Source organism: Grampus griseus (genome assembly GCF_964374135.1).
Source record: "Grampus griseus genome assembly, chromosome: 3".
NCBI lineage: Eukaryota > Metazoa > Chordata > Mammalia > Artiodactyla > Delphinidae > Grampus > Grampus griseus.
Window position 1 is genome coordinate 104176194 of NC_139019.1, and position 288358 is coordinate 104464551.

At 41.9% G+C, this 288358-nt stretch overlaps 3 protein-coding genes and 1 pseudogene across 6 annotated transcripts; 1 reads left to right on the forward strand and 3 right to left on the reverse strand.

Moving 5' to 3' along the window:
- Positions 1–15601: 15601 nt before the first annotated feature.
- On the reverse strand, positions 15602–15894 carry LOC309819857 (protein S100-A2-like; annotated as a pseudogene). The gene has a single exon. The product of its transcript is annotated as a protein S100-A2-like (transcript).
- Positions 15895–31868: 15974 nt separating this feature from the next.
- On the forward strand, positions 31869–65411 carry LMNB1 (lamin B1). Its single transcript, XM_082651249.1, has 10 exons — positions 31869–31884; positions 32526–32651; positions 35666–35836; positions 37255–37380; positions 49602–49822; positions 50879–51104; positions 52742–52846; positions 55824–55943; positions 61153–61260; positions 64819–65411. The coding sequence occupies exons 2-10, from the start codon at positions 32640–32642 to the stop codon at positions 64858–64860; spliced, it is 1131 nt and encodes a 376-aa protein (XP_082507375.1). The 5' UTR covers positions 31869–31884; positions 32526–32639; the 3' UTR covers positions 64861–65411.
- A 22661-nt stretch (positions 65412–88072) lies between these two features.
- MARCHF3 (membrane associated ring-CH-type finger 3) lies at positions 88073–236326 on the reverse strand. 3 transcript variants are annotated; one of them, XM_082652515.1, is made up of 5 exons: positions 236139–236326; positions 125413–125656; positions 122350–122554; positions 95625–95834; positions 88073–88983 (listed from the first exon to the last, which is right to left on the reverse strand). In XM_082652515.1, the coding sequence occupies exons 2-5, from the start codon at positions 125598–125600 to the stop codon at positions 88825–88827; spliced, it is 762 nt and encodes a 253-aa protein (XP_082508641.1). In that variant the 5' UTR covers positions 125601–125656; positions 236139–236326; the 3' UTR covers positions 88073–88824. The 3 variants fall into 3 exon arrangements, with proteins under 3 accessions (XP_082508641.1, XP_082508642.1, XP_082508643.1); XM_082652516.1 differs by lacking the exon at positions 236139–236326 and adding an exon at positions 132450–132567; XM_082652517.1 differs by lacking the exon at positions 95625–95834.
- A 23054-nt stretch (positions 236327–259380) lies between these two features.
- LOC309821192 (glutaredoxin-like protein C5orf63 homolog) lies at positions 259381–280802 on the reverse strand. Its single transcript, XM_082652367.1, has 4 exons — positions 280775–280802; positions 264993–265113; positions 260853–260909; positions 259381–260210 (listed from the first exon to the last, which is right to left on the reverse strand). Exons 2-4 carry the CDS (start codon positions 265104–265106, stop codon positions 260034–260036), a joined length of 348 nt encoding a protein of 115 aa, XP_082508493.1. The 5' UTR covers positions 265107–265113; positions 280775–280802; the 3' UTR covers positions 259381–260033.
- Positions 280803–288358: the final 7556 nt, after the last annotated feature.

Genomic DNA, 288358 nt, shown 5'->3' on the forward strand with positions numbered 1-288358 from the left:
CTCGGACCCCGGGATCCAGAAGGCTTTAAACGCGCGGAGATCGGGCGGGCGCCAGGTGCGGGGAGGTGGCGTCTGGGCGCGCGCTCGAATGCGCGCCCCGGTTTCCGGCCAGGCCCGAGACAAAGCATCTGGTGGGTTTGCGGTGCAGGAATGGCCGGCCGGGGAGGACCGGCTGCCCGCCTGGAGAATGAATGAGCTCTGCGCGGGCGGAGAGAGGAAGGGGAGGGACCTGCCTCCGGCGTCCCGGTCTCCCGGGGGTGGGTCCCGCTTTGGCGCGCTCAGTCTTGGCCCTGTGACATTTTGCGATCTTTCTGCGCCTGCCTTGGGCGAAGAGGGAGGGGCGGAGTCTGAACTGCGCGCCACTGTCGACTCTGGGCAAGTTGGGTGTTCAAGCTGGTTAGCTTTCTCTGGGGAAAGGTGTCCTTTCTTTATGCCGAGACAGGCCGCGGTCTTTGGGTGTTTCTCTGCACCGGACTCCGCAAGCTGGGTTTTTTCACGTCTTGGCCACCGTTCTCGGATAGACGAACCGCCTGCCCTCCCGCAGCAGTCCTCTCCCCTAGCTTTTGTATCGCCCAGACATAGTCATTTGCTTTTTCGGGTGTAGGGGAGACCCAGCTCAGTCCCCGCATCTGTCCTTATGTTGACAGGCCAGGGCAGGTGAAAGGGTGTTGTGTAAACGTGGAGAGTTGTGGCGAGGGAGAGCTTGTAATTTTTTCACATAAGAGGGTCTGAATTTTTCAGTTCAGGGCACACGGGTAAACTAGCAAGCCTTTGCCGATCCTACCTTGCCTTTCTGATGAGCAAAATGGCATAGTTATCCTCAGTAGGCAGCTAGTGTTGATGTCACGCTTTAGAATATTGCTCGGTTTGCCTCCAGAATTCCGGTGGTCTTCATCCCCTCTTGCCAGTTGAAATCTCTGGAGATACCTGATTCTGACTTTGACTTTGTGTTCCCCTGAATGTCTCTCTGTCTCCGTGTAAATGTTCCTGTCTCAGTCTCTGTGATTTTCAGTATGTGAATCTCAACTTCCCCATCTTGTTAAATACTTGAAAAACGGTTCATAAAGAATATGTGCACTTGGTAAAAAAAAAAAAAATTGTATAGACAGGCTTATAGTGAAAAACGATGTCTCTTGCCTCCTTCCAGGAGACAATCACATTTAGCCTTTTTTGTTTTTATTTCTTTGAGTATTTAGTTCCACAAAATAAAAATAATAATAAGCTTATGTTTCTGTTTCCTGGATTTTCTAATCTTTGGAGTCGTCTTTTGAAATGGGTCAGTTCACTCACTACTGTCTCCATCTTCCTCCAAACTTTTCATTACTGAATTTCTTCATATCTTGGATGCCATTGCTTATATGATTCACCATTATCACATGTACCACTAAGAAGAAAAACTTCAGGGCCAACTATGCAGGATCCATCCTGTTGGACCCACCCTGTTTTCAGAGATGTTAAAGTGTGACACAGATTAAGTATGTTACCTGCCAGTCACTGTTTTATGTAGAGGATACAGAGATTTGAAAAAAATAAGTTACTGCCCTTATGTTGATGATAGGGGAGATACCCAGCAAGCGAATAAAAATTGTATTTCAGCTAATCTGAAACATTTTGATGCTGGTGCTTTTATAATCTTTTCAGAAGGTATCCACTGAAGGTTTTTCACACAGTAACAAGACTGCCACCTGGCTGACTGTAGTTGTAAAATGCTCTGCATGGATTGTAAAATGCATGCTGGTTTCATCAAGATTAAAAAGTGAAGAATATATGTGTTAGAATCAATGAAATCAGTGAATGTGATATAATGTTAGGATAACAGATACTAGGGGAATAAAAATAGAGCAGGGTGAAGGGATGGTATAGTTAAGGGAGGCCTGTCTGAGGGCTTGACAATTGAAAACAATTTTCTTTGAGATGTCAGGTAGTGTACTGGGATTTTATAGATAGATAAATATCTATCTATAACTATATAGAGAGAGCCTGAACATATATATCTATTAGGATTAGATGTATTTTATTTTCTGATGTGCCATCAATTCCTCAAAACATACCACATTTTACTTTCATATTTCAATCCTGACTTTCTTTGTACAATTTTGTTCCTAAATAGCCTTCCATTTTTCTTGCTGATTAAAGAAAATTTTGCCTTTAGCATATCTTCAAACTTTTAAAAGACATCTAATCATAATATCTATTATATGAGGCTACTTTCTTCCCTTAAGCTCTCTGCTCTTAAGACATGATGTGCAGTTGACGTCCTAGGAATTTACCTGATTTAGACCCGGTTTCCTCCTGTATCATACATTTTCAGTTCCTTGGTTTCTTCCTTCATTTTATTGGAGAACATCCTTAAGTTACTTATTCAGAAAAGATGGCAGGAGGTAGACTTTCCAAGTCTCGTGTATCTGAAAATAATTTTGATTTTTGTCTCATGCTTGATGAATAGTTGGGCTAGGTATAGAATACTGGTTCAACATTTTTCCTTACAGCTTGGAAAGTATCATATTGCCCCGTTGTCTTCTAGTAGCCAGTTGTTGTTCATGTCTACCTAATGCCAGTCACAGTTACTTTCTTTTGGTAATTGCTTTGCCTCTCGGGAAGCTTTGGAATTTTCTTTTCTCCTGGTTTTCTGGGATTGCATGGTGATAGGTCTAGGTATGGATATTCTCTTATGCATTGTAGTTGTTATAAGCAGGTCCTTTCCATTTAAAGTCTTGGTCTTTGTTTAGCTCTGGGAAATTTACTTTTTTCTGTATGTTTTCTGTGCTCCATTTTCTTTGTTCTCTCTTGTTGGAATGTTGAACTCCTGGGTTTCTTGTTTCCTTATACTTTTTTTCATCCTGGGAAATTACTTTGCTCTTCTCCAGCTCAATAGTGACATGTAAAGGCACAAGTCATACTTTTAATTCCAAGAAATCTTTTTGTACAGGTATTTCTCTTTTTTTCAGCTTGCGTTTATTTTTAAGGATGCATTATTTTCTTTAATCTGTCTGAGAGTAATATTTAGGGTTTTCTTTTTAAATTCTCTTCTGTTAATTGGATTATCTCTTTTCCCTCCCTGGTCACTTGTTCTTTTTGTTTGGTTTGCTTTTTATCTTCCTACTCATTTTTGTCAATTGCTGATCCTTGGTTGTCTACATTTTCAAATGAAGAACTAGGTAATGCTTGAATATTACTGCCGGGTTATTTAGGTAGCTCCTTCCCACTTTTCTGAGTGTAAGAGCAAATTAGGATCTCTTTATGTAGGAATGGGATGTATTCTTGGCCAACTTGTTGGAAAGCCTGCAGTTATGTTAAGGGGTGCCCAGGAGGGTGAGGTGCAAAGCTGTTTCATGAGTTAATCCCTCATTTTAAGTCTGCCTTACTTTCTCCTGTAGCCCCTGTGTGCACGTTCTGTGGTAGGTACTTTTATCTACATTTTTTTTTTAAGCCACTAAGTTTTTATTTTTTTTAATTAATTTATTTATTTATCTTTGGCTGTGTTGGGTCTTTGTTGCTGCACACAGGCTTTCTCTAGTTGCAGCGAGTGGGGACTACTCTTCGTTGTGGTGCGCAGGCTTCTCATTGCAGTGGCTTCTCTTGTTGCAGAGCATGGGCCCTAGGCACGCAGGCTTCAGTAGTTGTAGCGTACGGGCTTAGTTGCTCTGGGGCATGTGGGATCTTCCCGGACCGGGGCTCAAACCCATGTCCCCTGCATTGGCAAGCAGATTCTTAACCACTGTGTCACCAGGGATGTCCTCTACATTTTATCTACTAGAAATTTGTTGAAATGTTTGCTAATGATCCTTTTTCTGTTCACTTTCTTGCTATGGGTTTATTCGTTGTTTACTGCTTTTTTTTCTTAATATTTATTTGTTTATTTTGGGCTGCGTTGGGTCTCCGTTCCTGCATGCGGGCTCTCTCTAGTTGTGGCGAGCAGGGGCCACTCTTGATTGCGGTGCGTGGGCTTCTCATTTGTGGTAGCTTCTCTTGTTGCTGAGCACGGGCTCTAGGCGCACAGGCTTTAGTAGTTGCAGCATGTGGGCTCAGTATTTGTGGCTCGCGGGCTCTAGAGAGCAGGCTCAGTAGTTGTGGTGTATGGGCTTAGTTGCTCTGTGGCATGTGGGATCTTCTCAGACCAGGGATCGAACCCGTGTCACCTGTGTTGGCAGGTGGATTCTTAACCACTGTGCCACCAGGGAAGTCCCTACTGCTTTTTTATTAGGGTCTAGTGGGGAGGTCAGTGCCTGTGCATAGTAATCCTTGGAAATCTTGGAAATATTTTAATTTTGAACAATAATTGAAGTACAATTTGTAAGATGAAAAAGAAGAAATGTTTTATTATCTGTTTGGGTCCATTGAGCTCTTTCGTTTAAGAATAATTTTCTGTAACTTATTTGGAGTTAGAGTCTTTGTAATTAGTCTGTTAGGTGGATTTAGATTAAGAAAGCAAGTCTCGGGGCTTCCCTGGTGGCGCAGTGGTTGAGAATCCGCCTGCCAATTCAGGCGACACGGGTTCGAGCCCTGGTCTGGGAAGATCCCACATGCCGCGGAGCAACTAGGCCTGTGCGCCTCAACTACTGAGCCTGCGCGTCTGGAGCTTGTGCTCTGCAACAAGAGAGTCCGCGACAGTGAGAGGCCTGTGCACCGCGATGAAGAGTGGGCCCCGCTCGCCGCAACTAGAGAAAGCCCTCGCACAGAAACGAAGACCCAACACGGCCAAAAATAAATAAATAAATAAGCTTTCATTTAAAAAGAAAGAAAAAAAAGAAAGCAAGTCTTGAGAGAATTATAGATTCCAAAATTACTTAGTCCCTTTTTGGTTCTTTAGCATACAACATACCTCAAAGACAGAAGAATTCTTGGAGACACTTGTCCTGCTAGAAAGAATTTGACAACGGCTTCTGTGCAGGTGGTCTCTTACAGGGAAACTGATCTTAGATCTAAGATATAGCTACTCCAGTTCATTCCAAGCCTAATTATATTTCATTGGAAGCTTTTTTGAATACTTGCCAAGAATGATGATGAATACCATCAGTCAACACTTTAAACAAAAAAGCAAAGAAAAATTGACTTAATTGAGAATTTCAGAATTAACTAATTCTGCAGGAAAACTAAATGTAAGAGAAAGTTATGTTTAACAGTTGTTCAGTAACTAATTTTGTGGATGCATACATTTTTTTTTTCTTCAGTGGTACAGATCCATAGTCTTTTATGTAAAACCCTCATAGCCACAAGTGTTTGGAATTAAAAGCAATTCCAACTTTAAGAAGGTAGTATGATGCGTATACTGTATATGACACCCCAGTGGGGTCTGGGGTAGCACTCTATGTGAAACAGGTATTTCTGCAGGGAAAGATTAATAGTCACAGTAAATGGAGAAAGACAACTAAAAATAGCCTCATGTCCATTCAGGTCAAGTTTTGTCACCAAATGAATTAATGAAAATTTAAGTTTTAGAGCTCTGGGATTACATATAAGAGTAATAATTCATGTTTTTTAATTGACTACTTCTTAGTAACTTCGCTTGACTCATCAGGTTCTAGAAGTTGTGCTTTATTCCACAAACACAAATAAATTTGATTGATTGATTGGTTCACAGTAGATATTCAAGCTTGAAAGGATGCAAAATTGACTCTAAAGTCATTTTCTCTTTTGAGAATTATGAATTAATTAGGAAACTGGAGATGGGGGCTCACTGGAATATAACTAATATAATGGATGCTGTAGCATTGTTTGAGATGCTGAGCAAGTCAATTTACTGTCCCTTCATTTAAAAAAATATTTTTAAAAGGATGTCCCAGGACTTCCCTGGTGGCATAGTGGATAAGAATCCACCTGCCAGGCTTCCCTGGTGGCGCAGTGGTTGGGAGTCTGCCTGCCGATATAGGGGACGTGGGTTCGTGCCCCGGTCTGGGAGGATCCCGCATGCCGCGGAGCGGCTGGGCCCGTGAGCCGTGGCCACTGGGCCTGCGCATCTGGAGCCTGTGCTCCGCGGCGGGAGAGGCCACAACAGTGAGAGGCCTGGGTATCGCAAAACAAACAAACGAACAAAACAAAAAAAAGAATCCACCTGCCAATGCAGGTGCCACAGGTTTGATCCCTGGTCTGGGAGGATCCCATATGCCATGGAGCGGCTAAGCCTGTGCGCCACAACTACTGAACCCACATCCTGCAACTGCTGAAGCCCGTGTGCCTGGAGCCCGTGCTCCACAACAAGAGAAGCCGCCGCAATGTAATGAGAAGCACATGCACCGCAACAAAGAGTAACCTCTGCTCACCACTAGAGAAAGCCTGCGCGCAGCAACAAAGACCCAGTGCAGCCAAAAATATAAAACTAAATCTTAAAAAAAAATAAAAAGGATGTCCCAAGAAACATAGTTTAGTGTATTATAGGTATTGGGCCTCAAAGCCAGTGTTTTCAAATTAGTCTTTGAGATACTGGACAAAAAATTTGTTATTTAAAGCAGAATTTCATATCTTTTCAAAACAGAGGGTGCTTCTTTTTAAATATAATTTCATGAAAAGAAAAGTTTTTCTCAAAATAGAATAAAGTGTAATGTTGCTTGTATTTTTTTCACAGTATATATGCACCTGAAGATTTGTAGGCTTCCTACCTTCGTCCCCAAGCAAGTTTTGAATAGGATAGGTTTGAGGTTGAGGGGATCAAGCCTACATAGTATATTCCTTTGGGAAAACGACATTCCTCTGATTTTGCTTTGTCAGTACGTTAGTAAGGAAACTTCTGTTGGGAAATTTGGATTTGTGTGTTTTCGTTAAAAAATACGTACAGCTGTTCACGTGCTACTCGCATGTATAATTGGGACACTTGTCAGTCACAGTAGCTTGAGATACAGTAGTGTTAAGCAAGAGCACTACATGAAGTTGCACCTTCCTACATTTTGTGACTTGGGGCAGGTATTAATACTTTAATTCTTTGAGCTTTCATGCCTCATCTGTGTAATTGGGATAAGGCATAACTAGTAGTTTTCTGAATCTCAGGAAGAATTAAGAAACCCAGATCTTTTTCTAGCCTGTCATTTACTTGTCTCATAATAACGGGTGGATTTTTATCAGAATTGGCTATTTGAATAAATTAGGAAGTATATGGAAGTGAAAGTAAATCAGATAAACTATTTTTTTTCTCTTTCTTTGGGGAGAAGTGGGTGCTGGGGATTTACTGTATATTTGGACTTATTGTATATGTTTACTGTGTTGACTTTCTACATATTCTGGTCACACAGAATGAAATTTAGGTGCAGGGCTAAACAGTATCTTCAGGGTTGTTTTAACATTAATATTTTTCAGTTTTCAAACCTAAAGTAATAAATGCTAATCTGCTCTAGGGACTTTCCTTTGTAGGTAGAATAATTAATTGAAAAACAAAAATTTGATCCCATATATTACTTGGTCTTTTGTTTATGTCCTTATTTTGCCCTGGTAGAAGCAAGTTGCCAGTAACACCCTTGCCTTAATATGAGAGGTATAAAACTTCGTGGTAAATAGTACTTTAATTTTCAAGGGAAGAACAGGAAGGATAGACGCCTAGAATTGGTGTTAAAGTCTAGGTGACAGGTCCTAAGTAATGAAACCATCATGATGCTTCCTTTCCATGCTTTCAAAGGATGTTTGGTAGAGCGTATCTTTTGGAGTTGTTTATTTAAACTAGGAGGTTAGACTAGGTAATCTTTTGGTGTACCCAGGCTCAAGGAAGTAAACACACAGAATGAAAGATAAAGCACTGTAAAAATATGCTGCTGAATGTTTTTTTTTTTTTTCTCCATATACTCCATTATGCTTGTTCTTTTCATTTGTCCAGATGACTTCACCTCAGGTATTTCTGAGTTAGAGATCTTTAGACTATTGCATCATCACTGTAGGTCTATTTCATGCACAAATAGTGAGAATGAGCCTTAAGTGTTAATTAGGTGACGACACCCTGTCTAACTGAAGTTCCCAATTATTTCTAGGATCCAGGGAAGTTTCCTAATCAGAGTTTTTAACTTCTTTTTTTTTTTTTTCCAATATATCTCTCTGATAAAAGGGATTGTGTTTTGGCTGTTATATTTGGGAAATTTTAAAAAACTAATTTTTTTGTTACACAAAAATTATATATTCATTATGGAAAATTAGAAAATACAGATAAACACCAAGAAGAAAATAAAAGTCACCCTTAGTTCCATAAATAAGAGCTCTAAGTTTTTCTTTTTATATCCATATTATTAACGAAAAATGGGTTCATGATAAATATTGATGCATAACCTTCTTTCATGCTACACTGCTTTGTGAACTTCTTTACATGTCAGTAAATGTGCTATATCGTCATTTTGAAGATACGTCAACAGCCTTTAATGGGTAGGGTTAGTTTACCGTGACCAGAGATGTCAGCTTTGCAGTGACTACCTAATTTCTCAGAGGCCGTAGAGGGCCATGATTATCCTCTTCCCGCTTTCTGACAATATCAAATTTTTTCTCCTGGTTAACATATTGATAAAAATGGTTAAATGTTAAACTAATTTACTGGTGAAATGTTAACCATTGGATAAAGTAATTACAACTTGGCCAGTTTTTGATGCCAGTAACAGCATATGGGTGTCCATTTGGGGGAATTTATTTTTAATTTCTGCAGGTTCTTTTTAGTTCTCGATCATTTTTATTGTTGTGCTCATGTTGCAAACATAAAGGAGTAAAAAGATCCACATTTGGGTCATAATCTTAGGTTTCTGCTGATATCTTTGCTGTAGACCTAGATGATAAGTGAGACTTTCCCTAGCTAATATGTTTACTTGGTCCTTTTTTTTTTTTATGGTACACGAGCCTCTCACTGTTGTGGCCTCTTGCGTTGCGGAGCACAGGCTCCGGACGCGCAGGCTCAGCGGCCATGGCTCACGGGACCAGCCGCTCCGCGGCATGTGGGATCTTCCCGGACCGGGGCACGAACCCGCATCCCCTGCATCGGCAGGCGGACTCTCAACCACTGCGCCACCAGGGAAGCCCTACTTGGTCCTTTTTAAATTTAATTTTTTGCCTTTATTGCATTTGTATGTATGTATGTATGTATTTATTTATGCATGCGATACGCGGGCCTCTCACTGTTGTGGCCTCTCCCGTTGCGGAACACAGGCTCCTTAGGCGCAGGCTCAGCGGCCATGGCTCACGGGCCCAGCCACTCCGCGGCATGTGGGATTTTCCCGGACCGGAGCACGAACCCGTGTCCCTTGCATCGGCAGGCGTACTCTCAACCACTGCGCCACCAGGGAAGCCCCGCATTTGTGTTTATTGATCATAGGATTATAGCACATTTATAGCTTGGAGGGGACTTGGATCATCTGATCTATCCAGCCCACTGTGTAGGTTCAGAAATTGAGACCTAGAGAGATAAGAATACTGGTACAAGATGCGGGACAAAAAGAGCTAACATTTATCTTCTGCTTATTGTGTTTGCCAGGTACTATGCTAGGTGCTTTACAGACACTGTCTTTTAAGTGTTATGATAACCCTGTTTGGTGGGTGAGGAAACTTGAGGCTCAGAGAGGTTAAATATTTTGCCTGGGATAACTTAGCAGATCAATGGCAGAGCTAGAATAGATCCTCGCTCTGTCTTCTAGCATTGTTACAGGGTTTTTACGTGGATCATGCCATTTAATACCGACCTGAAGCAGGCCCATGGAGCACTGTCATCTGTCTTACATAAGACTGTTGACTTTCAGGTTTGGGTGCTACTTTTGGAAATGGTACTAGATGTGAGTTTTTCACAGTGATATTTGAGATAATCTTGGATTTGTCAGGAGGGTGCAGTAACTGAGGCAGCTGCTTGAAATACTGAGGGCTTCATTTGCTAATAAGGAAAGGGTAAAAATGAATTACTGAAAGAGACCTCTTTTGTCTTTTCTTCCTTGTTGAAGAACTTCCTACTTTACTCCGTGCCTTAATAATAACTTTAAAATAAACTAAAATCTCTAAATAAGTCTTGAATACTCATGGCAGAAATATTGTTTTCATTTTTTATTCAGCACACATTTGTGGAACAGGTACTGTTACGAAGTGCAGGCTTGTACTGCTCGCCACACAGAAGGCCAGTAAATTGAGAAACGAGTTGTTGGGGCAAAGAATAGTGACTTTATTTGGAAGCCTAGCACACCAAGAAGATGGTGGACTAGTTTCCCAAAGAACCATCTTGCCTGGGTTTGGGTGCTAGTTTCTTTCAGAACAAAGAAGGGGAGGTGAGGGGTAAAGTAAAAAAGGTGATACATTGTTGCTAATATTTCCTGGTTCAGGCCAGAACGGGAGGGGATATGTTCATTTCTTCTTACCTGCATCCATTCCCAGGTGGGCCTGGTTAGGGTATTCCTAGTGAACTAAACAAAGGTATTTTAGCTTAACTGGGAGACAGGGTTCCTGGAGATGCTCATTATGTATACTTTAAGCTGTAGGCAACATCCATTTAATGATTAACTTATAGCAAAAGCAATAGAATACAAAGGTTAAAGTAGAAGAAACAGATCAATATGGAGTCAGGTTCTTCCCTATTACAAGTACTACATGCCAGGCCTTGAATCAGATGCTGGTAACAGGGAGATGGGACACTTAGTGCCTGTTAACAAGTTGCTTACAATGTAGTGAGGAAGATATAAAATGCACTACAGTATTGTGATACTGTAACTGCAATATGCTAGTACAATGTAACAAATGCTGTGATAGCAGTACCCACATCTTGCTATGGAGAAAGGGGCTACCCCTTTCTCCATACCACGTAAAGCAGAGTAGGAGCTTTGTAAAGTTTTGAGAGACATCCCAGAGGAATTGGGGAGGCAGTGAAATCTGAGTGTTGAGAGATAAGTAGGGTTGGCTTCTAAATGGAAAACATTAGTAGAGGTGTTGTCCTGAAAGGCAAGGAGATTTACAAAGGAATGGTAGTACAGTTTTGGTGTGATAAGGCCTAGAAAGTGTACATTGACTTTGGTTCGTGGGAACTTATTGTTGACTGTGAGGAGCATCTAATGGTAGAGAAGAGCAGTAGGGTCAAAGCCACTGACTATAATTAAGGAAGAAATGGGAATAAAGGTCATGAGTTTAGGTCATAAAGAGTGATGTGAAAGGAAGAAGACATTCTTAAAGGTCGATTTAAAGTAGAGTCTTACTCAATGTTTATATAACAAAACACTGGATAGGGTACCAGAACACTTATCCCTCTAACATTCTGTACTAAAAAAATGATGGCTTCACCGCCTTTGCTTAAAACACTTTAAGTGGCTTCCAGGATAGTAGCTTCTAGGATGAAGAGTAAAATCCTCAGTATTACCTAATACTAGGGTGGCCGTATAATTTAGCATTCAAACAGGGTTACTTCCTTCTTGGTGTGAGAGAGGGAGCTATTGATAATTATGCTGGGACACTGGTATCAATGGAAATTACCCTAGACAAACTTGGACATGCCTAAAAGTTCTTCTCTTCATGAGCTGGCTCCTGAATGACTGTGGCTTCAACTCACACCATACTTGGTCTTGCTCTCTCCTCTCCAACCATGAAATTTTTTATTCAGTCCTGTTTACCATGCTGTCTCTTAATAGGGCCTTTGCATATGCAGTTTCCTTTGTCTGGACTTCTGTCATCATTGGGTTAACTCCTCCTTAAACCTCAGATCTCTAATTCATTTCTTAGGGAAATCTTCCCTATCCGGTTTTGTAAATGTGAGCTTTTACAAAAAAACCCCCAAAACCTGTGACTATCCAACAAATGCGTATGTGTGAACATAATTTAAGGATTCAGAGATCTCCAAGACTTCTTATGAAAAAATTACCTTCAACTATTTTAACTGCTCCTTTGATATTTATCTTGATATCTAAATGGCATTATTGACTTTGTGCCATGGAAGATGAGGAATTGACTTTTTCATTTTGTTCTTCATAACAAATTTTTCTTCCTCTTATCCTCCCAATAGTCATACATTACATTTTAGTTGAGATTAGTTTAGATCAGTTTTGGTATATAAAGTATTATTTCACTGTGTTCTGCTGCAAATGCGTCTGTAGCACCAATTCGCTCATATGTGACTGGTAAATAGAGAAATGATATTGTAATTAGAGGTTGTATTGACTTACATATGACTTTTCCTAGTAAAGGAGAGTCAGAATATCAAGAGTAGAGTTCAGAGGGAAAGAAAGCTCTGATTTCAACTCTATTTTAAGAAAGTTAAAGGAGTGCCTGCACCCAGGATTCCCTCCCCCAGAGAGGTGTGCACCACCTTTGTTCTTGTAGCCGGGGTTGTGTTCAGTGTCTATTTCTATCTCTAATGTCTCAGTTTCTGCAAGCCAGCATGGCCACTCTGATGTTGTTGTGCATCTCTGAGCATCTCTTGAGGCAGCTCTAGACACACTAAACTGACTGCTTGCATTGTCCAAGTCATCTCCTGGAGTACTAATTATCATCATTATTATTTTTAAAAATTTATTTTTATTTTTAAAGTTTGTTTTTGGCTGCGTTGGGTCTTTGTTGCTGCACGTGGGCTTTCTCTAGTTACGGTGAGTGGGGGCTACTCTTCGTTGTGGTGCATGGGCTTCTCACTGGTGGCTTCTCTTGCAGAGCATGGGCTCTAGGCGGTTGGGCTTCAGTAGTTGTGGCATGCAGCCTCAGTAGTTCTGGCTCGTGAGCTCTAGAGCATAGGCTCAATAGTGTGGCACACGGGCTCAGTTGTTCTACGGCATGTGGGATCTTCCCGGACCAGGGCTCAAACACGTGTCCCCTGCACTGGCAGGTGGATTCCTAATCACTGAACCACCAGGGAAGTCCCTGGGGTACTAATTATGTTACTGCTAGTGCTCTGGTTACAAGGTTGCATAGGTTTTTAGTGGTTTGTTCCAACCTTATTTTTCCCATTCTTTTTAAATTTTAATATGTGCAGAATGTAAGAGTTTTCAGGAACACATATATTTTGTTATAGCAAAAATACCTATACTCTATGAACATAACCCCCAGCAGAATTCAACAGTGTACTATACTTAGTTTCCCTTCCCTATACCACCTTTTGATTGTCTGTGAAAATAGTATTTTTCCTACTTACTTAATTTTGTCTAACTATAAAGAAAGATGATACCAGTTGTTAAAACACCAAGTCATTCAGAATCAGGAGGCTTTCTATTAGTTTTATCTTATTTAAAAGAAAATATTTATTTATTATTGGGCTGCGTTGGGTCTTAGTTGTGGCACGCGGGATCTTCATTGTGGCATGTGGGGTTTTTCATTGTGGTGCGTGGGCTTCTCTCTAGCTGTGGCACGTGAGCTCAGTAGTTGCAGCACGCGGGCTCTCTAGTTGTAGCACGTGGGCTCTCTAGTTGTGGCGCACAGGCTCCAGAGCACACGGGCTTAGTAGTTGTGGAGTGTGGGCTTAGGTGCCCTGCGGCATGTGGGATCTTAGCTCCCTGACCAGGAATCAAACCTGCGTCCCCTGCTTTGGAAGGTGGATTCTTAACCACGGGACCACGAGGGAAGTCCCAGTTTTATCTTATTAAAGAAGTAGCATTTGGAGTCTGTGCTCTTTTCTAGTCTAGTTGCATTTCATAAGCATTGATAGTTTTGGTATAGAATTCTAAGTTGTAAAGAATATTTCCTCAGGATTTTGAAGGCATGCTCTACGGTTTTCTAGCTTCTGTTGTTGCTAAGAAGTACTAATGAGTGAAAAGTTAAAAAGCTTGTATCATCTTTGTGGTCTAATTCTTAAATTTCACAAGGATGTTCCTTGGTGTGGATCTTTTTTCATCCACTGTGCTGGTCATTTGGTGAGAATTCTTCAGTCTGGAAATTCATGTCTTCAGTTCTTGGAAACATTCTTAAGTTATTTTATTGATGATTTCTTCCTCTTATTACTTTTGGAGACTCCTGTTATTCAAATGTTGGACCTCTTAAATTGATCCTTTAGTTTTCTTATCTTAAAAAATCTCTTCTTCTCTGCTAGATGTTCTCAATTTTATCTTCCAATTTTTGCTGTCATATTCAAAATTTCCAATAGCTTCTTTTTATTCTCAATGGTTCTTTAGAGCATACTGATCTCATTTCAGTTTCATGGATGAAATGGTTGCTCTTTTCAGAAGTCTCCGTTTTCCTTCATAGTTCCTGATTGTTCCAAGTTAATTTCCTTTTCTAATTGTTTAGGTCTTTGTATCTGTCAGGAAACCAATAGATATCTTAATCAGAAAGGAAAACAATATGGAAAGTAGATGCTTATAAAAAATTATTAGAAGGGTCAGAGAAGCAGTAACAATACCTCAAACTGTAGAACTGATCTTCTTTGGGAGCTTTTATGTCTGAGGTCACCACTGAAACCACTGAATTGAAAAACAGTGTATAGCTAGCTATACTTCAGGACCAGGAAGCTGTCACTGCTGTTGCTGTAAGAATAACTGCCTCAAGACACCAAGCAAACTGGAGAATGGACTTAGAATGGACATTATTTCAGAAAAACTCTACAGACCAATATCCCTTATGAATATAGGTGCAAAAATACTGGCAAACCAAACCCACCAACATGTAAAATGATTATACACCATCACCAAGTGGGATTTATCCTGGGAATGCAAGGTTGGTTCAGTCTGTGAAAGTAAACAGTGTAATATACCTTATTAATAGAACGAAGGACCAAAACCATATGATCATCCCAATAGAGGAAGAAAAAGCATTTGACAAAATGTACCAGTCTTTCATGATAAAAATATTCAAATGAGGGATAAAAGGGAACTTCTTAACTTGGTAAAAGGTATCTGTGAAAAACCTGTAGCTAACATCATATTTAATGGTAAGGACTGACTGCTTTCTCCCTAACGTCAGGAATAAGACAGGGTTGCCCACTTTTACCACTTATATACAACATTGTATTGGAGGTTCTAGCCAGGGCAGTTAAGGAAGAAAAAGAAATCAGGCATTCAGATCAGAAAAGAAGTAGTAAAACAGCTACACAGTTGATGCTTGAACAGCATGGGGGTTGGGGGGGGCCGACTTTTGCAAGGCAAAAATCCATGTATAACTTATAGTCAATCCTCTGTAGCCAAACAACTGCAGATCATGTAGTAATATAGTTTTTAGTATTGAAAAAAATCTTCACATAAGTGGACCCTTGTAGTTAAAACCTTTGATGTTCAAGGGTAACCGGTGTCTCTATTTGCAGATGAAATGATTCTAAGAAAATCCTAAGGAATCTGTAAAAAACAAAAACTAAAAACTCTTGAAAGCTAATAAACAAGCTCAGCAAGATTTCAGGGTATGAAAGCAATGTACAAAACTCAGCTGTATTTCTGTAAACTAGCAGTGAACACTTTCAAAAATGAAATTAAGAAAACTTCATTTTCCGTAGCATCAAAGAGATGAAGTACTTAGGAATAAATTGAACAGAAGAAGTACAAGACTTGTATACTGAGAGTCACAAAACATTGTTGAAAGAAATTAAAGAAGACCTAAATAAGTGGAAGGACATCCTATATTGATGGATTAGAAGACTTAATATTGGCATATATATATGTATTTTTGGCGGGGGAGATGTCAAGAAGCAAAAACATCTACTGAATATAAAACTAAAAAAGACAGAGTCCTCCTGGGCCCAAGAGACCCATGGCAGGGAGCCAAGAGTTCTGCATCAGCGCTGCTCTGGGGAGCCCTGGAAGAAGTCATTGCACACGGTAGTGATGAGGGGTAGAAAAACAGTGTACTCCTGGAAGTCCACCTACTGGTTGCTGTCCTCGTCCAGATCACCCATCAGCTTCTTCAGGCCCTCCTCATCCACCTTCTCCACCACAAAGTTGGGCAGCTCCCTGTGCAGAATTCCTTCATCTCCCCCTTAGTCAGCTTGAACTTGTTGCCCTCTTGGTTGGAGTACTTGTGGAAGGTGGTGACCATCACAGCCAGAACCTGCTTCAGGGGACTGGACATCTTGGATCTGGGGCTGCTGGTCTTGGAGGGTCTCCTGGGGAGGTGGGGGTTGGCTGTGGTTCTTCTGGGACCATGAAAGCTGGTGGCAGACATTTTGGGGAGTATCCATCTGCATGAACTCTCCTCGAGGTGGACATCTTGCCCAGGTAACCAGACTGAGACCTGGCCCCACCCAACAGTCTGTAGGCTCCAGTGCTGGGATGCCACAGGCCAAGCCGCCAACCAGGTGGGAACACAGCCCCACCCATCAGCAGACAGGCTGCCCTAAGACTTCCTGAGCCCACAGCCATGTCTAGACACCTTAATATTGCTAAGATGGCAATTCTCCCCAAATTGACCCACAGATTCAGTGCAGTTTCTATCAGAATCACAGCTGCCTCATTTGTAAATCGAGAAGCTGAGCCTAAAATTTAAATGGAAATGCATGGTATCCAGAATAGCCAAAACAATCTCAAAAATTGGAGGAGTCAGTTCTTGGTTTCAAAGTTTACTACAGGGGCTTCCCTGGTGGCGCAGCGGTTGAGAGTCCGCCTGCCGATGCAGGGGTACACGGGTTCGTGCCCCGGTCCGGGAAGATCCCACATGCCGCGGAGCGGCTGGGCCCGTGAGCCATGGCCGCTGAGCCTGCGCGTCCGGAGCCTGTGCACTGCAATGGGAGACCCCACAACAGTGAGAGGACCACATACCCAAAAAAAAAAAAAAAGTTTACTACAGTAATGTGTGTGGTATTGATATAGGACAAAAGAATTTCAGTTTTTTTTTTTTTTTCCCCCTTTGCGGTACATGGGCCTCTCACTGTTGTGGCCTCTCCCGTTGCGGGGCACAGGCTTCGGACGCGCAGCCTCCGGATGCGCAGGCTCAGCGGCCATGGCCCACGGGCCCAGCAGCCGCTCTGCATGTGGGATCCTCCTGGACCGGGGCACGAACTTGTGTCCCCTGCATCGGCAGGCAGACTCTCAGCCACTGCGCCACCAGGGAAGCCCAGAATTTCAGGTTTTAATGACCCTGCTTGTCAGCAGCAAAATTGCCACAAAGACCAGGACGGTGGCCCCATGATACTTCCTTCTTTCATTGCTTATGGATGTATTAGAGTACCTAATTTGCATCCAGAAGCCTAGCTGCAAGAGATTCTGGCAAATGTAGGTTTTAGTTTTCTAGTTTAAGAAAGCACAACTGGGAGGGTGGTATGGCCATTGGGTGAGTCAATTCACAGAATTTTTCTCTGAGGTCTGATGACTATTGTATGTCCTCTGTATTCAGAAGTAGGGCTCTAAAAATCTGATGGGAAGCTCTACGCATGAGTGGGGCTTCTTGACTAAGCTTCATTGTGTAACAGTGGAATCATTTCACTGGGAACACCCAGTATCAGTGTCTTCAGGTCTTCTCTCTTGGGCTTTGGCTGCACAGCGTACTTTAAGCTGAGGGAGATTGAGAGGCAACATCAGCATCTGTAAAAGTCCACTGGAATTCTCCTGCCTTTTCAGTATGGTAGTGCTGCCTTTGGCTGTACCAGGTGACACCAGGTCTGAGATTCTGTTTTATTCCTTAGAGAGTAAACCTTTCCTCTTTTATCCTGGTGAATGAGGGGCCATTGGCCCAGGAGCATGGAGTGCGATCTGCTTTGCTTCTTAGATAGATTTTCATCTAGTCCTACTTCAGAGTACCAGGGTATCTCTTGCTATCAGCAGTATCTGCAGTATAAATTAGGTTACTTCTCACATAGCCCTGTGTCTGGCTTTGGGATTCAGCACTCTTGGGTGGACTAAGCTCATTTTCACTCATCTAATTTCAGCTTCTAAAATTTTGTTCTTTCCTCGTCAGTTGTTTTCATTGTGAATTTGTTCCTCAGTTGTTTAGTTGTGTTTCTGTAAGGGGTAATAGTGGAGTAATGTCTAATGTGCCATTTTTACCCAGAAGTTACATCAGGTGTTCTTGCAGCACTGTGTACTTTTTTGTCTTAGACAAGAAAGTTGCTGACAAGTTTGATTTGTTAAGACAATTTTGTGTGATTGATTGATTCCCTTATTAGAGTGGAATCTCTCTGTGGACAGGGCTAGTGTCTGATTTTGCTTCTTGTATCAGCACATTTCCTAGCACTCTCTAGGCTCCCCCAAAATAATTATTGACTTAGTAATAACCATTTTTTTAGGAGACTATTTTCCTATAAGATTGGGTTGCATATAACCCATAGAGGAGCAGTGAAATAACTAATGATACTAGTAACTGTATTGTTGGATAAAATCTGGGTTTGAAAAGTGATTTTCTGATGTGAAAAATGGCTATTGGCATAAAATCAGTCTCTTTCTGACCACACTGTATAAAATGATCACCCTCCCCTCTTCTCTCTCTCTTTTTTAAAAATAAATTTTATTTATTTATTTATTTTTGGCTGTGTTGGGTCTTCGTTGCTGTGCGTGGGCTTTCTCTAGTTGCGGCAAGCGGGGCTACTCTTCATTGCGGTGTGTGGGCTTCTGTTGCAGAGCATGGGCTCTAGGTGTGTGGGCTTCAGTAGTTGTAGCACGTGGGCTCAGTAGTTGTAGCTTGCGGGCTCTAGAGTGCAGGCTCGATAGTTGTGGCGCACGGGCTTAGTTGCTCCACAGCCTGTGGGATCTCCGTGGACCAGGGGTTGAACCCGTGTCTCCTGCATTGGCAGGTGGATTCTTAACCGCTGCGCCACCAGGGAAGTCCCTCTCTAACTCTTTATTCTGATTTATTTTTCTTCAAAATACTGATTACCCCAACTGTATAGGTATTTGTTTATTGTTTTCTTCTCCCCAGTATAGGGTACCTTCCATAAGATCAGATGGTATATATATATATGTGTATATATATATATATATATATATATATATATATATATATATATATATATATTTTTTTTTTTGCCATACGCGGGCCTCCCACTGTTGTGGCCTCTCCCATTGTGGAGCACAGGCTCCGGACGCACAGGCTCAGCGGCCATGGCCCACGGGCCTAGCTGCTTCGCGGCACGTGGGAACTTCCTGGACCATGGCACAAACCCGTGTCCCCTGCATCGGCAGGCGGACTCTCAACCACTGCGCCACCAGGGAAGCCCCGGGATGGTATATTTTGTTCGTTGCTGATTTCCACACACCCAGATCAGTGGCCTGGCGTATATAACGAAGTTGTGATTGTTGGTTGTTTTTTTTCCCCAATAAGTCATTTTTTGTTAGGACTTAAACTGTATGTGTCCACTCCCCACTCCTGTGTCTATTATGTCAGTGGATTTCTTTTGTTCAGAGAAATGGTTCTGTGGTCCAGTGTTGGTCTTATTTAATATTTTTCCTAATTTTAATCTGATTGCAATTAGGGATTGCCTGATTTTTTTTTTTTTTTTTTTTTTTTTTTGTGGTACGCGGGCCTCTCACTGTTGTGGCCTCTCCGGTTGCGGAGCACAGGCTCTGGATGCGCAGGCTCAGCGGCCATGGCTCACGGGCCCAGCTGCTCCGCAGCACATGGGATCTTCCCGGACCGGGGCACAAACCCGTGTCCCCTGCATCGGCAGGTGAACTCTCAACCACTGCGCCACCAGGGAAGCCCAGCTACTCTTACATAAGGTGAACCTGACAATCTATAATAGCTTCTCAAAATTGCTAAGAAGTGATCTAAGCAACCAGAGAGTTGCCTAGTATTTTGCTATAGAATATTATGAATGGGACTTAAAACTGACCTCAGAGTCAGTTTTGGTTTCCGTAAGCTGTTGTTTTATCTGACATGTGAAGGCAGTCATTTAAAAAATCCAGATGTTTGAATTTCTATTTTTTATCTTTAGAAACATGAATGATTCTTGTCTGTTTTTTTCAGATGTGTAGCTTTTAAAAGGCTGTATTCTTAAGTCTATCAATATTATACTTTGGGTGAATTTTTCCATAAGAATACACATCTCCAACAGATTTTATGCATTTAGCAAGCATTTGGTGAACACAGATTCTTGCCCTTATCTATTCTTGTATATATGCAGTGTAATAATCTTTGGTGGGTTTCATGGAAATGCCATTTAATATCCAAAAACTAATTTTGTATACCTTTTTCTAGATATGCAATTATTCTATCTCTAAGAGACCATCTAATAATTTAGGTCTCATTTTCAATTGCTTTATGTAACACTTTGTTCTTATATTTCTGTATATGAGAATCAATGAACAAGGACAAAAGTACTTGCGAAAAAAGTGAAAATTAATGGCGCTTGTAAAAGAAGGAATCCAAACCCAAGCATGTGTATAGATCCCATACTGAAAATGAATATGGATTCTTTGTTCACGGGTACATAATAGGTGATTTAGAGAAGCTGAGTTCAGGGACTTTTGTGGCTGTGTTGCTAGTCAAACTAGAAAATTCATTCCACTGAGCGTCTGTGATATATACTGACTTGTATGGTATAAACTGACCAGTGAAATGTTAACAGAAAGGCAATAATTTGCCAATGCTTGATTAAAACTGTAATTTTTAATTAACAGTTTTTAATTTAAAAACTGTTCTGTAATGAGTTTCAGATTATGTCCTAAGTATGTCTTTGTCCCTCCAGTTCTGCTTCTTAATTTTTGTTTCACACTAATTCTTTGTTCCCTGTTTAAGTGGTCAGTCTAATTTTTCGAGTGTTAAAATTACAATATGATTCAAGTAGTTATTATATCTTACTAGGTCTTAAGTTATTTTCTGTGTCATATATATGTGATATGACTTTATTTAAATGCTCTACAATTACTACCTAGCAATGATGCACTTACCCTCATTCATTTTCCAGCAATTCTGTAATTGGTTGTATTTTCTTTCTTTCGTTTTTTTTTTTTAATATTTATTTATTTTGGCTGTGCTGGGTCTTAGTTGCGGCACATGGGATCTTCATTCCGGCATGCAGGATCTTTAGTCGCGGCACGTGGACTTCTTAGTTGCAGCATGCAGGCTTCTAAGTTATGGCATGCATGTGGGATCTAGTTCCCCAACCAGGGATTGAACCTGGGCCCCCTGCATTGAAAGTGCGAAGTCCTACCCACTGGACTGCCAGGGAAGTCCTGGTTGCATTTTCTAATCTCCACTTCCTTATTGGTGGGAGTAGTCTGGAATGGGGTACCCTTAGACGAATAAAGGATACCCCTGAGGGAGTGGGATACTTGAGTCATCCAAACAGAAAGGGTAGTACAGAGTCCTAAGCGAGCAGACACTGAGTTCCAGAGCCAGGTAGTTCAGTGCAGAAGCCAGGGTTGAAATGCTGATCCGAAAACAAGTCAAGTTCAAAGAGTTGGTAAGTTGAAAAGCCAAGATGATTAAAGCAGTGAAGTACAGTGGTATTGCTGGTAGTCAGAGGTGGTCAGGAGTAATTCAGAAAGTAGCAAGTAACGAGTTGCATTTAGGTTAGTCCTACAGGCCTCAGGAGATTATAAGGACAGGTCTCAGATTGTTAATTAGAACCAGGTTCTGTTGGAGAAGTACATCACTGAGGCTATGTCTTAACTCTTGACTCACTGCTATAGAATGTTAACAGGAATGTAAATGTATCCTTTCCAGTTGATTATTTTTTTTAATGGTCAGATATTCGATTAGACCTGGTTGCTTGCTATGACTGACAGTCAAGCTTACTTGAAATGAAAGCTAATTTTATTTATTTTTATTTATAGATAAGAGTTTTTAAATATTTATTTTATTATCATTTATTTTTGGCAGCGTTGGGTCTTCGTTGCTGCGCGTGGGCTTTCTCTATTTGTGGCGAGCGGGGGCTACTCTTCATTGGGGTATGCGGGCTTCTCATTGCAGTGGCTTCTCTTGTTGCGGAGCATGGGTGCTAGGCACGTGGACTTCAGTAGTTGTGGCTCGCGGATTCTAGAGTGCAGGCTCAGTAGTTGTGGCACACGGGCTTAATTGCTCCGTGGCATGTGGGATCTTCCCGGACCAGGGCTTGAACACGTGTCCCCTGCATTGACAGGCAGATTCTTAACCACTGCGCCACCAGGGAAGCCCTAATTTTGTTTATTAAGGAAGGAAATTCTTAATTAGAATAGAGTGTTAATTACATTTTATAAAACTTTTTTTTTTTTGCGGTACGCGGACCTCTCACTGCTGTGGCCTCTCCCGTTGCGGAGTACAGGCTCCAGACGCGCAGGCTCAGCGGCCATGGCTCATGGGCCCAGCCGCTCCGTGGCACGTGGGATCTTCCCGGTCCGGGGCATGAACCCGTGTCCCCTGGATTGGCAGGTGGACTCTCAACCACTGCGCCACCAGGGAAGCCCTTTATAAAACTTTTTTCTTAGCTGCAATTAAAGTTTAGGTTCTCACGTGAACATTTACAGTAAATCGGTATGTTTTCTGACTTACACTCAGCAGTGTGCATACTTGAGAATGTCTCCTTATCTGGAGGTAGGAATAGGCAGGTCAGTAAGTGAACAAATCCAGTTAGGAAATATAGTCAAAGAAAAATGCCAATCTCTTCAGTGATACTTTCTGATAACTTTGGATTCCTGTCTCAATTACTCTTTGTTCTGGAGCATTGTCAGATGTTACTCTGTGCTTAGGTAATGTGTATTTTTCTATTCATGTGCGAATGTTTTATGATGTCAGTTTTGCAGGTTTCTGCACTTAGCTCAAGACTTCCTGCATCATTTTTTTAAAAACAAATTTATTCATTTATTTTTGACTACATTGGGACTTCGTTGCTCCGTGTGGGCTTTCTCTAGTTGCGGCGAGCGGGGGCTACTCTTCGTTGCAGTGTGCGGGCTTCTCATTGCAGTGGCTTCTCTTCTTGTGGAGCATGGGCTCTAGGCGCGTGGGCTTCAGTAGTTGTGGCATGCGGGCTCAGTAGTTGTGGCTCGTGGGCTCTAAAGTGCAGCCTCAGTAGTGGTGGAGCATGGGCTTAGTTGCTCCGCGGCATGTGGGATCTTCTCGGACCAGGGCTCGAACCCGTGTCCCGTGCGTTGGCAGGTGGATTCTTAACCACTACACCACCAGCGAAGCCCTCCTGCATCTTTTTTTTTTTTTTTAAATGATAATAAGGGTTTATTTCTCACTCCTATGTCCTATAAAGGCTCAGCTGCCACTCTGTTCCATATCTCCATACTGAAGCCAAGCTGATGGAGTAGCCTCTCCTGGGAACATTTCCTGTCATTGAGACAGAGGGAAAGAAAGATGGGAAACTATGTTCTTAGTGTCACTTCTGCCCACTTTTCATTGGCCAAGTGAGCCCATAGGTACTCTGGAGTTCAGCAGGGCAGGCTTTTATTTATTTATTTTTTTGTAAGTATATTTATTTTTGAATTTTATTTTATTTATTTTTTTATGCAGCAGGTTCTTATTAGTTATCCATTTTACACATATTAGTATATATATGGCAATTCCAATCTCCCAATTCATCACACCACCACCACCACCCTGCTACTTTCCCCCTTTGGTGTCCATGTTTGTTCTCTACATCTGTGTCTTAATTTCTGCCCTGCAAACCAGTTCACCTATACCATTTTTCTAGGTTCCACATATATGCGTTAATATATGATAGTTGTTTTTCTCTTTCTGACTTACTTTACTCTGTATGACAGTCTCTTGCTCCATCCACGTATCTACAAATGACCCAATTTCGTTCCTTTTTATGGCTGAGTAATATTCCGTTGTATACGTGTACCACATCTTCTTTATTCATTTGTCTGTCAGTGGGCATTTAGGTTGCTTCCATGTCCTGGCTATTGTAAATAGTGCTACAGTGAACATCGGGGTGCATGTGTCTTTTTGAATTATGGTTTTCTCTGGGTATATGCCCAGTAGTGGGATTGCTGGGTCATATGGTAATTCTATTTTTAGTTTTTTAAGGAACCTCCATACTGTTCTCCATAGTGGCTGTATCAATTTACATTCCCACGAACAGTGCAAGAGTGTTCCCTTCTCTCCACACCCTCTCCAGCATTTGTTGTTTATAGATTTTCTGATGATGCCCATTCTAACTGGTGTGAGGTGATACCTCATTGTAGTTTTGATTTGCATTTCTCTAATAATTAGTGATGTTGAGCATCTTTTCATGTGCTTCTTGGCCATCTGTATGTCTTCTTTGGAGAAATGTCTATTTAGGTCTTCTGCCCATTTTTGGATTGGGTTATTTGTTTTTGTAATATTGAGCTCCGTGAGCTGTTTATATATTTTGGAGATTAATCGTTTGTCCGTTGATTAGTTTGCAAATATTTTCTCCCATTCTGAGGGTTGTCTTTTCATCGTAGTTTCCTTTGCTGTGCAAAAGCTTTTAAGTTTCATTAGGTCCCATTTGTTTATCTTTGTTTTTATTTCCATTACTCTAGGAGATGGATCAAAAAAGGTCTTATTGTGATTTATGTCAAAGAGGGTTCTTCCTATGTTTTCCTCTAAGAGTTTTATAGTGTCCGGTCTTACATTTAGGTCTCTAATCCAGTTTGAGTTTATTTTTGTGTATGGTGATAGGGAGTGTTCTAATTTCATTCTTTTACATGTAGCTGTCCAGTTTTCCCAGCACCACTTATTGAAGAGACTCTTTCCTCCATTGTATATCCTTGGTTCCTTTGTCATAGATTAGTTGACCGTAGGTGCATGGGTTGATCTCTGGGCTTTCTATCCTGTTTCATTGATCTATATTACTGTTTTTGTGCCAGTACCACATTGTCTTGATTACTGTAGCTTTGTAGTATAGTCTGAAGTCAGGGAGCCTGATTCTTCCAGCTCCATTTTTTCCCCTCAAGACTGCTTTGGCTCTTCGGGGTCTTGGGTGTCTCCATAAAAATTTTACGATTTTTTGTTCTAGTTCTCTGAAAACTGCCATTGGTAATTTGATAGGGATTGCATTGAATCTGTAGATTGCTTTGGGTAGTATAGTCATTTTGACAATATTGATTCTTCCAATCCAAGAACATGGTATATCTTGCCATCTGTTTGTATCATCTATAATTTCTTTCATCAGTGTCTTATAGTTTTCTGCATACAGGTCTTTTGTCTCCCTAGGTAGGTTTTTTCCTAGGTATTTTATTCTTTATGTTGCAGTGGTAAATGGGGGTGTTTCCTTAATTTCTCTTTCAGATTTTTCATCATTAGTGAATAGGAATGCAAGAGATTTCTGTGCATTAAGTTTGCAACTTTACCAAATTCATTGATTAGCTCTAGTAGTTTTCTGGTGACATCTTCAGGATTGTCTATGTGTAGTATCATGTCATCTGCAAACAGTGAGCTTTACTTCTTCTTTTCCAATTTGTATTCCTTTTATTTCTTTTTCTTCTCTGATTGCTGTGGCTAGGACTTCTAAAACTATGTTGAATAATAGTGGTGAGAGTGAACATCCTTGTCTTGTTCCTGATCTTAGAGGAAATGGTTTCAGTTTTTCACCATTGAGAATGATGTTTGCTGTGGGTTTGTCGTATATGGCCTTTATTATGTTGAGGTAGGTTCCCCCTATGCCCACTTTCTGGAGAGTTTTTATCATAAATCGGTGTTGAATTTTGTCTAAAGCTTTTTCTGCATCTATTGAGATGATCATATGGTTTTTATTCTTCAATTTGTTAATATGGTATATCACATTGATCGATTTGCATATGTTGAAGAATCCTTGCATCACTGTGATAAATCCCACTTGATCATGGTGTATGATACTTCTAATGTGCTGCTGGATTCTATTTGCTAGTAATTTGTTGAGGATTTTTGCATCTACATTCATCAGTGATATTGGCCTGTAGTTTTTTTTATTTGTAGTATCTTTGTCTGGTTTTGGTATCAGGGTGGTGGTGGCCTTATAGAAAGAGTTTGGGAGTGTTTCTTCCTCTGTAATTTTTTGGAAGAGTTTGAGAGGGATGGGTGTTAGCTTTTCTCTAAATATTTGGTAGAATTCACTTGTGAAGCCATCTGGTCCTGGACTTTTGTTTGTTGGAAGATTTTTAATTACTGTTTCAATTTCATTACTTGTGATTGGTCTGTTCATATTTTCTATTTCTTCCTGGTTCAGTCTTGGAAGATTATACCTTTCTAAGAATTTGTCCATTTCTTCCAGGTTGTCCATTTTATTGGCATAGAACTGCTTGTAATAGTCTCTTAGGATGCTTTGTATTTCTGCAGTGTCTGTTGTAACTTCTCCTTTTTCATTTCTAATTGTATTGATTTGAGTCCTCTCCCTCTTTTTCTTGATGAGTCTGGCTAATGGCTTATCAATTTTGTTTATCTTCTTAAGGAACCAGCTTTTAGTTTTATTGATCTTTGCTATTGCTTTCTTTGTTTCTATTTCATTTATTTCTGGTCTAATCTTTATGATTTCTTTCCTTCTGCTAACTTTGGGGTTTTGTTTGTTCCTCTTTCTCTAGCTCCTTTAGGTGTAAGGTTAGGTTGTTTATTTGAGATATTTGTTGTTTCTTGAGGTAGGATTGTATTGCTATAAACTTCCTTCTTAGAACTGCTTTTGCTGCATCCCATAGGTTTTGGATCGTCGTATTTTCATTGTCATTTGTCTCTAGGTATTTTTTGATTTCCTCTTTGATTTCTTCAGTGATCTCTTGGTTATTTAGTAATGTATTGTTTAGCCTCCATGTGTTTTTTTTTTATGTTTTTTTTTCCCTGTAATTGATTTCTAATGTCATAGCATTGTGGTCAGAAAAGATGCTTGATAAGATTTCAATTTTCTTAAATTTACTGAGGCTTGATTTGTGATACAAGATGTGATCTATCCTGGAGAATGTTCCGTGCACACTTGAGAAGAAAGTGTAATCTTTTGTTTTTGGATGGAATGTGCTATTAATCTCAATTAAATCTATCTGGTTTATTGTGTCATTTAAAGCTTGTGTTTCCTTATTAATTTTCTGTTTGGATGATCTGTCCATTGGTATAAGTGAGGTGTTAAAGTCCCCCACTATTAATTGTGTTTCTGTCGATTTCTTCTTTTATAGTTGTTAGCAGTTGCCTTATGTATTGAGGTGTTCCTACGTTGGGTGCATATATATTTATAATTGTTATATCTTCTTGGATTGATCCCTTGATCATTATATAGTGTCCTTTGTAACATTCTTTATTTTAAAGTCTATTTTATCTGATACGAGTATTGCTACTCCAGCTTTCTTTTGATTTCCATTTGCATGGAATATCTTTCTTTTGATTTCCATTTGCATGGAATATCTTTTTCCATTCCCTCACTTTCAGTCTGTATGTGTCCCTAGGTCTCTTATGGACAGCATATATATGGGTCTTGTTTTTGTATCCATTCAGCAAGCCTGTGTCTTTTGGTTGGAGCATTTAATCCATTCATGTTTAAGGTAATTATTGATATGTATGTTCCTATTATTTTCTTAATTGTTTTGGGTTTGTTTTTGTAGGTCCTTTTCTTCTCTTGTGTTTCCCACTTAGAGAAGTTCCTTTAGCATTTGTTAGAGCTGGTTTGGTGGTGCTGAGTTCTCTTAGCTTTTGCTTGTCTGTAAAGCTTTTGATTTCTCCATCAAATCTGAATGAGATCCTTGTCGGGTAGAGTAAACTTGGTTGTAGGTTCTTCCCTTTCATCACTTTAAATATGTAATGCCACTCCTTTCTGGCTTGTAGAGTTTCTGCTGAGAAATCAGCTGTTAACCTTATGGGAGTTCCCTTGTATGTTATTTGTCGTTTTTCCCTTGCTGCTTTCAGTAATTTTTCTTTGTCTTTAATTTTGCCAGCTTGATTGCTATGTGTCTCTGCGTGTTTCTCCTTGGGTTTATCCTGTATGGGACGCTCTGTGCCTCCTGGACTTGGGTGGCTATTTCCTTTCCCAGGTTAGGGAAGTTTTCAACTATAATCTCCAAATATTTTCTTGGGTCCTTTCTCTCTCTCTTCTCCTTCTGGGACCCCATAATGCAAATGTTTTTGTGTTTAATGTTGTCCCAGAGGTCTCTTAGGCTGACTTCATTTCTTTTCATTCTGTTTTCTTCATTCTGTTCTGCAGCAGTGAATTCCACCATTCTGTCTTCCAGGTCACTTATCCATTCTTCTGCCTCAGTTATTCTGCTATTGATTTCTTCTGGTGTCGTTTTCATTTCAGTTATTGTATTGTTCATCTCTGTTTGTTTCTTCTTTGATTCTTCTAGGTCTTTGTTAAACATTTCTTGCATCTTTTTGATCTTTGCCTCCATTCTTATTCCGAGGTCCAGGATCATCATCACTATTATTATTCTGAATTCTTTTTCTGGAAGGTTGCCTATCTCCACTTCATTTAGTTGTTTTTCTGGGGTTTTATCTTGTTCCTTCATCTGATACATAGCCCTCTGCCTTTTCACCTTGTCTGTCTTTTTGTGAATATGGTTTTTGTTCCACAGGCTGCAGGATTGTAGTTCTCCTTGCTTCTGCTGTCTGCCCTCTGGTGGATGAGGCTATCTAAGAGGCTTGTGGAAGTTTCCTGATGGGAGGGACTGGTGGTGGGTAGAGCTGGCTCTTGCTCTGGTGGGCGGAGCTCAGTAAAAACTTTAATCTGCTTGTCTGCTGATTGGTGGGGCTGGGTTCCCTCCCTGTTGGTTGTTTGGCCTGTGATGACCCAACACTGGAGCCTCCTCGGACTCTTTGGTGGGGCTAGTGACAGACTCTGGGAGGGCTCACGCCAAGGAGTACTTCCCAGAACTTCTACTGCCAGTGTCCTTGTCCTCATGGTGAGACACAGCCACCCCCCGCCTCTGCAGGAGACCCTCCAACACTAGCAGGTAGGTCTGGTTCAGTCTTCTGTGGGGGTCACTGCTCCTTCCCCTGGGTCCCGATGCACACACTACTTTGTGTGTGCCCTCCAAGAATGGAGTCTCTGTTTCCCCCAGTCCTGTCGAAGTCCTGCAATCAAATCCCACTAGCCTTCAAAGTCTGATTCTCTAGGAATTCCTCCTCCTGTTGCCGGACCCCCAGGTTGGGAAGCCTGACGTGAGGCTCAGAACCTTCACTCCAGTGGGTGGACTTCTGTGGTATAAGTGTTCTCCAGTTTGTGAGTCACCCACCCAGCAGTTGTGGGATTTGATTTTATTGTGATTGCACCCCTCCTACTGTCTCATTGTGGTGTCTCCTTTGTCTTTGGATGTGGGGTATCATTTTTTGTGAGTTCCAGTGTCTTCCTGTCGATGATTTTTCAGCAGTTAGTTGTGATTCTGGTGCTCTTGCAAGAGGTAGTGGGAGCACGTCCTTCTACTCCACCATTTTGAACCAATCTACCTGCATCTTTTTTTTTTTTTACCTGCATCATTTTTAATGAATGAAAAATAATACAACTAGAAAACTATGACATAAGTTATGTTCAAGATGTTAACTTGCTGCTTGGCCCACGTTTGTCCTTGTTGTGCTTGTATGGCATATAAAACTTACTGATTTGTGGCTTCTTAGCAGATGGAGACTTGAGTGTAAGCAAAAATTTCTTTCATGACCCATCTAGCCTCGGAAATTGGCAAGGTAATAGGGAGGACATCTAGGAATGTGAATTTTAGAGATTACAGAAGTGTCACAGTTATTTTTTCTTGTAGGAAAGGACGTGATATTTTACATCGCATAAAAAAAGCAGAGTGAGTTTTTGGGGGGAATGTATGGGGGATTTTCATTTAACAATTACCAAAACACTCATTGTCTACAGGTTGTCTATACAGAAGATAGAAGAATAATAAGTCATGGCTGTTGCCCTCAAAGAGTTCTGTCTCTCAAGGTAGCTAAGTATATCCACAAATAGATAGGATCAGTACGGTAAGTGTAATATAAGTATGTGCCACGTGCAGAAGCAGTTTTCGACTCTCTTCCCTCAAGCCAGGGCATGTATGGGGTTAGCTTTTATTTGTAATTTTAAGCACATTTCCAACTTCTGATGTATATCTGCTTAATTTGTTCAGTAATGTAAAAGTTACAACTTTAAGAAAGAATTTATAATGGAACAATTTATATTTTTACAGAGTAACGGTGGTATAAGTGACTGAGAACTTGACATCAGATTTCAGCTGGTACCATTGCAGGGCTAGAGGGTACCTATCACAATAAGATAATAGCATATCCTACTCATCCCCTTAGTCCACCACTCCTTGTCTTACCTGGTCTTGATTTTTGTTGAAGAAATCACCATATTCTAGCCATTTAGGTGTACTGTCCTAATTTTTGGCTTCTCGAATTTCCTACACTCCACAAGACCATTGCGCAGTAATTTCACTTGTGCTACAACATTCTGAATTTGGAATCATGACATGTATTATTATCTATTAAGCCAATGAAATCAAACAGACAGAACATGCAGTAGCCAGTAAAATTGGTGTGAATTTTTTTTTTTTTTAAATTCAGTATCCTTCTTGGTGGGCCATTTTGGTTTCTGGGAAGCACAGGTTCACTCTCCTGCCTTGAGGCACCATGTTCAGAAGCACCACATTATGATCTGAGACTTAAATATTAGACAGTGGTGCAGTAGAATTTTTGTAACTGTTAAGTAAGTAATTTTGAGTAAGTAGCTTTTGTAAATATTGTGCAATTCTCTATTATGGTATTTTTCCCTGTCAGCTCTGGTCATTTATATAGTGAGATAAAGTAATAGCTCCTCTACAAGCACTGATTCTTTTCTATGGTGTTCCTAGCTTTCAGACCCAGCACTTGTATGAACTAGGCATTTTTGTTACAAAGTAGTGACTTTGTATGGAATGTGACTATGTATGGAATTTTTTTTTCCCCAACAGTCCGTCCCCCCGCACCACCTTCCTAAACAAAGTCTTCAGGGAAAGGCTGCCATCTTGTGGTTTTTAAAAATACAGGATTTAAGAAAAAAATTATTGTGATATGACTGCTGAGATTTTATGTGTGTACGTAGTTGTTGTATAATACCAAAATGAATAAGAAATGAGTACTATTAAATCTTCTCTTCAAACTACCTTTGCTTATCCTTTGGATAGCTGTTTTCTTCATTTTATTATAATATTACAATATTTTTAAAAAGTTCTGTTAACTAAAGATTCCTCTGTTAAGCCCACTCTCACACATCAGTAGTAGAAATACTTGTCTGTAATATCAGTTTTAATTAAGAATGGCTATCAAAAATTTTTATGTTATTAAGGCTTTGCCCATATGACTAATTAATGATAATGGACTTATTTGGATTAAAAAATACTGATCTTTAAAATATAATTATTTGACAAAATGTATCCTAAGGAACCTTAATTTTATAATGTAGAATTCCATTTAATAAAAAGTGATATTTAGAAGTAAAAGAAACCTTAATTTGAGTTTCATTCTTGGATAGTTAATAGTATAAACAGGAAAAATTAACTTTTCTTCAAAATACTAGGAAGCCCCTTATTTGTAGTTAAGGAAATTTTAAAATCACCTCTTATGTAAGAAATGGAAACTACTTGCAAGCTTAGGGTCAGTTAATTCTTAGGTAATGTCAAAGGAGTTTCTATATATCATCAAGTCATAAAATTATTTTTTAAAGTAACAGTTCATTTTCACTTACTTAATCTCATCGTTTATCTTGATTTATGTCTCCTGTACATCTTATTTTATAATATTCATTGTATTTAAAAATAGTAAATTTCCATTTCTTCAAAAATGTTTTAGTGAAGCATATAGATGCCTCTTTATAGAAAAAGGAGGACTTGTATTCTCCCTCAGAGACAACCAGGATTCTTGTACGTTGGGCCTATGGACATTTTAGACCTAGAGTCATTCCTAATCAGGGAAGGGAAATCATTGAAAGAGAAAGTTATTATTCACCAAAAACTCTAGATCTAGTGTTCCTGAATTGCTCCTGTAATTTTAGTAGGTTATGGCAGCCTTTATTTAAATTGCCTCTTCTTTTATTTCCCCCTTAAGCAGGGAGGGAGAAGGCTTCAAGTCAGAGGTATAATTTGATTTCTTGCACTTTTTCAAATGTCTTGCAGTTATGCTAAGAAAGAATCTGATCTTAATGGAGCCCAGATCAAGCTTCGAGAATACGAAGCCGCGCTGAATTCGAAAGATGCAGCTCTGGCTACTGCTCTTGGTGATAAAAAAAGTTTAGAGAGCGATTTGGAGGATCTGAAGGATCAGATTGCCCAGGTAAGGTAAACTCTGCTCTTGAGCCGTATTTGGCAGGTTAATTGCCCCATTTGTTTTGATTGATTGATTGTAAAATTTATTTTATGCTTTTTACGTTTAAAAATTTATTAAGTTATTTTGGTGGGTGGTTAACCTGCAAGGATAGCCTTGAACTAGCTAACATGTAAAGCACCCTCACCTCTCAGTCCTTGTGTCTGGATTATGCAGATCTTGTTGCTGCTCTCTGTCCTCTCTGTTGTGCTTATGCTCATTCTGTTTCTTGCTCTCACAGCCTATTTCATTATTGTACCAAATTGCGAGGTAAGAAGAGAGAAGGTGTCATAATGGTGCTCTGCACACAGGAAAAAATGAAAGTGGTAGCTAAAATCGTTAGTTTGAGTTTTCAAATGTAAGTCATAGGTTTCTATTCATTCCCTGTTGCCGTTTACCAAATTTGAGAGGTGTTTTGATGTGACACTCTGTGGGTGGGACCAGCAGTTGAACCCACAGTTCTGTGATAAATGTTATCATGAGGGACTCTCATACATTAACAAATATATAGAAATTGTAATACTTGATTTGATTCAATCCGTAGGTATCTATTAAATTCATTGCTAAATGGTTGCTGTATAATTTTCATTAATTCTTTTTCCTTATATTAGTTGGAAGCCTCTTTAGCTGCTGCGAAAAAACAGTTAGCAGATGAAACTTTACTTAAAGTGGATTTGGAGAATCGCTGTCAGAGCCTTACTGAGGACTTGGAGTTTCGTAAAAACATGTATGAGGAGGTAATTATATATAATTTTATTTTTTTTAAGGAATGGAGGGATCCCAAAAGGCTTTGTTATAAGCTATACGTATGAAAAATGGGAAGAATTTTGTAGGCAAATTATTTAAGGCACTGATGCTAAAGGACTGCGAGGAAGAAGTCAGGGTGCTATGGTAAACTTAAAAGCTTTTACTTCCACCTAACTTAAAAAGGCTTGGCTACAGCTGTTAATTACTATCAACCTCTGCATTTGTATTAGTTATATGTTTTGCCTAACAAATTACTTCAAATTAACAAATTACTTCAAAAACTTAGTAACTTAAACCACAGACTTTTATTATCTCACAGTTTCTGAAGGTCAGGGATCTGAGAGCTGCTTAACTGGATGGTTGTTTCAGGGTCTCTCATGAGGTTGTAGTCAGGCTTTCAGCCTGGGCTGCAGGAACCGGTTTGGAGTTCATTCGTAGGTTTTTGGCCAGAGGTATCAGTTCAGCATGGGCTTCTCTATAGGGCTGCTCACGATAGGACTCTTCGAGTGAGTGATGAGAGAGAGAGAGCAAGACAAGCCACATTAACTTCTATTAACTAATCCCAAAGTGATATACCCTCACTCCCCATCACACAGACCAACCAAGATGCACTATGGAAGGGGGATCACACAGCGGGTGAATACCGGGAGGTAGCAACCACTGGGGGCTGGTTACCCAGAGCACTTACAGTTATATATGTATATCTAACAGTATCATTTATAAGCCGTAACTTCTGGTTAAGCCTTGAGGGGTGAAGGTAGCAACATTTGCCAAAAAAGAAGTGTACTGTAATACAGTTGAAGAAAGGGGAATATATATTTTCTCAAAATTGAAGACGGTTGGAATTCACCCAGGTTAGAGAACATGCAGTTAAATACATAATGTTTTTAAAAGTAATGTAATTTTGAAAACGGTGACTAACAATGCTTTTAAAATAGAAATTTATTGTAGAAGTTAAATAATATTTTTTATTTGGAGAAAAAATAATATAATAAAAATCTGACCATTTTTGTGACAATATAATATTAAACTAGGTATTGTGGGGGCAAAGTGCACTCACTGGATAAACAGCCAGACTTTGGACAGTTCTTGCGTCAGTTTCCTATTTAAAAACGAAATATCAGTACCTGCTATTTTTTCTTCAAGGTGTGGTGAGGATCAAAGTGGAATATTGTGTGTGATAGCTTCTTGTAAACTACAGTGAATGCTGTCATATAGTAATAATTATTATCATTATTATTATTTTCAATAAATCTATTTGTTTATTATTTATTTTTGGTTGCATTGGGTCTTCGTTGCCGCACGCGGGCTTTCTCTAGTTGCGACGAGCGGGGGCTACTCTTTGTTGTGGTGCGCGGGCTTCTCATTGCAGTGGCTTCTCTTGTTGCCAAGCACGGGCTCTAGGCACTTGGGCTTCAGTAGTTGTGGTGCACAGGCTTAGTTGCTCCGCGGCATGTGGGATCTTCCTGGACCAGGGCTTGAACCCCGTCCCCCTGCATTGGCAGGTGGATTCTTAACCACAGCACCACCAGGGAAGTCCCTGTCATATAATTATTAACTACAGTTCTGCTTATAAATTGAAGTATCTTTATATTAAGTTGACCTACATTTTTGTTTTGTTTTGTTAAAATTGTCCGTGATCTATTATTTCTTACTTTTGACACTGTGTGTACTCCTGCATCTTTAAACCAGGAGTTGAGTATTTTTTTCTTTGTAAGTCACTGATTCTACATAAAATGTTAAGTGAAAAACGGCATCAGTAAAAAGTAATTTAGTATTTTTAGAATGTTTGGGTAGCAACTTTGAATTTTGGGGTTTTGCCTTTTTGAGAATGAATTTAAAATATTCCTCATTTCTTTCTTTTAACATGGAGAATAAAATTCTATGCAATAAATATATGTAAATTCCTTATTATGAACAGTTTAGGGGTAAGAAAGAGGAAGGAGAAAAACAGGAAGAAGAGGAAAGGAGGCAAAGGGCAAAATGATTAGTAGGTACTCAATATTTGTTGAACTAAACCTTTCATTTGCATATTTTTATGATTTAAGTATCATTCGCGTCATCATATAGATGTGAGCCTTGGGAGATTAATGGCAGAACCGGAATTTGAACCCTGGGTTTCTGATTCTATCGAGTGTATCTTCCTCTGGTTAAGAGAAAAATGAGGAAATGCAAAGAAAAACTGCATGCTGTAAGATGATACAGAAACATGTTCTTCTTATATCCCCCTCTTGTGGCCTCTTTAATTATTGCCATTAAAGACACATCTGTTGTGTTTTCAGAGCTAGAAGCTAGAATGAAAATTTTATTCTTAGACTTGTGTTCCTAGCCATTCGAGTTTGGATAGTTCCTTAAAACATAATGTGAAGGATTATGCCTATTATTTCTATTCTTTAATAGTGAATTGTCATATGTACTTGAGATAGCAACGTAATATTGTCAGTAAGATTCTGTATCAATTGATGTTGATACCTTAGCACACTACCAGCTGTTAGGATAAGTCATGTAAATTAGCTTGCTCTGTCTATTGCATCTTAGTATGCCTAAGAAAAGTTTTATTATGTATAAATCTTCTAGTTGAAGTTTTGCTGATAAGTTTCTAACTTATCTTTTAGATTTTTTTCAGAGTTGTCCTTAGTATCATCAGTACAATTTAGAAAAATAATTACGTGCTATTCAGTGTACCTAGTTATCCACGATTGCCTGGTACTTTAGTAAGTCTTCCAGCCATTCCTTGCCTTTAGAGAAATAAATAGGTATGCTACTAAAAAGAAACATAAAATTCCTAGGGCTTGAGATGCTACCATTTCTGTCATTAGTTCCAGCTCAAAAATCTTCTTACTTGAAAATGAAGGCAAAAAAGTATCTATTCACATACTTGCCCTAGGACAAAACATGAGGAGCTTGGTGTGTAATACCTCAGATGGCCTTGATGTCACTCAGACTTGTACCAGTGCAGCTATGGTAAGTAACTTGGTTTTATGTCATTCCCTGCTCCCCACAGGAGATTAATGAGACCAGAAGGAAGCATGAAACTCGCTTGGTAGAGGTGGATTCTGGGCGTCAGATTGAGTATGAGTACAAGCTGGCTCAAGCCCTTCATGAGATGAGAGAGCAACACGATGCCCAAGTCAAGCTGTACAAGGAAGAGATGGAGCAGACTTACCACGCCAAAGTGAGCAGACTCTTCCAGGGATGGCTTTACACACTTGAAGCCTTTGTTTCATAGTCTCCCTGAGAACATGACTTGATGTTTGGTTTGTTCTAGTTTTCTTAAATGAATTCCCTTAGTCTCCATGGATATAAAAAATGGATTTTTTTTTAAAGAAAGCAGTTTTTTATAAAGTAAATGTTATTAGAGATTATTCAAAGAAAGTAGGGTTATTCCACTTTTATCAAAGGTAAGGTTTTTCTCTTTGTCCAACTGATCATTCATGTCAAGTCATATTAGTTAAACTCCAGCCATCTGAAAATAGCTTCTCCTTCAGTAACAAGTACTAATCTTGTTGGACTGCATCTAGCTCTGACTTCCATGTCATCATTGTACATAGGTTGTGACCACCACACTTTGGGCTTTTTTGAACAAAGACCAAATGGACAGTGTCTGCAGTTTCCTCTGCCACTAATTATTCATTAAAAAAAGACTATAGAAACTTCTCTCTTGTATTAGGAGACCATGCAAAAATTTATTAACTCCCTGAGTACGGGCTTTCATAGTAAATAATTTTACCCCAATGTGTTAAATGTTACATGATTTGATTAAAAAGAGTTATTAGTGGAAGACTTAGAAAATTAGGGTCATAGAGGTGTTGAAAATAATTTCCATTGCATGGCCTCAAATTGTTCATGTTGCTTTTAATCCACGTTATGAAGTAATAATTGCCTGGTGAGAGGGAGAGATCTTTTAATCCCTACGTTTAGTTGTTCCGCACTTACTCAGTGCTGGCATTGTGCTGGGCAGTGACAGAGCTTAAGTAAGGATTAGTCAGTCAAAGAGACTCTGGCCTCAAAGGGAGCCAGGGAGGAGACCTACATAAAAAACGTGCCTGAGACACATGCAGAACAGAATGCTGTGGGCATTTGGAGGAGCGGGATATTGTTTCTACCAGAGGAGCTGTTTTTTGCTTCTGAAAAGAAGTGTGTCTGTTTGGTTTGAAATAATCTCTAAATTAGTACTTTCTGCTTATTGCTTTATATTCTGTATCAGATTTGGTGGGTTAGGGGTATATGATGCTTGTTTTCCTACAAATGCCACCACAGTTAAATTGCTCCTGTCCAGTCTCCTTATTAGCAGTGTTATCTGAGACATTAGATATATAATGGATGAAATATTGAAGCACTAAATTTTGGGTAAAGACCCAGGTATATCAGCATTGTTAAGCTCCTATATTGGGAATTGAGCCGAAAAGGCAGAAAGACTTTTAAGGTAATTCATAGCACATCAGCAAACTTCATGATGCTTTTCCTGTTTCATCAACTAGTTACTGGCAGGGTTTAGGTTTGAAATGAGATGCCTTGAGATGAATCATGGTTCCTCATTTGTTTGTTCTAATTCACTAGATGAAACTGACTATGGTCTGCTTCTTTATTTAGCTTGAGAATGCCAGACTGTCGTCAGAGATGAATACATCTACTGTCAATAGTGCCAGGGAAGAACTGATGGAAAGTCGTGTGAGAATTGAGAGTCTCTCATCTCAGCTTTCTAATCTACAGAAAGAGGTAAGTAAGCATGGGAGTTGTACTTGAAGGCCACCTCCACCATGGTAGTCTACCTGCTCAGCTCTGCCTGAAATCACTTTTCAGAGAGGATAGTATTTTCCTGAATTCTGGTTTCACAGTGCTGTCCAGATTATTTTTCTATTCGTCATTTCATAAGCATCCTCTGATCAGAGACTGTTGTTCCTGACCTAATAGATTACTCAGAGCTGCCCTTGAGGGTGCAACCTACTGGCTTATTCCTTGGATTTACCCCAGGGCCCAGGTTTTCTGACCCATCCAGCAGCCTGATCTCCACATAGTGCTCTTTCCAACGTACTCTTTTTCATCACATTTAGAAACCATAATGAAGAAAAACCTGCAGAAATTCTGTGTGGGTGGTAAATGCTTTGTGTTTCTAGACAAATTTTTTCCGTGCTTAGAATACCCAATAGTTAGTGTCTTGGGAAGTAGCATCAATTTGCATCTTAGTTAAGAATTTAGTGACTCATTGATTCTTTGGCACGCCTAACTGTCACATGACTGTTACTGGTTGTGTTGATGGGTGCCTGTCAGTATGTGATGGTGCACTCTGAGTGCAGCGTAAGCAGGTGTGGACACTGCCTGAAATCTGGTTTTTAGTCTAAGGGTGATGTCGATGTGCACACAAAGTACATGTACAACCATAGAAGTATGCAGAATGTTTTGATAATCTACTCACCTTAATTACTTGGAAAGTAACTTCAGCTTCTGTTTTCCTTAAGGGAGGAAATTTTGTTGTTTTAAATTTTCCACATGAATAAACTTTTTTATTCTTGATTTAAGCTTTCTTTTTCCTTTGTTTTTAGTAATATCCTTTTCTGATTGTAAAACTGAAGACATTTATTGTAGGAATTTAGAAAGCAATGAGTTATATAAAACAGGGTGGTGTAAAAAAAGTTAATTAAAAAACAGAAGTTTTTACAATGCTTATCATGTGTACTTACTTTATTACTCACAACATAAATTTAAAAATTATTTTGGACCTATTTTGTCCTGATAGTATTTTGAAGTTTTCATGTAACAGTAGAGCTGGAAGGACAAGGACCTTTGAGTTCATTCAGTCTGACCACAGACCTGGGTGAGTTTAATGACCGGCCCAGAGCATGTAGGCTGATAAATGGGTTTCTTTCATAGTTCCCAGTTTTTCCCTTTACACCTCACTCTCTTCAAAGATTTTCTTTTAAGAATTTAACAATCTCACCACCTAGAGGGGTGGGATAGGGAGGGTGGGAGGGAGACGCAAGAGGGAGGAGATGTGGGGATATATGTATATGTATAGCTTATTCACTTTGTTATAAAGCAGAAACTAACACACCATTGTAAAGCAATTATACTCCAATAAAGATTAAAAAAAAAAAGAATTTGGCCTTTCAGAGAATGCCTGTGAGAATAAGTGCATTCTAGAAAAAAAAGAAAAGAATTTAACAATCTCTTTTCCATTGCACCATTTAATAGGTACCTTTCCAAAAATAGTCCTGTCTGTTTTTACTCTGAGTTGACATTTACTACTTTTATCCATCTAATAAATCGTATTCTAATTATCCCCTCTTCCTCAATTTTACAATTCCCTGTCTTTTGAGGGGTGTGGGGATGTGGCTGGTGCTTAATCCACTTGATTATGCTACGTATGGATGTTTACAGATGAAAAGACGAAGACTTGCCTGTGGTTAAACAGTGGTAGGCTCTGAAATTTGGTAGCTACGTCTTCTGACTCAGGTCCAGGGCTGTTTCCCTGTTTGCCTGGTAGCTATGTTCGCATCTTTGCAAGTTTTTTGGTTAACTTCATGTTAGTGGTTTTTAAAAAATGGCAGGCAGGGCCCTGGGGGTTTTGAGGAGCTCACTCCTTAGGAAATAGGAGAGAAGCACCTCCTTCAGCCAGAATAGTTTAAAATTTCTCTCTAAATTTCAGGGGGATGGGGAATGATCCTTTCATCTATTCATTACTGGTATCAGATTTTATGATAAATAATATATCTTAAGGGATATCTTCTTTGGTTGATAAATTTTAACCTTAAAAAGATCACCAAAAAGAAAAGAACCATATATTTTTCATACTGTATATCTTAATTGTATTTGTTGTGGAGTCTTAGTTTCATCATGCTGCATGTTAGGCCATAGAACTTCCTTTTTGCTTAAGTGACTCATGTTAGTGAAGTACTTCCTTAGTTTTACTTAAAATTGACATAGCCTTTATTTTTTATTTAAAAAAATTTTTTAACATCTTTATTGGAGTATAATTGATTTACAATGTGTTAGTTTCTACTTTATAACAAAGTGAATAAGCTATACATATACATATATCCCCATATCTCCTCCCTCTTGCTTCTCCCTCCCACCCTCCCTATCCCACCCCTCTGGGTGGTCACAAAGCACCGAGCTGATCTCCCTGTGCTATGCAGCCGCTTCCCACTAGTTTTCTATTTTACATTTGGTAGTATACATAAGTCCATGCCACTCTCTCACTTTGTCCCAGCTTACCCTTCCCCCTCCCCATATCCTCAAGTCCATTCACCATGTCTGAGTCTTTGTTCCTGTCCTGCCCCTAGGTTCTTCAGAACTATTTTTTCTTTTTAGATTCCATATATGTGTTAGCATACGGTATTTGCTTTTCTATATCTGACTTACTTCACTCTGTATGACAGACTCTGTGTCCATCCACCTCACTACAAATAACTCAGTTTTGTTTCTTTTTATGGCTGAGTAATATTCCATTGTATATATGTGCCACATCTTCTTTATCCATTCACCTCTTGATGGACACTTAGGTTGCTTCCATGTCCTGGCTATTGTAAATACAGCTGCAATGAACATTGTGGTACCTGACTCTTTTTGAATTATGGTTTTCTCTGGGTATATGCCCAGTAGTGGCAGTGCTGGGTCATATGGTAATTCTATTTTTAGTTTTTTAAGGAACCTCCATACTGTTCTCAATAGTGGCTGTATCATTTTACATTCCACCAACAGTGCAGGAGGGTTCCCTTTTCTCCACACTCTCTCCAGCATTTATTGTTTGTAGATTTTTTGTTGATGGCCATTCTGAACAGTGTGAGATGATACCTCATTGTAGTTTTGATTTGCATTTTTCTAATGATAAGTGATGTTGAGCATCCTTTCATGTGTTTGTTGGCAATCTGTATATCTTCTTTGGAGAAATGTCTATTTAGGTCTTCTGCCCATTTTTGGATTGGGTTGTTTGTTATTTGATATTGAGTTGCGTGAGCTGATTGTAACTTTTGGAGGTTAATCCTTTGTCAGTTGCTTCATTTGCAAATATTTTCTCCCATTCTGAGGGTTGTCTTTTGGTCTTGTTTATGGTATCCTTTGCTGTGCAAAAGCTTTGAAGTTTCATTAGGTCCCATTTGTTTATTTTTTTATTTCCATTTCTCTAGGAGGTGGGTCAAAAAGGATCTTGCTGTGATTTATGTCATAGAGTGTTCTGCCTATGTTTTCCTCTAAGAGTTTGTTAGTGTCTGGCCTTACATTTAGGTTTTAATCCATTTTGAGTTTATTTTTGTGTATGGTGTTAGGGAGTGTTCTAATTTCATTCTTTTACATGTAGCTGTTGAGTTTTCCCAGCACCACTTATCAAACAGGCTGTCTTTTCTCCTTTGTATATTCTTGCCTCCTTTATCAAAAATAAGGTGACCATAGGTGTGTCGGTTTATCTCTGGGCTTTCTATCCTGTTCCATTGATCTATATTTCTGTTTTTGTGCCAGTACCATACTGTCTTGATTACTGTAGCTTTGTAGTATAGTCTGAAGTCCAGGAGCCTGATTCCTCCAGCTCCGTTTTTCTTTCTCAAGATTGCTTTGGCTATTTGGGGTCTTTTATGTTTCCAAACAAATTGAGAAATTTTTTGTCCCAGTTCTGTGAAAAATGCCATTGGTAGTTTGATAGGGATTGCATTGAATCTGTAGATTTCTTTGGGTACTATACTCATTTTCACAATGTTGATTCTTCCAGTCCAAGAACATGGTATATATCTCTCCATCTATTTGTATCATCTTTAACTTCTTTCATCAGTGTCTTATAATTTTCTGCATACAGGTCTTTTGTCTCCTTAGGTAGGTAAATTCCTAGGTATTTTATTCTTTTTGTTGCAGTGGTAAATGGGGGTGTTTCCTTAATTTCTCTTTCAGATTTTTCATCATTAGTGTATAGGCATGCCAGAGATTTCTGTGCATTAATTTTCTATCCTGCTACTTTACCAAATTCATTGAGTAGCTCTAGTAGTTTTCTGGTAGTGTCTTTAGGATTCTTCTCTATGTATAGTATCATGTCATCTGCAAACAGTGACAGTTTTCCTTCTTCTTTTCTGATTTGGATTCCTTTTATTTCTTTTTCTTCTCTGATTGCTGTGGGTAAAACTTCCAAAACTATGTTGAATAATAGTGGTAAGAGTGGACAACCTTGTCTTGTTCCTGATCTTAGAGGAAATACTTTCAGTTTTTCACCATTGAGAACGATGTTGGCTGTGGGTTTGTCATACATGGCCTTTATTATGTTGAGGTAAGTTCCCTCTATGCCTACTTTTTGGAGGGTTTTTATCATAAATGGGTGTCGAATTTTGTCGAAAGCTTTCTCTGCATCTATTGAGATGACCATATGGTTTTTCTCCTTCAGTTTGTTAATATGGTGTATCACATCGATTGATTTGCATATATTGAAGAATCCTTGCATTCCTGGGGTAAACCACACTTGATCAGGGTGTATGATCCTTTTAATGTGCTGTTGGATTCTGTTTGCTAGTACTTTGTTGAGGATTTTTGCATCTATGTTCATCAGTGATATTGGCCTGTAGTTTTCTTTCTTTGTGACATCTTTGTCTGGTTTTCATATCAGGGTGATGGTGGCCTCATAGAATGAATTTGGGAGTGTTCCTCCCTCTGCTGTATTTTGGAAGAGTTTGAGATGGATAGGTGTTAGCTCTTCTCTACATGTTTGGTAGAATTTGCCTGTGAAGCTATCTGGTCCTGGGCTTTTGTTTGTTGGAAGATTGTAAATCACAGTCTCAATTTCAGTGCCTGTGATTGGTCTATTTAAATTTTTCTATTTCTTCCTGGTTCAGTCTCGGAAGGTGGTGCTTTTCTAAGAATTTGTCCATTTCTTCCAGGTTGTCCATTTTATTGGCATATAGTTGCTTGTAGTAATCTCTCATGATCTTTTGTATTTCTGCAGTGTCAGTTGTTACTTCTCCTTTTTCATTTCTAATTGTATTGATTTGAGTCTTCTCCCTATTTTTCTTCATGAGTCTGACTAATGATTTATCAATTTTGTTTATCTTCTCAAAGAACCAGCTTTAGTTTTATTGATCTTTGCTATTGTGTCCTTCATTTCTTTTTCATTTATTTCTGATCTGATCTTTATGATTTCTTTCCTTCTAACTTTGGTGTTTTTTTGTTCTTCTTTCTCTAATTACTTTAGGTGTAAGGTTAGGTTGTGTATTTGAGATGTTTGTTGTTTCTTGACGTAGGATTGTATTGCTGTAAACTTCCCTCTTAGAACTGCTTTTGCTGCATCCCATAGGTTTTGGGTTGTTGTGTTTTCATTGTCATTCGTTTATAGGTATTTTTTGATTTCCTCTTTGATTTCTTCAGTGATCTCTTGGTTAGGTAGTAGTGTATTGTTTAGCCTCCATGTGTTTGTATTTTTTACAGATTTTTTTCCTGTAATTGTTATCTAGTCTCATAACGTTGTGGTCGGAAAAGATACTTGATTTCAATTTTCTTAAGTTTACCAAGGCTTGATTTGTGACCCAAGATATGATATATCCTGGAGAATGTTCCGTGGACACTTGAGAAGAAAATACATTCTGTTGTTTTTGGATGGCATGTCCTATAAATATCAGTTAAGTCCATCTTGTTTAACGTATCATTTAAAGCTTGTGTTTCCTTATTTATTTTCATTTTGGATGATCTGTCCATTGGTGAAAGTGGGGTGTTGAAGTCCCCTACTATGATGGTGTTATTGTCGATTTCCCCTTTTATGACTGTTAGCATTTGCCTTATGTACTGAGGTGCTCCTATGTTGAGTGCATAAATATTTACAATTGTTATATCTTCTTCTTGGATCTATCCCTTGATCATTATGTAGTGTCCTTCTTTGTCTCTTTTTAAAGTCTAATTTGTCTGATATGGGAATTGCTACTCCAGCTTTCTTTTGATTTCCATTTGCATGGAATATCTTTTTCCATCCCCTCACTTTCAGTCTGCATGCGTCACTAGGTCTGAAGTGCGTCTCTTGTAGACAGCGTATATACAGCTCTTGGTTTTGTATCCGTTCAGCTAGTCTATGTCTTTCGGTTGGAGCTGTTTTTTTTTTTTTTTGGCGGTACACAGGCCTCTCACTGTTGTGGCCGCTCCCGTTGAGGCTCCGGACGCGCAGGCTCAGTGGCCATGGCTCACGGGCCTAGCCGCTCCGTGGCATGTGGGATCTTCCCGGACCGGGGCATGAACCCGTGTCCCCTGCATCGGCAGGTGGACTCTGAATCACTGTGCCACCAGGGAAGCCCTGGTTGGAGCATTTAATCCATTTACATTTAAGGTAATTATTGATATGTATGTTCCTGTTACCATTTTCTTAATTGTTTTGGGTTTGTTATTGTAGGTCATTTCCTTCTCTTGTATTTCCTGCCTAGAGTAGTTCCTTTAGCATTTGCTGTAAAGCTGGTTTGGTGGTGCTGAATTCTCTTAGCTTTTGCTTGTCTGTAAAGATTTTAATTTCTCTGTCGAATCTGAATGAGATCCTTGCTGGGTAGAGTAATCTTGGTTGTAGTTTTTTCCCTTTCATCTCTTTAAATATGTCCTGCCACTCCCTTCTGGCTTGCAGAGTTTCTGCTGAAAGATCAGCTGTTAACCTTATGGGGATTCCCTTGTATGTTATTTGTTGCTTTCCCCTTGCTGCTTTTAATATGTTTTCTTGGTATTTAATTTTTGATAATTTGATTAATATGTGTCTTGGCGTGTTTCTCCTTGGATTTATCCTGTATGGGACTCTCTGCACTTCCTGGACTTGATTCACTATTTCCTTTCCCATGTTAGGGAAGTTTTCAACTATAATCTCTTCAAATATTTTCTCAGTCCCTTTCTTTTTCTCTTCTTACTGGGACCCCTGTAATTCGTGTGTTGGTGCGTTTAATGTTGTCCCAGAGGTCTCTAAGACCATCTTCAATTCTTTTCATTCTTTTTTCTTTATTCTGCTCTGCGGTAGTTATTTCCACTATTTTATCTTCCAGGTCCCTTATCCGTTCTTCTGCCTCAGTTATTCTGCTATTGATTCCTTTTAGAGAACTTTTAATTTCATTTATTGTGTTGTTCATCATTGTTTGTTTTGTTCTTTAGTTTTTCTAGGTCTTTGTTAAACATTTTTTGTGTTTTCTCCATTCTATTTCTAAGATTTTGGATCATCTTTACTATCATTTGTCTGAATTCTTTTTCAGGTAGACTGCCTGTTTCCTCTTCATTTGTTTGGTCTGGTGGGTTTTCACCTTGCTCCTTCATCTGCTGCATTATTTCTCTGTCTTCTCATTTTGCTTAACTCACTGTGTTTGGGGTCTCCTTTTCACAGGCTGCAGGCTCATAGTTCCCGTTGTTTTTGGTGTCTGCTCCCAGTGGCTAAAGTTGGTTCAGTGGGTTGTGTAGGCTTCCTGGTGGAGGAGATTAGTGCCTGTATTCTGGTGGATGAGGCTGGATTTTGTCTTTCTGGTGGGCAGGACCATATCCAGTGGTGTGTTTTGGGGTGTCTGTGAACTTCTGATTTTAGGCAGCCTCTCTGCTAATGGGTGGGGTTGTGTTCCTGTCTTGCTAGTTGTTTGGCTTAGGGTGTCCATCACTGGAGCTTGCTGGTCGTTGAGTGGAGCTGGGTCTTAGCGTTGAGATGGTGATCTCTGGGAGAGCTTTTGCTGTTTGATATTATGTGGAGCCGGGAGGTCTTTGGTGGACCAATGTCCTGAACTTGGCTCTCCCACCTTAGAGGCAAAGGCCTGACACCTGGCTGGGGCACCAAGACCCTGTCAGCCATATGGCTCAGAGGGAAAGAGAGAAAAAAGGAAAGAAAGAGAAAGTGGCAGGGGGTGGTGGTGGTGGTGTGACGAACTGGGAGATTGGGATTGACATATATACACTAATATGTATAAAATGGATAACTAAGAAGAACCTGCTGTATAAAAATAAAATAAAATAAAATTCAAAAAAAGAAAGAAAAGGGCTTCCCTGGTGGCGCAGTGGTTGAGAGTCTGCCTGCCGATGCAGGGGACACGGGTTCGTGCCCCGGTCCGGGAAGATCCCACATGCCGTGGAGCGGCTGGGCCCGTGGGCCATGGCCGCTGAGCCTGCGCGTCCGGAGCCTGTGCTCTGCAATGGGAGAGGCCACAACAGTGAGAGGCCTGCGTACCGCAAAAAAAAAATGCTGACTTAGAAAATATTTTTTAAGATATATATATATATATATATATATATATATGATAGTGTTTTTATGTTTTGGAATTAGGAGTTTCGTACATTGCTTATAGCATTTCTTTCATTTCTATCTAGATGTTTGACTTTGGCCAAATTAATTGATTGGTCAGAGACTGTTTGAGTGGCAAAAGAGTCTACAGTGGCACTTTGAGATTACCTCTACTTTTTGTTTTTCTAACACCTGAACTCTGGAAACTTCTGTTGCAGCTAGATCATAATAAACTGGTACAATTATGTTACATACTTTAAAACAAAGAAAACCGAAGACCATTAGAAACCAGTTAGTAAAATATTAACTCTATCTGCCTGTAGAGTTACAGGCAGAATCTTAACAGATAGTTTAGTTAGACCTCTTCGTTTTCCTAATGTGGATACCAGTTTAGTGAGGTATGTTACAGCTAATGGCAGAATCAGGAAGAAGAATCTAGGTCTATCTCTCATGTTGTGTTCTTTGTTGTATTTCACTACAAAGCAGGTGTAGAGCAGCTATTTAAACTACATTTAACTATTTCTATTTAAAATACAAAATGGCTCAGAGTAACTTTAAAACTTATTTATACCTAGATTGTGATTTTTCCCTCTTAAAGAACTCTATAACATCAAAGGCGGCCAAATAGAGACATTTTGGTGTTTACAAATTGAGGCTCAGAAATTAAGTCTGAATCTTGGGTGATTTATGTCCCTTTAGATTCCACGTTGTTGCCCATCTGTTTCTCCCACATGGGAGATAAAAGTGAAGAGATTGATTGAAGAGGAGACGTTTTATTTATTTTTTTTGGCCACACTGCATGGCCTGCGGGATGTTAGTTCCCTGACCAGGGATTGAACCCGTGCCCCCTGCAGTGGAAGTGAGGAATCCTAACCACTGGACCGCCAGGGAGTTCCCAAAGAGGACACATTTTACACTTCTTATATTTTCTTCCTCCAAAAAAAATCATAAGCCTGAGAGGGAGAAGAAATGGATTTCTCAGTTTATAGCCTGGTTTTTTGCAAATGCAGTTAAATGCAAATTCTCTGAGGCAGGATTTTATTTAGTATCACTCTTGAGATGAATGCCTGCTTCTGATATAGAATGTCTCTGGATTTTAATAAATTGATTAGTTGATTTTTTTTTAATTAAAAAAATTTTTTTGGCTGTGTTGGGTCTTCATTGCTGCACATGGGCTTTCTCTAGTTGCAGTGAGCAGCGGCTACTCTTCGTTGCAGTGTGCAGGCTTCCCAACGTGGTGGCTTCTCTTGTTGCCGAGCATGGTTTCTAGGCACGTGGGCTTCAGTAGTTGCAGCGTGAGGACCCTAGAGCGTGCTGTCTTCAGTAGTTGCAGTGCGTGGGCTCAGTAGTTGCGGCGCGTGGGCTCAGTAGTTGCGGCGCGTGGGTTCTAGGGTGCACCGGCTTCAGTAGTTGTAGTGCATGGGCTCTAGAGCACAGGCTCAGTAGTTGTGGTGCACGGGCTTAGTTGCTCCGTGGCATGTGATCTTCCCCGACCAGGGATTGAAGTCCCCTGCGTTGGCAGGTGGATTTTTTACCACTGCGCCACCAGGGAAGTCCCTGGTTGATTATTTTTTAGATAACCTTTTTATTTTGGCATAATTGTAGCTTTACAGAAAAGTTAGAAAGCTGGTACAGACAGTTCCCTTATTTCCCTCCCTGAGTTTTCCCCCCATTGTTAGCATCTTAGGTGACTGTGGTTCATTTGTCAAAACTAAGACACTGACATTGGTACATTACTATCAACTATACTCTAGGCTGTACTGTAGTTTTTGTGTTTTAGGATACCACAGGTCTCTGTAAGTCTCCTCTGGTCTGTGACAGTTTCTTAGGCTTTCTTTGTTTTTCATGACCCTGAAAGTCTTGAGAAGAACTGGCCAGGTGTCCTGTAGACTGTCCCCCAATCTAAGTTTGTCTGGTGCTTTTCTCATGATCAGCCTGGGGTTATGGATTTTAAGTGCCCTTCTTGTTACATCATATCAGGGATTACGTGACATACACACAACATCACTGGTGATGTTAACCCTTACCATTGATTAAGACAGTGTTTGCCAGGTTTCTCCACTGTTAAGTTACTATTTTTGCCTTTCCATACTCTGTTCTTGGGAAGCAAGTCACTGAGTCCATCCCACTCTCAAGGGTAAAGGGCAGGAATTTAGCTCCACACCCTGAAGAAAGTATTTACCTTTATTAAATGGAATTCTTTTGTAAAGATTCATCTTTTTTCCCCCTATTTGTATATTTATTTATTCATTCATTTGTTTATATCAGTATGGACTCATGGAAATGTTTTTATAAAATGTTTTTTAACACAATATCGAATACTACATTGTTTTACTGGCTCAGATTGTTCTAGCTTTGGCTATAAGGAGTTCTGTCAGATTGGCTACCATGCTCCTCCTTTTTTTGAGCACTTCTTTACTTTCTGGTTCTATAAGATGCTCTAGGCTCATCTTGTATTTTCCCTGCCCCAGCTCTAGAATCAGCTATTTCTGCAAGTAGCCCTGGTTCTTTTTATTGAAGAGTGGCGTCTAGAATTAAGATCTGGGCACTGAGTATGCTCATTGGTATTGGGGTGTCATTGCTTCTAGGCCTGCTTGTGGGCAGAGCTATGTAATAAATGTGTATATGCTAACCTATGTTTACACATTTATCTGTAATTGTATCTCTGTCCACTTGTGTTTATATTAAGGTAACCAAGAGTTTATACATATGTCTCTGACTCTAACCCTGTACCACTGGGTTCACTTTAGGCTTCCTTCCTTGCTTACCTGTAACTGCTCTCTGAGAGTAAGAAACCTGGCTTCTGCCATCCCATTTACTTATTTATCCAGCCCCAGTATACATGCAAAGTAATTTCAGATTTTTTAATCTGTACCCCTGTGAGAAATAAATTCACTAACCTGGAGTGTAGTGTTTCTGCATAACATAGAGCTCCTTTTTATCTTTAGCCTTCTAGATTTAACTTTTGCACAGTATGTGCCCTTTCTCTCCTGCTTTGATGTGCAGGTACTTGTGATTTAAGGGCCTAAGCTATACATCAGTCTTTCTGAGTTGATTACCTTTGTTATTTTCTGAGGTTATGGAGATGAATTCTGTCTTGGAGAAATACAGATGAATAATTACCTAGTGAACCACAGGGTTTCTAAGATGAACCTTCTGGTATAGGATGTGTGATTTTTCATTTTTTTAATACCAAATATGAAGTTTCTATGTTTACAATAATATTTCCAGACTACCATATATCATATAGTCTTTGCATGCTGATTGAGCGTGGGAAAGAACAACAGTTCTAAAGTGGTAACTGGAATCGCTTTTCTTCAGTTTCTGAACAGTTCCAGCATTTCTCCAAAAGATACTAGGTTTCTTTTGTCAATGAGTTTTCTGTCTTTTAATTCTTTACTTTTGTTACTTTATTCTTTTGAGCTCACTGGTTTGTAGGGGAGCCAGACTTGACTTTTACTAAAACCACAGCTTACAATTTTGTTTTATTTGGTCAAGTAAAGAAAAATTATATGTACATTTATGACAGATTTGAGGAATATATCTTTTTCTAGCCTTTTTATAAGATAAAACTTTCCTGAGGGCTGTATTTTGTATTGGAGAAATTTTTGGGTTTTAATTTCTTAAAATAAAAATTTTCTTGGATTCTGGTGTCAGAGATTGGATTTGTTCCAGTCTAGGAAATAGTTTAGAATAGCTGCCTTGTGCTACTGTTGGAATGTTCCTAGAAAGTAAATGTGTTCCCTTGAATCTTAAGTCTAGAGCATGTTTGGAGAGGATTCAAGAGTTGGAGGACTTGCTTGCTAAAGAAAGAGACAACTCTCGCCGCATGCTGTCTGACAAAGAGAGAGAGATGGCGGAAATATGGGATCAGATGCAGCAACAGCTGAACGATTATGAACAACTTCTTGATGTAAAGTTAGCCCTGGACATGGAAATCAGTGCGTACAGGAAGCTCTTAGAAGGCGAAGAAGAAAGGTGAGTAACTTAGTTGTCACCCTACCTCATAGTCTGCTTTTTGCCCCCACCCTTTCTATTTAAAGAAAAGTAAATAGGTTTGTTTTTTTTTTTTTAACAATTAAGGCAACTTTAAATATTTTCTTGTTTCTTTTAATACCTAGCTGTAGAGATAGGTAGTAATAGATCATACTTTTACCTCAACAGTAGAAGTTGTTCAAGCAGTCTTATTATTTTAAATGCTGAACTCTGTCAGGATAGAGTCTTTCCTTTGAGATTTAAAATGTTTTGATAATTTAATATGTTGCAAAATATCAGATTTGCTGAAAGAGACTTTATACTTATTTTTCAAATCTGGTTAGTGTACTAATCCTTTTATACCTTTTCTGAGAAAAAAGTTCCAAAGGGAAAGTGTCTGATTTAGAATAAAAGCCATTTAATTTCAGTATTGTATACATTGTGACTGTAATTTTGTAAAAAGAAAATGCAGGTATGAAAAACTTAAGGAAAGTGTACTAAGTGTAACAGGGGTTGTGGTAGGGTGGTGGTAGATGACATGTTCACCCCAATGTCCTCCCCTCATCTCCCCACCCCCTGGTTTTCCAAACTTCCTGCATTATGGTTATAGTCTATTCCTACCTAAAACATTCAAATAATACTTTTTTAAAAAGAAAAAAAAGTATGACAGTGGGCATTGTAGCACAAATAAGTTTCTCTTCGTTAAGATATATGTTGGGGCTTCCCTGGTGGTGCAGTGGTTGACAGTCCACCTGCCGATGCAGGGGACACGGGTTCATGCCCTGGTCTGGGAAGATCCCACATGCCGCGCAGTGGCTGGGCCTGTGAGCCATGGCCGCTGAGCCTGCGCATCTGGAGCCTGTGCTCTGCAATGGGAGAGGCCACAACAGTGAGAGGCCTGCGTACTGCAAAAAAAAAAAAAATGTATGTTGGCTTTGTCTAACAGATTGTCATTAATGTTTTGCTTTAGTAATGCATGTACAGGATATTAATATCCTTTTTTTAAGGTAGGAAGGGCATATGTGTTTCATAATTGGAATGTTTTATTCCTCCATGTAGATTGAAGCTCTCTCCGAGCCCTTCTTCCCGTGTGACAGTATCACGCGCATCCTCGAGTCGCAGCGTGCGTACAACCAGAGGGAAGCGGAAGAGAGTGGACGTGGAAGAATCCGAGGCCAGCAGTAGTGTCAGCATCTCTCATTCTGCCTCAGCCACTGGGAATGTCTGCATTGAAGAGATAGATGTTGATGGGAAATTTATCCGCTTGAAGAACACTTCCGAACAGGTGGAAACACAGACCCCTTTTTGTCCAGCGTGGCTTTGCTGATTGGTGTCTTGCAATTGTAATAACTTCTCAGCCTTTATTTGGATTCAGTCTGTGGAATAAGAGTTTCCTTCTCCTTGTTAACCTAAATTCATGAAATGTAGTATAAATTTAAATAGGAGGAGGAAGAGGGATGGTGCGCTTAGTAGTTTAAAGATTTTATTCTTTAGCTCTTCTTTAGAGAGCCAGGGCTGTTTTTCACATCTGGTCATTTTGTCACCGTGGCCTTCCTAAGGATGAATTATTAGTATTCCCTGTCCTACCTAGCCAGATTTGTGAAGAAGTTAGATTATGAATATAGATGGTAGATATTCTTTCCCAGCTGTTAATTTTATGGAAGGAAGGAAATACGAGCCCAGACTCGGACACGTGTAGGGAGTGTTTTTCTCTCTAAATAAATGAATGAATAGTACTGATTTAATTTATATCAAGACTAGTATGAAGCCCTATCTTGAAATTATTTGTTTAAAAGTAAACATAAAATATTCATAGCAGGGAATTCTGAACTTTTGCGCTGGGGCTTTTGAGAGCTCAGTAGTGGAGGTCTTGGGAAGACCCTGGCTAGGCATCATTGAGCTGGGGTCGTGAAGGGGTATCAGGTGATGCCAGAGGAAGGCAGGTCTGGGGTGTAGTGGGGATGCAGTGGGATGGATGTCACTTCCAGAAGCATGTTCAGGATTTGTAAAATGTTTGTAAAATCACTCCTTTTCTCACCAAAGCTATTGAAACTATCTTGCATGTGGATGAATAAATACTTTGGATGGGCAAAGGAGCTTTAGCAGTCCTGATATGGAAGAGCATAGGTTCTAAGCCCTCTTAGTCACGACTTCAGAAACTAAAGAACAGAGTACTTTACTCTGTACTGTAACAGAGTACTGCTACTCCATTGTAGTAGTTTGGCTGTTTTTCAAATGGCATTGCTGTGCTTTGTGGAGCTATTCTGGAGCTGGCTCTCAGCCTTGTTTACTCCTGTCTTTGAGTTAGAGATGGATATAAATAAATTAATTCAGCTAATTGCTTTAATACCCTGCACCGTTCCTCAGGAGAGTCAGGCAGCTCTGGGCAGCCTGCGGGCTAGCGTTGATAGCCGGTGCTTGGGACTGGCTCATTATGTCATTGAGCCCCTTATGCTTTAAGGTAAGAGTTAAATATGGGCAGAAGTGGTACAGATGAAGAAGAAAAAGGACATATTTTCTTCCTTCTCTTTCCAAGCTTTATATATGTATATTTTAAAAGCTTAAAGCATCAAAAATTAGATGTTTATAATGGTGGTTATGAAGCTAGATTGTGTTGTAAATTTAAATTATATACCTGTTCTAGCATTGAATATCACCATTTAATTTGGTACACATCCCTTTTCTTGCAGTTTTGTCCTCTTTAAAATTAAACACTTTAATAATTAAAACTGCAGCATTGTCAAAGTTTCTGTTTTTCTGAATGACAAAACCATGTTTTCTTTTCATAGTAGGAAAATATGAACCATGGGAAGACAGTCATAAAGTTGTCTTAGTTTAACTGCCTATGGATTGATTTATTTGATTATTCCATAACTTTCTGTATATTTGAAGTGACCTTGTTTTATTTTGTTCTTTCAATAGGATCAACCAATGGGAGGCTGGGAGATGATCAGAAAAATTGGAGACACATCAGTCAGTTACAAATATACCTCAAGATATGTGCTGAAGGCAGGCCAGACTGTTACAGTAAGTTAATTTAGTTATCATTTAATTTAACTTCATTGTCTTAACCAATAGTTGAAGTAATTAAAACCATTTTAGCTTAAAGAGAAGCATTTTAGAAATGGGCATTAAAATGTTTTTGACATTATTAGGGAATTACAAGTGCTATTAAAGATTTTTAAAATTCTTTGTTATTGAGAGTGGTAAGTGACTATTAAAAGTGAAAGAATTGATCTTTGAATTATTTTTATTTTCTCTACTCCAGTAGAAATTAGCAGCTGACACCCCCCCTTCACCCCTAAAGAAGTTGAGGTGACTGTCTCCTTTTATCAATTCCTTTGTAAAAATATTAAATACATGTTTAAGATTTTATGATTGATACAGACCTTACTGAGTGTTTAAGATCAAAAGCTGAAACAGGTTAGAACTTCTCTTTTAAAAAGTGTATTCATAGAACTTGCCACCACATTGTGAAAATATCAGATGCTAATTTTGTAATAATGGGTAAAAATTGGAAAAGATATCCTAACCACGCTATCTTTTCTTTTCTTTAGTAATTATTGTAATGAGAGGAAATTTCTCAGCCCTGTTATGTGTCTTACGGAAGCTGCATAATGTGATGGAAAGAGTCTGACATTTTTAATTCAGAAGATTCAGATTTGAGCGTGCCCTTTATCTCTTTAAAAGTATAAAACCACTCTGCCAATCATCTGCTTTTTCCACTGGATACAGTTCCTCAGTGACTAAATAGATACATATATTCTATAGGTCTAGTGGAGAACTCAATTTTCACATAAAAAAATGTAAGGCATTTTTTTTTTCTTTGGTAGCTGGCATAAATGTGTTAAGAAGCTCTTTGGAATGTGGTAATCATAAGTGATATTTCTGTAAAATTGTACAAGGCAGGGCAATAGCAAAGATCAGTTTAAAACTCCAGAACAGGGGCTTCCCTGGTGGCACAGTGGTTGAGAGTCCACTTGCCAATGCAGGGGACACGGGTTCGTGCCCCGGTCTGGGAGGATCCCACATGCCGCGGAGCGGCTGGGCCCATGAGCCATGGCCGCTGAGCCTGCGCATCCGGAGCCTGTGCTCCGCAACGGGAGAGGCCATAACAGTGAGAGGCCCGTGTACCGCAAAAAAAAAAACAAAAAAAGCAAAAAACCCCCTCCAGAACAGAAGTAAGGGAACTACTATGTAATTTTAAATTTTCTTGTAGCCGCATTAAAAACAAGTGAAAAAGAAAGATGTGAAATTAACTTTAGAACTATGTTTTAAATTTAACCCAATATATCTAAAATATTATCATTTCAACATCTGATGAATATAAAAGTTATTAGATCACTTTAAAAAATATCTATTTATTTATTTATTTGGCTGCACTGGGTCTTAGTTGCAGCCCACAGGATCTTTGTTGCAGCATGTGGGATCTTTAGTTGTGGCATGCAGGATCTTAGTTGCGGCATGTGGGATCTAGTTCCCTGACCAGGGATCGAACCCGGGCCCCCTGTTTTGGGAGCGTGGAGTCTAAACCACTGGACAACCAGGGAAATCCCTTTTTAAAAAAAAAAAAAAAAAACTAAATCTTGACACTTTGAGATACCCTTACAGCACACCTCAGTTGGGACTAGCCATGTTTCAAGTGCTCACAAGCCACATATGGCTACCATATTGAACGACACAGCTCTAGGACATACTAGTTTTAGGTTAAATTACCCAGTAAGGTTACTGACGTGTTACGATTATTATTAAACACTAAACCAACTGTATGATTCCATATGGACTAGTGAAAAGTATAGCTTGAGGTTAGATTAACATTCCACATAACCTGAAAGTCAGCCCAGATCCAGTTCTCTTTTCAGTTTTATCCTAGTAATGCTCCTTGCCCCTTTCCATTTATAATGGTGATGGAAGATCTGGAAGCTTCAAGTGAGCACTTTAAGAGGAAGGGGTCTCTCCTAATTAGTAATTGATAAGGTCTTCTCCCCATTTAAAAGAATACCTGCTTATACTATCTCCAGTCTTCATTCTGCCATCATATGGCCCTTTATATTGCAAGACAATTTATGGAGTACAAAACTTTCCTGTCTCTTTTCATATTGTCTTTTAGAAAGATCAGGACTGGTAGTAGTGTCCCTACAAGTGAGGACATAGAGGTTTGTAGAGGTGTAGTGTTATGTCCATGATACAAACCCAGGTTTTCTAACTCTCAAGTGTTCTCTATTCTACCAATGCTCTTCTGCCAGTAAATACATAAAAAATGTTGCAGAATTTCCCTGCTTATGAAAAGGGAAATCTTTCTGTTTCTTTTGCCTATTTCTGTAGCAGTCATATTTTCCATTGAATAATGGGTTATTTGTTTCCTGAATTCTTTTTGGAATTCAGACTCAGACACTGGGGTATTATGACACTGTCTCTGGTTGGATATATACCACCTTCCATTAGAATATTCTAGATAGGCTGTCTGCTGCAGAGCTTTTGAGAGAAGTTGGTCATCTCCTCAATTCCTGCTATAGGCAGCTGGAGGATACCATTGGAAGGGGTAGAAGGCTCTAACACGGAAGGGATGGCTCATGAAACCCGTAGAATAATAGAATGCTAACAGTGAGAGCTTATATTCATTGAGTCAGCCATCTCCTCCATGTGGGTAATCATTTTTCTTCACAACAGTGTATTATCAGTACCATTTCTGTACCATTGGAGGGTAAGTAAGGTAGCTTGCTCAAGGTGAGCTGGCATGTAGGCGAGCTAGGATGTGAATCTAGGCAACTTCACTTCAGAGTCCCGTGTGTCAACATTTTTATTTATCAGACTGGGAAGCTGAGGCCTAGCTAAGCTCTATGGGATATACAGCTAGTTAATATAGCAAGTCTAAAGCTAGGCCATAGTTCTGGAACTTTTAGAATCAGTCCTCTTACAAGGTGTTAAAGTCTCATCATTATGTTGTTATTGGCACGTGGGAAAGCTGGGCTCTGTGTAGAATGATTTCCTTTTTTCTTTCTAGATCTGGGCTGCAAATGCCGGTGTCACAGCCAGTCCTCCCACCGACCTCATCTGGAAGAACCAGAACTCTTGGGGCACTGGCGAAGATGTGAAGGTTATATTGAAAAATTCTCAGGGAGAGGTATGGTCATTTTATCGGTACCACCACAGTGTCAATTTTTTTTTCTTCATTGAAGTATAGTTGACTTACAATGCTGTGTTAATTACTGCTGTACGGCAGAGTGATTCAGTTATACATATATGTACATTTTTTTTTTTTTTTGGCCACGCCACGCAGCCTGTGGGATCTTAGTTCCCTAACCAGGGATTGAACCCGGCCACTGGCAGTGAGAATGTGGAGTCCTAACCACTGGCCTGCCAGGGAATTCCTGTGTACATTCTTTTTTTAAAATACTTTTCCATTATGGTTTATCATAGGATATTGAATATAGTTCCCTGTGCTATGCAATAGGACCTTGTTGTTTGTCCGTTTTATATATAATAGTTTGCATCTGCTCATCCCAACCTCCCACTCCCATCCCTGCCCCAACCCCTGCCCCCTTGGCAACCACCAGACTCTTCTCTATGTTCGTACCACAGTGTCAGTTTCACCTGAGAGTTCATCATGCAAGTGTGATTTCTTTTCAAAAATCAAATTTAAATGTGAAGTAACTGATTGCTTAAATCAGACCAAGGCTGCTGAGTCAATGAAAGAGATGCTAACTCCAGGTTTTAGGAATGAAATATGATTGTTAGTACAGGTTCCAGAGTCAGTTTGTGTCCAGTTTCTGTCTTCACTGCCCAGTGACTTTGTGACTTTGGGTAAGTTCCTTCACCTCTCTTAGTTTTATCATTTTAAAGTGGAGATAGTAATAACAAGATAACTAATATAAATAAGATAATATAATGAGAATAATATAAATGAGACAATCCTTGGGAAATGGTCAGAATAGTATCTGGCCACTGGTAAATGCTTAGGTTATTAACCTTGTTACTGACTTTCAACATGCTCGTGAAACTGAGTTTAAGGATTGTGGAGTGTACATTTGCTTGATGTGTATGTTTTCAGCACGTCAGTCCTAGAACTCTTGTCAAAGAACCTTACCTACCCCCACTGTCACATAAAGACACTCCCAAATTCCCCCAGCCACGCACACATACCAAGAGATGAAAATGTCTTCAAGGATGGCGTGGTTTCAGGTCAAAGTACAGTATCCCCTTAGGGATTTCTTCTCTGCTCCCATAGTGCCCAGGCACAGACCTTGTCTAGCTTGTCACGTTGTCCTCTCTCACTAGAGTAATAAGCATGTCAAGGGCAAGGACCTGTTCTGATTTTTCCTGGCACATAATAGGCACTTAGTGAGAAATTGCTGGATAAAATTTTAGGAAAATCAAACATGGACCTTTACTTAAGTTCAGAGAAATAAAGTGTGATTAATAACATTCATTCTGGGGGTCTGAGGTGTTTGCATACGAGAAGTCCTCTGCCCAGCCATCTTTCCAGCCATCCCTCACTGTAAACATCTGCTGGTGTTTAGACTGCTCTTAGTAAGGAATTCACTGTCTGCTGAATGAAGAATGCCCTTTATCTCAGACTGAGGCTAAAAATGAAAGGTCATCTGATGATTTCCACTGCAGACTTCAGTACAGTTCACCTCCAAATACTTGCTGGTTCTCAGGGTGTGGGCGTTTACAGATGCCTTCCGGAATTCACAAACTTCGAGGAGCTGGATCTCCTCCTGTTCTCTGTGTGGAGCCCTGCTCGCTTTTTGCCTTCGGCACTTTGGAATTCTTCCCAGTTGTCACTGGTGCTGCTGCCCAAGTGCTGAAATTACTGCAGCTCCTATGCTGGTAGTTCCTTCGACATCTAAAATTGGCAGAATACATGTCTCTTTCAAAACAGTGTTACGAGTGCCGATTTGCCCAGATTGAAAAGCACAGTTTTAAGGGGCTATGGTAGATGAAATAGGTTTTCATGAACCATGGAATCTAGTCAGCACCTTTTTCTGTGTGAAAATGTGTTCCAAGTTAGAAACGATCTTATAGGAGGATATTTGGAATGCAGCGGGTTTAAAAGCGCACAAAATAGATACGACAAGTGAAAAAGTAGATGCCATGACATGGGATATGTCTGGAGGTAGTATTACCAGTGATGTTTCAATTAAGCTGAATGAAGCTCAGGTTTCCCTTCATAATTCAAACCACTGAACTCTATAATGGATTATTTGGTTGGTTTGTTTTCCTGTTCTTTTAATAAACTTCTGCATTCTGCTTGTTAGGCTCTATGAAGTGACCTCTGTCAGAAATGAGGAAAGTATTATGAATACAGTTCTTATTTCTGTGATTGTCAGGCAAGTACTTTTGGCATTTATTCATTTAATTTTGTGAGACCATGTTTATTAATAGATCCCAGACCATATTTATAATAATTCATAATTACCACCATAAAGACCACTTTTCTGTAAGAGTTTAGATAATTGGCTTAAGTCAGTGTAATTTTTTTACGTATATTTTCTTGCTGAGACATTGGAGATATCAGGAAACCCAATTAAACTGGCTTTAAAATAATGGGAATATATGAGTTCACAAAACCAACCATCCAGAGATGTTGTCTGTTTCCTGGGTGTCTTCCTCAGGTGCATCATTCTAGGTTTACTTCTCGTGGGCAAGAGCATTGTGCCTAGTCAGGTCCTCGTCTGGGCTTTGCTCTCGTAGTACCAGCCTGGGTCATGTGCCCACCTCTGAGCCAGTTCCTGGAGTCAAGAGAACAGAGTTAGAGCTTGAGCCTTCTCCATGGCTAGATCACATTCAGCTTGTGACACACATGTCACATCTCCATGGGAGAGAGGGTACCCAGGTAAAAGTGGGGGCTCTTACTGAGAAATGGCTGGGGAGGGGTGGTCCTAGGGATGAAAAACAGCAAATGTCACCATAGAGAAATAAAATGTTATTTTAATGAGGGAAATAAAAAATAAAGCAGTCTCTCTGTACCTTCTAGAATATAGGCATCACTGAAATTTTTGTATATGCAGATGATTACTTATGTATACAGAGATATTCTAGTTTAACAGTCAGCTCCTTCATCAACAAAAACTGCCTTGATTTTTAGTATTTGCTGAACTGTGGTGATTTCAGGATACCCACACGCTGTGACTGAGCACGGAGTTGAAGAGGCAGCACGTGAGCTGGCGCTAGCTGGCCCTGCAGCACTGCTGGGGAGATGGGTGTACCTTTATGTGCCCAGGGCTTTACCCAGGCAGACCCATGGCATGTTGATAGAGACCATTTTTGTGTGCCTTTCAGGGCACTTGATAGGGTTGGGTGTCTTGCTGAGAGGAATTTTTTGGTAAAGACATTTGTCTTTTAGCACCTTGACTAATAATTTCCTGGGCCTAAACCTTCCAGCAACTTTTGGTTCTAAATTTGTTTTATTATTTTTCTATTTAATTTTGTCGACATTTATTTAGCTCACTTATATTCCATACAGGCTTTCTGCATTAAATTAACTGATTTTTAAATGTTGTCAAATGAAAAGTGCTTAACAGCAGGCTTACATTAAAGGCAATTATGCTGAAGTAATTCATAATTAATGAAGTTGGGCAAGTTGCTCTTTTCTAAGCTTCTCATTTGAGGCTCATAGTCTGGTGTTTCATCACAAGCTCTAAGAGCCGGTGTTTCCATATGGGATGTATACACTGTCATGAGTTGCTAGAAGCTGAAATGTGAGAATTCTATAACAGATTTTATTTGACTTTTCTTTCCTCATTTTAAGATGAGTTGAGGGAAGCTAGGTACTCTGAAAACTTTTTGGGAATCTTTTTTCTGTTTTGTATGCCATCATCCCCCAGTGGATATCTTAGTTCAAAGAGTTGTAATTGATCTAAGGATTCACATGCTTTTTTATTAGTACTAATTTGGTTAAAGCAAGTGTTATTTGTGAAAAGACTATTTGTGTGTATAAACATGGACTGATCTCACAGAATTGAAGTTTCTGGCTAATTCAGACTCAAAATGGTCTATCTTCCTCGGCCGTGCAACAATAATCAAAATTCCCTACAAAATACTACTGTACTACCTTACTTCATTTATAAAATATATATGTGGACATGTTGTAAAGAGAACTCTCATTTCTCTGTCACTGTTCTCTGGTTTTCTTCCTCTGCCATTTTAAACTAGCTGGTCTGTGTTAAATTTCAGGTAAGCTTTTACTGACGTGATTTTAGTGTCTTCATCTGGAGTTATCTTTCTTGAGTAACCTTAGGACATGCATGGTACAGAGTAAAATTAGACGTTCTGCAGCACTCTAGGACACACTCATTTACTTGCTGCTAGATCATCAGGTTAGCCTTGTGCTTAAACAGAAACACTGCTGCATTTGTGCAAGTCAGCATTCTCTACAGGATAGTTATTTGTATTTGCGCCTTTCAGTAGAAAATGGAAATGGTTACTTTCTGTTATGCCTCCAGTGAATAATAGGAGTTCTGTTTTTTTGTACAGAGTACATTGGAACTTCACTGGTATGTTGTTAGTAAATAGTGTTCCTGTGTCTTGATTCTGTTTCATTCAAGAGGAACTAGCTGCTGAAGGAATGAAAGTTTGTCCTTTTCATCTCACTCATCAGGTGGTCCTCTTGCCACCGAGGTCCCTGAGAGCACAGCAGTTAGACTCTGACTTCATTTTATTCAGCATTTATTTAGCACCTTCTCTTTGCTAGGAGCCAAGATCTTTAAGCTGAATTCATGTTGAGTGTTATAAAGAATTTAGTGTGCCAAATCATTTACAGAATTCTTAGTAACAGAATGGGATAAAAAGCAGTGGGAACTTCTCAGCAGGTATTTCAAATTGGATACCAGTAGCTCCCCTGCAGGGAATATTGAAAATCTAAGAACTGCTACTAATTATGCAAAAATTTCTGTTCAGTAGCTGAAGCTACTGATGAGCCACTTAAAAAAAAAAAAGAAAAGAAAAATCCCTGACATAGGAATGCTGTTTCTTAAATTTACGCAACGAAAAGATGTCCTCCCACAGTCTTTGTGATTTTTAAGTATAGTGGGTTTTTTTTTAAATTAATTAATTTTTTATTTTTGGCTGCGTTGGTCTTTGTTGCTGCGCACCGGCTTCCTCGAGTCGTGGTGAGCGGGGTCTACTCTTCGTTGCAGTGCGCGGGCTTCTCATTGTGGTGGCTTCCCTTGTTGTGGCGCACAGGCTTAGTTGCTCCACGGCATGTGGGATCTTCCGGGACAAGGATCGAACCCGTGTCCCCCGCATTGGCAGGCGGATTCTTAACCACTGCACCACCAGGGAAGTCCCAAAGTACAGTGTTTTAACTTAAATCAAACTCTTGTGTTTAGGAGGTTGCTCAAAGAAGTACAGTCTTCAAAACAACCATACCTGAAGAGGAAGAGGAGGAGGAAGAAACAGCTGAAGTGGCTGTCGAGGAAGAACTTTTCCACCAGCAGGTATTACTTTAATATATGTCTTTTAAATTTTATTAACAGAATTACATGAAAACCAAAACCAGTAGTGGAGCTTGTTTTTTCCCTATTACTTGATGAACTAAGTCAGTGATCTACCAAGTGGGGTTTGTTTTTCCTGAGGGGATCTTCAAGATACAGTACATTTGGGTACTGGAAGAAAATGTTTGCACTTCTTTTTTAAAAATTATTTCTCATATCAAATTTCAGTTTTGTCTTTTGTTTTATAATGTATGTAATATGTTATGGTAGGGCATGTATGCCACATAAATAAGTATATATGGATTGGAATGCATGCTAAAAATTATTTATTGAAGGGTTCTTTGATTGAGTTTAGATGACTAAATTGGAGGAGGTATCTGCATATAAACTCAAGAAAAACAAAGAGTAGGGACTTCCCTGGTGGCGGAGTGGTTAAGAATCCGCCTGCCAGTGCTGGGGACACGGGTTCGAGCCCTGGTTGGGGAAGATCCCACATGCTGCAGAGCAACTAAGCCTGTGAGCCATAACTACTGAGCCTGTGCTCTAGAGCCCGCCAGTCACAACTACTGAGCCCGCGCGCTGCAACTACTGAAGGCCACGTGCCTAGAGCCCGTGCTCTGCAACAAGAGAAGCCACCGCAATAAGGAGCCCGTGCACCGCAACCAAAAGTAGCCCCTGCTCGCTTCAACTAGAGAAAGCCCATGTGCAGCAAGAAAGACCCAACACAGCCAAAAAATAAATAAATTAAATTTTAAAAAATCATTACCTGATTAAAAAAAAAGGAGTAATGTTCAGCTTCAGTGTGAAGCAAAATTCTTGCTGTCTTAAGTTTTTAATTATTTAATTGCAAGATAGATTTTAGCTGATGCTTGGACTTTTGAGAGTCCTTGAAATAAACTCCAAATTTGATTTTAATTAATTAAATTGGAATTATTAATAAGTAATGAGCCTTCAGTTTATATTCTCAAGCTGTTCATGTCTATCATTAATCAAAATTCCTACCCTTATCCTTATAAGATGTCGTCACCATGTCTCCAGATTTATAAATCTGTTTGTTTTGCTTAATTAGCCCCAGTCCTGCTCCAAATAAACATTTTCTTATGTGTTCAGCCTCCAGAGTTGAGAACCACTTGAGGTGGGTTATAGGAGAATGAATTTTTGGCATGGATACTTCCTCGTACATTTTGGAGGAATATTTAAGAACAGGTGTTTTATACTTGGCTTTAACAAGAAACAGGTACAAGATCCATTTTCTGCCCTTATTTGAAATATTATAATGACTGGAAGTAAAATAACAATATAAGAGATATCTCAGGGTGCCAGGCTAGTGGTTCAGAGCATGAGTTGTAGCAGATCAGATGCTGGAGAAGGCTGTTTAGGCCACCAGAACAGTTGAGAAGATCTCTGGAAAATAGGCTTGTCCAGTATTTTGAAAGATGGGCAATTATTTGAGTATTAGAAGGCAGATGGTAGTGTTCTGTGGTTGTTTGAATTATCTGTTGCTACATTAGGAGACCACCTTAAATTAAAGCTCAGTGACTTAAAACTGATTTCTTAATTCCTATGACTCTGTGGTTTGACTGGGCTCCACTGGGCAATTCATTTGTTCCCACCCAATGGAGAGTGAAGTCAGTCATGCAGTTGCATTCAGCTGGAAGCTTGGCTAGGGCTCAAATGTTCTCCATGTCTGTTTCCATGTGGTTTCTTATCATTTGGTTGTTTAGTCCAATCTTCTTTACAGCATGGCAGCTGGCTTCCAAGAGAGTGAAAACGGAAAGCATTAGATTTCTTAAAGGCCCATATTCTTTTAGTCAAAGTAAGTCATAGGCCAGCTTCAATTCCAGGGGAGGGTAAATAGTCTCCACCTCATAATGGGAGGAGTGGCAAAGAATTTATCATGATCTTTAATTCATCACAGGGTATATGTCAAGACTTGAGCACCAAGTATATCTGTCCATCCAGTTGTGTTTGTAGGGTGTGAGTGAGAGATAAGTGAAGTGGGGAGGTTGGTGTTAAATCAGCATACTCTGGAATGCCTAGGGAAGGAGCTTCTGCACACTTTGGAGCAAGGAGAAGTTGAGACAATATCAGAGGGATGACTGTAGAAGGGAGATTGCAGACACCCTGAGAGACTATGCAAATGGAGATTCATTAATTAAGGCATAGTGACCGAACTTGAGGGGGAGAAGAAAAAAAATCAAAGATGTGCGAGGTTTTTAGCTTTTGTGATCAGAAGAAATAATGATATCAAAGTTCTAAAGAGAGGACTTCCCTGTTGGCGCAGTGGTTGAGTCCGCCTGCCGATGCAGGGGACACGGGTTCGTGACCCGGTCCGGGAAGATCCCACATGCCGCGGAGTGGCTAGGCTCGTGAGCCATGGCCGCTGGGCCTGCGCGTCTGGAGCCTGTGCTCTGCAACGGGAGAGGCCACAACAGTGAGAGGCCTGCGTACTGAAAAAAAAAAAAAAAAAAGTTCAAAAGAGGGAAGATGGAAGGATGGATCAACTATTTTGACTTCATATTAGAGAATGAATCCAGTGGCCTTTTGAGTTGATTAGAAGTCTTTCTGGTTGACCTTCAAGAAACCAATTTCAGTAGTCAAGTGGTGTTTCACAGTCATGTTGTGAGATTTTAAGGAATTAGTGAGTGATAAAGAAATGGATAGAGGGAGCCGTTTTGACTTCACATTTGAAGATGAACCCAATGCAGATGCTTCAGGATATGAAAGCTGAGGATCCAGCAAGCCATATTTCCTGATGTGGTTGTTCAGAATGCCATCCACTGAGCTCCTGTTTCCTAAGTTACCAAAGGATGTTATTGAATAGGAAGTTTCAACTTCAGCTGCTTATTAGGATTTCTTAGGGAGCTTTAAAATTACATATAAATAGATACTGTTCCCCAGTTAAATGAGAAATTCTCATTTATTTTTTAAAAAAATTATTTATTTATTTATTTTTGGCTGCATTGGGTCTTTGTTGCTGCGTGCGGGCTTTCTCTAGTTAAAGCGAGCGGGGGCTGCTCTTTGTTGTGGTGTGTGGGCCTCTCATTGCAGTGGCTTCTCGTTGTGGAGCATGGGCTCTAGGTGCGAGGGCTTCAGTAGTTGTGTCATGCGGGCTCAGCAGTTGTGGCTCGTGGGCTTTAGAGCTCAGGCTCAGTAGTTGTGGCACACGGACTTAGCTGCTCCGTGGCATGTGGGATCTTCCCGGACCAAGGCTTGAACCTGTGTCCCCTGCATTGGCAGGCAGATTCTTCACCACTGTGGCACAAGGGAAGTCCGAAATGAGAAATTCTCATTTAATTGATCTAGGGACCTAGATCAGAATTTTGTTTTAAGAACTCCTCAGGATCTCAATGTGCAGCTAGAGTTGAGAATCACTGTTCTGGAATTTGTTGGAGTATTCTAGGGGAGAAGTCCATAAGAGAAGTTTTAAAAGGATAAGTGAGAAGTAATAAACGTCCATTTGAAGTTAGGTAATAATGAATTTGTAGTATCTCTGCCTTATTTTAAAATACCGTGATCCATTTTCTTAGCACTAATTTTTTTTTCTGTTTTCCTCATCAGGGAGCCCCAAGAGGTTCCAATAGAAGCTGTGCAATTATGTAAACTTCTCACATCAACTGTCTTCCTCAAAATAAAGAAGTATGGTAATCCTTACCTACATGCAGTGCAGAGCCTTCTCAGAAGCACAGAATATTTTTATATTTCCTTTATGTGAATTTTTAAGCTGCGAATCTGATGGCCTTAATTTCCTTTTTTGACACTGAACGTTTTGTAAAAGAAATCATATCCATATACTTTGTTGCAAGATGTGAATTGACACTGAACTGTGTACTGTTTGAAAAGGGTCCCTCAAAATTTTGACATTTTTTTTGTATGTGTGGTTTTTTTTTTAAGTTCTATGAGGAGGGGAGGGTAAATAAACCACTGTGTTTTAATTTGTTTTAATTTGAAGATTGCTCCATCTAGATTAGCAATCTGCTCTTGATTATTCTCTGCTATATATAACGGTGCTGTGAGGGAGGGGAAAAGCATTTTTCAATATATTGAACTTTTGTACTGAATTTTTTTGTAATAAACAATCAAGGCTACAAAAATTTTTTTTAAATAGAAAAGAGAAATTTTGTAAGAAGGCAATATTAACCTAATCATCATGTAAGCACTCTGGATGAAGGATTCCACAAAACTTTGTTTTATGGTTACTTCTTCTCTTAGATTCTTAATTCACAAGGGGAATGGGGGGAGGGGGGAGGGAAGGGTTTCTCCTAAAACGCATTAGTTGTGTTTTTTAAGATAGTGTAACTTGCTTAAATTTCTTATGTGACATTAACAAATAAAAAGCTGTTTTTAATATTAATCTGCTGTCTTTTAACTTTAGAACTGTTTTGGGGGAGAAAAGCATTGTTTCAGTTTTACTTTTGATAAAAATAATTTGGCTTTTTGTTTGAACTAGATTTTTCTTTAAGGCTCTGACAATGGGGAATATAAACACAAACTATTTTGGGGTCTCCCCTGTTTTCAGTACTCTGTTGTCATTAATGATAGCACTAATAAAAGCCATAATAATAGCTAATTTTTTGGAACCAGACACCATGCTCAGTGCTTTATATTTTTTAGCTTATTAACAATAAGACCTTTGAAAATATCTTTAAGAAAGCCATTTAGGAACATTAGGGACAGTAGGAGAAATTGGGGAAGACACTCCTTTTAAAGGAAAAAAATGGAGATAGTATTTCTGGAATCTAGTTTTACTTTTTTTTTTTTTGTGGTACGCGGGCCTGTCACTCTTGTGGCCTCTCCCATTGCGGAGCACAGACTCTGGACACACAGGCTCAGGAGCCACGGCTCACGGGCCCAGCCGCTCCACGGCACGTGGGATCTTCCCGGACCGGGTCATGAACCCGTGTCCCCTGCATCGGCAGGCCGACTCTCAACCACTGCGCCACCAGGGAAGCCCAAGTTTTACTGTCTTTTGAAACACAGAAGAGACACTGATTACAAGGAATACAGTATGAATGATAGAAAATATGTGTGTGCTGTGTGGGGTAGTTACGTATGGTGGTAACTAGAGTGTCATTTTTTACGCATTTGGAGAGTTTATCTTGTGATTGCTTTAGCTAAGTGAGTTAGTTCGTCTTGTAGAAAGTAGAATATCCAAACCATCCCTAGAATGAACTGTTGATAACAATTCAGAAGCTAATCCAGAGTCAGTGTTTGCTTTTCTCTTAAAATATTCCTGCAGTAAGCTGCACAGACTAGCAACTTACACTTGAAAATAACTCACAAAGTCCCAGAATTACTGTGCTCTGCAGATTTACTGCATTCGCTGGTGCCGTCGGAGACACAAGATAAATGCTGGGTTAGAAATTCTGTCTGGTGAAGCAGATAAAATGATAACTTCACACAGATTTATCTTCAGAATGAGAATGGCAGTGCAGGGTGTGGCCCAACTTGCTTGTGAAAAGTGTTGCCACAAGATAGGATTCTTGCCATCAAAATTCATTCTAGGTACTTTATTGCCAGATAAATTGGGTTATAGGAATCACTTTAATTAATTAAGCATTAAGAAAATTTGGCAGTTTTTCTTTTTTTTGTGGTACGCGGGCCTCTCACTGTTGTGGCCTCTCCCGTTGCGTAGCACAGGCTCCGGACGCGCAGGCTCAGCAGCCATGGCTCACGGGCCCAGCCGCTCCGCGGCATGTGGAATCTTCCCAGACCGGGGCACGAACCTGTGTCCCCTGCATCGGCAGGCAGACTCTTAACCACTGTGCCACCAGGGAAGCTCAGGCAGTTTTAATACAGAGGAATATTATATACTCTAGTGAAATTTAGAGTAAGAACCCAGGACTCAGTTAATACATAGCTGGGTGCCTCTGAATATGTGGAAGGAGATTGTTGAGTCGATTTAAGCTGACAGACTTTACACTAAATAGAAATTTTCTGAAAGTGAGCTGCACCTACACCTGTTCCCACAGAGCATCTGGGAGGCAGAGGCTCAACGGCTGCCTCTCTGTAGTAAGTGCTTCTCCCCATCAGTGGAGGCTACAGCTGCGTATCTGCATTACTGAACTGTTTCATAACAAGCGTGAAACTTTCCCCCCTTATTTCATCTGCAGTGGTCTAGTTTCACCACTATGTTTAGATACAGATTTATTTTCCTCTTGCTCAGCTCTCACCTCAGGGTTTTTAACTAAGAGAATTCTGGATGTCTGTATTTTGTTGAATATCAGCTCATCCCTGTTCGCTGTTCTTCTCTTCTGGGATTTCTTTTAGCCTTACATTGAACCTGTTCTCTTTCATATGTTTTAGGTTTCTTTGTGCTGTATTCTCAGTAACTTAGTATTTATCTCGCTAATTATGTTCTCAGCCCTGTCTAATCTGTTTATCCCATTTGTTGTAGTTTCTAGTTTCGTTAACTGTACTTTTCATTTCTGAAATTGTGCTTGATTCTTTTTCAAAATTTGCCTGTCCTCTTTTCAACTTTTTTTTCCTTTTTTTTAACTATAGTTGTCATCTTTTAAAAATGTCATTTTCATCATATTTATTTTATAGTCTCTAGTCTGTGTTCTTGAGTATGCCCATTTTTTTTTCTCTCAGCCGCAGAAAAATTATTGGTGGTTTGCTTCCTCGTGGGGTTTTTAGGATTGTGAACTTATCTTCAGTAAGGGCTGTTTATTTTGTGAGTTGTCCCTGTCCCAGGGTTTTGCTACAGAGTAACTTGGAGGTTTCCTGTGCTGTCTCCCCAGTGATGCGGTGGTATAGTGGTCTGGACCTCTGCTGCTGTTTTCTCACCTTGTGGTGGTGAAGGTCCACTAGGACAGTTGTGCGGAGTGTTTGCTGGTTCTTGCAGGTGACTTTCACATGCAGTCCCCCGGCCCCAGCAGGAGCTGGGTTTTGGTTTGGGCCGGCAGGCAGTCCGTGTTCTGCTTGCCTGGGCTGTGGGCTGCACGGCGTGGTCCTGTGCCTTGTGCACCGGGCCCTCTTCCTTGCATGGACTTAAAGCCATGTTTCCTGTCCCCATCTCCAGCCCCCGAGGCTTCTCCTTAAGACTTTGAGTTCTTTGTTCCTTATGGCACCTGGCCATTTCTTGTTTTTTAGGCTTAGTCCTAGATTAAAACCAAAATAAGTTCTAGTTTATCAGTTTTATAGTGGAAGGAAGGGGTCATCTTGGCCAGTTCATTCCACCATCACACACACATACAAATAAATGCACATTTATTTTCATATGTGTGCAGTTTTAAGAGATACAGTTATGCTAAATCATGTTCCTTTGGGCTTCAGTTTCTTACCCATCATCATCCCTTTTACCAAATCTTTTCTTTTTTTTTTTTTGCGGTACGCGGGCCTCTCACTGTTGTGGCCTCTCCCGTTTGCGGAGCTCAGTGGCCATGGCTCACGGGCCCAGCCGCTCCGCGGCATGTGGGATCTTCCCGGACCGGGGCACGAACCACGTCCCCTGCATCGGCAGGCGGACTCTCAACCACTGCGCCACCAGGGAAGCCCTGAAGAGACGCTTTGATCCACGCTTCTGGATCATTGGCTTCTGAACAAAATGCAGATCTTTTTAGTTCCACTGCATGAAGTAGCGGCATGGGTGTGAATTTTAGGGGTACCACCAGAGGAGAATGACTCTTAGGGTTCAAACTTTTGAGCCCCTGAAGCAAGGTTCTGGAATTTCCATAATATTTACCAGGCAAAACCCAGAATTCTGAAATTGAGGCTGACTCCTTCCCTTCCTACCAAAAAAAGGCACTGAAAGAGGTGGTATTTAGGATTCGGTTTTTCTGCCATTTGTCTACCTTACTAAAGGGACGTTCAGAACAAAGTTGATGGGAATGAGGAAAATATTTAGGCAAAATACATGTAAAGCTCACAGAGGTCACAGTTCAAATTGGAGAGGGAGCTTCACATTAACATGTTGAATGGGAAGAACAGTGAATTAATGCAGACAGGACTGGGAGTGGACGCGGCTTTGCTGTTTTGGAAGGTTAGAGTGTGGGCCAAGGATCACAGAAGTCCCCTGGGAGCCAGTTTGCCCTGGAGACATGCACCCGACAGCCGGGAATCACCTCACTCCCTGCCTCCTATCCTCGCTTTCATGATACGTATTCTTCCTTTACTTTAACAGCACAGTAAATCCTGTCTTCTGCTGATGTTTCTCAAGAGACAAAATGCACCTCTCAGTTTGAGGAGACAGCTTGTTCAGTAGCTTGATTACTTATAACAATAAAACACATATTCATGCGGATTTATTATGTGAGTGCCCCAGTCTGTGTAGCTTAATGATGTCTCTGCATTTTGTATACCATTTTCTTGATATTGGTGTTTATTTCTGTGGTTTAAAACATCATCCTCACCTGCCTTTTAAGGCTTCTTCCTGCAGCTTGTGTGCCCTAATGCCCTTTGCCACTAGCGTCTGGTCTGCCAGCGTTCTGACTTTCTTCATGCATCTGGCTTACGGCAGACCTCCCCATACAGCTGTAATAGTTGGGGGCGCGTACCTTCCCTAGTCTTTTTTTTCTTCAGCGCTTTGTGACTCAATGTGGATAATTATTTTCAGACTGTCTGGTTTGGCCTGTTAAATACGCTTGGGTATTTCCACAACCCCCTCCGTATAATCCTGTGTCCTATGATGTAAGTTAGCTGCGAGTGTTAGCTAAATGTCCATTGTGTGACCACACCAGAGGGACATGTCTCCAGATAGCAGGTCTCACTCTGGCAGAAACCAGCTTTCTAGCTTAGTGGCCAAGAGCGGTCTTAGAGACAATGATCTTAGATCATTGTTGTGGTTTCCAAACTCTGAGTCCCAGGTCACTTGTTCCCCTCATCTTTCTCGTTCTCTCTCCATTCTCTAGCCAGGGAGCCTCCCAGCCCACCCCCGCCTTTAACAAGCACTGCTTTTTGACTTAGGCCCTGGCAGCTGGTCCATTCTCTTCTGAAGCCTGGGATCGTGACCCAGCCTCCCTCTTCGCTGCCAGCTCCCCACTCCTTTGTTATGCTGCCTTCCAACCCGTGTCAAGAGGACTGAACCCAAGCTCTTTCTAGGGCCAGAATTTTCCTCTGAACCATTTTCCCAGGTGCCCATTTCTCTTAAGTTTTTGTCCTGCTAAGAGAAAAATTGTTAGGAAGTTTGAACTTCGGAAAAACGAGCTGAAAACATTCACTGAGCGCCTGTTGCTTAGTTTTCATTATTCTACGTCATGAAAGAAATAGCCTGGACTGAACTCTGAGAGGTGTGGCCGTGGGATCACCAGGACTCAGTGCTTATGTTTACAAATCTGGGCGGGATCCTTTTGTGGAGAAGGAAGGGTTTGGGCATCAGAGGGGGGATGACTCAGGGTGCCTCATACCAGAAACTCCTGTAGGAACCTGAAGCAGGGCCTTTAGTCGTGTCGGGCACCTGGGGAACTTTGGGAACCCAACCAAGAGGAATGGGCAGGGGCAGGGTCCTGGATGTGCAATGCTGCTCTCGCACTGTGTGGGGGGCACAGAATACCACATGTTGGTCTCTTGCTTACACATGGAATAGTTTCAATCTCATACGGGAGGAGGAAAGACCCATAAAGAGGAAGGAGGGAGAAAGCGAAAGGATTAGACGTTTGTTGAATGTTCACACAGCCAGGCACTCTGCTCAGGGTTGTCCCCCAAACATTAACTCACCTGAAGCTCGTAGTACCACACTGGGCAAGTAGTGTTATCCTTGTTTTGCAGATGGGTCAACTTGCCCAGAGGCTAAGTCATTCATTCATTCATTCCTTCAATGACCGTTCACTGGGGGATTTAGTTTTGCCGGGCATTGCCTTGCCAGCGCCCGGGATACCAAGATGAGAGATCCTGTGGTTTTCTTGGGAACTCAGTCTCATTGCCCAGGCCACCACCATCTTTTTTTTTTTTTTTTTGTCTGCTCGGCTTGTGGGATCTTAGTTCCCCCATTAGGGATCGAACCCGAGCCCCCTGCAGTGGAAGCGCTGAGTCTTAACCACTGGACCGCCAGGGGATTCCCCAGGCTACCAACTTCAACAGCTCTGCCTATTCTACTGTCCCAGGCAGCTGTTAGGAAATGATGTACATAGCTAGTATACCATTGACAGTGGTACTACTCACTGTCAGCAATGAATGGGAACAATTCCAACTGTCAGGTGGCTCCCAAATCCCCATGTTAAATCTCTGTTGTTTCTGATGTTCTTCAAATGAATGTCAAGGTAAATAAATATTACTTGCATGCTGCTGTTTAAAAAATGCTTTCATGTAGGTTAGCTGATGTGCCTTAGTCAGGAGTGGGCGGGCCATTCTGCTTTTTTTTCCAGAGCTCAAGCTTGTGCTCATTCTGTCTTCCTTACTCTGCACTGCATTTACCCTCTCCGATGAAACGGCAGGTTACAGCCTGGGTGGACTGCCCTTTCCTGAACTGGCTATGTTTTAAGATGTGTTTTTCCTGACATCAGGGAGCTGATTAATTGTTCTGGTTTAAAGTCTCCTGTGGGGTCACTGTTAGGTATAAGCTAAGCAGGGGTGGTACAGGGCTTAATGAGTAGTTGAAAGCAGGCTGGGCCTCAGGGAAGCAACATGTTAGTGACAGATCTGGGGGTTGTTGAAAGTGGCCCAGAGAGTGTGCACCGCACACCCCATTTATCCTAGTGGGCAGTAGGGGCTGTGAATGACAGGAATTACTAGCACTGTGATTCAGCTCTGATTGCAAAGGAGGTAAAAAAAAAAGTTTTTTTAATGATAGAGAATTAACTCTTATTTAAAACATGCCAAGTGTAGTCATGGGTTATGTCCCAAATTTGTACTTTCCCACATGGATGGTCCTTCTCCACAGACAGGCTATAAATAGAAGAAAGAACAGCATTGTTTCTGCCTTTGAACTAACTCTGAATGGAAAACCCCTGATAGGAGCGGCATCAGTGACGCTAAGTTGCTGGCACTTAACGGTGTGATCCTGAAAAAGCTAACATTCCTGTTTCTCAGTTTCCTTGTCTGTAAATTAAGACTGAAAGAAAAAGGAAGTCCTATTAGAGAGTTGATGGGAGAATTATATTAGAGCACGTAGGAAGATCATACCAATATGGTAGGTCTAAAATACATAGGAATTTAAAACTAATGATTACTTCAAATATTTTGATTAGGGGAATTGGGAAGTAAGGTGAGACTTTGGTTTTGAAATGGCAGGTTGTTCATTGTTCTTAGTGTACGTAAGTCTACAAGTGAAGACGGTGTTAGAGCTAACACTTCTGGTCAATTGAGTGGTTAAACAAGGAAAGGTATTGAGAATACCGGAAGCGCCACATTTTATTCATCTCATGAATAAATATTAATTTCAACAAACATTTATTCAGCACTTACCAAGTGCCACGCTGTGTACTAGGCACGGGCAAGTGCAACACTGAGTAAAAGGAAATCTTGTCCTGACCCTGATGGAGCTTACAGCTCAGTGTGGGCCTCAATCAAATAATCATACAAAGGTGGAAAACCACAGCTGTGCTAAGTGCACTTCTAGAAGGAAGGCACCATACACAGCAGGTTTCCCGTAAGAGACCAGGAGCAACTGGTCTCCCATAAGAGGAGGTAGGAAGGCGGCACTTGGGAACTCTGGTTTTAAACAACAGGGGCGGAGGTGCCAATGTGGCCAACCCATCACAGATTGACAAAGATGCCCGTGACTGTCAAGGGGCCCCCTGTGCTCAGGGCTCATGGGAAATGGAGAGGATTTCTGGAACGTGTTTGCAATCACTTCCCGGTTCTCCACCGAGACCCGAACGCTGAGAAAATCTTCTGGCTCGCGCCGGTTGGCCGCCCTTCTCTGAGTGCTCTCCTGGCGCAGGGCCTGCGCGTGCCGAAGCCGAGCTGTCCTCCCAGCTGCCCTCGAATGCACGCTGCGCACCGACTTGTTGTGGTTGATCCTCGGAACTGAGGAGACAGGATCTCGCTTGTCCTTGATGTGGTGTCTGTAGGTTGATTTCAGGCTTTCATTTAAATAAATAATTCAAGCCTTCAGCTGGGAAAGGGGTTGCTACATCACCGGGCAAGGGCTCTGGCTGCTAAAGCAGCACGTGACCAGCCAGGGGGACTTCCCCCGCCTCCCCGCCCAGGTTGCTGGGAGAAGTAACTATGGGTCTGTGGCAGCTTTTTCCCAAACTGCATGATGAAGGTTGGGAAACACTGAATTATGAAATAAAGGAAGGCAGTCGGCGTGCTTCTGTCATCCTTGGCTCATGCATCCTAAGTTACAGTTATGAGCTCAGCCTTGTGATGGTGTATCACAGGCTGCCGTGCGATTCTTCAGCAAGTTGTTTTCAGTGTGTTCTCATCCACAGTCTCAGGAGGCAGGAGCTGACCTGTGAGTGACTCTGGGTGGTTATAACTGGGAAACAAGTCAACGCTCACCCATACTGTCTCAGCGGGAAATGAGGAAATGGACAGGATTCCGGAAGGCTGTTGTTTGAAGAGGCTCCGTTCAGTTCCAAGAATACAGGGGAGGAGCAAGAACTGTGAACGTGTTTACTACCCATTCATTGACTCACGCGGAAATTGTCCCCGTCTGGGGCCTTGTGACCCCTGTTATGTCAGAAGAGCTACCGGGAAGTTGTGGAGACAGATGTGTCCTCCCCTCCTCTCTAATGCCCTGACCTGGGCGGACATACGGCCGCTTCTTTCCTGAGTCTTCCATGGTCGACTTTTGCTTCTCAGAGCTGCTGCCTCGTTCTTTTTCCTCCTCAGATCACTGTGTTCCAGGCACTTCTTCCCTGAATGGTGCTGAACTCAGGAGTGGGGCGGGGGGGGGGGGGGGAGAGGAGGGGGGCTTCGGAGGATGTCACCTTGAGACACACTGATACTGACAACGGAAAGAGTTGGCTTGTCCCAGGATTCTCTTAATGGGGTGTGTGTGTGTGTGTGTGTGTGTGTGTGTGTGTGTGTGTGTGTGAGACAGGGTTTTTTTGTTTTTTTAAATTTTTATCAGAGTACAGCTGATTTACAATGTTGTGTTAGTTTCAGGTGTACAGCAAAGTGAATCAGTTATACATATAGCCGTATATCTTTTTTAGATTCTTTTCCCGTATAGGTCATTACAGAATACCGAGTAGAGTTCCCTGTGCTGTACAGTAGGTTATTAATTATCTATATTACATATAGCAGTGTGTATATGTCAATCCCAATCTCCCAATTCATCCCCCACCCTTTACCCCCCGGTAACCATAAGTTTATTTTCTACATCTGTGACTCTATTTCTGTTTTGTAAATAAGTTCATTTGTACCATTTTCTAAAGATTCCACATATGAGTGATATCATATGATATTTGTCTTTCTCTGTGTGACAGGGGTTTTTAATGTGCACCTGTGCACGCATGTGTGTGTCTGTGGGAGCATATTTTCTGCTTCACAATTACTTCTTAAACTGCTAAGTTTTCCTCCAGGAGAAGTACCCCAGTTTTGGTTCTCTATCTAGATGTTGTTAACTCATTTTGGACCACAGAGGGCGTTCGATTCACAAAGCTTTGTCCTTTGGATGGCAAGTCTCTCTTATGCCCCGGGGCCCACCAGACACATCCTCCTTGTCCCTGGTGGGGATGGATCAATAAGATGTGCCCTGACAGGGGCTGGGCTTTTCTGTCCAGCTGGGAAGCCTGGCAGGGGTCGGGGCAGACCCACCCGCCCGCCCTTGCACCTGCTTTGGGCCCTCGGAGAGCCCCGCACTGCCCGCTTTGACATGGGGATGCGGAGAGAACGCCGAGAACCAGCGCGTGAAAATCACTCTCTCACCACGAACCCCACCCCCAGCCTCCAAACCCAGCTGGGCGCGTGCCAGGCTTCCGGGGCGCTTGCGTCCTATCTCTGGGGCGTGGAGGCCTCTGCAGCCGTAGGCCTGGCTGATGGGTGACAGCTCACCGGCGCCTCCCAGTCTCAGCTGGGCGTGGGGTTTTTAAACAGACGCGCCAAGGACGGTCAGCCTTCTATCTGTGCCCGAAAGCATTGTTCGTGGCACAGAACCTGAGGCTGCTTCTCCCCCATGCCGCCTCCTCTGGGTATCACTGCGCCGTCTGGCAGAGTTTCACTCCAGCGTGGCAAACAGCAAAGTAGTTGACCTCGGCGTGTATAACATCACTAAGGAAAATGACCAACCTTGACCCTACAGCCTCTGACTCAGGCCCATCCTTGGTCTCTCCTGTTCTTGCGGAGCCGCTCACTCCTACGGCGACAGCTCCAGCCCGCTGCTCCCTGCCGAGCCGGGAAGCCTTTTAGAGTTTGTGTCAGGCAGTTGTGTCCTACTACTTTTTTTTTTAATAAAGTTTTACAATGGAAAAGTTTAAACCTATATAAAAGTGGAGAGAATAGTATAATGAACCCCGTGTACCCATCACCCCGTTTCAACCATGATCCACATCCGGCCAGTCTTGTGTCTTTCATACTCCCTGACTCTGCCGTCCAGTGGGATCTGAGATATTGCACAACTTCTTCATAAATTCTTCAGAAAGTATCTCTAAGAGACAAGGGCGTTTTATAAACACAGCTGTCATTCTATTATCATACCTGAAACAAAGAATTCCTTAATATGATCAAATATCCAGTGCTCGAAGTTCCCTGATAGTCTCATAATTTCTTTTTTTTAATATTTGGTTTTTCTGAATCAGGGTCCAAACAAGGCCCATACGTTATGTTTGTTGATACATTTTTAGAAGTCTTCTAAATGAATTATCCACCCCAAAGTGTCAATAGTACTGGTGCTGTTAAATGTTGGTGTCATTTAACAAACCATCAATCTCTCTCACTCCTGTAAACTAAGACAGCAGTGCTTGATCACACGCAGGTTCAGTTTTTTGCAGGAATATCTTACAGCGTTTCTGTGCACCTCCTACGGCATCACATCAGGAGGTACCCAGTGTCAGATTTTCTCTTTCTTGTGAGGTTAAGATTGATCTGTGGGTTTGGGTGCTGAGGGTCTGACTTCTATCATAAGTTCCCCATCAGCTAATGGTTTTAGCTAATGATCATTAGACACATCCACGATTTCATTTAGATTCTATCATTATTTCTACACTTTTTAGGTGCAAGTCTTCTCTAAAGAACTTTCCTTCATCCTTTATACTCCAAGGTACAGTGCACACAAGACACTTTTTCAAAAGCCATTATCGAAATAATGATTTGGTTCTCTAGCATGCTCCAAAGGTGGCCAGTGAGGGTTTTTTTTGTGTGTTTTTTTTTTGCGGCACGCGGGCCCCACACTGCTGCGGCCCCTCCCGCCGTGGAGCACAGGCTCCGGACGCGCAGGCCCAGCAGCCATGGCCCACGGACCCAGCCGCTCCGCGGCATGCGGGATCCTCCCGGACCGGGGCATGAACCTGCGTCTCCCGCACCAGTAGGCGGACTCCCAACCACTGTGCCACCAGGGAAGACCGGTTTTTTTTTTTAGTATCATTATAAACTCATGAATTTTAACATAGGTGATGTGTAACAATTCAGCACAGTCTTGTTCTCTGTGATGCCCTTATTGTCCACCTTAGGCCAGTGGGAGCCTATTTGGGTTTTATCCTGTGTCCTCTGGACATGACCACAGGAGTCCCCCTTGCTTTCTGATATGACAAGGTCCTTGCTCCAGATTCATCTTTTACACATTCCCTGTCCCCTGACCTAGACTCAGACATTTCTCCGAGGATACCTGATTCTTTTTAGTAGGAAAAGGGCATTTAGAAACCACAACCAGGTGTGCCCAGTTTTTGAAGACGTTGCATAAATAGCAATGAGCCTGTAAGAGATCTGTATATACAGAGGGGACCCAGGTGGTACACAAGGGCTTGATTGACGGCCACTGCATTTTTCACCAGGTGCATTAAACAAAATAAATCCCACCTGAACCTCCTCAAATAGACTGTGCTTTTGTAGACCCTGCCTGAGTCTGATTCCTGGTCCTTCTGGGATGAAGTAAATTTACCCATAACCGTTAGATTCTTTCCTCTCACCCTTCCTGTGAGCACAGGCTTCTGAGAGGGGAGGTTCGGGCCGAGGATTCTCTGTGCTCTAGAGGTTGCTCAGACAAAGCTGCCCTGCTCTGTGGGATCAGCAGAACCGCCCCACGCCTTCCCAGATGGTGCATGCCTTCAGGGAGGTTCTCACACACACGGACCTCCTAACTCAGGATTGCTAATTTCGTTCTAAGATGTTGCCTGCAAGGCTTGGGTCCTGTACCCTCACACAGGCTGCAGAATAGATCCACTGGTGCTCAGATGACAGAGTCTTAGATCATTTCCCATAGACCCCCCCCTTAATCTGTCTCCGTGGTCTGGGGCCAGGTTGCCAGTAGCCCCTTGCTGCTGAGAGAACCCGTAGAGGGTGAGCTCTGAGTCAGTGTCCTGTGGATGTCACTAAGCTGCCCGCTACCCTCAGCTGCTGAGTTGGAGGCATCAAATGTGGCTGGCCCCGCATTTACTAGGCGGGGGCGGTGAGAAGGAAGGTAAATGATGGAGAAAAGCCAGTGACATTTCAAGCTCTGTAGGAGTACATTTTTACATTAGCAAAGTTATTTGCAAATTTCCCCGAAGCCAGTCTGAGCTTCTGTTTAAGGGGCAGGAAAACAATGCTAGTTGTTATACTGTGGAAGTGATGCCAACTCGCCCCTCGTGGGGGACACGCTCATAGCAAGCTTGTCTGCTGCTTCCCGGGCCTCGAAGGGTCTCCACGCAGGTCTGTGATGGATGTTCTGCACAGTCGCCCTCCCGGTCACTCCCAGACGTTTTCTCGCACAAATCTCCAGACTGACCTTAAAAAATCCTAACGTCAGCAGCCTTCAAGCCTTATCTGAGAACAAAATGCAGTTCATTTGTCTCCTAAGTGTTACTTATTTGCAGCTGGGTTAAAAGTCACAGATGCCTCCTTGCTGTGAATTGGGAGGGGATGGGGAGGGAGGGGGAGCAGGCCGTCAGGACGGGCCCACGCGGGTGCAGATCCTTTCCTGCCAAGCACTCCATTGCCCTTGGCAGACCCAGGGTCCCCAAGAGTCAGGGAGCTAGATGAGGTTACCCAGAATTTTAGAATAAAAAAGGACCTAACAGACTAGCACTATTATTTTCCCTTGGGTGAAATCTAGCCCAGATCCCCAGTATATGAAGCAGAGGTCAAGTGGCTGGGTGGGGCTGAAGCACCAGAGCCCAGGTTTTGGGGGGCTCTTTCCATGCCCTGTCCCCCGCAGCAACTCAGGGCTCCAAGAAGGGCTTTTTGAAAAGTGTTCATGGCAGATACTATGGCAAACTTATCCTGAGTCCTGGCTCCCCTCACTTCCCCCCATGATCAACCCTGGAAGTGAGAAAAGAAAATAAAACCCAAGGAACACTTGGGCTGCAGAAGATGTGTGAGGAGGAGGGATGGATGCTTGGTGACATGCCCAGGGGACAGGAAACGGGGGGGGAGCGGGGAGGCGGTCATGTCCTTTTCTCTCTCCTGTATAGTACCTTTGGAGGCATCATCACCAGCTTCATCACATACCAGAAAACAGAAGATAGCAGTGCCAGCCCAGTGCCACCAGGTCAGTGGGGTAACATTAGGGCTGCATTCATCTGTGCCGGGGTAGGTGCATATAGCATACGTGCAGGGAGATCTGCCAGCCATATGGAGTTAACACGTGCCCCCCCCCGCCCCTCCCCGTTCCCCAAACCCTCCGGGCCCCCAACTATCCCCCTATGCTTCAAAGGAAAGCTGATGGCAATCCAGACAGACGGAACTTAGAAAATGTGATGGGGATAGAGATATGAGGATTTTCCCTGAGGAGCAGAGTCACTTGCTGTGGTGTGGCAAGTGGAGAGTGGTTCAGTCCAAACGGCAGCACAGAGTATCTCCCACCCTCTCTGCTGACCCACCAGGGGTTTAGCTCCCCTGTCGTAGGTACACATCACTAGCCAAGGGAGACAAGAACCCCAGGCAAGTATGCGATCACAGAAAAAAAAACTAGACGTGAAATAAGATGATAGAATTAAGACCCAACATAATAGTAAAACAAATGTAAATGGATTAAAGCCACCAATCCAAAGATAGAGATTTTCAGAGTAAATTGTGAAAAGAATATTTTAGCAGTATGCTGTCTACAGGAGACATAAAAGGATACAGAAATGTTTAACATTAATTCAGACAAAAAGCTTTTTAAAACATCAAAATGGACAAGCAGAATATTAGAATGTTATATTTGGGGAAGAGGAGCAATATATCAAGAAGATATAATCATAAAGATAAATCTATTTAAATTGCCTCAAATACATAAAGGAGCTACCAACAGGGCTAGAGGGAAAAATAAACAAATCAACAATTGTAATCAGAAATTGTATATGTCCCTCTCAGAAACTGACAGATCAAGCATGAAAAAAAGCAAAGATAGGAAGATGTGAACTACACAATTGATAAGCTGTAGCTTATTTATTCATATATATTTGTAAAAATCAACCATGTATCTTTTTTTAAAATAAATTTATTTATTTATTTTATTTATTTATTTTTGGCTGCGTCGGGTCTTTGTTGCTACATGCGGGCTTTTCTCTAGTTGTGGTGAGCGGGGGCTACTCTTCATTGCAGTGCGCGGGCGTCTCACTGTGGTGGCTTCTCTTGTTGCGGAGCACAGGCTCTAGGTGTGCGGGCTTCAGTAGTTGTGGCACGCAGGCTCAGTAGTTGTGGCTCGTGGGCTCTAGAGCACAGGCTCAGTAGTTGGGGCGCACGGGCTTAGTTGCTCCACGGCATGTGGGATCTTCCCGTACCAGGGCTTGAACCTGTGTCCCCTGCATTGGCAGGCGGATTCTTAACCACTATGCCACCAGGGAATTCCCTCAACCATGTATGAAGCCACAAAAACACGCCAGCATTTCAAAGAATCAAATCATCAAGGACATAGTTCTTTGACCATAATGTAATAATAACTGAAATACAAAACAAAAGAATAACACTCCTGGGCTTCCCTGGTGGTGCAGTGGTTGAGGGTCCTCCTGCCGATGCAGGGGACACAGGTTCGTGCCCCGGTCCAGGAGGATCCCACATGCCGCGGAGCGGCTGGGCCCATGAGCCGTGGCTGCTGAGCCTGAGTCCGGAGCCTGTGCTCCGCGACGGGAGAGGCCACAACGGTGAGAGGCCCGCATACTGCAAAAAAAAAAAAAAAAAAAAGAATAACACTCCCCACCCCCTGCTCATTTGCTGAAAGCTAAATAACTCACTCCTAAATGACTTTAAGAAAAAACTTTATTTTTTTACTGGAGTATAGTTGATTTATAATGTTGTGTTAGTTTTAGGTGTACAGCAAACTGCTAAATGACTTTTGAGTTAAAGAAACATAAGGGAAATTTAAAGTACTTAGAACTAAAATTTAAACATTAAAATTTTCAACAATTGTGGGAGATAAAGTAGTACTTAGAGGAAAATTTATAGCTTTAAGTCATTTATCCAAAAACAAACAGGAAGACTGAAACAAGGGTGATTTTTTTTTTTTTCCTGGCCATGCCGCACCAGAACTAAGAGTTCCCTGACAAGGGGTCAAACCCAGGCCCCTGCAGTGGAAGCTCAGAGTCCTAACCACTGGACAACCAGGGAATTCCCACAAGAGTGAATTAAAACAAACAAACAAAACCCCCACGAAGTAAGGCAATAAGAAAGGTAAGGCTAAAAATCAATGAAATAGAGGACAAAAGAGGATGAGAAAAAGAGAAAATTAAGAAAGTTTTGAACTTACTCTTCAAAAAGCTTAATGAAATAAACCATTAATGCAGATTGGCTAGACAAAAGAATAAAAAACAGGATGAAAATAAGACACCAATGAATAAGGAAATAAGTACAGACTGAATGAAGGTGAAGAACGTCCACTGGCTGCACCAGAGTTTGGCTGAGATGTGACGGGTGACCTGGCATGGGGTGTCAGAGATGGAGATAGATGGTGAGGGGGCCATCTACATGGGGGAGGGGATGGCTGTGGAGACGAGAGACTGGCTACATGCAGAGAGGTTAATTAAATATAAGTAAATAAAGACAACGAAAGCCAGATTTCTCATCGTTGGAAAGGGAGCTATAAATGTGAAAATGGAAGAAACAAGATTGAGCTCTGTTATTGGATTGGAAATGGTGGTGTTGGTGTGAACTCTTAACTTTTAATATATAGAGAGAGAGAACAGAAAATATTACATAAGGTTTATCTACGAGTGAAAGGATAATTCAACAATAGTATATCTTACTACACAGATTATAAAGTAGAAAGTCACACAAATTTCTCAATATTATATTGTTAATTATATTTAATTACTATCACTAATTAATTATGATATTTAAAATGATGATGTAAAAACTCACCGAGTACTAGAAATTGAAGGGAAACACAATAACTCAACAAAATTATATAAGAAAAGTGTGTAGCAAATATCAATGGTGGGCACACTGAACACTCTTTAAGATGGGAAACCAGCAAATAAGCCTGCTGGCACGACTGCAACAGACCAGTCCTGGAGGGCCTGGCCACTGCACTAAGACAGGAAAGAGCTGGCTTAGAAGGGTATCTACAAACTGCGAGAACTAATATAGAGCTCAGAAAAGGTGCGAGTGCCGGATGACGAGAGTGCCTCTACACCAGCACTAACCAACGAGAAAATAGAATAGAAAATAAGATATCACTTATTTTACCATAGCAACACAACTATAAACTAGAAATTAAACTAACAAAGGACGCAGAAGAATTTTACTGACAACGTTTAGAACTCTTATTTCAGGATGCAAAGAATGACTGAATAAATGGTGTTATGCTATGGTCGTCATAGGAGATTGGCTAAAAATTGTGAAGATCTGTAAAGATTGTAATGTTCATGAAATTAATATGTAAATTTACTACAATTCCAATCAAAAGTCCATCAAGCCTTTTAAAATGACTTAGGAAAACTATTCTAAAATTTATACACAGGGATTAAAAGCCTGTCCACAAATAACTAAGTCAATTTTGAAGAATGGAGAGAGGTTGGTGGGGGACTGGGGAGGAGTTGCTCATTCCACTAGATTAAGAGGCACATTATGAAGCCGTATTAAGAAAACCAGTGAGGTTAACTCAGGAACGGACAAATGGGTTAAAGTCATAGACTGAGTATGCAAAACCAGATCATGTTTATATGGAACGGGGTACACGATCCAGGTGACACCACAAGTGAATGAAGAAAGGGGAGACTGTTTAGTAGATGGTGATGGCAAACCACCTACCTTAGGGAGATAAAGTTGGATCCTTGTATCAGATACAGAGGTGAACTCTAGACAGACTGAAGGCCTAAAGGTGATACATAAAACCATAAAGGAAGAAAACGTGGGAGACTATCTTTGTGATTTTGGAATGAGAAAGGACTTCTAAAATTTAAATAAGACGACCCACAGTACAGAACACATGACAAAAACTAGATTTGACTGTTCAGAGTTCAGGATTGCTATTCAACAAAGTATACCGTAGCAAAGTTAAGAGAGAGCTGAACAAATGAGAGAATTTGCGGCACATCAAACCGACGAGGGAGACTAAAAAGGAAAAGGTAGTCAGCCCAACAGGAAACATAGAGAAGTGTACAGGTGGACAGATATAAGCAATAAGACCTAGGTTTATATTGTCAGATTGGCTAAAAATGAATAAATAAATAATAGCTAGTACAGGAAAGGATGTGGAGAAATGGGAAAACTCAGCCACTGCTGGGGGCCATCTAAAGTGGAATAGTTGTCCTGGAGAACCATACGAAAATATTGCAATTAAACATCAACATCCTACAGCCCAGCGTTCCTACCGACCAGAGCAGAGGAACCCTCCAACAGGGCTTTAAGGAGACAGGTAAGAGGATGTCCGTCACAGCACTGTTGGATGCAGCAGGGAGTTGGAGGTAACATGAATGGAATGGAAAAGGAAATGGAATTCCAAGCGGTCATTGGAAGCAATAAACTAGAGGCACATGCAGACAAATCTTAAAAACATAGTGCTAAGGAGGGAGGCGGGTGGGGGAGAAGAACGAGATGTACAGCATAATCACTTTTATGTAAATTAAGGCATACACTCACAAAACGATATGTTTTGCAAAGATATGTCCATAGTCAGTTTATATGTCAAACGTATTAGAATGAGTAACTAATGAAGGAAGGAGATTAAAGTGGAGATTAGGAATGAAGAGGAAATTATTAAAAAACTAGAAGCTGAGAGGCATCAGAATACAGTGGTTAAGAGCAGGGACTCCAGAGCCTGGGTCTGAACTCCAGCTCTCCCCCTTACTAGCTCTGTTTCCTTGGGCAAATAATTTAACCTCTTTGGTTAAGCTTCTCCATCTGTAATAAGGGTCTGGTAGCTAATCTCCAAAGATGGCCCCAAACAATTCTGCCCCTCCCTGTATGTGCAGGCAGCACCTCCCATCAAGAGGAGAGACCTGTGACCGCTTTGACCAATAGGACCAGAGGAAGTGATCCTCAGGGACTTCCAAGCCCAGGCAGGAAGCAGGAGAGAAGCTTCTTCCCTCTTGGAGCCCGTGGAAAGAGGGGCCCTTTAACTGAGATGTCACGTGGAGAGAAACCACAGGAGAAGCACCTGGGCCATCTGACTGTCTGAGACATACAAGTGCGACCAGAAAAGGCACTGCCCACAGACTGCCTGGCTGAGCCCTAGCCATCCCACGGAACAGTGAGGTGCCGTAGAATGGTTGTTTGAGACCATTAAATTTGGGGGTGTTCTGTTAGGCGACAACGGATGAGGTCATTGTAAGGATTAAAGGAGGTAGTTTGCAAAGTGCTGAACAGCGCATGGCTCGTGGGAAGTGCTTGGCTCTATGTACACATTTGTGGAATAAAATAGAACAGGGACTTATAGAGGCTGACGGTGACAGAAACCGTGTCCTGGGCTAAAGTATAGGAGTAACTCAATTCTTCGCACCTGGTGCCCACAAATAAGATAAAATAAAACCTACAATAGGTCCATCTATTCATTTCCTTGATAGGGTAACTGTGGCCCAGGAGGTGAAAAGTGTATCCAAAAAAAAGTTTTTCAAAACGACGCAGGCCTCCCTGAGCCCATCTCTTCTGCTGTCTTTGTGCCCGGAATTCAGAGCCTCCAAGAAGGCACTAGATATATGAGCTCAGTGACTCACGAGTCCCTCATTTCTGGGAACACAGACAACTGATGGACTATATTTGTTTTCCTCTGCAGCGCTAGAACCAGAACAAGCACATTTTTTATCCGTGATGAATTCTCAATTAGCCATAGGCTCCAGTATAAGGAAATGCAAGGAGAAAGGAAATCCATGCGTAATTCAAAGATCTCAATCACGTCAGTCATTTCAACCTCCAGAAGGATCTCTTACAATTCCTTTTACTCCCAAACACAGTGTGCTCAATAAATGTGTTGATTATTTAAAATTAATCCCTCTTCCTTTTGAAAAGGATTTAAAACCGTTTATGGTCCTTCAAATCATTGATCAAAGTCATTTGTCAAAACCCAGGCGATCGCCCAGACGTTAGCAGCAGCGAGTGGAAGGAAGGAGTGGGAAGGGTGCTGATGTTCATGCATGAACTGCTTACTGGGCACCTTACAAACCCTACAGGGACTGTCTGAGGTAGGTATCGTCCCCATTTTACAGAGGCAGGAACTGAGGCTTACATAGGTGGGTCACCGCCACTGGGACACTGCAGAGCCCGATTCAAACTCAGGTAGCCTGACTCACAGCTGGTCCTCTCCCACTCTGTCCCACTGGGAAGCAAAGATCCAGACTCACCCCAGAGCAACTCAACGGCAAGGGGAAGGCAGTGTGTCCCAAAGCCACAACTCCAAGACACCAAGGCTTCTGTAAAGTCAGAAAAGGTGGACTGTGGAAACTAACAGCCCGTGTATTTCTGCAGAACTGACACATTTTGGAGAGGGTCTGCAGTTTAGAGCCGATTCCTCATGGCTGTAGCCTCCGTGGCAAGAAGCCTCCGGCTGGCAGCCTGCAAGATCCTGCATGTGCGTGGCTGGGAGGGATGGCGTCCAACCAGGTCCGTCCTGGTCCCAACCTCTCCACCTAAAATAATCCCGAACCCCGTCCCCACCCACTGACCCACTTCCCATCCCACTTAAGCCTGCAGAATCACAGCCTGTAATTCTGATCCAGCACGAGGGCTGCCTGCTCTGTGGCTGGTCTGCAGGGAGCTTCTGGGAAGACATTGGATGAAAGCGGAGAGGAAGCATGTGCCGCCGATTCCCTTCCCCAGGTTGCTTCCTCCTCTGGGTCTTTCGGCCTGAGGACACCCCCTGGCAGGGCAGGTTGAGGACAGAGGTTTTGTGCGCACCAGGCCTCTCTGTAAGCTGCGTGAAGCTTCGGGGCGAGGCAGACCCGGGCCGGGCCCAGGCCAGTGCCAAGAGGGGTATGAGAGGCCCCCGGGGTAGGGAGCCTCCAGCTGGATGGGGCCCCAGTGCAGGTAGCCAGGCTGCTGGTTCACTTCCATTTTCTCCTTTGGCTTCTCCACATCCTCAGATGAGTGACTTTCACTGAAAATAAAATGACTGTGGCTACAGCCCAGCCGCACGCAAGTGGCCACCCTGGGAGCTCGGGGCACAGAGAGGGAGACCTGGACACGAAAGACAAATACACGCAACTTCCAAGTCATGCCATTTATTTTTCCTTAATTGGGTTTCACAGCCCGTCTGAGCTTCTGCTCAGTTCTCTGAGGAGCCGGAGAATTCGTGTGAACGCTCTGTGTCCCTGTCCTTCCCCAGAAGAGAAACAGGCAGGCACGTGAGTACACACAGGGGCCAGTGAGAGTGCCCTGCACTTGATTCTGTTGTTACTTTCCTCTCTGGCTTCACTGTGACACACGTTTGTCTCCGTCTAATATTCTCAAGAAAAATGGTCCAGACAGGATACGGCGAGGGATGCGGGGAGAGGACTGTGTAAAGGGGTGGGTGGAGGGAAGCAGTGAACCAGTAGGATCATTTACCTGCCCCTCCTACTGTGCCTGTTTCATTCTGGATCTTTCAAAAAGAAAGAAGCAGAGAGAGCGAGAGAGAACAAGGAGTTACCAGCAGGACCACTGGTAACTCGTGCAGCACCCCGGTTAGCAAATGCACCCACCTTCGGACAGGTGCTGCGTGACTTGTTGACATACACAGAGCCTGGACCGAAGCTCCCGCTGCCTCTGTCCTCTTGGCTGGTGTCTTGTGCTTATGCTGCAGTTCCCGGACTCTCCCACCTTGAATGACCTCAGGATTAAAGGGCCAAGAGGGGATGAAGTGTCTTGCAAGAGCTTTCAGAATCCCAGATGGGCCCTGGTGCTGTGGAGATCAGAGTCTCTCACTGGGCAGGGAGGTACTGATGCCTCCCTTGGCCGCCAGGGTGTCCTGCCCACCACCCCACATGCAACCCACTCCTTGCGTGTGGACTCTGCTTAATTTCCTGGGGTGGGAGTGTGCACTGGGGGGAGAGAGGCGTGGCTCAGGCACGGTACTACCGTGCCAACCTTCCCAGCCCGGAAGCCCCAGCGAGCTGCCGGGGAGGGACCTGCCTGCTTTTGATATTTTGCTTCATTACATCTCTTCTCATGAACCAAGACAGCAGGAATTTTCTGCAGCCAACCAACCTCAGCAGGAAATGATCCCGGGAAGCTAGTGCTTCCTTCATTCATGGAAACAACAGGGAGGAGCAAGGGCATGGTTCCCTCATGAATGTTTGCACCACTCCGTTGAGAGGCTGGTTGACCAGACAGCTCAGGGACCAAGGCTGGGTGGACGTCGTTTGTCAACTATATTACAGGGCTGCAATTCACACGCTACCAAGCCGGACTCTTGGCTCTGGAAATTTAATGTGTGACAGCTGCGTGCAGCCAGTGGTGTCCAGCATTTTAGAAAGGTCAATTAAGAAACGGTTGATGGTGGTGCAGCTAATGACAGCCCAGAGGGGTGAGCAGGGCTGAGTAAACAGAAGGGCTGAGACATATATTACTGGAATTGAAGTGTCGAAGTGAAGCGTGGTGGGGGGAAACCTATTGTCACAGGCCATAAAGCACATCTGAGTTTTGCAGCGGAGAGCAGTACAGCTGTTTCTCTCCCCAGGCAGCGCGGGGAGCGGTCTGTGAACGGAGGGCTCGCCAGACAAAGGCGACACCTGCATCAGCTTGATCCATCTGCAGACAAAACTCGTTACCCTCCTCACTGCCTGTTCCTCTGCACTTCCTGGAGCACGAGACAGACGCTGGAGTGATAGTTGCAATGTGGGTCATGTTCTAGAAATCCATATTTTAAGCATTCCCCAAAGCTGGGCTCCGTCTTCTCTTCAGGGCTGTGGGTAGGTGGGCGGACGGGAGCCTGAGTGCCAATCTGAGCGAGTGCTCTCCTCAGACAGCATGTCTGCTCCCTGGCTTCAGTGGACACACAAAGGCAGGGAGCAGTCTAGACCCTTTACACTGCGATGGATAAAAGAGGGACATGGAGCCCTTAGAAAATGCCTATTTCAGCCTGTGACAGGATTGGCTCGTGGTTGGGGGAAGGCACTGCGTGGGGCCTTTTTCTCTGTTTTTTTGGAAAATCAGACAAAGGGGTCTTAGACTGCTTGGACAGGCTTTTTTGGCCACGACTACCTGTCAAGCCGCGGCAGAGCAATGGGAATGCTAATTGATATGCAAAACAGGTCCAGGGTTCCTAGAAATGTCTAATGATCCTCCAGTTCAGTGCGAATGAAGGATTAAGACATGCGCTAAATGAAATGGGAATAGGAACACCAACCTTTTTGCCTTTGCTTTTTTTTTTTCCTTTTTCAAATCTACTTTGGGAAACTTCACAGGTTTTGTGATTAAAAAAATAGTATTGCAATCAGTGGGGGTCTTTCACACACTGGATATTTATTATTAGAAAATAGCTTCTATCAGCTGTCATTACCAAACAAGTTGAAAGGAGCGTGCTTCTCACCATAAATTGTTTTTCTCCTTAATGAAATTTAAGTAAACAGTTCACTGTGGGGAGAGTCGCCACGCTTGTTTTTCCTTTAAAAACTGAATAATTAAATGAAGTTGAGTACAAAACATCCTTCAAATATGACTTGTCCTGCAGCTGCTACGCTGTCCCCTTGAGTAAGGGGCATGGAAGAGATGGAAAAGACACTCAAGCTATCAAATTACCCCAAAGAATCTACAGTAGAAACTGGGAAACAAACCAACGAACCCAAACAAAACCCATCCAAACCAACCATGAAATCAGTTTTAACATTGGCTTTTCATCTTTGATTATCATCTAAGTTTAATATATATATATATCTATATATATATTTGAAATAGTAATAAAAAAGGAAGAGTTGAATTGCATCCTTAGCAGGACAACCTTCCTCATATGTTAAAGAGGTGTTCAGAAAATTCCGTACAGTATCTGCTAAATACACGTTTGGCAGCTCAGCAAATATCATATGATTGCAGCATCCGTGATTTGAAGTCAAAGAGCGATTCGCTTTCTTCAGGCGGAGTCTGTTGCTCAGGGTGACATGATAACATGGCTCTGGATGTTCTTCGACCCACGGGCTCGAGGAAGGGTTTCGGGGTGGCCCAGTGCAGAAACTTCCAAACCCCAAACAACAAATCAACCAACCAAACACACAAACATCAAACAATCGTCTCCTTTGAGTTCCTCTTGACAGAGTGGAGGCCCAGCAAGGACTTCTGGTTAGAAGGGACGTTGACAGACTTTGGAATGAGGAGAATCACCCTCTGATTGGTCCGACGCCATTCATTGTACAATCGACAGTGGTACCTAAATGACACCTGGGGTCAGGAGAGGAAAAATAAGGGAAGGTTTCAGGTAAGCGGAAGCTGATTATCAATCCAAACAACATACACGCCATTTAAAACAGCTCCAAACAGCAGTACAGCGGGGCAAGAGCTGGGGGGAAACTGCTGTAGCAGGCAGCTGAGCGCTGGGAGACTGGCCCCAGCCACAGAGCACCCACGTGTGAACAAGGGGCAGGTCTCCCTCGTGCCTCTTCAAACTGGGTAAAATCGGAGTATTAATAGCAAATGAGCTTCCTCCTGAGTTTGGATTTATTTTCAGGATAGTGGTCTGGGCCCCAGAGTATCAGTGGGGAAGAAAGTTGGCTGGGGGCAGTGGGCAGAGTAGGTACGGCGCCAGCCCTTGCCCAGCCGTGGGACTAGGCAATGTGCCTTTCTGGTCATCAAGTTTCTCTCTGTTAAATGAGAGGGATGCTGGGGCTTCACGCACCCTTCTGTAGGTTGGACACTGCACAACTCGAAGGACCCCATTCACGGTGTGATAGGAAGGGCACCCTTCGTACTGTGCTGTGGACAAACTGAACAACTGTACTTGGCGGCCCCTGTGGGTGATCCCCATTGCCTCCAGCTCAGTCCTTCCATGGCGTCCAGTGGGGAAGCTTTGGCCTGGGCACCAACTCCGCTGATGCGTTCTTCCTGAGCCAGTGCCTGTGCCCACCTCAGCGTGGCATCAGTGCCCTGTACACCACGGCACTTGTTTCTCTCTCACCCTGCACTAGAAGCATGCTGAGGGCAGGTCTTGTGTTGTATTCTTCTTTGCATGCTGTGTACCTATCACAGTGTCTGGCGCTTAGGAAGCTGCTTAGTTAAGTTCACTGAGTGAATGGATGAGTGACCAAGTATCCTGTACCTTCTAATTGCAACACTGCTTTAGATTTAGGCCTCTCTTACATGATACAGGACAGCACGAGCAGTAAACGCATCATCAACTGTGACATAACTTGCCCCCAAAGTGCTTGCTTCTCGTGTAAATAGACTGGAATGAGATGCTTACATCTGTGGTTTGCTTTGGAGAAGGCTGGCACAAAGCACTGATGAACCGCCCAGGAAATTCAAATAATCTGTTCTTCTGAAGATGTACAAACTGCCTTTAAAGGTGGAAGTAGGTTCTAGTTTGAGTATATCCAGATAACTAGGTAAGTGCTGGGGAGGAAGGGGCCCATGACCTGAGAGTGACAAATTATCCAGGTATGGGCTGTTTAACCACCTGGGTTGTGTGGGTCATGTTGACCCTGGTACAGGGCCTACGTCGGTCAAAGAGTGGGCTGACCCTGTGGTATGGGCTCGGTGTTTCTGGAAGTAGAGGAGAATGCAGGCCCTTGATCAGCAAGGGCTTGTTTGTCTTCATGGCAGGATCATGAAATCCAAGGCCACTCAGATTTCTGAGGCTAGAAAGCAGATGCCACAGGCTGAATGCCAGAGAGATTTGAGTATGAAAATAAAAGCTTTTAAACTCACACAGATGTGCTTCTCTCCAAGAGGCTCTGAACATGCCAAAGTGGATCAGAGGTTGTTTTTTTTTTTTTTTTTTAAGTTTGATTCTCTTTTATCTGTTCTGTTCTGTCCTGCTGCTGCTTGGTGCTACTCATGAATGTAAGAGGCAGGCTGGAAAGCATGCTGTTCAGGGCCAAGGGCCGGGAAGGTGTAGGAAACAGACTAGTACTAATGAAGAGCTGAGGCAGTACAAGAAGTCTGGAATCTGGAAATATGACAGGAAAGCTGGATTTGAAATCAAGGGTCCCTTCGTCCGGGACGTTAAAGAGCAGCGCATGCTTGGCGTCTTCAGTAAGCAGCAGAAGCAGCTGCAGCTGTGCGCAGGAGGGAGCAGCCCGAGGGCTCCGGGCGGGCGGGTGCACCAGGCCGAAGCCCCATCCTCTACTGATGTCTCCGCGACTTTGGGAGGGTTGTTTGCTGCCTCCAAGTCCCGGTGTCCTCATTTGTAAACTGTGAATAATGATATCAGAGATAATGCACAAAGAGCACTTAGCACAGTGCCACTGCCACACGTTAGTGTTCCTGGCCTGTTCTTTCTGATGGGTTAAATCTGGAAAAGAAGATAACTTTGTGACACTCCTTCTTGGATACAGGAAACTGGGGGCAAAAAGAAAAAGAGAGGCTGGGCTATTTCCTTGAAAGCCCTGCTCTCAGTGTGCCCGTGGAGGCCGTACCACCTGGGAGCTTGTTAGAATGTGACACCTGTGGGCTCCGCCCAGACTTACGGAATCAGAGCGTGCATTTTAACAAGATCCCCTGGTGATTCGCACGTAAGTTCAAGCCTGTGAAGCACATGGGAACGTGGGGAGTCCATGACTTCGCAGGTCTCGTGGTTCCTTGGCCGGGAAGTACAAAAATCAGCCCGCTTGTTCGGACAAACGAACGAGATCTTATTATGCATTAATCTACCTTGATTGCTGTTCACCACCATGTCTGCAGGCAAATTCAACCAATAAGAAGAAAGCATCATGAAGATGACGCTGCATCGGGGAAAATACAGGAAGGTAGGTGCAGGGCAGAGGGACGGTGGGTTTGCAGTCGCCCTGGGTAGTCCTGGCTTTGGTCTCTAGGAGCGCCAAGACACTCCCTCCCCTTGGTGGAACAGAAGTGGAATAAAGCAGGTTTGATGTAGAGCAATAAAGAGGCAGTGAGGAAAAAATAAACAACATGAAGGAAGAAGAAGCTATGGCAGTAGTAACACTGGGAACTTCATTTAGATATTTCTTAAACTTCTGAGGTTTTAAAGAAAGAGGGTGAAGAAAGAGCACAGGGCCACTATTCTAAAAACACTACTCTTTATGGGATGGGTTTCTTGAAGTGCCTTCATTTCTTCATCCAAAGACTATTTATTAACCTCCTGTCACGGGCAAGGTCTGCACAGAGAGTTGCGGTCATGTGCACGGCACACAGAGGGCTGGAGCATATTAGCATCACCTCTCCCTGAGGGAGGTGATGGGCTGCACTGAAGCTTTGCTGTAAAGTCCCAGCAGGCTTTGGGAAATCTCATTACGAATTTTGATTCTGCCCTCTCGGGAGTTTATGGTGCGACAGAAGCATATTGGTGGGGCCAGGGCTTTGGCAGCTGCCTTCCCAGAACTGGGCGCAGCTCACTGACCTGTGATGGCACTGTGGAAGAGAAGAGGGCGGCGCGGGTGTGAATCAGCCACACCAGGTTGTGCTGGACACCCTCGGGGTGTGTCTAGACCCGCTCCACAGTGAGCCTTGCCGGGACAGTGTTCTGTGGGACCTTCCCCCTTCGTAAAGAGATTTTAAATGATTAACCCGTGGGACTGGGAGTCAGCCAGTGGAGCCGGGGCATCATTCATTTCATCCTGTGATTTAACTGGTTTCTGGGCTGGGCTCTGGTTGCATCAGCGATGTGGAGGATGGTGGTACCTCCTGGGGGTCACTGCATGTGGGCATCGCTACACTGGGCTAACGCACATCCTATGTGGACACTTTCTAAATGCTTCATGTGGACTCAGTTCTCACCTACTCTTCTCGTGTCCATGGGCTTCAAATCGTTGGTGACATGCACAGTGATGTTTCTGGGGTATCTTCCCCCCAACCCCAGCTCTCAGGGGGGAGGTGGTAGAGGTCTTGGCTTCCCGGGTCCCAGACACCTGTGTTCCCGCACAGTAGGTTTCAGAAGGCAGAACTCCCCGAGTCTGCGTCAAGCCTGGGCCCTGGTGGAGGCAAGGAGCTCCACAGGCACCGCAGGCGAGCAGCACGGGCGCGGGTTCCTCCTGACAGCGCCCGGCGAGGCCCTTCCAGGAGGGCTCCTCCGAGGAGCCGGGCTGGACTGACACTGTGTTTGTTTATCTAAGACGTTTTCACAGCGTATTCTCCTTAAGCCTGACAGCTTGTTTACAGCGCGATTCTGCTGGAGGGCAGTTTCCAAGTGCTGTCAGCTTCTGAATTACGGCTCTTGCTCGGGCCGCTCAGCAACAGCATTTATCTGGGAAGGAGTTAGTCTAGATTCGATAACCTGCTGCTGAGCTATGGCCGTGCGTTCTTCACACCCAAGGGGAGAAGCGCCTTCTTTCCCTCCAGCTGCTCGGCATTTTACAGGGAGCCGGGGGGCAGTGCAGGATGTGGTGGAACACAGCAGTCAGAGGAAGAAAACCCGTCCTCTGCCAGGTGCTCTGATGGATGTTCCCGAGGTCATCCCACCTCATCCTCACAATAGCACATTGGCCCAGGGGTTAGCAGTCGTTTCCCCAAGTTTTTGCATCAGGAGAAGGATGCTCAAAAAGGTTAGGGACCTGTTTGAAGTTACACAGCTACCAGGATGCTAAACCTTGGGTTTAAACACAGAGCCTTTGGATTCTGAAGGGATGTGCTTGTTACCACGCAGCACTGCCTTTTGGAAGCATTTCTGGAATGACGTATGTTATCAGACTCCTGAAAGAGCCACTCCGGGGACCTTTCCCTCCCAAATTTTCCTTTCACCTGGGATGAGAGATGAAATAGGATCACATCATAGGTAATCTCTTTTTTTCTTTCCCTCTTTTGCCCACTCCCCTCTTTTTTTTCTTTCTTGTTAGGTAAGTGTGTGCTTTACAAAGCAGATTTTCAAAAAGGCCTTAAGTTGGTTTGAATGCCCATCATTTAAGTCTATATCTTCATCCGTCCTTCACCTTAGGCACTTGTATAAGAAAAATCAGAGACTAGCAAACCTCTAAACATGGTAAAAACTTACACTTAATTATTTTCCAAAGCGCTTTCCCATGGGCGCTTTCACTTCAATCTCGTAAGACCAGGGGAAGTTGGCAGGATGGGTATTAATCTCATCCCCACTTTACAGATGAGGACACTGAGGCTCAGAGAAGTGAAATGACTTCCCAAGGTGGTTCAGTAGTTAGACAGTAGTAGACAGACAATTTCTTTCTTTTCTTTTTTTCTTTTTGTTGGCCACGCCACACAGCTTGTGGGATCTTAGTTCCCCGACTAGGGATTGAATGTGGGCCCTCAGCAGTGAAAGCTCTGAGTCCTAACGACTGGACCACCAGCGTATTCCCTAATTTCTTATTTTTTTAATTTTTTTGTGGTACGCGGGCCTCTCACTGTCGTGGCCTCTCCCGTTGCGGTGCACAGGCTCCGGACGCGCAGGCTCAGCGGCCATGGCTCACGGGCCCAGCCGCTCCGCGGCATGTGGGACCTTCCCGGACCGGGGCAGGAACCCGTGTCCCCTGCATTGGCAGGCGGACTCTCAACCACTGCGCCACCAGGGAAGCCCTTTAATTTCTTATTTTTAAGCCTCTTCCCATCACCGTGTCCTTGTGGCTTCTGAGTGAGCATGGTTGCTTGATTCACAATGAATCAGGACACACTTTGGAAGCATAGACATTTAAAGGAGACAATAATAGTTTTGCCTGGGGGCTTCATTAGGCTGGGAACAGAATGCCTACCTTAACCAGAGGACTCTGATAAAGCTCCAAGCATCGTAAACACTACCTGTTTACCAAGGCTCACGTCATGCCCCTCTCACTGAGACTGAAATGTGTCCCCCACTTATTGTCTGAAATTTCCCCGAGAGGAGGCAAAGAGCTGGACAAGAGGGAAACGCGATGAGCAGGGGGTTGCGTCAGTGTGGCAGGTGGGTCAGTGTGGCAGGAATGGCAGCTGGTGGCACAGGACTCGGGAGACAGAGCAAGGGAGCAAGTGTGAGCACCAGAAGCTTCTACATGCTGACACTGTGCTGCCGGTGTGGGAATGGGACAGTCTAGACAGGAAATACATGTTGAATAACAATGGAATGTTCTCGGATTAGAGATGAGCAGGCACAGGAGAGTCATGCCAGGAAGCAGGGGGCCCGGTTTCTGAAAACCTTCTAGAGGATCGTGACATCCTTCCCTGCAGGTCTCAGAGGGAAGCGTCAAGAGACGGCAGATGCTGCGCTTTGTGGGCTCTGCCAACTGGTACCCGAGCAATCACGGGGTTAAAACACTAAAGAACCAGAGAGGGTTAAAGATTTTCCCCTCATATACAGCAGGAACACTTATTGGGAAATGGTTTTTCTTTAGTGACAGCTTCTCAGCTGGATGAATTAGTGTTTTTATGGGCAGCAGAGTCAATATCCCAACCCGGAATAATCATCAGGCGAAGTGCAGCTCCATGTCCAACAAGGACTTTAGGCCGCGTCAGGACATAAAAAGAAAATAACCAGCAGGAGGATTCACGATCTGTGCAGGCAGTGACAGCAACGGTGGCCAAGTGCATCATTCACCATACATCACAATCCCGGCAAGAGAGAGGAGCATGGACGAGAGAGAAAACGCCAGGCCTCCTAACAGATGGAGTCCTTGGCTACGAGAGGAGAGGGATGTCTGGGGTGCATGTCTTTGAGGAACTCTCAGAAGCTGGGGCTTTTTCTTTACTTCATCTGCTCTTCCCAGCAGTGCACATACACACACACACACACACACACACACACACACACACACACACACACACACACGTTCACGTGCAGTAGTAAACCGAATCCCACGCTCTCGCCAGCATTTGAAGGTCTGTCTGCTCCCGGGTGGGTGAGATGAGCTACAGGCAAGAGGGGAGGCTGTGCCAGCTGGGGGGCTGCCAGCTCCCACCGACCTAACTCCCAGGCCCTGGGCCATACTTACTAGTGTCCAAAAGAGGTAAATAGTGAAGAGTGCGACAGTGAGTGCAATTAGTCCGACGGCTTCGAGCCGACTGCTAAAGTGCAGGTGGTCCACGGCGCCCCGTAGGCAGAGCCAGCCCGAGATGGTGGCCAGAGGAGTGATGAACAAGAAGCACACCATGTCTCCAAACAGAGTCCGCTTCTCGTGCTGGGGGCCTGGATTTCTGAGCCACTGCCAAGGGAAGGGAGACAGAGAAAAGCAAGGACAGGGTTAAATGCCAGGGAGGAGTGAAGACACACTACTCTGAGGTTGTCCTTGTCTACAGCATCTGGAAAAAGGCACTTCTGACCTGTTCTGAGATCACACAGAAGCATTAAGGGCTCATTCCCATGCCCTGTCCCATGAACAGTAGTGATTATGATGTGAGTGTAATATGACAATAGTGATTATGATGATAGGAATAGTAATAATAATAATAATAAAAGCATCCTTGCTGTAGGTGTCCTGCTGGTTTTGAAAGAGTTCAATGATTATTATTATGAATCACAGTGACCCTATGTGGAAGGCAGAGAGGACCTTATATTTGGAAGGTAACTGAGGTGCAGGAAGTGCTGTCAGCTGCCAGAGCATTCCTGCGTCTTGACCCTGGGAACGTGTGCGGGAAAGGGTTAACTCAGCAGGCCCAGGTTGCTCAAATCCTGCACGTTCCCAAGAAAGACCTGTTTTTTAAGACTGGCTCCTAAGAGAAGAGCTCTGAGTCCTTGTGATAATGTGCCTCATAAGAGCGTTTTTGCATGCCTGAGGCCTTGGGCCACATGGTGCCAGTGTAAGCAGATAGTTTATGCCAACAGTGTGATTTATGCTGAACACCTATTTTTGTTGTAGGGGCTGGAGTCTGAGTAGCTTGAGGTCTTTCATGCAGGTGCTGCATGTCTTTTGTGACTCACCCCAATAAGCACCCTGAACACTGGGGCTCGGGTGAGCATCCCTGAGAGATAACGCTTTGCATACGTTGTTACAGATTGTTGCTAGAAAAACTAAGCACATCTGTGTGATATTACTTGGAGGGGACATCTGGGAGCTTGTGCCTTGTTTCTCTTGGACGTTGCCCCATGCACTTTCTCCCTTTGCTGATTTTAATTGGTATCCCTCTGTTGTAATTAACCATACCATGAGTCTAAGAGCTTTTCTAAGAGTTTTGTGAGTCCTTCTAGTCAATCTCTGAGCCTGAGGGTGGTCTTGGGGAATGAGACTCATCTGACTCCACGCGTCTTGTAATGCCCCTGCCTTATGTTTTAGGACCCTGAACCTCCTATGTAGGACCGTCTCTGACATCTTAATTGTGCTGCCATCTTGGCTGAACCAACTCCAGAAAGGGTGGGGAAAACGTCCGCTTGTTGAAAGACTAGAGATGAGCATTCCTGCAGGACGGGAAATAGCGTTGCTGTCCTCCCACTTGGGGAACTGCTAAATGTCTGCTGAGATGTTTTCCATTCTAGGAAATGTCATGCTTACATGCTGGAGTCAGTGCATAGTGGTAATGAAGCCAGGTGGCTTTCCTTTGAATTAGCATGGAAACGTGCCCAAGTAATTTGACATTCCCATCTCACTATCCCATGTAGCGATGACAGAGGCCAAGGAGTCCAGGGAAAGAGTGAGGTCACACACAGTTGACAGGGTGAGGTGGGAGAGACACTGGCTGGCTGGCTTCCATCTCATCTCGGGGACTAGCAGTGCTGTGGGCTGCTGAGCAGATACCCCAAGGGGCCAGCACAGCATTTCCTACAAAACCATTGGTGGGAGGGAAAGGACCATGACAGGGGAGACAAGAGTGGATGGAAGTGACTGGAGAGAGGGGGAAGGCCAGGCTCGGGGCAGAGACAAGAGACATACGAGCTAGGAAGAGGGCGAGCAAGTTGAGGAAAGAGCTGTGTAAGGGCCAACACAAAAGCCTCAAAGAGTGAGCACAAGAGATGGGGGGTCAAAGGCACAGAAGACAGTTTTCTGGAACGTTCCCTCCCTTGAATGTTTGCCTGAGGCGAATAGTAAATGACCCCGTATGCCTAAATTACCCCTTTCCAGTGACAATCCACTTTAAAAATGGGCTGAGAAGCTGAAAGAAGTCACCTCAGCTCAAAAATGGAGCTGAATACATATTAAAACATAGATTATATTAAATATATATATTTATATTTAATATAATTAATTAAATTAATTATTTAAAATAATTTATTTAAATAATTTAATTATTTAAAATAATTAAATATAATTATATTTATATAATTAAATATAATCTAAATATATATTAGATTAAAACATAGATTATATTGTCTGTGAATATAAACACAGTATTATACAAATTTAATACAATACCAAAATGATCAAGTGCAAACAGTATTAACCCTGCTACGTGTTGTCATGCTACCTCAGACATCTGGGCAGCTTCAAAGAAATTCAAAGAGCTCTTAGTTATTAACGTTTTCTTATCTAAATACTGGCACTATCTCTGTGAAGTGGAGAGTAGAAATGAGGCCTTGTTATCCCAACTTTACAGAGGCTCAGTGAGGGAGAATGACTGCTCCAGGTGATACTGAGAAGAGGATCAGAATCTCTCCACTCTTATTCAGATGTCCTGTCAGTAAAATATTTGTAAATTGAAATTGCAAGACATTAAAGAAGTCCAGATTCTTTAACAACAGTGCCGACCTAGCAGCGGCCCGACCCCCCGCGCCCTCCTCCTCACCCCGTGACAGCTTAGATTTTCCCTGGAAGCAGATCTGGGAGCCTGGCCTACTTTTCTGTGTCCCCACTTGTTGGAACATAGTAGGTTCTCAATAACTACGTGACAGATGTGCACAGACAAGCTTATCTCATTGGCTAAGCCTCTCCCCAGTTTCTGTTCCTTGGGAATTCTGAGTACGTTTTATTAAAAATAACTTAGCACTTTATGTGGCCCTTGACATTGCTCATTGAAATGACTCAGGAATGCAAGGAGGTAATTGTGGATGACTACTGAGCTCTGATGTAAAATAAATTGCAAAGGCAAACTAGAAATTGCTATTGCTTGTTCCCAGTTTCCAATTTTCTAATTGTTCTTTGATCTTCTATATTCCTGAAAAATTTCCAGGCCACTTTTTATGTCCATGACCACCAGCACCTGGATTCTGCACCTTATTAACACTATACATGTTCTTCTCTGGTTCAGTTCACCCTTTGTATTGTTTGCTGCTGGGTCACATTTAGGTATGAGGTTCTTCAAACAGGTACTGCTATGTTAAAATCTGCGACTTCTTCAGGACCCTAAGTATAATTTATCTCCTACACAAATGCAGGCCCCATGAATAAGACCACTGGTAATGTCTGTTGTTGAGGAAAAATTCGCCCTGTGCCATGGTAAGAACCTCTGCCAAAGTATCCAAATAGGCTAATGCAGGATATTTACACAAACAGAGTTTACAACAGAGAAAATGGGATTTTGCCTCAAGTTTCCAGCAATAGGGCATTGTCTAACTACAATGTGGAATTTACTTAAAACAGACTACTCTAAAGTAATCTGAAATGGTAATGTATATTTTATATTTACTGACATGATATACTGCTGAACAGGAAAAGAATTCTACTAGACAGAATGTAGAGTATGATCCTGTATCTGCAGTGATGTGTTTACATACACATGGACATTTACATAGATGTAGTGAACTTACATAGACGAAGACCAGAGGGATACCAGCAAACTAGTTGCTGCTCTTGGTGGTAGAATCAGAATGGTCTTTAATTTTTTCCTTTTTGTATGTATATTCTTGTTTTCTAAAATGAACATGGATTACTTGTGTAACTATATATATATATATATATACATCCAGAGGGAGAGAGGGAGGGAGGGAGAGAGACAGGGAGAGAGGAGGGAGTCAGGGGAGGGAGGTGTCTAGTGCACTGCAAACTACAGCAACAAAATAAACTATTACAGAGCCAAGGCTGGGGCAAGCCACTGCTAGCTATTTGGAGTGTCTTATGCAATGTCTCATTGAATCTTCACAATAACCCTGTGAGGCAGGTGCTAACATTATCCCCATTTTACAGATGCAAACACTGGGGAGCAGAGTTTAGTAACTCACCTAAGGATAGATTGCAAGTGGGTATTAGAGGTGAGCTTGAAACCAGCCTCACTTCTGTTCCTTGCTCTCCATATTTATGTTTTCTTTCTGCACCAAATGGCATTTGCATGTGCGCGTGGGCGTGTGTGTGTGTGTGTGTGTGTGTGTGTATACGCCTGCACATGCACACACTAGATGTTTTGCAGATTTTCAGCTTGGTGGAATACGGTAAGTCCTGCTGTTTTATTGGTACATCAGATAACTGAATGGTTGGCTGGCCAGGATGTTATCATGGTAACTTTATAAAATATTTTTAGGCTGCTGTTCTGTTCTATGTTAATTCTTTTACTCAACCACAATAAGGTCCAATTTCTGGGCATTTAATCTCCACTACATTGTCATGCATTTTAGCTTAACTCTTTTCTAAAATTAATTAATTAATTTATGGCTGTGTTGGGTCTTTGTTTCTGTGTGAGGGCTTTCTCTAGTTGTGGCAAGTGGGGGCCACTCTTCATCGTGGTGCGCGGGCCTCTCACTATCGCGGCCTCTCTTGTTGAGAAGCACAGGCTCCAGACGCGCAGGCTCAGTAATTGTGGCTCACGGGCCCAGTTGCTCCGCGGCATGTGGGATCTTCCCAGACCAGGGCTCGAACCCGTGTCCCCTGCATTGGCAGGCGGACTCTCAACCACTGCGCCACCGGGGAAGCCCTAGCTTAATTCTTAAGAGGCAAAAGGTTGATCTCAATTATTGTTCAATTACATTTCATGCTTTTCTATGTCTTCTCCGTCTCTTAACAGTTATACTTATTATATAGAGAGTATTATACCTATTCTGTAGTAGCATCTTCATCTCCTACACATTCAGTAAAGAGCCTGCTGAGGCAGAATGGCAGGTTTGTTGGTGTATCCGTCTTCCCAATGACCTGAGGTAGGCCCTTACCTTTATGTCACTGGCATCTATAGCACGTTCAACGTTCACAAGGTTGAATGAATGACAGTAGCTTAAGTTTACATGTTTACTCAGACCTTACAATATGCCAAGCACTATCTTATCTGCTACATGTAGTAACTGATCTACTCTTCAATAATCTTTAAAAGAGGTACCATTATTATCATCACCATTTTATAGATAGGGAAACTGAGGCTCGGAGAAGTTAAAAAACTTGTAGAAGTTTGGCCTTGGCTTTGATCTGTGTGGTCTAGCTCCAAGGACTGTGCTCCTATTATATCATCATTGTCAATAAAAAAAAAAGGAAGGGAGGGGGAGAAGAGCGGGTGGATGAAGCGGGGCGGAGGATTGCACCTTAACTGGTGTTATCAGTGCAAGAAGGAATATTTACTTATCCTGCTGCTTGTGGACAGCTTTTGCAGCTAAAATATCATTCTTGAAGAGTCTTTAGTTTGACCTTAGTACTCAGCTTGTACTTGGTGGTTAGCTGTATTTTAAGAGCAGAGGTCTGTGATGGAGAATGCTAATTTGCATGGCATCTTTCACTTGGCAGGTCCACCCATATGGCTTCCAGGGGATCTGTGGGCAGCCCAGGGCACCTTCCTGCCTTATGTTCTCTGATTCCATCAAAAACATAAAGCGGACAGAGATTGTGCTACTGAAAGCCCTGGCAGTGAGCTGCCCTTTTTTGTGGCGACCTCATTCCAATCACTGACTTGTTCCCGAACCATGAGATTGATCTACTCTTGGAAGCAGGTACAAAAACAACCAACCAACCAACCAATGAAACAAAACAGAAACCTCCACCATAATCAGCAGTATAGGGCCTGAGACAGCAGAGGGAATTAAAGCAGCATTCCATTGCCAGGGACACAGCATCATTCACTGGCTGTAAATGTACATCCAAGGTGAGCGAGGCACTAGTGGTTACTTTCAAGGTGGGTTAACTGTGGGTTCAGTTCTAATGACAGTGTCAGTTTATTAAATCCCTTACTGGCGGGTAGAGGTGAGAGGGTGCAGTGCTACAGGACATTAGATCCTGCCTCCCAGACTCTAAGTTAATCGGCTTAAATCTCCAAGGCAGACAGGACATCGGGCAGGTCAGTTTGTACTGGAACCAGATTACACTCTGGTGGCTAATAGCTTTGATCGATTACAACCTTCCCCATGAATCTCCTTAATGAGAAACCATCATGAGAATGAAAGAAACTGATAGAAGGGGTAAAAGTGATAGAATCATAACAAATTTATGGAGTAGAAAAAAAAAGAAAAAAAAAGGCATGATCTCAGAATGTTTACTCAGAATGTTTATCTGCCTGAGCGTCTCCTGTTAATCTGACACTTGGCAGAGTTATTTACCAAGCGCTTGCCTTTCTTGGGACAGGGCTTATTCTTAAAGTCCAACACAGCCTGCACTGAGCTGTCTTACTTTCCTGGAGAGCCGCAATGTGAAAGGGGCAGTGCGAGGATCGGAAGACATGTGACAGGTCCTCTGCATGATTTAAAACTGAAGATGGGGCTTCCCTGGTGGCGCAGTGGTTGAGAGTCCGCCTGCCGATGCAGGGGACATGGGTTCGTGCCCCGGTCCGGGAAGATCCCACATGCCGCAGAGCGGCTGGGCCCGTGAGCCATGGCCGCTGAGCCTGCGCGTCCGGAGCCTGTGCTCCGCAACGGGAGAGGCCACAGCAGTGAGAGGCCTGCGTACCACAGAAAAACCAGAAAAACAAAAACTGAAGATGAAACCTGAAAATCATGCCGTTCAGTTAACTTGAAACAGCAGAGAACAAAACCAAACAAACTCCCGCCAGTGTTTTAAATCCCCCAACTCCGCAGTCTGTCAGTGAATTTCCAGGACAGCTGAAGCTGCTCAGGTGATTCTGATTCCGGGGGAGCTAAGGAGATGCTCGCTCCAGACATCCATCAACCCCGACTGGAAACAACGCACTTCAAATGAAAACTTCACAGACGATTTGCTCATGACCCTAAATGCCAATCTCGAGCCTCGGCCTCTTTCCAAAGCTCCAGCAGTCCACTCAACAGCTCCACTCACATGACTAATAGACAACTCAAACTTAACCTGTCCACAACCAAACTCTTGATTTAGCACGGACCTCACGACCTTTCTTTTCTGCAACCCGAATCAGTAAATGACACCACCAACCACCCAGTCACTTTGTCATCCTGTTTCCTTTCTGTGTCTTACCCTGCACATCCAGCCCTTCTGTAAGTCTGGTCGGCACTCTTTCGACATATATCTGGAGTCTGTGCACCTCTCTCCATGTCCACTGCTGCCATCCCGGGGCCACCATCACCTCCTACTTGGGAGGCAACAGCCTCCCTGCTTCCACTCTGGTCACCTCCTAGGCCAGTTCCAAAACAGCAGTCACAGTGACCTTGTAAATATATAAATCAGATCATGTTGCTCCTTTGCTTAAAATTCTCCAGTGGTTAGAATATAGTTCAAACTGTTTACCTGGGACCACAAGAAAACCTGACCTCACCTCTGCCTTCCTCTGTGTCTCTCCTACTACCTCTCGCCCTTCATTTTCAACTTTACACGTGGCTGTTCTCACATGGGGAATGGGCTCTGCCCATATTTTATTTTTTTTTGTGGTACGCGGGCCTCTCACTGTTGTGGCCTCTCCCGTTGCGGAGCACAGGCTCCGGACGCGCAGGCTCAGCGGCCATGGCTCACGGGCCCAGCCGCTCCGCGGCATGTGGGATCTTCCCGGACCGGGGTACAAACCCGCGTCCCCTGCATCGGCAGGCGGACTCTCAACCACTGCGCCACGGGGGAAGCCCCTACATAGTGTTTTGTTGCTACAAGGTGAAAACCCTGTAGTTTCTGTTCAAGCTTTTTTTTTCTAATATGTAAATAACCGTGGAATATCATCTATTTTTCCATAGGTCATGAAATAGCATGAGAAATTCAGTAAATTATTCAAGGTCCTTTGTACTGTTTTCATCACAATTACTATCTTCTCTTTTCTAGAAAAAAAACTACCTTAAATATATGAGAAAAAGACAATACCAAGTGTCCACTTAAAAATTATACAACTTGGGGCTTCCCTGGTGGCGCAGTGGTTGAGAGTCTGCCTGCCGATGCAGGGGATGCGGGTTCGTGCCCCAGTCTGGGAAGATCCCACATGCCGCGGAGCGGCTGGGCCCGTGGGCCATGGCTGCTGAGCCTGCGCATCCGGAGGCTGTACTCCACAGCGGGCGAGGCCACAACAGTGAGAGGCCCGCGTAGCGGAAAAAAAAAAATTATACAACTTGGGACTTCCCTGGTGGTGTAGTGGTTAAGAATCTGCCTGGCAACGCAGGGGACGTGGGTTCAAGCCCTGGTCCAGGAAGATCCCATATGCTGTGGAGCAACTAAGCCCGTGCGCCGCAACTACTGAGCCTGCGCTCTAGAGCCCGCAAGCCACAACTACTGAGGCTGCGTGCCACAACTACCGAAGCCCACGCGCCCTAGGGCCCATGCTCCGCAACAAGAGAGGCCACCGCAATGAAAAGCCTGTGCACCACAACGAAGAGTAGCCCCTGGGCTTCTCTGGTGGCGCAGTGGTTGAGAGTTCGCCTGCCGATGCAGGGGACACGGGTTCGTGCCCCGGTCCGGGAAGATCCCACATGCCGCAGAGCGGCTGGGCCCGTGAGCCATGGCCGCTGAGCCTGCGCGTCTGGAGCCTGTGCTCCGCAATGGGAGAGGCCATAACAGTGAGAGGCCCGCGTACCACCAAAAAAAAAAAAAGAGTAGCTACTGCTCGCCGCAACTACAGAAAGCCCTCACGCAGCAACGAAGACCCAACGCAGCCAAAAATAAATAAATTTAAAAAATATATACAACTCAAGTTCAACCAAAAATATGTACTGAGTGCCTTTTATGTGCCAGGTATTTTTACTGAATTTAATAACACCAGGTGGTGGTGTTATTCCCATTTGAATTAGGGTATTAAGCCTCAGTGAGGTTAAGTGACTTGTTCAATGTTATATGGTGGAGGAGCCAGTATTTGAAATCTGCAGCCTACTGTTCTTTCACATCTTCCCTTCAGCTTGCTTTTGTGCTACATAAAACCTTGATCCTAATTTTTGTTTGCTCTCACAATGGATAAGGTTGGAGAAGTAGCACTGAGTAGAGATAAAACACGTGCTTGGAAGCAGGAGACAGGATACTGCTTCCAGGTGCCCCCTCTTGGTTCCCCCTTATGCTGTGTGACCTTTATCAAGTTCCGTCACCTCTCTTGGGGAGTGAAAAATGGGGGCTCTCCCTCAAAGGAGTGGGAAGGTGCAGCTTTGAGGGGAGTAGTGAAAGCCCCTCTCAAGTTGTCTTAACTTCCCACTTTTGTTCAAAACGTCAGGTTCAACTGTAGAGTGGATATGTCATCTTTCGGCCCTACTCTCTTCTGAGCCCCAGGCTCGTGGATCCTGCTGCATACTAGATCTCTCTCCATTTGTGTAATAAACATCTCACACTTCACCAGGTCCACAATGCCACACTGGATTCACAGCCACCGCCCTAACTCTCCTACAAACCAATTCCGCTCCCAGGTGGTTCCACACCAGTGCATGGCAACACCAACACCCAAAGGCTCTTGTGAGCAACCTCCGTGCCATCCTTATCTGCCTTTCCTCATTCCCCGCCCCCTCTACCCAATCCATCAGCAGGTCCTGGCAGTTCTGGAACACATCTTGAACACGTTCACATCTCACTCTCTAGGGCCACTACTCTTTTCCAAGCCACGCTTGTCTTTCACCTGAACCATGTAATAGTCACCTCACTCTTCTACTCCTGTTATCCTAGAATCCAGGTTCTATATATAGAGCAGCAATATCACACCACTTCTCTTGCTTAGATTTCCCCAGTGGCTCCCCATAGCGCTTAGTCTAACGCCTTGCCGTGGCCCAAGAAACCTGCGTGATGGAGCCCCGCTGTTTGTACCCAGGGCTCCACAGACCCCAGGGGGTCCAAGGAGAGGATTCACGGGATCTGTGATTTTACAATGGGGGGAAAACATCACACCTTGATTTTCACAGCCTGTAATTGAAATTTAGTATTTCATTGAGTCATGCAGAAAATCTTAGTGGTATGAGCAGTACCTGTGACTTTGTCACCTAGAGAAACCACAGACATTTCATATCACATTACAACTGTTTCAGACAAATTGTACTTCGTAGTTAGTTATTAGATCTGCTACAAAATGTGTTAAAGCAGCACTTGTATTTTATGTCGCAGCTTTTTTGTCTTTTAAATATTTTGATAGCTGTATTATAATGTAATTGGTCTTCTTTGCATTCCTATGTATTTTTGTCTTATGTAATGAAAAACATGATTATGAGAAGAGATCCATCCGTAGGCTTCAACAGACGGCCAAGGAGTCCACGACAGAAAAGTTGAAGCACCTTCAAATCTAGCTCCTTTGACCCCTCAAACAGTGCTCCTTGGCAGTGTTTTTTCCTGTTTCAGAAATACCGAACTGGCCTGGCTCAGAGCCTTTGCAGTGGCTGTTGCTTCTGCCTGCTACTCTTCCCACATCTGGTTCCTTCCCATGGGTCATGGGTTCACAGGTCACCTCTTCAGAGAGGCCTTCACAAGCCCCTACCTTCTCGCTCTCTGGTCATCCTTGACCACGAGAGCTTGTTTCTTCCTTTATAACTTGTATCACCATCACAGATACTCTTTTTATTTATTTACTTGCTTATTCTGTCTTTCTTCCTAGCAGGTAAACTCTATTAGTACACAGCGTTCTTCTGGCCTGTTCACAGTTATATCCCCATTTCCTAAAATATTTAGTTTGTGCTTGACAAGTACTAGCCGAAGAAATACACAAATCCTTCTTAACCTGGGGATCGCTTTAGTAGAAATCAGATGGGTTTAACTGAAATGTCTACATATAGATATAAAATCACTTCCCCGACTCTTCTGATCAAATCCAGTAAAGTAATTTCTGTCACAGACACATGCTTAGCAGTTGCTCTGGGCCTTCACAGCTGTGATTTGGCTGAAGTGTACATCATATTCAGGGACACCCTAGATATCTGTGACGCTCCCTGGAGTCCTCAGGCCGGTAAGCCAGTTAATGAACTCTAATGCTCCATAAGTATTATATTTGTGTCTGGAACATTATAATTTGGCTTCAGCATTATTTAAACAAATGCTACACACACTCACACCAATGGTTTGAAATTTTCCAAGGATAAGATTAGCAGCATAGCAGGATTAGATGGCAAAATAATTTTATATATTCACTTGCAATTTCAGATATAAGTAAAATGCGAATCGTTTGGCTCTAATTAGTTTAGATCATCACTGTGTGATCACAGCCAAATGGAGATTGCTTATCCAAAACATGAGAAGCGGGACTTCCCTGGCGGTCCAGTGGTTAAGACTTCGCTTTCCAATGCAGGGGGTGCGGGGTTCCATCTCTGGTCGGGGAGCTAAGATCCCACATGCCTCGTGGCCAAAAAAACCAAAACATAAAACAGAAGCAGTATTGTAACAAATTCAATAAAGACTTTAAAAATGGTCCACATCAAAAAAAATCTTAAAAAAAACAAAAACAAAGTATGAGAAGGTACTGCAGAATTATGTGGCATATGTGATCCACATAAAGCCGGAAACATAAGAAGATGAGATAAACAACCAAGAGAGGATGAAGAGAAAGAAAACAGAAATTTGCAGAAGAAATTAATCAATAAAACGCATAGGGCCAACAATAAAAATGACTACTCTGGGAGCCAATGGAATCATACCATGTAGTCTACTATAAACAGGACACATAACAGCAGCTCCCAGTTCCTGGAGCTCTGCTTCCTTTTGGCTCTTATGGGGCCCCTGGTGCTCCAGCTGGTAAAGCTGCTGGCATCTAACACCCTTTCTGCTGGTCTGTGGTTGGAGCCCAGGTTTCCGGAGCTTCAAATAATTACTTCCAGCAGAAAGACAGGATCATGGGGTAAAAGATGCCAGGACTGGGTACCAAGTAAGAACCCCAGTTGGAACACTGTACAGAAGATGAGAATATGATGAATAACATGAATAAGGATAACACATCCCTATTTTAAGAATTGGGGATATTTAAAGGAATAGAGAGGGAGAAATCAAATTCACAACCAGGTCCTCAAAATGGGACCACATTAAAAAATCTGTGTCCCTCAGATGTAGTGAGAATGTGAGTATGAAAGCTATCCAAGCAGAGTGTGGTGGAGGGATTTCACTGAAATATGATGCATGTGTAAAATACAGGATAAAAGAGACATTCTCACCAGGGCCATATATTCCCAAAGTCAGCAAGGATGGGAATACTGTGAAAAGAGGAACTTTCTGCTAGATGGACAACTGTGAGAACAGAGGAACTTTTACGTTCACAGTGCTTACAGTCCAACGTTTTGCTGCCAAAAAGTTCCCCAAATATTTAGGGCCTGTCTGACCTTGCTGACGTTAGACACATCTTAGCAACGAATGGATCTGCAATCTCTCAAGGCTCCACCGAAGGCAATGTCTTAAGTTCATGAGTTGCAGTATTTGCCGGAACCTCTTTATTTTTGTTGGACACTCCTGCCCTCAGATTTCAAGGGGAGCCCACCAGCATTCATGTAATTTGGATCGTGCTATGAACGTCATGCTCACGTTATCTAAGTTGTTCATGATTTGTAAGATTTCAGACATGCTCTTCCTTAGCCTCCTCACATCCAGGTGAAAGAGTCTCCCCCTCTCTGTCCAGGCTCCCCCAGCCACTCCCCTGGACTCTTCAGATACCCTCTATTAGGTATGGGGCCCGGAATATCAGACCACCAGGTAGAAATACGCTGCGGTGTCACGTGAGGGGAGGGTGATGGTTTCCATTTTGCTGGCATTACTTCTTTTGATTATGTTCAATGTTTGTAGACCATTTTGCTACAAATCTCCCAGAGCTGCCTTCAGGGAAGACATTCTTAATGGGTAGAGGCAACGGCTCCCTGACAGGGGTCATGACGTCAGGGACTGGCATTTACAGACGGGCAAGCCGGAGACTGGCTGGATGAACACAGCTGCTGCTGCCTGTGGGAAAGCTCGACTCCAATCGGGAGACACACATGCATTTTTAGCATGAGCGATCCTGAGACATGTGCCCTCATGGCAGAACCAAGCCAACCATGGAAGAACCCAAGTTAATAACTAGCCCAGTCCCGTATATTTGCAGAACTGAACCAGCAGCCCTCCCATCAAGACTAGCAAATCATATCCGCTGTTGTGGCACCCCAGAGTTATAATGTGGCCTCCTCACAGAAGAAGGAATTTACAGTGAAGGGTTGATAAATTTCCCTTACTTTTCACGCTTAAAACATTTTAAGGGTGCAAGAGACACTTTTGGAAAATCTACATGTTCCCTTGCAGCTTATATAACTATCTATCCTACTAGGTCAGGGGTCTTTGACCCTGGGCATAGGGCTTCAGAAAACCTTTGTGACTTTATTTGAACACTGGGTGTCTGTGCATTTCAGGGGAGAGAGTTCAAGCTTTGATCTGATTCTCAAACATATTTGCAGAGAAGAAGCACTGTTCCAGGGTATCTTCCTAAACTGTCTTAAGACACTCTTCGGTCTAATCCAACTCTCTGAGCTTTGATGAATATGGGAATATGGGCAGTAGGATTTGACTGCCTTCTGAGAATCCATAATCTCTCCTTAGACCCTGGTTTAAGAAAAAAATCAACCTGGGGCACAAACTATAATATTTAAAAAATTAATTGTGCAGTTGTAGGGCAGCAGAATCATGAAAGCAGCCCAATTAAATTAAAGGGCTTAAAGAAAAAAAGGACTTTTACTGGACAAAGATGGCTAAACTTCAGACCACATAAAAAACTCAACGCACAGATGATTTCCACACAATAAAAGAGTAAAAAAAAGCGAACAGGGTTTCATCACATAAATTGTGATAGGGAAAAGACAAAACTTTAAAAGGGAAGTAACCATCCACACCTCTGTGCTCGTTTTCTCCTTTCTAAAATGGAGAAGGTTGTACATACAAATAGTAGAACACGAAAGTGCCTAGAACAGTGGCTCAGGGTAAGGACTCAGTAAATGGTATATTAGGTAAGATATATTAAGGTAAATAGGATGTTGAGAAGGAGTCAAATAAAAATGATAGAAAGGGAGGCTAAGATACGCTTTCTATAAAATCTTACACTGAACCTTGCAAACCTTATGCTACGTGAAGGAAACGAGTCACAAAGGACCACACGCTGCAGGGTTCCATTTATAGGAAATGTCCAGAATAGGCAAATCATAGAGATATACAATAGATTCTTGGTTGCATTGGGCTGGGGGGAGGGGGCGGGGGCGGGGATGTGAGGACTGGAGAGTGAAGGCCGAAGTGTGTGAGGTTTCTTTTTAGGGTGATGAAAATGTTCTAAAATTGACTGTGGTCTCCTCCTCCAGGGGTTCATCTCATCTTGAAGTCGCTTGTATATATTGTCACTTCTAAGTAGGGGAATTCTTTTTTCAATTTTATTTTTTATTTTTGTAATACTTTTCGTTTTCCCACACATTTAAAAACTTGAATTATAGACACTTTCCTGGTGGCACAGTGGTTAAGAAGCCTCCTGCCAAGGCAGGGGCCGCGGGTTCGAACCCTGGTCCGGGAGGATCCCACGTGCCGTGGAGCAGCTAGGCCTGTGCGCCGCAGCTGCTGGGCCTGCGCTCTGGAGCCCGCAGGCCAGGGCTGCTGGGGCCGCGTGCCTGGAGCCCGTGCTCCGCAGTGGGAGAGGCCACCGCGGTGAGAGGCCCGCGCACCGCGGCGAGGAGTGGCTCCCGCTCGCCGCAACTAGAGAGGGCCCGCGCATTGGCGAAGACCCAATGCAGCCATAAAAAAAAAAAAAAAAAAAATTGGACTCTAGGTGATTTACAATGTTTCAGGTGTACAGCAAAGTGATTCAGTTATACATATATATGAGTGTGTATAGAGAGAGAGATATATACACATATATGTATATCTATATTCTTTTTCAGATTCTTTTCCATTATCAGTTATTACAAGATATTGAATACAGTTCCCTGGGCTACACAGGCGGTCCTTGTTGTTTATCTATTTTATCTGTAATAGTATGTATCTGTTAATCCCAAATATAGTAGTGTGTATAAATTAATCTCAAACTCCTAATTTATCTCTCCCCCTGTTTACCTTTTGGTAACCCTAAGTTTCTTTTCTATGTCTGTGAGTCTGCTTCTGTTTTGTAAATAAGTTCATTTGTATCATTTTTTAAGACTTCACATATAAGTGATATATGATATTTGTCTTTGACTTACTTTACTTAGTATGATAATCTCTAGGTCTAGAGTAAGACAACTCCTAAATTTTTTTTAGCACATATGAAAAGTATACAAATCATAAATAAGCTGGTTGATGGATTCTCCCAAAGTTTAAAACCCATGGAACATACAGATCAAGAAATAGAATATTCCTAGAGTTACAGAACCCTCCTTCCCCTCCCATGCCCCCTTCCAAGGGAAATCACTATCCTGATTTTTAATATCCTAGATTAGTTTCACCTACTTTTGAACAAGAACTTTGCCTATTTTTGAGTCACCAGTACATACACTTTAGTGTCTGGCTTGTTTTGCTTAACATTATATCTGTGAGATTCATCTATGCTATTGTTGTAGTTGTAGTTCATTTATTCTCATTGCGTATAGCATAATTTATTTGTCCATTCTACTGTCATTTCTGTGCCAAGCCATCCTGAAGCCTGAGGAAAAATCAGTAATACTGATCCTGCTTTTATTTAAAAATTTGATATTTTGTTCATCATGGAGTTTTTGCATTACTTTTGATTGAAAAAATCCATCACATTAAAATATTATTTATCTTGAGTATTAGATTTTTGGGCACCATTTAAATTTTGCTCCTGAGGTGAGGGCTTCACTTACCTCACTCTGGTTCCAGCCCTGTCTGCTAGAGATGGACACATGGATTTTATACAGTTTTTGGCAAGTATAGGTAGTGTTGCTCTGAACATTGCTGTACATGTTTCATGGTGAACACAGGTATGCATTTCTGTAAGTATATACCTAGGAGTGAAATTTCTGTAGACAAATTAAAAAAAATTTTTTTATTAAAAAAATTGACTGTGGTGATGGTTACTGAACTCTGTGAATACACTGAATGTCACTGAATTGTATGCTTCAAATCCGTGAACTATGTGGTAAATGAATTGTATCTGAATAAACGTGTTTTAAAAAATCTGAGACCGAAGAACAGCCTTGGTAAAAGTGACTTGAAGTGTCTTGTAGATTTCCCTACAGACCCCCCCCCCCACCCCCGCCGGCATGAACCCTGTTTTGTAGATATTTCTTTCCGCCTTGCCATAGCTTCATCCAACAGGGTCATTCTTCAGACATATGCATCTGTCAGGTACATCTTACAAGCAGTCGAAAATGTGTATATTTTGATGAACGAATGACTTCTGGGTTTCAACATTAAACTCATAGCTTTTAAGTAGATGAGCCAGTGTTTAGCAAAATATTAGAGCCCTTTTCTTACTTTCATCTCTCAGGCCTTGTCTCCCATCATCGGCCAGCTTTAATGCAAAGATCTAGCCTTTGGAAGTAAGCAAAGTGTTAGGAGGGGCTGCATAATTTTCTAGGATGGTGAATGTTTTCTCTTCATCTGCTGATTTCTGCTTTTATTGACTCTGCACAGATATGTCCTTAATGCCTATAAACTCTATTTTACAACTTTCCTGCTATTCCTACCTGCCAGCAGCATTTCACGTATACTACACTAGCCATTTTCCCTCAGAGCCCGAAAAGATTTTGAACTTCACCATTTATGCCAACTTTCTGTCTCTAATAGGGTCGCTGGAGGTGAAGTGATGATAAAATAATGAGTAGAAAATATTTCATTTTCTTGTTTTAATCTGACCTCAGTCTTCACAAACAGATGTTTTACACATTTTAATAGGTGGCACACTGAAGAATTAAGCCTGCTTTTCAGTATTCTAAACTAAAAGCTTCAAAAGACTTTTTTTCTCTTTCATGTTAGACACACACAAACATAACTTTGCTCTCATGTATCCATCACAGCATAAACCTATCCCTCTAGCTCTGTAATAATGGATGGCAAAGAAACAGTTTTATCCCAGACAATCTCACGGGGTCCCTGTCTCTTCACGAATGAAGTCAGGCAGCCGTGAGGCACCGCACAGGAATGTAAGTTTAGTGAACAATATGGAGAAGGAAAGCAAAGCGACAAGACCTGACAGGGTCTTATCTTTCCCCAAATCTGCGGCACCTGTCAAGAAAGGGAAGCGAAGAACCAAGGCAATTACATACATAATTCAAGAGAAAAACCAGCGTTCTCCTTCATGAGCTGCAAGACCAGTGTCACCTATCCGAGTTATGTAGATGACAGTCTTTAAAGAAATTTACCTCGCGTGTGTGTACAACCATATTATGAGCGATTAACCTTCACAACCTGTTCCTGAAAGGAGGGAAAATGCTCAAACATTTTGAGTTCACCAGGCTTTCTAATAACATCTCTGCCTTAGGTGAGATCTCAGAAGAAATGGGTGACATAATGACTCATGGAAATGAAGACGCAAGTGCAGAGAAAGAGTAACTAGATGGAAAGGGAAAAAGTCAGGGTGTGTAAAGTCCCTTGGAAATGAAGAATGAGTTTTCTGGCTTCTAATAGGGTGGTGTACCTAAGAGCTTTGTTTCCCCGAGACCAGGGTATCAGGAGCACAGAGAAGAACTGCCATTCCACTGTCCCAGCACCCAGGAGGCTGGCACAGCTCGTTGTGGTTGTGTTGTTTTAATGGACTTCACTTCTTAGAAGTAGTTTTAGATTCACAGCAAAATTGAGTGGAAAGTACAGAGAGGCCCAATATACCCAGTGCCTCCCCACATGTACAACCTCCCCCATCATCAACATCCTCCCCTCAAGACTGGTACATTTGCTACAGTCGATGGACCTAGATTGACACGTCATCATCACTCCAAGTCCACAGTTTATATTAGGGTTCACTCCCGGTGTACATTCTGTGGGTTTGGACACATGTATAACGACAGGTAGCCACCATTGCAGTGGTGTACACTGCCCTAAAAATTCTCTCTGCTCTGCCCGTTCATCCTTCCCTCCCTGCTAACAGCTCTGGATTTCACGGACGAAGCCAATGTCAAGAGGAAATCAGGGCTTTAATCATCACTTTTTGCATTCTCCCCCTTTTAAGGAACATTTAGTCCCTTAGAAAGGCTGGCTGTCCTCGCTTCTGTGTGTGCTTGCACCTGTGTGTGTCAATAAGCAAGTGAAAGAAAGCAGTCTTGAGCCAGGAAGGAAGAAGCCAGGTATGGTGGCAAGTGCATGGACTCTGGAGCCAGAGGAACCTGCATTCTTCTGCCTTCTCTGCTTACTAGCCCTGTGGCTGAAAGTCTTTAAGATCTCTGAAGGGTGACATTTCAGAATCCCAGCTTCCTTATCTACCAAACGGGATAATATCCATTCTAGGGATACCCGAGACATTGAAATAAGATGACTATATAAAGTGTATAGCATATAATATTTCCCCTCTGCCTAGGAAATGGTTAAATAATAAAAGAAGAGAAAACTCTGGAGTGTGAACATCTTAAGGATAAAAATAGATGGAGTCACAGCGAAATGAATGAATGCCCCAGGATTGGAGTGTCATGTCAAGATCTGTGCCTGTGCTAGAAAACGAAGATCTTAGCATAAATGGGCAAAGCAGGGTGTTATTCAGTGAATAAATGACCACTGAGCTCCCACTGCTTAACTGAGGATACTTCTGCACTTGGCTCATTCGAATATAATTGCCCATTAGGCAGCATTTAACCATAATCATGTACTGCTCACAATATTTCACACCATTATGTGTTTAAAAATGTGTATGCTTTCTCTGGATTTAAAAGTGTCAGGTGTTGGCACTTACAACTGAAAAGGCAAGAGCAGGGCAGGCAGAAGCCCTCAGCGGGGAGTTTCATGCATATTTGGTAACTCTGCACCTGAAGTCTGCACCAGGGCTTATGCAATTTATGTCTCACTTCAGTTCAACCTGGTGCCTTCTACCTGCACAGGGCAGCTCCTGTGAGCTAATTGTGCCTTGTTATTTCGGCAGGACTTAGGAGAGAGATGATTACTGGATGTATTCATTTAGTGACATTTCACTGCTCCTGGATCACACCCGCCTTTACAAAGCTCTCCCGCCAGCTGCCCAGGGACACCTTCCCCTCCACCCGCTGCCCCCCGAACTCCCATATAGTAACTTCGAATTGGCTACCTTTCCAAGAAGTGGACCCCTTGGTGGCCAGCACTACCTGTACTATTTGTTCTTACATTTGGAGGTAGCTCAAAGGGGCTGGAATCTTTCAGGATTATCTCTCTCATTCAGTTTACTTCTTGTTCTCGGCCCAGATGTGCTTCAGGGAAACTGGCTGAATTTTCTCCTGTCTTTGAGACTCCCTGAGGATGAATTAGTGACGACTCCAGACACTTTCTCCCTGCCCCCTCAAGAAGCTGTTCTTTGAAAGGTATGTCACTCACAAAATGGTGACATTCGTTAATTCTAGGTGGTAGATACAAACCTGTTTATATATTGTTCTTTGCCCTCCTCTGTATGTGTTAAAGCACAGAATAATTAAAATTAAAAATTGTGTGAAACAATTCTTGGTGTTTCGCATCTTTGCGCCTTGCTGCAGGAAACCCTCAGGTGGGGAGGGGTTGAGGGCAGCTACTAGGACCAAGAAAGGTCCTCTTGAAAATGTGAATTCTAATTTGTATTTCAACCCAAGCTTACTGTAAGTATCAATACAATTTAAAATACTAGAATTGGTCATGTAATTCTTTTAGTGCATGGAACAGGATTTCCCCCCCAAATTAGTCCTTTCCGAGCAGTGGATGGGCTGAAAACCCAGGCACCAGTCAGTTAGCTCCCTTTCATCTGGCATGGCCGTGTGAACACTTCAGTTGGCTTACTTTTTTAATGAAGTGATTTTTAATGAAGCAAGCTGCGAATTTAATAGGTACCTTAAAACAGCTTCTTTGTAACTAAGCTTTAAGTAACGAAGCAACTGCCAAATTAATCACCAGAACCAAGAGAAAAATCCAAGACTGAACAACTGCAGGATCAAGCATCGCTGGACTTCGGTCATCAGGCAGGTCATCTCAGCTGCTGGACAAAGGATGGGGAGGCTGGTGGCTTGCTCAGCAACCTTATCAGAAGTCAGGGAAGTACTTGGCCAACACTAAGGGATGCTGCGGTGCAACGTACTTCTCACCACTGTTGGTGCTAGCACCCTGTCTCTTAGTGGTTCATTTATTGTGTGATGTTGAACCAGCCACTAATAATATGCAGACAATAGAAGGGAGATCATTAAGTTCAGTCTGTGTTACCCTGGAAGAAAGATGTTGGTAGAAAGAAGTCACATAGCATTAGCGAACTCTTTTAAACTCTTTGAAAGACATCACCCAATTCTGGAATCTCAAATGTAAATAGTGGGCACGTAATGCAAGAGGGTGAAGAGGGCTGGGTGGGTGTAAGCAAAAGGCAAGGCCTGGGGGAACTGGAAAGTGCATGCACGTCTCACCTGAAGGCATTCACACTAAAAAGTGTTAATTCAATAAAGCACACCTGTGTGCGTGAATGAGGTCGCCAGTTGGCTAGTTCTGCTCTGTTTCACTGGTGAGGAAGCTGATGCATTAAGAGGAGAAATGACTTGTTCAGGTTCTCACTGAGGTGGTGGGCAGCCAGCTGGCTGTCTCACGGTTCTAGAACAGTAGCCACGGCCAGGATGTTAAGCCCTGCTAGGAAAAGTCACCGGCACAGATGTCACTCAGTGGGTCTCTGCCGTGTTGTCTGGAAAACAGACACAAAGTCCCCCCACACGCTCCCCTTTCTGGTACATTATCTTTCCTTTGTCCTTCATGCTACGAGTCCTGACTCTGCTTTGGGAGGCCTTAGCCTGGCCTGGAGCGGGTGGAAGTGCTGCCTCTGGGAGATGGAGCCATAGAGGAGGGGCCTGATCCGCCCCAGGAGAGCTGAGGACCTGTGCTCAGTGCACGGGAAGGTGGGAAGTGGGAACTCCTGGTGGGTTCAGGTAAATCCCTCCCCCATCCCACTGCGCAAATGCTGCCGCGGTGCTTCTCTTCCATTCGTCCCTCCAGAACACAGGAAGAGAGAGCGAGGCCTGAGTGCAGCTCCTGAGACCTTCCTTCCTCCTCACTGGGATCTTGACCTCACATAACCACCGGAAACCTGTGTCTTCATCTACCAAATGGGTAAGACGATCGTTTCCCCCCAATACTATGGTGAAGCCTTTGCTTGCCCAGAGTTTGGATTCAGAAAAGCTTGACAAACGCCAGCTGGGCCTGAATCTTTCCAAACGGCCTGGTCCTCCCCATCCCCCAAAACCCTCCTCTGACTCGGGCAAGTGTCTCCCTGCCCAGCCCGGAAGCACACGTTTTCTCCCCACTGGCTACCAGTGGTACAGGGCTCCTGCCACCTGCCATTCTTGAAAACCTCATGGAGGACTGATGACCGAACAGGAGCCAGGATTTGTGAGAATCATCACATCTGTTGTGTGGCTCAAAGCAGTGGTGCTAGTTTGTGTCATATAAGCCCTTGTCCAACTGTGTCTGTCCTGAACTGTAAGGGCAAAGGGTCATTTTCTTTGATTTACAACCACAGGCCCCAAGTACAATACAGGATTTGCAACTGGGGGAGGGAAGGTTCTCCATTCATCCGTTTATTCAACGAACAGAGGCTTCGTGATTGCCTATCACATGCTGTGATTATGGTCCAGCCACCTTTCTCACTGGCCTGCCCTTCGCTCGCAGGTTGGAATGAAGAGGGGAGCTTGCCTGCCCTCCTTCGAGGAAGTAGGTGGTCCTCATGCCTGGGAAGTTTTCTCAATCAGTTTACACCCCCTCTGGTGTCATTCCCTAATTATCCCAATGCTACAAGGGTTTGCTGATGAAAATGAATACTCTGAAACACAAAGCTCACGTTTTTACTTCCAATAATACATTAAAAATCAAAATCAGGGACTTCCCTTGTGGTCCAGTGGTATAGAATCTGCCTTCCAAGGCAGGGGACGTGGGTTCAATCCCTAGTCGGGGAGCTAAGATCCCACATGCCGTGGGGCAACTAAGCCCGCACACCTCAACTAGAGAGCCTGAGTGCTGCAAACTACAGAGCCCATGCGCTCTGGAGCCCGTGCGCCACAAGGAAAGAGAAAACCCACATGTCACACTAGAGAGAAAACCGTGCGCTACAACTAGAGAGAAGCCCGTGTGCCTCAAGGAAAGATCCCACACGCCGCAATGAAGATCCCGCGTGCCGCGACTAAGACCTGACGCAGCCAAAAATAAAATAAAATAAATAAATATTAAAAGGAAATCAAAACCAAACCAAACCCACTACAACGAAGCGAGCAACGTCCTCACCTAAGTCTGATAGAAACACAGTAGGAGGGTTTCAGTGAAGTCTCAAATCTATTAAATAGTGAAGGGCCAAGGTACAAAGGCATTTCTTCACAGCAGTTCAACTCTGCTCCCTGTTGTACAGCTGGAGATGACAGTGAATCCAGGGCACACTTTAAAACCATTTTCCTCCAGTGACTTAAAAAAAATTATAAATAAAAAGTTTGAAAAAAAATCCTTAATCCTCAGCTCCCTTTATATCCTATTATTCTGAGTAACTGATATGTGTGAAAACAGTCTGTTTCAATTTAGCTCAACCTCTGACTCACAGGGAACAGCTTTTAAATTGTTCATACAATTCTTATCAGTCAGCTGGGGTTGGGTAAAGGAAATAGGAATATGGAAACCTAATCACTCCTTCTGTGAAACATCACCATGTCTCCCTGATTGGAGGAAGATCAGATCCTAGGAAGCCTTTCCTGCAGGTTTCCACCATTTCCTGGCTGTTTCACTTTAATCACGACATGGTTGAGCTGACCTATTACTTCATGAGTTTCCCGGGCAAGGGTGGGTGTTACTGATACACGTCTTAGGAAAGCCCACTGGCAGATATTCCCATCACTAGAAGCTGATGTTGCAAGCACGCTACTTGCACATAGTGACCTGGGCTTCCTTGGCAAACTGCTCAATCCGATATGCAATCATGGCAACAGGCTGAAGTCAAGGAGCACATTTTTGGGAACAAACTGTGATATTTTTATTGGTTTGCTGTATTTCACCCTTATAAAAGAATGGTATTAGAGTTCAACTTACAGATAGAAATGAGGAAAACTGAAAATGAGCAGGGAGGAGACCATAAAACTACCCAGGCTGGTCATTCCGTGAATCCTTTTATGGTTAGTGGATGTCTATTTTCTGCCAATACCAGGTCAGTATTTTGGAGCTAATTCATCTGACAAATCGCCACTGGGTACATTTTCCGTCATCAACAAAAAATATGTAGCTTTCATGAGAGAAGTGCTGGCTGTGTAGCTATGATATGTACGTGGGTTACATCTGCTCTTCCTTTTTGCTATGGACGGTTCGAATGCTTTCCTTTCAAGCTTTGCCCAAGTAGGCACAGATCTTAGGAGATTTACCTTAGCTGGACAGTGGAGGAAATTCATCCATAATTGAATAAACCGGATGATCGCAGTGCAGCTCTCTTGGGTTGAAACTAACTCTTGTTATACTTGCTTACTTAGCACCAAGAAAATATTTAGGGTATAAAACTGGCAATGAACTTAAAAGACTAACAGATTTAGTTCCGCCATGTAGGTGGGTAAGTAAGTAGACATACACAAGCGACTTACTGAAGTATAATTTACTTACCATACAATGTACTTACTTTAAGTGTAGAATGTATTTTTTTGCCCAAGAATTTGAGCCTTATAGAGGCCAAAGAGATCACAGAGAGCCTGTAGCTCACCCTCCACACTGCAGCTCAGAGAAACAGCCACCACCCAGATGGTCAGTGGTAAGTGGAGAGGTGATGCCCTATTTGGAGATGCTAATAGTAACCAGCCTATTGATTTGGCCATTTTGAGTAGAAACTCACCCTTTTGCAGGAAAAGGGAGGAAAGACTTTATGTAGCAGCCTGTGTAGAAGATGGCTCTGGGTTCCTGATATGTTAAAAATGAACATCCAACTGCTGGCTGCAGAGAGTGTAGGAAAAGATGGAAGGGGAAGTGTCTTCCCAACAGGAATACTGAGGAAGACGAAGGCTTACGGTGAATGGAGGACTGAGAGTTTACTAAAGAATGGGAGTCTGAGGTGTTACAACAATTCCGACTGATGTAATGTTTGGATACTGACAAATGAAATTTATAAATGACTTTTTCAACCACTTCCTCTAGCAATGGAGTTGTTATTATCCCATTGATTTTGAAATGAAATGTTATGGAATTTTCTTGCTTTAATGAGAAGGCAGATCCAACTGGTAAATAAAGTAATGATGAAAGCAATTAAAAGAGTGAAAATGAGAAATAAAGTAACAATACTCCTAATGCTTAACCCAAATAGGCAGGCTTTGCTGATTTACTAAAAAGATTCGTGTTCATCTAGAGGTAAACATATTGGGAAGCAATGCTCACTGTGAATAAACCCGCCCTTTGGTAAGAGGATAAAAGTCAATTAGTAATGTCATTTGTTTAAAAATCTGCCTGCACCTGGTTCTCATTTGTCCTCCAGCTGAGAAACCAAAGACAACTTCTTTTTATTGCTTGTGGTCAAACAGCAAGTTCATTTCACCATGGGATGATCAAATGGCCAGCCTCCCCGGCTTGAGAAGGTCTGCCTTTCACTTTCAACTTGTTCAATCATCATTAACTCTGAAAAATGTCACATTCCATTGGTGCAATGAAAATTTCACCACCAGTGACCGTTTGGGTGAAGTTTTTGTAGGCGAGGCCCTAAATCTTGCAGAGCACCTCACACATTCTCAAGGTCATTTGCCTCGTTTCCTTGTTTAATGACAGTTGCCTAAGATGCTGGAGTCTGTCTATAGCCTGACATCAGCAGCTCTGAAGAAACCTCTGTGTTGGGGTACGTGTCCCTCTCTGAGACTGAAAAGGTTCACACATGTGTGTTATCTGACACGCAAGCACATACACCCCCTCCTTTGTTATCTATTGTATTATGCATACACACACTGGGGTTTTTACCAAGCAAAAGTCTTCTTTACTGGGGATAGACCGGTAAAAAAAAGACCACTGGATGCAGCCCATTCAAAGCAGGGTTTCCTTACTTTGGGAAGTCGGCTTCCCTGGAAGAAGCTGCAATATCAACTTGGGAAGGTTCCAAAAAGTTTCTGGAAAGGAGAAATAGGCTTCTTTTTGACGTTTGCCACTGGGCTTGGAAGTCTGCACCTCCTTTGTTTATTATTTAATTATATTTCCCCCTCTGCAGAGAAGTTCTGAAATGCAAATCCCAATGAATGCGGCATTGGGCCAAATCCCTCACAGCACTCTACAAAAACGAATTTCTGGAAGTGGATGTCAAGGAGCAAGATGCCTAAATTAAGAGGTCACTTGATCCAGAATCTTAAAGAGAAGCATAGTGTTTATTGGGGCAAGTCAAATAAATTTTGTGCCATTTGGCAAGCAAGTCATAGTTAAAACAGGCCCCAGTTACAGGTCCTGATTAAATTTTCAAGGTCAAAACCAAAAGAATGTTTAAGCAGAGCTCCCTATAGAGTCTTAGTGCCAGGGCACTAATACACCATTTTAAATAGCCTCCAAGAAGGGCTTCTTGATTTCTAGCTCTAGTTTAATGTCAAAGTTCCACTGGGTCAGCTGCTGAAATAAGGAGGAGGTTATCAGCCTGACTGGATTATAGGCACAATGTGTTGGTCCCTTTCAACTAGTTATGCTTCATAATGTATTAGAATATTTCTTGTTGCCAATATCCAAGTTTTGATTGACTAGAAGTTGGGGGTAGGAGAGAAGGCAAAAATAATCTAATAATTTTTTCCAATTCTCCCAGTTAATACAAGACCAGACCCTGGGTCTAAAGAAGCATCATATGGCCCCTAAAATAGGAAAAGGAATGTCCTGACATTTTAATGGCTGAGTTGACAGCATCACTTTTAAGAAAAGAGATTCCAATCCTAAGAATCTCTTTAAGAAAAGAGATTCAGGTTATTAGCTGAAAAAAGCTTGCATGTAATTTCCTAGGAGAGACTGAGACTTTTCTTATTCAAACACTTGAATATGTATCTGGTATTATAAGTGTATAATAAATATTAACTCATTTAACCCTCATAGTAATTCCAATAGCTGAAGTCACTTACCTAAGGTCATAGAACTATTCAAACCCAGCAGTCTAGGTCTATATGCATTATACAATGCCGCTATTTTTTTTTCACAAAGATTTCTCAGACTAGGCAACCCAAATGCCCATTTATCTGTTGCTTCAAGGTGAGCAGATGGTATGCAAAGAGAACAGTGTTTGATCTGTTTGCTCCACGTCACAGGAATGGGAAATGGAGATCAAGTCTCTAAACGTCCCTTCTCACACTGATTTCTCCCGCTCTCTTGTCTCCACCTTGTGGAGGTCACCTTTCTACTGTTGGCTCCTTAGTGCTGGCTCTGTCTGTCTGTCTGTCTGTCTGTCTCTCTCTCTCTCTCTCTCACACACACACACACAGAGCTATTACTGTGCTTCAGTGAAGCTGCACAGGGTTTGTGATCTGGGCATAAAAGCAGACATCATTTGCTCATTAGAGTTAAGTTTTCAAGACGTGCCCCAATTACTGACCTCCACTAACGGCCTGGGTTTGCGCTCGACTGCAAACCTGAAGTGGCAGAGTTCACAGTAGCTGGTGTTTGAGGATGACAGCCAGTGCTCCAGGCAGCTCCGATGAATTGTCCCCAGGGTCCCTGTACATTCACATGGAGAGAGCAAGTCCTCTTGGCTGCTGCCCTCGTGGCAGATCCTGCACATCGGCCGGTCATTGAAGGGGCTGCAAGAGAAGAAGGGGCACCTGCTGGTAACGGGCTGGAAACCACCGCCATGCCGTGGTCCTCTGGCTCTGTGTCCTTCGGACCCTCACCCGAGGCAGCTGCTCAGAACAGACACCTGGTTTACAACCCGAGATCTACACTGGCACTCGGTAGTGGGAGCTGGGGTCCTTGGGCATCTACTTCTGTCAATACAAAGAAATAGGGGGTGACCAATACCAGAGCAGGTGGGCCCAGGGTCATAAGCGAGTGAAAAGGATCAATGTGTTAATTTTACCTTAGACATCGAAGTAGTTCAGGCAAACTACCAATCAAAAAATAAAAATCAACCCTAGCTATTAAGAAGTTGTTTTGAAACGACACCAATTGTAGTTTCTAGACAAGCTGCATCTTTTGAACCAGGCTGGGACACTTTTGAATGCCCAGAGCTTCCTTTCCTTTCCTTTCAGTGGGATAGGCGAGTGAGAGGAGGGAAACGGACTGGCGGCCAGCCCTGAAGCTGCCACACAGAACTGCAGTCTGAGCCAGAGCATGACGCTGTGGCAGCTTGGTCCTCGGAGCTTTCCTAGGATGCACGTTGGGACGCTGAGGACAGTAAGCTGAAAGTGAGGAATGGTACGTGCTGTGGCCTGTGGCCTCAGTCCACAGCTTGGCCTTTAACTTGGAAACACCACCCCTGCACATTCTGTGAGGACACACAGGGTAGTGGTTTGTGAGGCAGGCTCCGGAGTACAGCTGCCTGGGCTCGAACCCCAGCTCTGCTGTTCACGAGCTGGCTAACTTTGGGTGAGTTATGGCATCTCTCTGGACTTTAGTTTCCTCATCTGTAAAATGGGCACAAAGCATGGTGCCTTCCTCATATGGCGACTGTGAGGATGAGAAAAGATAGTCCAGATTACAAGCTTAGAAGAGGGACCAGCATGTGGTAAGTGCCTAGTTAATGGTAACTGTTTTCACTTGTAGAAAAACTCAGGTTGGGGAAAATCAAAAAACATGGCCCTCATCACATAAGTCAGAGGCCAATGGAAGGCTCAAACCAAGATGGCCTCACTTCTCAATGGATACTGGAGGACTATCCCTCTCTGATTAATGTCATCTTATATTGCTAGAGGTCCTTATTGGGTATTAGATTTTAAAATGTCATCATTGTATGCACCAACCCAAGGACCAGACTCTTTACCCACCCTCTCCTGCCTCTTCCTGTCCCCCAGAGATGACAGTGTTCCAGGCTTATGCCCACCCTTCTCTTTGACTCCATCTTTGTGGAAAGGCCTTTCTGGGGATGATCCTGGGAATGAGTGAAGGCTAAAAGGGGATTAAAAGAGGAAAGGATCTCCTTCCCACTTGCCAAAAGACCCCCTCATGCCCAGGGGTGGGAAAAGAAAGTTTAAAGAGTTGACTTTTTTCTCTCATTATTACTGGCCTCTGTCATTCACACTGAACCAAATGCGTGTAAAACTGTAAAAGCTCTGGTTTACGTGTCTACGTGGTAGAACACACACACACACGCACATCGGCTCACAGGTCTCAGTTGTTTCAGCTCTGCAGACTGTTCTTCCTGATCAGATGAGGTGATTGATGGCTCGAGGGTGATGGGGGCACATGCAGACAGATAACTGTCCATCTCGGTTCACAGCAGAGCAATGATGCTCACTGCCTCATCGTATACTGAGTTCTACCTAACCGATTGTTACAAGTTTTCCCAGAGGTGGAAAAATATATATTGACCTTTTTCTTTTTTTTTCCTATTTCTTCCCTTTGCAATAGCCGCATGGATTGAAAGTAGATGGCACATGGATAATGTTTACAACACGTGGCGGTGTGTGAGTCCATGTCTGGTGGCCACCACGTCCGGGGCTAGGAGGGGGGGACAGAGAATGTTGTGGTGTCACTAGGAGTCCTGCTGCAGGGGCACGTAGGTGGGCCTGTATCTGCACCGGGGGGGTTGGCTGAATTGCTCAGACCAAGGTCAGCAGTCGAGGTTTGAGTGACTGACCCAAAGTTTCAGGGCCGGAAGTGTCAGCACTGAAACCAATGGGCAAGTCCAGTATTTTACAGTCGTAAGTCCCAATCCCACTTACCCATTCTGAAACCAATGGAGAAGCCAAGGAGTACCTAGTGGCCAGGCAGCCTGTGGCTCTCAACCTGCCAGTGGGCAACAAGAGCACCAGAGGAGACCTCCAGGGACAAAGTGCCGGCCTGGATAAGCCGTCTCCGGGCTGCTCAGAGCCTTCATTCTGGCTCCGGTCTATCACTTGGGGGAGACAATGATACTTCACGCGGCAGAGTGTGTATGAAGGATCGTGGCTGGGATACAGGGAGAGCGAAGGAGGAAGCAGCAGAAGAGGCCCCCATGTGGGGATGTGTCAGAGGAGTCTCCCCCAGGAAGTAGCTGTGGACAGCCCCCATCACGGCATGCTGATCAGCGTGCACGTCAGAACGTCACTTCAAAAGTTTTGCCCACGTATCCAATCACTTTGGCTCAGTCATCTGAAACCAGGTGCCTCCTTCATTCTATTATAACAAAGGGCTACCTTTGTTAGCGCCTGGAGACAACGAAAATGTAATTACTGTAGTAAGGTCAACGTAACAAATGTTAGGCAAGCAACCCTGTGTCTTGTGGGATCCTCCCCTGCCTGCCTCTCTGCAAGTGTGACTTTAAGCGGAAAAGTCCACAACGTGAGTTTCATCTTTTTGCCCCATTGCTATAGAAACGGCCATGACAGAACATGTGTAGTTTTTTTTTTTTTCCCCTCCCAGTACCTCCTCTCACCTGACACAAAGACCTGAGCACTAATTACATTCCCTGTAGCATTTCCCATCTGACAGCCCTCCGAATTGATTTTAACTGTGGTACTACCTCTGGGTGGCAAGGGTCCGCACTACTGTTGAAAGCAGCTGCCCGTCCTTGGCTGAAACTTGCATGACATACTGAGGCTGCCCATTCACTAGGCTGCCACAGTCCTCCACGGTCTTCACCACGGGTGCAGCTGAACTGGTGCAGTCTGGCAGCACTTCGGGCAGGTGACTGCAGCGGCTGGTTGTCATGGTAACGGACAGCAATTACTCTGCTAATGGCTTCCACATTCATACAGGATTTCCATCTAAGAGAGATCAGAAAACAGTTTACTTGGTCAGGGTGGTTAATAGAAAATGGACAATTACAGGCCACCATCATCATGTCATTATTTAATAGAAATAACAGGGGTGGCCTAGACGCCGTACATTATCTTGCTACCATTTAAAACGCATGCGCACACTCAGCCCACAAGAAACAGTGGACGTGGTTATGAACAGGACACCGAGCATGTCAGCGTCCGTAAACATCGAGGATCAGAGAGGGGAGGGCAAGATGACCCTGCAGCCAGATCTGAAGCGAAGATAAGCACTTCTCGCACTCTGGGCCAGAGAAGCAGTAAGTCTTCGTTAACACTCTCTCAAAATTACTAGAACCATTATTAAAACCGCTTGGGGGGATTTCCCTGGTGGTCCAGCGGTTAAGACTCCACGCTTCCAACGCAGAGGGCCTGGGTTTTTGATACCTGGTCGGGGAACTAGATCCCACATGCTGCAAGTAAGACCCGGTGCAGCCAAAATTAAAAAAAAAAAAAAAAAAATGCACCACCTTTCTGACTTTTCCCATATCTGTGTTCCATAACACAAGTATCTGCTCAATGTGTCTTGAAAATTACTTTCCTTTAAAAAGTTAACCTATTTTAGCCTTGTCTTAAAGTTATTCATGAAATGATAAGTTTGATGAGCTTGTTATACATATTTGTAAAGGACATTACAATAAATACATTAGTACTAAGTTTTTGGGTTTTTGTGTACCACTTAAAATCCAGGGACACTTGCCTTATCATAGGGGAACACACAGGCAAATGCAAGAAACTGATGAATGAGATCTCTGCCACCTATGAAGAATAATCCATTCTTAATAAGGGCCTTACCTCGCTGACACATAGTCTACCACACAGAGTGCAAGAAATTCTGTTCCCAATCTGTGTGCTGTGGGCTTGAACTTGACCTCAAGTTCAAAGCCTTCAGATCCAGTGGAGTAAGGAACCCCGCTGCATCCAATAATAGAGCTGCACGTGATGTGTAAGAAATAGAGGACTTAAGAGAAACTTGCAGGAGGAATTCTTTATGTCTAAAGGTGAGAGGACACCGTTTCATGGTCCGTACGGACCATCTCTGCCCAGTCTGCTCACCTCGAGCTCCTGAGCCTGGGACAGCCTGGACTCAGTGGACAGTGGCAGGCTTGATGGATAGACTGAGTTCCCATCAATAACCAGTCTGGGTGGTCAAGGCCCCAAGTCTAAATAAATTTGCTTCCCAACCCTAAGAGCATGTTTGGAATTCCTCAAAGGGTTATTTTCTCCCAGATATTTGTTACATTTTACTCGACTCTTACAGGTTTGGAAAATAGGATCTGCCCAACTTCCAGAACAATGTGCAGCAACTGGACGTTCTCAGGAGGAGAACGCAGTGTTTCCAGATGAACTTGAGCTGACACTGTCCCTGCTGACAGGCACATATCCCACAGGCCTGACCATTGGATGGGAACGGAATCCCCTCCTTCCTGCCGAGGTGTCTGGCTGGCTCCCTTTCCTGTTCTCCTAGGCTGCCTCTAGTCCTCTCAGGGTCTGCGGTCTGGCCTCTTCCAGGAGCCCTTTGGAACCTGGCAATGGGGCGAGGGCTGTGGACACCAGCCCTGGTCTTAGGCCTGATGTGGGGCAGAGGCAGGGCTGCCCCTTCCATGTCACTGTCACGACTCCGGTGGGCTTCTCAACCCCCAGGTACCAAGCATTCAAGAAACACAATGAGATGATTAGCTAGTATACTTTTCCTCGTTAAATAGGATTTGTTGCTTTTTTTTTTTCCCACATTGCAAAAACAAGAATATACGTTACAGAAAGTATAGAACAGCACAAAGAAAATAAAAATCACTCAAAACTCCACCACTTGAATAACCACAGTAAACTTTTTAATTTTTGGCAGGGTTGGCAGGGTGGAGTTGATTTGTAGCTGGGGCCACAGAACAAAAAGGATGTTCAAAGGTCGGCTTCGAAATCTGTGTCTAACCCCTGTCCCCTGGCCTGCCCTTATAAATCCCCATTGACATGATTTTAAATTCTCATAATGCCTCACAGTCACAAAGTGTAACTTCCTGGCACAGCTCTCTTGCTTCACAAGGCAGCCACAGATTAAGAGCCAGGGGTGTGTTGGCAGGAAAAGCAGACACAGTGACCTTCTTGCCTCACGGAATCATTATGTCTGGGTGCAGTCTGAGAGTCTATTTTCGGGTTTTGCATTAACTCCAGCTCAGAGGGCCAAGCATTCCCTCCTTCCACTCCACGGAGCTGGAAGGAGGCAGAGAAGGGATGCAGAGTGAGAAAAGGAGGCCAGGCTGGTCAACGGTGAGGCCGCCCTTAGTGAGGGGAATGCCACTCAGACACACAAGGTTCCCAAGTTCATTCACTTATAACTAGACTGGATTAAGTCCTCACCAAAGGAAGTTGTTCTAAATGTCTGACCTAAATCTGCAATAAAATGCCCTTAAAACAGTTCTGGAAGTAGAGTTTCCTTAAAACTGTAGTTTCACTTCTGGTTGATATTCTTCATTTCACTTGTCTTCTCAAAGGTGAAAGGGATATTACCCACCATCTGATCAGTTTATTCCATTCACAGAGAGTGCCAGGCACTGAGTTGGGCATAAAGAAATAAAAGGCTCCTCAACCTTGCCTTCTTCTGCAAGCAAGCCCTGGCTCTTTCCCTCGTGCCATCTCTGCAGAACCCTGAACCCAACTTAGGATTGAAATGATACTCGAGTCCAGCACTCACTGAAGAACACGCCAGCACCTCCACTGACCAGCACACACCAGAATAACCCTGAGATACTAAGTCCTGCACGCCAGGGTGAGTCCGCACACTCCTCGAAGACCATGTCTTGAATTGAAAGTGGGGTGGGAGGGACTACACAGAGGATGGGCACCTCGATCCTGGTGGGAAGCACTGAGTTGGTTTCAGCCCCAGAGAGGGAATCAAATCAGGTGGAGGAGGAGAGAAGGAAGCACACCTCCCCAACCTCAGTCAAAAGAAGCCCAGGGCGGGCTTCCCTGGTGGCACAGTGGTTGAGAGTCCGCCTGCCGATGCAGGGGACACGGGTTCGTGCCCCGGTCCGGGAAGATCCCACATGCCGCAGAGCGGCTGGGCCCGTGAGCCATGGCCGCTGAGCCTGCGCGTCCAGAGCCTGTGCTCCGCAATAGGAGAGGCCACAACAGTGACAGGCCTGCGTACCATAAAAAAAAAAAAAAGAAGAAGCCCAGGGGGACTTCCCTGGTGATCCAGTTGGTTAAGACTCCGTGCTTCCAATGCAGCGGTCACAGGTTCGATCCCTGGTCAGGGAACTAAGATCCCCACAGGCTGTGTGGTGCGACTGGGGGAAAAAAAAAAAAAAAAAAAGAAGCCCAGGGGCTGAGATCAAGGTGTGGGGCAGGAGTGGGCCTTGCAGGCTGCGGGCACCAATTGGCATGCATGTGTTGCACCTCAGGCAGTGACAAATGGCCCACTGCATTTCCCTGTCTCTTTCAGAGCCACCTGGGAAAACAGCAGGCTGCTGCCGTGGATGCTAGAAAGAGCTGAGCTGTGGGTTTGTAGCCTAGCACTGGTCTTCCACTGATCTTTCCGCAAAATTTCAAGTGCCATTTGACAGCTTTCTTATCAATACCGCCTCTAGGAAGTCCACCCAAGAGCACTGCTCTCTGGGATTTCTCAGGACAAAAAATATGATGCTGGGAGGGAGTGGTGTCCATAGACACCTGAAACCTCAAATTACACTGACGGGAGGAGTTCTTTGTTGGCCAGGCTTCACACCTTATGTAATTCCTCAGGCTGAGAATAAAGCATGATTTGGCATTGGCCAAATTCAGCTGCACTCAGTGGGAGGGCTGGGACTAGGTGGATGAGAGGGAGACAAATAGAAAAGGAAGGAGTGGCTACAGAAGTGAAAGCCTGATTAGACAATGGTAAAGATAAAAAGGCCTGTCTGTGAAACTGTGACCCCTTTAAAGGACAGAGTACAGTTTCATAAAAGCAAGGACCCAACCAGGCTGCACCTAACTGTGGCTGCGTTTCTGCTGTCAGTAAGTGATTTCCATGGGAACATGGCTGGCATCAAGAGGATGCGTCCAGAGGACGAGGGGGAAGGGCAGGGAAGAGAGCCCCGCTCACCTGTGCAGCCCTCTTGCCTCACAGCCCCCGAACCTCCATAAGGACCACAGAGTTATGGGCAAGGCTCTGTTCTCAGAGGCAGGACACCCAAGCTCGCACCCTGGCTCACCACACGCCAGCGTAAACCATTCAGTCTCTCCGACTTTGCTGAGATTACTTGCATTTGAAATTAGGGTATTGATACTTCCTGAGCCAGCTCATCTGGTTGTTTGTGAGGCCTCAAATAAGATGAGACACGTGAACGTGCTCTGGCAGCTGGAATGAGCCGTGCACAGGCAGTCATGCACATGCGCATTTTATTACTATATTAACCTTTCCTGCTCTTTTCCTGGCCTGGGTTGCATCTCTTCCGTCTTGTATAACTGCTCTCCTCCGTGGCTGGTCAGTTTGTACCCACTGCTCCCTCTGGGTCACACTTGAGCCCTGACATTGTGCCACTCCATCCCTCCCCGCGGGGAGCACAAAGGGAGTCTTGCTTGCAGCCTGTGTCTCCTCACCCTCCCAAGACCTGTCACCTTCACACCCCCCAACACAGGTTGCCCTTTTCCATGAAAATGTTTAGTACAGATACCCGATGAAAAACTGCTATTATGTTTGGTATTCGTGTCTATTTTTTCCAGCAGCTACCATTATCTTAGCTAATCTAAATACACTGGAAAAGAACACACAAGCCACACCCAGCTGCCTTTTTAAGCCTGCTTCTATCAGAACTGCATTTTCAGTGCAAGTCAACTTTAATCTCTCAGATGTAGGATAAGAAGGCTATTTTGGGGAGGTACCTGGTGCGTTGGCAACTCTATTTGGGTATAAAAATTACCCACAGGATTTAAAGGTGAAAACAAGAGCATAACGGTGTGTGCACCCTGGTGCTAATCTGGTCGTGTGGGCTGCATGGGCAGTGGTCTGAGCAGGCCCAAGCTCCGCGGGGCAGTCTAGAGCCAGACTGGACCTCCAAATTCAACCCTAATGCTAATTCCAGAGATTTTAAAAGGGAGGCTCCTCAGGTGCTCAGTATGTCCCGGAAGGGCCCTGTATGACCTCCAAAGCCAGAGTTGGCCAACAAAGCAAATCAAAGGATTCCTTCATTATTTTATCCATTCAAACAAGCATTTTTTGAGAACTTACTAGGTATTCCTAGGAAGTTTCTGGTGGTGCAGGGTCTAACCATTTCAAGTCCTGCTTTACATTTCCACCAAACAGTATGGAGTGTTCCCCAGACCCTCTCCAGGGCTGCAGAGCCATGAGGACATGGCACCTTCCCCCTAGCAATCATGCCCTTGCCAGTTCGGGGGATACCACCCAATGCCCTACATTTGAGGGAATGAGAGTGCAGAACTATGGAATGCCTAGACGGCTTTCTGCTCCCACAGAGCTGTGCATCATTAATGCTGTTCCAGGATTCAGAAAACTGACCTTAGTTTTACATGAGCAAATCTGCCTCAAAAAGGATCTCAAAAATGTCTTTTAGTCTCCTTCGAGGAGCTGCATACTCAGGGAGCAAGGCCTCCTCTAATGAGGCCAAGGAATGGATGATACAAGTCGGTCAGTGATTGAAAGGGGAAAAAATAGCAATAATGGCCTGTCCAGGAACTTTCCCCTCTGAGTTGGATTTTTAGACTTTGAATTCTAAGAACAGTCTCTGAGAATAGGATCGCTCTTTGATAGAACATTTCCCTGGCTTTTCAGGCATGTTATAAACAGACAGTGCACTGCATGGCTGATGGACTGACTTAAGAGTATCCTGAATGTTCAGAAAAAATGAAGGCAGGCAAGAAATCACACACTGACCTTCCTTTCCAATGGAAATGGAGCACATGACTAATTTCAAAACCATTAACATGTAAAAGCAGCATATTTCTTCTGAGAACATGGCACAAAGGCTCTCCAAGGAGATTGCTGGGACATGATTACCAGCAACACTTAAGTTTTCAAAAACGCACCAAGGAGGCTATTCACTAAGAGTGTGTTAGCGGCAAAATAGCTGCTTCATTAAACTTAAATAGCCGCAGCAGGGCTGTGCCTACAGACCCAAGCTACCAAATTATACATTTCTTTTCTGGATGCTTCACTGACCTCATTATGTAGAGCAGACAGTTTGTCATTCCAAATAAAGTGACCATCCAAGTCTTTATAAACATGTCCATCAGGTGCTTGATGAGCCTGCAGAGTGAAACACTGGGAGCCCAGTGAATTAAAAAAACAAACAAACAAAAAAACGACTTCTCTTTTTGTCGTTTCATTCTTCCCTGCTACGTGCTCATTGTCACGCTTACAGAGCAGAGCAAGCAGGTGAAATGCCTGTTTCCGAGCATGAAGGAATTTTTGATTTGGGGGTTATGGCATTTTATTGAGAAACGGGTAAACACCAACGATGAACCATGGAAAGAAAAAAACCCAGACCAGCATAAGGCAAGTTGGATCCAGAGAGAGTTACAGCTTGTTCCCAATGTTCTTTTTGAAATTGATATCCAGAGTTATTTATCATTTCCCATCCACGTTATTAATTCTGATTCTCAGCCACAAGGAGTATCAGGCTAATTTTTCTTCCATTTAAAATGACTATGTATTTTTTTCAGCCAGGTAAAATCCTCTAGTTCTGCTGAAGGCAAAGCAAGTAACGATTATCATATTTATACATATTTTTTCCCCTCAAGAAGTACTCACGAAATTAATTCAGATTTTGGAGGCTATCCCATTTTTTTCACTTCATTTTAATTATATAGAGGAAAATGGCAATTAAAATCCTACAACGACCCTGTGTGTTCAGAGGCACAGCGACAGCTGAATCACACTTGTAAATAACAACTGGTCCTGCACAAGGAGCCCTGCTGAGCTAGGAGAGCCATGAGCTGCCTGGTTGAGTTCCAGGGGCTCGGGAACAATCAGGGCACATCAGAAAAGTTTAAACGTCAAGTTTAAAAAATAGAGGGGAGCAGGCAAAGCACAATGAGATGTTCACGGGACGTTACTCAGAGATGAGAAAAGTGTATGCTTCAAATGATATTCAGTGTGCCCAGTGCCAAACGGCTACCTGTTCAGCGTAAGGAAGGTATGGAGGGTACGGCACGTTGACCAGGATATCTGATGATATGGAAGGAAAATATTTTGGCTACAAATGAGGGCTGAATACGCTCTAAGGACTACAAGTTCTGGATTTGTGGATAGGTTCATACACATCTTCCACCAGCCTCCAAGTGAATGCCCGCCATTAAAGGAAGTTGATTCGGGGTCCATTCCAAGTCGTATCTCACCCTCCTCCATACAAACAACGCCATACTAGCTACACAGGTGTGCTCCATCTTGACCCCAGCCTCCCAGAGCCTGGAATAAAGCCAGCTGTGGCTTATTTTAAGCCCCAGGGTTCCTTGGGGCTTTCCCCAGCTGCATTTCACCAAGACCATGGGGAGGTTGTAGTCTTGTTCTCTCACGGGGTAGGGTCCAAGCTCTGCATTCCGCCAGGCTCCGAGGCCCAGGTCTCCCTGCAGTGTTTGCTGGAGCCCCAGGAGACGTTTGGCTGGTGGACCTCCATTTACACACGAGGATATCCGAAGTTACTCAGCTCGCCAAGGAATAGTAAGGCAAGTGCAGAGCAAAGACAAAAATTCTCTGGATTTTGCTCTTTAGCTCTGTCTTTGGCATTGTGGGTGGGCTCCCTGTCATATGCTTCATATTACTGAAAGTCCCCCAAACGCCACTTGTTCTTTCCCATGTGGTCAGAGTCTCCGGGTGTTTCTGTGTTGCCTTTGTACATACTTGGCTTTGGATTCAGGGGAACCTCTGGGAGCCTTTGTGGGGGAGGGGACAGAGCCCTAGTTTTGGATCAAGGAGTCCTGGCTTTGAACTGCTACTCAAAATTTACTTGGCACTAAGCCTCAGTTTCCTCCCTGACACGCTGGACCTGGGGTAGGTCTGTGCCTGGCCTGTGGTGGTCACTTGGTAACCGGCAGTGCTTAAGACTGCAGTGCAGCAGGGTGAGCTCATATCAGCTGAGGTCTGGAAGGGACCTCTCTTCCCCACCCTACCACTAATCCCCTTGCCTAGCCCACCCCTCTGTAGTCATCCTTACTACCCTACCATCTTCCCAAGCGAATGTCTTTTGGGGGCAGAACTGCTGACAGTTCTGTTTTGACAGTCTTGTATAACAGGTAAAAAACACAGAAATGCTCCCAGGAATTACTCTTCTCACCTCTTGGACACTGCTCCCCTTTCCTTCCACTACACACACGCTCACACATACACACAAAAACCACAGTTTCTTTTTATTGGTTCCCTAGAATGTGTCCAGTCTTTTAAACCATCAAGATATAAACAAGCACAAGAAAAAACTAACAGTCAGCCAAGGACCAAGTGATCTGAGATCACTTTATCACTTAACTTCTTGACAGCTGTATACTCTGGATTCTTGTGGACCGTGAAATCGGTGGCAAAAAGGGCCTCATTCGTATTGATACTTCCTATTTACCTCAATGCAAAGCGCTTCCAAACCCCTTCAAAGGGGCCTCTCAGGCCTTCTGTTTTCTAAGTAGAGCACATGCCCCCTCCCGCACTTGCTCCTCTGTCCCATCTTGCCCTGCATCTTGACATTGATGGTTGCATTGGCCCCGCATCTTACACAGCCCACACCCATTGGAGTGTCAGCTTCATCTGGACATTTTTTAGTGTGAGAACCAGCCCACTCTCTCCCCAAGCCTCCACGGGAGCAGAGTGTTTAAAGTCTGCTAGAAATGCTCCAGGGCATCAGTTAGTGGAGGGCTGTCTTCCCTTAGGCCAGTCAATCACTCAGGAGGAAGGTCCTAAATCAAATATCTGGTCTGTTCATTTCTTTGTGTATTCGTCCTTGCAAAAACAATGAGTGAGGTTCCTTAATGTGACCCCTCTTGTTTGACAGAAACAAAAACAACCTTACATGGACACTGAATTAAGTTATTATCCAAGACCAAACAACCAAATATTAAAGCAGAGGTCTACCTTTACTTTGAAATTTTCATCTGATGGTAGTTTTCCTTCAGAACAGACAAAAAAATTAGACTATTAATAGCAATAGTGAGAGTCTATTTTTCTATTTTCATAGCACTATTCATTTTCTATTCTCTAATTACTTAGTAAATACAGTGGGTCTTTACTGCCTTTGAGGGTGAAAATAACAGTTATACCCCTATGGAGCTCGTTCATTGGCTTTATGGGCTAAAAAATCTCTAGTGTGTCACAAATGAACACAATGTTCCCGAGGACTGTGTTTTACTCTTGACTCTCCAATTTCACTAATAAATGTGAAAAACACATGTAGCCAGATAAGTCCCTGGAGACCAGCCACTGCAGACACTGAAGAAAGCAAGTTATTCCAGCTAAGATCAGCATTCACTTTCACATTGCAGACTATTTGTCTCCCAAATTCTCCTCCAATTGCTTGACATGAAGCCATGAAATTGGTTTCCAGTGACTACCCCCCAAATCTTAGAAAACTAGCTTTTTTTTTTAAAATAAAGGATATCTTCAAAAAAAAGAAAAAAACATAAAATTTTTGACCATCAGGTAATGACCTTTTTCTAATCACATCTCCAGTGGATTCCCCACCACCTTCTGAGAGAGCTGTTACTCTTTTTAAAAAATATTTTTATCAAGAAAAATTTCAAACAAATAGGGAGAAAACTACAGTAACCCCACATATTCTTCATCATCCCAACCTAGCAAGATTTTGCTACACCTGTTTCACCCTTGCTTCCTTCCTTCCACCCTATTAAGATTTCTATGCAAGTCTCAGAAATTGTCATTTTACCCCTACATACTTAAGTATGAATTTCTAAAAATATGAACATTTCTTATAGAACCACAAAACCATTATCATACCTAACAAACTTAATAATTCCTTGTTATCATCTGTTACCCAAACTGTATTCAAATTTCTCCAACTGTCTTGAAAAATCTTTTATGGTTGCTTTGTTTAAATGATCCAGACAAGGTGTAACATTTGGACACATCTAAGTCCCTCTCACTTGCACACAGCCACCTCCCTTTTTCCCCCTTGCTAATGTCTTGCTAAAGAAACTGGCACAGGGCTCCTCTTAAGCCCCATCCCAATAGCTACGTTTTTAATTTTTCTTGTAGTATCATTTAACTTGTTCTTCTATCCCCTGTATTTTCTGGAACCTTACTGATTGGTTTAAGTTCAAGTTCAACTCTTCTGCAACAATAGCTCATGTTGTGTACTTACCTATTGCATCAGAGCGGGCAGGCTCCTAAGATAACAATGAACCACTTTTAGAGGGTTCAGGTGAGGGCAGCCTGATTCCTCCATTGTGGAGTTCCCCATAACATACCTAATGGGCTAATGATTGCATCCCATTTATGACAGGTGCTTGAATCAATGATTTCATTTGGGGGCTACAGAATTATGCTTTTCCAATTCTAACTTCCCTTCCACATTTAGTGGCTAGAGTTCTCATGTGAAAAAGAATTTTCCTTCATCAACACTTGCAATCTGGTCATTCTGAAATACAATTTGCACAGAGAAGCCATAATAACTGCTTAATTCTTTCCTTTGACTGCCAATTTTCAGAGTAAGGAATTGTTGCTTTAGGTACATCCTATAGTAACTGAGTTGTTTTTGTTGCTTTCTATGTTATTCTTAAAGGTCCATCTGTCTTTATTGAAATTTAAAAAAAAGTCAAATCACCACGCAATAACTAACCCTTCTGCTTGAGTATAGAGAACTGGATTTGTAATGAAAAAGGACACAAAATATGTCTGAGCCCAAGTCCCTGCCATTGTGTATCTCTCTTCTCACTGGAAGGCCAGGCACTGTTTCCCTTGCCTACTTTGGCATACGACTCTTGTCTTTAGGGTTGATAGTGTCTTTCCCTAGGCTGAACACTCCCTGAAGACAGAGGTCTTCTGCATTTACCGATCCCTTAGGAAAACAAGAACAATCTTAAAATCTACCCTCTTCGGCTTACTGCGGCACAGTTGACTTGGTGTCACTTGCTCCTGTGAGCAAGTGACTTCCACTGTCTTATCATTCACTGAATATATCTGAAGGTGCCGCCAGTGTAGAAGCCAGTCGGCAGAACTACACCACTTCAGACTGACTAGCTAAGGTCATCAAGTCTGTACTAGATTTTTGGGCTTCGTCTGTGACCCATCAGGAAACCATTCCTGTCCAATGAAGCCTGCAGGTGCCATCTGGCATGGCCACACCCAGCTCCAGGCTGCAATGGTGGCACATTAACACGATGGGCAAGCTTCCACTAGGGGAAGAAAGAAACTGAATGTGGGTGAAACTTGCACATGTATGAGAAACAGCTCCCTTTTCACCTTCTCACTAATAAGGGTGAAAACATTCAGGCCATTCAGAGGTATTCGCCACAGAGGCATTTATAAGTCTTCCTTAACAACGGCTGACAAGTGTCTCTGAGACGACAGGAATCCAGGGTCTTTCTTTTTTGCTCTCTAAGAGCAGAGATATTTTCTGCCCATTATTGCCTTGTTTTACTGACAGGCATCTGTCAGTTAGACATTAAAACAGAGTGATAATGGGAAGATCATATGCTGGCTTTGTCCACACACTCCAAGAGGGAAGCACTCATGAAAAATGTGTATTTTGGTAAACCTAGACGCTCACGTGCCCACCTGCATTTCTATTAAGTTGGAAACTGAGTATAGAATAGCAAAGCAGTGAGAAGAGGAATAACAGAGGGATGGGATCAGAGGAGATTCCTAAATGGCCCTGCAGACACCAGTGTGGGGATCCGCAGCTCTGTGCAGGAGGGGGATGGGTTAGGAAATGCTCGCCAAAGACGATGAGCAGGATGGCAGCAGTTTTTTTCTGGCTTAACTGGAACTCACTGAGAGCTGCTGAACCAGGGAACTGGCAGAAAACATCTTCCATGGCTCTGTAAATGGAGGATGTTCACACATTCTGAAATAGCGTAAATACTCCCTTTTGAAACAGAGGTAAAAAAGGGAAATGCACATTTAAAATAAACTAATAAAAGCAATTCAATTCCTACTGAGAATCTTCTAGTAAATAGTTCTCTGTCAGAAAGTAATATTGTTACTCAGATATTTGAATCTCCAGTCATATGTTCAGGTTCTGACTCCTTGGCTAATGCAAGTAAAAACATATCCTACACACACACACACACACACACACACACACACACACATACGCGCATGCCCCATATAATGCCATATTTTTTTTTCAATCGAATAAAACTTTAATTTATTCAATTAATGATTATAGTAGAATGCCATGCTTATGCTGACAATTTACCATAAAATCTTACCATTCTGTACTGAGCCATAGAGCCTAGAGACTACTCAAGTATAATCCCTACTGTAAAGTTCTAATATGTGCACAGTGGGAGGAAAATAGGTGTCATCGTATTCAGTGGCAGTAGTCAACTTGAATAGGATAGAAGACAGAAATCACTAGCCTCACCAGTAAAAAGTGTTAAAATTTTCTTTTTTCTTTTATAATTAAAAAAAAATTTTAACATCTTTACTGGAGTATAATTGCTTTACAATGGTGTGTTAGTTCCTGCTGTATAACAAAGTGAATCAGCTATATGTATACCCATACCTCCTCCCTCTTGCGTCTCCCTCCCACCCTCCCTATCCCACCCCTCTAGGGGGACACAACGCACCGAGCTGATCTCCCTGTGCTATGCAGCTGCTTCCCACTAGCTTTATGTTACATTTGGTAGTGTATATATGTCAATGTTACTCTCCCATTTCGTCCCAGCTTACACTTCCCCCTCCCTGTGTCCTTAAGTCCATTCTCTACGTCTGTGTCTTTATTCCTGTCCTGCCCCTAAGTTCTTCAGAACCATTTTTTTTTAGATTCCATATATATGGGTTAGCATTTGTTTTTCTCTTTCTGACTTACTTCACTCTGTATGAAAGTCTCTAGGTCCATCCACCTCACCACAAATAACTCAATTTCGTTTATTTTTATGGCTGAGTAATATTCCATTGTATATATCTGCCACACCTTCTTTAGCCATTCATCTGTTGATGGACACTTAAGTCGCTTCCATGTCCTGGCTATTGTAAATAGTGCTGCAATGAATATTGTGGTACATGACTCTTTTTGAATTATGGTTTTCCCTGGATATATGCCCAGTAGTGGCATTGCTGGGTCATATGGTAGTTCTATTTTTAGTTTTTTAAGGAACCTCCATACTATTCATCATAGTGGCTGTATCAATTTATATTCCCACCAACAGTGCAAGAGGGTTGCCTTTTCTCCACACTGTCCAGCATTTATTGTTTGTAGATTTTTTGATGATGGCCATTCTGACAGGTGTGAGGTGATACCTCATTGTAGTTTTGATTTGCATTTCTCTGATGATTAGTGATGTTGAGCATCCTTTCATGTGTTTGTTGGCAATCTGTATATCTTTTTTTGAGAAATGTCCATTTAGGTCTTCTGCCCATTTTTGGATTGGGTTGTTTGTTTTTGATATTGAGCTGCATGACCTGCTTATAAATTTTCGAGATTAATCCTTTGTCAGTTGCTTCATTTGCAAATATTTTCTCCCATTCTGAGGGTTGTCTTTTTGTCTTGTTTATGGTTTCCTTTGCTTTGCAAAAGCTTTAAATTTCATTAGGTCCCATTTGTTTATTTTTGGGTTTTGTTTTTTTTGGTACGCGGGCCTCTCACTGTTGTGGCCTCTCCCATTGCAGAGCACAGGCTGCAGATGTGCAGGCTCAGCGGCCATGGCTCACAGGCCCAGCCACTCCACGGCATGTGGGATCTTCCCAGACTGGGGCACGAACCCGTGTCCCCTGCATGGGCAGGCAGACTCTCAACCACTGCGCCACCAGGGAAGCCCTATTTTTGGTTTTATTTCCATTTCTCTAGCAGGTGGGTCAAAAAGGATCTTGCTGTGTTTTATGTCATAGAGTGTTCTGCCTATGTTTTCCTCTAAGAGTTTTATAGTGTCTGGCCTTACATTTAGGTCTTTAATCCATTTTGAGTTTATTTTTTGTGTATGGTGTTAGGGAGTATTCTAATTTCATTCTTTTACATGTAGCTGTCCAGTTTTCCCAGCACCATTTATTCAAGAGTCTGTCTTTTCTCCATTGTAAATTCTTGCCTCTTTTATCAAAGATAAGATGACCATATGTGCATGGGTTTATCTCTGGGCTTTCTATCCTGTTCCATTGATCTATATTTCTGATTTTGTGCCAGTACCATACTGTCTTGATTACTGTAGCTTTGTTGTATAGTCTGAAGTCAGGAAGCCTGATCCCTCCAGTTCCATTTTCCTTTCTCAAGATTGGTTTGGCTATTCGGGGTCTTTTGTGTTTCCATACAAATTGTGAAATTTTTGTTCTAGTTCTGTCAAAAATGCCATTGGTAGTTTGATAGGGATTGCATTGAATCTGTAGATTGCTTTGGGTACTATACTCACTTTCACAATGTTGATTCTTCCAGTCCAAGAACATGGTATATATCTCTCCATCTATTTGTATCATCTTTAACTTCTTTCATCAGTGTCTTATAATTTTCTGCATACAGGTCTTTTGTCTCCTTAGGTAGGTAAATTCCTAGGAATTTTATTCTTTTTGTTGCAGTGGTAAATGGGGGTGTTTCCTTAATTTCTCTTTCAGATTTTTCATCATTAGTGTATAGGCATGCCAGAGATTTCTGTGCATTAATTTTCTATCCTGCTACTTTACCAAATTCATTGATTAGCTCTAGTAGTTTTCTGGTAGTGTCTTTAGGATTCTTCTCTATGTATAGTATCATGTCATCTGCAAACAGTGACAGTTTTCCTTCTTCTTTTCTGATTTGGATTCCTTTTATTTCTTTTTCTTCTCTGATTGCTGTGGGTAAAACTTCCAAACCTATGTTGAATAATAGTGGTAAGAGTGGACAACCTTGTCTTGTTCCTGATCTTAGAGGAAATGCTTTCAGTTTTTCACCATTGAGAACGATGTTGGCTGTGGGTTTGTCATACATGGCCTTTATTATGTTGAGGTAAGTTCCCTCTATGCCTACTTTTTGGAGGGTTTTTATCATAAATGGGTGTCGAATTTTGTCGAAAGCTTTCTCTGCATCTATTGAGATGACCATATGGTTTTTCTCCTTCAGTTTGTTAATATGGTGTATCACATCGATTGATTTGCATATATTGAAGAATCCTTGCATTCCTGGGGTAAACCACACTTGATCAGGGTGTATGATCCTTTTAATGTGCTGTTGGATTCTGTTTGCTACTATTTTGTTGAGGATTTTTGCATCTATGTTCATCAGTGATATTGGCCTGTAGTTTTCTTTCTTTTTGACATCTTTGTCTGGTTTTCATATCAGGGTGATGGTGGTCTCATAGAATAAGTTAGGGAGTGTTCCTCCCTCTGCTATATTTTGGAAGAGTTTGAGAAGGATAGGTATTAGCTCTTCTCTAAATGTTTGATAGAATTCGCCTATGAAGCATCTGGTCCTGGGCTTCTGTTTGTTGGAAGATTTTTAATCACAGTCTCAATTTCAGTGCTTGTGATCGGTCTGTTTATATTTTCTATTTCTTCCTGGTTCAGTCTCAGAAGGTTGTGCATTTCTAAGGATTCGTCCATTTCTTCCAGGTTGTCCATTTTATTGGCATAGAGTTGCTTGTAGTAATCTATCATGATCCTTTGTATTTCTGCAGTGTCAGTTGTTACTTCTCCTGTTTCATTTCTAATTCTGTTGATTTGAGACTTCTCCCTTTTTCATTTCTAATTCTGTTGATTTGAGTCTTCTCCCTTTTTTTCTTGCTGAGTCTGGCTAATGGTTTATCAATTTTGTTTATCTTCTCAAAGAACCAGCTTTTAGGGGCTTCCCTGGTGGCGCAGTGGTTGAGAGTCCACCTGCCAATGTAGGGGACATGGGTTCATGCCCTGGTCTGGGAGGATCCCACATGCCACAGAGCGGCTGGGCCCATGGGCCATGGCTGCTGGGCCTGCACGTCTGGAGCCTGTGCTCCGTGGTGGGAGAGGCCACAGCAGTGATAGGCCCGCGTATCACAAAAAAAAAAAAAAAAAAGAACCAGCTTTTAGTTTTATTGATCTTTGCTATTGTGTCCTTCATTTCTTTTTTATTTATTTCTGATCTGATCTTTATGATTTCTTTCCTTCTGCTAGCTTTGGTGTTTTTTTGTTCTTCTTTCTCTAATTGCTTTAGGTGTAAGGTTAGGTTGTGTATTTGAGATGTTTGTTGTTTCTTGAGGTAGAATTGTATTGCTATAAACTTCCCTCTTAGAACTGCTTTTGCTGCATCCCACAGGTTTTGGGTCATTGTGTTTTCATTGTCATTTGTTTCCAGGTATTTTTTGATTTCCTCTTTGATTTCTTCAGTGACTTCTTGGTTAGGTAGTATTGTATTGTTTAGCCTCCACGTGTTTGTATTTTTTACAGATTTTTTTCCTATAATTGATATCTGGTCTCATAGCATTATGGTCAGAAAAGATACTTGATACGATTTCAATTTTCTTAAATTTAACAAGGCTTGATTTGTGACCCAAGATATGATCTATCCTGGAGACTGTTCCGTGAGCACTTGAGAAGAAAGTGTATTCTGTTCTTTTTGGATGGAATAGCCTATAAATATCAATTAAGTCCATCTTGTTTAATGTATCATTTAAACCTTGTGTTTCCTTATTTATTTTCATTTTGGATGATCTGTCCATTGGTAAAAGTGGGGTGTTAAAGTCCCCTACTTTGATTGTGTTACTGTCAGTTTCCCCTTTCATGGTTGTTAGCATTTGCCTTATGTATTGAGGTGCTCCTATGCTGGATGCATAAATATTTACAATTGTTATATCTTCTTCTTGGATTGATCCCTTGATCATTATGTAGTGTCCTTCTTTGTCTCTTGTAATAGTCTTTGTTTTAAAGTCTATTTTGTCTGATATGAGAATTGCTACACCAGCTTTCTTTTGATTTCCATTTGCACGGAATATCCTTTTCCATCCTCTCACATTCATTCTGTATGTGTCCCAGGTCTGAAGTGGGTCTCTTGTAGACAGCATCTATACGGGTCTTGTTTTTGTATCCATTCAGCTAGTCTATGTCTTTTGGTTGGAGCACTGAATTCATTTACATTTAAGGTAGTTATCAATATGTATGTTCTTATTGCCATTATCTTTTTTTTTTTTTTTTTTTTTTTTTGCGGTACGCAGGCCTCTCATTGTTGTGGCCTCTCCCGTTGTAGAGTACAGGCTCTGGACACGCAGGCTCAGCGGCCATGGCTCACGGGCCCAGCTGCTCTGCGGCATGTGGGATCTTCCTGGGCCAGGGCATGAACCTGTGTCCCGTGCATCGGCAGGCAGATTCTCAACCACTGCACCACCAGGGAAGCCCCCTATTGCCATTTTCTTGTTTTGGGTTTGTCATTGTAGGTCTTTTCCTTCTCTGTGTTTCCTACCTAGAGAAGTTCCTTTAGCATTTGTTGTAAAGCTGGTTTGGTGGTGCTGAATTCTCTTAGCTTTTGCTTGTCTGTAAAGGTTTTCATTTCTCTGTCGAATCTGAATGAGATCCTTGAAAGGTAGAGTAATCTTGGTTGTAGGTTTTTCCCTTTCATCACTTTAAATATGTCCTCCACTCCCTTCTGGGTTGCAGAGTTTCTGCTGAAAGATCAGCTGTTAAGCTTATGGGGATTCCCTTGAATGTTATTTGTTGCTTTTCCCTCGCTGATTTTAATATTTTCCTTTGTGTTTAATTTTTGATAGTTTGATTAATATGTGTCTTGGTGTGTTTCTCCTTGGATTTATCCTGTATGGGACTCTCTGTGCTTCCTGGACTTGACTATTTTCTTTCCCATATGAGGGAAGTTTTCAAGTATAATCTCTTCAAATATTTTATCAGTCCCTTTTTTTTCTCTTCTTCTGGGATCTCTATAATTTGAATGTTGGTGCATTTAATGTTGTCCCAGAGGTCTCTGAGACTGTCCTCAATTCTTTTCATTCTTTTTTCTTTATTCTGCTCTGTGGTAGTTATTTCTAGTATTTTATCTTCCAGGTCCCTTATCTGTTTTTCTGCCTCAGTTATTCTGCTATTGATTCCTTCCAGAGAACTTTTAATTTCATTTATTTTGTTGTTCATCATTGTTTGTTTGCTCTTTAATTCTTCTAGGTCCTTGTTACATGTTTCTTTCATTTTCTCTGTTCTATTTCCAAGATTTTGGATCATATTTACTATCATTACCCTGAATTCTTTTTCAGGTAGGTTGCCTATTTCCTCTTCATTTGTTAGGTCTGGTGGGTTTTTACCTTGCTCCTTCATCTGCTGCGTATTTCTCTGTCTTCTCATTTTGCTGAATTTACTGTGTTTGGATTCTCCTTTTTGCAGGCTGCAGTTTCATTGTTCCCATTGTTTTTGGCGTCTGCCCCCCAGTGGCTAAGGTTGGTTCAGTGGGCTGTGTAGGCTTTCTGGTGGAGGGGACTGGTGCCTGTGTTCTGGTGGTTGAGACTGGATCTTGTCTTTCTTGTGCGCAGGACCACGTCCGGTGATGTGTTTTGGGGTGTCTGTGAACTTATTATGATTTTAGGCAGCCTCTCTGCTAATCCGTGGGGTTGTGTTCCTGTCTTGCTAGTTGTTTGGCATAGGGTGTCCAGCACTATAGCTTGCTGGTTGTTGAGTGGAGCTGGTCTTAGGTTTGAGATGGAGATCTCTGGGAGAGCTTTCGCCCTTTGATATTACGTGGGCTGGGAGGTCTCTGGTAGACCAATGTCCTGAACTCAGCTCTCCCACTTCAGAGGCACAGGCCTGAGACCCGGCCGGAGCACCAAGCCACTGTCAGCCGCTCAGCTCAGAAGAAAAGGGAGAAAAAAAAAGAAAGAAAGACAGGGAACAATAAAGTAAAATAAAATAAAGTTATTAAAAAATTATTAAAAATAAAAAAAATGTAATAAAAAAGGAAAGAAAGAACAACGAAACCAAAAAACAAATCCACCAATGATAACAAGCGCTAAAAACTGTACACACAAAAAAATGGATAGGCAAAACCCTAGGACAAATGGTAAAAGCACAGCTATACAAACAAAATGACACAAAGAAGCATACACATACACACTTACAAAAAGAGAAAAAGGAAAGCATGTATATATTAAAAAAAAAGAAGAGAGCAACCAAATCAATAAACAAATCTACCAATGATAATAAGGTCTGAATACTAAACTAAAATAAACACAAAACCAGAAACAAATTAGATGCAGAAAGCAAACCCCAAGTCTACATTTGCTCCCAAAGTCCACAGCCTCAATTTTGGGACGATTCGTTGTCTATTCAGGTATTCCACAGATGCAGGGTACATCAAGTTGATGGTGGAGATTTAATCTGCTGCTCCTGAGGCTGCTGGGAGAGATTTCCCTTTTTCTTCTTTGTTCGCACAGCTCCTGGGGTTCAGCTTTGGAGTTGGCCCTGCCTCTGCGTGTAGGTCGCCTGAGGGCATCTGTTCTTCGCTCAGACAGGATGGGGTTAAAGGAGCAGCTGATTAGGGGGCTCTGGTTCACTCAGGCCTGGGGGAGGGAGGGGTACGGATGTGGGGTGAGCCTGTGGCAGCAGAGGCTGGCGTGACGTTGAACCAGCCTGAGGTGCACCGTGTGTTCTCTCGGGGAAGTTGTCCCTGGATCATGAGACCCTGGCAGTGGCGGGCTGCACAGGCTCTTGGGAGGGGAGGTGTGGACAGTGACCTGTGCTTGCACACAGGCTTCTTGGTGGCTGCAGCAGCAGCCTTAGCGTCTCATGCCCGTCTCTGGTGTCCGTGATGATAGCCACAGTTCGTGCCCATCTCTGGGGCTTGTTTAGGTGGTGCTCTCAATCCCCTCTCCTTCACGCACCCCGAAACAATGTTCTCTTGCCTCTTAGGCAGGTCCAGACTTTTTCCCGGACTCCCTCCCGGCTAGCTGTGGCGCACTAGCCCCATTCAGGCTGTGTTCATGCAGCCAACTCCAGTCCTCTCCCTGGGATTTGACCTCCAAAGCCCAAGCCTCAGCTCCCAGCCCCCACCCGCCCTGGCGGGTGAGCAGACAAACCTTTCAGGCTGGTGAGTGCTGGAAGGCACAGATCCTCTGTGTGGGAATCTCTCTGCTTTGCCCTCTGCACCCCTGTTGCTGTGTTCTCCTCTGTGGCTCTGAAGCTTCCCCCCCCACCCCCGTCTCCACCGTGAAGGGGCTTCCTAGTGTGTGGAAACTTTTCCTCCTTCACAGCTCCCTCCCACTGGTGCAGGTGCCGTCCCTATTCTTTTGTCTCTGTTTTTTCTTTTTTCTTTTGCCCTACTGAGGTACCTGGGGGAGTTTCTTGCCTTTCGGGAAGTCTGAGGTCTTCTGCCAGCGTTCAGTAGGTGTTCTGTAGGAGTTGTTCCACATGTAGATGTATTTTTGATGTATTTGTGGGAAGGAGGGTGATCTCCATGTCTTACTCCTCTGCCATCTTGAAGGTCCCCCAATTTTGTTTTTTAAAAACAAAGTTGGGCAAGGTTATTTTCTGCAGTGATTCAGCACGTGAGCAGTGGAACTGGACACCTTTGGTTTGAGTTCCAGATTTTCCATCTATCAGTTTTGCCTTTTCAAATGGTGGGGTAAAATGGTGCCCATCTCACATTTGAGGATTCAATGGGATAACGTATATAAAGTGCCTAGCATAGAGTTTGGCACACAGCAAACACTGCTACCTGCAATACTGTGCTAAGGCCACAGCAACTTCAGATGTCTCTAGGGTGAACTATTGTTTGCGATATTTCTGCTCAAGCCAGCAGAAGTTTATTACATTTATCACAATACTGATACTAATATGGGAAGCAACACAGTACTTTGAGAGGCACAGTGGAGGATCAGAAAAAAGCATGAGCTTAGGAAGGAATCAGGCACATGGCTTTGAATACTGGCTCTTGCCACCAGCTCCCAGGGTTCAATCTTGGATAAGCTGCTTCTCTGCATGTCAAGTCACCCACGTGTGAAAAAGTAAAAGATGGCTGACTTCCTTACAGAGTCATTGTGCAGTTAGCCCACAGGGTATGTAAAATGCTCTGCCCAGTGGGAGGGCCGCTCAGTGGTATCTCCCATTATTATTAGAATGTTATATCAGGCTCTGGAGACTGACAGAGGTGGGCCTCATGAATGCTGTCACTAGATAGTGTGATCCTGGACTGGGGCGGACAGGTCAGAACTTGCCAGGGGAACTTTTGGGTGGGACTAAATACACATCCCCGGGCACATCAGGAATCTAAAGAAATTAAGTGCTACTAGAAGGTGAAGTGTGCAGAGTCTATTATCTTAAAACACAGCATCAATACAATACAGAATAGAAGATTATCTCCCTTTGTCTAGAGGGCATATATGAGGCTCTGGGGAGCCAGGTGGGCCACTATAGCTCTTGGAACTTTCCCTTTATCCTCCCTGGGTTTACTCAAGAGCTAGGTACCATTTGGCCCCAGAATGAGATAACTACTCGGAGGCATTTAGCATTGGGGACGATGTGTCTTTGCACTTTCCTAACAATAAAGGGAGAATCAAATTATGTTTGTAACTCCACTTCCACCTGTTGATGCCAACATTCGTAGAACCAGGCAATCTCTTTATCTTGTTTACACAGTACTCAGCACAGGGCCCACTCAGATGTTTACTAGGTACATTAGGGAGAAATGGATGTTCTTTTAATAAAACAGGGATATGTGGACAGAGAAATTTACAACTTTTTGGATATCTGGGTCATAAGGATCTGCATACTTGAAAGAGGCTGGAATAAACTGCGTCACGATTTTTATCAAGTTCTACTTTCAAGGTGACATAAAATATGTGTCCTGTCTGCTAGGGGAGAAAATGCAACCAAAGGTAATCCATGATGACAGTGTGTATGGATGCAAATGAGGCATGATGATTTCTCCTGCTTCATCGGTTCATAAATTGGACTCACTTCTTAGATTTACAAACGATGATCACTATGGTAAATTCAGTAAAAAAATTTTCTGCTCTAAACATAGCATTCTCCTCAGTATCTTTTTAGAGCCCTTAAGTGGTTTTGATGTACATGAAAGTAAAAGCTGGGGGAATTAAAAATTACACAAATAATGAAGATGAGTTCCTAGGTGAATTACCCATTACTGCGGAGGTTTTTGAATATTTTCATTAAAAAGAGTAAAAAGGCCATTTAAAGATACTTGTGTATCTACAAATGATTGTAAAGTCATTCTCTTTATCTCTTTCCAACTCCCATAAGCCTCTTTTATTAGTTTCAAAGAATAAAGCTCCAATCTGCTTCAGTAAGCTGCATCATTTTTTAAAGTACAAAACATACATGGTTTCTTTACATAAGCAATCTTCTTTAATGGCAATGCAGTCATTGGGAAGACTGCATTAAAAGGTATGTTTTATAGATCCTCCCTCCACCTTCTATACCTCTCTACTTTCTTTTTAAAAAGAATATTAACACAAAAATAAACTCAAAATGGATTAAAACCTAAATGTAAGGCCAGATACTATAAAACTCTTAGAGGAAAACATAGGCAGAACACTCTGTGACATACATCACAGCAAGATCCTTTTTGACCCATCTGCTAGAGAAATGGAAATAAAAACAAAAATAAACAAATGGGACCTAATGAAACTTAAAACCTTTTGCACAGCAAAGGAAACCATAAACAAGATGAAAAGACAACCCTCAGAATGGGAGAAAATATTAGCAAACGAAGCAACTGACAAAGGATTAATCTCCAAAATATACAGGCAGCTCATGCAGCTCAATATGAAAAAAACAAACAACCCAATCCAAAAATGGGCAGAAGACCTAAATACACATTTCTCCAGAGAAGATATACAGATTGCCAACAAACACATGATAGGATGCTCAGCATCACTAATCATTAGAGAAATGCAAATCAAAACTACAGTGAGGTATCACCTCACATCCGTCAGAATGGCCATCATCAAAAATTCTACAAACAATAAATGCTGGAGACAGTGTGGAGAAAAGGGAACCCTCTTGCACTGTTGGTGGGAATATAAATTGATACAGCCACTATGGAGAATAGTATGGAGGTTCCTTAAAAAACTAAAAATAGAACTACCATATGACCCAGCAATCCGACTACTGGGCATATACCCTGAGAAAACCATGATTCAAAAAGAGTCATGTACCACAGTGTTCATTGCAACACTATTTACAATAGCCAGGACATGGAAGCAACCTAACTGTACATTGACAGCTGAATGGATAAAGAAGATGTGGCAGATATATACAATGGAATATTACTCAGCCATAAAAATAAACGAAATTGAGTTATTTGTGGTGAGGTGGATGGACCTAGAGACTTTCATACAGAGTGAAGTAAGTCAGAAAGAGAAAAACAAATACCGTATGCTAACACATATATATGAAAACTAAAAAAAAAAAAAAAAGGTTCTGAAGAACCTAGGGGCAGGACAGGAATAAAGACGCAGATGTAGAAAATGGACTTGAGGACACGGGGAAGGGGGAAGAGTAAGCTGGGATGAAGTGAGAGAGTGGCATGGACATTATATACACTACCAAATGTAAAATAGATAGCTAATGGGAAGCAGTGGCACAGCACTGGGAGATCAGCTAGGTGCTTTGTGACCACCTAGAGGGGTGGGATAGGGAGGGTTGGGAGGGAGACGCAAGAGGGAGGAGATATGGGGATGTATGTTTATGTATAGCTGATTCACTTTGTTATACAGCAGAAACTAACACACCGTTGTAAAGCAATTATACTCCAATAAAGATGTTTAAAAAAAAGTATTAAGACCCACTTCTTTTTCACAAGTAGCTGGCATAATATTTGCTGACTCATTCAATGAATAAATGAATTCACTGTCTTGATATCAAATTCTGCATCCAGGTCATCAAGTCACACAATCAGGGCTGATATAGACCTCCACTTTAGAAATACAGTACACTCTATCTGGCTTAACTTCTAAGCAGTCTAGTATCCCCTCTACTATTTGATAGTTACCTATATTTTAATCTTTTTCTTGAATTTTGAATAATCCTTACGTTCATTCCCAAACTTGAAACCAGGCACTCCTATCTACAGGTCATTTAGGAATGGTAACCGGCAGACCATGAATTTGAACTCTTAACTTGGAAATGACTTGCAAGCATCTCTAAAACAAAGAATTTCTAATTCCCTTCCTCACTTGTCCCTATGCACATAGTCTTCTTAAGTTGGCATGGAGGATACTGTTGAAAAATGAAATAAAAACTGAATGCAATGAATAAATGACTGAATGAATAGACAAAGATATATAATACTTCAGAAGTAAAGCAATTCCCATTTTCCTATCAATTCAGGACACTTTGAAAGTATAGAAAAGGAGGCTCTTGGGTCAAAGATCTTATCCTGTCTGCCCAGGCCCAGGTTCCTGATTTGCTGTATGAGGCAGAAGCATGGCGCAAGCTGCATGTTTCTGGCATTCTGACTTGGGACTAAAGGGTACATTTTTCCCAGTGGGGATAAAATGGCTGGTTAGAGTTGAAATGGTACCCTTACTTCCACATTCAGAAACAGTATTATGTGACTGGGCTCTTAAGAGCTGGTGTTGGAATCTAACCATCACATCATCAGGTTTCTGTATGTCACAACATACCATGTTCGCAAGTTAAGGGAAGCCTGCCCATTCTGTTTCTGAATGATGTGAAGTAGCAAAACCACCAGAAAAAGCTCCTGTCCTAAAGAAAAAAAAAGTGTTGCCATTTCAGTCCCCTGAAGCTGTTGGTTTGGGTAGACAGGCAGGCAAAGGTGGCACAAGAGTGTAAGTGTGATGTTTAATTTTACGTGTCAACTTGACTGGGCCACAGGGTGCCCAGATATTTGGTCAAATAGTATTCTGGGTGTTTCTGTGAAGGTATTTTTGGATGAGTTTACATTTAATTTGATAGATTGAGTAAAGCAGATTGCCTTCCCTAATGTGGGTGGGCCTTGTCCAACCAGTGGAAGATCTGAATAAAACTAAATGTTGATTCTCCCCTGAACAAGAGGGAATTCCTCCTGCCTAACTGCCTTTGAGCTGGGATATTGTTTTTTTTCCTACCTTCAGCTTTGAAATAAAACACTGGCTCTACTTAGGTCTCAAACCTGCCAGCCTTTGGAAGGGAGCTTATGCCATTGACCCTTCTGGGTCTCCAGCTTGCCAACTCACCCTGCAGATCTCGGTATTTGTCAGCCTCCATAATTGCGTGAGCCTGTTCCTTATAATAAATCCCTATCTATCATCTATCAAATCTATCATCTCCCTCCTATCCTATTGGTTTTGTTTCTCTGGAGAGTACTGACTAACATAGCAGGAAGCACCAAAGAGCTGATAACCTGAAAAATATATATGTATATACATGTATATATGGCTTTAAAATCCATGAAGTAAAATCTAAGCAAATTCCCAATTACCTTCTTGTTGACGCTCAGGCTATTGTAAAAAGTAATGCACGATCCCGGATCATACACTAAGAGAGCGGATGACAGGGTTCTGCCAGGCAGACAAGTCACGGGTTCTTCTCAGCACGTGAGGAGCCCTCACACACACATCGAAAAGTAATTCGGAAGCGTGTATCAATGGCCTTAAAATGGTTGTGCCTTTCCTTTTAGGAATCTCTTTTTAAGACATAATGTTTGAACCTCTTCTTAGGGAATCTATTTTAGGGACACAATCGGAAATGCAAACAAGGACTTAGGCACAACCTGCAGTGCTCTTTTATACAGGGCAGTATTCCTTTTAGTAGCACAAGACAACTGTCCAACAGTTGGGGAAAGGTTAAATAAATGGAGTACCTCCAAAAGTGTATTGTTAGTGGGACCATCAACGTTAGTTTTATAATCAACACTTAATGGCACTGAAAATACAATACAAGGCTATGTGGGGAAAAAAAAAAGTAGACTATGCAAGTATTCATACCTATAATTTCAACTACCAAAGACAGAAAGGTGGTATATCAATGTGTGAACAGTGGTTCTCTCTGTGTAGTAAGTGATTCTTATTTTACTTTGAATGTTTATGCTTTTCGTATTTTCTAAAATAAAAAAATATATTTTTATTGTATTTAGAAAAAAAGGATGAGCAAGTCACATTTTAGAGCCCTCAAGAGGGGGAAGCATATTAAACCACCTCCTGAGAAAACAAACAATAAACACAAAGACCAAACCAGCCAAACCCAAACTCAAAAAAACCACATGCCCTCATCATGGATAATCCAAAAAGCAGCCAAAAGGATTTCCTTTATTCCATAGGTGCAGGCATGACACTACAGATCTCCAGGTAAGGAAATTCGACAACCCCCATCCACAGCAGCCTGCCCCAGGAAATGGCTAGTTTAGTGGGATGATCCCTGGGTCGGGTCCCAGAGGCCCCAGGCTCTTTGCTGCTGACTGGCTGGGGCCACCAGGGTGTTTACTCTCCCTCAGCTTCGGTTCTTTCATCAGGAGTACATGAGAACTAAATCCACCTCTATGAGCTACACTGGGGGTTGTCAGAGTACAATGAAGTGGTAAATTCACAAATACCCCCAAGTGCAAAGTACTGTAGCAGCGTGACCAACGGTCATCAAGGTCCCCACCACCAGGTTCATGAGTGAATCCTCCGGGGGCCCCTCCTACCCCCCTGGTGCCAGCCACAGATGTCAACAGTGGAGAGACGAAATGACCCAGACAGGATGCTCTCTCTCTCTTTTTCCCCCATATAAATACAATGTGCCCTAAATTAACATTTGGTTGACATTTTTCTTTTTTAACCAGAAACATGTCAATTTAGATTAAAACCCCATACTTAATGTGAGCCATATCCTTGCTAAAGAAGACAAACGTATAAACAGAAGCTGTTATAACCAGCCAAGGTTTTCTAAAGCATCATTTACTATTCCTGTTTGGAATTGTTATAATTGCCTGGCCATCAATTGTATATTTAAACCACGTGGCCTTATGAGAATTGATGAGCATTTTCACCTCTGTTTCATAAATGAGGAAACAAAAGCAAAGGAATTTTATGATTTTCTCCACACCCTAGCGGAAGAATCTGATAACTCCATCTCTGACTCCAATTTCTGTGCCTTGTTACCACTATTATTATTTAATACGGATCAAATGCATATATGATGCAAGGTACCCTTAGTCATTCTGGCTGGGGGGAGAGGGGGAGAGGAGGAGGAGGAGGGAAAGGGAAATTAAAAAAGTGAAAACCCTTTTCCCCAAAGTTAAGGTTAACACAGTAGGTGATTTCTCCAGTTATGACAAATCTTTGATAGTCCACAAAAGAATTCCTGAGTGTCCTAATAACACTGCGTAGGATTGAATGCTTAAAGGGAAAGTACGTGTTCTTTTGATTAGACCAAAATTTGGAAACAGGAAGAATTCTTGGTATTTAATGGTTGGGCAAGACAGTGTATAATAGTTGCAAGATTTCATGATTGAATCTTACAATATGCACTTGTAGTGGCTATCACACTGATGTGTACCTCAGATTTTTTTCAGTATACGTTTTACTTAGAGGTGAGTAGAACATTATTCTCACTTGACCATAATTCTCATAATTGTCTGTTGATCTGATTCTATACAACTTTATTTTTAACAAGTAGGGCACAAAAGTAGAAAATAATTTTCAAAACCTTGAAGCCGAATCACCTTCCTTAGTATTCCCAAAGGCTCACACTGTGGATGAAACTTATCTGTGAATCATCACACGTTTTTACAAGCAACACAATTCATCCACTTCCCATCTTGTGCAATGATTTAATTTTCTCCACAGCACTTGAGAACTGTGGGCTAGAAAGTTCTGTGAGCTGTCCTACTGAATTACAGAAAATTAGAATCTGGTTTGAGGGAAATAACGTCACATGTGCATTACAATGAAGAAAATGTAACATTTCCTCGGTTTCACAGAAGCAAAAATAAGTAATTTTTCTTATTTCTTACAGACAACAAGAAAAACCCACCTTGATCTCCTTTGCTATTAAAATCAGGTATTTTGGGAGTGGGGTTGGAAATCAAAGATTGCTCTCCCATTGAATGAAAGTGAATTCTGTGGATACAGCAGTCACTGAAGTTACAAATGGCTTTTTTTCTTAGAAAAACCTTATAAAGATTGCCAGAGGTTTCCCCCTTTTTGGATATTGTGTAATAACAGCTCATGTACAAATTCCTGTTAACATCCACCTACAAACATAACCTTATGCTACGGTTGATTTTAACAGGTGACCCCCAACTTAAATACCATTAGTATTATTTATTCATTGACAACTCCATCCTCTTGGCTATACTTTCCCTATATGAAAAGGCTGGATCAACATCTCATCCACATAACCCCACCCTTCATGCCCTTTCCTGAAAGGAAGCCTTCCCTAGTGGTATAAACTTTTTGGCCAGGGTGAGCAAAAGGTCTCAGAAGTGGTTGGGATGGAAGAACACTTACTAATACTTCCCTGGCTGCCACCCATTTCTTCATTCCCTTCTTATCTCCGACCCCTTCCTATATCATCTGTGCTGGGTGTTCAGCCTTCAGTATGGTTCCTTTTTGAACATGGTACAGTATTAATAAAATAGAGAATTGTAATTCTCTTGGAAGGACTGGAAGAAATTCCTGTTAGCACTTTGAGAATAATTGTTATAATTATAAAACACAGTTGTAATTTTAACAGCCAAAGACTCTTCTGGACTAACAGTACATAAGCCCCAAATCTAAGACTTGAATAGAAAGGAAATCCAAATGCAGCTGATTCTTTTTATTTGAGGTAGTTATGCTTTATAAATTGTCGAGAACACTGAATTAGGGAATATTGGACCTTTGTTCCTAGGGGAAATACAGGGTCAGGTTCCTGTGAGCCTCTGGTCACATTTTCATCAACTGATCAATACGTAGCCTTGCTTCATGTGTGTTTCTGTTTAAAGATATCTTATTTAATATATACTGTTGATTCATTAACATTGACCTCAGGGCTAACAATACTATAACTCATGGCTGAATGAGATTTATCTAACTTACATTTTCTGCATAAGGCACATCACAGCCTTCTTGTGCATAGGAACAGGTAGACAGCACTTCAGCACTATGCTTGGGCCATTTTAAAGAGCAAAATTAGCAACAAAAAACACAGAAGGAGAATGTGAAGAAGACACTTGTTCATAGTATGAGAGTTGAAACAAGAAAGCAGAGCAGAGCGCTGCCTTGTTTAACCTCGGCTGGGAATGTGTGCACAGGGTGACTCAAAATTTTCACCGCCCTGTGCATGTCTGTATATTGCAGTGAAAACACTACAATTATTGATTTTGGGTTACCAATAAATTTCAGCAAGTAGGCGTAAATTGTCAAATATGGAATCCACGAATAATAAGGTTCAAATGTAGAAATTCTGCCTTTTATCCAATAGCAGATCATGCTTTGTTTATCTCCTTTTCTCCTAAGCACTGATAGTCTCAATTAAAGTGATCTCTCATGCTGAACGCTGAGAATTATCTTTATGCTAGATGGCCGTTACAATTTTAGTGCAACTGTATATTATTCATTTGCTTGCTTGTTTTTGTTTTATTTTTTCAAGTAGATGAGTGTTAGAAGCTTTGATTTTCAGAAACTAATGAACGTTACTGTGAGTGGTAGAAAATATAAAACTACAAGTTCACAAAATTTCCTCCAGTTCCCTGTTATAGAAAAAGATAAAGTGTTGAGTCTGAGTTCTGATTTGAAAAGATACAGAAGTTAATTTTTATAATTCAGGTAAAACTACCAGTACTGCATTATAACTTATTCTGGTTTGGAAATGGTATGCTCAGAATTTGGTAGAAGAATGATGACCAATTCCTAAATGCTCTAGAAAGGGAGAACTGAACGTGTGGAAATGAGGCTTCTGTCTTCTCAAGCCCTTTTATCCTGAGCTGCATTTCAGCAACTAACACTCCAGATAAGATTAGAAGTTCAAACCTATTTTTAAAAAGTTGTCATCTTCTCTAAACTGTGGAGAAAATTTTTGACACCATCCACCCAATAAGCAGGTGTAATAAATAGAGAAAAAAAAACAAACAACAGGTGGGAAAATTCACACTTGTTAGAAACAGTTCCAGACTTGTGCTTGGGTTTTCAAAACTTAAGCCAAAGCATGTGTGGTATGTGATAATAGTGTCCCATGGAGTAGAATCTGAATAAGGCAAGACTGACTTGCATCTAGGTCTAGGGCAGCATTAAAGTAAGATTCTGGCAGACTCACTGTTTGCATTTGGGTCAGGACCCCAGGAAAGCACATTCATTCATTCATTTGTTGGTTCATTGGAGGAAGTGCCATGGAAGTGTCTGGGGGCCCTTCTGTTGGTGGAGCTGCCGACAGTCACCCTGACCACACCACCACTATTGTTTCATCCCAGACAGGTTCCCAGGCACTCCACCTGTGGAAGACGTCCAAGAAGGAAATGAAAGTTAAGTGCTCTAAGGTATAAGCACACAATGAGGGTATCTTATAATAACAACAAACAGATCATCCCAGTTAATCTTCTAAACAGCCCTGTGCAATATCAGTTATTATTGCTGGGTTATAGAATACTGGTGTTGTTTGAGACTCAAGGTTGCAGTCTTCCTCTCTTGTGCCTCTTACCTAAAATGAACTTCATAGCTATCTTAGAGTCCGAAAGTAAGCCTTCTTGAGCATCTTGAGCTATTTAATCGCACTGTAGCTTTAAAAAAAACGGCATCGCATCACAGTTTCTACCATTCTCCATGTTGTTTAAGAAGCAATGAAAATCTTGAAAGCCATTTTAAGACATTGAAAATACAATGACAATATGGCCATTGTCGTATTTACTGATGAAACCTCAACTTTTAAGGGGATCTACTAGTTATCCTAGGCCAGGAGTCAGCAAATCTTTTCTTTACAGGGCCAAAGTGTAAATATCTTAGGCTTTGCAGACCATTTGATCTCTGTCACAACTCTTCAACTCTGCCATTGTAACATCAAAACAGCCATAGACAATATTAAACGAATAAGCATGGCTATAAAAAACTTTAAATAAAATGTTATTTATGGACACTGGGTTTTGAAATTCATATAATTTTCCCAAGTCATTCATAAAGCATTAGTCTTTGTTTTTGTTTTGTTAAAAACCACTTAAGAATGTAAAGACCATTCTCTTGGTTCAAAAAAGCAAACATAGTCCCTGCCTGAATGGAGTTTACCATCTAAAGTGATGACTGTGGACACAGAAATAAAAACAAAACACAGAAAAATAAGTATAACCAGACATGGAAAGAAAACAGGAGAGGATAAGTCATTTACATTAGATGGAGTTTAATGTCTCTGTACGTTTTACTCAAGATGGTACTTTGCAAAGTATATCTTACGCTTTGTAAAGCCACCGGTAAATTTACATGGAGAAGGAAAATCATCAGAGCTCTCTACGAGACAAGTCCAAGTGGTCACTGGCTTCCACTTTAACTCTGTGACTGTCTCAGGACAGTTTTTTGACATGTTTTAGAACTTCCTCAGAAACAGTAAAATATTCCTGAGCTCAAAGGCTGGATGGCATTGTAGCCCTACTAATGGCACTTGCACTATTGGCAAGGCTTTCTTTTCCTATGATTTACATCAATAAAAGATGCTTAATCACCTCAGTGTCATAAAAAAAGCACTGATAAAAAGAGAGAAGGTAATAAAAGTTACAAAAACAATACTGAGTGTTCACTCCATGACAAGCACTGCTCTAAGCATTTAACATGAATTATCTTATTTAATTCTCAATTATCTGAGGGACTATGCAAAAAAAATTGTTAGTAGTAGGAAATGATGGCATTAAAAATATTACAGGCTCAAGGTCACACAGTGAAGAGGTGGAATAGGATTTGAATCCAGGTATCAAATTCCTGAACCTCCGCTCTTAACCACTCACAATCCCACCTCCCAATACCAGGAGATCTTGCATTAACAGCTGTCACTCTCTTGGTATTCCTTTCCCAAGATACGGTGTCAAGTGTGCTGGCCCCTGGTGTCATGTGTGTTGGCCCCCGTGCGTGCACACACAAACACACAAACATTCATCATACCCAGACAGTCTTCCCTGCACCATTACCCTCCCCAGTTCTACCTGTGCATGTGTCCAAATATCTGCTTTCACAGTGTGAGCAGGTATGTTGATATGGGAAGTCACCCTGAATAATAAAGGAATGTGGGGCTAGAACTCAGGGGACCTTGGTTCTAGCTCAGGTATGAACTGTGTGACCCCCTATGTAGATCACTTCACCTCTGGGAGACAGTTTCTTCATCTACTGAATAACACCTGTCCTTTTAACATTTCTGTGAAAATGATCAAATGACCCAAAGCATGTGGAAGCATTTTACAATCTACAAGGAAGGGGTGGGTGATTGTTGGTTGTTATTTTTATCACACACAGCCTTTATGCTTTCCTCTCCCATTCCTTCTTTACTCGTTGTGACTATCTTAGTATTTCTCAGAACACCAGTCCCTTTTCCTGCCTGCCCCTTCCTCTCCTCCTTTTTATCCATTGAGGAGTTATACAATGGTCAGCAAAGCAAAGATGATCTCTCCCCTCTCCCAGGTCAGAGAAGACAAGACAGACGTTCAGTGGTGTACTGGAGCCAGTTTCCTTCCAACCAGTTCTCACCAGTTTCTTTCCAACTCCATGTTCAGTGAAGCCATGCTGATGGCTTGAAATGGGCAACAGTGGAAGTATTTACACTATGGAAACTAGCAAATGCTAGAAATCCCTCCTTCCTCCCCCTTCTCCCAGAGAGCTGGATGTTGAACTTTTACCAGCACACCACAGGACAGAGAAGCAAAATAATAAAATGGCACAGGTACTAGGAAGGAGAAAGCACAAGAGTGGTCTGGGAGCATACAAGGAGGCACTTATCATTGCTGCTGGGGTGGGCAGAGGCACTCAGAGAAGGTGTCCTGGAGGAAATGAGGTCTAAGCTGAGGCCTAGATAATGAGAGGAGCCAGGCAGGCGAAGGGGAGGGAGAAGTAACAACTTGTGCAAAGACCCAGCACGTTAGAGCAGCTGACGGAAGTTCCTTAAGGCTACAGTGCAACGCGGGAGGGAGGCCAGAAGAACGAGGCTTCAACTTGACCCCGAGGGCAATGGGCGGCTACCAGTGGGCTTTGGGCAGGCAGGGTCAAGGTTAGGAGTGTGGGGTTCAATCAGAGCCATGGCATTTGAATTCTGGCTCCACCAGTGGGCGGACCTTAGGCAAGCTTCTAACCCCACCTGAGCCTCATCTGGGAGTGAGAGTAATTATAGTGCTCAGACCTCCTGGCGTTGCTTGCGAAGCTGCAGGCCACATGCTCAGCACAAGGCCTGGCCCCTCAGAGCCGCTTGGTAGGCGTCCCAGCACAGAGCAGCTAACTGAGGAGGAGATGCACACGTTCTCTGGGAGAAGAGCTGTCTCCACAGCCTTTTTCCACCTTAAAATACTGCTCTTCTGCTAGTCTAGGACAGTGTTTTTCATACTGTGGATGGTGACCCACTAGTGGGTTGTGAACTCATTTTAGTGAGCCTTGAGCAGCACAAAAAGAAAAAAAAAGGAAAAAGAAATAGAATTCAGTGGAATTAGAAAGGAAAAAAAGCAAGCACCAGAGCCCATTGTACGTTGCAAGGTAAGTTTTGTGTTTGTGTGTACTGGGTTGCTGTGTAGAATTTATTTCTGAGGGCTACAGTTAAAAGGTGAGAAAGCCCTGGCTTCCACAGGAAACTTCCTGTGAGCTTTGGGGGTTGGGAGGCAGGATGAGAAAAGCAGGGCCACCCTGGTTTTCTCCTGCTTCCCGAGCTGGAAATGTCTCAGGAATTTACTCCCCTGAGTTTCCAAGGCTTTTTAGCTTCCAATAAGAACTGATGCTTCTTGGGCCACGTAGGACGCTAGCTCTAGTCTCTCTGCTGTCTAGTGGCCCATGAAAGTGACCAAAAGCCAAAGGCCGAGTAGGGAAAGTGTTTCTTCTAAGGGGTGGGTGTGTGAATGGGGGGGGAAGGGGTACTAAGGACCTCCAACTGCCCTGTGGTCACTAAGTCCAGCCCTGACTAAGTCAAACTCACTAAAACCATCCAAGGCAGATTGCTGCCCAAAGGCTTGGTGCAGAAGGAACTGAGAGGTGAAACACATTTAGTTTGGAAAGATAATTCTGTATGTGAATAGGTTTTAGGATAATTTATTTTCACGATATGTCAAAACATATCCAATTTGCCCTTTGGAGCTGCAAGAACCACTTGGCATTTCTTTTTCCTTTGCAATTTAAAAAATGGAAAGTAATGGCAGATGCCTGGTAAGCATTTGGGAGGAAAAACAAGCGCCACTTGTTTTAAACCACACGATGATTTAGTTTGCTTGAGTTTCCACAGGGCTCATTCCCCAGGCATATGCAATTGGCACTAGATTAGCTGCCGGCCTTTATTGACAAAGGAATTAATCTTCACCAATGATGTTTTTTAAAGCCCATTCTTTACAGTAAGTTGCCACAGATCATCAGGGCTTCTTCACTTTCCCTTTTCCTCCTTTCCCTTCTGACAAGAGTGGCTAAAAATAACTTCTTAAACCCTTGATTCCATTGAGGAAGGTGAGGGAGCAAAAGTACAGAAGAACGTCTTTGCCTTCGTGCAGGCAATCGCACGTCCAGTTCAGGCAGTCACTGAAATCACAGCCATCAGGAGACCACCTCTCACCCGGGATTAGGAGGCTGTATGCGCGTATGTGGGTGTGGGGTGCAGGCAATGTGATAACAGATACCCTAAACATGACAACTGAGTATTTGGTCAGAGAAGAAATTTCCATCAGTGATCTGCAGGTACCCACTTCTTGGCTTAACTGCATTTTCCTACTTGCTTTTCACTCACCAAGATCATCTTCTGGTGCAGGGAGAAAGCAATATATAGTTCCTACAACAATAAAACAATGCCAGGCCAGGAACTGCCCACTTGAGTTCCCCAAACACCACTGAGAGCCCCTCCCACCCCAACCCTGGGCGGCCATTGCAAGGCTTTGTGGGCTGTCTTCAATGGGGCTGCCCAGTTACTCACCTGTCTGTTAATAATTGAGCATCCACTGTGTGCAGCAGGCCTGAGCTTGTGCAGAAACACACAAAGGCATAGAGAAAACGTTGTCCCTGATAATCTCCATGCTCCTTGGCGAAACAATGCATTGACTGAAACAACGTGTGAGACTTGAAAGTAGTCTAAAATTGTGGAACTGGAGTTTCTCTGTTATGTGGCATTCTGTATAATGACCTTTGGGCCAGGTTCAACAGGGGTTATTTCTTAAGTGCTCATGGATTTCATCATGTCTATGTTATCTGCGACACAGGCCAGCAGCCTGGAACTTGGTGACACTTATGGATGAAAAGACTCTAGTGTGTAGAGGGGACACTGAGATGACAGAGAACTAATAAAGGTGGATGGACCCTCCCTAAGTCGGTCCCGACGTGGTCTTAAATATCTGTGTGTGCCTGGTGGGGCAGGCTGAGGAAGTTGTCATGGTGAGGGCAGACTTCTTGGTTTGAAAGCATCTGTTGTACGTGTTCTGTGGGGGTGTGTCTTTGCTGGTGTGCAGCTGTGGAGGTAGGCAGCCACACCTGGCCATGTGGGCGTGTAGAGGGCAGAGAGGAGTTTTCCCACCATGAAGGGAAATCTTCCTTGGCAATCAACAAGTCTTATAATACCAGCATAAAGGAATTCTTTCTTTTGAAGTGAACTTTAGCTTTATTAAAGGAAATCCCAGTGGAGGAAATACCGTAAAAGACAAGGCTTAAGAGGCAAACACAGGTTTAAATACATGCAAATCTAAATTCCAACTCTTTCCTCTACATATGTTAAAACAAGGCACTAGCCAGCTAGTAAATGACACAGAATTTCAAATTCATCCTCCCTAAAGAATTATTTAATTTTCCTGTTAAACTGATTTCCCGTTAAAGATCATAACACACAGGCCATTTAAACCAAGAAAAATATGGTGACACCACAATGATTGGAGTATCTCCCAATAATATAGTGGTTCCGATGGAACAGGAAATAGAGAATATCTTCTAGGGCAGAGTGACAGATCACACTCCACTCAGCGAGAGACCTAGAAAGGTGGAGCTATACCCTGCAAAACTTAAACTCCCTTTTCTTTGCAGTTCTGGACCAGGGAGTTAGAATTTCAGCTGTAAAAGGGAAACACTCCACCTGTGTCCATTCTAATGCTTCATCCAAGACTCAGTTCCTGGCAAGGTGGGTTGCCCCCGAGGAGACCCTGGAGGGACAGGCATACGGCAAGTGGACTGGTTTCCCCTTGCTTTCCTTCTGGTTCTCAAAGGAATCACAGAATTCCCAGCATAATTCAAGGACAGATGTTAGAGAGAGTTGACATCACAGAGGCAAAGGTGCTTAAATAGAATAGTTAGACTGGGGTTAAGTGATCTGAGAACGATGGGAATGAACATGGCAGAAATTCCTGGGCTCTCGGAGAAACAGCAATGACCAAGAAATAAGAGGTGGTGGAAGTAAAGAAGACAGCTTTCATGATCCTATAGACTTACCTAAGAAAAGTGTCCTAACTGGCTAAACAAGCTCTGTACACACATATAATGGAACACTGTGCCATGTGAATACTCTCCGACCACCACCCTTACCTTTCCAGCTCCCTACTTCCAGTATCCCAACGCCAACAATCTTTTGACTCCCCCAGGACCTCCAATCCATTGAGTCTACCATCTTTTCACCCTCCCTCTCCCCTTGGATGTCCTTTCTTCCCTCCTGATCCAGTTTAAACAAATGATCCATCATTATAACTAATCTCTTACACACACTCACAAGTCTTTGGCCTCTCTTGCTTGTCTATTCTCTTGGCAAAACCATGATCCAATTCTTTGCCAACTCTATGCCTGCATCCTTGCTGTTGAACACGGCAGGAGGAAAATGTACAATTGCATTGAATGGAAATTCATGGCCACAAGACTCATCAAGCCCTAAATGCTGCCCAGCAATCATTCCTCGCTCCATTCCTTTATACCTTGTCAATTCCCTTGCCAATGATTTTACTATGACCTTTCTCTCCTCAAACCTCCAATGCCTTCTTCCCTATCCTCTCATTCTCAGTTCATGACCTTGCTTCCCACTTCATGGAGAAAAGTGAAGTGATCCAAAGAGAATTTCCACAGACACTCACCACCCCATCTCCTCCCCTACTGATACCTGTACACGTAGACTTGGCTTCTCTGTCACCATAAGTGAGCCACCTGTGTTCCTCTTTCTTCATTTGTGCACTAGATCCCATCCCCCTGCAGGCCTATCTACTCTACAGGATTCACTCTCCCAACCCTCCCCTCTTTAACAGCATCAGTTCCTCTCTTACTGAACCATTCCCAACAGCATACACATATGTGGTTATTTCCCTCACATCAAAAAATTCCTTTTACCCCACTTCTTCTGTAGCTGTCACCTTACTTCTCTGATCCCCTTGCAGCTAATCTCCTCAAAAGACATTTATTCATTTCTTTCCTCCCACTGTCTCTCTTTTTCAGCTTTATTAAGGTATAACTGAAGTACCCTAAAGTGCAAAAATTTAAAGTGTACAGTTTAATCAATGTATGTACTGTGAGACCATTACCAGAATCAAGATAATGAACCTATGCATCATCCTCAAGAGTTTCCTTTCCTACCTTTCCTTCTCTCTTACACCCACTCCAATCAGGCCTTGGCCACCACCACTCAAAGAAACTGCTCATCATGTTACCTCCTTATTGCTAAATCCAATAGTCAATCTTCAGTCCTTATCTTATTTGACTTCTCTGTAGCATGTGACCTAATTGTTTTCTCCTTCCATCTTGATACATTCTCTTCACTTGGCTTCCAGGGCATCGAACTTGATTGGTTTTCTTCTTACCTCATCGACACTCTTTATTAGTTCCTCTCCTCCTCACTAGCATCCTATGCTAGTGAGCACCAGGGTTCAGTCCATGGTTCTCTTTTCCTCTCTATCTACACTCAATCCCTTCATAAGTCTCAACCAGTAACACAGTTAACCCCAAATTTATATTTCCAGCCCAGACTGCTCTCCTCTACTCTATTCTTATATATCCAGCTGCCTATTTGACATCTCCATGTGGCTGAGTAGCGACTTCTCAAATTTAACATGCCAAAGCTAAACTCCTTAATCCTCTACCACCAACAAAAACCATTCTATGTGTAGTCATCTCCATCTCAGTCAATGGCATCTCCATCCTCCCAGACGCTCAGGCTGCCAAAAGACTTGTAGTTATTCTTTTCTTTTTTCTTTTTTTTTTTTTTACTATAGCCACCAAATCCATCAGAAAATCTAGTTGGCTCTACTTTCAAAACATATCCAGAATTTAACCACTTTCATTGCCTCCACTGCCTAAATCCTGGTCTGAGACACTGTCATTTCTTGCTTGGATCATGACAATGGCCTCTTAATCTTCTCTCCCCTATAGTTTATTCTCTGCATGGCAGCCATATTAATTCTTGTAAAAATGATGCCAGGTCACATCATCCCTCTGCTCAAAGCCCTCCAATTCTCTCAGAATAAAAGCCAAAGTCCTTACAATGGCCTAAAGGGTCCTGTATGTTCTAGTCCTCCCCCCATTATCTCTCTGACCCCATCTTTGGCTCACTCACTCCACTCCAGCCACAGTGGCCTCCCTCCTGTGCTACAGACATGCTTTTGCATTGGCTGTTCCTTCTGCTTTAAACACTTTCTCGCTGGCCCAGCCACTCTGTAAAATAGTCTGGCAGTTACCATGTGATCCAGCAATTCCACCCCTAGGTGTATATCCAGCAGAACTGAAAATACATGTTCCCACCAAAACTTGTACATGAATATTCAATGTAGCATTGTTCATCATAGCCAAAAAGTGGAAATAATCCAAATGTCCATCAAGTGATGAATGGGTAAATAAAATGTGGTATATCCACACAATCAAATATTATTCAGCCATAAAAAAAAATTCATCCATGCTATGACCTGGATGAACTTTGGAGACATTTGCTCAGTGAAAGAAGCCAGACGCAAAAAGTCACATATTGTATGATTCCATTTACGTGAAATGTCCAGAATAGGCAAAGCCACAGAGATAGAAAGTTGTTTAGTGGATGCCAGGGACTGTGGGGAGGGGGCAATGGTGAGTGACTGCTAATGGGTACAGGGTTTTTTGGGGGGTGATTATAATGTTACAGAATTGGATGATGGTTACACGACTTTGTGAATATACTAAAAGCCATTGAACTATATATTTTAAGAGATTGAATTTTATCATACGTGAGGTATATCTCAATTTTATAAGCGCTTTCTCCCCAGATATCTGCCTGGATTACTCCTCTACCTCCATCAAGCCTTTGCTCAAGTGTCATTTTCTCAGTGAAAACTTCAATCACCTTACCACCCTCCTAGCTCTCCTGATCCCTCTTACCTTTTATATCTTTTAATCTATGTTGTATGTTTCAGCTTCCAACATAATATACATGTCACTTACTCTGTTACTGTCATTTCCCCACACTTAAATGTAAACTCTATAAATTCATAATTCAGGGATTTTTGTGTGCTTGTTGACTTGTGTACAAGTGTCTAGAATAGTGCCTCGCTCATCAATAAATATTGATCGAGTGAATGAATAAATACCAAGCAGACTTTAAAATTGATATTGCAGAGGACTATGGAATCATATCCAATTATTCTTAAATGAAAAAAGTTGATTATCAAGCAATATATTGTGTGTGTATATATATATACATATACACATGTACACTCTATATAGTATAGATAGAGATTCATGATCCCCAGGTTGGTAAGAAATAGAAAATGTGTCACATGTGGAAACTATGTTGGGAGGATGAGACACATTTAAAGTACATAAAAATCACAGGGTGTTGAGATTACAGTATTAATTTATTTCTTAAAAAATATATTCATATCTTCTTAACTCAGAGCTTTTGGAATCGGGCAGATTTGGGACCTATGCACCATTTCTTACTGGCTATGTAATTCTGAGCATCTGAGCAAGTTATTCAACCCTCAGTGACTCAGTTTCCTCATCTATAATTGGGGACAGTAACAGTACTAACCTCATTGGAACCTCTTGAAGATTAAATGAAATAATACACATAAAGCACTCAGCACAGTGCTTGGCATATAATAGGCATTTGGTAAAATGTTAGCTATTATTATTTATTATTATTATCTTTAATGGAGTTCAAAATGTACCACTTGCAGAATTTTTTTTGTGGTATATTTTGAGTTATACTTTGACTTTCTTTGAGCGAACAATGAATTTGGGTCTAGAGTCTCACCTTTGTTGTTATATGTCTGTATATTCCCTCGAATCATTTTGAGCCCATCCGTTTGTTTGCTGACTGGGTTCATGAGATGCATCGTTTTCCTGCTAATTTTGGGTAATGTTTGATTCATCTGGATAAGAGTAGCAGATTAGATGTACACTGACACCATTGTCTGTAAGGCACCGACCTTAAATATTTCCATTTGGTTTCTTTGGACATTTTTGTCAGTTGTTCAGTGTTTGCTCTATAGGTTTTTGAGTTTTGGCCAAACTGTAATCTAGGCTCTTTACTCTCTAAGAAGACTACAGAAATTACAACACAAAGAACTTTGACAGAAAGCTCTCGCCCTTTTCTCTGGCTCAACTCTTTTTACAGAGTGGTGTTGGAGGAATTAGCAAGGCAGAGGGAAGCTTACGATTTTTTATCTCCTTTTTAAAATTTATTATAGAAGTAATGAATTCTCACGGTAATACAAATTCACTCACTAAAGTAGGATATAAATGGAGGCATAACACCTCCAGATCATATACTACCCCTAGTCCCAGTAACCACTTGCTAGAATTCCTGGTTTTAGTTCTTCTTGCAGTACTTATGCCTCCTCTCTTGATTTATCAAATTTTAGCAGCATCAATTAACTTTCAGTTCTAAAAAAATTAGAAATTTAGCTCACTACCTTTTCTTCCCTCCCTCCTCCTTTCCCCAAATTTTGCTATATTTTTTACTTCTAAGTTCTTTGTTAGCTTTAGAACTTTAGATAACATGCCTAAACATTTATTTCTTAATCCATCAATTTAAACTGTATCTCTTAATTGTGTAAGGTGAGGAAACTGGCACCATTTAATCTCCCTCCATTGCTCCTCTCTTCCATCACCTAAATTCTCTCAGCCATAGCATATATTTTGAATTTTAGGGTTTATAATTTAAATTGTCTGTAATCTCAATTGCCTTCCACAAAGTCTCTAGAAATAACCTGCAAAAAATGAAAACCAAGAAAGAGCATTTCAATATTATTCTATAGATATCACTCACTTCAGACCCTGACAGAAAGAGATACTGGGTTGCTTAACTCAGGTTGCTTGAAAGAGAATCCTCCAAGCCTCAAGGTCAAAACTTTTAAAAATTTTATTATATTCCACCAGTTGCTGAAAATCAAAACACATTTTCATTGTTTCATAGTTAGACAATTAATGTATTTCTTGTGAAGCTTTTTGTTTTTCCTGACAGTTTCAATTGCCTTTGTTATTGTTTTGTTTCTATCTTGTTGACAGTAGCAGCTTATTTTTTGGCTTAATACTAATCTCATACAGCTGGTTAATTAAATCAATACAGAACATCCACATTCTTCTTGAATATTTCCTGTTGCTTTCTTCATGCTGTAATTCAGACATACTGTTGTCTAAATATATGTCTAAACATATGTTTCTGGAGCTCTTATTAATCAGATGTTTGACTTCTAGGATTGAGTGTCCATGCCCATTAAATTTTCTCTTGAATATTCTATCTTTTTGGTCTAAGGTCTAGGAGATTTACTTGACTTTATTTTAAATCCAGTAAATGAATTAATTTCATCCACTATATTTTGAATATCCACTGTTTTTTATTCCTTACTCCCATTTATATAGTTACCTTTTCTTATTTTATGAATAAAAAGTATTCTTTTTATTTAAAAAGTTTTTTTGGGGGGCGCATTGGGTCTTTGTTGCTGTGTGCGGGCTTTCTCTAGTTGCAGAGATCAGGGGTTACTCTTCGCTGCGGTGCGTGGGCTTCTCATTGCAGTGGCTTCTCTTGTTGCGGAGCATGGGCTCTAGAGTGCAGGCTCAGTAGTTGTGGCTCACAGGCCTAGTTGCTCCGCGGCATGTGGGATCTTCCTGGACCAGGGCTCGAACCTGTGTCCCCTGCATTGGCAGGCAGATTCTTAACCACTGTGCCACCAGGGAAGTCCCTAAAAAGTTTTATAAACAGAGAAAATAAACATGTTTTTACAAGTCAGATGTTTTTAGAAAGCTTACACTTTGTCATTTGTGCTTCAGATGAGTTTTTCTTATTAGAAGAAATAAGACCATAGAGGTAAACTGAAGTCTCCTTTTGTTTCCCAACTCCTACTCTCATTTTCCTTCTTCTCCCTTTCTCTTTCCTACCATCCTTCCCTTCTCTCCCAGAGGCAACTACCATTAAAATTTTGTGTGTTTTTTTCTAGACTATGTTTTAATATTTTTACTACATATACAAGTGTCTATGAACAATATGTAGTATTGTTTCCTGTGCATTAAATTTGTTCCATAGTGTACAAATTCCAAAATCATTTTGTTCACCCAACGCCTTCTGAAATCAACTGATGTTGATACATATGGATCTAGCTGATTCATTTTTAATGATGTAAGTTGTCCTCCATATTCATTCATTCATTCAACAAATATTTATGCGCACCAACAGTGTTCCTGGTACTGTTCTGGTGGCTAGGGACACAGCAACCAAGGAAACAAAATATGAACATAGCATAATTTATTTTATCTTTGCTCCATTAACAGATATTAGGTTTTGCCATGACAAAGAATGCTTTGGTGAATGTCCTTGTACAGGGCTTCTGTTGCAAGTGCCTCTCTAGGGAATATTTCTAGGGGTAAAACTGCTGCTTAATAGACCACATTTTCAACTCTAGCAGGTATTGCCAGCTTGCTTTCCAAAAAGTTATATCAGACTGCATACCTAGCAAGCTGGGAAAATGCTCTGTTCCATTCATCCTGCCCAACATTTGAACAGTCATACTTTATCTTTTGTCATTCTGATGGATGAGGAATGGTACCTCTTTGTTTTAGTGAGCACTTCTCCTAATTGTTAGTAAGGCTCAGCATCTCTTATATTTATTTGTCCTCTAACTCTCCTCCTTTGTGTACTGCCTGATGGTATCCTTTGCTACTCATTTTTGTAGTCAGTTGTTTGTCTTTTTAATGCTGTTTTGTAACGATTCTCCAACTATATAGTCTGGAAGCCAACATATTTTCTGTTTTATGTGTTGAAATTATATTTTTCCACTCCAGAGTTTGTGTCTTAAGTTTATTTATAGTGGCTCTTGCATAAAAGAGTTTTACTCCTTAATGTAATGTTTCCTTTATGAACTGTCCTTTCTGTGTACTGACTGAGAAATAATATCTCCCCAACAGTCATAAAGATATTCTTTTGTATTTCCTTCTAAAACATTTAAAGGCTTATTTTGCACAGGCCCCTAATCCATCTAAAATTATACATCTGTCTGAGGAGGCATCTACCTTTCTTTTTTCATAATGAGAGCTAAATAATTTATCAAATAATCCTTCCTTTTCCCACTTATTTTTAATGCTTTAATTTACCCTCTGCCAAATTCCCACACAGATTTGGGGGATTGTTTCTGGGGTTTCTATGCTATTACAATGAATAGATCTGAGATTTTAGTCAGATTCTCTCTCAAAACAGTTCTCTTCTGGTCCCTAAATTTCCCATCTTTCTCCCAGTCTCAGGGCTTCTCTTGTCTTCACTTAAACTGACCATATTTTTAAACCCACCTCTTTGTTCACTGATGAAAAAACAAAGATGCAGGGTTCTTACACCTCCTGTTCAGGTTCACACTGCAAGACAGAAAGCTTGGAGTAGCTCTTAGCCTGAATTCCACGCCTCTTTCCACTTATGCTCCCTCCCTTACAAGTTTCCATTTTCTGTCAAAGTTTTACTTCCACTGCTAGTGAATGAAACTACTCATCTCACTGAATCTTTCTCAAGACTGGGTTTTCATTGTTTTAAAACATCTCTTCAAATTGGCAGATTAAGGATTGTATTTCGTTATTAGTTTCTTGATATAAATAAATACACAAATATCAAGTAAATAAATACTCCATAAAAACCGTATTATGGAGACTTCCCTGGTGGTCCAGCAGTTAAGACTCCACACTCCCAATGTAGGGGGCCTGGGTTCGATCCGTGGTCAGGGAACTAGATCCCACATGCCGCAACTAAGACCCAGCGTGGTCAAATAGATAAATATGTAAAAACAAAAACAAACAAAAAACTTATCATGTTTTTCTTGGCCCATAGTATTCTGTCTTTCTGATTTATCTATTCATGCCTTTTCCCTAGGTTTTGTTGTTGTTGTTGTTTTGGTTTTTTTTATTAGTTGTGTTTAGCAATTCTATGTATATGTTAAAGACAGTAACTCTTTGTCATATATGTTTAACTTAAAAAAAAGTCCTGTCATTTAGCTTCTAATCTTGTTTATAGTCTATTTGACTCAGAGGTTTTAGAATTTAAACCTATCAATCATTTTCTCTGTGGTCTCCTCTACTACTCCTCTACTTAGAAGGGTCTTCTTGGACTTCCCTGATGGCACAGTGGATAAGAATCTGCCTGCCAATGCAGGGGACACAGGTTTGAGCCTTGGTCCGGGAAGATCCCACATGCCGCAGAGCAGCTAAGCCCGTGTGCCACAACTACTGAGCCTGTGCTCTAGAGCCTGTGAGTCACAACTACTGAGCCCGCATACCACAACTAGAGCAGCTAAGCCCGTGTGCCACAACTACTGAGCCTGTGCTCTAGAGCCCGTGAGTCACAACTACTGAGCCCGCATACCACAACTACTGAAGCCCACACACCTAGAGCCCGTGCTCCGCAACAAGAGAAGCCACCACAATGAGAAGCCCGCGCACTGCAATGAAGAGTAGCCCCCGCTCGCTGCAACTAGAGAAAGCCCACGCACAGCAACGAAGACCCAACACAGCCAAAAATAAAAACAAATAAATTAATTAATTAAAAAAAGGGTCTTCTCATTCCAAGTGCAAATATTCAACCTAGATTTTCTATGACTTTTATGATTTCATAAACTCTTCAATCCATTCATAATTTACTTTGGTGTATGGTGTGATGTCAAAAGCTAACTTTCATTTTCTCCAAATTGTTTATCACTTGGTTCAATCCTAATTATTGATAACTTCTTCATTTATGTATCACCTTTATCGATAGTAAGTTCTTACACATACTAGAATCTCTTCCTAGGTTCTGCTTCACTAATCTGTCCATTCTTATAAAACATCACATTTTAAAGTTATTTTAGCTTTATAATTCATTTTAATGACTAGTAGAAGAAGATGTCCAACATTATTGTCTGCCAGATTTTACTGATCATTTCTGTTTATTCTTCCCTATTTTTCTTTTGAGTCACCATTTAAAAATGAGATTTAGTCTTCCCATCTAGAATCACAGCATTTATGCTAATTTTCTTTTTTCTCTCAGTATTTAAATTTCCCAGATATTATTTATTACTATTTAGTATTTTATGTTCTAGTAAATGTGATCTTTCCCATTATATTTTGTAGCTACTTATTGTCCATGCACAGAAAAGCTATTGATTTTGGTTTATTTTGTATACAGATTTTAATTTTTTAATAATTTTTTTTTATTATATTACTTTTTGTTGGTTCTATTACATTTCGAGGTAAATAGGAATATAACATACAAATAATGATTATCTTTTTTCTCCTTTCCTCTGACTTTTATTTCTTGGAGGGGTTGTAGCTTCCAGAAGAATATGGAATGATCATGGTGAAAAGCAAGGTTCACTCCTGATTTTAATGCAGTGTCTCCAGCTTGCCATTCAGTATGCTCTAAGTTGTTTCTCTGGCTGAGAAACTCTTGATCATATTAAGATGGATGTTTGTTTAATAAATGGTCTAGTGTACTTATCTTGAATTTTAAGCCTATTTCTTTACACAGCTCCTTTTTCTTATTTCTAAAAGTGCACTGCTTTTGTATTCTGTATTTTTTGTTTTCATTATCTAATTCTTCATATTCCAGTCTTTGTCCCTATTCTGATCTAATCTGTTTATCACTGCTTTTAAAAGAATTAATCTTTGAATCCAAAAAGGGTCTCATGACTGGGTAGTATATACAAGGAGAAGAAAGAGCGAGGGTACTGAATAATCTTCTAATTAATAATCAAATGTAACTCATTTAAAAAAAGATCCTACTTGTTCACTTGAATAGAAATTTATTGATTACTGAAATCCAGGAGAAAAGATGATAACTACCAATTTGGCTGATTTTTATGTGCAAGAAACAATTAACTTGAAAACAAATAATCACTAAAACCCCACAAAGAAAACCCCACAGTGGTGAGGGGTTATGTCAAAGAGATATCGGATCCAAGTGTTAAGAACTCCAGTGGCCAAAGGTGGAACAATCTGAGAAACAAAATTAAGTAGTACTGCATTATAACCCAAAGTATGAGTCCATACTGATACAAATAATTGATTGAATAAATAATGGGAGGGGGGCAAGAGAAGAGACAAATCTCCTGTGCAGAAGAAATCCAAATAATTTACGTAGACACTCCGACCTGCAGGACACGGAGCATACCTCCCCATTCCTTAAGTGTGGGCTGTGCATAGCAACTTCCTTTCAGAGCGTACAGTACGGAAAGGGGGAAAAAAAAAGTAACTTTTCACTGGAGAAACCTGACAAATACTACTTCAGAGAGGTGATCAAGATCAGCATCAACAATAAATCATGGTAGTATGTACCCTTCATATGTGATGACACTAGCACTTTATTTTGGTCTTCTCCAAAACTCATAACCCCAGTCCATTTATGAGAAAAATATCAGACAAATCTCACTTGAGAAACATTCTACAAAATACCTAACTAGTGCTTTTTAAAACTGTCAAAGTTGTCAAAAACAAGGAAAAGTCTGAGAAACTGTCACAACCAAGAGGAGCCTAAGGAGATGTGACAACGAAATGTAATGTGGGATCCTGGATGGAATCCTGGAACAGAAAAAATGGATATTAGGGAAACGAAGGAATCTGAATGAAGTATGGACTTTAGTTAATAATAATGTATCAATATTGGTTAATAGTTGTAACAGATATACCCAACTAATGTAAGATTTTTTTTTTACTGTCTTAGCTACTTTCAAATACACAGTACAGTATTATTAACCATAGTCACCATGCTGTAGTTTACATTCCATGACTTATTTATTTTATAACTGTACCTTTTGACCCCTTTAACCCATTTCATCCACTACACCTTTCTCCCCCCTGGCAACCACTAATCTGTTTGCTGTATCTGTGGGCTTGGTTTATTTTTGTTTATTTATTTTGTTGTTTTAGATACCACAAATAAGTGACATCATACAGTATTCGTCTTTCTCCATCTGCCTTATTTCACGTAGCATAATGCCCTCAGGGTCTATCTGTGTTGTCATAAATGGAAAGCGGCCATTCTTTTTTATGGCTGAATAGTATTCCAGTACATAGATATCATATCTTCTTTATCCATTCATCCATCTGTGGACACTTACAGTGTTTCCATATCTTGACTCTTATAAAATATTGCTACAATGAACATGAGGGTTCATATATCTTTTCAAATTAGTGCTTTCATTTTCTTTAGATAAATACCCAGAAGTAGAATTGCTGGATCATATGGTAGTTCTATTTTTAATTTTTTGAGGAATCTCCACACTGTTTTCCATAGTGGCTGCACCAATTTTCATTCCTACCAACAGTGCACAAGGGTTCCCTTTTCTCCATCCTTACCAACACTTGTTATTTCTTATCTTTTTGATAACAGCCATTCTAACAGGTATGAGGTGATATCTCATTGTGGTTTTGATTTGCATTTCTCTGATGATTAGAGATGTTGAGCATCTTTTCATGTGCCTGTTGGCCACCTGTATGTCTTTCTTGGAAAAATGTCTATTCAGATCCTCTGCACAATTTTTTTTTTTTTTTTTGTGGTACGAGGGCCTCTCACTGTTGTGGCCTCTCCCATTGCGGAGCACAGGCTCCAGACATGCAGGCTTAGCAGCCATGGCTCACGGGCCCAGCCGCTCCGCAGCATGTGGGATCTTCCCGGACCGGGGCACAAACCCGTGTCCCCTGCATCGGCAGGCGGACTCTCAACCACTGTGCCACCAGGGAAGCCCTGTTGATGGTTTCTTTTGCTGTGCAGAAGCTTTTTGGTTTGATTAAGTCTCACTTGTTTATTTTTGCTTTTATTACCTTCACTTTTGGTGTCAAATCCAAAAATCATCGCCAAGACTGATGTCAAGGAGATTACTGCTTATGTTTTCTTCTAGGAGTTCTATGGTTTCAGGTCTTACACCCAAGTCTTTAAGCCATTTTGAGTTAATTTTTGAGTATGGTGTAAAAGAATGGTCCAGTTTCATTCTTTTGCATGTGGCTGACCAGTTTTCTCAACACCACTTATTGAAAAGACTGGCCTTTCCTCATTATATATTCTTGGCTCCTTTGTCATAAACTAATTGACCATATATGCATGGGTTTATTCTTGGACTCTCTATTCTGTTCCATTGATCTATGTGTTTTTATGCCAATACCATACTGTTTTGATTATGATAGCTTTATAATGCAGTTTGAAACCAGGGAGCATGATGCCTCCTGTTTTGTCCTTCTTTCTCAAGATTTATTTGGCTATTCAGGGGTCTTTTGCAGTTCCATAGAAATTTTAAGGTGGTTCTATTTTTGTGAAAAATGGCACATTGGAATCTTGATAGGGATTACACTCAATCTGTAGATTGCTTTGGGTAGTATGGACATTTTAACAATATTAATTCTTCCAATCCAGGAGCATAGAGTATCTCTCCATTTATTTGTGTCTTCAATTACTTTCATCAATGTCTTACAGTTTTCACTGTACAGGTATTTCACCCCTTTGGTTAAATTTCTTTCCAGGTATTTTACTCTTTTTGATGCAATCATACATGGGATTACGTTCTTAATTTATCTTTCTGATAGTTTATTCTTAGTATTCAGAAACACAACAGATTTTTGTATATTGATTTTGTATCCTGCAACTAAAGTCGTTTATCAGTTCTAACATTTTTTGGTGCAGTCTTTAGGGGTTTTTTATATATAAAATTATGTCATCCTCAAATGGTCTCAGTTTTACTTTTTCCTTTCCAATTTGGATGCCTCTTATTTATGTTGCCTAATTGCCATGGCTAAGCCTTCCAATACTACGTTAAATAAAAGTGGCAAGAGTGAGCGTCCTTGTTTTGTTCCTGATCTTAAAGGAAATGCTTTCAGCTTTTACCATTGAGTATGATGTTAGCTGTGGGCTTGTCATATATGACTTTTATTATGTTGAAGTACATTCCCTCTATACTCACTTTGTTGAGAGTCTTTTTCATAAATCGATGTTGAATTTTGCCAGATGCTTTCTCTGCACCTACTGAAATAATCATATGATTTTTTTTTTTTTTTTTTTTTTTTTTGGCGATACGCAGGCCTCTCACTGTTGTGGCCCCTCCCGTTGCGGAGCACAGGCTCCGGACGCGCAGGCTCAGCAGCCATGGCTCACGGGCCCAGCCGCTCCGCGGCATGTGGGATCTTCCCAGACTGGGGCACGAACCCGTGTCCCCTGCATTGGCTGGACTCTCAACCACTGCGCCACCAGGTAAGCCCCGATCATATGATTTTTATCCCTCATTTTGTTAATGTGGTATATCACACTGGTTGATTTGCAGATGTTGACCCCATCCTTTCATCCCTGGAATAAATCCCACTTGATCATGGTGTATAGTCATTTTAATATATTGTTGAATTCAGTTTGTTGGCTTTTGTTGAGAATTTTTGCATCTATGGTCATCAGGGATATTGGCCTACAATTTTTAGTGTGTGCGTGTGATGTATTTCTCTGGTTTTGTTATCAGGGTAATGCTGGCCTTGTAAAATAAGTTTGGAAGTATTCTCCCCTCTGCAGTTTTTTGGAAGAATTGTGAAGGATTGCTATTGATTCTTTGAATGTTTGGTAGAATTCACTGATGAAGCTCTCTGGTCCTAGACTTTTGCTTCTGGGGGGTTTTTGATTACTGGTCAGTCTCCTTACTAGTAATCAATCTATTCAGATTCTCTATTTCTTCATGATGCAGTCTTGGACGATTGTATGTTTCTAAGGACGTATCCATTTCTTTCAGGTTGTCCAATTCGGTAAGATGTTAATAATAGGGGAAACCAGGTGTGAAGTGTATGGGAACTCTGTACTATCTCTGCAATTTTTCTATAAATATAAAACCATTCTAAAAAATGTTTATTAAAAAAACATCACACCTTCAGTAATAATATCCAGTAATTCCTGGGTGTTCTTAAAGCTGCAATTATTATACCACCATGAAAAACAACTCAGTGACTAGCAGACAGCTAGCCCTGCTTGGTATTCCAACCAGCATCACTTCCTGGACTAATTACCAATGTACCTTTTCTCCTAGGTTATTGCTTAGTTATAGTTCCACAGAGGGTACTCAGTTATACTCTAAGAGCTCCTTTGAGAAAACAGCAAGAACAAATGGACATAAATTGCACCAGGAGGGTTTTGAGTTAAGAGTTTTGGAATGCTATGAATTCAAGTTATGTGATATTCCTTGCTAATTAATCTTTTACAAAATAAATTTATTTATTTATTTTTGGCTGTGTAGGGTCTTTGTTGCTGTGTGTGGGCTTTCTCTAGTTGCGGCAAGCAGGGGCTACTCTTCGTTGCGGTGTGCGGGCTTCTCATTGTGGTGGCTTCTGTTGTGGAGCGAGGGCTCTAGGAGCGTGGGCTTCAGTAGTTGTGGCATTCAGGCTCAGTAATTGTGGCATGCGGGCTCTAGAGCACAGGCTCAGTAGTGGTGCATGGGCTTAGTTGCTCCATAGCATGAGGGATCTTCCCAGACTAGCGATTGAACCCGTGACCCCTGCATTGGCAGGCGGATCCTTAACCACTGCGCCACCAGGGAAGTCCAGCTAGTTAATCTTTTTTTTTTTTTTTTTTTTTTTTTGTGGTATGCGGGCCTCTCACTGTTGTGGCCTCTCCCATTGCGGAGCACAGGCTCCGGACGCGCAGGCTCAGCGGCCATGGCTCACGGGCCCAGCCACTCTGCGGCATGTGGGATCTTCCCGGACCGGGGCACGAACCCGTGTCCTCTGCATCGGCAAGCGGACTCTCAACCACTGCGCCACCAGGGAAGCCCCCAGTAGTTAATCTTTTAAAGGGTGAGTTGACAATACATTGGTGTGGTCCTGAATTTCTACACTTTCCAGAAGGTTTTTATATCTTAAGTACAAAATTTACGTAAACTAAAAGTTGGCATAAGTGGTACTGATCACATAGAAATTGTTCATCAAATTATCTAAGGTCTCTGCTGTTCTCTCCATCAACACATGATTTATTAAGTTTGTTCCACAGATTTGAGTTCAGGCTGCATAAATCATGAATAAGGATTAGTTTAACAGTCATAATGCCCCCAGGACAATGCTTCAAGTGAAGAAAACTCAAAATTGTCACGATGTGAAAATGACAGTCGTACCAACATTGGCAAGTTGAAATGATATTCAACACCCTTACAGAGGCAGAACATAAAGCTTATTTCTGCTTGTTTTATGCAAACTCTACAGCTTTTCCTTTTAATGTTTTATTAATATTTACCCTTGTGAAAATGTTTTGAAAACAAATCTAAGACCATCCTGATCTGCCTCTAGCTATTAAGCAACACTATGAGACACTGACCTCCTGCTGCCTCTTTGCTGACTTAAATCCTTTAGGAAAACAAGACTTTACCAGGCCCCCAAGCCATTTACAGCAATGATATTTTGCCACCATTTATGATTAAAGAGAGAAGTGTTTGGCATTGTGGCCCTTGTGTCCGTTGGCTTATTCCACCTGACTCCTTAACATTTACAAAACTCTAATTTTTTGTACACTCAAATATGTTATAGTGATTCAGAAAAATGACCAGATAATAAATACTCTGGTTAGAAGTTACATACTCACCAGAATAAATGAGAAGTGGCCAGGAATAAGGGAAAATGGCTCATGGAATAGATAACTGAATTTTCTGTTATTTACACGATTCTCATGGAGCTGATGGTGTGGTTAGTATAGACAATACGATGATGTGTTAGAGGCAATTCCAGCTACGACTTCATTCATTCAGTGGCATCTCTTGTTATAAACACTTACTCCAAATGAATGAATTCTGGATGTGCTGGATGAAGAAAAGAGAGAAAAGAGCAAGCAGAATGGAGCAAACCAAAGTCCACCACATAAATTCCATCTCCACTTCACTAATGATATGTTGTTGGAAAGGTTTCAACACATTCTCTTTGACAGAAATTAGAAACATTGATCTGCATGCAGGGTTTGCATAGAGGTTATCAAAATAAAATTTTAGAGAATCATTAAAGGGCTGAGTACAGCATGTTAAATCCTTAATCAGAGATGCCAAAACCCACAGTCAGACAGCTGTCTTTCAGAAGCGACCACCATAAGGCTGATGAAAGAGGGTTCATGGAAAGGTCAGGAAAAAAATGCCAACAGTTATGCTTACTGTTATAAAAAATATTTATGGCAAGCAATATAATTTGTTAATTTTTTGTCCTATGTTGTCCCCTATTAATTTGTATAAACTACAGTACTGAATTTATTTCATTAGCTAGTATTGGGGAATGAACAAAGCTTAATTAAAATTCAAATTATAATTCTATCATGATGTATTCTGCTCTGGTATTCTCTGGATCTAATAAGAAATTATGCCTCATCAAACATATATAATTTGGCTTGAAACGGTAATAGTAGGAAGCCAAAATTATAGTCATAATAAAGTTGTCTATGCTGGATATTTTCATTTCAGAGTGCAATATGCGCTGGGTAACCTGAGTCCCCAGGCAATCATTTAGTCATCCAGGCTCACTCTGGGTGGAGCTTGTTTACATCCTATAATCACACCATTAACACTCACTGCTAAATTTAAACACAAGGAATGGATATTAATGTTTGTTTCACAACTCCAGTGATACTGCTACACAATTATATTGACAGGCTCGATAGTGAATACACTGAAACTACCATGGTTACTCTTTGAGAGTATAAACGAACAGGCATCTGCAATACTGGACAGCAATATACAGTATATTTCTTGGTCCACGGAGGTAGGGAGGTGGCATCATGTGAAGAAACAAGGATGGGTCTATGCCATGAGCACAGTGGTTTTGCAGTGTGAGAACTCAGGGAAGGAAGGACATTTTGGACAAACTACCAGCGTTTGAGGAACTCATGTTCACAGGAGGCACACAATATACATCTGCTGATTGAGTCTGGAATTCACATAGCTGGCTGTGTCCCTGGGGGCTAGTCATTTCACTTCCATGAACCTTAATTTCTTCATCTGGAAAATGAGGGCATTAGACGTTCCATGGGAATGCCTTTCCATTGTAAGGTTATATAACAGTGATCATATATATGTGAGTGTTTATGCATATATATGGTAACTATGTGCTTTCAACAGTAGCAGCAATGATTAAACTAAATATGAACTTGTGATTCTGTAATTTGTTACTGAGTCTATTTTATTATTTTTTAGTAACAAAAGATTTTCTTTCAGTCCATGTGACTATGGGCAAGTTAATGTCCTCCAAGTTTTCGTTTCCTTTTATATAAATTAAGCTGATAATAGCACCTATCGTTGTTTATAGCATGTTGTGAGCATTACCCAGATAATGTATATAAAGTTCAGCCCAGTGTGGGGACCACAGTAGGTACTTGATACATTTCTTTCTATTCTTTTCTAGCCCTCTTTATTTGGTTTATGAAACAAGTGAGCAAAGAATGAATAGACTTATGATTGTCCACTTAGAAGGGAAACTATTTTTAAGAATTGTTACAAAAAGACTTTTTAATGAATTACAGTTATTTAGAGAAGAAGCATCTGAGTCTTGGAAATACATTTTTTCAACAAAAAGAAGGGATTCGAAAACAATGCGATCCTCCTTTAAAAGATAGAGTAATTATACATTGGTTTTACTATTTTGTAGATAAACCTAGACAGTATTAACCGTAATACCCATATAAAACCAAAATAGAAGATGTCACCAATCTTAGGTAACATGTCAAAGTTATCAAGGAAAAAAAAATCCTTAGACTGTTATTGCTGACAATTGAAAAAAAGGGAGGTGGGGGGAATGCTACATATGAAAAGAAAATTAAACCAAGCACCCACATTTTCTGCCTGAGTAAATGGCATAAAAGATGTTTGCTACAGAGATTGACTTATTAGTTAGAACTAATATAAGATAAATTTGATCTAAGACACTAAACATTTTTAGAACTAGAAGCTCAAAAAACTTTAGTCTTAAAATTAGTAAATATTTCAAGAAAAAAATCTGGTGAGTTTCTGAGGAGTTGAAGAAAAGCTAGCAGAGAATCCTGATTCTTCCTCAACTGGTATATACTCTTCTGTCAGGAAAACCAAAGAAAAATAGACTAGGATGTCAAAACGTCAAGGGTATTGATTGTAAACTATTGAAGCTCATCAAAATAATTCACCAACATTTTCTGTCGTTCTCTCTTTTCTGTGTAACAGAGAACTGACCTGAGGGGCAGCATCAGAGGCCTAAAAGCCTCTCTAAAGAGCATTCCTACTTTGGGGCCTCCTTTCAATATTTAGTACAAAATTTGACTGTCTCACACCTTCACCAGTTCTGGTTGAGGAGACTCAGTGAGTGAGCTAGATGCTAGCTTGGACCAAGTGGTCAGAGATGCAGGCCTATCCTTCAGCGGGTGCTTTGTAGGGAGGGTATTTGACAGAAAGATCTTGACCTAAGGTTAGCATGACTTCATCCCAATACTGCCAGACCATAACCTCTGCCTTCCACGCCTCTTCCTCTGTGCTATGCCTCATCAGTCCTTGGCATGAGGTGGAACTAACACCATAGGGCAAAGGGCACAACACACACAAAGGCGGGGATAACAAGATTTGCCTCAATGTGATGTTCAAAATAGTAGTTGATGCCATAATGCTGGTTCAACCTGAGTTTCCCTGGTTGCTCAATTTGCTAGATATGTATGAACACATTACAGTTTTTAATTAACTTACTTCTTGGTATGATTCATTTACCTCCTGACAGATTTCAGTTTCTCCAGATTCAGGAGCTAGGGAAGATGCAGTACTGGCTGCTCCATAAAGGCCCTATGTACAGATGTGAAGAAAAACATTTACCAAATGGTCTTTAAATTGAAAGCCTGAGACAGGGGAGTTTTCCTTTCTTATGGTCCATGTCTTTGAAAAATTAAACTTAAAAATATGATTTTCTGGAATTTTAAGATGTGAGTCTAGTGAGGTTTTTTTTTTCCTATTGTCCTATTATGGTTGTTTGAGGCTGGGGTCCACATAGCAGCTGCATCTTAATCCCTCAGCCCACTGGTCTTGTAATTCTCCTGAGCATGTGGGATATTCATTAAGGTTAAATTCTGGAGGGAAGCAGGTTGTTTCAGTGTGACGTTAGTTGAAACAGCTGAGGCAGAGGGCAACATGGTAAGCTAGTTTTGAGTCCAGGCTTCTGAGCAGGTGAGCTTGACTGGAACTGCTGAGAGAACGGTCACCCCCCCCCCCCCTTAGACTAGTAGCCCTAGGAGGAGTGGAAGGTGGGGAGGGAAAGACCTCGAGGAGGCTGGGTGGGAAGCTAATGGAATGGGAGTCTCCCTGATGTCCAAGGGGAGAGAGGGAACATGATTCTGGTCAAAGCAAGGAAGAGAGAGAATTCACATTCTAGAATACACCTTGTGTTTCCTGTGATGAGTTTTTTTTTCAATGATATTGGAACACATCTTTTTTAAAGCTTCCATTTGTTGAGCAATAAATATGGACTAGGAATACTGCCAAAGATTTTATATACATGAGATCACTGTTCTCAGAACAATCATATGAGATGTGTATAATTATGACCCCCCACCCCAGATTGCATATGAGGAAACCAAGACTCTGTATGTTAAAGAATGTGCCCATGGAAAGAAGCCAAGATCCTCACACTGGTCTGACTACCTCTTTAAGGCAGAGCTCTTTATCTTTAAACTGTCCTACTCTTCTTTCATGAACAGAGGCGCTGAATTCCACAGAAAGTTGATTTTCAAAAGGGTAAACAACAAAAATTGCCAAGATGTTGAATGGTCAAGGATTCATTCATTGTTATTGCCTAGTTATTAGAAAAGAGCATAAATAAATGCTGTTTCAGAAACAGTTTTTAGCTACCAGTGCTGGGAAAAAATATTTTGTGTTTAAAATTTTAGTTTTATTAATAGTATATTAATTATATACACTGTTATTTATATATATATATATAAATTGCATATGTAATTAATTAGCAGTATTTCAATATTAATGCTGGTTGAAGCCTAAAAAGAGTTTGGAACTGTATGAAGAATGTTTACATAAGTAAAAGGTGAAGCTTCTAAAGCAGCAAACTAATGAGCCAATGAGAGATGAAAACCATTGAAAGAGAGAGGGAATTTTCTCTCTACTAATTCATAAGCCAAGGTTATGGGCTTTAACTGTCACTCTCATGCATTGCCAGTGGGAGTATAAAATGGTGAAACTACTTGGGAAAAGAGTTTGGCAGTTTCTTATAAAGTTTAACATATATTTAACACATGGCCCAGCATTGGGTATCTACCCAAGAGAAATGAAAATATATGTCCATAAAAAGACTTACATATTTTTATTCATAATAGCCTCAAATAGAAAACTACAGGTAAATGTATAGTTTTGGGTATATTCACATAATGAACACTACTTAGCAGTAAAATGAAATGAACTAATAGCATGCGGCAATATACATGTATCTCATAGTTACCATGCTGAAAGAAGCTGGACACTGGAACATATACAGTATAAGTCTAGAGGCAAAATTAATCAACAGTCACAGGATCACATTCAGTGGTTTCCCGAGGCAAGGCAGGTATTGGGGTGGGGAACCGACTGCACAGGGGCACAGAATTCTGCAGAGGTGGAAGTGCTCTGAGTTTTGAAGGGACGGTGTTTACATGAGTGTGTATACATTTGTCAAAGGCATTCAGATGATATGCTTAAAATGTGTAAACTATACCTCCAAAAGTTGACTTAAAAAAAAAAAAAAAAGACTACTGGCTTAGAAGAGAGTATGCATTAAAAAACAAAAATTCCTCCATCTCAGTTTCTCTCCTCCACAATGTTTTCTGTAACCAGTGCTTGTTTCAGGAAGTTTATATCCTGTTATTTTTCCTTAGTTGCAAGGTAGATTTTGTTTGTAAAAGCCAAGGAGAAAAAAAATTATTAGACTTTAAAATAAAGCGATTAAGAATTTTTAAACAGTCTTACCCAGATAATCAGATTTCCTCTCTATATAAGGTTTTACCACTCAGAACATTCTTAAAATGCTATTTTCTAAAATGAATATTTACCTCCATATGCCTTAAATAACATTTACTGAATACAATTTAATCCTCTCTGAATGCCTCCAGGTCATCATTATGAATATCAAAAGTTGTGCTATTCTGTAATACAGTGATGATTTCAGTTTGTTATGGCACATAGGACTGTTTGCTTCCATGCTAAATGGCCTCAGGGTACTGAGCTTTTTAAGTTTTTGTACTTGTATCTTATTCTTTCCTATTTTTCTCTTGTTGGGCTGTCAGCAATCTTTTCTTTTTGCTATTGCCTATTTGTCTCTCTGTAGGAGTTGCTTTCCTCTCTTCTAACTTCTAAGATAATCAAATTATCAGGAACATACGTATAGAGCAGTGGTTCCCACCTATTGATTTTCAAACCAGCAACTGATTGGTTTCAAACGTATCACCTGGAAACTTGTCAAAACTACAGATGTGCAGGCCCCATCCTTGGTGATTCTAATATCTAATTCAGGATGCATCACACATTATTTTTTTATTATGGAAATACGTTTGTGTATGTCTGAACACAAAAGTAGAAAAAAAATAGTGTAATGAACTACTACATCATTCAGTTCAACAATTATTAGCATTCTGTCAATCTTTTTCATGTATCTGCTCCCCGCCCCGCCCCCCCTTTCTTACACTAGAACTAGGATTGGTAAACTATGGTCCCACAGGCCAAATCCAGCTTGCTGCCTGTTTTTTAAAAATTGATAGATAATTCACTCACAGTAAAATACACCCTTTTATTCAGTGGTTTAATAGTTTACCAAGTTGCGTAATCATCACCACTATCTAATTCCACAGCGTCATCATCAGTTCCAAAGAAACCCCATACTCTATCACTCACTCTCCACTTCCCTCAGGCCTTGACAACCATTAATCAACTTTCTACCTCTATGGCATTACCTCTTTTGGACATTTCATACAAAGGGAATCATACAATATGCGGCTTTTTTGTGTCTGGCTTTTTCACTTAATGTTTACAAGGCTCATCCATGTTGTAGCATGTATCAATACTTCATTCCTTTTTTTTTTTTTTTTTTTGCGGTACATGGCCTCTCCCGTTACGGAGCACAGGCTCCGGACGCGCAGGCTCAGCGGCCATGGCTCACGGGCCCAGCCGTTCCACGGCATGTGGGATCTTCCCGGACCGGGGCACGAACCCGTGTCCCCTGCATCGGCAGGCGAACTCTCAACCACTGCGCCACCAGGGAAGCCCACTTCATTCCTTTTTATGCGTGAATAATATCTCATTGTATAAATACACTACGTTTTGGGGGTAAGGGAGTGGTAGAGATAAGTTGGAAGTTTGGGATTGACATATACACACTACTGTATATAAAATAGATAACTAATAAGGACCTACTGTATAGCACAGGAAACTCTACTCAATACTCTGTAATGACCCATTATGTGGGAAAAGAATCTAAAAAAGAGTGGACATATGTATATGTATAACTGATTCACTTTGCTGTACACATGAAACTAACACAAAACTATGTCAACTATACTCCAATAAATATTTTTAAAAAAGCTCCCTCTAATTGTATATTCCCATTAAATACAAAATGAGTCCCAAAAGGTTTACTGTAAAGCATAACAAATACGAAGAGTGCAGAAATGTTTATTTTTATGTTTTTAAAAAGTATCAATGTTTATAATTTTTTATTTTAAATAAAATCAATAATAAAGAGGAAAAAAAATTAATATACCACATTTTATTTATTCATTCATCAGTTGATGGACATGTGGGTTGCTTCCCCTTTTTAGCTATTATGAACAATGCTGCTGTGAACATTCATGTAAGTGTTTTGTCTTCAGTCCTATTAGGTGTACACCTAGAAGTGGAATTGCTGGGTCAGATGATAACTCTATGTATAACTTTCTGAAGAACTGTCAGACTGTTCCCAAAGTGGCTGCACCATTTTATTCCCGCCAACAATGTATGAGGCTGCCAATATCTCCAAATTCTTCCCAGTATTTGTTGTCTTCTTGATTCTGACCATTCCTAGTGTGAAGTGGCATCTCATTGTGGTTTTGATTTGCATTTCCCTGGTGATGAATGACGCTGAGCATCTTTTTGTATGCTTATCAGCAGTTTGCGCATCTTCTTTGGAGAAATATCTATTCAGAGTTTTTGCCCATTTTTAAATCGGGTTATTTGGTTTTTGTTTACTGTTGATTTCTAAGAGTTTTAAAAAATATATTCTAGGTACTGGACTCTTTTCAGTTATGTGATTTGCAAATATTTTCTATTCTGTGGGCTATCTTTTCACTATCCTGATAGTGTCCTTTGAAGCCTAAAAGTTTTAAATCTTAATTATCTAATTTTTCTTAGTTTGCCTGTGCTTTAGGTGTCCTATCTAAGAAACCATTGCCTAATCCAAGCTCACAAAGATTTACACCTAAGTTTCTTCTAAGAGTTTTATACTTTAACTCTTACATTTAGGTTTCACGCATCTGAATTTTTACAAAGCTTCTCATATGATTAGTTTTGGAAAGTAAGAGTAAGTAGATTCTGGCAGCCTCCAAGAATTTTTTTTTAAGTATGAACTTCGGTGCACAGTTTTCTTAATAAGTTGAATGCTGAGAGAGGTCTTTTTAATTTACTTTTTGGTTTTTTTGCTATATTGCAGAATGCTGAGATGTTCAGAGAGCTGATTCAGGCAAAGTGTGTACTACTATTTAGGTGTATGGTTACCTCTTAGTACCCCAAAACTAAAACGGTCCAAACATATTTAGGAGGCGCTCCTTAGAGTTCCAAGTGTAAAAACACAGACTGTCATCTTAAGTCACTTTCAACGTATGGTGCCCCTTGTTCTGATCCATGTAGTGGGAAACGTTGGGGAGAAAAGAAAGCAAAAATCAGCAGCTGGGACCTAGCTTCTAACCAAAAGAGGACAGCATGATGGTCACACTTTTCATCTGCAGAAAGAAAGACATTCAGATACATCCACAAACTCTCAGTTGTTAGTTGACAGTTTGTTCCAGACCCTGAGGCCTTGAGTGAACATCAGAATCACCAGGAGAGCTTGTAAAAACCCAGATTCCTGGGCCCCATCCCCAGAAATGCTGTACAATAGGCTGGGTGGGGCCCATAAATTTGCCTTTCTAATAGGCTAGGAGATTACGCTGATGATTCTGGCCCTAAAACCAGAGGATAAATGGGCTGCCCATCCCACCCTGTTGCTTAGTGAACCTTGAGCAAGCAAACTTTAAGCCAGGAGACTCATCTGGTGCTCCACCTTGGTCAAGAACATGCGAATAGTACGCTAAGGAAATCACAAGGCCATGAGTATAGTTTCCAAGTTTGTTTTAAATTCTTAGTCACTGACAGTCTCATTTCAGGTTCCAAGAATATGATCATTTTTCCAAACACTATTTGGTCACTTGGGAATGTATCCTGATTTCAATAAAATTAGCAGGGATTATCGAAATTATTTTGTTTTTCTGATATTCTTTGGTATTTGACTTGCTCGATGCATGTGGATGTTAGCTGTGGTTAGGAATGCTATTCAGGAACATCCACTGTGTTTGTGATAATGGATTTGACCTACAGCCAAATGGTACTCTTGAAATGTGGTTGTGACTCTGACAGATTGAGCCAAAGTTAAATTCTGATGAACTGCAGAGGAATTTTATCAGGCCCAGGATGTTTGCTAGCTGAGTTGGGCAAAAGAGTGAGTTTCCAAAACGTCCTGAGCAATCCACATTTATCCTGTCACCTATACTTCCTATTTTCTCAAGGGTCAGCTAAAAACTTCATTTTCCTACTTTCTGTCATTTCTAGGACCACAGGCTTAAACCTGAGAACCAAATATTAAGCTGTGTTCCCGTCTCTTACAAATCAGCAAGGGCAGAGTTCAGCAAGCAGAAGGGAGTTTACAGTTTTGCTGATATCACAGAGGCAGAATGAGACCTCAGCTTATTTGGCTATTCGGTAGAGAAGGTAAGTAGAAAATGTTTCTGTTGGTAAATTGAGGAGATCTAGGAACACAGAGAAATCCGACAGGCTGGACACAAGAAGACATTTTGCATTTAGGTTCTTATAGCAATGCCTGAAGTCAGCTAATCATTTTTTGAGAGAAATGGGACATTGGCTTTGAGAAGAAGAAACAAAAGTTCTATGCTAACCCTGTCTGCAACAACCCTGCCGCAGGCCCAGCTCTGCTCTAAGCTTCATCTGCAGACTCTCAAGCCCTCTGTCTCCCAGACCACCCACAGGAGGGATTCGGCATCCACCCCGTAGCAGCCTTCCAAAAGGAGGAAGGAGCTTTTTATTTTAAATAGACTGCAGCCCAACCCAAAGGAAAGCCAGTTATCCATACAACCACGAGAGGGAAACATACATGTGTAGCATTTTAATACCACTGAGAGATATTAGTCACCAGGCTTCTAAGAAGTTTGATTGTGTTATTCCTCTCCCTCTTTTCTAAATTACAATGGCAAATAAGTGCACTTGCACAGAAATCACCCTAACTGACTAGCTACTTCATTAAATGATCCCACGATTCCTATTTTACGGGTACAAAAAAGTTGATCTCTTTGAACTGGCAACTTAGAAACTTGAGGCAAATTAGAGCAATTACTAATAAATTATACATGTCGTAACTAACAATTTGTCTATCACCTAGAAATATGAGGAAAAGCTGCCAGACTCCCTGGCCCTGCAATTCTAAACAGGTCTTTTCATTTTTTCCTTTCCAAGACCAAAAGCTTTTATTATCCACGCCAGTTCCACCATGACTGTTGGTGCTTTAACATTTATAATACAAAGTTAAGAATACAAGGGATGGGATTTGCACTCCATTTGGAACAGAGGGTGTGGCCGCTTAAAATTAAAAGATTTAAAAAAATACGCAACAAAAAACACCCCACCCTAAAAAAAACAAGTGAGCTTCATTTCAGCTTTCCCTAAAAGAGTTAGTTCATAGAGGAAATAATGGCAAGAGATAGTAGCAAAATATCTTCTTGTTTGTAATCACTGTTCATAATCACTACTGTGTCTCGTTTCTGGGTAAGGCGGTTTGATGAAATTAAAGGAAGTTCCGTGTTATAAGTCATCTGTAGTTCTGGGGGAGGAGGTGAAATTAGGTCAATTAACAAGATAGGATCTTTCTCTTTTTCCTGCTTGTCTCACCTAGCCCTTGGGTGTGCCATTCAACATGAAAGGCGTTGACGTCATTCATTAATTGAGGGCCAGATTCCTCCATCAGCATATTCCTCCCACCTGGTACCGCCTTACAGCCAACCACTCACATCCCCATCAGGTTTCATCTTCTGTCACGGCTGTCAAAATGTGAGAGGAGGGAGAGAGAGAAGCTTTTACTACTGAATGCTGTAATTCATTCTCACTGGTCCCCTGTTCAAATGAGGAAAAAAAAAAAAAAGTATCCAGATTCTGGGGAAAGGAGGTCCAATGACTGGGACCTAGTTGTTGAGATAGGATGTAAGAAACAACACTGAAAATAAAACTTGCAAATTCAAGAGGATTTAGATATGAATCCCAAATACCCTCTGGCAATGGAGAAAATTTGTTTCCTGCATAATTTATACACTGCATTCCCCCCCTCCCCGTACCCAGCAAAAATTATATACCTATTTCTCTACATCACATGATCATCATGTCAGTTTTAAAATAGTTTCTCTCCTTTTGCTTTGAATACAAATGATACCTTTGTTCATAATCGCATATTTTCACACTTTATTTTTACTTATAATTTCAGTATGTTTTCCCAGGCTCTTCATTTAGCTATTTTTGCCATATACCTGGTTACAGGACCTAAGTCCATGTCATCGTGTCTCCCTGGAGAATAAAACGGCAAACATCTCCTTTGAGAATCACTAATGTTAGAATAAAGGGTAATCAACATTCATTGTTTTCTACCAGTGCAATAAGCAGAGTTTAAAACAAAACCTCCCAGTGAATTCCAAACGTCCTTCTAAATAACCAATGGTGCTATTTCACAACCTGACCTGCATACTTCCTTCAGGCTGCCGTGGGAGTTGTGACCACTCTGTGTCCACATGTTTGCGGGCGGTGTCATGGTAACTGAGTAAACACATTCTGTTGCAGCCTGTAGTTTGTGGAGGCCTGAGTGAGTGCACCCCAGTGAATTCCACTTCTGTGGGGCTCCTGCCAGGTGGGGTGAGCCAGAGGAAGTAAGGCTTCCCCCTGCAGGGGATGCACCTGCAAACCTGGCAGCCTGGAGGTCACGCGGCTCCTGATTCATGCGGTGTCTGAGCATCTCACCTAGTTAGATGCTAAAGCAGGCAATCCCAGAGCAAAGAAAGTAGCAGAGAGGGTTTGGGGGAACAGTCCTCAACTCTCACATCCCTTTTGCCTAAAATGCATTGTAATGACTCCACTCGGTTCAGTAGTGCTAGAAAAGAAATGTTTGGGTGTGGATTATTGCTTCTCTTGTAGTTATAAAGTAAGAAGTGATCTCTATTAGTGAGAACATATATACATTTTTGTAGTTAATCACGATATAAAAGCTGCTGAAGTTGATAGCAGAAAAGAACATTAGTTAAAAACATTATAAATCGGGGGCCGAAGGATGTCTTAGAGGAATATATACTTCATATCCATAATACTAAGCAAAAGCTATTTTTCAAGGTGGGGGCCTAGAATGAAGAAAAGATGGATAGGGAACCCTCATTCTACCAAGACGATCTGATTCCTGGGGATGATGGTCCAGGCCCCTGGCTCCCACTTTACTCTGTCAAAGCTACACCTAACTGAGCAGGAAAAAAATCCTGGAGACCACCACCCAAGGAGGGAGAAGCCTCGTCAATATGTTCTACTTCTTTTTTATTTATTTATTTATTTTTGGTTGTATTGGGTCTTCGTCACTGGGTCTTTGTTGCTGCGCGCAGGCTTTCTCTAGCTGCAGCGAGCAGGGGCTACTTTTCCTTGTGGTGTGCGGGCTTCTCATTGCGGTGGCTTCTCTTGTCGTGGAGCAGGGGCTCTAGGCGTGTGGGCTTCAGTATCTGTGGCATGCAGGCTCAGTAATTGTGGCACGCGGGCTCTAGAGCGCAGGCTCAGTAGTTGTGGTGCACGGGCTTAGTTGCTCTGCAGCATGTGGGATCTTCCCGGACCAGGGCTCGAACCCGTGTCCCCTGAATTGGCAGGCGGATTCTTAACCACTGCACCACCAGGGAAGTCCAATATGTTCTACTTCTGAATTCTGTTCTTTTGGCCAAAAGAGGAGCCGCTTTCCTCCGTATTTGGGCATTGTTATTCTCTGGATAATCAGAGATGGAGGGAAAAATAAGTAACCTTTTTATAATACTCTAGTTCTTGTATTTTGTTCAAAACTTTCTGTTACCAAGGAAATGATTAAGATGCTTAATTAGGGGTCTTCAAATCAAAAGCATTACAAGGATCAGAGGTGGCACCTTTCTAGCAGTGTTCATATGATGAACTCATTTTAAAATAGATTTCAGGGAATCCTGACCAAGATTTCAGATCAACACATTAAATTTATGGAAACTGGCTATTTAGACAATCAGAAAATGGGTATCTTTTTGTAAGCTGCACTCTAACAAGTTTTTACATATTCAGTCATGTTCTGAGTATTACTTTATTCCAATAAATTAATTTTTATCTATGACTTAAAAGTCTTAATGAAAAGCTATTTAAGTTTCCTGTGACAGTTGAAGTCACCTGGCTATCATATCCTTAAATCTATTTTAAAATAGAATATGGTATTCTAACACTAAAACTTTATTATTGCATTTTCTTGTTTTCCCATGTGTAAGTTCAACTTATATTTTCCCTTGCATAAGATTTGGGTAAACTTATACCAGAATTATACCAGAACCTAAGCTGGGGTCATGTTTCCTCATCAATCACATTCTGCCAATATAGTAAGCCAGACATCCCAGGAAGCTCTTTATCACCAGCCTAGAGGGATGCAGAACGTGGGAATGAGGAAGCCTTTCTCCCAGGTATAGCAAAAGCAGTCTGTTAGCAAACTGGTGTGAAGGGAGGGAGGTTTTTATTTTTTAATTTTTTTTAAGTTTTTTTTTTTTTTATCGAATTTGATACAATATTGTTTCTGTTTTATGTTTTGCTTTTTGGCCAAGAGGCATATGGGATCTTAGCTCCCTGACCAGGGATTGAACCCACTCTGGAAGGCGAAGTCTTAACCACTGGACCGCCAGGGAAGTCCCCAAGGTCTGTAGGTTTTTAAATAGTGGATCAGAGTCTGTGTGGGTGAAGCTAAAACCCAGAACAACTCTACTGGCTAAAACTCGGGATGATTTGAAACGCAAATTTTCACGTGTATGCACCTGAAAGGCAACAGGGAAGTGTAAAGCCCCTCGAATAGATTAATCCTCTCTAACAAGAAAATGTACCTCCTTTTCTCCCCGTGCCATGTCATATCCCCAATAGGCCTGTCCCAGTACCTCTTCTGGTTTCTTTTGGTCCCTTTGGAGGTGCCTGCTGTTCTTACATCCCTAATCTCTCTTTTGTGACTCCCCAGAGTTAACACTCAAAAAAAACTCTTTCAGTCAGCTTCTCACTGTTTTTTTTCTCCTTGGATAACTTTCTCCTCCTCTTTTCTACTTTGTCACCCAGGGAATGACAAAGGAAGATATTTCCCTTTCTACATTCTTGGGGCTGAACCACATGTTTTTAATTCTTTTTTTCCTGCTCATGATGCATTCCTGATATGTCCTCTACAGGACATGACTGGGTGTCCACACTACAGTGCAGGGTACCTTGAGGGTAAAATTATTCACAGCTCACTGGGGTTTGGGGACAAAATCTTACGTGACTCCATCAGTTTTGTTTTCTATTTTGTCAGTCCTGACCCTTGGAGTCTCTCTCCTTTCTTGCTAGTTTGCCCTGCTTTCAAATCCAGGTCCAAGTCCAGCTCTCTCTTAGCAAGCCTGCTGCTTGGTATCTAGTTTCTCTCCCTCTGCTTTGGGTCGGAGCTTCCTTGCAGAGCTGTCTGACCCTCTGCAGGGGCACTCAGGCCCTTGATGATTTCTGTGACGCTTATCTTCTTTCTCTCTCTGCCCAGGCCTCCTCCCATCCTCCATCAGCTCTCCACCAGCGGCACACCTGGGGGGCTGATTAGCGCAGTCTCCCCACCCAGTTGAGCTCACTCGGCTCCCTCCTATCTCCACTATCCAAGGTCTGAGCTCTGGAGCTGAATTTCCCCAAGCCCCTTCAGAAGCCCACTCTTCCGCACATACCATTTGCACAGGTGGCCCCTGGCTCCTCGTTGGCTCCAGGGATCCTTGCCCCTAGCCCCGGGCAGCATGGAGAGCACAGCCATCTGGCACTCCGCCCACTCACCCAGCAGGCAGCCCATGCGTTCTGCCCGGGGTGTCCTCTCAGGAGTGTTCTCCTGACTTGCCTTACACATACTGACTGACCCAGATTTGCTTCTGGTCTCATCCTCCAAGGCAACTCCCAGAAGCTTTTAGGAGAAAGGAAGGTCTGTGTGTTCAAGTGATGATGCCTGCTCTGAATGCCTTGCTATCTGGCCACGTTCAGAGGCAGGGGCTTGGTTTATCCGTCTCGGCCAGGCTGCTCCCCACCCAACATAATCAGTACATGGGCACCTCAAGATAGGGCTCTGCTCTTGGGCAACACGTTTTGGGTCTGAGAAAAATAAGCAGATACAGGGGTGCTGTAGGGGTCACATGAGGTCACACTGCTAAGGCCACTGTCTTACAGTACCATGTTCTTTCTAAGAAGCTGCCACGCCATGGCTTTGCTTTCAGGTGTGGAGTCTATAACAGATCAGTGTCCCCTCTTTGCACTGGCTGCTGGAAAGCTTAGTGCCAAACCTGAGGGTTGCCTGGGGCATACGATGAATTTGAATGAATTTGTATCATAACCTTACTCACCAGTCCATTTTATGTCTTTATCTTTGTTTTTCATGTTCCCTCCCATCCACCTCTCATTTATATTCCCCTGCTAACCACCTTAAACCCTTCCTGAATCAAGGTGGGGCATGTATAAACAAACATACAAAACGAGGTATTTTATGGCAACCTGAAATAGTCTCTTTTACACGCTTGGAAGATAACTTTCTGGACAGACATAACTACTAAATGTTTTAATGTACATATTCATGAAATAGAACTACCTATTCCAGAAGTTTATCCTACAGACATAGACAAGTGCACAATATTTGTCTGACTGTAGCATTGTTTGTAATAGAAAAAAAAAGAAATAAAGTAAATGTTCAGGAGTGGCTGAATACATCATGCTACACGCATACGACGGCACACTGTGCAGCTGTTCAAAAGTGAGACATGGGTTTACAGGTTTAACATAAATGATGCCTGTAATGTATTACGTGAAAAAGAGAAAAGCTTGTGGTGACGGGGAAGAGGAGGCTATATTTGTTAATTTAAACTTTCTCCCAACCCCACCACTAATAGCATGAACACTAAGGGGGGCTCGTTGCTGATTGCCTGGTATAAACAAAACCGTCACACTCAGCACAGAGGCTTTCTCATATTCAAGGCAGTATTAAATAACAGGCATGAGGAAGTAACATTTGCAGAAGCTCAGGGAGCTACATTCTCTGAATTAGCACATGCTATAGAGTGAGGAGAGGGGAGGGTAAAGAGGAAAGACGAGGGAGGGGGCTGGCCTTTGAAAGAGACAAGCTTTGGCAGCTGAGGGTTTTCTATGGGGAGTTTTGGTGTGAAATGTTATGAATTTCCTTTTCACTCTGACTGCCAAACCCTCAGTAAAACCTACCTGTTTCCCAATACGTTTGTAGTTGGATTTGCTTTGGAGGGAACGGGATAAAGTGTTGTATCCAACCTAAAGGTCAGAGAGGGTCAAGGGCAGAGACAGCAGAGAGTGACCATCTGGGTCATCAACAGATAACCAGGTCCCATGTGCAATCAGTTCTGTGCATATTGGAAAGGGCAGGTTGATGACTAAGAGAAGACTTGAAAAAAGGGGGAAAATGCAATAAGTCAAATCAGCCTTCTGCAAAAGCGGTGGTCTGACTTAATAAGTACTGAGATTAGTTTTCATACCCAGGATGACAGATAGCAATTCAGAAAAAAACTGTGAAAGGATCACAGGTGAGAAGATGATTTCAGAACTTAACTTATGTCAGAGTAGCCACAATTATTTACATTACAGATGCACAAAATGCTAGCTCTGACTACATTAGCTGTTATAGAAATATCTTCTTCATCTGAAAATAAAAAAAGTGATACCTTCATTAAAAATTCCCTTCACTGCCCACTTCACCTCTGTGTACCTCAGCCTCTTGGCCTCACATAAAACAGCCCTGTCTGACTGTTGTTTATGTGCAGCTCTGTCTCTTCCAGAATCACCTCTCCTGGAACCACTGCTTCCACATCCTGTGTGACCAACCCAGTGAGAAGGTTCTAGGGATGAAGCAGGCCCTGTGGATGGGCTTCAGGGGCTCCCAAACCCCTGGAATGTCATGCAAACTATTGTGTGTGGACAACTTTCCAGGGAAGGGGTCATACTCTGATTCAAATATCCACGGGCTGATCCCCTAAATGTCAAGGGCTTCTGATTTAGAAGCCTGATACGGAACTCCTCTAAAAAAAAAATCTCTTATTTCCAAGGCCTAACACAAAGCCTGGCATTCAGTTGGTACTTAATAAAAAAAATAAAAGCTCACAGCGACTGAGTATACAGAGTATGCCAAACACTGAGGTGTTTAATATTATGTTCCTTACTTTATAGATGAGGAAAATGAAGTCCTACGTGCTGATTCATGTTTGCAAGACCCAACCCTCAACGTCAAGTGCACTTGATAAATGTTGAATGAATGCTGAATGAGAATAAAGGTGGCAGTTACGAAAGCTTCCATCATGAAAGGTAAGGAAGCTGACCTCTAATCAGCATGGGGTGAGGGGAGTTGTGTCAAAAACTCAGGTTACCTGTCTTCCATTTAGTAGGCATTTCCTTATACATCTCTAACTTTGTTCGAAATAGTCTTTATTCCTTATTAGATATGAATGTGGACTCTTGTATACTAAATTGAACTCATTGCACCCGTCTCTGAATTCAGGACTCTGGCATGTGTATGATAGCTTTGTTCATCAGTAGATCAAATTTCATACTGGCAGGGACTTTGTCAAAAAATCTTTCCTCTTCTGGGCTCCTTCTCTTGTTGGGGGTTCCAAACCCAAATGCCTACAGGGACTAGTAGGTAATGGAAGTGATTCAAGTGGGCTGGGTGAGAACTGGGGCACCCCAGCAGGGAGCCACATCCAGTATGAAGGGCACAGCTGCCCCTTGGACTCACCACATCACTGTCACTTGAGAATGTGGGCCCAGGATGTTCAGATCTTCCGAATTTTAAGAGAAATCAGAAACGTAGATTTAATGTGGAATTTCCTGAGTTTTAGATGTTGACAACTCATTCAAACATTTTTAAAAAATAGAGTATAGGCCAAATAAAACACATCATCTATGGCTGGGTGGGCCTGTGAGCCACCAGTATGCAAACTCCATTTTTGTTTGGGGAACATCCGGAATCATGTTCTGGTCCAGTCAGGCAGATTAAGTGTATGGAGGGGAGGTGAAAGGAATATTTTCAGTTTTGCTGCTTGCTAGATACTTTACTGAACGGTTTGTAAGGGAAGTGGTTAAAAGAGAGACTAAAAATTTTAGACTATCTGTGGATTTGAAAGAAGCCATCCATGGCCCCAAATGGAACATCAAGTTGTATGCGACTTCCTTCCTTAAGCTACCAGTCAAGCTCTCTGCTGCAAAGCCTTGTCCCAGTGTGGACTGCCACATGACTCCAGCACTCTTCAAGCTGCTTGCTAGCATGCAGCACTCTGCTGAATCTGCAGAAAAATCCACAACCCGCCGCATGTCTTCCTGCATTGCGTGTGCTTCTGCGGGGCAACAAATCAGCCTCCAGCAGTGAACAAATGACTCTTCCCAAGACTTCTCTGGCTAGTTGGTGTCCACTGAGGAAGACCAGCTTCTCAGAAGAATGGACCTTCTCCTAATAGGGGGCCCCTACTTCGCCTTGTCCTCTGTCAAACAAGGCTGTACACGATGCCAAATAAATCTGGATCCATTTGGGGATCAATTACTCCAGCACTTGAGCACTTGGGGCCCTCAGCCCGCTTTCTGGACAGTACAGCCTCTAGGGTTTGATGGAAGAAGCCATGCAAAAGCATAATGGAGAAGATGAGATTTTTGAGACCTTTAAGCATTAGTTCCTGCTCCAGATCTAAGAATTGTATGTAGAAAAAATTTCCTCGAGCCTTCTTCTCTTTAAATACATTAGTGAAATGGAAGCAGAATATTAATGTATTTTTCAAGGCTTTGGTAATACTGAACACAGTGTTCTCTTCAAACTGAAGGTGTTGTATACGTGTTTAGTTTGGAGTGAGATCTCTGTTTGTGCACGCACAGAACTTCCCTCTCATCACACCAGCAAATTTGAGAATTTTCCAACCTTTCTTCTTTGAACGGCAACAAAAGAAAATATCACATCAGATACCTGAGCCAACAGTAACAGAGTACTAAAGTGTGGACAGTATCAAATATTATGTTTGGAGTGAAGCTTAGTTCTTCACAGGCTGCCAGGCATGCTCGTTTTAATTTTACAAGGAGAACACATGACTTGACTACTATGGTATTTAGAATCCCTATACTGGAGTATTCCCAAGCTTTTTTGTGAAATATCCAAGGCTGTTTCCAAAGAATACTTTCCACTTTTGTTAACACTTTCCTTTCCCTTTAAGTCAACTTGAAAAATTGTGCCTAAGTTTCAGGTTAACTCAGATTTTTCCATACCCATATTTTTCCATAAGGACAAACCAGTGATCATGAAACCTGGTACCACTGTCTAAACATCTGCACTTTTCAGGTTTAAAAATTGTGGACCAAGATCAAATTCATATTTTAGTGCAAATCTCAAAGAAAGAATCTGTTCAATCTTTCCTTTTCTACCCCACTTTTTCAACTCCTAAATATGTAAGAACATATATGTTAAATAGAGGCCAAGTAAGAATGGTTCTCCCAGGGAACAAACAAGGCAGCAAAGGATCATGGGCTCTTCTCTCCTGCAAACAACTGTGGTTCTTTAAACAAAGAATCTAATTATTCCTTAAATTGTTTTCCCATCTCCTCATTCACAGGTTTTTGCTTCTTGTGATGACAGTTAAGGTAACATATGAAGGGGAGGTAAATAAAGATGTGAATTTTCTCTGCATAAGGAGTCAAGGTGTCCATATGTCCTTGAGTTAAAGGTTGGATACAATTTGGAATTAGTTTTTTGTTTGGGTTTTGTTTTCAGTCAAGTAAATAATGACAATTTGAACAGGATATATGTATATAACCTTATATTTTTATAGATATATAATTCACATGCTGTACAATTTACCAATTTAAAGTGGGTTTTAGTATATTCATAGAGTGGTGCAACCATCACCATAAATAATTTTAGAGCATTTTTATCACCCCCAAAAGAAATTCCACCCCCATCAGCAGTCAATCTCTACTCCTCTCTGACCCCAGACGCTGAAAACCACTAACCTACTTTCTGTCTCTATGGATCCTTCTATTGTGAACATTTTATATAAATTGTATTGTACAATATGTGGCCTGTGTGTCTTTTTTTTTCCACTTGGCAAAACGTCTTCAAGAGATCTATACACATGTCATACACACACACAAGAGTATTGTCTGAATGCTCCAAAAGCACCTCGGTGGCACTGTTCTGCTGTTAACTTTCTCACCTTTTTCAGAGACTTCACCTCACATCTCAGTTCATTTAGGAAATCGAGCAAGTCCTGTGGTCTCTCATCACAAATGTTCACTTGCCAGTAGCCATCTCCTGGTCCAGTTCTTCTAACACCTCACACTCAGTGTGTACAACATGACCTCAGCATTTTCCCTCTCCAAACACAATATTCCTCTGCGTTTACTTATCTTTGTTAATGAAAAACCTTCCGTCACACTAACTTGAAAACCTAGTCATTTTTCCCTCATTCAAATCTAACGCATCCATCCCTGTGCTAGACGCCGATTCTCCCCTTTCTACCTCCACAGCTTCTCCTGCCTGCCTGCCTCTGTGCCCTCAGTGACCCTCACTGGCCCAACCTCTGTCACAGTCTCCCTGCTCGGCTCTCTGCCTGCAGTCACCTGCTCCAGTCTTTCCTGTACCATGGCTGATCCCTAGGCTGAATGAACTGCAATGAATGGCTTCCTTCCTTCCTTCCTTCCTTCCTTCCTTCCTTCCTTCCTTCCTTCCTTCCTTCCTTCCTTCCTTCCTTCCTTCCTTCTCCCTCCCTCCCTTTCTTCCTTCCTTCCTCTTCTTTCTTTCTTTCTTGCTTTCTTTTTCTTGCTTTCTTTCTTAATTTAATTGAAGTATAGTTGATTTACAATGTGTTAGTTTCTGGTGTACAGCAAAGTGATTCAATTATACGTACATATACACATTCTTTTTCATATTCTTTTCCATTATGGTTTATCACAGGATATTGAGTATAGATCCCTGTGCTATATCGTAGGACCTTGTTGTTTATCCATTCCACATATAATAGTTTGCATCTGCTAATCCCAACCCCCCAATCCATTCCTCCCCCCACCCACCCTTGGCAACCACAAGTCTGTTCTCTGTGTCTGTGAGTCTGTTTCTGTTTTGCAGATAAGTTCATTTGTGCCATAGTTTAGATTTCATATATGTGATATCATGTGATATTTGTCTTTCTCTTTCTGACTTACTTCACTTAGTATGATCATCTCAAGTTGCATCCATGTTGTTGCAAATGGCATTATTTCATTCTTTTTTATGGCTGAGTAATATTCCATTGTATACATGTACCACATCTTCTTTATCCATCTATCTGTCGATGGACATTTAGGGGTTTCCATGTCTTGGCTATTGTGAATAGTGCTGCTGTGAACATAGGGGTGCATGTATCTTCTTGAATTATTGTTTTGTCTGGGTGTATGCCCAGGAGTGGGATTGCTGGATCATATAGTAACTCTGTTTTTAGGTTTTTGAGGAACTTCCATACTGTTCTCCATAGCGGCTGCACCAATTTACATTCCCACCAACAGTATAGGGGGAGCTTCACTTTCCTCCACACCCTTTCCAGCATTTATTATTTGTGGACTTTTTAAACCATGGCCTGAAGGCTTTGTCTTGAGGGAAGAGATGGGGAAGGAAGAGAAGGGGACCTATGCCGGGCCTGGGGTGACGGTGAGGCAGGCTGTCCTCTCAGTGCTGGAGAGGAAGCTGGGTGCGTGGCAGCTCTCCCCTAGGCAGCCTGGGCCCCACCTGAAGAGGTTCTGACTTACGTAATTTCAAAGTCTCCAGATGACTCTCATGTGCAGTTCTGGGATCTTACAGACTGTCACAGTAGCATGGTGTTAGGACAAGCAAGGGCTCTCGGGTCAGGAGACCTGGGTTATGACCTTGGTCTACCAAAGGTTAACTGTGATACCTGGGGCATGTTAATCTCTATGCTCGATTTTGTCACCTGTAACATGGGCTAAATACACCTTCTCCATGGAACTGTTATGAGTATGAATGAAATCAGATGAAGTACAAAGTGGAGTGCCCGGCACATAGAAGGTGCTCAGAAAGTCGGGGGGTGGAGTAGGGTTATATGCCTTGGTTCTGAATTGTCCTTGTCACACTGCTAATATGGCTCCATGCCAACCAAGAACCATTGTTTGTCTCCTACAAAGACCCACATCAGGGTGACTCCTTTGTTGACAGGCAAAATGACAGCTGGCTGAGGGTACCGTGGCCCTTAAGCTAATCCTGACACAGGTGCAGAGCGGAGTCCCAGCACGTTGTGCCCGTTTAGAGTCTCATGGTGCAGGGAGGAGCGGTCATGCCCGCAGGGTGCTGTGTGAAGGGACACTGGGTTATAAGTCAGGAGAACCCACTGTGCTCTGTGATGGGAGGAAACTTGCACTGTACACACATGGCTCAGGTTGATCTTGACACCCTATTCCACAGCCAACTAAACACGTCATTTTTCTCTCCTCCCGCGGGCTCTTCGTATGGATTAAACTGAGATACAGGGCAGCAATGGGCTCTAAAATACTTCGTGCGCTTGAAGATAATTAACACATTAAAGTAAAAATTATAGGACCAATAGAGCATCTTAAACTTCTTCATACTTAGAAAAATATATTTTTAAACAGCAGTCTGCATCACTTCCAGTCTTCAGGAAACGACAGAGAAGCTAAACAGCAAGTTCCTGAATGGCGGGTACTGATCTTTGGCAGCATTTAAAGTGAACAGGAGTAAAGATCTAAGAGTTCAGCCCCAATCCACCAAAAAAGGAATTTTTATAGACAAGTTTTACAAGTGGATCTATCTTCATTCCTTCTGGAAGTCAGATGATGGGGTGACATACATCTAACTAAACAAATTTTTCCAATAGAAAAAAATAAGGCTGTAAGAATTTTATTTCAAGAGTTACTAAATTGTATAACTTTATAAATGTGAACTTAGCGCTTTAGTTCACATGTTAAACAATGTTTCTATTAGACTACATCTTTAAATATTCAGTATTCTCTGCCAGTTAAATACTATTGCTATATAAGACCTTAAACTGTAAATAAATAAATAAATAAATAAAAATAAAATACTTCGCCAGGTCTCACTAACAAGTCTTAGCCTGGCAAAGCCTTCTTGCGGGGTCGGCTGTGCACGCCTTCAGTCTCTCGTTCCTGTAGGAGGAGCATTGGCTTCAGAAACAGCGCGGGCGGAACCGCAGAGCTGGATGGCACACGGACCGCCCCGCCGCTCCCACACGCCCCAACGGGCAGGTGCCTCTGGCTTCCCAGGAGAGCTGCTTATTTTTTTTTAGCGATGAAAGGACAGATGATCCCTTTTGAAAAGCTGGCCTCGGGGTGGGAGGGAAGGGGCGAGCAAGCCACCTGGCAGGGCCGTGGCACCCCCGTTGCTGTCTGACGACAGGAACTAGCCCTCTGCCCGTGACCAGGCTTTCCTGTGAGTCTGTGAGGCCACAGGCTGGTCACTTCCTCGGCTCGGGATCGAGTATCATAAGCAGCCATAGGACAGCTCAGAACTCTGACTGAGGGCAGGGATCTGAATATGGCAGGGCTTGAATTCTCTCATCTGGATGTCGGCAAGGGCTATGGGAAGTCGCAGCAGCTCAGAATGCAGGCCTCGTGGGGAGCTAACTTTGGACTGGAAGGGCAGTTTACTCGGGGCCCCAAATCCTCCCTCGCTGCCAAGTGACTTATGATGCTGGGATCCGTCCGCTGAGGCTCCTGTGGCCGGGGAGTCAGATCCCTCAGCTTCCTTTCCAACTGTGCCTCCTCCGCCTCCCAGACCGTTCACCGGCGGCCAGTCAGAAGGAGCACAGGATGCGAGGGGTTCTCTTAGAAGAGGTGGGTCAGATTAAATAAAATGAATACTTGAAAAATTCTAAATAAGTACAACGCGATAGATGCCTAAGAAGCAACATTGGTAAATCCGTCAGGAGTAATATGTAGAGCAAATAAATTTGAGCTGAATCATGTGATGCCTTCTTTTTTTTTTTTTTAATCTCAAAAGGACTGCTGATCTCTGCCGACATGCCAATGTACAGGACAGGCACTTCCATGAGCAGTTAGGGCCTCTTTGACAAGGAAACTTGGGTTTCTACTAGTAGAAAGAAGATGGTGGAATAAATACAAGCATCTGTCTCCCTGGACGCTAATAAAATGATACTAAAAGGGGGAAGAGGGACATAACAGTGGAGCAACCGGGAAAAGAATATAAGGGAAAGGAGAAGGATTTCAACACATTTCTGGAGGTCAAGGAAAGGATGGCAAAGAGAACAGGGCAGATGATGGTTAATTTTATGTGTCAACTTGGGTAGGCTGTGGCGCCTGGTTGTTTGGGGAAAAAACTAGTCTAGATGTAGCTGTGAAGGTATTTTGTAGATGTGATTAATGTTTATGATCATGTGACTTTCTGTAAAGGAGAACACCCTCTGTAATGCAGTGGACTGTGGGAGAGAGGGTCTGGCCAATGAGTTGAAGGCTTTAAGAGCAAAAACTGAGGTTTCCCAGAGAAGAAGGAACTCTGCCTCAACACTGTAACAAGGAAATCCTGCCCAAGTTTCCAGGCTGCTGGCCAGCCCTACGGACTTGGGACTCAAGACCACAATATTAGCTCATCTGAATTTCTAGCCTGTTTGCCTGACCTATGGATTTTAGACTTCCCGGTCCCCACAATCATGTGACTCAATTCCTTAACATAAATGAACCTCTATCTCTATCTCTCTGTCTATGAATATCTGTATCCACCTGGTTCTTTTTCTCTGGAGAGCCCTGACTCATACGGAGTGAGAATGTAAGAGCCTAGAACATGTAGGTGAAAACTTCGGTTAAGTGGGAGGGTGGGAGTGAGCCGCCTGGCAATGTACCAGTAAAACCCCAGGCTCACTGGGCACCTGCAACAGAGACTGGGATTTTGAAGGGAGCTGAAAAGCAGAGAGGTTCATTGAAGTCTACCTAACGTACAGGGGGCCCGCAGGTGCCCCTCACTCTTCTCCCCATCCCCAGCCTTAGGTCCATGCGCTGTGGTAGAAACCCAAAATTGACCTGTGGGCACACTATTAGAGGACTCTTTTATCTCTAAAGAAATTTTAGGACTGCCTGGAAATTGTACTATATGTGAGTTATTAACATTAGGGGAAGCTGAGTGAGGAATATACAGAAACTCTGTATTATTTTTGTAACTTTTCTCTAAGTCTAAAATTAGTTCAAAATAGAGCCTTAAAAAAATGTCTGGAAAGATGTAGGAGGGATAGAGTGTGTGCCAACACTCTAAAGAAAAGCCCTCCCCTCAGGCATTTGGAGCACCGCCCCCAAACTCCTGACTAAAACCTAGCCCCTTCTCTGTGTTGGGGCTTGGGGAGGGACATGGCTTTTCAATACAAGCATTTCTGTGCTATTCTATTTTTTAACTTATACATGTATCATTTTGATAAAAACTTAAAAGGAGAAAAAGAAGTTTCTTTCCGACTTGAATGAGCTGTTTTTTATGTAGGTGACACTCACTGACATCACTAACACATTTCACTGCGGAAGAAAAAAGCCTATAATAATAGGACCAAAGGGAAACAATTTCAAATGCAGACTTAGAGGCTCACACAGCAGGACAACCAGGAAATTTCTGAACTGTCCTCTTTGTCAGAAAGCAAAGGAAGTTTTTAAAACACACTTTAGTAGCCCTCCCTCTCCCCCGGACGCCATGGATTTTGTCAGTGTACGAATGCTAGTTCACCATAGATCTAAGCGTAAAAATGGACCAAATGCTTCATAAGCTGGTCCACTGACACCATCTCTTGGCTGAGAAATGAGATTTGTGGATTATTCAGTTCTACTGTGACCTAGCAAACCACAGATTGTAATACACATAGAGGAGAGAAATGTTTTACTGACAGCACCAGTAGGAATATATTAATTATAACACTTAAAGCACATCAATGATAATTATGAACAGCTTCCTATGATGTTATGCCCTCATCCTCAGTGTCTTCTGCAATGATACCAACATGCCTTATTAAGAATGAAATTTAGCAGCATCAGGCTTCTTCTCTGAGTTTTTTCTCTCTACATCCATTAGCACTGTATTCTTTTCCTTGGCAAATGTATTCGTTGGCCTGATAAAATGTCTAGTTTTGTGAACTCGCCATATGCCTAGCAAGCAAAGGTCCCCAAAGATGTTTTCATTGACTTCACTGCCTTTCGGAATGGTTGTGCAGGGCCTGCCAACTGGGTCTTCTTCAGGCCACGTGCAATATACAAAGTTGGGAAATTCACTGGGGCTGCAAATGCGGGAGGCTCTGGGGAAACAATTTCCCGGACAATAAAAGGGAAAGCCACCCCGTGGGTTTAGTTAATGCCGAGTGAACAGTCACAAAACTGCTGGGTGCCCCAGGGCATGTGGCACAATCAAAACCTGTGATTGCCTCCCCACACTGCCCCAGCTTCTCGTCTGCTCTCGAATTCTGATAGCTCAGCTCCGAAAAGTCCACGGGCAGTCAAATCTGTAGCTGGAAACAAAACAAGCTGCTTCCTCTCCATACCACAGGTATCATATTTATTGGTCCTTAATATTCTGTCCAAAGTGGCATTGCTAAGGAGAATGTCGCATCAGCCCCAAACACAAGTGATGTTGCAGAACCTTCCACAGCATCTCCGAGCATGTGAGCTCAGGGAAGGAAGGGGAGCTGGTAGCTTTGAGGCTGACAGGCAAGCATTGAATGGACAGTCCCCTGAAGCAAAATCAGACAGAAAATCATCATTTTCCACTTGCTTTTCCATCTCCTTTCTGTTGTATTCAAGTAGAAGCTGTGAGTAAAATACAAAAACCCCACTGAGTCTAGTGCCCTTAGCTGAAAGTTTTCCTTAGTTGGGATCATTCCGTTAATTCCTACTTAAACACTGCAAGTAACCGGTTCCTGGAGGTTACTGGTTGGATTTCCAGGTCAGGGTGCTTGATACAATTACTACAGAACTTTAAAGGTTACAAAAAGGCGTCAGATGTCCACAAGCCACTGATTTTTTTTTCCTTCCCGTTTTTGATGCCCAGCTGATTCTGAAGCAAACCACCGTGACCCACAACAGGCTGCAGGAGGATGAGGCCTCCAACCCGAACAGCCTTTGAACTCACCTTCCTGTTGAGTCCAGTAGTGCTGATGGCAGCAAGAGCCAGACAGCACACACATACAGCTCTCCTGAATTCGGGCTGAGGTTCCAAGGCCAGTGGTAGAGGCCAAATCCATAATCCCCTCATACCCACCATATGAAATCTAGATAAGAAGCCTTATGAGCAAAGTACCTCCAGTGGTCAGAATCTGAAAGCGTTTAGGGGAGGCGCTAAATCAGTTATTAGGCAATTGATAATTTGAATAAAACTTGGAAAATCACCCTTAAAAGATGTACCATCTTCAGGTTCCCAGTATCCGATGTTATCGGATATCATCGCACCACGACACTGGTGACCGCCCAAAGGGCCTGGGAAATGACTTAGTGGCCCATTAGATTTTCTGAGCTTATCTGCAAAGCTGCTCTAATCTCCCCTGAATATCAGGTCAGTGTCTTGCCAAGCAGCCAAACACTCACTTTAATCATTTTCAGGCAAAAAAAAAAAAAAAGTTCTCTTTATAAATAAAAAGCTTAACTCACTGAGATATGGTCTAAATCCCTCTTCCACTTCTCTTCCTTCCTCTCGACTCACCCACAGCTGAAGCAGAACAACTTCGTGGACACCTTTAAGCGACTTTCAGTCCACCTGAAATATATAATCCTACTGAAGTGACCTAAGATGGTGTAGATGTAACCTTAATTCTAGAACTTTCTTAGTGAATAGTATAGGCATGCAAAATAGAACAGCCACTTTGGAAAATGATTCGGCAGTTTCTTATAAGAATTAAACACACACCTGTCATTCAACCCAGCAATCCCACACCTAGGTATTAGTATTTACATAGGAGAAATGAAAACATATGTTCACATAAAAAAATGGTATGTGAATGTTTATAGTGACTTTATTCATAATGACTCAAATCTGGAAACAACCCAAACGTCCCTCAACTGGTGAAGAGATAACCTGTAGTATATCCATAAAATAGAATACTACTCAGGGACAGAAAGGAACTCACTGCTGATCCACACAACGACATAGACGGATCTCAAATATATTATGCTGCATGAAAGAAACCAGCCTCAAAAGGCTACATACCATCTGATTCCAAGTATGTAACATCCTGGAAAAGGCCAAACTATAGGGTCAGAAAACAGGTCAGTAGTGGCCAGGGGCTGGGAGTGAAAGGAAGAGTTGACTATAAAAGGGCATGAGAGGGCTTCCCTGGTGGCGCAGTGGTTGAGAGTCCACCTGCCGATGCAGGGGACACGGGTTTGTGCCCTGGTCCGGGAAGATCCCACATGCCGCGGAGCGGCTGGGCCCGTGAGCCATGGCCGCTGAGCCTGCGCGTCCGGAGCCTGTGCTCCGCAACGGGAGAGGCCACAACAGCGAGAGGCCCGCGTACCGCAAAAAAAAAAAAAAAAAAAAAGGCATGAGAAATAAAATCTCAACTACCAAAAGTACTCACCGAAAAAAAAAAAAAAAGGCATGAGAGAATTTTGCAGGGTGATGGCTCTCTTCCATATCTTGATTATGGTAGTAGTTACACGACTGTACATATTTGTTAAAAATGCATAGTTCCGTACACTAAAAAAAAGTGAATTTTACTGTATGTAAATTATACCTCAATAAACCCAACTTGAATACAAAATCTCAGCAGAAAATGCTCAGTGATTAAGAAAGGCAGCCTTCAAAACAGCTGATTAACTTCCCGCCTACATTAAGATCGCGAGGCCTTCTCCCAAGCTGGATCTGGTGATGCTCAGAAGCCAGGCACTCAGTCACTCTTGGACACATAGTTTAAATAAAGCACTAATACGTAAATCAATAAAGCTGCGTGCCAGCATGCCACTGCGTCTGGGGTTACTCATTTAGGATGTTTTCAAGCCTGTACTTCATGAGAGAGCTTCTGACATTTTGACATGAAGGTGCTGTTGATTTTACAGGGTGCTGCATGTGTTCCTACCTTGCTTTGCCTGGAGTTCTCACCGCCTGGATGTCACTGCTTTTACAATCATTGGGGTCAAGAAGTTATTTCAGACTGAGAATTCAAGCCTTCCCTGTGTTTGTGTTTTCGATGATAAAGCAAATTAATCTTTATTATTCTGATCAGACATAACACAGAGAAAAGAGACTTCCCTAATTCAGTGATATTCTTATAGATTACTTGTACAGAATTGTTTTCGGCCCAAAAATATTTATGTCCTTGACATTCAAAGGATTTTGTTTAATTTTCTTCTGGATGCCATGGCCATAATATACTGTCTCCATTCTGAATGGCTATGATTTGAAACTAGGCTTTATTTCCTCTCTATCCTTCTCCCAGTAAAAAACATTTATTAGAAATCCGCTATATGGAAATAAATGCTAAAGGCAGACAGAATGAGAAATTCAAAGATGCAGGCTTTTGGGCGGCCTACATCAGCTCTTCAAAACCTCCCATGGAAGGCAGAGCGTGATGTATTATAAGCAGAGGCTGAAATATAGTGCTAAAGCAGCAAGGGGGAGGGGAAACAATCTGGGAAGGTGGAGTTTAAGCTGGGCCCTTGAAGGATGAAGAAGACTGGGACTGCAGACAGTCCAGGCCGAGGAACTACTTTGCATAAAGGGTCTTGGGAGTGCACATTTGTTTAAGCCAGGTATCATCAGCTGGCATCCTGGAGCCTGAAAACCGTGACTATTTAAAATTCTTTTGGAATTTCCATGTCTCCAGGCCTTGGGGCTCTCCATTACTCCATGAATCCCAAAGTACCCTATTCTCTCACACACTACAGCTTCGTGTACTTAGGTTACCGTCCTTGTTCAAACAGCATTTATTTCAGCGGGGACCCTCGTTTAAGTGGATTGCTTGTGGCCGAGTGTCAAGTTATGAAGAGGTGAGAGAAAAATAAAAATAAAACGAATAGGAAAGGGAGAAGAGGGCACAATGGTGGCAGGCTTTAAGATGGGGTGGAGAACTTGCTCCTCTCCAGTGGGGTATGGATCCAGGATCTTTACTCTCCTTGGGGAGTGGTGTTAGCAAAAAAACACTAATAATGAATGCAGGAGACACTTCATTGTGGAATTGTCATTGCTAATAAGAAAATGAAAATCATCTAAATGTTCATCAACAGGGAACTGCTTAGGACTTCCCTGGTGGCACAGTGGTTAAGAATCCACCTGCCAATGTAGGGGACATGGGCTCGAGCCCTGGTCCGTGAAGATCCTACAAGCAACTATGACCGTGCGCCACAACTACTAAGCCCGTGTGCCACAACTACTGAAGCCCGCATGCCTAGAGCCTGTGCCCCGCAACAAGAGAAGCCACCGCAATGAGAAGCCCATGCACCGCAATGAAGAGTAGCCCCTGCTTGCTGCAACTAGAGGAAGCCTGAGTGCAGCAATGAAGACCCAACACAGCCAAAAATAAAATAAATAAAATAAATAAATTAAAAAATATACTCAGGCCCTTCACAATTAAGTAAACAAAAAAAAAAACAACAGGGAACTGCTTGAATCGATAATTGATTATTTACATAATGGGATATTATAGTCAGTAAGAAAAAAAATAGTGTGAAGAGATAGGAAAATCTCTAGGATAAATTACTCATGTTATTTAAAAATCAGGGTACAGAGGAGTATGTATAATGGACTCCCTTTTATATTTGCATACGCACACAAACTTCTAGGAGGATACATAAAAATTGTTCACTTTGGTTACATCTGGAGAGTGAAAAGTGAGGGTAGGAGAAAGAGAAAAATTTACTTTTCAATTTATACCCTTCATAACTGAGTTTATTTATTTATTTATTTTTATTATTTATTTTTTTTGCGGTACGCGGGCCTCTCACTGTTGTGGCCTCTCCCGTTGCGGAGCACAGGCTCCGGACGCACAGGCTCAGCGGCCATGGCTCACGGGCCCAGCCGCTCCGTGGCATGTGGGATCTTCCCGGACCGGGGCACGAACCCATATCCCCTGCATCGGCAGGTGGACTCTCAACCACTGTGCCACCAGGGAAGCCCCAACTGAGTTTATTTTTAACCACTTGTGCAGATGATGATAATCATCATCACATAAAGTATTAAAGAATACTTAAAATAGTTCCTGGGCTGACTTGCAATTTAATATGAAGACCACTGGCTACTGTTGTTAGAGGGCCAATACAGAGACTAGAGGTTCATTTCAATAACTATTAAACGGTTTAAAAGTGGTTACTGGATATGTCATTGTCTCAATCCTTGAGCAGCCAACAGCGGAGTGCAGCATCAAGTTAAGACAAAGAGAAACACAACGGACATGATGTGAATGTGTGGGAAAGCCAGGCAGAAAAGACTTCCTGGTGGAGGCATGGATTAGGGTTTGGATTGGTGAAGCAGAAGCAGCAAGGAAAGGGCAACAATGAGAGAACAAGGAAACAATATGGTGAGCCCTTTACTTGACATACAGGCATTTGCCCTTCTTATTTCTGTTTTGGATCTGATGTGCACTAAGATCTGAAAATCCCAACCCCTCTCAATCACAATGGCAATACCTTTCCATCAAAGACTTTAAAGACTGAAGCTACTTGGACCAAGACCCATGAACTAGACTTAGTAAGGAGACAACACTACTAAGGAATTCCCTCCCATCGCCCACCCCCCAACACACATGCATGCTTAAGCATGTACACAGGCACTTTAAAACAAATTCTCATCTCCTTTTCTTTGTCAGAGGTAAAAAAGCTTTGCCACGTATATGAATAATATTCAACTAGCCAATCTCCCTTTTAAAGGATTGTTCTTTATCAACGTATTTGCTTAGTGCTCTAAGCACTAAGAAGTTTCTCCAGAAACACTGTCTTCTTTTTGCAAGTGTGGGGACAGAGTAGGAAGAGGAAGATCTCTGCCCTGATCAACAGTCTTACGATTTCTCACCATCGCTGGTACCCCAAAGTGGAAGGGCCAGGGGACTCAGGACAGTCTTTTCTGTGGATTCAGATTCTCTTTCTAATGGAAACAGTAGAATAACCTATTCAGTTTATTCTTCTAAATGCCAGTTTAGCCAAGATGAATGGATACCTTATTTTTTGGTAAGACTATCATTTTTTCAGACTTCCTCCCTCTCTCTCTGGAGAAATTATGTGAGATGAGCAATAATTCTCTGTGTTCATTTAGTACATCTGACCAACCCAGGCTTAACTGCTACTATTGTCAGGGAATTCACCATTTGTGCTATGGTATCAATATAGCAAAGAAACACTGCCAGTTACCTTAGAAAATGATCATAATAAATAATCGGCTGATTGTTTATCACTAGAAAGAAAATACTGAAGCACTTTTATTACAGAAACCCATTGGAGGCTCTTGGCAATCTAAGAACTAATGAGGAAATATTAAGAGAAAAAACAAAATAATATTAGCCTATTCCTAAAAACTCTCCTGGCTGGTATTATAAAACAGTCTCTTGAATGGCAGGAAATAATATATCTCACAACATGGGAAATCTTGGGTCTTGGTGGGTTATTTTCTTTTATTTTGTGTAGGTCCCAAAAGAAGTTAGAAAACATCATGTGCAGGGGAAGGAGGGAGCGTTGGAAGTGCAAAAGCAGCAGCAGCTTCCAAGTGGCCCATGTGGCAGCCAGTGAGCCCGGTAACCAGGAATCAGCCAGGCCCGGCAGTGGATCAGAAAGCAAAAAATGCTGACTTACGGTGGAGCAGAATTCTGCTCTTGTAGCTAAGAATAAAGTACAAAATTCCTGCTCCCTTTTCAAGCCGCTCCTTGGCCTTAACTTGGAGAATGTACTCCAGCTTGGGTCAGGGATGAAACCGGAGCAGCCACACTAGAAGGGCACTTGGCCTCACACCAACATGCTTCTTTCTCAACTTGGCTCTCTGCGAGCCCAGTGCAAACATTCAGCATTCCACGGCCAAGGCCACACACACGAAAGCCATCAGGTGGAGATGGCCACAAACGTACTTTTTCACAGTGGGGAGAAGAGGTGGGAAGATGAGGTGGGGGAAGGTCAAGAACAGGGTGGAGAGAAGGGAACCTCATGAATGCTTCAAACTCTATGCCAGGAGGACAACAAACAGATATTTCCCTGGCTATCAACCTGAGAAAAGCCACTTTTTTAAACAAAGTCTCATATGTTCCCCTGCACCACTCCCTCTGTGCCAATCACCAGATGCCAAAAGAAATTGAAAAGCTATATCACAGGGAACTCTACTCAATACTCTGTAATGGCCTATATGAGAAAAGAATCTTAAAAAAGAGTGAATATATGTATAACGGATTCACTTTGCTGTACACCTGAAACGAACACAACATTGTAAATCAACTATACTCCAATAAAAATTAAAAAACAAAAAACAAATTGAAAAGCTATAAAGATTTGTGGTTAAAAGAACAAGCTCCAGGCTTCCCTGGTGGTGCAGTGGTTGAGAGTCTGCCTGCTGATGCAGGGGACATGGGTTCGTGCCCCGGTCCGGGAGGATCCCACATGCCGCGGAGCGGCTAGGCCCGTGAGCCATGGCCGCTGAGCCTGCGCATCCGGAGCCTGTGCTCCGCAACGGGAGAGGCCACAACAGTGAGAGGCCCACATACCGAAAAAAAAAAAAAAGAACAAGCTCCAAAATATTTGTGGATGTTACCTAAAGACACTTCAAAGTGATGGACTGAAGTAAAAAAAAAAAAAACTAAGAACTGGGAGAAATAGTACCACATGCCACAAGACATCAGGAGGAATGCATACATGCCAGGAAACCAGAGAGGCTCCCAGAAGGTTCTTTCTCAGCAACCCCTCTCAAGGAGAACTAGCATATTGAACTCGCCACATAATTGCTTTTCAGGTCTGTTTCCCAAATAATCCCTCAGTGAATATCTACGTCAGCAAAACAATAGGAATTTTTATATTGATCCTATAATACTGGCAGGTCTGTGAGCTATAGGCCTCAGTTGGGGCAAACACGTAAAACATTGCCCATGGGGATATGAAGTTTTTATCTAATGTGGATGATGCAGAAAATGGGTCCATTTTCTTCCTTTTTCCAGATGGCAGAATTTTTTTCCTTATACAATGCCCATTTTAATGGCAATTATGCCCAGACCAGCTTTCAGTGAGCCCATTAGAACCAGCCAGCCCAGCACAATCTCTTGGACTGCCTGCACCCTGGGGACAGGGAGGCTATTTACAGGGCAAAGTCCTGGATGACTTGACCTACATCCTGGGCCTCCCAGCTCCAAACTTTAATCCTTGTTCTTGAAGGCTACTCTGTCACTGACTTGCAGATTTGACCCTCACTATTCTATGCCCAGGCATAAATTTACCCCATTACAGCTTCTGCCTAGCCAGTCCCCTTGCAGTAATGCCTCCCAGCTGATTCAGCCCCTGGTCCTGTGGCACCTGGCTGCTTCGGGGGGCAGCACTCCCCCTCAAAGAGATGTATTTTTAAGGCATGCTATTTGTTTCCAGATAGTGAAGTTTTCTATAAATCAAATATGCGATCTAATTTATTTGTTTCAACAGACATACCAAAAACATATGATTGTAAGACTGTTAGTGCAGAAGGTACGACAAATAAGGCACTGCTCTCACCCTCAAAGAACTTACCCATTCCTAATGCCCCACACTGTGTAGAAATCAGCCCGCTGCATGGAAGCCATCTTATGGAACAAAAGCAAAATAATAACAATGCCTTAGAGTCATTCTAAACTTTATAGATTTCAAGAGGCTAGTACATATATTCCAATATTAATGATCTTAAGTCAAATTCTCGCTAGTGAATTGAAAGAGATCCTTAACATCATTTAACCAGCTTTGGGCTATCTCTATTCCCGAGCCCCTTAGCACACCTCCCTCATTAACTTCTTCTCCCCAAAACTTAGGAGGCGTCATGCTTCCATTTCATTCCTCTTCCCACATATTCAGTTCATTTTCAAGTCCTGTGTATTCTGCCACCTTGAAATGAGACACTTCTCGCCAGCCTCAATGCTGTCACCTTACTCAAGCCATCTGAATTACTACGGTAATCTCCTAATTGGTTGCCTTGCTTCCCCTTTTGTCCATGTACAATCTATTTGCCACGCAACAGCCAGTGATCAGGGTGCCCATAACATGCAAGGAAATGGTGGTGAATTTGGTCCCAGCAACTTTTATTAGTCTGGAATGCTGGGAAGTGATCTAACATGCAGGAGGATGAGGAATAATTTGGATTTGGCAGTGCCAGTGACTTCAAAGCATCACTCCTCTTTGAAAAAGGCAAGAATGAATTACTGTATATAAGGTTCCAGGAAGACAGCTGTAATCATGTGGACGCATGCCACTCAGAGACACTACAGAATGGACACTACACATAGTGACATATTCCAGAGGGTATGGAATGAGAAACAGAGGCAGACCAAGGAAGAACTGAGTACGCTTAGTGAAGAGTGACAGGGCGCAAAAGGATTTCAAGAATGAAGCTGGGAACAATACCCAGCCACCAGAAAGATGTTAACCCTGTCATGAGTGATGAAACCAGTTAAGAATTCCAGCCACACAGTAAGGCCTTGAAGGGTAAAGAGCTCACATTATCTGAGCCCTGATAGCATTTGTCTGGTGATTATCAGAAGACTGAGGAATAGAGACGAGGGTTATATTTAAAATGTTTATTAGTTTTCAAGTTCCTTCCCTACCGTTGGTTTGAAGTCTGGCCTATATACAACTGGCATAGTTTTGTGACTGTGAAAGATGTACTGCCTGTCACTATTCTTGGTGTCTCTTTCATTGAAAATAAACTGATGTTGTATTTGGATGGGCAGAGGATCTTATAAAAGATCTAAAGGGAAGAGATGGACACAGAGATGATGGAAAGCAATTTTACCAGCCTCAAACTGGAGTAAACTGTTACCATGCTTAGTCTGGCTCGGTTTGCTTGTCTGTTTTTGGTACTGATTTTAAAATGGTTAGTTATTTTAGCAGTCCAGTGTTGCATTAGCACTAAGACCACCATATCAGAGTGAAAACTATCACCAGGCCATTTCCCAGAGCCTGGACAGCCATGCCTTCAGGTGAAACAACATCACTGCAGAGGTCTAGAAGGTGGTCAGGCTCATTAGCGTCCCTTAGGCATTTTTTTTTTTTTTTTTTTTTTGCGGTACGCAGGCCTCTCACTGTTGTGGCCTCTCCCGTCACGTAGCACAGGCTCTGGACGCGCAGGCTCAGCGGCCATGGCTCACAGGCCCAGCTGCTCTGCAGCATGTGGGATCCTCCCGGACCAGGGCACGAACCCGTGTCCCCTGCATCAGCAGGCGGACTCTCAACCACTGAGCCACCAGGGAAGCCCCCTTAGGCATTTTTAACACAGAGAATCCAACCCCTTCTTATATCACATTTTGAGCCGGTTGAGCCCCTTGCTACAAGCCCAGTTCTTTTCACAAATCAGAGGTTACTGGGGGTTTAAGACGGAATTCATTTTTACTGAACCAATGCTTTGCTCTTACTACAGTGGAGTATGCTGGCAGGAAACTCTGCCTGGAGGGTGCGATCAATAACTAGAGCAGAGGGAAGAGGGCAGAGCATAGACCACATGTGCTACTGGACTGAGCAGCTTGAGGATGAAGATTCTGTCTTGTTTGTCTCTTTAGCCTCCAGCCTCAAAGATGCCCAGCACTCACTCAATGCTTGCTGAATTGAACTGACAGTTGTAAAAAAAAGAAAAAAAGAAGCCCAAGGGTGGAAGCTTGGTGAGCGGGGTGGAAGGAAACTGGAAAAATAAGGGTTTGGGGGTATTAGAGGAGTAAATAACTCTGGTAGGAAACGAGTGGAGAGAAAAAAAATGACAAAAATTTACCAAAACTGAATGGAGAACCAAATGTCAAAAGAGGATCCCACAAAACATTCCATTCATACACAGGTATGCATGAGTGCACACAAACACACGTGCATACACATGTGCACAAAAGCATGGTCAATACCAGTGGGGAACAGAACTCGCTAGAAGGACTGAAGGGCAGGAGGGGTCTGGGAGGCACCCTCTTTGCTTTTAGCCCCTGCTCCCAGGATGGGGAGGTGGGGTGCTGCGGCTGAGGGAGGCTGGGTGCAGCCAGGGGACGAACTCCAACCGGAGGCCCCACTTAGGTTGGGAGCTCCAGACACTGGACTCCACGGTTCTTTCCTTTGTTCCACAGGAACACAGGGGATGATCCCTCTTCACTAATTCCAAAGGAGATCCCTTCTAGTTCAATTTCACAATGTAAACCAAAATTTACCTGACAATTCACTTTGTTTCTATCATCCATATACAGCAATGAATGAACTGTTCCCTATAAATAGGTTTGCAACACTGGGATGTGCCTTTTGCAAACATGAAAGTGGAATTGGCCTGACAGCGATCAATAATGCTTGCCTACTTCCCTGTGCAGCTCTGTTTATTTTTAGTCCCTACACAGAGCACAATGTTTGTAGGAAAAACTCTATATATCACCTTCAAGAATATTACTAACTAATGACCCAGGCAGAAAAAAAATTACACCTACTTTATTCCTATCATTACCTTTTTTATAGGAATAACTTCAGACTCGGCAGGAATTTGTTCTACCACCTTATCACATAGATTCAGGCCTTTGGGGAAGGAGATCGTGAAGCTTATAAAATTCCATACTTCCTTTATTACTCCCTGTTTTCTTCCATTTGCCAATTTATCTAAGAGTTCGTTTCTCCATTGCACAGGCAAAGAAGTGCATTTTAGTGCACATAAACCCAAAAAGAGAGCTTTCGGTTGCTTAGAAATAGGAAGGCGTGTGACCCGCTGCCTCACCTCTTTACTTGTACATCATCATTTAGAGCACGAAGCTGCAAAACCCCAGAGTAACATCACCGGGTTCAGCAGTATAAAAGGTGCATTAGAAAAAGGATTGGAAGCTGGAGCAAGTAATTGGGACTTGATTCTCTGCAACGGTTGTCTTGCCCATCTCTGCGTTTCCTATGGAGTTCAGCATAATGCCCTCACACAGCTGGTGTCATTTAATGCCAAACAAGTTTCTCCTAGACATAAATTGTATTTGGATTATTTGTTGCATATTGGAGTCACCAGTGAACTTGTGAATTCCTTGGGAGCCCAACTAGAGTTCCATCCTCATGTTTGCATCCTCAGCAACCAGACCAAAGCCTAGAATGGCATATGCTCAGGAAGTCTTGATTGAAAGGTCAGATTATGTCACTGTGTGACCATGCATAAGTCGCATAACTCCTTAGGTCATTCATGTCCTTATCCAGGGGGTTGAATGGAGTCTATGACAGTAACCATCAGTGGGCATGTGATTGCCCTGAAATTCTGGGCAAAATTTTATTTGGCAGAGTATGTATATAATTTTTCTGAGAAGAGGGTATGTATCTTTTATTGTTTCAAAGACTCTGTGACTGTTCTCTGCCCCCAAAAGTTTAAAAATCTTTAGCCTAGAGCAGTTGTTTCCAAAATTATTGAATCATGAATTCCAACACTAAAAAGCTTTTGAACGTGCACACCATGCTCATGTACTAGATATGTATCCATGTACTATATTAGGTCCATTATAAAACAAACATCAAAATGACAAATGTACAAGGTAAATATGAAATAAGCAATACTTTAAATATTTTCTTTAACTACATCTAAGAGTAAAAAACCCTTTTCATCTTACTGAACAGTTATCATTTTATCGAGAGTAATGTGACTGAACATCGTGTTGAAAATCTAGATTTAATTATTTGTGATGTGTTAATTTGAAGGTCTAATTTTAAGTTCAATTTATTTTACATAGGTGGGTTTTAATGGCTGTCATAATTTTAAGCAATAAAATCACATACAACATAAACATTTCCAAACTCTGTTTTTACAATATTCTCTCTATAATAAGAGTTTCTTTAAAATTCAGTTCTTTTCTTACTTAGTCTTAAAATGATACCTTTATTTTGAGAGGACAAATTAATTATGTTTTTAATTTTTTAATTTTTATTTTTTAAAAATTTATTTATTTATTTATTTATGGCTGTGTTGGGTCTTCGTTGCTGCACACGGGATTTCTCTAGTTGTGGCGAGCGGGGGCTACTGTTTGTTGCGGTGCACCGGCTTCTCATTGTGGTGGCTTCTCTTGCTGTGGAGCATGGGCTGTAGGCGTGTGGGCTTTGGTAGTTGTGGTGCACGGGCTTAGTTGTTCCATGGCATGTGGGATCTTCCCAGACCAAGGATTGAACCCGTGTCCCCTGCATTGGCAGGTGGATTCTTAACCACTGTGCCACCAGGTAAGCCCTAATTATGCTTTTTAAAAAAAATGACCTCTAAGTAGCATACTACTGAAGCTGCTTATTATCACAGAAGTGGTCAACAAAATATGAAACCATTTCCTTTTCATACAAAGAAAAATGAATATAACTTATCGGTAAGTTTGACATCTCAAGTATTTTTCAACAAGATAACCAGCAAACCTCTGTGAGGTTTCATGGTCCCTTCTTAACCTTATACAAAATATCGTATGGCTTCTGCTATATGGTGTATTAAAGGTTTGTTTTTATAAAATTAACTACAAAGTAGCATCCTGCAGTATTTTGTGTTCCTCTGGCTTCAACAACTTGGCTGCACTAGCTTGCTTATGAATGATACAGTGAATGAATTTCTCTCTTGTAACCTTACCCTACAATCCTTCTCTAAGGAACAGCTGCTGTTTTAAGAGGAAATGCTACTTAGGTTTTTTCATAAAACATTTTCATTAAGATTATGAATAAATCTCATCTAGTGGTGGCTCACCAAAAAGAAGCACTTAGTATATTTCATCGGTAAAAGAGAAATGAATAAATACAATAGGTTAGATCTAACATCTTACCAATGTAGAACAAGTCTTTTGCTCCCCATAACTTGTTCTAATATGGTATTTGCTTCTTCACGATTTCAGCAGTATCTTCAATAATACTTTCAGCAGCATTTTGACAAAGAAACTCATTTTAGATAGATTGTTTTTAACATATCTTATCTGGTCTTATATTAGGAGGAAGAACAAGTGTTTCCTAAAGATATGTAGCTTTTTTACTTTTGGGTACAAGTAAAAAACGTCAAAAGAGGTTCAAACCACATTTTAGTTTGACGAAATTTCATAAAGATTAGGAGGTGAATTTAAACATTGGTTAAAAAAAAGTTGCAGAGGTTATCCTCCATGTTTTGCTAATCATGGTACCTTCATATTATCATTAGGAAATTTCTCAAGGCAAAGTATACACCTCCTTCTAAAGTATTTATTCTTAATGATAGTAGATGTAAGTCTGTATTTCAGTTATTTGTCTTGATAATTTTGAGATCTGAGGGCTGATTTCTGATCAGAACTGATTGTACCGTTGTTTTTAACTCACAACGCAGCTAACAAAGAGCCTGTCCTAGAATGAAGTGTCAGCTCTTCCATCCTCATATTGCTCCCTTGTGATTGCTTTCACAATTAGTGATATCTTTAATCCATATTTTGTTTTTGCCAGAATCTTTTTAAGCTACTTGCCCTGTTGTGTTTTTTTTGTGGGGGGTTGGTTATTGTTATTGTTGAAAGCTAGTTTAATTGAAACTAATAATATTCTGCAGATTAACTTAATTGGACACATACGAATACAGTGCAACATGCTGTACACAGGTGAGGGGATCACTGTCAATGCTTGTATATTGAGGGAAACTTACTCCTCCCTCAGAATATAGGGCCTCCTGACTTGAAGAACAGGGGAGGGTACAAATACAAATTCATATATAGTAGTAAAATTTAATTTTTCTTATTTTTGGAGTATAAAAAATGAAGAGACATTCTAGTACTTTTTTCCCATGCCCCATTGGTTTATCTTGGAAATTTCACTTTCTAAACCCTGATTTAGATAATCTCCAGTGCCATTTCCAACTCAAAAATTAAAAATTAATGGACGTCCTGCTAGAAAGGTACTCTCATTGACTGCTCAAACAACTCTTAGATAATCCCCAAACTTATGTTTCCTGGTAGCTCTGGAAAAACCCTCCATCTACAAGTCTACTGAGTGAGGAATGAAGGCAGGTTGCCTGGGTGAGTCTTCTTCTGCTGTCACCTAGAAGAGAGCCTGGTTGAATTCATCCAGAAGAACCAGGTAAGGTCGGCCAGTGTCTGTCTCCCCAGTAGCCTACATTCACCTACTCCTCAAATGGACTGGCAGTTTTTAGCCTCCACAAACATTAAAACATGTGATTGTGATGTGTCTCCAGGCAAAATTATTCAGCACACACAAATTTCACTTGGAGGCCTTGACAGCTGCAAGTGGGAAGTATGTGATGGGGTCAGGTGTTCTCATGGTTGTTCTGGACAGCTCCATTTTGTGTGGGAAGAAGAAACAAATTGTATTCTATTATGTGGAAGGGCTAAGTTTTCTAACTTTAGAATCAGTTAGCACCTGGATTATTTTCTTTGAATGTGGTTTTCTACATTGCCATGCTGAGGGGCAGGAGCTGCAGAAGTCTAGCGTGTTCTCTGTGGCCAGTGGTAACAGTCATCTACCAGGCAGTGGGCCAGACAACCCAGTTCAGCAACCAAAGCCTATTTCAAGAGTCTGAAAGGACAGACATAAACATCTAGGAGAAATTATTTGTACAGTGGAAAGACCTGGTTACCCTTAACTCTTAAGGGACTAACTTACAAGAACATAGGTAGGTTTTAAAATAAAGAAAGACAGGGACTTCCCTGGTGGTCCAGTGGTTAAGAATCCACGCTTCCAGTGCAGGGAACACGGTTCGATCTCTGGTCGGGGAACTAAGATCCCACATACTGTGTGGTGTGGCCAGAAGAAAGAAAGGAAGACAGGGCCAAAAGACAGTCTTTGGAATTTTGTCCAGTCAGATTTCCTCCATGAAAATTAGCTGCTTTTCTGTTCTTTGAAAACTCCCAAGAAGGAGATTACAAAGCCTCTAATTCCTTTCCTCTCACAACCAGAGTCTTTCACGAAAGCTAAGGATAAGTCACTCTTAGGAAATTAACCTTGATTGGCTATGTCTGTATTTGAGGACAGGATAGTGTAGAGACTATAGGTAACATTAAGGCTTTCTTTCTTCAGAAAGAAAGTTTTGTTAACAAAAAGAAAGACAACAAGAAAAATAATCCTATCTAAGTTGTTTTCTATATTTTAGAGATTCCACCAACATTATCTACTATCACCAGAAAGCCTAAGATAATAAAGGGTTGTATGTATCTCAGTTAAAATTATGTAATACGCTTTTCAGTAGGCTTTTTAGAAAGTGACAAGATGGCTCTTATAAATAAAGCTTTTATTTGTGTTACTTCCTTGCACACAGGTTTATAAGCACTGGTATTGTATCTCCTATATGAAGGGACAGAGGTTATTAACTGTGTGAATCTTGACTGGGTTCCTGTTCCATGTTTGCATACTGGATTCCCTCTCTTTATTTTCCTGTGAACCTAGACCCTCCATACCCACCCCCATCCCCCCATTTATGCCCTTCTTGCGTTAAAGTATGAAACCTACTTTGGTTAATCTTGCTTGGAATTTGTGATCAGACAAATGGTATTTGAGCTCTTCCTTATAACACAGGTAAAAAAAACAGCCAAAATAGGAACTCAAACAGCCAACCAGTAACTGGTGAGCATTGCCCTTACAATTAAAAGTTCCCAACCAGAAAATTTTACATCTTTTTCCCTACAGAAAAGAAAAATAAACGGTCTTGAAAGATGAATATAATCATAGAGTATTAACACTGGAACAAGTCCATAAAAATGGTCCTTTTTTTTTTTGTTCCTTTTCTAGAAGAGAGACATCAGGCTCAGAAAGGAGCCTGGGGACTTACTGCATATCCACCTCTTGTTAGAGGCAGAGCCAGACCCAGGCTCAGGGTTCTGACTAGGGTCAAAGAAGAATGGGGTATCTGGCCTTCTGGTCACTTACGTTGACATCAAAGAGAAGTCTCATAGCAGTAACTAAAATTAGATAACCATTTTCATAGGGTGGTAAGGAGTTCTACACAGCACATAAAGATTTAAATATTTATTAGTTATTCATACAGTTTTGAAATTAGAAAGGGATTTTTTCAAAGATTTTCAAAGCACAAATCTATTTCAGGCACTCCTAAATATTTTCTAGGATGTTCCCACCAACATCTGTCAACTGACAGAGGCCTAGAAAGTGAGCTAACTTTATAGCTCACAACCAGCTTACTTCATCGTGGGCAAGAACCCGGCACACACAATGGTGCAGTCAGACCCAACTGCCGCATCACTTGTGTTTGCTTCAATCAGAAGCCAACAAACCTCTTCCTGCCAAATGGAAACCACTCCCAGAATTTTCATTCCAGAGGGATGTCTGTGAGAGCTGTGCTTCTGACCCTTTTCGAATATACCATACCTGGATCAGGAATAAAAATGTAGGCTCTGTGTTTAAGCTGGAGAAGGAATAAAGACTAAAAAACACTGTCAAAATACTTTCTTTTCATTGAGGCTCCAAACCACTCAGCTCACCTCTTGAAAGTTATAACCTGCATGAAATAATCCTAGTTCAAAGTGGAGTGTTTTAATCTGCATTAATGACCTTTGAAAAGGTGAGCCTAGGAAGGCCTCTGAGATTCAAGCAGTGAAACTATCTATGCAGGGTACATGGAATCCACGAGCCGGGGTACTCCTGTGAAGGACTCTGTGCTGGAAGTGAATGAATCCTCGGTGCTCTAAGGACAGACTCAAATTCAGTCATCTCGGCATGCCTCCATCCGCTCATCCAAATAACCGCCGGCTCTCTGTGCTTGCGTTCAATTGCTTAATCTAGCGTGAGGGGATGGTTTCTCTCAGAATCCAAGGCTCCATCTTGGTCTGGCTCCCCCAAACAAAGTATGGGGCAGATGCAGGAAAGCACTGCTTTTTTTCCTAGTCTTTTGTTAAAATTAGAATATGCAAATGTATGCAAAGTTAGGTATCTTCTGTGGTGAAAATTCCCACACATAAATATTAAATCTTCCTCATATTACCCCCAAAATAAAAGTAAAAAGTAACTGGATTCCCTAAAAGTGTACTTTTCTCACATATCCATATATACTACTACTTCACATTCAAATATTAGGATAAATGAGATTTTAAGAGAATTCACTTTTAACTGGCTGCTTACTCCTTGTTAGGAATTTCAACCACCAGGCAAATCTATACCTATAACTGTATATAGCTGATTATCGCTTCCCATTTATACTTCTAGAATGTGAAGGGTACCATTTTAATTGGTATTCAGAGGTCTGCTAATGTGCAGACCCAAGCAGTTCAATTATTTTGCCCAACTTGGAAAGTGAGTTATCTAGAAACAAATGGGAATGACAGATTAAAAGGCTATCCTTGTTAATACTTTCAAATTGGGCTAAAGTTAGTTATACCCTGTTGAGTTCTTCCACTTCTTAGGATGAACAATGCAGTACGCATGTCGAGACATATTGCTTGGGCCTCTAATCTTAGCTGTGACATTTCCTGTCTCATGTCCTACCATCAATAGTGACCTACTTGCTATACTATGTGACTTTCCAACTGGGTCTTTTAATGCTCACACATGGGAAACACAATTATTTTTATATTTAGCACAAGGTATAGCTGTGAAACATTTCAAATGATTTCTAGTTCAAGATATCCACACTAATCTTATTTGGTGGTAATCTTTTTTTGCTTTGTCATTTAGAAACATAATAATAGTTATAACCCATTAAAAACAAAGCTTTCACCTTTTTTTAAAAAAAATGCCACACTATGTCAGTATCTAATAAATTGAAAACTAATGAGCAGAAAGTTAAAGAATCATGTCCTAGTTACTTATCTTGTTTGAAGAACTGGACACAAATGATTCTTGTTGAAAGTGACAAGAAACAACACTGCTGGTATTATTTAGGTTTGAAATTCTTGGAAAAGTGAAAATAATTTATTAATGATGATAAAAGAGTAGACAAAAACTAACATTCAGAAATGCAACAGAAGTGTACAAAAAGACAGAGCCACAGGATTTGTTAGGTAAAACTAAAGCTCACCAAAAAACAGTGCACAATAAGATTACAAATACTGAGCAAGAAGGCCTTATAATACAACAAAATATGTCTGAAAGTAAGTCAGGAAAGTTGATTTGCTAGGCAAAGTAAAACTGTCATCCATAGTTTTATAATTAAGAAGAAAGCCATCGTTGCAAATTTATGTAAGTGTGTATGTAACATAGCAAATGACTGTTTAAAATTTTAAGTCTTTTCTTGTTAGCTTTGATCCACAAACCCTGAAGAAATGAACAAAGGATCCAACACTCTAATGAGAAATACTTGTTCCATGTCACTAGTGAGTAAGCAAATTCCCAGCACTTAACCAAATCTCCAAAACAGATGTCAGGAGTCTGCAATACACCTATTTAAGTGAATTTCCAACTCTGTGGCTATACCAGCTCAAAAGCAGCTGCTTTTGTGAATCATAAAGGGCCTTTCAAAGCACAGTGTTCACACATGGGAAAGCACATGTTCTACTTTGCCTCTGCCAAAGAAGCCTCACTGCCACCCCCCAAATCCTTGGGAAATATTCCAGCAATGTGTGTGCGCCCATTATGGATTCTTTCTCATTGCTACTGCTTTTGCTATACATTTTCTATAACCTCATGCTGTTTCCCACCCACACAGCTTAGAAAGAAAGAAAGAAGGCTTTCTTGAGCCACAAAAAGGCCAATCTACTGTATATGGCAACTACCCTATCAAAGGCAGGCTCTCAAGAGCTTACATAGACCATGCACCTGTCTAACTTTAGTAGTAATGATACGCTGACCCAGCCCTTTAATTACTGATCTCATTGTCACCTGGATCCTGATGGCCTCTTACCCAATCACACACCCAAATCTACCCAGGTTATAAAGTGAGGAAGAAAGGGGTCCCTGCCAGGATACACATGAAGGAACAGCATCAAAACATCCTCTTCCCTTTTTTTTTTCTGACTTGTCTCTGATACAAAACAAAAACAAATGTAAAGAACTAGATTAAAACTTACTCTCAAATGCAGATGTATTCTACTCACCATAAAATTTAGATCTGCTTTTGGAAATCTGATATGGGGAGTGTAGCTGAGAAGTGTACTTCATAGTAAGCGACTCTAACAGGTTTGTGTGGTAGTGGGACACCAGAAGGCAGAAAACAGCATCAAGTGGGTTTAGACTGATCCTGGGCACAGACGCTGTAGTTTGCGAGGTCACCTGGGGAAAGATCTGGGGAAGATGAGCAGGTAGGAGGGAAATGTGAAGTTCTTGTCAAAGTTGAAATGATGATTTATTTAGTTGAGTGGTAAAGTCACACTGCAAGCCCCAGAAAATAATGGCTCACAACGTATTTAGCAAATGACACGACAACCCACACAACTACAGGGAAAGGAAAAAAACACAAACGCACGTACTTTAATCGAGAAGGTCCTGAGCTGAAAGCCAAAGAAAAGGGACTTCGGAAGAAGGCTCTCTGTTTTATTTCTGTCAATCCCGTCCAAATTAATATGTGAGGTAAAGCTATTTTTCAATTTGCACCTTCATAATTACTTCAGAATAATTAACAACACAGTTCTAAGAATAAATCATTTTAGTAGATACCTGAGTGCAAATGAAAAATTGTGCGTAAGAGAAAACAATTTTAAGTGAATTTGCCACTCCAAATTATCATGCAATTATTATTCTCCCAATTTACAATTTAGCTTTATATGTATACCTTCATTATTTTAAGCGTTTATGCCCTGAAATTAAAGGAGTTGGCGTCCTTAAAACTATAATCAATATTAAAAACTAGAGTTAAGAGTATTACTCAAATTTCCCTCTTGGATTAAGCTCTTGAATTCTTATATAATAATTGTAGTAAGTCTATCTTGTTTTCCAAAAAACTTTGATATCTGTATTTTATTTTCCCTCAAAGAGAGAAAGCAAGCAAGCAGGCTTTTTTAGTTCTCAAATTTTACAGGAAAAAAAATCTACAGCGTGCATACTCAGCTCATTGACAATTATTACCTTACCTTATTCCTAGTGTAGGAGATAAAAGACTGACAAAGGATTCTTAGAGATTAATACTTCTAAATATTAACTCCATTAACTTATTCATTTGATTGTTCATTCATTTTACATATACAGTCAGGGTCTCTGCCCTCATGGAACTTACATTCTAGTGGGCGAAATAGAAAAAAACAAGTATACAAGTTGGTAAATTACATAAGATTGTTCAAGTACCATACTGGAAACAAAAATGGGACAGAAACAGGTAATTGGGTGGGCGCCCTAAACAGATTAGATGGAAGAGTCCTGGGAGGTGCCTGTGATGAGGAACCCAGAATGGAAAAGAGGTAGTTGTTCAAACCGAGGATGTGTGATCCAAGCAGAGGGAACAGCAAATGCAAAGGGTCAGAGGTGGGAGTGAGACTGGCTTATTAGACAAACAGCAAGGAAGTTAGTGTGCTTGGAAAACTGAGTGAGGGCAAGAAGATAAGTGGCGAGGTCACAGAGATGGGCAGGGCCTGATCACTTAAGGCCCTACGGGCCACAGAGTCTTGAGACTGTCTTCCAAGGCAAAGGAAAGGCAAGGAACGGAAGGCACATGAGCAGATGAAGTTGAGTCTCAATCTGAGCTTGCCCACTATGTGGCCTAAGCGAATCGCTAGCATCTCTTAGATGCTAAATTCCTCATTTATAAAAGGGCACTCAGTAAATAATGACCAGTTGCAATCATCAGTAATAATCATTATTGTTAATGCTCTGATATGTAAATAAAGTTAATAAAAAATTTTTACATTCAAATAGGCCTACACTGTAAAATAATATATCAGAAATATAGAATTATTGAGAAATAAGCAAATGAATCTTTTTTATTCAGTAAAGAGCATATTCTTATTGAGGACAAATAGACATAAATTAGTACATTCAAATTCATTAGGGCTTATTGTGGTTCTAATCAGAATAATTATTGATCTTGGCTCAGTTCTGTCCTTAATTAGCCTGCATTTTCTCTCCTTGTCAACCTAGCCTTGTCATTTTGTATCCAGAAATGTGTTGCAGTTCAGTGGCACCTACCAACTACAAAGCGGTCATAAGGGCGAATTTCACAGTTATTTTTCAAATCACAATGTGTAGTAGACAATTATAATTGCCTGACAGCATCTATTGCCCCCCTCACTTCCACACATGTATTTCTTCCTTACTAACAGAATCCTGATTTTGTTCAAATTCTTCTCTTTCCTCCCTCAGGCAATGATGGAGATCCTCTTGCTAGTGACTGATTTAGAGATGGGGCATGTGATCCTGTTCTAATCAACAGAAGAAAAGGCAGGTCTTCTTAGATTCTTCTGGGTAATGTTTTCATACTCTTCAAAAGGAGAACCTCTGGAAGGGGGATCCATTTTCTGTGCTGTAGATATTGTCACGCTTGCAATGAACATCTGCACTACTGCAGCCGTCTTGCATAAAAGAAGAGCCAGTCTTAAGTGAAATGGTCCCTGAGGACAACAGTGGCAGAGATGAAAGGAACCTGTATCATTGTCATTGTGCCACTGAATCAACCAATCCTGCTGCCTGCCCTGCTTCTCTCATGAGATAATATACTTCCTTACCGTGTAGGTCAATTTGGGATAGTCACCCAGAAAAGCCCAAGGGGAAAACACCCTAGAAATCACAACAGGAAGATGGTCCTTTGGCATGTGAAGCTGGTACCAAATGGCCTGTCTCGGGCTTTCCTAATCTTTCAAAAACTTTGACTTTCATCTCCCACTTGCCTAGGACATCTGTTTTTCCCCCAAGACCCAAATAAAGCACAGCTCTTATTGGTCTTTTTTTCCCATAAGGCTGCCAATTGTGAACCCTTATCTAATTACAAGAATATCAACAGAGAACACGTGGGACTAGCACAGATCCCAGGCACAGGCAGAAGCACTCCAGAGAGGAGGTGCAGTATTGTGATTTGTAGGCAGGAGGTATTCCTTTTCAGGAAGGAGGAACTACCATGATCATAATAGGACACTGCCTGTTTCCGTTTTAGTTATGTAGAGTTATTTTAAAATTAGGAAAATATTAGGAACCAGTAAAATAAAAAATCCATCTTAGAAAAAAGGATAGATGATAACTGACTGTGTAGGGAAGGGATGCAGTGGGCTTACTGCTTGGGGAGCTGCTGGTGGAGGATGCAAATGAAGTAAAATGAAAGATTATATAAGCGCCTAATGATTCACAATAAGCAAAAAAGCAGTATGGCTTGAAACCAAAGTAACCATTCCAGTCTAATAAGCATTTTTCCCACAAGAAAATTATAGAATTATAAATTTAGTCCATAATGGAGAGCAGAAACTGTAATGCACACAGATTTAATAATTTTGTATAGTATTTGAGAAACATGACTTAGAAAATAGGGTGAACATTATAACTGGTGAAAATTTGCTAAGAGATCATAATTAAAACAGAATAGTAAATGGTGCCTTAGCTCTTGAAAGGGTCACTATCAGGATTCCACTTAATGTCTTCACTACTAATCTGCAGTGAAAATGGAAATTCGTTCAATGTGAGGATGGTGTCTAGCTGTGAGAGGCTGTCAGGGGCAGGAAAGTGGGAGAAAGATATCTGGAGGAGTTAGAAACAATACACTTTAAGTATATCAGGAAAAACAACCCGAAACACCAAAAATAAAAATTAAATAAATGAAGGAGAGGAAACTGAAACTCACTGGCAATAATTCTGAAGGGAAACAAAAAGTGACAACTGTTGACATTAGCTATAAGACAATCATCCAGCCTCAAAAGAGAAACAGGCCAGGGTTTGTTAAAACAGCAAATTAAGAACTTATCAACAAAAGATGCATCAATTCATGTGTCCTGCTTTTAAAGAAATCAGGGTAGCCCTACCCCTCTTTTCCCTATTCTGTGTATGCCTGGTTTGGCTTTTGTAGAAAGCTTCATCTCCTTGGTTGTAATGAATATGTCTATTGCTAGCAGAGATGTGTGATCTTATTTCTTGTTGTTTTTGTTTTTTTAATTTACTTATTTAATTTATTTATTTTTGGCTGCGTTGGGTCTTCGTTGCTGTGCATGGGCTTTCTCTAGTTGCGGCGAGCAGGGGCTACTCTTCACTGAGGTGCGCGGGCTTCTCATTGCGGTGGCTTCTCTTGTTGCGGAGCACAGTCTCTAGGCACGCAGGCTTCAGTAGTTGTCGCACGCAGGCTCAGTAGTTGTAGCTCGAGGGTTCTAGAGCAGAGGCTCAATAGTTGTGGCGCACGGGTTAGGTGCTTCGCGGCATGTGGGATCTTCCTGGACCAGGGCTCGAACCTGTGTCCCCTGCATTGGCAGGCGGATTCTTAACCACTGCGCCACCAGGGAAGTCCCAATCTTGTTCCTTAATGATATAAAAGTGAGCAGGAGGTGGTAAGAGTGATTAGGCAGGTGGGGGGCGGTCATTGACAAGCATGGGTAAAGTTGGTGAAAACTGAGGTTTTGTGAGGCTAATCACTTTTGCACTGTGTAAGGCTGTCAGAGCATGTAATATCCCAGCAAGCAGGAGCTGCCTTATTGTGATCTTTTTCTTAGCACCAGAAAGACACACTGGAATGCTCTAGGAAAGTTTTTTGAAAATGGTCAAAAATGCAGTTACTCCTGCAGGAAAAAGATTAATGGTAACACTGATTATAAGAGCTTTTATAGCGTAGAGTTCTTACCTGAACAGAAGGGAAAGAGAATGTCAAAGAAAGGAAAACATTATTGGAGGGTGGGCTAAATGAAGGAGAGAAGTTGAAATTAGGGAAACTTAGAAGGTTAAGGATGAGAACTTTCCGACTATGAGAACCTCTGTTTGGGTAACATGTTCACAAAGGGTAAGAGGAAGAAGATTTGCTATTAGGGATGCTGAAAAGCAGATCTGAGAAAATGCCAGAGTCAGGCACCACAGGGAGAACCTCCACTGACTGCAGGGAAGGGTGACCTGTGTGTTGCACAGATGTTTGCCTCCACCCCTCACCCAAGCCTCCCTCAAGTCCTCCCAGGCCCCAGCTCCTAGGGGAAAGCAGAGCCCCAGGATATGCAGGGGCATGTGCTCCTGACTTACAAGATCCAAAAGAAACCAGTATTTGAGTCTATGACCTAATCTAGGGTGGCTCATCTTCTCTGCTGCCTTGAACATTGAAATAACTTTTAGATGTAATCAGTCAATTTTCTAGTGATATTTTCTTGGCAGGTATGAGAAGAAAGCACCAATGTTAAGTGAGGCTTAATCTCCCAGATGAGACAGAAGATAGGGGTCCTTGATCTCTTGCAGTCATTTAAAGCTCGTTAGGATCTAACATAAAAGGGCTATACTAATGGCCCTGACCTCAGGCAGTTACGCTTAACTCAGCTGATCCATAAACTCTACCTGGACACATAGGTTGTACAACACCTCAGTAACCCAGCTCTGAGGTGAGAGCTGGTACTTATCGAAGCCCTCAGACTACATCATAAACCTGACTATGTAGGGAGACTTCCTGAACAAAAGGTGGTCTATCAATGAAAAATATTATACAAGTTAGTCTCTGAAATAAAAATCTGCTGGAATTATTTATTTTTTTAAAAAAAGGTTTACTTAAACAAATACCAAGTTTCCCCATTCAGTAGCCTCTAGGCCCAGCACCATCTAGTTCCTCCAAGGCCCCCAAACCTCCCATGGCCAAAGCTAGGTCATCACCTACACTGGATGGCAAAAGGGACCAAGCCATCTGAGACTTCAAAAGATGTGAGAGTAAAGCTGTCCCAAGTCTCAAAGTGGGGTCCATGAATCAGCTGCTTTGTCAAGATATGACAACAGGTATGGGAACATCAAAGGAACCAGGGGAGATGGCCTAGACTGGGTGTGGGGGGGAGTTGGAGACATTCTTGAAGACACAACAGGGAGGCGGTGAGAGAAGAAGGCAAGTTAGGAATGGAGCAGAGACTCTGAACATGGAAGGGGCAGGCATGGATGATAGTTTTATGAAGTGTTAAGACTAGGGCTAAAGCAGAAAGTCTGGGACTATGATTCAGTTATTACTACCATGCAGACTTTTGGTGAATGTCCTGTGCATGTCCTTTTAAGGCCTTGCAGGTGTTCACCTGTAATTCTTTGCGGCCCCTAGTGCACCTAGCAACTATTTCTTGAATACTGTCTCTTGAGAAGCTACAAGATGACAGGTGTGGTCCCTGCCCTCAAGGAGCTCCCAGTCTGGAGGAGGGGATTACAGGACGTAAGGACTCTGCTGGCTGTATACAACTAGGCCAAAGAAGGGCATGGAAAAGGTTTCCAAAGGTGCTAATACTTGAACTGCATTTTGAGTTAGCTAAGCTGAGAAGAGGTGCTACCTATGATAGGTATTCAATTACTACTTGATAATTCATTTCCATTCATTTTGATTTGTAATGATTACCTGGAAGATTGTTCAAGGACTAGGAGATAGTTCTTATCACCACTGTTTTTATTATTGTCAATCAAAAAGATAAACCTATCCATTTTAGCGTCTAGGGGTATAATCTGAAAAATACTATACCCTACCTTTGGCTGAGGTGAGGAGTGCACTTGTAATTTTTCTAATTACAAGACATCTTCTCGTTATACTTATTTCGTAGCAAAAAGTTGTAAAAGCTTTTGAAAAGATCCCATTTTGTTCACTTGAAATGTGTGTGTATATTTTAGCATAAAATATACTTGGCAGCTGCTAACATAATCGGGTGGCTACGTCTTGCAAAAACTTGATTTCTTTTTAATCAAATTTTCAGAATCATACTGGGTTTCTTGCCAGTGCTGCAATAGTGAGCAATAAATACATCATTAGATCAATGGTGGTCTGATGATGGATTACTCAAAAGATAGTTCCAGCCAAGAAGAATAAGCCCAGAAGTCTCAGTGTGCGAAGATTAATAAAATATTGTTTAAAACATAGATACTGAGTTAATATAGCAGGGAAGAAAACACTGCAAAATACAACAGAGCAGCCATGGGTTTATAATGTAGCGATATTGATCATGGATTTTCCAAATAGTGTACAGCAGCCACACAATTATGTATGCCTCTGATTAGACTCAGAGATGAGAAGGAAAAAGTTATTAAAAAAAAGAAAGAAAGAAAGAAAGAAACTAACCAGGGGAAGGCCTGCTGCTATAATAAATTATTTAAAGCAAGCAGGGCTAGTAGGTTGTGAAGACAATATAAAACAGAATCAATGCCTCCAAGAATCCCCAAACCATCAGCACCTCTATAAATTTCTTACCACCCTATCTGGCATTTTACTGGAGGTATTTCTTTCCCACCACTCTCTCCATCCCATCCCAGCCATGACCCTTCACTTTTTGCCGGTTCTTTTCTCAGAGCTTAATATTTGTCTTTCTTCTGTAACCCAGGATGCTGTCTTCAGTTATATTTCTCAGCTTGTATCAGAAGAGTGTCTGTAAGGACACAGATGAGTGAATCTGTCACTTCATTCATCTGGATCTTAAATTTCCCATAGAAACTGTGTTGGGAATATCTAATAAGATACATGTAACAACATGACTTTAATATTATCTTTCTTCTTCTTCTTTTTTCTTAATATTGTTATAGTTAAATCCACAAAGTTAAAGCTAGAGTAGAACTTCTATAGCTCAATGAGTGTTCTATGAGTAGAAGGTATTATTGGATCCAAAAAACCAAAGTGAATGTAGGAGCTTAAGGGGGCATTATAGAGGAGAAAGAGTCAAAATGGCTAAAATTTAAGTATTAGGAGCTGTTAAAAGGGCAGATTGATTTGAAAAATAAATTTTTTATAAGTAGATTTCACAATGGGAATAAGGGTATGAAAAGAAGGGCCAAAAACTTGAAAATAATTTGTCAAATTCTTTTTGCCAAAGAATTTTGCCAAAAGTATGCCATGGCCAAAAAAAGGAAAAAAAAAAAAAAAAAAAAAGAGTGAGAATTGTTGCTTAGAAGCTTGTAATGACCTGTGGCCCACTTTCCAGAAAAGTAGCATTCTACTGTAGTTTTTTAACTGGGCACAAATCAGTACCATTGTATAATCAGGTGCTGTGATTATACCTTAGGCTTTGGAAATTTTCTAGGTCCAGCCAATCATGCAGAAGCTGGGCAAATAAAATATAAGCAAGTTCCTTTTGTCAGTGTAAAGACATTATTAGCAGCATAACATGACTCAATAGGCAAAGAGTACAGGTCTAAAATATTAGTCCCCCAAATTCTACATATAGGCTTTGCTCCCTTTGGGTTCTTTGACCTTTTGCAAATTACTTGCCATTCCAAGTCAAGCCTGGATGGTTAAGGTCAGGATCATTGAACCAATTATTATATATGGTGGTTAGCTTTAGAAAGAAAACTGTTCCAAGGTCACAGTCAATATAAAAAAATTCTAAGAGGTGAAAAAAGACCTGTAGATGATATGAATGACTAAGCACGTGTCTATCATCTCATCACGAAGCTAAATAAAAACAATTCAAAACACATGAGCAACGTCTCAGTTAGTGGTGTCATCTTTGAATGTGAAAGACAGAATCTAAATAGGGTTGGCTCTCGGTATCCACGGATGAGGAACCTGCAGATATGGAATGCTGACTGCACTCCGCAATTTTATATAAGGGGCTTGAGTATCCCCGGATTTTAGTACCTGCAGGGGTGGGGGTCCTGGAACCGATCCCCCAAGGATACTGAGGTATGACTGTATTATGATCCTTTTGTGGCTGCTGTTTGCTCATCTGTAACAAAGTGGGAAAAAATCCTCGCACTCGAAGGATTGTTAAGATAAGCAACGTAGGTTGCTATAAACATGCTTGCCAAGTGTTCCTCAGAACATAAATTGCTCCATAAAAGCCCCACTAATGATCCAGTGGCCTGGAAGAATCTAAGTTCAGTGTCCCAGTCTATACAGGTCCTTTTGTCATCAGGGAAGTAAATATTCTGGGCACTTCTGACCTCAGAGAAGTTATTTGTTTTTTAGGTACCTGGAGGGTAGAAAGAGGGAAGGGCAACAACTTCTGACAGATCCTTTCTTTTTTAAACTTTATCTAGGGGTCTTACACTGAGAACTATGCCAGTCTGAGATGGGAGAACAGAATCCGAAGGTCAGTATCAAACTACATATAAAAAAGCTAATTGGCAATAATTAATACACCAGAATCACACTGATTTGAAAGGAGAGGCGGCAATCAATTCTCAACCCCTCTCCCTGTGATGCTAAGAAAATCTATGTATCCGATTAATTGGACACCTCAAAATACTTCTAAGATGACTTTCTGAAAATGAGACTCCCTGGGCCTCTGCGTAGGTGGCCTGAGACACTCTCGCGACCAACAGGCAGATCAGCTGCAGCTTCCCAAGGAGCTCCTTGACCTCAGATAAGTCTGTACTAGCCCTGCTGAGGTCCTAGTCCCCAAGCTCGAAAGAGTATTAGTGAGTAAAAGGTGGCTCTCAAGGACTGGGATTCTTCTAGCTTTCAGGGAGAAATGCCCAACAATGTGAGTTAGGACTGACAAAGTTACCCCAGAGCACCCCAGGAACTCACTGGACCTGGAGTAGGGAATGGAACAGGCTGGGGTGAGGTCTCAAACTACCTTGCTTCCCGAGACAGACCTCCTTAGAATTGGGGCTAACTTGGTTAGGGGATTGCTAAGGAGTCCAAAAACACTTCAGAACACAGAACAAAAGGTACCATTGTTGAGGACAGAGAGTTAAAACATTAGCTATAAATTTCATATGGCTGGTAAATGCCACCTGGAAATTCTGGAACAATTCTTTGTTGAATCAACTCACAGACTGTAATTGTTCTTTTCTATCATAAATGCCATTCCAGCGTTTCTCAAAATATGGTGAGAGGATCCCTGACATCAGAATCACTTGTGGGTGCATGTTAAAGATGCAGATTCCTAAGTTCCACCCCAGATTTCTGAATCTCATCTTGGAGACCAGAGTCCAGCCCATGAACTGAATTTTTAAGGAGCAACCCAGTTGACTCAGGTGATCCATATCAAGGTAGGAGAATTATTGTGTCTACATAGTCCATCAGAAATGCAAAGACACAGATTAGGGATTAGAATATTTTCCCCCAATGTTTAAGTACCATAAAAATGAAAACAACACTTGTGATGAGCTCTTAAGAACCATTCCAGTATTTTCTACCCACATATAATAAACACAGTTATTAAAATATAATTATGAGCATAAAATTCTTGGGTAAAATATCAACTGTGCTTCTCAAAAATATTGCCTTTATTTTGTCACCAAAAGTAATTATGCTGTTAAAGGAATTTATAGTTTTTTAAGTATCAGTCAGTTTGCTGCAGGAAATTAATAAGCTGTTATACTCCTCCCATACCCTTTTAGTCATCAGAAGTTTTGTGATAAAGGTTTTTATTCTTATTATTTTTTAAACTATAAATTGTGAACCATTGCAACTAGTGATTAGGCTGAATATGAATTTATATTCAAGTTATAAATTCCTAAAAATACATTTCATTAGAATTACCAAGGCAGTCTAGAGCTAGTAGATTAAATAGCCTCTGTAATAAAGCTCTATTTACTACTGTTAAGATTTTTTTTTTTTTGGTGCAAAACAATTCAGTTTTAATGCATTCTCTTAAGAAGCAAAAGGAAACAGTTTCTGATATACAATGCTACTGCAAAGCAGTAAACCAGTGTTGCATGGTTATGTGACAAGCACCACATTTCTTTTCTAGAGGGATTTTTTTTTTCTCTTATATACTCCTCCTTCCCAAACCATGCCTATTAATTACTTCATAAAATACAGTTTGCCATTTCTGAAGAATCAAACACTCGTTTTCTCCCTCACCAAAAATCACACGTTCAGACTGAATTCTGAATGAAAATGGACTTGAGAGGCAGGCTTTGTTTATAGCATGTTGTTTCTACTAAGGGTTGCCCCCTACCCACGTTCCACCCTAGTGCTCCCACTGAAGTGTACATGTTATGTTTTAACAGATGGGCCGGCTGGCGGCTGCTGGGCTATAAAACAGGAACTGGGAATCTGCTTGGAGTGGTATTGAACTGAATGCTCGTAAAGTTCACGGACATACACTGACCCAGACAGACTAGGAAGATCCAAACATGCTTATACACACACTCATCATACACCCCACAGATCAGAGGGTCCATCTCCTTACCCAGAGGAAGTTCAAGGCTGTTTCCCCCTCCATATCTCTATTTCATTCGCTTATCAATTTTATACACACACATATAAGTACACACATATGTAGGCACATCTACATATGCATGCATAGCTATATATCTCAATGTTTTTATACATCCTCAAAGATCAAAATATTCCCCAATTCTGTTGCCAAGTCTCTACCTAGTACTTTCAATAAGCTCTCATTCACATCAAATAAGAATTACAAGAAAATATTGCATTCAATTCTATTTAGTCCACACATAATATAAACTACATGTATGTAACTGCCCTAAAAAAAACAGCTCCTTTTACTCCTTACCAATGAGAGAGAGAGAAAAAAATTTATCCCAGACTGAGTCACAAACATAAAGTGTCAGGTTTAACCTTGTATCCTCTGCTGTCAGTTCCTGTCACAACTTCATCACTTAAACACACAGGTGCTCAAACAAACACCAACCGACCAGCCTGGTGGTCGTTTTCACGGCCTCTTCTTGGATTCCCTGAGGCCTCCCTGCACTGGGACAGTCACCAGTTACCCCCGGTCCTAACGAAGTCCTTTGGACACACCTTGCAGGTGGATATGGAGGTCTGAGCACCTCATGAGGGATGCGGATTCAAGTGCTAATAAAAAGTAATTACAAAGTTTAATATCCGCGCTGTCAATTCCTTTCAATAATTGCAAAGCTCTGAAGCCCCTGCTACGGAACCCGACTGGTCCTAAAGTTCTCTGACCCCTAAAGATGCACCCGGAGCCCGATGATCTCTGGCTCGGGCTACGCATCAGACATACACAGGACTATCTCGTCTCACCGACGCCGGCGCGTGTTAATTTTTCAGGAACCCGTCTTCAACCATCTAGGAATTGCTGTCTGCACGCCACTGGACTCGAAGGCCGCCCCTAGCGCGCGTGTCGCCGCTCTAGAGGGCCAGGGGACGCGTCCCCGGACCCCACCTAATGATGGCAATTACAACATGCCAAGTTCTTGCGAACGCAGAGCCGCGTCCCGGGCTGAGTTGGGACGCTTTGAAACAAGAAGTTCGGGAGTGGGGGTGCTGGCAAGGAGTGAATCCCGTCAGCCCTGACCTCCCCATAGCCGACACGCTCGGACGGACAGATCGATGCGCGCCAGGACGCGTCCAGTCCCCCATTTGCCGAACAGCGCGAGAGGAGCCGCTCCCCTTGCGCGCGGCGACTCACCCTCGTCGACGAGTCCAGATGGCAAACCGACGCCCCTGCTGCGGGTCCTGAATCCCAAGTTGCACCGAACCGGCGACAGCTCTCGCCCTAGCCCACCGGGGCACATTGGCTGCGGCAGGCACCTCGGAGGGAGCAGAAACCTGGCGGCCGCCTCGGCTCAACAGCTGCCTGGAGCGCGCTTACAATTCACGGACCTGCTCAGCGAATGAGACGGACAGCAGGGCTGAAGCAACCGGGCTCCGAAGGGAGGCGGGGCCGGGGGCATGAGGGGCGGGGTCAGGTAGGGGCCCGCCCCGATGGGCGGGGCGCTCTTCAACGCGTGCCTGGCGGATCCCACAGCCAATCAGGATGGCGCCCGGGCCTGGGGCGGCCGTGGGCGGTGCCGAGCTCCCGGCTCCGCCCCGCCGCCGCCGTCCAATCGCCGGCAGCCGAGGGCTGGCAGAGAGACGCGCCCATGGCTGGGAAGTTGGCTGAGGTGAGGAACCGGGGCTCTGGGCTGGCGCTGTGGGGGCGGCTGCGGCGGGACCCCGACGCCTCGGAAGGGAAGTGGCGGCCCCGGAGGGCCCATGTGGGTCTGGGGCGGCCCGGAGCCGCCGCATGTCGGCGCGCTGTGGTGCAAGAAGCCCAAGCACTGCGCGGGCCAAGACTGGGTCGACACCGCCCACCCCTGGCGCCCTCAGATGGTGCGGAACTTGGCTCTAAACGAGGCCCAGCAGTCGGAGGAAACTGAGACCCAAAGAGGGTGGGTCCCGGGCCGGATCACCCAGCCGCCAGTGGAGGCCAGGGCCCGGAACTGGGAGCTGCGGGCTCCCTGAAAAGGCTCTGATTGCGGTCTGGTGGTTATCTCCGAAACAAAACTCCAGTTCCGCCCGCAACCCCGGAAGGTTCGCGACACATCCCTCCTCACCCCTGCCCTTCACACCACCGGCAGCGGAGACTTACCAGACGCCTAGGCTCCCTTCCCGACTCAAGGCGCCCGGGCACTTGCGCAGAGCCCGGGGGCGAAAGGGAGGCACAGGCGCTGGACGGTCGGGCTGCCCGGCGGGATGGCATCCCCAGCGGTGACTCCCCCTGCCGCTGTCCCTGGGGCCTGCCGGACGGACCAGGACCGTCTTCGCGGACTGGAACACCGCAGAGCCAGCCCCGGCCGTCGCACTCTGCACGCCCTCGCACCCTCCACTTCGGCAGCCCCTGGGCCTAGCTTAGAGACCCCCGTAGTGGCGGGCCTGGGGGCAGCCTGAGCTCGCTGGGTCAGTCGTGGCTGAGTGGCCCCGAAGGAAGGCTTTGGGGGCTCTGTCCTTCCTGGCCGTTCCGGTCGCTGCTGCTTGTTTTGTCGGCGGATCAGCTCTTCAGCCGGGGTTTAAGCCCTTACCTTGGCTGCAGCACACATACATAGAGAGCTGGGGGTATCAAGAGTCAAAGAGCGGAGCTGGGTGTTGCTTTCCAGACTGAGGCCTAGAATGTTAGCAAGCCCTCGACTGTAGACTGGGCGTGGGAGCGGTCTCTGTGTGCCTAGAACTGCACCTGCCACAGGTAGACACCCAACCCATGTTAGTAAAATGAAGATGTGCATGGCAGGCGAGGGGTCAAGCCTGGTGCCCTGACACCACTGACCATTGTCTGCCTCAGATCCCAGAAATCCTAAAGGTTTTAGTCTCTCAGTATGGGTAACTATTCAGACTATCATATACGAGGGAGTATGGACCTCCACAGGTGTTATTTTAGTGGCTGCCTGGCCCCCATAAGGACCTGCGTCATAGGTAGCCCACCTCTCATGAGCAGGTTCTGATGAGGGTCATTGGCAGAAGGAAGGCAAAAGTCCCATGGCTGAAAAGTAGTGAAATGGCCCCTCTAGCAGGGAAGCCTGGATCTCTGAGGTGAGCTCTGGCTTGGAGTCAGTTTCAAATTGTGTCACCTCAGCTCCCTGTCTCAATGGGGAAAAGCAGACAGTCAGGTGGGCAAGAAAATCAGGGTCTGGACAGTCCTTATTAGACCCTGAAAGATTGATTAGTGATGCAGAAATTGTGCATATTTAAACCTTTCCTCATCTAATGAACCAAAGGACTGGTACAGGCAAGGAAGACCATTCCATCTAATTCCAACAGTTGCTTAGCATGCCGTGGAGTGGCCTGGGAGAATGGCCTTTGCCCACAAGGAATTAGATGTAGACCACATGAATGGAATATATACTAAGTCTCTCTATGCTGAAGACGGGATGGGGGATAGAGGAAAAATGTATTTCCTTGGATTTTTTTTCCCACTCCTGGATATGACTGGAGAAGGAGTTTGCCAACAGTGTTTACCATATTAACACCCTGTGAAGGTTTTTCACAGGTGCTAATGATTATTTTAAAAATCACCTTGGTAATAGGAGTCAAACATTGGCTGTTGACTGTACTTGATGTAGTATTTATGTTAAATGATGAAAAAAGGAAATAGGGGACTTCCCTGGTGGCTCAGTGGTTAAGAATCCGCCTGCCAACGCAGGAGACACGGGTTCAAGCCCTGGTCCAGGAAGATCCCACATGCCACGGAGCAACTAAACCCATGCGGCACAACTACTGAGCCTGCACTCTAGAGCCTGCGAGCCACAACTACTGAGCCCATGTGCCTAGAGGCCATGCTCCGCAACAAGAGAAGCCACCGCAATGAGAAGCCCGCGCACCACAACGAAGAGTAGCCCCCACTCGCCGCAACTACAGAAAGCCCGCACGTAGCAACAAAGACCCAACACAGCCAAAAATAAATTAATTAATTAATTAAAAAAAAAAAGGAAATAGGAAGTTTCTTTTTAGGAAATAAGTTACAACTAAGCAAGTGACTTCCATGTCCCAATTTCCAAGATTTTCTGTTTGTTTCATACAGACATTACTGTCATGGGTTCCTGGACAAGCAACTGGTCTCATTTTCCCTTATAGAATGGATGGCATTGGAAGACTGTAGATTACAATTCATATTTCCACACCATGTTCTGTTGTAATTGTATTTGACAGGAGCTTATCACTCAGGCACAGACTTACTCCATTTGTTGCCAGTCCCCCTAATGATCTCTTGAGTTTGGGCCATCCCCATATTCTACAAGGGAAAATTAGACCTGTTACTTGTACAAGGACTCACTATGGTCCTATCTGTATTAGACAAACAAAAAAACATGGAAATCTGGACCTGGAAATCACTTGTTTAGTTTCACCAAAAGAAATGTTCTTTCCCTCAAAGGAATGAGGAAGTTTATGGTATGGCTTGGGAATGAGAAGATTGAGGTGGGACCATGGAAGCAAGGCTGGTCCCTTTGTGGATGGTGAGCAAATTTGCCTTCAGGCACTGTCATCCACCTCTCACACTGAAAGAATATTTTGGGACCTTCTAAATTTCAATAGGGTGTGACTGATAGGAGCTGTGGGTTCTAATCTGAGTGGCTGCTGTGGTGAGCGCTCCTGGCAGCCACTTAACCTCTGTTCACCCTTGCCTCCTTGGTCGTAAAACAGCAGTGGCAGAATCCACTGTGTTTATCTGCTTAAGGCGGACACCATAACGATGGTGACACAGCACTGTAAATGTACCAACTGCTGAAATGGAGAACAAAATGATGTTGAAACTGGAAAATGGTGGGGCTGAAGAATTCCTTTTTACACTTACAATTTCTGTTCATTTTAATCTCAATGGATTACTGTCCTTTCATTCTAAGAATGGAAATGAGGGAAAACCGTCCTTACAATCCTTATTCTTTGATTACCAAATGTTTCAGAAGCTTTACTTAAGTGAAAAGTATTTTCCCCCTTTCCCATGTCTACCACCTCTCCTAACATATATTCAGCTTGGAAAATTATTCAGAATTTGAACAGGTTGAGCAAAGAAATGCAGTCAGAAGTAGCAGATTCTAATACCAGCTATGCTCTGTGTTCATTATGAGACCTTGGGCAAGCCGTTAACAGTCCCCATACCTTAGTTTCCCACCTGTGAAACTACAGTGGAGAGATAACTAATGATAAGGCACTTTGAAATATTAATTGTAATATAGACTACAAAATATCATGTAGGTGTTTTTGGCAAACTAAAGTATGGTGTTAGTTTGTACACCACAACTAGGAGATATTTTTGTAAGAGAGTACTCTGGCACAATATCTGTGGCCAGGGTGATACCACCCACAAAACAATGACAGCTTATCGTATTTGAATGAAAATGCCACTGTTCCATATGAGAGTTATATTGCTACAGACTCAACTAAGTAAAAAATATGATAACAGAAATGGGTGGGGAAGGGAAGCCTCTATTCCAGAGAAACATGGGATTTCCTCACACATGCCCCAGAAGAAAAACTACATTAAACTTCTTAAAAATGGATGCCACTATGTGAGTACAAGTCTGATGAAAAGACTAAAATGATCGTGAGAAGATGGCCTGATATAAAAATTAGACAGACTGATCAGAAGTACACCAGAAGATAGAAAAATAGAAAAATAGTCTTAATTTAAAAATTTCATAACAAAATGAGTAACACTGAGGAATTAGACATTGGGGAAGGGAGGCTCATGTGCTCAGGGAGGAAAAATGGACTCCCAACCTAAGTAAAAAATAGGAACAGTAAGACTACTAAGAAACAGGACAAAGAATATGGGTTCTGGAAATACCATAGACCAAGGGTTGGATTTTCTTTCCACTGCTTCCTAACTTTGAGACCTTGGACAAGTACCTTAGTTTCTCAGAGCCAGATGGAGTGGGGGTGGAGGTGATAAGGTTTTTCTTACTGGCTTGTTATGCATCTCAAACAAGAGTCTCAAACTCTCAGCACAGGGCCAGGCTGATAGTGGGCCCTCTACAGTAATAATAACCTCTAATATTAATTGAGCAATTACTTTATGCTCTGCACTGTTCTGAGCCTTTTCATCTAATGATTCACTTGATCCTCCTCACGACTACCTTATGATGTTGCTGCCATCTCTTCCTCACTTTCTATCTATGTGGAAGTACTATTCCAGGAATAGTATCCTGCTATGCAGTAAAAGTCAAAATTCTCTTTTTATAGGTACTGGAGATATTCCAAAAAATCTTAGTTTTCTATAGGCAACCTCTTCCTTGAACATACTAAGAAAGAAAATATCATTTAAAACTACCATTGTCTTACTTTCATGTGGAGTGGGCTAATACAGCCTTTCCTGGTACCTAGAAAATCAGGCTACAGTGAGCACTCGGTAGCACATACATTACAGCAAAGCAAATGAGGGATTCAGAGTTTGGCAGAAAGAAGGCCATAGAAAACAAGTGCTTCAAACCAATTTCCAGATCTTAGATTGTAAGCTCCTAGAAGATTTGGGCTTCTAAACAGTGTGCTCATCATCTGGGTTTGGGTTTAATGGAAGTTAGTTCCCTTGAGGCAATAATATTGGAATGATAACTGGCTAGCCAAAGAAGGAAAAAAATGGATGATCCCTTAGAAATGAATTCTATCATTACTTATTATGAATACCCCAAATTATGACAAATTCATGTGTAAGTCCACCAGGGAGAAGTAGCCATGCACTATAACACACACAATCATTTATTACCCAAGAGAATTTAGGTGCTAATGTGCATGGTATTGCATCTGTGAAATTCTGAAACTCACAAAGGATTCCAAGATATAAAGCCAAATAAAACATAATACAGAGGGAAATGATTTTGATTATGTAACATTTATATATAGCATTTCATTTTACATTTCAAATTGCTTTTCAGTCATGGATTTATTCTTCACAGCACACCTGGGGTGTACATCCGTGCTGTTATCCTCTGTTCCCAGCTGAGGCAGCTGAGACTGAAAGAGGCAAAGTGTTTTGTCCAAGAGCACAACAGAGGCAGGGTGACAAATCATGCATTCATTCAATCATGAGTCTATTCAGCACCTACTCTTGGCAAGGCACCATGGTCTGTGGTGTACAGAGGTGGCTACTGTATACGAGGCCCCTGCGTTGCAGGAGCTTGCAGTCTGCTGGGACAATAAGTGGTTGGTGGATTATGTCTTCCAGAGTGATCTAGACAGGGTTTAGAGGAGGAGAGGGTGAGTCCCCTAAGATTCCTAGAGACAGTGGGATTTGAGACCCTTGAGAGATGGGTAGAATTTTGGCAAATAGAGGCTGAGGGTGGTGGGAATGACACAGAGACACAAAGATGGGCAAATTCAACATGTATTAGAGAATGTTTGACTGAAGCAGGGCAGTTGAGGAAAAAGGGCTGGAGAGTGGAAAAGAGCAGATTTTCCAGGGCACTGAATTCCCAGCTAAATATATAGATTTTAGCCTGTGGGCAATGGGCACTGGACTCATTTCTGACTTATCCCATTCACTCATTATTCTAACTTGTACTGAGTGCTATTATTATATGCTTAGTTTCCAGGTATTTTCCCATGCATCAGCTTTTCTAAACTTCACAGCATTCCAACAAGATATATGTTATTTTTCCCTCCTTAACTGGATGAAAAAACGATCATGTAGGTAATAACTGACAGATGAGGAATTCCAAAGGAGCACTCTTCACTTCCTCATGATATGTACTTATGGGGAGAATGAGTGCAAATTCCGGACAGTGTACTCAGGATGCCCATCTAATAATATGCCCCTCACTCTAGCCATTGTCTTTCCAGAAACAGAAAGTAAACAGGCTAGAAATAAATCTAATTTCTTAGCATGTAAGTTATTCCATATCTAAAGTCAGCTCCAAGTTAAAAAGAAAGACATAAGTTATTTCCCCCTATTCTCTCTGCCCTACAATTAACAATAAATGTCTGCATTTTTATAACTTTAGTCTTGTGAGTATCTTTAATACATTCTGACCTCAGCTTAGTGTTTCCACTAAACCAGAATCTCTTTCTGGAGTTGGTCAATTCTATCCCTCATCCCTTCCCCTTAGCATGTAACCTAACCTGTTTATCTTAGTGCCCTGTGAGGTCTCCATCTCAGCTTGAATTTTGCCCATCAAGAAATAGCTTTTTCTCTCCAGATACAGGCTACTAATTAGCATTTGTACTGTTTAATCATCAGGCCTAAAATACAAGTGAGAGAAGCATTACTGTTAACCCAAAAATATTTAGCAAGGAAAAAGATTGCTTACTTAAATCTTTCTGTAAAGGAATAAAGAGATGCTCTAAGGAGGTGGGTGAATGTTTAGGTGACATAAAAATTTAACGTCTGTTAACAAGGGTGCTTTTTATCTCAATCTGGTTTTGTGGAAGAGTTTTCTTTGAAAATGCCTATCCATGATCAGTCAGGGAAGTCTTCCTCCAGGGTAAATATCTACCACAAATGACAGGCCAGTTTTGACTTTCTGCATGAAGACAAGTGGGAACCACCAAAATGGGGCATTTAAAAATTCTAGATGCAATACACAACATTCTCCTATCTCTCGACCCTCTAGTGCCTTGTTTGGCTTTGCCCAGATTGTGTTTTATGACCCAAGCCATAGATTCATGAGTAAATGGTTGAGTGTTTCTCCATGTTTGTTTGTTTGTGTGTATGTGTGTGTGTGTTTTAAGAAGTTGAAAGAAAGTACAGTTAATAGGTAAGGATGATTAAATTTCATCTCAGATCTTAAGATCTTAAGGATCTCCTGTGAAAGATATGGGAAACAAGCACTAGACCAGAAAATTGTATCTGATTTCTCCTGTCTTAAAATGCATGACTTTTCCCTCTGATTTCAAGTAAAGCAATGGGCTGAGACGTGGTGACCTGTGTTTCACTGAGGAAAGTGATGAAACTAATTCATAATATTGTGACTTCTAGATCTGCAAAGCTGGCATCCTTACCTTGGGATATGGAGAAAACAGGACTTTGAAAGACTCACAGGAAATCAGACAACTTATTGTAACCTTTTACATCTCTTTACAGAAGAAAAATCTACCATGGGTACTTCTGGGGATTCTCCGTATTGATGGAAGAAAGTGTTCAGAGTACCAAGTGAATCCCATTGAAGGCATGTATTAGCATTAATTTCTCCTAACCATTGAAATGAAGCCTACGTGGCTCTTTCTCCCCTTAAGATGTTCAGCAAAAATGCCGAGACTCTCAAAGATTATTGAGGTAGAAACATGCTGGAATTAACCTTATTTAAAAAATAATAACTATGCAAAATAGATAATTTCCCCAACCAATAGGCTTCCTGTATGGAGGCTCTTTACACAGGAGCTTCTGAATTCTCACAGAGGGCTAATGGGATATCGCAGGTAGGAAAATGTTGTGTGAGAAGTTAAATGACATTTCAACTTGATGTCTGCCAAAGGCCAGTCTAGGAGTCCCCAAGGAACAAGTATGTCAGCTGACCAAACCCTAGGAGTTTCTGTGGGGAGGTTGTTGGTCTTGTCCTGACTCAAGGACCCAAGGTCTTGAGTTATAGCAACCCTGTAAGCCTATCAAGGAACTCTTGGTAGCCTCCACAATAAGCATTACAGTATTATCCACAGATATAAGTACTCAATAAATTTAATTGTTAGCAGGTCCTGAGCTTAATCAAAGGAGACAACTTCCCTTGGGAATAAAACCAAAACCCTCAGAGGCCCAAGGAGGAAAGAGCATGGTCAATGTCAAGTGGCCCCAGAAAGTTCATGCTTGCTTGGGATTCCTGGCTCAAATCAGCTGTGGTGGGCATGAGGGCACTAATTCACATTCAGAGTCACAGGAACTATTCAATTGTAAAGGAACTGGAATATGTAATTGGACCTGGCCCTTGAAATTTTTGTGGCCCTTTCAAAGCAAAATAGAAAAAAAAGAAAAACCATGTCTGTTTTCTGACCTTTTCCAAAAAGCTGAAAATATAGTGCAAATGAGTCCTTAGTTGTGGGTCATCATGCTTATGAGATTTGTCTCTGATTCCAAGGCTGGAGACTGTTCCTCTGCCTCCCCATTTTTACCTACCCCCAACTTGAGATAGGTCTCAAAGTCTCATTTTGACCATATATTCTTCCAGCCACGTGAGGGAGACAGGGGAGGCTAAATATAACCACATTAAAAACCATCAGCAATGTTGGAAACAGCTTCAAGCTTAACATCAACAGTGAGTATGCAGCAGCAGCTTAAAGACTTGTGTGAACATGCTCAAATGTTTTCTAAGAATATTTTTCAGAAGAGTGTATTTATAGATATAATCTTTAATTGCATTATGAATGATAAATGAGAAGGTTAACAAACTATATTTCAGGACTGTTTTATATATTTATTTGCTGCTATCATTAGCTCTTTCTTTGTGACTGCAGATTATTTCTGCTTACTAGTCTTAGTGGAAAGAGAATTGCTGTACTTTAGTCCTGGGAAAGGATGTTTCAGTTGACAATGAAGGTTGCAGAAGTCTTGTTTAAGAGTTTATTTTGGTATTTGTCTCATTTTAAAGGCTGTGACTAGGACTTCATATCTAATAAGCATGCATGTAACATTTTTATGTTTGCTGAGTGCCTTATAGTCCCCGATTAGTCTCCACAGTACCCCTTGAGGGTGGGTCAGTATTACCGCCTACAGTTCACATTTGAGGAAATTTAAGATACTAAGGGATTATGTGATTTGTACAAGGTCACCCAGCATGCAAGCCTAGCTAATAAAAGATGACTTCAAAGCTCTTTCCAAATAAAAGTGCCTTATAAATGTTAGGTAGTATTAATGGGCATGATCCCACGATGAGTAAAATACAGTCCAGGAGTAAAGTGCTCATACATGCTCTATAAAATTAATTCTTTTTAACCTCAGAGCAACTTTTGAAATAGGAATTCTTGAACCTGGCTGTGTATCAGAGACATCATTATAGCCTTAAGAACATGTGAGCACCTGGGCCCCTACCCAAAGTACAGAATCATAATCTGGGAAGTGGGACCCAGATAATGTGTATCTTGAAAGAGCTCCAGGGAGGGGATTCTGATGCTCAGCCAAGGTTGGGAGCCACTACTGTAGATTAGAATCATAACCTCAGTCAAGCAACAATAAGACATCGTGGAGTCAATTTAGGAGAAAAGGTCTGGTATCTCCCAGGTTCTACCCACCAGTTAACAACTATTATTAGCAAAAGAACTACCTCCATGAAATAATCAACTGTGGAATACATGTGTGGAATTCCAGGAAGTAATGCAGAGATGAAAGTTTATTTAAGAACTAACATTGTTTGAATGTTATAATTTACTGGGTAAACTTACCGGGTCCACTCTGGGATTATTATTGGGTCCACCCTAATGTTTTTATTCTGAGTACCTCGTATGATAATCAGCATACTAAGAACCTATAGTATCTGCCTTTTCATCCATTTTTCAAACACTTATTTAATACTTGCTATGTGGAGATTGCAGAGTAAAATAATGGTTTTGGTCCACGAGGAGTTTATAATCAAGTGATAGAACCAGACATAGGCCAAAAAAACCAAAACCCTATAATACTAAGCTGCACATATTAAGTGATAATCAAAGTGTATATGAGACATTATTCATAATCGCTAAAAAGTTGAAACAACCCAAATGTCCATCAGTTGATAAATGGATAAATAAAATGTGGTATATCTATACAACAAACTATTATTCAACAATAAAATGGAATGAAGTACTGATACATGCTACAACATGGATAAATTTTGAAAAAATTATGCTAAATGAAAGAAGCCAGTCAGAAAGAACCACATATTATATGATTCCATTTATATAAAATGTCCTGAATAGGCAAATCTATAGAGATAGAAAATAGAAAATAGATTAGTGGTTGCCTAGGGCTGGGGAGTTGGGCCGGGGGAGGAGATGGGGAGGAACCATTATTGGGTACAGGGTTTCTTTTGGGGGTGATTAAAATGTTTTAAAATTGTGGTGATAGTTGCACAACTCTGTGACTATTCTAAAAGATGATTAAATCATATACTTTAAATGGGTGAGTTGTATGGTATGTGAATCATATCTCAGTATATATATATACATATACACACTTTATATGTGTGTGCTATATGAACTTGGTGAAAAGAGTGATTAATTAGTATGTACTGGAAGAAAGTGGTGGAAAATTTCCTGGAGGAAATGGCATTTGAACTAAGTCAAAAAGGGTGATTTTTGTAAAGAAGGAAGGCATGCTCAAATATGTAGTCAAAGTGATGATGCTTTCATGCAAGGGCAAGTTATCTGGAGAAGATGAAGTTTAGGATACGTGAAGGGTACAGGAGATGGGGGCTAGGTGCAGAGCTTTTACTGCCATACTAAGTTCTGCAGTTTGGTTTTCATTTTTGTAGAGCCATGATAGGTTTGTGAGTGGTTTGATTAGGGCTGTGATTTGGAAGGATAATTGGAGGTGGTGATGAGGTCGATGGGGGATGGGGTGGGAGGGCAGTGAGCAGGGGAGACCATTTAGGAGACTAGGCTAGTGTAGTGTATAGGCAAGACATGATGGAGCCCTCAACTATGACAGCAGCAGTGAGCACTGGAACCAGGACAGATTTGAGAAAACATTTAAGAAGTAGAATCATAAAATTTTGTGAACTGAGGAGTAGGTGAGAAGGCACAGGATATATACAGCAGGGTATTTTAGACCACAGAAAGGCTGGGTCCTTTTTTGTTAAGTTATTTAGAATCATAATGTAAAAACTATTGTTGAAATAACAGCAAGCAGCCAAATTATAGCTTTTTAACACCTTGTCAACAAGGATTTGATTACAGAGAATCTTAATTTCTTTTTTTTTTACATCTTTATTGGAGTATAATTGCTTTACAATGTGTGTTAGTTTCTGCTGTATAACAAAGTGAATCACCTATACGTATACATACATCCCCATATCCCCTCCCTCTTGCGTCTCCCTCCCACCCTCCCTATCCCACCCCTCTAAGTGGTCACAAAGCACCGAGCTGATCTCCCTGTGCTATGCGGCTGCTTCCCACTAGCTATCTATTTTACATTTGGTTGTGTATATATGTCCATGCCACTCTCTCACTTCGTCCCAGCTTACCCTTCCCCCTCCCCGTGTCCTCAAGTCCATTCTCTACATCTGCATCTTTATTCCTGTCCTGCCCCTAGGTTCATCAGAACCATTTTTTTTTTAGATTCCATATATATGTGTTAGCATACGGTATTTGTTTTTCTCTTTCTGACTTCACTCTGTATGACAGACTCTGTAGGTCCATCCACCTCACTGCAAATAACTCAGTTTCGTTTCTTTTTATGGCTGAGTAATATTCCATTGTATATATGTGCCACATCTTCTTTATCCATTCATCTGTTGATGGACACTTAGGTTGCTTCCATGTCCTGGCTATTGTAAATAGTGCTACAATGAGCATTGTGGTGCATATCTCTTTTTGAATTATGGTTTTCTCAGGGTATATGTCCAGGAGTGGGATTGCTGGATCATATGGTAATTCTAATTTTAGTTATTTAAGGAACCTCCATGCTGTTCTCCATAGTGGCTGTATCAATTTACATTCCCACCAACAGTGCAAGAGGGTTCCCTTTTCAACACACCCTCTCCTGCATTTATTGTTTGTAGATTTTTTGATGAAGGAATGTATATTGTGAATAAAGGGTGGAATGAATAGAAATGCTATCACTCCATTTTGTGAGCTCTTTGGAATCAGACCTCCACTTGTTGGAGGTGAAGCAGTTATTTATGGCCTGTTGAATGACTAAGTATTTACCTCTTGCTCAGATAGCTTCCCTAGAAACACTTCCTTTGGTGTGAGCAACTTGGATTTACTGCCAGGGCAACACCTTCCTTCCAACACCCACGTTGCCTCTTGGCTCGGTCCTCACGGGCAGGTGTTAGTAAGCAGCATTTTGTTTTGCTTCTAATAAGAGCACAGCCTCTGAAAAGCATAGGCTGAATGTACCACACATTGTAACTTTCCCTTACAAGTGTTCTTATAGGGAAGATCTGAAACTGTGGGAGTCTTAAGGATCAGGAAGACGAAGACTGCTTTTTCTCATAATCGTGCAGGGCCACACCTATGTTTTCCATCTGAAGGAGGGGCAGCCAGTTCCTGGGCAAGGTCAAAATAGACCAAGTCTCTCTCATTGCATGGCGTTACACTCACTGGGGATCTGTTATGGCCATCTCTGGGGGCTGTGGAAGGTGTTGCCATGACACTGCCTGCAGCTAGCCGAGTTTGGGAACAGCATTTCCAATAAGTGCCTTACATGAGTTAAACCAAGCCTGGAACACCGTTTAGAACACCACTTGCTAACATGTGGCTCATATCTGTGCCTGTCGGTGAACAATGACTACAACTAGCTGTGTTCAATCGCAATTGTTAGCAGAGCTAATTACAGCAGTATCGGGTGGGAGGAATCCTAGAAGATACCTCTAAGGGACTTCTATCACTGCAATGCTCCAATGAGCATTGTGGTGCATGTCTCTTTTTGAATTATGGTTTTCTCAGGGTGTATGCCCAGTAGTGGGATTGCTGGATCATATGGTAGTTCTATTTTTAGTTTTTTAAGGAACCTCCGTGCTGTTTTCCATAGTGGCTGTATCAATTTACATTCCCACCAACAGTGCAAGAGGGTTCCCTTTTCTCCACACCCTCTCCCGCATTTATTGTTTGTAGATTTTTTGATGAAGGAATGTACATTCAAACTTTGGCTTTGTAGGTAAGCAATGGAAACAGGCCCCTTGGGGAACCTTTAAACAACAGTTCTCTGCAACCCTGAACAGGGATCCATCTTCACTCCACAGTTGGTGAGGGATCATGTTCAAAAGAGAACCACCAAAGGGAAAAGGAGGAAAGGGACGCTTAAAGCCAGTAGGGTAAATTTTCTGGATTAAATGAGAGCAGAACTGGGTATTCTTCCTTGGGATGCCTTTTACTCACTGCATGACCTGATGGAGGCCACTTCCCCTTTCTGGGCCTCACTGTTCTCATCTCAAAAATAAGGATAACAATTGTGGCCCTATTTATATCCCAGGATTTCTGAAAGGAAAAAGTAAAAAATATATATATAAAAAAATAAAAGTTGGGGAACATAGAAAACGCGATATAACTCTAGGTAGTGTAACTATTATTTCCTATTGCTTGTTCCACATTTTACTTATAAATGATGAAAAGGAACAAGGAAAAAAAGTCTGGGCTGTTGTAGAATCTCAGACTACATTTTCTGATGCCTCTGAGTGATTCTGCGGTTTGCTCGTTTTAAGTCTTCAGATTTGCCTCCCTCCCCCCCAGTGCACCGATTCTGGTGTAAACTCGTCTCCAGTTTGAGGGGTGGAGAAGACCTCAGGAATCTAAAGAGGCAGTCATCTGGTCTTGAATCTTAATGTCACCTGCTGAAGCCCAAGTCCCAAAGGCTTCCTCTCTTCCCTCACTGAGACACCCGATTTGGGAGGACATCAGCTATGACTGAGTCACACAGTCAAACTGGGGCTTCAGGGGATACCTCCAGGATAGAACCAAAAAGAATTTGTAATGTGCTCTGAATGTGTCTCAGTCTGGGTCTCTAACTACAGTCTTGTTCTTGCTGAAAATCACAGCACACTTCTAACCAAGCAAGGCAGGTCTACTTATCTGATGCTGCTGTCAGTGATAGAGTAGGATCATATTATGGATTTGGCAGGGAGGAAAAAGATTTATTTCCAAGATTTGAAGATTTATCTTTTCCACATATGCAAAACCAGTCGGAGCATTAAAAAATATCAGTGAAAAGTGATCATGTTTTGTGAGCAGGAGGAACCATTCTTGACTTCAGAATAATACAGAAGACTTTTAAGGATCCCAAATTCATGGTTTAAAAAAAATGATTTGACGATAGGATACCAGCAGGATTATCAGAATCTTAACTGCCCCCTTATGGTGAGGTGCTGTCTCCATTTAAATGAACGCCTTACATTGAATGCTTAAATTTCCCCCTTTCTTTTTTTCTCCTCCCCGTCATTTAGCTTTTTTCTATGTTCAGCACAACTAAAAAGTCTAAGTAGGGAATTGTACATAATTGTAGGCTCTGCACCATTAGCAAAGTCATGCTTCTTTCTAAGTATTTGTAATCATCTATTCCACTCTTCCTTCCTCCTCCTGGAAAATTTACTTGGAGTGATTGTAGTGTCCTTTATTTCTCTTGAAGGCATCCTTTTGACCTCACTTTGTGTACAGGCTATAAAAAATATCAAGAAATGAAATATTGTATTTTCCATGTAGTCACAATATACACAAATAGAAAACACCACTTTAAATGAATAGAGTAAAAGTGGGGGCTAATCTCTAAATTGCGTTTTATCTTTTGAAGTTATTTGGTAAGGTAAAGAGATTTAAAAAAATACTTTGTAACTCAAAGGTCATGATCACCCTGGATGTACAGTCTGCACCTGCCAGCTAGGAGGTTGTTTTGTGCTATTAGGTGAGAACTCAATGGCATCCTTTGCCCTCTCAACCTTTATTACTGGCTTAGAGAAATATGACATTGCTAAAAAACTCTAACTTGAAAATGCTTCACAGAGCAGGATCCTTGCTACATTCAGGAATCTTGCTAGTTTGCAAGACGGGAGCTGTCACGCAGAACAAAACGCTGATACTAGAAGTCAGCAATCACAATGGGAATAAATACCACAAACTGTGGTTTCCTAATGTCTTAATCTCCCCCAACCTTAAAAGAGTGTTGCTGGCCTTACTTTGAAGATAACTTTACAAAGAAAATGTAGGGACAGGTGGAGTTAATTCCTGAATCTTAGCTCCTCTGGCAGTTCTTCCCCAATTTCTAATGCCTCTTTATTACCCAGATTATAAATAGATGCCCATTTTTCTTGTCTTGACATTAAGTTCCTGACAAAGAACATACAATAACACCTTCCTTACCTGGTCAAGGAATAAGTTGTCCCGAGTAAGGGAGTTTACCAACTGATAGTTAACCTAGTCCCATGATGCAATCGTATGCTTTAACCCAGTTTTGAGAAAAGTGTTTTTTAATGATTTGTTTCTCTCTCTCTCCTGCTTTGGTGGGCAGAGCATGGACTGACCTTGTTGGGAGGACGTGGGATCACTGCTGGGGTTTTGTACAATGCAATGCTGCAGTAAGGCCATCAGTGTTTCTCAGGGGAGTTGAGTCACACTGGTACATTGTGAGTAGCACAATGAGACCTTAGGCTGAACTTGCCTTTAACTTGTATCCTTTCTACTTCTTCATGTTTCTGAATCATTAAGAAAAGTTCTTCTTAATATGCTGTGTACCCTGTTTCTGAGGGTAGAAAACTTTCCATCAAGAATTGTTCAAATATAACATTTTGGCATGAGGAAGGGATGCCTATGGCTGGATTCTTCTTATTATGTGTAATCTATAGGTTGGCACTGCTCCTATGAGTTGTTCTACATCTTTTGTATGATTTTAATATTTCGCCCTTTTTCCAAAGCTCTATGCTCTAGGCTTTAGAATTCAGAAGTACTGTGGCTTTGGTGGTCATTCTTTTTGAACCTGAAAGGGGAGGTAAAATGTGAAACATCAGTGCCTAAATTAAAGACTGGCCAGATGAGGCCATTCTCTGTTGGCTCTACCTCAGTGGTTTGACATGGGTTTCTGTGTTGGTAGAGAGATATAAGATCTGTGCCAGATGCAGGACTTTGGCTCACAGTATCAAAGTATTCTGGTCTCTGTGGTGAGCAAGAGTCTTGGGTCTGGTGCATGTCTGCAGACTAGAATGGATTGCCGTGGTTTACTCTCCACTGTAAGGGTTGCTCTGGAAGCCCCTGAACTCTGCTGCCCAGTTGCTTAGCTCTTCTAAGATAGATTGAAGGTTATGGTACTTGCCCATCGTTGCTTACCATTTTGGGGATTTGAGCTAATCAATTAATCAGGTCTTCAGCTCTTCTCTGATGCTTTTTCTTAGAGGGTCAATTGAGGTATGTTTGAAAACTTCCTGGAAGATACGTACTCTGCCATCTCTTCTGAACCTCTCACTCACCATCCACATGCAATTTTCTTTGTCTACGTCTTCTTCCCTCTCCCCACCAAAATTGTTCTCAATAAGGTCAAGTTACCTGTTGTATTAGTTTCCTATTGCTGCTGAAACAAATTACCACACACTTGGTGGCTTAAAACTACACAAGTTTATTCTGCGACAGTTCTGTTGGCCAGAAATCTGAGAGCAGTTTCACTGGGCTAAAGTCAAGATGTTGGCAGGGTTTACCCCTTCTGAAGTCTCTAGGGAAGAATCTGTTTCTTTGCCTTTTCTAGCTTCTGTAGGCCACTTGCATTCCTTGGCTCAGGGCCCCTTTCATGCATCACTCCAACCTCTTGCTTCCATTGGCACATTTCCTGTTTCCTCTCTGTAGTCAAATCCCTCTCTTTCTCCCTTTTATAAGCACACTTGTGGTTCATTTAGAACTCATCTGGATAATCCACAATAATTTCCTTATCTCAAGATTCTTAACTTAATTGCATCTGCAAAGTCCCTTTTCCATATTACATTAACAGGTTCCAGGGATTAGGTACTGGATATTTGGGGGGGGGCATTATTCAACCTACCACAGCATTGATTTCCTAATTTTCAAATCCAGTATCTTCTTTTCAGTCCCCATCCTAGCTGGATTGACATTTGATACTGTCAGTTACTCTGGGAAAAACTCCTCCTCTGACCTCAAGATATAGGTTATTTTATTTTGTTATTCTTGTTGCGATATTTTTATTGTCTGTCTCTCCCTCTAGAATGCAAGCCCCTGAGTAGAGTCCTAGGTTATCTTGTTTCTAAGCTCTATCCCCAGAGCTTAGAATAGTCCCTACTACTATCAAATAATGAAAGAAATTGGATAATACAAATTGAATGAACTTTCCCACTTCTAGGTCTATCACCTTTCATTATTATTTTCCTTCAGTGGCCCTTCCTCTTCCCATGCAGTCAAGATTGGTATTCCCTTCAGGACTTGGTCCTAGTCTGCTTTTCTTCTCATCTGCCAGGTAAATGCTGCTCCTACCGTATTCTGGGGTCTCTCAAATCTGTACCTCAAGCCCAGACCTCTGATTTGAACTTCCAGCTTTAATCTTTACCTGGATGTCTCACAAGCACAGCCCACCTTTCCCATCTAGATCCAAATACAACCAAAAACTAACCTCACCTTCCTCTTATACTCCCAGGGAATGGGAAGTGCCAAGATTTACTCAATAGCCATAGCAAGAAGACTGGGAGCCATCCCAGACTTCATGCTTTCTCTCTACTCACTCTTACCCTACCCCCTCCAGTCAGTCATGAAGTTTTGTCAACCTGACTCCTAAATATCTCTTGCTGTATAACTCCCATCGCCCTGGTTCAAATCCTTATCACTCCCATGAGTAGGAGTGATGAATTTACCAAACTCTTGACTTCTCTTGAATATGGTAGAATGACATGCTGTTAAACTTTTGGGATGTGTACCAGAGCTGCTGATCATTGCCAGCCATGCTCTCAGGCTCTGCTGAGTGGGCAGTGACTATGATTTGCATACCACATGAGCTTGGTCGCCATAGCTGATTGGGCCAGGGATGGGTGCCTGATCCAAGGGTGGCTTTTTCTATGGGCTTGATCAGCCAACATATGATTTGGGTGGCTGGTTGTAAAATATAAGTTGAGTAAAATTCCTCTTTTGGAGTTTCAGAATAGAGAAGTTGAGAGACTAGGACCACTGTATTGCTGAACAGAAGGGTCAGCAGGAATGGCGGGCATGAGCAAGCTGCGGTTATAAGAAAGCAGATACTGTGAGTAAGGAGGGGAGCCGGTGAGCAAGATGAGAACAGGAAAAGAAAGAAGCTGAGGCACTGTGAGTAGGGTGCTGCCTCAGTTTCTGTGGTTCTTTTTTTTAAAAAATTTACCATTTATATTTAATAGAATTTTAAAAATTCATATTAATCCAATGCTTTATTTTTCAAGTTTTATTGAGATATAGTTGACATATAGGACTGAATGTTAAAGGTGTACAGCATAATGATTTGACTTACATACATCATGAAATGATTACCACAGTAAGTTTTGTTGAACATCTATCTTCTCATATAGATACAAAATAAAAGGAAAAAAAAATTTTTCCTTGTGATGAGAACTCTTAGGATTTACTGCCTTAACAACTTTCATACGTAACATACAGCAGTGTTCATTATATTTATTGCGTTGTACATTGCATCCCTTCTGTGGCTCTCTAAGAGTATTTCCTGAGGCCTGGCCCTACTGTGATTCCTATTGTCAGGTTTCTATGAGTCTCTGCATTATTATAAGCAAACAAACAAAATAACCCTCATCTGAGTGAACCCTTGCTTCCTTCAATAAATTGGCCAAAGAGTTATGTGTTCCGGTAAGCCCTTATGATGTTATGATGAGACATCTGGAAGAAAGCAGCACTGTAATCAAGAGCAGCAATATGCAGTCCCAAACTCAATGTTAATACCACTTCTTTTTAAAGCATTAGCTTAGGAAAAAAAGAGGTTATATCACTATTTCCTTTGAGACTGGGAGAATATTATGAGCTTCTTGTGTCAAAATCAGTCTTTATTTAAAAACAAATCAATCCCTAAACATAATTTTAGAAAGGAAAAGTAATTGCTGCTACAAATATCATAGGAAAATGACTATAAGTGACATAACATTGTCTGATGCTTATCAACAGTGGGATAATCACACCATCTTTTTAGATGACATGTTTCTAGATAGCTGCCTTTCCGTTTGCCAGCTGTTGGGACCAGATGGATTACTGAAAGTCTCCAGGATTCTTAGTCACATGACCACATTCCTCTCTCAAATAAGAATAATTAAATTCATTGAAGATCTTTAGGTAAAAAACATTGGGCACATGTAATCAATGCTCTGAATATGGAATACAATTAGGAAGCATTTTTATTTATGTCTCCCACTATCCCTATAAAATGTATTCACTGGGGAGTTTCTCACTCTGTCTAGGATAAAATAAAAACTAGGTAGTGTTAGGACAGTTTCGAGCATTCTTAGGCAACAGAAAGTCCTTGGTCACTCTAAATACTGTTTAGTGCATCTATTCCCGTGTTATACAATGTGGAACTTGGTTGAAAATTAAGTCTTACCCTTATCCCAGTGAGAAGCCACTTGCAGGTGGGCAGCTGTGGAAGGGGAAGGTCTTTCTCTTCTTGCTCCTGGCAGGAGGAAGATCCTTCTGGGGCTGGGGTGGGGCAAGGTGGGAGAAGCAGGGAGGGGCAGGAGTGTGGTCCCTTGAGTGATGAAGTTGTAAGATGGCCTCCAGCTTTCTGGGTCTGAGAAATATTTAAAGCAGACCACATTTCACAGAGACTTTTGCAGGTTCTTTGGAGATTGCACTCATAGCTGGTGTTGTCTCACTTGCCATTTCCTTGATTCAGGCAAATGCGCTCTCCATTTGAGCAGCCGCCTACTTCCTCAACCCCGAGGAGCCAGTCTTGCTCTGCTTCACCTCTTCCGAGGCCTGCCCGCACCCAAGGCTCTCCCCAGCCAGCCCTCTCTCCCGTTTGGCACACATCAATCCATGAATATACACACACACTCCCTTTCTTCCCTTCTTCCTTGGACAAACTCAGGGCAGCAGACTCCCTCCTTCGCTCTGCACCAGAAGGGCTTGCAAGCTCTTCTTTCACATGATTTTCCAGAAGGGAGCTAAACCACCAGGTTCTTCCTACCCAGAGACATACATTAGGCTTTCTGATGAGTTCCACTCATGTCCCTTTTTCTTGACATTACATGACCTCAAGCTTTTACTTTGGTGGGAGGTGAGAGCACATTTTTCTCTTAAAAAATCCTCCAAATATCCAGCAGTCCTTATGTGATCTAGTATTTCCTTTGGAACGTAGCACCTTGTGTGTCTTGGTGCCTCAGCCAACACTTTAGTTTTAACACCCTGTTAAGTTTGTGGAGGATTTTTGTTTGCTTGTTTGAAATTCTAATGTCAGAAATGTGTTGTTTGGATGAAGTCTGTGTACATCCTACACACCTATGACCACATGGCTATACTCAAGCAAGAATTGCTCCAAAAAACAAACCTACAGCGTCTCTGGCCAGCCCTGATTTCTGAAGGGAACCAATGGATTCTCTCCTCCTTAGCTCAGCAGACCCTGAAACTCTCTGATCAACAATCCTAGGACACAGCCCACGTAGCTTTCAAGCTGTCTGGAGCAGGAAGAAAGGAACACACAGTGCCAAGATACATAAGAGGGCGATCTTGTCTATGGCCCTCTCACTCCTGATTGTATTGAAGATGTGAATGTCCTGAAGGGCTACTGGGGGACTTCTGAGCTTAGCAGGCTTGAGGACTAGAAAGACTGAGAAAGGCTAGAATAGAGAGGCCAGATACCTCTGAGGAATCAGGAGACAGAAGGGCTGACTCTGGATGAGGGCAGAAAATAAGGGAGGATACTGCTGCAGGGAAAAAAACCACCTTACCTGAGGTCCTTCACAACGTGAACCCCTATCTTTCTTATCAGTCTCATGTTCTTCACTCCCCTCACCTTCACTCCAGCTACACAAAGCCACCCGACATTTTCTAAATATGCCATTCCCTTCCACACTCTTTTATTTTTCACCTAATTTAAGTCTAATTTTCTATGATGCCTTCCTGCCACTTTCCTCATCTGGCTGCTGTACCATTTTTTACATGTCTCAGCTCCAGCTCTCACAGCACTATGTTGTAGTGCTTTATTAACTTTCCTCTCTCCGCTGCCCAAGACAGTGAGTGTCTCTAAGACAAAGACTGTGCCTTATTCATTTTTATACTCTCACCACCTTCAGTGTTGTAGGGACTTCTATTAGTTTTCTATGCTGTGTAAAAAATTACCATAAACTTAGCAGCTTGAAATAACACACATTTATTATCTCATGGAGTCTGCAGATCAGATGTCTAGGCGTGGTGTGGCTGGATTCTCTGATCAAATTCCCACTGTGCTGAACCCAAGATGTAAGCCAGGGCTGTGATTCTCACCTGGGTTTCATGGTTCTCTTCTAGGATCACTAATTGTTGACAGGATTCATCTCCTTGAAGCTGTAGGACTGAGGTCTCCATTTTCCTGCTGGCTGTTGGCCAGGAACTACTCTCAGCTCCTAGAGGTTGCCCACAGTTTCTTGGCTTGTTGGCAGTTCACAACATGGAAGGAAGCATGTTTGCCTCCTTCCAGGCTAGCTGGAGCACATCTCTTTGATTTCATCTTCTGCAACCAGCGAGAGAGAACACTCTGCTTTTAAAGGGCTCACCTAATTAGACCAGGCCCACCCAGATAATCTTCCTTTTGCCCCATACTGTAACATAATCACAGCAGGGATATTTCATCATATCCATAAGTTCCACCCATATTCAAAGGGGAGGGAATACAAGGGTAATGGTTCATTGGGGTCACCCTAGAATTTTGCCTACCACAGGGCTCAATGAATATTTACAAAATCAAATAAGATGTGTTCCAAAAATTTATAAATTAGAAACAATGGCATTCAGTTGTAAGATTTTTTTTTCCTATTGTTACTTTGGAGGGCTTTTAAAGTTGTTTCTTAATTTGGATCCACAATGGTTAAGAATGCTTTACGTGAGATAACACGAGGGCCCTGCAGGGAACCCAGGTAGTACAAGAAATTTGGGATGGGTGCCAAGACCTGGTCTGATATCTGACTGTCTGTGTGACCTTAGCTAACTTCCTGAAACTCTCTGAATGTCAGAGTCCTCTTTAGGTATAAAATGAGGGGGGCGGGACTAAACAATGTCTAAGGTTGGCTAGCTTTAAAATTCTCTAATTTCTAAGACTAACTCATACTGATAAAATTAAAAACTAGCTAAGTGAATCATACTATCCAAATTCATTGAAATAGGTCTCAAAAGAATTTCATTACAGATGAAATTGCAATGATGCAATTTTAAGAGGAAAAGGCAGTTTTGTTTTTAAATGAATCCATTCCTCTACTGGCTGAACCTGACTAAATACAAATAAGAGTACACAACTACATTTTTAATACTTTACATAAAATGGTGAAGAATATTTTTTCTTTAGATGACATATCTGTTCAGTTATGGTCAGATGTGAATTTTCCCCAAGATATTAAAACTTGATAAAAGCACTGTCTTAAAAATAGCTGAATTAACTCAGTTGATGATAACTGAAAAACTATCAAAGGCAGTACTCAAATATTACAAATCACTTTACTGACTACCTGTAAAGCACGTTGAGATTCTTATATACATTTTGGGGTTTAAGTCTTTTGTTTTTCTCAAACGAAGTGTTTTTGGCTAGGATAATTATTCTCTTCTATCCAAAAAAAAAAGAGCTCTAATTTTAAACAGGTATTATTAAATTCCTCTGAGATAGACTTCATGCAGATGTATTTGTTAAAACATCCTTTTATTGACTGTGCACAGTTATTAACAATTCACATTTCACTTTATCTACCAAGTGGAAGAACATTTATTCTTTCATTAAAAAGTTAAGCCCTGGGCTTCCCTGGTGGCGCAGTGGTTGAAAGTCCGCCTGCCGATGCAGGGGACACAGGTTCGTGCCCTGGTCCGAGAGGATCCCACGTGCCGCGGAGCGGCTGGGCTCGTGAGCCATGGCCGCTGAGCCTGCGCGTCCGGAGCCTGTGCTCCTCAACGGGAGAGGCCACAACAATGAGACGCCCGCATACAGAAAAAAAAAAAAAAAGTTAAGCCCTTAGGGCAGCAACAGGGTCACAGAGCATTTTTCCTATAAACGGCTCTGTCCCGTGAATGTGAAATGCTTCCATACTAATACAAAGGAGAAAAATAAATAAAACAAGTAGATTTCTCCCGCCTTCCATCATCCCCTCCCTGCCAATACACTCCTCTTATTTTATAAAATGCCAACAGGTAAACAGTTCCCACATTGGTACTTCCATTAATCACAAGAGGAATATTACCATTTATTTGGCACCACTGAGTTCAGAACATCCTTAGAGCTGTGTGAAAGTGGCAAAAGGAGCATGAGGCCACAGTCATTTCCTCAGGAAAATGAGTTCTGGACAGAGAGGGTGGAAAATCCTGAGGGCGTTCATCAGCCTCCCGCACCTTGCTGCTCAAGTTTCTGGAGCTGTTTTTCAAGTTTTGAGACGTCTACTCGATGCATCATCAGAAACTGGCCATTCAAATGAAAGACGGGGATGTCAAATTTATATCTGTCATACCAAGCAGAGTTTTCTGGAAGTGTGATGTCCACCTCCTGTAAAATAAACTGAAACAGAGACAGACTAAAGCTCTAGATTTCAGAGAACATGGAACAACGCAACGGCTGTAGTGACAAACTGATCCCCAGACTGCTTCTAATGCTGAGAGGTTTTTACTGTTGTTGTTTGAGGTCCACAGTCAGCTAATGACCCTGAATTCCATAACCTGATTGATTTCTTTACATTCCCTAATTTTGCTACTTTTCTGTTACATCTGTTAGGTTCAGCATCCAGGTACTACTCAGTTCCCAATGAAATAAACAATGTCCCAACTGGGAAGCTGCCTGAGAATCAAGAAAGACATGTTTTGGCTGTAAGATTGGGAAAGGTGTCATGGTTTGCTACAGGAAAACACTTTCTTGGAAATGACAACATAAGATAAAAGGAATAGGGACAAAAACTTAACAGAAGGCCCAAATGCTGTACCTGCTAGTTAACTTTGACTCATTTTAAGAGTCAGAGTAAGAAAACCAGTACTGCTCAGAGAAAAACACTTAGGTGTAATGACTTTTACGGAAATCAGCACTAAAATCTCTCTCAAGAAAATTTAAATGAAAAAATCATTCAATCTCTTAAAGGATCCAGGCAGATACTTTATACTACATACAGTATCTATTCCATATACATAAAGCCACACTGTATTATATTACCCTGTTTTTATAAGGCTCCAGTACTTCCTTGGCTTCATCACAAAGGGGGCACGGATCCTATAGGACGAAAAAAGCCATTAAACCCAAAGAATGGCATTCAGCCCGACAAAAACCACAAGAAGCAGATTATACTTATTTTAAAGTACAGTTTTCTACCAGGTTATACTGTTTTATTTTCCAAAGCAAAACACTGCCACAGAATCTTATAAATAGCTAGTATTTCATGGTAAATGGGCTTTCAGCATTTTTTAGTTGTGTTTTGATTTTTCTTGACAAATAAATCTATCTACTAAATGTTGATGCTTATATTTGTTACACATATATGTGTGTATATATATGTACACACATTTAGATGCTTACATTTTTTTGTTACTGGCTTCATCTAATTGATATCTAGGAAGATTATTTTCCATATCATTTATAGTCCTAGGGCTTTGTCCTTCCTAGGTCAGGAGCACCTTCCAGGCCTGGCTGACATCACCAGAATGTCTTAAAGTCTGTTTTGATTGGGGGGCACTGAGATTTGCCAGCCTGTTTTTCTGTGTTTTGGTTTTGTTTTTCTTGGCCGCGCCGCACGGCTTGCAGGATCTTAGTTCGCCGACCAGGGATTGAACCCGGGCCCATGGCAGTGAAAGTGCAAAGTCCTAACCACTGGACTGCCAGGGGATTCCCAAGCCTGTTTTTCCTAATAACCCATTGGGATGGAGTTAGATAGTGATCGTCCCATCTTTAAAAGGGAAAAATCTCTTTACTTTGGGTGATGATTGTACCAACTCTTCAATGTTTCGTCAGTTTTCTCATTACAAGTGTCAGCAGTAGGTTTCCCAGACTAACTCTCCACCTTAGGAGCAAGCGAGTTTTAGTGCCCATTGTTGTTTGCACCCTAACCATCTAGAGGAGAAGTCTGCCGAGAATGCTGTGGATCATTGGCAGATTTTAAAGGCTTCTCAGGCCTTGACTCAATGAACAGGTACTACTGTAGGTTCTCTTGTATGAGCTAAAAATAGATTCAACATTACTGATGCTTATATAAAACCTGCTTTTTAACATGACAGGAAAAGATGAGCTGTTATGGAGGCCCTTCCTCCAGCTTAACTCACCTTATTTTGAAATAAGAACCTGGATCATCAAAAGACAGTTTTCCTTCAGAAAGGTCCTTCTGGCCGTATTTTTCTGCTTCAGGGCTCATTATGTTATTTTAGCATTATCGATAAATAGATTATGGATAGTCTGTGACTTTTAAAAAATTTATTTATTTATTTTTGGCTGCGTTGGGTCTTTGTTGCTGCGGTGGGCTTTCTCTGGTTGCAGCAAGCGGGGGATACTCTTTGTTGCAGTGCACGGGCTTCTCATTGTGGTGGCTTCTTTTGTTGCAGAGCACGGGCTCTAGGCACGTGGGCTTCAGTAGTTGTGGCGCATGGGCTCAGTAGTTGTGGCGCACGGGCTTAGTTGCTCTATGGCATGTGGGATCTTCCCGGACCAGGGCTCCAACCCATGTCCTCTTGCATTGGCAGGCAGATTCTTAACCACTGAGCCACCAGGGAAGCCCAGTCTTTGATTTTTAAGATAACCACGTTAAAATTCTCTGAGAAAGTTTCAAAAAGTCAAGAGAGGATCTTAAAAGCAAAACAAGAACCAGTGAAATTGCAGAAGTACCAAATTTGGTACTATTTGCTTTTATAATAAAAAAAAACTTTAGTAGAGCTAGGATCAGGTTTTTTATTTTATTTTTTTTTAAAACACAGAGAACGGGAATTCCCTGGTGGTCCAGTGGTTAAGACTCCATGCTTTCACTGCTGTGAGCCTGGGTTCCAACTCTGGTTGGGGAACTAAGATCCCACAAGCTGTGCAGTGCAGCCAGAAACAAAACAAAACAAACAACCCAGGGACTATGGAAGTCTGGGCAAATTATCACGTTTGTATATATTTTTATGAGGAAAGGTCATCAAATTTTAAAGAAATCTATGAGCTGAAAAATGACAAGACCCAGTGGTCTGGAACACTTGTACATCCTTGTCTAGGATTTTCAGTGGTGCCAATACAGCACTTTTTTACCCTATCCCTGAATTGTAGTGGACATTTGGTGGGTTGGCTGTCTACCACCCATTCCCCTTTCTTGTAGCAAGAATGCTGTGATTTTGCCTTACAGAACTGCTCTCAGCATGTGGCTGACTCCTCCCTGAACGGGGGTGGAACACCTGATTTAGGCTGAGGCATCCAGCACATCATAGCCCTTCGACTACAAATGGCTCAGGGATCGGCCAATCAGAGCCAAAGGATAGTGTGAGGGTTTTGCTGGAGTTTCTGTAGATACCTGAAATGTGAGATCTGAGGCTTGGGATCGCTGCAGTTATCCATATGAAGAGCCAGAGTGTGAACTGATTTAACCTAGAGAATGCAGTGCTGAAGAGACTGGTAATGTGCTTAAGTTTCAGAATCAAGCTACTCCTGAAACCAGAGTAACGCATAAAATCCTTTTTTTGTTTAAGCCACTCTGGGTAGTACTTTCTGTTATTTATAACTGAAAGAGACCTGATACTGTACGTTTTCTTTCAGAGGACTGTGAACTCCGGGAGGTGAGAATAATGTCTTATTATATGTCTAATGACACAAATGAAGGGTTTGGTACAAATTTTAAGCTGAATGGAAGATTAGTGTGTTTTGCTTTGGCACATGTTTTTGGCTAACTTGGCTGTTGTTCAAACTGAAAAATAGTGCAGAATAGTCAGGCTGAGTGAGCACCATTAGCCTTAAGGGATTATTTTATTTTTGTGGTTAATTTTCACATACATTTCTCATATGTAGACACAAATGATGAAATAGTTTTGTTCCATAATAATGCAATATATACTTATGAATATGAAAAGTAAAGATTAACTATTTTCAATAAATTTTTAAAAGACTTAAACTTTGTTATTAGATAACTGTCAGATATATTCAAATTGCTAAAATGTCTGAAATCTGAAAAAAATCTATCAAACAAGAGACCTTTTTTGTTTGAATTGCAGTATTATTCACTAAAGGTAATTCTATTACCCTGAACTTTATTTCCTTTTTGATTACAAATCACACAAAGTAATGTTAACTAGCAAAAGGAAATCCATAATGTTTGTCTTATAAATTTTAGAGGAAAAAGCTCTTAAAAATTTAAACTTGCTTTATAGCTTAAAACCAGTGTTAGGGGTAAGAAAATAAGTACAGTCAGTCCATTATTTGTGGATTCTGTATTTGCGAATTCATCTATTAGCTAAAACTTATTTGTAACCCTAAAATCAATACCCAAGTTTTTGTAGTCATTCACAGACACACAGGTGCATAGAGCAGTGAAAAATTTGAGTTGCTCAAAGTGCACATTTCTGGCTGAGGTGGGACAGGATGATGCTCTGCCTTCTTGTTCCAGCTCTCATACTGTAAACAAGTGTCCTTTTCTACTTAGTGCCACTCTTTTTGCATTTTTGTGCTTTTTCTTGGTTATTTTGCAATTTAAAATGGCCCAAGCATAGTGCTGAAGTGCTGTCCAATGTTTCTAAGCATAAGAAGGCTGTGATGTGCCTTACGGAGAAAATACTTTGTTAGATAAGCTTTGTTCAGGCATAAGTTACAGTGCTGTTGGCCCTGAGCTCAGTGTTAATGAATCAACAATATATGTTAAATAAGATGCCTTTAAACGGAAACACACAGAAAACAAGGTTATGTATTGATCAGTTCAAAAATGTTGTGACCAGAAGCTCATAGGAACCTAACCCTATATTTGCCCTAGGAGCAGTGGTTCAGTACTTGCTAATTCAGTGTTCGTGGTGACTTTATAGAACATGACTATCACAAATAATAAGAGTTGACTATATATCTAAGTGATACACTTGTAAACATCTGATAGTTCTTTTCTTTCAATGTATGGATCAGATGACGATTAAATATATTAATTTACCTCCTGATAACAGTGACACAATGAAGTATCTGGGTAGGATAAAGAGTTACCACTGTTGTAACTGGAACTGAAAAATTGAGGAGCTCTGAAGAAAATTTATACCATTGCTTTCCTTTCAACATTTTTCCCCTTTCTTAAATGTACAACTTTCTTCACCCAACATTTTAATCCTTTATGTTTTTAAAGTAGTGATTTTACTTTTTATTCTGTACCTTTGTGAATAAGGTTAGCACAGGCAGAGCAGTCTTGGAGGCAGATAGATTTCTCAAGAGCAGTTGAAAGGAGTATTTGGCAAGTTGCATGCTATTTCCTTGAAACCAGAGCATCTTAATTCTGCCAAAAGAAAAAGAGACAGTAAACTTATGTGCCCTAGACTTTGCTCTTTATAACAGAAACAGTAAGCTGCAAATCTATGATGGAATTTGAAGACTTCAGATGTGCTTCTTGGTGTCCAGGAGTGTCAGAGAGGCCAAGATGTTTGGCAAGTCTTCATGATGCCTCAATGTTCACTGTATTCCAAATTTAGAATTTAGAATGGGAAAAAATCCAAATGTATGGATTAGTTGTATGTCTAATCACTTGGTTTCTGTAAGCAAATTCCATGGGTTTGTTAATTAGAATAAAAAATTAAATTTCACCTGCAGATTTTGCTAGCATCCTGATGATCCCCTAAAATGTGGGAAGTTTCCTGAAATGGTTTTTATTTGCAGAGATACCTTATCTTATAGGTAAGCATTCAACAATGCCCAGCCACCTTCATGGTAAAGGAGATAGTAAGCAAGAAGCACAAGTCTGTACCTGAAGGTTAAGGCTATTACTTATGAGATTTATGACCCTCTGCTGCAAGAGGTGGGGAAACACAGAGCTGTCCTTAGAGGAACTTATAGGGGAGGTTAGGCTGAGTCAACCTGTCAAAAACAAAAATCTACTCAGCTTTTCTAAGAAGTATTTTAAAAGGAGATGGTCATCATTTTTTAAAACATCCACAAATGTACTATTGTTTCTACTGGAGATATTCCAATAAGAACAGCTTGGTAACAGCATCATGTCAAACACTAGGCTTTGAAGCTCTCTCATCCTGCTACTTTGCTCGGCATAAGACACCCTACTTATTCCTAGGTATTCTACTGAGCCTCCAGCTTTGTCCTTTAAACTACAGATATGATGATTTCACTTTTAAAACACATATGCACTGTTGACTTTATCACTTATCAATATTCCTTGCATGAATTCATTCCTGGTATCTTCATTTCTTAACTTCTCTTTATCTCTCCAACTTCATCTATCAGTTTCCCCTCCCTTATCTTGGCAACTTGCAGCACAAAGATTCTCTTTCTGTTCCTTGAATAACCAAAGATCATTTCTTCATCAGGATTTCTGTACTTGCTGTTCCTCTGCATGAAAAACTCTTAAGTAGCTTCTCATCTGGCCTGGGCTTATGTCACCTCCTTAGAGATGCCTTAGTGACTACCTTACCAATGTGGGCCAGTCCACCACTCTTCTTCCTCATATCTTGCTGCAGTTTTCTTTTATCCTTCACTATCTAAAATTATTTCTTTACCTATATGTCCCCTCTACTACAACATGAGTTCCATAGGAGCAGATACTTGTTCACTCCAATATTCCCGAGCATCTACAATTAACCTGGTACATAGTAGGTGTTCAAATAGTTGTTCGAATGTTAATAGTACTGGAGTGAGCCTTTCCCTCCGTCTTTAGTCTCACCTCTAACCCTGATCAGACACTCAGTGTGCACAGCAGTCACTATGTGGGCGGATCTCATATCCTAACTAAAAGTCAGTGCTTCTCACGGTGTCCACAAGATGCAGGCCAGGGTGCTGCAGCTGGTCCCAGCCCCTTCACCACCACCTTGAATCTCCTCCTGCTCTGCTCCAGAGAGCATGCCTGTAATAATTATGTACTAATCTCTACTGGTGAGCAGGCTTCTCAGCATAAGATTAGCTTTAAACTCATTTCAAACAGAATGATATGACTTTAGAGAAAAGCACTAAATCCATATCAAAAAAGAGTAAAGAAGACGGGACAAAAGGATTGGATTCTGATCTGTGAAAACTATAATCTTTCCTTCTCTCTTAAATCCTTAGTCTTTCACTTCTCCCTGGATCTCCCTGCTAACTAAATGGTCCTGATAATGCATAAAAAAGGCATGTGATAAGGATTTTACAAGGACCCAGCATTATTCTAAGGAGGAAAATGGATCTAAACAATTTCACAATATGCTGTGCTGCTTTCAACTAAGTGATAAGCCCTGGTATATGTATGTTCCATAAATTCAGCAGAACCAACACTCCAATAGGTGAATGTGGTTGGAGACAATAGCTTCCAAACATGGCTCTGTCTACAGAGGATATAAAGGAAGGGGAGGGCTTCCCTGGTGGTGCAGTGGTTGAGAGTCCACCTGCCAATGCAGGCCACGCGGGTTCGTGCCCCCGTCCGGGAGGATCCCACATGCCGCGGAGCGGCTGGGCCTATGAGCCATGGCCGCTGAGCCTGCGCGTCTGGAGCCTGTGCTCCGCAGCGGGAGAGGCCACAACAATGAGAGGCCCGCGTACCGCAAAAAAAAAAAAAAAAGAAAGAAAAAAAAAGGAAGGGGAAGTATCAATGGAATGCTAGCCATGTTTACGACAGGTAGAAATTTCTGCATCGTTGGTTTTGGCAAGGCCTTACGCCAACAGTGGCACACCCTCCTAGGGTATGAAGTTAAAGAAATTGTATAAAATGAAGGAGAAAGAAAATTTTAAAAATCAGTTTTGTGAGAGTAAAGGTAGAAAGATAGCTCTTGGAAATGAGAAAGAGCAGGCTATCTAAGGCAGTGACCTAAGGTTACAACCAGGACAGTGAACGGCAGCTGTGTGCTTTTGGTGGAGGGATTTAAGATTTATTGATGTCAGGCTGGTAAGGAATGGAAAACTTACTGCTTTCACCTAATTGAGTTGAGACTGAGGTGTTAAGGCTTTTGTTAAAAAAAAAAAATTCACATTCACAATGGAAATCTGCTTCAGTATTTCCAACATGACAAAACACAGCATGTGGTCTTGGTTGCAACCAAGACAAATAAAACCTGTCAGAGTAAACAGAGTTGCTGTTCTTTCCAGATTTGCTAGAATACTTGTTCAACCAACCCAAAAAGCTAAGTAAAGTCTTCAGAGATGCCACAACCATCTTGTTTAAAACTAGTTCTCTTTTCCATGTTAGTCTCTATTTCTCCTTTTTTTAAATATGTATTTAATCACTTAAACATGGCACATTTGTTTACTGAGAAATGCATTAGCATTATGCAATTTTACTACCTGCATATTTTCCAAATGCTCCAGCGCACTAGGACACGTGCGTTTTACCACATTGTTAAATTAACTTATTTCTTCGTTGGCACTGTATTATAAAATTATATTAGAGTCTGATACAAAAAAGAATTCCCATACCTCTCCTAGGCAGAAATAAGATATTATGGCTAAAGTTCTGAACACTGGAGTTCACTTTGTTCTAGAAATAAAAAGTAAAATGAAAAATGATACACTCCAACTGGAACACCCCAAACCCTAACACCACTGCTGTCAATGTTACAGTCACCCCATCATGCTTTCTTGAAGTAAAATCTTAATATTGGCTACTCTGACAATGTGACATTTTCATTAGTTCTATTATTTTTGAACGGTATCTCAGCACTATAAGAAATACTCTGAAAGGCGGTCTATGCCTGTTGGCTCATGACTGTGGGAGGACAGCACCATTTTGATTATGTCACTGAATTTAGTCATGAAGTGTGTGTCCTTACTATACACAAAGACACAATTTTATCCTCTGTATTTTGTTACATGCCTCTGTGATATGAGCAAAAAGAGATGTGTTCATAATATCAAAGAAGCACAATTGGGTCACCTTTGTCACAGACAAAAAAAAAAGCATAACACTGGATTTAGAATGTGCCTAAAACAAATTCCACAGCCTAACAATAAAGATGGTGACTCCTGCTGTTTCAAGTCCACTGCCGCTCAGAGGCATGGATCACCCTGAAAGAGAAAGGGAATGCTGGCTTTTCAACAAAACTGAGGCCGACTCCAGTGGTCTTTATGGCAGAATCAAATAACAACATGGAGGAGGACTCACTGGACCAATTCAGCCCTCCTTGAAGCAAGATATAGAATTTTCCCTGCGAAGCACTGAAGGACATACCATTAAAACAACTGATTATTGCATAGAAGGAACCCAGGGTCATTTGAGCCTTTATTAAGGATTATTCATTTCTTGCATGAGGAGCCGCCCGGGCTATGGCTGCACATCTCTTATGTGGGGTTCTTGGATTCTTCAAATGCTGTGTGTGTCTGATTAGAAGGGAAACAACATTGTTCTTGCTTGAGTAGAGAAACTGACCTTCACTGACCAGAATTTTTATTCATATGAAGAGTCCTTGAGCACACCAAATCTCCAAGCTCATATGATCCCTCATCAGCAAGCTGCAGTGTTCTTAGCTCATGTGCAAAATCAGAAAGTTTATATAACCTCAGGTACTGCCTTCATTATTAACAGATAATGTTGGAGCTTCTTCACAAGAATACAATGTAAATTTAATGCTGAGCGGACATTAACCAAACACTATTACCGTCACTCTCGCTGAACCTGTGTTCCAGAAAGAGAGGCTCAGGGCTTCCGTCCCGTCCTTTATGCCATGTGAGATGTTAAGTGCTCCATTTCACATTCTTTACCATCTAAGTACAGCATTCCTATTTTTACACAATGACTAGAAACACATGCACGCACACACACACACAAACACATCCCTCTCTTGGGAGCAAAATCCATTATTTTAGATTACTGAAAGTTTATGTAATGAGGTGAGGTTGCTCTTAGGGGACTCATCTGGGTCACTGGGCTCTACCTAATCCAGGGAAACAGGGACAAATGATGCCTCCCCAGTGGTCTTATATGCTTTTGGTCAGTCAGCTGTGTCCAAACCTCCCTCTCTCCCAAACAAGTGAGAGCCTACCCTAGGATCTTGGGTCCAAGTGTGGAGCCAAGAGTGACAAGGACACGCAGCATATAGAGACGCAATCAAAGCTGCAAATTGAGCAGATACTTTGAGGTGTCAATTCCAAGGGGCTAAGCAGGGTTAGAATGAGGCTACAGAACAGAAACAGAGGGTAGGGGGTGGAAGGCAACCTGGGGCGGGGCCCTCACTTCCTGCGTGCGTGAGATCTCAGGCGCTTTTTCAGCCACAGCAGTCAGGGTACCCGGCCAGGGGAACTGCCAAGGAGGTAGCACCAACTCAGACATGATATTACAACAAGGATCCCCAGCTCACCACCCACCTGTGGGCCCACTTGTACATGGCCTCATGCTCAGCTTCATTCTTTCTTTTTTTTAAAAATAACATAACATTATATTAGTTTCAGGTGTAAAACATAATGATTTGATATTTGCATACATTGCGAAATGATCACCACAGCCTCGCCTGGCTATGCATTTGGACTGCTGATTTGATCCCACATAACACATGAAACCCTGAGCAGACATACCATGCATGTCCACTCCATTCCCTGCAGCTTCTACTTCCAGGCTTCAGTGCCAACAGGTTTACCACGTGGGGGGCAGAGAAGCCTGTAGAGAATCAGTCCCAGAAAGGAATGACTGGTCATATGAGTTCCTACAGACAAAACCCCTTTTTATTTTTTTTTAAATTATTACCATGACTGTGGGGTTTCCAAGTATCTGGATGTCTCTACTACACTGTTTGAATGCAATGGGTGCTCTGTTGATTTGCATTCAACACACTGATTTGTGCAAAAGTTTTCTAACTATTTGAAGTGTGGGTCTGGCCTAACCAGTAAGATTATAATTTCACTGAAGGTATATGGCATTTACATATCCATCACTTGGTACATACACTCTGTCCCCATATCCCCCCCCACCGCTTCAAATTCTTAGCAAAATAAGCCATTATTGCTTTTTCTTCATCCTGTCTGGTGTTTAGTCCATTTCTTTCCCTCCAAATAAAACTCTCACATGGAGAAATCAACTCCACATTCTGGATACAAGCAACAAGAATTATAGAGAGATGTACTCCAGCAGATTCAGGAGGAGGGAGTTAAATTCCTCACTGAAACAATATAAATACAAGAGAGATCACAACAGGGACATCCAATGGGCAACTTTAAATGTCATAAGAGAAAGGAAGAGTACTGTGGGCTGAGATTGCAAGTGGTTTCACGAGAGAAGGATCCTAAATCATGTTGGATTTCGATACGTAGAAAAAGGGGAAGCATTCCGAAGCCCGGGTTAGACACAAAGGCATGAAGTAGGAATGCTGTGGCCTTTTGGATGGGAGCCAATGAAGGGTTTTAAACGAGAGTGATGTGATAAAATCGGTGTTTTAGGAGATTGATCTGGCAGCAGCGAGCAGGATGGCTGCAAAGGAAAGAAGAATGGTGACGGGAAAGAGTTCAATTATGAAAATCCAGGTGTGGGATGAGATCATTCATTCAACAATTACCTACTGTTTTCCATGTCTTAGATACTCATAGGTACTGGGTTCAGTGGTGAACAGAAAAGTCAGGTCCCTGGCCTCATGGGGTCCATATTATAGGGAAGTTAAAGAGACTCTTTTATGTCTCTCAACATCAGACAGTGGTAAGCAGAGGGGAGGGAGTGAAACAAGGTGATGTGATGGTGACTAAGGCAGGTCCTTTAAATAAAATGCTCTGAGCAGGTGTCATTTTTGCTGAGGCTAAAGGCTGAGAAGGTACAAAGATCTGAAGGAAGAGCATTTTGGGGAGAGGGAACAGTAAGTGCAGACTCTGGGGTAAGGACAACCTTGACTTAGTGGAAGAAACAGAAAGGACCATGTGGCTAAAGCACAGTAAGCAAGGGGAAGAGTGGAGGAGACACATCAGTGGGGGTTGGATCACCTAAGGCCTCACAGGCTATGTTAGAGAACTGAGGTTCTATTTTCACGCAGTTAGATTTAGAGGAGGGAAGTGATGGGTCTCATGTACATTTTATATTTATTTATTTAAAAGATTTTTTTTTTGATGTGGACCATTTTTAAAGTCTTTATGGAATTTGTTACAATATTGTTTCTGTTTTATGTTTTGGTGTTTTGGCCACGAGGCATGTGGGATCTTAGCTCCCTGACCAGGGATCGAACCCTCACCCCCCGCATTGGAAGGTGAAGTCTTAACCACTGGATCACCAGAGAAGTCCCTCATGTACATATTAAAAAGATGACTTTAATGCTGTATGAGAATGGATGTCAAGAGTGGAAGCAGGGACCCAGTTAGGGGCTACTGCCGTAGTCCAGGTGAGAAAGGAGGGTGGTGTGGACAGGGCCAAAAGGACCTGCCAATGAACTGGATATGAGGAATTAAAAATGACAGTAAGGACTATTCTAGTTTTGGTTTTGAGCTGCTGGGTGAGTGCCATTTACTAAAATGGCAGCTGAGGCAGGAACAGATTGAGGGATGTATGGGTCTGGGAGCTCAGTGAGGGACAAGCTGAGACTCAAGCAGAAAGTCGCGTGTACAGGTTTGGTAGTCAGGAGAGAAACCAGGGCTGAAGATAAAATTTCGAGACTCCCTCAGTTTAAGGGCTGTAATTACACCTGAGATCATGAGACCATCTAAATAGCAGAGAAAAAGAAGATGACCCAGGACAAATCTCTGAGGCTATCCAACATCAGAAGTTGGATAGAGAGGAGCTAGCAAAGGAGGTAGAAAGGGTGGTGAGGTAGGAGGAAAATCAGAAAAGTGGGCCATCATGGAAGCCAACAGGAGAAAGTGTCTCCAGAAAGAGGGGAGTGGCCCACTGTCAAAAAGAGTGATAAGGGCTTGGACTAGAATAGGGGTAGTCAAAGAAGCTACCACAAATCAGATGAGATGCGTCTCATGTTGCTCCAAAAGAATGAAACCTGCCAACCAATGCCTACCCCTAAAATGAACTACCTTGTCTGACTCTTGCCTAATTTCACATCTTAAGTAAAAGGGGATATTTCTGAGGATGGAGGCAGTGGGGTAGGGGAGAAGAGTAAAAGCAAAATTTGGTTGGGTGTCTTAAAAAGAGATAATAAATGTAAAAATCATTGTATAAGTTAAAAAGCAGAATAGAGAAATAAGGCTTAACTATTTATTACTAAATAATACAAAAAATAAGGTATTGTTACTAATAATGATAATGATGATGTTTCTACTGACTGAAATGTGCTTTTACTGGCTCCAAAAGGAAGATTTAAAACTCTAGGCATAATAGTCTCAGAAATAGGGAATTGCAAAACTGAAAAATATTTCAAACAGAAATAGCTGAAAACTTCAGATTGTGAACATTACTTAAATAGGAATTCCTAAGACATGATATCACTGATTAAAGACGCAGCATATTTATCTTCTCCTAAGACTGAATACCTAGACCAGCAAATACCTCGGCACCAGGTATTGGCTTACCTTACTCAGGTCTCACATAGTTACAGAACAGGATACTGAAATTCAGTTTGCAAGGGGTAGAAGTTTCCCCTTGATAGGTTCTGAACAAAAGTCACTTCCCTTCCAGTTGCTCCTTCCCAATACTTGCCTTTATATTTTCAAGGAAGAGAAAATTCAGTACCACTATTATTTTACCAATGATATCTTCAACCCAACCCTTGTACATCAAAACAGAAGCTGCCTAGGCAGTGGTAAAGTTGGATTTATTAATAATCTTTAAAGACAAAACTTGTTCCAAAGTATTTTTGAATACATTGTATAGAGAGGTCAAAGTAAATTTAAATGAACATAGTTCCCATGAACTCGTCAGGGGAATTAAGCACAAATGGTATGATTCTTCATCTAGACCTTTAAAGTTACTCTTTCTTACAGAGTTTCAGTTGGAATTCAGCATGTTTGAATTCCTGGGTGCATTTCTGTGTGCAGATTTCATAAATATAAACCCCAAAGACAGGCAATTCCACTAATTTGTTCTCTGATGCTAGGCAGTTCCTCATCTCTTTAAGCCTGTTTCATCAACTGTAAAATGGAAATACAACCCCCGTCCTGTTCTGTCGTTTTAGAGACTAGGAGAAACTCTGCACGTAGGCTCTGCTTTTTAAATATCTTCCAGATCAGAGAAGGGGAAACCACATACAGAAGAAATGCCATGGTAATAACTCAAGACGTCAAAGGTCTCCAAAGAAAGGCTTGGAAGTAGTTACCTGTAGGAGTCTAAAATGCTAGGCCATTAAAAGAGGACCAACATTCATACACAGATCTGGGCAGAAGTGTAAACGGGCTTGCTCTTTGCAAACTCGCTTCTCTAGCTCCTCAGTCATAACTGGGAAGCCTTGGCATCAGAAGAGACCCAGCAGGAAAATGGGGGAGGCGACATTAGGGTGGCTGGACACTGATCTTGCAACTGTTTGAGCATCTGAGATGGAAAAGTGCCTCCGAAAAGGAAGAATAATGTGTTTCTTTCTTATTGATGGACACATTTAAAGAATGATTTTTAATGGCAGACCCTCATCATCTTGGCATTCTCCTCCATGTCCAGAAGTGCTGCTGTGTTTGCCTAGACCTATAGCAAGCTGACAAATGTGAAATGAAAGGGAGGAGGAATCTTCAGAGTAAGCAAGAGTTTGTTTTAGAATCTTTGGACCTTAGCAGTCACATTTTCCAGATCATTGCTTCAGAGGAGTCTACTTGGTAACGGGGTTGGTTTCCAAAAAAACATTCAGCTAAGAAAAATAAAATGAAGATGCTGATCAAGAACAGTAATATAGGGGCTTCCCTGGTGGCGCAGTGGTTGAGAGTCCGCCTGCCGATGCAGGGGACACGGGTTCGCGACCCGGTCCGGGAAGATCCCACATGCCGCGGAGTGGCTGCGCCCGTGAGCCATGGCTGCTGAGCCTGCGCGTCCGGAGCCTGTGCTCCGCAACTGGAGAGGCCACAACAGTGAGAGGACCGCATACCGCAAAAAAAAAAAAAAAGAACAGTAATATACTGTTACTATACACTCCCTCTAGCACCCAGGGGTCCAAAGGGGATTCTGGACTAATTCTTGTTAACACAGTGGGGCTTGCACAAACTGTACCCCTCCCCTTATCCTCAACCTTAAATATACTGACTCAGCATCTGGCCTAGGGCAGAGGCATATTCTGAATTCAGAGTGTGCAACAATGTTCAGTACTATTAAGACATAATGGCTGCTTTTCAATACGTGGTGCTGGGAAAACTGGACAGCTACATGTAAAAGAATGAAATTAGAACACTTCCTAACACCATACACAAAAATAAACTCAAAATGGATTAAAGACCTAAATGTAAGGCCAGACACTATAAAACTCTTAGAGGAAAACATAGGCAGAACACTCTATGACATAAATCACAGCAAAATCCTTTTTGACCCACCTCCTAGAGAAATGGAAATAAAAACAAAAATAAACAAATGGGACCTCATGAAACTTAAAAGATTTTGCACAGCAAAGGAAACCATAAACAAGACAAAAAGACAACCCTCAGAATGGGAGAAAATATTTGCAAACGAAGCAGTTGACAATGGATTAATCTCCAAAATATACAAGCAGCTCATGCAGTTCCATATCAAAAAAACAAACAACCCAATCCAAAAATGGGCAGAAGACCTAAATAGACATTTCTCCAAAGAAGATATACAGATTGCCAACAAACACATGAAAGGATACTCAACATTACTAATCACTAGAGAAATGCAAATCAAAACTACAATGAGGTGTTACCTCACACCCGTCAGAATGGCCATCATCAAAAAATCTACAAACAATAAATGCTGGAGAGGGTGTGGAGAAAAGGGAACCCTCCTACACTGTTGGTGGGAATGAAAATTGATACAGCCACTATGGAGAACAGTATGGAGGTTCCTTAAAAAACTAAAAATAGAACTACCATATGACCCAGCAATCCCACTACTGTGCATATGTCCTGAGAAAACCATAATTCAAAAAGAGACATGCATCACAATGTTCATTGCAGCTCTATTTACAATAGCCAGGACATGGAAGCTACCTAAGTGTCCACAGACAGATAAAGAAGATGTGGTACATATATACAATGGAATATTACTCAGCCATAAAAAGAAATGAAACTGAGTTATTTGCAGTGAGGTGGATGGACCTACAGAGTCTGTCATACAGAGTGAAGTAAGTCAGAAAGAGAAAAACAAATACCGTATGCTAACACGTATATATGGAATCTAAAAAAAAAAAATGGTTCTGATGAACCTAGGGGCAGGACAGGAATAAAGATGCAGATGTAGAGAATGGACTTGAGGACACGGGGAGGGGGAAGGGTAAGCTGGGATGAAGTGAGAGAGTGGCATGGACATATATACACTACCAAATGTAAAATAGGTAGCTAGTGGGAAGCAGCTGCATAGCACAGGAAGATCAGCTCGGTGCTTTGTGACCACCTAGAGGGGTGGGATAGGGAGGGTGGGAGGGAGGCGCAACGGGGAGGGTATATGGGGATATATGTATATGTATAGCTGATTCACTTTGTTAAACAGCAGCAACTAACACACCATTGTAAAGCAATTATACTCCAATAAAGATGTTAAAAAAAAGACATAATGGCTGCAAAGCTGAAAGCCAAGAAAGCCTGAATAATGTGGTTGGGTTATATCATACATGAGGGCTTAATAGAATTTAAAAACCAATTTGAAAATTCCCTCATTCCATAAAGATAGCATTTCAGATGACGGCAAAATCATGCTAGTTCAAGGGATGGGAACAAAGTACATAAGGAATTATGCAGACTCCTCTCCACATTATCCTTCTTAACCAAAATAACCCATTCCCTTTGAAGGTATATCTGATACTTAATACTGACCCAGAAAGAAGGCAATTTCATTAAAACATCTTAGTCTTATTGTGCCCAGCTAGTAATGCCAGTTTCCTTGCTATTTAAAAAGCACACAACTTCATTTCCAAAAGTAACTGTTTGCAGTTCAAACTCCATCCACCCAGGCAATGCCTTCCATTTGTCACTAATACTCCACCATTTCCAATTCATCTTGCCTAAGAGGCGCGTTATCCACATGACCACACAAGACCTGAAAGATGCTTCATTCATTTTTAGCCATTTTGTAGCAAATGACTTTGGAACATTTGAGATATTAAATCCAGCATTTCTTTGGACTTGTAACACTAATACCTGAATGTTGGGAACTATCCACTCTTGAGGTCATGCCTCAGCCACCCTCAGTTATGTGAGATTCTGCAATTCTCTGAGTCCTAATCTGTTACTTAAAACTTGTCACTGATAGAAAAATCTTAATATTTTGGAACTGGATGCCAAGACACTTTGGAGATTTCCCTTGCTTTATGGATAAAGAAACTGTTTTACCAAAGCCTTTTATACTGCATTTTTTTTCCTCTATATTTCTCTTTGAACAGTGCCTATTTTTATGTATGATGAGACCAACACAGAATTCTCAGAACTGCAAGGGACCTCCAAGTTCAACCCCCTTTTTCCAAAAAAAGTCTCAAAAAGTTTTATACATGAATCCTCAGAGTATACTGAATAACAGATATCACATTTTGTTTAAGATTTAATTTAAGGATGGAGAGAATGAGGAAAACTCTCAGCTTCGGATGGCAGAATTCTTTTACTATAAGAAAGAGGTTCTGATCTCTAAATCTAAGATGATACAGATTAACTTTATTTTCGAACTTGGAGAAACAGAGCTGAGTTTAGAATTGTCTCATTTTTTTTTTTTCCAGTCTATATCCTAAGATGCTTTGGCTGACTAAATTTCTGTTAAATAACAGTATCCTTTCTCTTGGCTGACTAGAAGAACTACATGTTTTAAGAAGAAAAGAGTTTAAAAAATTAAATAATTCAGTCTTTGTCCTTCCCTCTGACTAAAGTAGAAGCCACTTCCCCATTATTTCATGATTAATATGAAAAAGTACAGGAACAATGAGAGGAAGTTCATCTGTTTCCAGTAGTAACATTCTGGTTTCTGTTGGAATTCCATTGGCAACAGAAGGAAGCAGCATATACCACATGCCTGCCCTATTACAATACACAAAGCTGTCAACTTTGAACTCTTTTGAAATGTTAGTAAAGTAGAAAAGATGATTGTGGCTTTCCTTCAATATTATTTGGGTAACCTAGCCTTAAAATAGTGAACAAACATAAGTCCTTTATCCTTAAGGCAGGACCAGACCAAGATATTAGTGGCCTAGGTAAGCTAATAATTTGGCATACCTTCAAATGGATACTTTTCAAATATTCACTCAACAGGTGTTTGGGTGAGGAGCTGGGCATGGCAGGCCTTGAGAGAGTGGAAAGGGGGCTGGTGGGGCCTTTTAGTTTGCATACTCTATTCAGTATAACAAAGACCATGTAAACTGATCAGGCTAGATCTCTTTGGAAGGCAGTTTGGTGACCATCTGTAGATTTTCAAATATGCCCTTCCCTACTCCAAGCTGTTTATCGAGGCATTAGTAACTGCAGCATTTATAACTGCACTGGTAGCTCCTTGAAAGGTTACTGCTTTATATTCTTTTCTCTACCTTGTTGCATTCCCAGTGATGCTTTCATACTCCTTATAGATCCAGCCTCCCTTCTATACCATGTACTGAGTGTTTGTTATGTGCCAGGCACCATGCCAGATACTAGAAATATAAAAGTGATTAAGATACTTTCCCTGCCCTTAAGGACACACCTTGGGTAGGGGAAAGATTTACAAACAAATAATACAATACCAAAGTGATGAAGCCTATAGCAGTAAAATGGTTATTACTAGATATTACTGGTAAAATGCTCTGAAATCCTTTCTTAAAATAGAAGGTATTTTGAATTTGCCTCTATCTCTGGAAATCTTATCTTGGGTAAGGATTGGAATGAAAAGAGAGTAATGTTTTCATGCCTCCAGTTCTCTGCGGCTGTAACTGAGATGGGAAGGTAGGGATGTGGAATAATATCTACGTGAAACTTAGCCCAAACCTTTCACTTTGCATATTCTTCCTCAAATAATTTTCTCTCAAACTTGCTATGTGATACTAGGGGAAGGATGAAGGAAGCTCACCTAGTCCCTGCTACCTGTGTAGCTACACATCCCTGGATCCAGATAGTTTCTCCCCTTCAAAATAATTGCAAACAATATTAAAACTGCGTGCAGGAACTATTCCAGCTGGCTTTTGGCTTCCTCTGATGTACACTCCTTGAATAAAGCAGTGGCAAAATTAGATTTAAAATAAGGAACATTAAAAAAAAAAGTACTACTTGTACCAGATCTCTTCAAGGTCCTGCTACGTGTGAAACCCTGAGCCCTGGCATTAGAGTAACTAAATGCATCAGCCAGCTGGAGTATGCACATGTTATGAAATACAAAAACCTCAATAATAAAAAAACCCTTATTTTGAAGGCATACTTCCACATTGCCTCTGGGTACTTAAAAGTCCGTGAGAACCAGGCATCTGGAATAAAATAGAAATACAGTCCAATAAATTCCCAAGTTGGAAAATCCTCCTCTCTATTTCCTTACCTGCCATCAATCCATCTAAAGGAAACCACATAGCCATATTTTCCTCCAATAAAGGAGACATAAAAATATTGATCCTTCCTTGGCAGGTAGCTACTACTGACCACAATAAGCACGAAGAAAGAAACTCTGCAGAGTCTGCCTTTCTAAAACACTAGCCCCGCCAACCTTAATTTTCACAACAGGACCTTTTTGGTTCCAGGCAATTCTTCAGCAGAACAGGACCCAGGTTATTAGGCTACGACATTTCACACAGAACAATGATTAGTTCTGCCTTACCCCCAATATTACTATAACCACTCAGTATTTCCAGGGCACACCTCTTTTTCCAAGTGTTTTAAATCTCAGTGCATACAGCTGTAAATATTGGTAGACAGCTTCATAAGCATTTTCACACAGTATTCCTGAGATAATTAGTAAATGAGAAGACTGTGGCCTCTAATAGGCACTTCATCTTCAGCAGTCCCACACTGAGACATGGCTCTCATGGCTGCCTAACCAAGGTAATGTGTGGTTAAGGAGACGTGCTTATGCTGGGGAATGTGCTAGAAAGTGTGGGGGGCATAACAGATCTTAGACACTATCCCTGTCCTGGAGGAGCTGAGAACCTTGGGGTTTAGCTGGGCCATACTGTGGATTTAAGTGCTCTAAAATATAAAGTACGACGTAAAATACTTTCTGTTAAGAAACAAGAATAAAGATCTGCCAGGCAAAAAACTCCTTGTTCTTCAACAGAACAGCCTTAGAAACAGACACTTGCCTATTCATGTTAGTAGCAATTTAGTAGGGACTTTTTGTAACTCTGGACTTAGTTTAAAAAATTGTTTGAGGGATATTTGTCAGGGGTGACTGACAAGGCTAAGTATTTGAGAACTGTACAGTCTCTGATTTATTCTCTCATGGTTCAGCACCCAGAGGGCTGCTTTTGCCCAACAAAGGCAGACAGGAAGTCCAGAGAGCCCCAGGACTCACAGTGCTCCTGCCAGCACCCACGATTAAACCTTTCAGCCCTCAATTAAAGGTCAACATGGTTGCTCAAAAATATTTATTTAAAAAGGCAGTCATCTCAGCCAGTCGAGATTATATTACCACTTCATAAAACTCGAATAAATCCGAAGCAGGGCATCTGTGAATCACGGAAGAAGCGTAAAGTTGTGATGTTTTCTGCTTCCTCTTAAAAAGCTACCTTTTCCACCCGTGATTCTGTTCACTTCCCAGAGCGCCATCGCGCGCGCGCGCGCACACACACACACACACACACACACTCTCTCTCTCTCTCTCTCTCTTTCTCTCTCTCTCACGCTTATAATTTGCCCCCAGAGGTTCACGGATTTATGGCTCCCAGTTTAATTAAATTTCCTGTAGTGACAATCGAAATCGGCAGCGTGCGGCACAGTGTGGGGCTTCCGTGCCCCCCTCTCCAGCCCGCGTGCCGACTCCAGGGGGAACCCTGCGAGCGCCCAACTGCCAGCACCCGACCTCCGGCACCCACCTGAGCTCGGCTGCTCGGGTCGCCGCTTCCGCTGTGCGCCGGTACTTCCGCCCCGGCCGCCAGGCGCCCGCCCCGCACTTCCGCCCCGGCCCGCAGCCGCTCGGGCTGGCATCAGTGGATCCCAGGTCTGAGCCGATCGTCCCTCTGAAGGGTGGCCGCGCTTGGGCTGTTACGCATGAAAAGAGAGATACAAGAACCAAGGCCACACTGTTTTAAAAAAAAAGTCCACGGAAAAGTGACCTGGCATGTTTGGGAACCATTAATAACGAGCATCAGGTGTGAGAAAATAATGAGTAATACTCAAAACTAACACTTATTGATTGCTCACCATCAGCTTTACGTTCATAACTTGATTAATCCTGAGAATAATCCTATTAAGTATTGTTAGTACCATTTTACAGAAGTGGAGGCTGAGTAGCTTGCCCTAGTTCTCAGAACTAGAAAATGGCAGAGTTGAGATTCCACCCCAGGCAGTCTGATGTCGGTATCCCTGAGCTTACCACTATGCACTCAGTATGTATTCAATGCTTTAAGAGAAGATACAAAACAAACCAAGGTCAGGAATGAATCCCCTAAACAAACCACATTGGTTATGTGATAACTTTTAGAGGGCACATCTAGAAAGTAGAGTTTTCAAATTCTAACTTTATCACTTCAACATGTGCTAACAAAAGAGGGGATTTTGTGACTGTCAGTAGACTACCTATGATTATTTTGGAGTTGATACACTTTGATAAGACCTAATTTATCTGAAAAAAATTTTTAAAAGAAAAAAAAATCAATCGACAAATTATGCTCCACCTAACAGTTGCTGGTATATTATCTTTAAAGAAGTTATCTTGGGTCTAGTTATAAACACCTTGGTGGTACATGCATAACTTTGTGGAGTGATAGAAAAGCTTCCTAGAAATGCAACTCCAAATCAGCTTCCAAATCTCTTTTCTTGTTGGAGAACGGAAATACTGTAAATTGGATTTATGACACCTGATTTCATCCACTGAACGAGAAGAATGACTCCACCCAAGGCCACCAGTGAAGGTTTTTAGCATTGGTTACTGGTAAATTTCTCCAAAGAGCCAAAAATTCACAAATTTTCAGAATTTGAATTTAATTAGTAAGAATTTCTTGGTGGATTGTTCAGACCTCCTCATGATTGTTTTAATTGAGGGTGGAAGTCCCGTGAAATGGCTGGGCATCCCTGAGAACTCACTGTAATCGATGCCCAATCACTTTGGGAGAGCTAGGCTGAGTGCTGCGAGCCCAGAGGACCAGTTTACCTCTAGGTGTAAGACTCACAGTGCTGGGCATATGAGCTAAGCTTGGGAAAATGTCTGAAGTCTGACCAGGAAAAATTGTTGTCTCCAAAATTAAAAAAAAATCTGCCAAAGCAAAATTAATAAACATTGGGCTTCCCTGGTGGCGCAGTGGTTGAGAGTCCGCCTGCCGATGCGGGGGACGCGGGTTCGTGCCCCGGTCCGGGAGGATCCCACGTGCCGCGGAGCGGCTGGGCCTGTGAGCCATGGCCACTGAGCCTGAGCGTCCGGAGCCTGTGCTCCGCAACGGGAGACGCCACAACAGTGAGAGGCCAACGTACCGCAAAAAAAATAAAAATTAATAAACATTTATTAATGGTTACAAACTGTAATACTGCGTCAACTATATTAATTGCTGGATTCAGTGTTCAAAACAATTTCGTTATATTTGAAAGCAGTTTTTAGATGAGATGCTCTTCCTGAGGGAGAGTTCTTAAATATACATGATGAGTGTTGAGAAATCACAGCATACTTTAGTTACTTTAGCTAAATTATTTCAAAAGCAAAATTATAAAATCTTACATAGCAAAATTATGAAGTGTGAGATGTATATAGATTTTAACATGGTTCACATGATGTGAAAAGTAAGAGTCTGAAGAGAATATGAAGGTCTTGGGACTTCCCTGGCCGGTCCAGTGGTTAAGACTCCCCACTCCCAACGCAGGGGGCCTGGGTTCAATCCCTGGTCAGGGAACTAGACTGCATATGCTGCAACTAAAGATCCTGCACACCACAATGAATATCCCGAGTGCCGAAACTAAGATCCAGTGCAGCCAAATAAATAAATAATATTTTTTTTTAAAAAAAAGAGAGAATATGAAGGTCTTAGTGTAGCCATGGGTCTTGTGCAATTTTGTTCACTCAGAATGGGCTTGTCATAGGCACTTGATCTCCATCTTGTCCTCTAGGTCTGGACTCTAATTCCAAGCTATGCTCTTGGAATCTGGATAGGACTAGTGCAAGGATCTCTGTGTTCTGGAACATCCGTTCAGAACTCACATGGGTTGAGTTGTCTCTTAGATCTCAAGGCCCTGCAAGCTTTGCTGTCAGTTCTGAGACAGAAGCCTGCTTTAGAGGAAGCCTGCTTGTAGAGCCTGGTCCGCAACTCCTGAGTTAACTCCAAGGGTACTTTAGAAAACACATTACCTGTTCTTCCAGTGATGACCTGGAGCGAGGCTGCCTTCAAGACCTCCTAAGGGCTGGACGTGTGGTGAGGAGTGAGGCATCTTCACTCCCTCCTGCCAGGCCTTGCCTCTTAGAGAGCAGGAGCAAAGAAATGGCTTTTGTTGTTAACACTTTCTCTTGAGAACACCTTAGAAAAATAATGTATGTCCTGACAGTTAATGACTGTCATTCATGCCAACTCTATTTTACAGTAACCTGGCCCTGTGCTGCCACTGAAGAAACATGCAGTATGAACTTTGACTAGGAGGGACAGCCCCAGTAATTGCCCCAACTGGGTGATGTGATCATGATGGTGGAGGTATTTAGAAGCCTGGTAGGTTTCCTTCCCTGGTTTTTTTCTGGTCTTTATAGTGAGCTTATTTGTTTATCTCATGAACGTCTCATCCCCAGTACCGCAAACTCTGTGGGAAGTCATCTGTAGGGACCAGATATTGTGTTATGTTTAAGGTCATGAGAAAAACAGTGGCAACCTCCCAAAGAAAAGACTGGCTTCTGAGTCTGGATGTGTTGGGTCAGTGGGGTCGCTGTTGACTCCCCCAGGCCAACCATTACAGGAAACAGAATTACAAGTCTGTCTTACCAGGGGAGAATGGATCTCAGTAGCCTGATTTCTATATTCCCCTTGACATTTAAAAAACTCTGCTCTTGTGCCAGACATTCAGAGGAGAGTGAAGAAAATTTTAAAAGGAGAAAAATGTTTATTTGTTTTAAGGCTTTCTCAATAATCCACTTATGCCATTTACATTAGAGAAACTTTCCATGTAAACACCGTTAATTATGTAGCATAAGAGCCAAATAAAAATGCTAAAAAATAAAAGTAATTGTAGAATAAATTAGTGTAGCTTGAGTGCACATATATTATACAGAGACTGCAGACTTAATACATTTTATTGAGGGAGGTGGATTTGTAATTTTCTATTGTTGGAACTACTAGGATGGAACCAACAGGAATGACATTTTACAGATGGATACCAAAGCTGTTTAAACCCACACTGGCAATGAAATTATGGTTTTTACAGGGGCCTTGACTCATGCTCCCTCTCTATATCTGTCTTGAAAAGACTATGGGAGGAGTTACAGGTTGAGTGTTCCATGGATTTCCCCAGAAGGTTTGCTGGAGCAGGACCTGACTGTCTACCCCGAAATCAGTAGACTCCAGCATCTTCTCAAGTGCAGTAACAGAAGATGGCCTGTGTCTGTGCGAAAGGCAAAGACTTGTGTGTACCGTGCCAGGCAGAGAAGGGCAGAGACTGAAGCTGCTGAGGAAATCTGGTGTGGGGACCTTGTAGTAACAGTGACAGGAAAAATGTACTTTACCTTTTGTAGTATTTTAGAAGTTTTCATGTATGTTATTTATTTTGATCCTTCACAGGAATGCTGTAACATAGGTAGGGTGTGTATTTTTACCAAGCCCATTTTCCAGACAAGGAAATTGATGCTTTGGGGAGGGAGATCACAGTGAAAGCATGTCCTAATTCCAATCTGTATTTTTTCCACTACCACACTCATATTTCTTTTTAAATGTAAATGAAAAACTCGTGGTTTAGTGTATAGCAATATTTTGTGCTATGTGGCATCTTTTAAGAACATTTGAGTGCATTTACATCATTTCCTCAGGGAAAGCTTTGTTTTACTTAGAGGAGCAGGAAATGGAGTTGAAATGGGAAAAGTTTTTCATTTTTATGGATTAAACCCATCTGTTATGTTCACTAAGCCTGGATCATGGAGGAGGATAGATTTCTGACAGCATAAAGAGAGGAGAGAAGAGGAAAAAGTGCTTCCTTCATTCCCTGCTTCAGATCCACGACTATCCAGGGAGTCCTGTTCAGACAAAACGGGGCAGCCAGCCCATCAGTCAGAAAGAAACACGTCCCCACACTCTGTGGAAGAACAATCTTCCACAGGGTTGAAGTTAACACTTACTGCTCAGAAGAGTTCTGAGGGATATTTTTTTCCACTGCTTTCAGCACCTTTCAGAAATCTGCTTAAATATTTTGCTATATTATCTACTATGTCTGCACAACACAAAGTAAAGGGAAATTATCTTTCATTCATTTATTGGGAGTAATGCTTACTGAGTATGTACATTCCAGTGCTAGGCGCTAGAACTCTGGGGTTGAACCCGGTAGACATGCCCCTTTGTGTAATGGAACTCACAGCCAAATCTGTAATCAAATGATCACATCAGTAAATATTTACTGATCTTTACTGTAGAAGTCCCTTTATCCAATGAGAGGGAGACCGGTAGCTGATTAGGTGATTGGAAAATGCAGGTAGAATGGAAAATCATTAAAATGTGCATAGGGGTATATGTGTGTGTGTATGTATGTTTATGTATATATAACAATTTTAGTTTTTACTTAAAACACATAAATGAAAATTTATTTGCCAAATTTGGTAGGACCAAGTTGCTTTCTTTGAGGATCAGTCTGGTAACTGAAGGTTTACATTATCTTTCTTGCAAAAGCCCACTCAAAATGTATATCATCTATAATTTTCAGTTTTAGACACTTTAAAGTAGAGGGAGAACTTAAAGACGCTTGTGAAGTAATTTGAGCTCATTTAGATTTTTATTATTTTTCCTCAATCTTTTATACTTGTCTTGCCTACAGTTTAAGAGCAATTTTTTCTCCAGGTTTTTCAAGTTTTTTCATAGCATTGAACTTAAGTTTTCCTAGAAACAGTGACTCTCTTTTTATGCTCATATTCGATCAGTTTATGTGATATTTAATTAAACTATATAATTACAGTAAACAAGTTCAACTGCCATAAACAGGTTTGGGAACAAAAACAACCCTCTCTTAGTAAGGCTAGAGCTCAGCTGGTGGGGTGGAAGTGATGAGGGTATTAGGTGGCAGAAGTCACAAGCATTTATCATACTCTGGCAATCAGTCAATACATTTTCCAGATGGAGCTGAAAACATCAGTTAATTTCCCAGAGGAGCTCAATTAAAAGAGTTTCTATTATGATTAAAAGCTAATAAACATTAGTAAGGAAAAGCAGTGGGTGCCATAAGGGTCTATAATTGGTGGGATGTGACTCAGTCCTGGGGTGTCAGGAAAGGCCTCGCAGAGAACGTGACAGTTGAGTAAGATCAGAGGACGATTAGGCAGCTGCTCAGAGAGCGGCTGGGGCAGGGGTCCGGAGAAAAAGAATTCCAGGCAGCAGGAGCGGCAGAGTCAATGGTGTGAGGGCGGAGGGAGTATGTGTTGAAAAGGAGGACGTGAAAGAAGCCAGTGTTGTCAGAGCCAAGAGCAGACGCTGGGGAGCAGTCCAGGATGAGGCGCAGGGGGGCAGAGGCCAGTTCACACCAGCTTTCTAGGCTCTGAAAAGCAGGAGGATCTTCCTCTCTATTGACCACGGGAAGCTGTCAATGGTGATGAAGCAAGAGTCGGCTTGTTTGATCAAGAGCAACAGCTGATTTGTGGAGTTTTGACCTCCAAATCTGATTTGGGCACTTCAGATTATTTGTTTTTACAATCTCAATACACTAGAGATAGTGGAGAAAAAAATATTTTCTTAACCTCTGGCACCAGGATATCTCTTAGGGATGGAACTATCCTTGAATAGGAAAATACATGCATCAGCTGCTGGTGGGCAAATTTGAGGATCTGAGCGTAGATGTCAAGATCATAAGAGATGCTAAATATCTCTGCTGAGAAAGTGGGAGGGAGGGAGAAAGAAGGAAGAGGCAGGTATTGTATTAGTTTCCTAGGGCTGCCATAACAAAGTGGGGGCTTAAAGTATCAGACATTTATTCTCTCACAGTTTGGGAGGCTAGAATTCTGAAATCAAGGTGTCAGCAGGGCCATGTTTCCTCTAAGAAGCTGTGGGTAGAATCTTTCCTTGCCTCTTCCTAGCTTCTGGTGGTGGCTGGCCATCCTGGGTGTGTCTTGGTTTGCAGCCGTATCACTCCACTCCCTGGCTCTGTGGTCACATGGCATTCTCGCCATACTTCTCTGTGCCTCTTCTCCTCTTCTCATAAGGACATCAGTTGTATTGGATTAGGGGCCACCCTAATGACTTTGTCTTAACTTGACTACATCTGCAAAAACCGTATTTCTAAATAAAGTCACATCCACAGATACTAGGGCTTAGGACTTGAATGTGTCTTTGGGGGGACATAATTCATCCCATAACAGGGATGAGGAGGCGGGAAGGATTAACAAAATGGTGGGAGGTTAAATGGCTAGGGTGGATACAGCCAGTAAGAAATCGATGGTGCTAGGATGGCAGAAAGGAGTAATTCAGAGTTTTCAAGTGCTTTTCTTACAGTGTAAAATGTAGCAGCCTGCATAACATCTCCCCCATTGTATCCATGTGTTGGCTCCCACCTTTCTGTTGAAAGTTCTGGTACCTGTGTTTGCTGATGCTTTGGAGGTAAAGGGGAGAGAGCACATGACAAGTGGAGTCATGGAGAAGGATTTGGGTCCCATGTTAGGGTGATGGACACCAAGGGTGTAAACACAGGAGACCTCACAGAGAACAATTCAATAGAGGCTGGAAAGCTGAACAAAAGTACTTCTGTGACTGTAAATCCCCCCACACCTAGATACTCAGAGAACTATTGGATTTCCACAGTCTCCAGCATGGGGGTTTGGGTCAACCTTATCTCCATCTTATTGGGCTAGGACCAGGGTTTCAAATACAATTATTAAAAACCTTCCACTTCACTTTGTACTGTCAGCCTTTTTAAGGTATGTGCATGACTTTAGCTAAATTAGGAGTGTTTGTGAGTTGCTTAAAAAAAAAAAAAAAAGATGGGACTTCCCTAGTGGTCTAGTGGTTAAGAATCTGCCTTCCAATGCAAGGGATACAGGTTTGATCCCTGGTCAGGGAGCTAAGATCCCACCTGCTGCAGGGCAACTAAACTTGCGTGCTGCAGCTACTGAGCCCACGTGCTTTAGAGCCCACATGCCACAACTAGAGAGAAGCCTGCATGCCGCAACAAAGAGCCCGCCCACCACAATGAAAGATCCCACATGCCACAACGATGATCCTGTGTGCCGCAGCTAGGACCCAAGGCAGCCAAATAAATAAATATTTTTTAGAAAAAGATTAAAAACCCTGTCTTCTAAATCTCTT

What these genes read in the sequence shown, in the direction of transcription:
- LOC309821192 (XM_082652367.1), bottom strand. Translation starts at nt 265,106, where the DNA reads ATGCTCTGGTTTCAAGGAAATAGCATGCAACTTGCCAAATACTCCTTT. An exon ending in TGCTAACCTTATTCACAAAG is followed by an intron (nt 260,910 to 264,992) that starts GTACAGAATAAA and finishes TTCGTCCTATAG; the next exon opens with GATCCGTGCCCCCTTTGTGA. An exon ending in TGGAGCCTTATAAAAACAGG is followed by an intron (nt 260,211 to 260,852) that starts GTAATATAATAC and finishes TCTCTGTTTCAG; the next exon opens with TTTATTTTACAGGAGGTGGA.
- LMNB1 (XM_082651249.1), top strand. An exon ending in TGAAAAATTCTCAGGGAGAG is followed by an intron (nt 55,944 to 61,152) that starts GTATGGTCATTT and finishes TCTTGTGTTTAG; the next exon opens with GAGGTTGCTCAAAGAAGTAC. An exon ending in AAGAACTTTTCCACCAGCAG is followed by an intron (nt 61,261 to 64,818) that starts GTATTACTTTAA and finishes TTTCCTCATCAG; the next exon opens with GGAGCCCCAAGAGGTTCCAA.
- MARCHF3 (XM_082652515.1), bottom strand. Translation starts at nt 125,600, where the DNA reads ATGACAACCAGCCGCTGCAGTCACCTGCCCGAAGTGCTGCCAGACTGC. An exon ending in CGGACCCTTGCCACCCAGAG is followed by an intron (nt 122,555 to 125,412) that starts GTAGTACCACAG and finishes CTTCTCTTGCAG; the next exon opens with CCCCTTCAATGACCGGCCGA. An exon ending in TTTACCTCTTTTGGACACTA is followed by an intron (nt 88,984 to 95,624) that starts GTAAGTATGGCC and finishes TCCTGACCCCAG; the next exon opens with GTGTCATTTAGGTACCACTG.